At 44.4% G+C, this 266,633-nt stretch overlaps 52 protein-coding genes and 2 long non-coding RNA genes across 73 annotated transcripts; 22 read left to right on the top strand and 32 right to left on the bottom strand.

The window, feature by feature from the left end:
• The first annotated feature begins 6,727 nt into the window (after positions 1-6,727).
• On the top strand, positions 6,728-7,822 carry LOC27206607 (protein GSKIP homolog). Its single transcript, XM_016181649.3, has one exon. The coding sequence runs from the start codon at positions 6,812-6,814 to the stop codon at positions 7,169-7,171; it is 360 nt and encodes a 119-aa protein (XP_016028364.1). The 5' UTR covers positions 6,728-6,811; the 3' UTR covers positions 7,172-7,822.
• A 2,459-nt stretch (positions 7,823-10,281) lies between these two features.
• Positions 10,282-11,401, bottom strand: LOC6735090. The gene is made up of 3 exons (XM_016168401.3): positions 11,278-11,401; positions 11,068-11,220; positions 10,282-11,006 (listed from the first exon to the last, which is right to left on the bottom strand). The coding sequence occupies exons 1-3, from the start codon at positions 11,350-11,352 to the stop codon at positions 10,662-10,664; spliced, it is 573 nt and encodes a 190-aa protein (XP_016028363.1). The 5' UTR covers positions 11,353-11,401; the 3' UTR covers positions 10,282-10,661.
• Positions 11,402-11,767: 366 nt separating this feature from the next.
• Positions 11,768-12,488, bottom strand: LOC6735089. Its single transcript, XM_016168400.2, has 3 exons — positions 12,405-12,488; positions 12,194-12,346; positions 11,768-12,135 (listed from the first exon to the last, which is right to left on the bottom strand). Exons 1-3 carry the CDS (start codon positions 12,468-12,470, stop codon positions 11,797-11,799), a joined length of 558 nt encoding a protein of 185 aa, XP_016028362.1. The 5' UTR covers positions 12,471-12,488; the 3' UTR covers positions 11,768-11,796.
• Positions 12,489-12,775: 287 nt separating this feature from the next.
• On the bottom strand, positions 12,776-16,918 carry LOC6735088. 2 transcript variants are annotated; one of them, XM_039292109.2, is made up of 4 exons: positions 16,719-16,918; positions 16,508-16,660; positions 16,162-16,450; positions 12,776-12,924 (listed from the first exon to the last, which is right to left on the bottom strand). In XM_039292109.2, exons 1-4 carry the CDS (start codon positions 16,785-16,787, stop codon positions 12,869-12,871), a joined length of 567 nt encoding a protein of 188 aa, XP_039148043.1. In that variant the 5' UTR covers positions 16,788-16,918; the 3' UTR covers positions 12,776-12,868. The 2 variants fall into 2 exon arrangements, with proteins under 2 accessions (XP_039148043.1, XP_016028361.2); XM_016168399.3 differs by lacking the exons at positions 16,162-16,450; positions 16,508-16,660; positions 16,719-16,918 and adding exons at positions 13,271-13,423; positions 13,482-13,675 and having other exon boundaries at positions 12,781-13,213.
• On the bottom strand, positions 13,913-14,641 carry LOC120284426. Its single transcript, XM_039292110.2, has 3 exons — positions 14,555-14,641; positions 14,345-14,497; positions 13,913-14,289 (listed from the first exon to the last, which is right to left on the bottom strand). The coding sequence occupies exons 1-3, from the start codon at positions 14,621-14,623 to the stop codon at positions 13,945-13,947; spliced, it is 567 nt and encodes a 188-aa protein (XP_039148044.1). The 5' UTR covers positions 14,624-14,641; the 3' UTR covers positions 13,913-13,944.
• Positions 14,922-15,688, bottom strand: LOC6735086. The gene is made up of 3 exons (XM_002082027.4): positions 15,551-15,688; positions 15,335-15,487; positions 14,922-15,278 (listed from the first exon to the last, which is right to left on the bottom strand). Exons 1-3 carry the CDS (start codon positions 15,626-15,628, stop codon positions 14,934-14,936), a joined length of 576 nt encoding a protein of 191 aa, XP_002082063.1. The 5' UTR covers positions 15,629-15,688; the 3' UTR covers positions 14,922-14,933.
• A 231-nt stretch (positions 16,919-17,149) lies between the features above and the next one.
• On the bottom strand, positions 17,150-17,878 carry LOC6735087. The gene is made up of 3 exons (XM_002082028.4): positions 17,792-17,878; positions 17,582-17,734; positions 17,150-17,526 (listed from the first exon to the last, which is right to left on the bottom strand). Exons 1-3 carry the CDS (start codon positions 17,858-17,860, stop codon positions 17,182-17,184), a joined length of 567 nt encoding a protein of 188 aa, XP_002082064.1. The 5' UTR covers positions 17,861-17,878; the 3' UTR covers positions 17,150-17,181.
• Positions 17,879-18,158: 280 nt separating this feature from the next.
• Positions 18,159-18,983, bottom strand: LOC120284425. The gene is made up of 3 exons (XM_039292106.2): positions 18,788-18,983; positions 18,572-18,724; positions 18,159-18,515 (listed from the first exon to the last, which is right to left on the bottom strand). The coding sequence occupies exons 1-3, from the start codon at positions 18,863-18,865 to the stop codon at positions 18,171-18,173; spliced, it is 576 nt and encodes a 191-aa protein (XP_039148040.1). The 5' UTR covers positions 18,866-18,983; the 3' UTR covers positions 18,159-18,170.
• A 68-nt stretch (positions 18,984-19,051) lies between these two features.
• LOC6735085 lies at positions 19,052-20,113 on the bottom strand. The gene is made up of 3 exons (XM_039292107.2): positions 19,832-20,113; positions 19,617-19,769; positions 19,052-19,512 (listed from the first exon to the last, which is right to left on the bottom strand). Exons 1-3 carry the CDS (start codon positions 19,904-19,906, stop codon positions 19,174-19,176), a joined length of 567 nt encoding a protein of 188 aa, XP_039148041.1. The 5' UTR covers positions 19,907-20,113; the 3' UTR covers positions 19,052-19,173.
• Positions 20,114-24,023: 3,910 nt separating this feature from the next.
• On the top strand, positions 24,024-35,799 carry LOC6735083 (mucin-19). 2 transcript variants are annotated; one of them, XM_039292103.2, is made up of 10 exons: positions 24,024-24,159; positions 25,288-25,549; positions 25,882-28,384; positions 28,884-29,001; positions 29,093-30,263; positions 30,337-31,336; positions 31,403-31,616; positions 31,681-31,949; positions 32,063-33,321; positions 33,390-35,799. In XM_039292103.2, the coding sequence occupies exons 1-10, from the start codon at positions 24,109-24,111 to the stop codon at positions 33,461-33,463; spliced, it is 6,921 nt and encodes a 2,306-aa protein (XP_039148037.1). In that variant the 5' UTR covers positions 24,024-24,108; the 3' UTR covers positions 33,464-35,799. The 2 variants fall into 2 exon arrangements, with proteins under 2 accessions (XP_039148037.1, XP_039148039.1); XM_039292105.2 differs by lacking the exon at positions 24,024-24,159 and adding an exon at positions 24,914-25,130.
• On the bottom strand, positions 35,417-36,179 carry LOC6739468 (gamma-secretase subunit pen-2). The gene is made up of 3 exons (XM_002076332.3): positions 35,870-36,179; positions 35,694-35,798; positions 35,417-35,619 (listed from the first exon to the last, which is right to left on the bottom strand). Exons 1-3 carry the CDS (start codon positions 35,928-35,930, stop codon positions 35,480-35,482), a joined length of 306 nt encoding a protein of 101 aa, XP_002076368.1. The 5' UTR covers positions 35,931-36,179; the 3' UTR covers positions 35,417-35,479.
• Positions 36,180-36,356: 177 nt separating this feature from the next.
• On the top strand, positions 36,357-37,965 carry LOC6735081 (otefin). Its single transcript, XM_002082022.4, has one exon. The coding sequence runs from the start codon at positions 36,497-36,499 to the stop codon at positions 37,769-37,771; it is 1,275 nt and encodes a 424-aa protein (XP_002082058.1). The 5' UTR covers positions 36,357-36,496; the 3' UTR covers positions 37,772-37,965.
• Positions 37,966-77,037: 39,072 nt separating this feature from the next.
• Positions 77,038-80,625, bottom strand: LOC6740743 (extracellular serine/threonine protein kinase four-jointed). The gene has a single exon (XM_039291670.1). It carries the CDS (start codon positions 79,237-79,239, stop codon positions 77,488-77,490), a length of 1,752 nt encoding a protein of 583 aa, XP_039147604.1. The 5' UTR covers positions 79,240-80,625; the 3' UTR covers positions 77,038-77,487.
• A 224-nt stretch (positions 80,626-80,849) lies between these two features.
• On the bottom strand, positions 80,850-82,693 carry LOC120284433. The gene is made up of 3 exons (XM_039292193.1): positions 81,692-82,693; positions 81,289-81,603; positions 80,850-81,235 (listed from the first exon to the last, which is right to left on the bottom strand). The coding sequence occupies exons 1-3, from the start codon at positions 81,767-81,769 to the stop codon at positions 81,050-81,052; spliced, it is 579 nt and encodes a 192-aa protein (XP_039148127.1). The 5' UTR covers positions 81,770-82,693; the 3' UTR covers positions 80,850-81,049.
• A 22,643-nt stretch (positions 82,694-105,336) lies between these two features.
• On the bottom strand, positions 105,337-106,011 carry LOC27206179. Its single transcript, XM_039291713.2, is given in 4 exon segments — positions 105,337-105,455; positions 105,458-105,476; positions 105,479-105,648; positions 105,651-106,011. Coding segments are annotated over 4 exon segments (453 nt in total). The 5' UTR covers positions 105,796-106,011.
• Positions 106,012-120,840: 14,829 nt separating this feature from the next.
• On the top strand, positions 120,841-130,479 carry LOC6735069. 2 transcript variants are annotated; one of them, XM_016181650.3, is made up of 13 exons: positions 120,841-120,978; positions 122,017-122,412; positions 123,008-123,115; positions 127,474-127,571; positions 127,623-127,913; positions 128,010-128,246; positions 128,303-128,431; positions 128,484-128,613; positions 128,672-128,794; positions 128,847-128,936; positions 129,084-129,207; positions 129,374-129,684; positions 129,910-130,479. In XM_016181650.3, exons 2-13 carry the CDS (start codon positions 122,077-122,079, stop codon positions 130,063-130,065), a joined length of 2,133 nt encoding a protein of 710 aa, XP_016028357.1. In that variant the 5' UTR covers positions 120,841-120,978; positions 122,017-122,076; the 3' UTR covers positions 130,066-130,479. The 2 variants fall into 2 exon arrangements, with proteins under 2 accessions (XP_016028357.1, XP_039147754.1); XM_039291820.2 differs by having other exon boundaries at positions 120,926-120,978; positions 122,022-122,412.
• LOC6735072 (C-type lectin 37Da) lies at positions 123,954-124,667 on the bottom strand. Its single transcript, XM_002082013.4, has one exon. It carries the CDS (start codon positions 124,621-124,623, stop codon positions 124,051-124,053), a length of 573 nt encoding a protein of 190 aa, XP_002082049.1. The 5' UTR covers positions 124,624-124,667; the 3' UTR covers positions 123,954-124,050.
• LOC6735071 (C-type lectin 37Da) lies at positions 125,026-125,968 on the bottom strand. The gene has a single exon (XM_002082012.4). It carries the CDS (start codon positions 125,927-125,929, stop codon positions 125,357-125,359), a length of 573 nt encoding a protein of 190 aa, XP_002082048.1. The 5' UTR covers positions 125,930-125,968; the 3' UTR covers positions 125,026-125,356.
• Positions 126,434-127,216, bottom strand: LOC6735070 (ladderlectin). Its single transcript, XM_016168397.3, has one exon. It carries the CDS (start codon positions 127,187-127,189, stop codon positions 126,617-126,619), a length of 573 nt encoding a protein of 190 aa, XP_016028358.1. The 5' UTR covers positions 127,190-127,216; the 3' UTR covers positions 126,434-126,616.
• A 247-nt stretch (positions 130,480-130,726) lies between the features above and the next one.
• On the top strand, positions 130,727-132,454 carry LOC6735068 (armadillo repeat-containing protein 6 homolog). Its single transcript, XM_002082009.4, has 2 exons — positions 130,727-130,993; positions 131,053-132,454. The coding sequence occupies exons 1-2, from the start codon at positions 130,877-130,879 to the stop codon at positions 132,328-132,330; spliced, it is 1,395 nt and encodes a 464-aa protein (XP_002082045.1). The 5' UTR covers positions 130,727-130,876; the 3' UTR covers positions 132,331-132,454.
• Positions 132,331-134,276, bottom strand: LOC6735067 (E3 ubiquitin-protein ligase TRAIP). The gene is made up of 7 exons (XM_002082008.4): positions 134,030-134,276; positions 133,755-133,970; positions 133,343-133,696; positions 133,226-133,283; positions 133,051-133,170; positions 132,791-132,994; positions 132,331-132,730 (listed from the first exon to the last, which is right to left on the bottom strand). Exons 1-7 carry the CDS (start codon positions 134,143-134,145, stop codon positions 132,491-132,493), a joined length of 1,308 nt encoding a protein of 435 aa, XP_002082044.1. The 5' UTR covers positions 134,146-134,276; the 3' UTR covers positions 132,331-132,490.
• A 351-nt stretch (positions 134,277-134,627) lies between these two features.
• Positions 134,628-139,652, top strand: LOC6735066 (myb-like protein AA). Of its 2 annotated transcripts, XM_039292632.2 has the most exons (4): positions 134,628-135,397; positions 136,370-137,329; positions 137,501-137,532; positions 137,811-138,106. In XM_039292632.2, exons 1-4 carry the CDS (start codon positions 135,036-135,038, stop codon positions 137,963-137,965), a joined length of 1,509 nt encoding a protein of 502 aa, XP_039148566.1. In that variant the 5' UTR covers positions 134,628-135,035; the 3' UTR covers positions 137,966-138,106. The 2 variants fall into 2 exon arrangements, with proteins under 2 accessions (XP_039148566.1, XP_002082043.2); XM_002082007.4 differs by lacking the exon at positions 137,501-137,532 and having other exon boundaries at positions 134,629-135,397; positions 137,811-139,652.
• Positions 139,170-143,002, bottom strand: LOC120284461. Its single transcript, XR_005543731.2, has 2 exons — positions 142,326-143,002; positions 139,170-139,853 (listed from the first exon to the last, which is right to left on the bottom strand). It is a non-coding gene; the product is annotated as an uncharacterized LOC120284461 (long non-coding RNA).
• LOC27206178 lies at positions 140,216-141,248 on the bottom strand. The gene has a single exon (XM_016168396.3). The coding sequence runs from the start codon at positions 141,107-141,109 to the stop codon at positions 140,318-140,320; it is 792 nt and encodes a 263-aa protein (XP_016028356.1). The 5' UTR covers positions 141,110-141,248; the 3' UTR covers positions 140,216-140,317.
• A 108-nt stretch (positions 143,003-143,110) lies between the features above and the next one.
• LOC6735064 (GTP-binding protein 1) lies at positions 143,111-145,862 on the top strand. Its single transcript, XM_016181652.3, has 5 exons — positions 143,111-143,227; positions 143,300-143,651; positions 143,709-143,889; positions 143,949-144,291; positions 144,349-145,862. Exons 2-5 carry the CDS (start codon positions 143,399-143,401, stop codon positions 145,579-145,581), a joined length of 2,010 nt encoding a protein of 669 aa, XP_016028355.1. The 5' UTR covers positions 143,111-143,227; positions 143,300-143,398; the 3' UTR covers positions 145,582-145,862.
• Positions 145,863-146,253: 391 nt separating this feature from the next.
• LOC120284191 (protein NCBP2AS2 homolog) lies at positions 146,254-146,673 on the bottom strand. Its single transcript, XM_039292638.2, has 2 exons — positions 146,501-146,673; positions 146,254-146,437 (listed from the first exon to the last, which is right to left on the bottom strand). Exons 1-2 carry the CDS (start codon positions 146,671-146,673, stop codon positions 146,353-146,355), a joined length of 258 nt encoding a protein of 85 aa, XP_039148572.1. The 3' UTR covers positions 146,254-146,352.
• A 10-nt stretch (positions 146,674-146,683) lies between these two features.
• LOC6739466 (mediator of RNA polymerase II transcription subunit 9) lies at positions 146,684-147,433 on the bottom strand. Of its 2 annotated transcripts, XM_044922674.1 has the most exons (4): positions 147,362-147,433; positions 147,114-147,292; positions 146,915-146,978; positions 146,684-146,863 (listed from the first exon to the last, which is right to left on the bottom strand). In XM_044922674.1, the coding sequence occupies exons 1-4, from the start codon at positions 147,416-147,418 to the stop codon at positions 146,699-146,701; spliced, it is 465 nt and encodes a 154-aa protein (XP_044778609.1). In that variant the 5' UTR covers positions 147,419-147,433; the 3' UTR covers positions 146,684-146,698. The 2 variants fall into 2 exon arrangements, with proteins under 2 accessions (XP_044778609.1, XP_016028352.1); XM_016182649.3 differs by lacking the exon at positions 147,362-147,433 and having other exon boundaries at positions 147,114-147,355.
• Positions 147,434-149,930, top strand: LOC6735063 (nuclear pore complex protein Nup75). Its single transcript, XM_016181653.3, has 6 exons — positions 147,434-147,592; positions 147,650-148,812; positions 148,871-149,216; positions 149,275-149,465; positions 149,523-149,670; positions 149,730-149,930. Exons 1-6 carry the CDS (start codon positions 147,566-147,568, stop codon positions 149,859-149,861), a joined length of 2,007 nt encoding a protein of 668 aa, XP_016028350.1. The 5' UTR covers positions 147,434-147,565; the 3' UTR covers positions 149,862-149,930.
• LOC6735062 (CTTNBP2 N-terminal-like protein) lies at positions 149,859-153,914 on the bottom strand. 2 transcript variants are annotated; one of them, XM_016168395.2, is made up of 5 exons: positions 152,711-153,914; positions 152,463-152,649; positions 152,277-152,398; positions 152,100-152,139; positions 151,633-151,755 (listed from the first exon to the last, which is right to left on the bottom strand). In XM_016168395.2, the coding sequence occupies exons 1-4, from the start codon at positions 153,555-153,557 to the stop codon at positions 152,123-152,125; spliced, it is 1,173 nt and encodes a 390-aa protein (XP_016028349.1). In that variant the 5' UTR covers positions 153,558-153,914; the 3' UTR covers positions 151,633-151,755; positions 152,100-152,122. The 2 variants fall into 2 exon arrangements, with proteins under 2 accessions (XP_002082039.1, XP_016028349.1); XM_002082003.3 differs by lacking the exon at positions 152,100-152,139 and having other exon boundaries at positions 149,859-151,755.
• Positions 153,915-154,383: 469 nt separating this feature from the next.
• On the bottom strand, positions 154,384-156,340 carry LOC6735061 (nitric oxide-associated protein 1). Its single transcript, XM_002082002.4, has one exon. It carries the CDS (start codon positions 156,285-156,287, stop codon positions 154,413-154,415), a length of 1,875 nt encoding a protein of 624 aa, XP_002082038.2. The 5' UTR covers positions 156,288-156,340; the 3' UTR covers positions 154,384-154,412.
• A 133-nt stretch (positions 156,341-156,473) lies between these two features.
• Positions 156,474-160,106, top strand: LOC6735060 (longitudinals lacking protein-like). Of its 5 annotated transcripts, none has more exons than XM_016181655.3 (4): positions 156,474-156,609; positions 158,412-158,685; positions 159,048-159,134; positions 159,197-160,106. In XM_016181655.3, the coding sequence occupies exons 2-4, from the start codon at positions 158,584-158,586 to the stop codon at positions 159,389-159,391; spliced, it is 384 nt and encodes a 127-aa protein (XP_016028345.1). In that variant the 5' UTR covers positions 156,474-156,609; positions 158,412-158,583; the 3' UTR covers positions 159,392-160,106. The 5 variants fall into 5 exon arrangements, with proteins under 5 accessions (XP_016028345.1, XP_016028346.1, XP_016028347.1 ...); XM_016181656.2 differs by having other exon boundaries at positions 156,560-156,640; XM_016181657.3 differs by lacking the exon at positions 156,474-156,609 and adding an exon at positions 156,620-156,736.
• Positions 160,107-160,478: 372 nt separating this feature from the next.
• On the bottom strand, positions 160,479-162,918 carry LOC6735059 (WD and tetratricopeptide repeats protein 1). Its single transcript, XM_002082000.4, has 2 exons — positions 161,899-162,918; positions 160,479-161,832 (listed from the first exon to the last, which is right to left on the bottom strand). Exons 1-2 carry the CDS (start codon positions 162,644-162,646, stop codon positions 160,694-160,696), a joined length of 1,887 nt encoding a protein of 628 aa, XP_002082036.1. The 5' UTR covers positions 162,647-162,918; the 3' UTR covers positions 160,479-160,693.
• A 229-nt stretch (positions 162,919-163,147) lies between these two features.
• On the top strand, positions 163,148-166,430 carry LOC6735058 (ankyrin repeat domain-containing protein 13C). Its single transcript, XM_039292635.2, has one exon. The coding sequence runs from the start codon at positions 163,265-163,267 to the stop codon at positions 164,894-164,896; it is 1,632 nt and encodes a 543-aa protein (XP_039148569.1). The 5' UTR covers positions 163,148-163,264; the 3' UTR covers positions 164,897-166,430.
• A 95-nt stretch (positions 166,431-166,525) lies between these two features.
• On the top strand, positions 166,526-167,250 carry LOC27206608 (essential MCU regulator, mitochondrial). Its single transcript, XM_016181660.3, has one exon. The coding sequence runs from the start codon at positions 166,663-166,665 to the stop codon at positions 166,954-166,956; it is 294 nt and encodes a 97-aa protein (XP_016028342.1). The 5' UTR covers positions 166,526-166,662; the 3' UTR covers positions 166,957-167,250.
• Positions 167,251-167,387: 137 nt separating this feature from the next.
• LOC6735051 (polyadenylate-binding protein) lies at positions 167,388-174,009 on the bottom strand. 2 transcript variants are annotated; one of them, XM_039292633.1, is made up of 5 exons: positions 173,811-174,009; positions 173,081-173,265; positions 169,627-171,111; positions 169,253-169,560; positions 167,388-169,185 (listed from the first exon to the last, which is right to left on the bottom strand). In XM_039292633.1, exons 2-4 carry the CDS (start codon positions 173,244-173,246, stop codon positions 169,307-169,309), a joined length of 1,905 nt encoding a protein of 634 aa, XP_039148567.1. In that variant the 5' UTR covers positions 173,247-173,265; positions 173,811-174,009; the 3' UTR covers positions 167,388-169,185; positions 169,253-169,306. The 2 variants fall into 2 exon arrangements, with proteins under 2 accessions (XP_039148567.1, XP_039148568.1); XM_039292634.1 differs by lacking the exon at positions 173,811-174,009 and adding an exon at positions 173,339-173,484.
• Positions 174,010-174,839: 830 nt separating this feature from the next.
• On the bottom strand, positions 174,840-179,452 carry LOC6735050 (polycomb protein Pcl). The gene is made up of 4 exons (XM_002081995.4): positions 177,428-179,452; positions 177,196-177,368; positions 176,069-177,140; positions 174,840-176,002 (listed from the first exon to the last, which is right to left on the bottom strand). Exons 1-4 carry the CDS (start codon positions 178,910-178,912, stop codon positions 175,607-175,609), a joined length of 3,126 nt encoding a protein of 1,041 aa, XP_002082031.1. The 5' UTR covers positions 178,913-179,452; the 3' UTR covers positions 174,840-175,606.
• Positions 179,453-180,171: 719 nt separating this feature from the next.
• LOC6740478 (heat shock factor protein) lies at positions 180,172-184,428 on the top strand. 5 transcript variants are annotated; one of them, XM_016176747.3, is made up of 9 exons: positions 180,173-180,426; positions 180,736-180,960; positions 181,795-181,903; positions 181,974-183,121; positions 183,181-183,455; positions 183,528-183,633; positions 183,731-183,784; positions 183,877-183,952; positions 184,016-184,428. In XM_016176747.3, exons 2-9 carry the CDS (start codon positions 180,751-180,753, stop codon positions 184,165-184,167), a joined length of 2,130 nt encoding a protein of 709 aa, XP_016028339.1. In that variant the 5' UTR covers positions 180,173-180,426; positions 180,736-180,750; the 3' UTR covers positions 184,168-184,428. The 5 variants fall into 5 exon arrangements, with proteins under 5 accessions (XP_016028341.1, XP_016028339.1, XP_016028338.1 ...); XM_016176749.3 differs by having other exon boundaries at positions 180,172-180,421; positions 183,181-183,633; XM_016176746.3 differs by lacking the exon at positions 183,731-183,784.
• Positions 184,429-184,667: 239 nt separating this feature from the next.
• Positions 184,668-186,594, bottom strand: LOC6735048. Its single transcript, XM_002081993.4, has 3 exons — positions 186,124-186,594; positions 185,818-185,943; positions 184,668-185,740 (listed from the first exon to the last, which is right to left on the bottom strand). The coding sequence occupies exons 1-3, from the start codon at positions 186,215-186,217 to the stop codon at positions 184,914-184,916; spliced, it is 1,047 nt and encodes a 348-aa protein (XP_002082029.1). The 5' UTR covers positions 186,218-186,594; the 3' UTR covers positions 184,668-184,913.
• Positions 186,595-186,687: 93 nt separating this feature from the next.
• Positions 186,688-188,856, bottom strand: LOC6735047 (serine protease inhibitor 42Dd). The gene is made up of 2 exons (XM_002081992.4): positions 187,612-188,856; positions 186,688-187,034 (listed from the first exon to the last, which is right to left on the bottom strand). Exons 1-2 carry the CDS (start codon positions 188,467-188,469, stop codon positions 186,768-186,770), a joined length of 1,125 nt encoding a protein of 374 aa, XP_002082028.1. The 5' UTR covers positions 188,470-188,856; the 3' UTR covers positions 186,688-186,767.
• A 200-nt stretch (positions 188,857-189,056) lies between these two features.
• On the top strand, positions 189,057-197,048 carry LOC6735046 (maternal effect protein staufen). 2 transcript variants are annotated; one of them, XM_016181662.3, is made up of 6 exons: positions 189,057-189,364; positions 189,962-190,204; positions 192,050-194,181; positions 194,245-194,442; positions 194,509-194,906; positions 194,976-197,048. In XM_016181662.3, exons 2-6 carry the CDS (start codon positions 190,011-190,013, stop codon positions 195,156-195,158), a joined length of 3,105 nt encoding a protein of 1,034 aa, XP_016028335.1. In that variant the 5' UTR covers positions 189,057-189,364; positions 189,962-190,010; the 3' UTR covers positions 195,159-197,048. The 2 variants fall into 2 exon arrangements, with proteins under 2 accessions (XP_016028335.1, XP_016028334.1); XM_016181661.3 differs by having other exon boundaries at positions 189,058-189,364; positions 194,506-194,906.
• A 3,472-nt stretch (positions 197,049-200,520) lies between these two features.
• On the bottom strand, positions 200,521-201,074 carry LOC6735045. Its single transcript, XM_002081990.4, has one exon. The coding sequence runs from the start codon at positions 201,038-201,040 to the stop codon at positions 200,801-200,803; it is 240 nt and encodes a 79-aa protein (XP_002082026.1). The 5' UTR covers positions 201,041-201,074; the 3' UTR covers positions 200,521-200,800.
• Positions 201,075-202,398: 1,324 nt separating this feature from the next.
• On the top strand, positions 202,399-209,850 carry LOC6735044 (probable serine/threonine-protein kinase mps1). Of its 2 annotated transcripts, none has more exons than XM_016181663.3 (5): positions 202,399-202,898; positions 205,729-205,955; positions 206,075-207,012; positions 207,195-208,779; positions 208,836-209,850. In XM_016181663.3, exons 2-5 carry the CDS (start codon positions 205,730-205,732, stop codon positions 209,813-209,815), a joined length of 3,729 nt encoding a protein of 1,242 aa, XP_016028332.1. In that variant the 5' UTR covers positions 202,399-202,898; position 205,729; the 3' UTR covers positions 209,816-209,850. The 2 variants fall into 2 exon arrangements, with proteins under 2 accessions (XP_016028332.1, XP_016028333.1); XM_016181664.3 differs by having other exon boundaries at positions 202,412-202,898; positions 208,629-208,779.
• Positions 209,851-209,951: 101 nt separating this feature from the next.
• Positions 209,952-216,143, bottom strand: LOC6735043 (uncharacterized protein CG5098). Of its 2 annotated transcripts, XM_016168393.3 has the most exons (6): positions 215,227-216,143; positions 215,004-215,168; positions 214,584-214,780; positions 214,076-214,521; positions 211,458-214,015; positions 209,952-211,388 (listed from the first exon to the last, which is right to left on the bottom strand). In XM_016168393.3, exons 1-6 carry the CDS (start codon positions 215,299-215,301, stop codon positions 210,855-210,857), a joined length of 3,975 nt encoding a protein of 1,324 aa, XP_016028331.1. In that variant the 5' UTR covers positions 215,302-216,143; the 3' UTR covers positions 209,952-210,854. The 2 variants fall into 2 exon arrangements, with proteins under 2 accessions (XP_016028331.1, XP_016028330.1); XM_016168392.3 differs by lacking the exon at positions 215,004-215,168 and having other exon boundaries at positions 215,838-216,143.
• LOC6735042 (thymidylate kinase) lies at positions 216,142-217,229 on the top strand. The gene is made up of 4 exons (XM_016181665.3): positions 216,142-216,269; positions 216,338-216,475; positions 216,528-216,894; positions 216,960-217,229. Exons 2-4 carry the CDS (start codon positions 216,394-216,396, stop codon positions 217,144-217,146), a joined length of 636 nt encoding a protein of 211 aa, XP_016028329.1. The 5' UTR covers positions 216,142-216,269; positions 216,338-216,393; the 3' UTR covers positions 217,147-217,229.
• A 206-nt stretch (positions 217,230-217,435) lies between these two features.
• Positions 217,436-243,173, bottom strand: LOC6735041 (myb-like protein AA). Of its 2 annotated transcripts, XM_039292636.2 has the most exons (6): positions 231,535-231,656; positions 231,307-231,484; positions 220,453-221,171; positions 218,262-218,508; positions 217,994-218,197; positions 217,436-217,931 (listed from the first exon to the last, which is right to left on the bottom strand). In XM_039292636.2, the coding sequence occupies exons 3-6, from the start codon at positions 221,103-221,105 to the stop codon at positions 217,593-217,595; spliced, it is 1,443 nt and encodes a 480-aa protein (XP_039148570.1). In that variant the 5' UTR covers positions 221,106-221,171; positions 231,307-231,484; positions 231,535-231,656; the 3' UTR covers positions 217,436-217,592. The 2 variants fall into 2 exon arrangements, with proteins under 2 accessions (XP_039148570.1, XP_016028328.1); XM_016168391.2 differs by lacking the exons at positions 231,307-231,484; positions 231,535-231,656 and adding an exon at positions 242,851-243,173.
• Positions 243,174-248,845: 5,672 nt separating this feature from the next.
• LOC6735039 (uncharacterized protein DDB_G0271670) lies at positions 248,846-249,952 on the top strand. The gene is made up of 2 exons (XM_002081984.4): positions 248,846-249,287; positions 249,364-249,952. Exons 1-2 carry the CDS (start codon positions 248,910-248,912, stop codon positions 249,847-249,849), a joined length of 864 nt encoding a protein of 287 aa, XP_002082020.1. The 5' UTR covers positions 248,846-248,909; the 3' UTR covers positions 249,850-249,952.
• Positions 249,953-251,852: 1,900 nt separating this feature from the next.
• On the top strand, positions 251,853-253,391 carry LOC6735038 (cell wall protein IFF6). The gene is made up of 2 exons (XM_002081983.4): positions 251,853-252,306; positions 252,566-253,391. The coding sequence occupies exons 1-2, from the start codon at positions 251,929-251,931 to the stop codon at positions 253,331-253,333; spliced, it is 1,146 nt and encodes a 381-aa protein (XP_002082019.1). The 5' UTR covers positions 251,853-251,928; the 3' UTR covers positions 253,334-253,391.
• A 471-nt stretch (positions 253,392-253,862) lies between these two features.
• On the top strand, positions 253,863-255,530 carry LOC6735037 (threonine-rich protein). The gene is made up of 2 exons (XM_002081982.4): positions 253,863-254,318; positions 254,601-255,530. Exons 1-2 carry the CDS (start codon positions 253,929-253,931, stop codon positions 255,447-255,449), a joined length of 1,239 nt encoding a protein of 412 aa, XP_002082018.3. The 5' UTR covers positions 253,863-253,928; the 3' UTR covers positions 255,450-255,530.
• Position 255,531: 1 nt separating this feature from the next.
• On the bottom strand, positions 255,532-255,907 carry LOC123327098. Its single transcript, XR_006541560.1, has 2 exons — positions 255,668-255,907; positions 255,532-255,593 (listed from the first exon to the last, which is right to left on the bottom strand). It is a non-coding gene; the product is annotated as an uncharacterized LOC123327098 (long non-coding RNA).
• On the top strand, positions 255,845-256,867 carry LOC6735036. Its single transcript, XM_002081981.4, has 2 exons — positions 255,845-256,437; positions 256,496-256,867. Exons 1-2 carry the CDS (start codon positions 256,060-256,062, stop codon positions 256,700-256,702), a joined length of 585 nt encoding a protein of 194 aa, XP_002082017.1. The 5' UTR covers positions 255,845-256,059; the 3' UTR covers positions 256,703-256,867.
• Positions 256,868-256,892: 25 nt separating this feature from the next.
• Positions 256,893-257,661, bottom strand: LOC6735035. The gene is made up of 3 exons (XM_002081980.4): positions 257,564-257,661; positions 257,188-257,511; positions 256,893-257,135 (listed from the first exon to the last, which is right to left on the bottom strand). Exons 1-3 carry the CDS (start codon positions 257,612-257,614, stop codon positions 256,938-256,940), a joined length of 573 nt encoding a protein of 190 aa, XP_002082016.2. The 5' UTR covers positions 257,615-257,661; the 3' UTR covers positions 256,893-256,937.
• A 546-nt stretch (positions 257,662-258,207) lies between these two features.
• Positions 258,208-259,334, top strand: LOC6735034 (nuclear pore complex protein NUP62). The gene is made up of 3 exons (XM_002081979.4): positions 258,208-258,335; positions 258,400-258,726; positions 258,908-259,334. Exons 1-3 carry the CDS (start codon positions 258,285-258,287, stop codon positions 259,289-259,291), a joined length of 762 nt encoding a protein of 253 aa, XP_002082015.1. The 5' UTR covers positions 258,208-258,284; the 3' UTR covers positions 259,292-259,334.
• Positions 259,335-260,342: 1,008 nt separating this feature from the next.
• On the top strand, positions 260,343-261,388 carry LOC6735033. The gene is made up of 3 exons (XM_002081978.3): positions 260,343-260,451; positions 260,507-260,827; positions 260,891-261,388. The coding sequence occupies exons 1-3, from the start codon at positions 260,401-260,403 to the stop codon at positions 261,155-261,157; spliced, it is 639 nt and encodes a 212-aa protein (XP_002082014.1). The 5' UTR covers positions 260,343-260,400; the 3' UTR covers positions 261,158-261,388.
• Positions 261,389-261,746: 358 nt separating this feature from the next.
• LOC6735032 lies at positions 261,747-262,745 on the top strand. The gene is made up of 2 exons (XM_002081977.4): positions 261,747-261,900; positions 261,993-262,745. Exons 1-2 carry the CDS (start codon positions 261,826-261,828, stop codon positions 262,299-262,301), a joined length of 384 nt encoding a protein of 127 aa, XP_002082013.1. The 5' UTR covers positions 261,747-261,825; the 3' UTR covers positions 262,302-262,745.
• Positions 262,746-266,633: the final 3,888 nt, after the last annotated feature.

Genomic DNA, 266,633 nt, shown 5'->3' with positions numbered 1-266,633 from the left:
AAAGCTGATACCCACTGATGATTTAAACTGACTCGTGGTAAAGAAAAAACCAAATCGCATTCAAGTTATTATTATTAAATATGGCCTATGCACATGTTAACACCGTAGAACTAAGCTCATTAAAAGAAAATGCATTAAGTCAGAGTTATTAATTATATAAGCTGCTTACAATTCAATAATACCGCTTTTGTTTTAATATTTCCCATCAATTTAAGAGAGGCTAAATGTTATGGCTCATAAATAGGATTTATTATAGAGTCAATAAAAAGTGGAATTAACCTTTAGCCGAGTTCAAATTAAAAACTCTACAAAGCACAAATACATAACATTAATATACAAAATAATGTCCCATAAAAAAGACATTAATTTGAAATTAGTGGACAAGCTGCTTACATTCTAACAAAATTCCTTTTGGGCCTTAAATTTTTTGCTTATGTACGTATTTCTTTTGGCACCACGATTATAATGGTCCATAAATTGGATTTATAATTTAGCTGCTGCAGCTAATGTTCGCACATATATATTTTATGCTTTAATATACACATTTATTTTCCGGACCATTTGGGTTTATTACCCCAAGCGGTAGTTAAGTTATTTTCGTGGTAATTGAAACGCGGGACGATTGTCAAGGCAACTTTTTATTTTTCGCATATATTTTGCCGGTTTAACAGAAGTCCTGTGATGAATCAATCAAAGCTTAATTTGCCATGGGTTCCACGCAGTAAGCATTTAAATTTTAATTAACATTTTTGAATTGTGCAAAACGAGCACTTCCCCTCTCTTTCACTTTGCGTATTTATCCCGTAAGAGTCTCCATTCAGGCCATCTCTTTTGCTCTTGTAATGGAGTTTTTGGAGTCCAAGGGGGTAAAGAGTGAGCAAGCGAAAGAAAGAGAGAGCGAGCGAGCGAAAGAGAACGAACAGCGGCAGCCATGTTTGTTGTATGGCGCTCACTCATTAAAGCCTGGCTGTGCGAGAGAGACAGCGACAGGCTGCTACAACTTTTGGCGCATGTTGAGCTGCGCATGCAAAAAAAGCAAAAAGGAAGTGGAAAAGGAAGGGGACGGGTATGGGAATGGGAATGGGAATAGGATTGGGAATGGGGAAAAGGAAGAGATGGAGAAGGAGGTGGGCAAGGTGGTTGTTCAGAAGGGGGTGGCGGTGGAGTAGATGGGAGAGCTGGGGGGGAAATGGGAAACTTTGCGACGCCTGCTGGCTTTTAGTTTGCCTTTTAAATGTTTAAACGATTAAGTCGAATTTTAATTTGGCCGCAAAGCATAACACGACTTTACACACACACTTCTTGTTTGCTGCCTTGTGTATGGGAGCCTGTGTGTGTGTGTGTGTGTGTGTATGTTTGTGTTTGTGTTTTTTGCCCCTGGGTGCGGACCGAAAACTAACAGAAATGTAAAGCAGGCAATAAAGTGGCAACACGCTGACTTTGCCCATAAACTAACTAACCGAATCTGTTTGGGGGCGTCTCTTTCTGCTCGCGTTTTCTTGTTGCCTGTCCACTTAGAGATGGAAGTGCAGACGATTAACGATAGACATGCAAATCAGTGGGACCAGGCCAGTGATTTATGCTTGTTTGTTCAATCAATAAGAAAAAGTGAGACTGCTTAAATTTACTATTGTTCGCTATTTATCAGTAGAACGCTGCTAAAATTTAAATATAAACATCTAATAATCTATTTGGTGGTTCCGTAAAGTGTACAATTTTGTTGAAGATACTTAATACTATCATTTTTGTAAACATCATAACCCATTAAAATGGTAATTTTATGATTTTCCTCGTTGTTCATAAAGTTTAAATTCGTCCCTGCCAATCCCTTTGGGAATCGCTCGAAATGGATGATATTTAAACGAGTCTCTCTCCACTTTGTGCTACAAGTAGTGGGGGGAAGCTGAAAAAGTACTTCAGCAGCCAAAAGATGACTCGTCGTTTCTCCTTTCTCTTTTCCACCAGGCCCGTCTCTTTCTGTCATTTGCTGCCGACACTCATTAATGTTTAAAGTGTTTTATGATATGCATAATTGCTTGTACAGATAATAAAGTTTTCCGCCCGACCATTGACCACCCCCGCTTAGCTTTCGGCCCCTTGGGTCATTTGTCCATTCACTTAATTAAAATGCAAATGGAAATTCTTCAAATGGCCTGCAGTGCGGCGGAAAAGTCATGGGACAGTAAAATGCCAGGGAAAGAGAAACGCGCATAGCTCGTGACCCTGTTGATGACAGGTTCCCATTTCCTTGATATTTGTTGTCTTTATACATTTTTATTTGCAAAAGACACAATGTGTTCAAAGTGTATACTTTAATACTACATGCGGTAATAATTTAAACGATTTATTATTTATCTAAACTGCACTAGTCTCGTTGCTGTGCGAAACAGCTTATTTTTATCAGTGTACTCCACATACTTGCGGAAGTTTTCCCCCTGTGCATTGTCTTTGTGACTCTTGTATCTGTTGCTGTTGCTACTGCTACCGAGTTTACGACGCGTGAACGGCAACAGCAACTCATCCACAAAAGAGGCGACAAAATCCTCCGCTTTTTTTTATTTCTTTCCCCTTAACAAGAGGGGAATACGATCTTCGATGCTTCTGCATCGTCAGCTTCTTGCTGCCTCCCTGTTTTTTTTTTTTGTGTTTTGTATTTTATCCGTTTTGTTTTTATTGTACAAGCGTTTCCAGTGAATTTTTTGATGATATCTTTGAATGTTAACATTCACAAAAGCGTAAAAATTCCTGCCCCTCTTCCCTCAGCCATCTCCCGATCCCCTCGCAAACCCCTGTTCTGGCATTAGTTTATATATCGGCTTTATGAGGCACTTTTTACTGCTCAACCTCTGCTCTGGACCCTTATTCCTCCATCCATGTGTGTGCGTTCGTTTCAGTATTAAGTGAAATTCTTTTGTGTCGACAAGCGAAAATAAAATTCACACAGTGCCGAACGTGCCGCAGAGAAAGAGGGGAGAATAAGGTATACACTGTGCGAAAAAAGGTGGCTTAATTTAAAGTATAACAAATAGCTAAAATGTCAAGTTTATTGTACCATGTTAATGCTTTTAAACAGCTTACATGCTACGTACTTGGATGTTAAAATAATGCTTATGACTTAATAACTACAGTTTTCTTATATATGAAAAACAATTCACAGCATTTAACCTGAAAATATTGTTCTTATACTTATATTATATTATTATTTTTTTGCTGTGCATGCGAAAAAGGAAGAGAATCGAAGTCATACAATGGATTTTAGGGGGAAGGACGAAGGGTTGGCGGTTGTTTAACTGGCAACTGGGACTTGATGATGATGCCGCTTTGCTCCGCACCTTTCCTCACCTCTTGTCTTTTTACCTTAGTTTTTTTTTTTTTTTTGGTTTTGGATTTTTACCTGGCGGGCACAATCGCTCACAATAACAACAACAGCAAAATCGGGGAGGGTAAAAAGGTGCAAAAGCAACAACAAAGGCACCGAAAACGAGCGGCTGACGGAGTGAGAACAGCAACAACAACAACAACGAGCAACAACAACGAAATACACCCAATGACAAGCTGCTCGGCAATTTGACATAATTTATACGTCAAATTACTGCAAATTGATGCTAAATGGCTTCAAATTGAATTGACTGGCGCAGAAGAGGCAACAACAACAGCAACAGCAACAAATGTATGTGAACGGAAAAAGTAACAACAAAAAGGAGGCAACAACAACAGCAACAAAATGTAGCGCCCTGGCGGCAAACATGGCAACAACAATGCCGTACCGACTTGAAAAAAATCAGCGAAGCCAACTTACCGTGTCGAAAGTTGTTGTTGTTGTTGTTGTGCTCACTCGAACGAAAACATTTTGAATTTTCAACGTGGGGGCATCTTGTGTTGCTGTTGGTGTTGCACGTGTTGCCTTTGCAACTGATGTTGCTCGGGTTGCTTGCTGTTGAAGTTGCTCTCTGTTGCTGTTGTTGCTGTTGTTGCTCTGGCTGCCAACGGTGTTGCAGTTGTTAATGTTGCTGTTGCCTGAGTTCTTAATGTTGCATCTAGGTTGCTGATGTTGCTTTGGCTTCTGCGGCTCTTTCTGCTAGCTTAGCTATTGCTTTTAATGTTGCACCTTCCTGTTGCTCTTACTTACATTTATAAATATAACTTAAATCACTTGCAGTTATTGAAGAGTGGATGTTACTTGGATGTGCTAGTTGTCCTTGTTATTCGCTTTTAATGCAGTTCTATCTTTTCACTACTTGCCACAAGTCATTCAGAAAAACGACAGCAAAAAACAAAGGTTTAAAAGTAGCTTGAATGAGAAGTAAATTCCCTTTGAAGGTGCGAAAATGTATCTGGACAGACAACATTACCAACACCCTTTGAATTGAACTTACCTGGCATTCCCGCAACCTTCTTTCGTAATAACAGGGTACAGAGGAGCGAAAATTACCCAGTTATCTGCAAATTGGAGCGATCTGGAAAAAGGAACTGCAAAGATAAAGTCACGGCATACCCTTTTTACCAGCACTTTAATGATTTCCCATACAACTCAGATGGTTATTTAAAGAAAATCACTTGAGCAGAATTTTAAATACACATTTTTGAAAAACGCACCCTTAGCCTTTTTTTCACTAATTTGGAATTTTCCTTCTCCTTATCGTTGCAGGTATGCACTTTTGTCTTGAATCGGATAACCTAGGATATTCGCAAAACAGCTCACCCACTCGCTGAGTCTTTCACACCTTGAGAAAATGTAGCTGGTGAAAATTGTGTAGGTAAAAGGAAAATAAAACTCCATTTCAGCTGAAAAGAAAGCCATAAAGTGTGCAATCGCCATGAAAAAAGTGCAACTGTCAACGGAACACAAAAAACTTTGTTGTTTACAATTTGCCGTTGTTGCAGCAGCAGCCGTGGTGCGCTTGCAAAATATTGAATTCAATTTAAAGCGCAAGAGGCGTTCATAAATCTCCGACAATTGTGGGCCCAAGGAGCGGTAGAAAGGCACCGCGGGGCGGGAATCGGGGAATCGGTGAAAGAGTTAAAGTCGGATTATGGTCATGCACCGAACTCCCTTACCAGCCCATTCCATTTCATTCCATCCCATCCCAAAACCATTATTCTCCGCAGTCGCCTTCTCATCCGCTCACTCATTTATTCCTTTTGATTGCAGTCGTGTGCGAGTGAGATGCAAGCGGGGGGAGATCGTAAACTGTCAGCGCAATTAAAATAAATTGAAACTGAACTTTCGCACACACAGTGAAAAACGATTCGAATACTCAAGACTTTAATAAAGCAAATATTTCTTATTGGTTGTAATCAAGATGAAATGCGGTTCATATCTTTTTTTCCAAAATTATGCCAAATTAGTTTCAAAACTACAAGCTATACATACAACTAATATATATATATATATCCTTTGACACTGTCATCCTGTTCACATTGTTCTTCATAACTTAGATAATGGAATGCCTTATTATAAAAACCAGGCTATCATAACATTATATAAGTATATACAAACCTATTTTCCACTGTGTGAAAATGAAATTTAACACAACTTTTTCCGCCCAGCTGTCGCATAATTCATCAACTATTTAGGCGGCAACAGAAGGAAAAATTAAAGAAAAATTTGCGTGTGTGTCGCAAAAAGTTTTTCATTTTTAGCATCTTGATTGTTTGAGGGCGGGCAAGTGAGTAGGGGGGTTGGCCGGGGTCCGGGGGCCCTGGAAGATGGAGCAGAGAGCAGGAACTTTGCCTGGTAGCCGGGCCAGAAAACGGCTTGGCTTGCCTGCCATGGCCATGGGCAACTAAATGAACGTTCCACAGTCTTTGGTCTTCGGTCCCCAGTCCTCTCTGTCCGTACGCTGTCCGTAAGCTGTCCGTCCCTTTCGGTCCGTTCCGTCTGTCGGGTAAGCCATCTCTTTCCTCCGCCCCGACGACCGTCTCTTTCTGTGCGCTTACCTTCCTTCTCAGCTCGTATCTCAAATTGTTCAACTTCATCAGCAAAAAAGCAAGGGAAAAGATGCTGCTGCTGTGGATTGTGGATATGTACTGTGAAAAATTTCGATATTTTAAAGTATTCTTTTATAAAAATTCATATTTCTCATTCTCATTAACCGAATCAAGTACATTTGATTGCACTTGTAATACAAAGTTGCATCTTTAAACTAAAACTGCTTGATAACTAATATATTCATTTCATATATAGTTGTTTAAAACTATAAAAATCTATATATTTATTTGCTGTGCATCAAATCACACCAAGTCAAGCTTCCCTCAACCCCTTTACATATATATGTTCTTTGGTCTCTCCCCACTCTTCATTCGATTGTCATGAGTCTGGGCCCGAGACTCCTTGCTTTTGTCCTTTTTGTTTTCCAACGGCAGCAGGCAGCATCAGGAGACTAAGACCCCGAGGTCCCAGAGCACTTGAGCTGGGTTTCTCCGAGTTGAGGAAGTCAAGGCGGCAGATATGGTAGGGAATCGGTTGAGGGGGTTGAAGGGCTTAAGCGGAGCCGAACGAGGAGTTAAGCGGATGCATAATACGGAATAATGTCTTGAAAACGAAAAGGGAATGCTGTGCATATCGGTGGGATTCCGATGCTACTAAGATACCCTTCAGCTTAAAAGGCTGTGCCAAACATACGCATGTGATGCGGATTATTTTGGATTAATTTCACGTAATTAATATTGCAGTGAGATGAGGGCTGTATTGCTACTCTTTATTGATTTAATTGAGGTAATAATAAATTCATGAAACAACTGTAATGTAAATATCTGTCAAAATCCCTCGCCTTTTCTGTCCAAAATTCGTGCTTAGAAATTTCTATGAATGGCTCTCGTCCAGAGTGACGAAAACGACTTCCATGCGCTTCGAGAGGCGCAACGGATGGTGGACTCGTGCCAGGACTTTGCGGACCACTTGATCGTGGCCGAGTTCCTACCACATTGTCGCGGCGTGGCCTACATCAATATTCGCACCTTGGAGCAGGTCATCTATTGTGTGCAACTAAGCAGCGCTGGCTATCGGATCGTGTCCTATGAGTTCGATGATGTGGCCGATGAGGTGGCCAATTGCGACACCGTCTATGAGTCCGCCCATCAATTGCTGGCAGGGATTAGTCCGCTGTATGGGGAGAAATATGGCTTTGGACGAGAGCCACTGGGGAAGCGAAAGGAGAAGCGGTCCTGAGGTGGGCGTGGCATGTGAAGAATTTGTCTGCTAATTGCTAATTGCCGCCCCAAAAAGTGATAATTAAGCGTTTTGCAGGTAAATGACTTGATTGCAATAATAAAGCCCGAAGCTGCGAGTTGGATTCGGGGTCTGCCATTTGATTAATTGCTGCCAAGTGAGCACAGACAGAGGGGAGAAGCTGGAGCAAGGAGCAGGGATAGGGGCAGGTTGCCAGTTGATTGACTCAACTTGGCACTCTCCGGGCCTTTTGTAGCGAAAAAAGTTAACAAGTTTTTGTGCCGTTCCACTTGACTGCCGCCGTCGAAGGAGGCGAATGAAGATGCAGACGGTTGGAGCTACAAGCTACAAGCTCCAACTCTCGAGCACCCAACCAAACCAATCCAAACCCCAACCCAGCCCAACTCAGTGCCTGCCTCTCCAGCCCCACTTGTATTCCTCATTTTGGCCGGGCACCAAGCCAACTAAGGTTTTTATCTAGTTGAGTCCATCTAGTCGCTTTTCCGTCCGTCCCACGGGTGTCTGCTGTGGACAATTCACAGATACATACGCTGAAAACACACAGATGAACAAACGCAGATACAGGCAAACATCAATAAGAACGCTAGAACTTTAAATCGAGGCATGAAATAAAAGTAAAATTAAAGTGAAGAAAGTTAGTCGAACTATTTTCGCTTTTTATAAAACTTCAGGCTTCTATAATGTATTCCTCATCCTGAAATATTTCTAAAGTGACAGTTTGCTTTATGTGAGCTTCACTGTAGTTGGGCGAACGCATTTGCTTTGGCGTCCGTATCGGCCATGTCTATCTGAGCTGGCTCTCCACTTGTCTATGCTCGTATATTTGTCCATTGAAGCATGCAATTGATTGCTGCAACGGCAACGGCAGCAGCAGCAGCATTATCCCCAACCTCTGTGTTTTGCCCCCCCACTGCAACCTGCCCCTTCTCCGCCTCTGCGCTTTAATTGCCTTTTCATTGCAGCCCGTCGGCCTTTTGACTCAGTGGATCCAGCCCCCCTTTTGGCTCATCAGTGTGTGTGTGTGTAATTTGTGGTTGTTGTTCTTTGTTAATGCATTACATGAATTTTAACAAGCTTTGCATTCTGACTGACTATCCCCCCTGCCCCCCTTTTGCCCCTTTCGTGTTTGTTTATTGTAGCCGCATCTGTGCGAATGCAGACATAATTTAACCTTTGCCTGTCTCAGTCTAATGCGTTTCATTTTGCAAATTTTCAATCAATGAGCATTGCAAATTGAAGGCGCATTTTAGATGGGCAACTTTCAGAAGATCTTCCACTTAAATTGGTTAAAGCACGAAAATCTTGGTAATAAACTAGGCTCGTTTAAAAAAACCCATTTGGCATCGTCAAACGAAATTGGATCAAAGCATTCAAAATGAATATCACTTAATCAGTAGACAATTTGAAACAAGTTCCATTTCGATTTTAGTATTCTTTAAGTGAACTCGTTAAAAGGCTATAATGCAAACAAGTTTTGATAAAAACGTTTGAAATATTTATTTGTCTACTTCTTTTTTACTATTTGCCTTACAAATAACCAACAGCGATTCAAATCAACAACAATCTGTCGCAAATGGATATAATATGTTAATTTACTGATCTAGTGTCCCTAAAATTATCTGGTGCAATTGCACAATAAAATCCTAAAAACACAATTGCAAACAAGTTCGCAAATAGAGCTTATGACACTTGCAAAAAATATTCAATAATTGTTTTTAATATTTTTCATATAATTATTTCTTTGGAAACGATTCATTTTGTATGATGGTACTTAAAAACCAAGTTTTTCCATATTGCTCACTTCATCAAGGACAATTAATAGACATAAGAAAAGAGAAAGTGAAAATGAAAATGGCCCAATATTTTTTTTCTGCGTGCACCACTCCCTGGAGTTTTCATGGAACCGCAAATTTTCCGTGTTAGTCCAACTAATTGGCTGCGTTTTTGGTTAATTAGCGCACCAGAAGCTCCAACTAACCATGACAACGTTGTCCGTCGAAAATGAAAATGAAATCTCTTTGCTGTCGCACACGCGCTTTTATTGGCACTCAAATTGGCAGCTAAACTTTGGCAACAGCCACAACATCAACGGCAACGGGCAACATGCAACAAGCAGCAACAGCCACAGCAACTTGCAACCGCCGAACCATCGACAACGACAACTATTTTGTCTGCATTAAAACGTTGTAATTATTTTATGCCAGATAACAATTTGATATTGTCAATGCTGCAAAATGTTCAAGCCGCCAACAGATGCGACAGCTGCGGGATGCGCGGGGTTTTTTTTCGCCGAGTGCAAACTGTGTGAGTTAGATTGATGGTGGCTAAATGCAAATTGGTTGCCATTGCTGTTTTCAGTTTTCTGTAGCCATATGCTAATCAGGGTGAGCCCCAGTCGCGTTTTGTTGCAGCAAATTAATTGGCTTTTAAAACCGTGTTAGATCGCCATCTCGCATGTAATGCAAAGAAAACATCATATTGCACAATGTAACTATTAAAAAGCATATTTAAGCTGCTGATAGTAACATGATTTGGTATGTTTTTTCTTAAATGAAGATCTAAGACTAATCTTAAATATTTTTCTTTTAAATCAATGCTCAGTTTTAAAGAAAAAAATAAAAACCTCTGCGACCTTATTTCGTAGCTGTGAAATTGCTAATGTTTTCCCTGCGAAGTTGGCTCACTCTAAACTGAAAATTTCCCCCCAGCCAACAAGCGGAGCAGCCTGAAAATGGGAAAAACACAGTGGCGGCCACAAGTTTTTCGAGGGGCGGTTGCGGCGGGGAGGGGGAAGTGCCGCATGCTGCTGTCATCAGTTGACAGCCAGCAGCAGCAGCGTCGCCTTCGTCGTTGTAGCTTTTAACAATTTGCAATAAATTAGCCGAGGCAACTGTGCAGAGTTTTCACTTGAAATGCAACTCGAATTGCATTTTCCAGGGGGTTGCGGAAACGAGGGGAAAGTAAACAGGAAAAAAAATGGAGAGACTTTCTTTGCTTTAAGAATGTCTTGCATAAGCAGTTCTACAACCTCATGGTTTGCACACTTGTTAGTTAATCCTTGTAATCAGTTTGATTTTTATGAACGGCATTTAAGCCAGTTCGTTTTTCTTTGGCCAAAACCCTTTTTTCTCAGTGCCAGCGACACTTGGTGCAATTTTGCTTGAAGTTCCCCTCGCTCCCTCCAACTAACACTGCCGCAAACACTCTTTTTTCTTACCACAACAGTTTCCAAACATGTCTTGCCAATTTCACACTCGAACTGCCTGCTGCCTGCCTCTCCGCCCGACTTCAGCTGGCTAAAAGCGATTTTTACCTGGCCCGGTTCATTTATTGGCCCCTGAGTCGGTCGAATTTTATGACGATCTCCTCGTCGCAGCTGGAATTCGGCCCACACCTCGGAAATGCCCAACAGCAAAAACAGTTGGCAATAGATTGGAAGATGTTCTGCGATTTTAATACTCGAGTGTATTTAGAACATTTTCGTTCTGATCCGCAGAACGACGGCCACGGTGACTTCAACAGTTGGCTGGGCGGTGATGATGGCTTCGCCTTTATAGTAGCCATCTGCCAAAATATCCGGCAATCCTTCGCCGTTCAGAGCGCAGCGGGTGAAATTGTAGGTCGCCAGGGGCCAGGGCGGTACAAATTCATTTTCATAGACGGGCAAATCGGTGCAATTGCCCAGATTCGGCATCAACATGTCCTTGTAAAAGGTATTGATGTATTCGGTGAATTTCTGCGGTGGAATGGACATGGGAGTCAGTTTGTAATCGGACTCGTCACCGGAGTAACTGCTCAGAATACGCATCTCGACCTGAAATCAGTAGTTGATTTTTAGGTGCTTTTGATATCAATGATATTGGTACAGAAGTTACCATCACGCTGTCGTCCATATCAATATTCCAGAAGAATGTGCCTGAAAACCCGAATTCCGACCTGGAAATGCGCTCAATTCGCAGATTCATGTCCATGGCACTGGGATTTGTGGTGGTACCTGTAATCGACATTGGCGTTGCCTCCCAGTTGGGCTGGAAACAATAGTTATTTTATTTATATCAAAAACTAACATTTAGGAACTTAGGAACCTTTGCCGCACAACCATTGTAAAGGTTTGCAAAAATCCACACTAATAAAAGCGATGAAACACAAAACGTAAACATTTCTGGTTAAATTGACAATATTAGTTGCAACCTACTTGCTTTTATAGTCTGTCAATTCAGATTAATCTTTCAATCTTTCAAAATTTGTGGCACGAAAACTTTGTGTATGATTGTCCACATTGTTAGATTATTGGAGTTGGAATAGGTGTAAATCATGTCAAACTTATCTAAATTTACGGATCGTCACGGAATCACCATGCAATATAGAAAATTACACAAATACACAACACGAGTCATGTTTGCATTAGTTAAACAATTCTAATTGTTTTCGTTATTCGGATATGCTGAATTCGATAATGAAGACGATAAAATAGCAAAAATATAATTTCATAAATATAAATTTAATACAATTTAATTTAAATCAATTCATTTTACATATTAATACAATTTATAAAGTAGAAAAAAAAATGTTTGCACGTTTAAAGAGCCGCATATAATGTAATATTAAATAACTTTTGGCGAGACCTTAACAATCAGGGTGAAACCCCAATCCACCTGACCGGTCATTTTATACTCTAACTTGAAGAAACCCTCTGGTGCGATATCCGGCAATCCCTCGCCACTGGCCACACATTTGTCCAACTTGTAAACATTTCGTGGCCATGGAGGCACAAAATCGCCCTCGAACTGCACCATATTGGAGCAATGGCCCACATTCTTGATAAACGCGTCCTTGTAGAAACCGTTTAGATACTCGAAAAAAGGCTGTTTGGGAATGGACCAGGGCATCATTTTGTAGTCGTCTTCGTCGCCCGATGAGCAGTGATAAACGTCTGCCTCCACCTGTCCATCAAACATTTCTTAATTTAAAGGAACTTGATAATAAAATCAATATCTTAACCATGGTGTCCTTATCCACATCGTAGTTCCAGTCCAGTGTCATGGAGAATGCGTACTCGCTGCGTCCAAGTCGATCAACTTTTGTGGTGATCTTCAAGAGATTCTCATCTGAGCTGTAGGATGTCAAGGATAAGGGCTCGTACTCCCAGTTACGCTGTCGAATGAGCAGAGAACTTATAAGTATTTCAATTTGATAGAATATCCTGGCATACTCCTGCTTTGCAGCCATCGATCAGCAGCGTAGCGAGCAAAAACAGCAACGAGCAACACGAAATCATTTAGCCAAACTTTTGAACTTCATGAACTTGCAATCGAGTTGCATTTATATAGCAAACTGCTGTGGATTGCATGGCAGTGTACTTGTATCAATTATATAACTCCCTGTTACATTTTGGGCTAACATGTCGAACAAGACTGCATGCCAAAAACATGAAAAAATGTGTGGACTTTGAATATAAAATGTAAGTTTGCTGATTGGTGGGTCTTTAGCAACAATTGGGCAAACTTACAAATGAATACTTAGTATTTGATTGGTTTTTAAATAATAACTGAAAATCCTCTTTCACTGGTATTTGCCAAATTTATTTCTTATTTCTTGCCTCTTTCAAATACATAATTTTCATAACAAAACAAACAAAATCTTTACTATTATTTTTACTAACATAGATTGTAATTTTTACATTAATTTGGGTGTGATTTTAAAAACTGAAGTAGTGTTCCATGTGGGTTGACCTGGTCCATAGCATTTCATTATAATCATATAGAATCCGGCAGGAACAATTTCTGGCAACCCATCGCCATCGATCACGCATTTGTTGCCAAAATAGGTCTGCTTTGGCAATGGCGGTTGGAATTTGCCCTCGAATTGCGGAATATTGGAACAGTGCTTAAAGTTCTTCATTGACACATCCTTATAATAGGTGTTCATATGTTCGTATAGCGATTGCTGGGGAATGGCCCAAGGAAGTAGCTTGTAGTCGCTGACATCACCCGTCGAGCTTCGAAGGACATTGGCCTCGACCTGCGGAAAGATCACAATCCTTATTCAAAGGACTAACTTAGCAAGTAGAACACCTACCATGGTTTCATCAGTCGTATCGTAGTTCCAGTCGACCTTGACTGTCACTCCAAACACTCCGCGATTAATGCGCTCAATCTTAATATCTAATTTTATTAGACTCTCATCGGATGAGTAGGTTTCGATGGATATGGGTTCATAGTCCCATTTCCGCTGCAAAATTCTTCAAACTAATACAAGATATTTAAAAGATATGAAATTATGAACCTACCGCCGTTTGGCACTCACTCACAAGCAGGAGTGCCAGACAAAGTTCAGCAATGAAACACCGGACAGACATAATTACAATATGAAACTAAGTAATGGGACATCGGGCTTTATGCTTATATAGCCACGATTATTGGTAAAAAATGTGCACATTGTCACGGCATTTTATCACTCTATTGCAGATCTTTCCCACAGTAACTAAAAATGTAAATGATTACATAACTACAACTTACATAACAACTAATTTATATAAGTATGTGCTTATTGTAAATATTCAAACAAAACTATATAGTGGCTGATTTTGGAAATGTTTTTATTTCTGGTTTTTACTTCATTCTGTAAAATCAGAAAAACCCTTGTTAAGATCGCTTTTAGGATTTCAAAAATACTGCCAAAGATTTTTTATGACTTAGGATTTTTTTATTAGATGCTATTTATTGTACTAAATACTTTTTATTGCTACATAGCTAGAACATTTTGATTATTATTTTAAATATTCCGACAAAGCTCCATGATGGCTGATCAGGTCCAGTACAATTGAATATAATCTTGTAGAATCCAGGTGGCACGATAACCGGCAATCCTTCGCCTTCAATGACGCACTTGTCACCGATATACGTTTGTTTTGGCCAAGGCGGTTGGAATTTGCCCTTAAACTGCGGCACATTGGAGCAGGGAGCAAAGTTCTTCATTATGACATCCTTGTAGTAGGTGTTGAGATAGTCGTAAAAGGATTGCTTGGGAATGGCCCAAGGGAGCAGCTTGTAGTCGGACTCATCTCCCGAACTGCTGCAGTAGACAACAGCCTCCACCTAAGAAAAAAGGATGTTGTTATGCATGCAAATACCCCTCAAGGAATTTTCCCACCATGGTCTTCTCAGTGGTGTCATAGTTCCACTCCGCCAGGACCGATATTCCAAACTTTCCACGCCCCAAGCGAACAATACTGGGCTCTATCTTTATTAGGCTTTCGTCCGAAGAGGAGGCGATGATCGATATAGGTTCGTAGTCCCATTTCCGCTAAAGAAAAAACCAAACTTGGTAAAGATAGTTCATCAGTTTAAATACTAAACTAACCGCTTCTCCGCATCTACTGATTAGCACAATTGCCAACAATATTAAGACTGACGAATAGCCGATATCCATTTGGCCAATATGAAACTGGGTAATAATGATCTGTAACTTGTGTTTATATAGCCTGTTTAAGTGGCTATTTCAATGTTACACGACATTACTATCAGATTTTTATAGACACGTGGATTGTGTAGATTCCGAAAATATTTTTAAATTGCAAAATGCACTTTGTAGAACGATTTCATGACGCCATAAAGATTCATTACAAAGCTAATCAGTGGACAATGCTCTTCGGAGTAAAGTGATTCCATTTTGAAAAGTATATTTATTTGGATTTATTTATAAGATTATAAACAAAAAAGAATCTTACATAATAACATATCTAGAAAATTTTGTTAGTTAGCTTAAAAACGGCTGTGAAACCCCAAGTTGGCTGCTCCGGACCAAATTTAGTGAATACGATCTTGTAGAATCCGGGCGGAGCGATTTCCGGCAGTCCATCACCATCGATTTTGCACTTGTCGAGCTTATAGGTGTTCTTTGGCCAGGGCGGCTGAAATTTGCCATCGTATTTGGGAAGATTGGAGCAGTAGCCCAGGTTTTTTAAGATCACATCCTTATAGTAGGTGTTGAGGTAATCATAGAAGGGCTGTTTGGGGATTGCCCAGGGTAGCAGCTTGTAATCACTCTCGTCACCCGAATTGCTGCGATAAGCTTGTGCTTCAACCTAGGCAGTATATGGTGAACTAAATTATAATTAATAAATAATTTAGAATTACCCACCATTGTTTCCTCGTTAGTGTCATATTTCCACTCTATGATGCCTGAAAGTCCGTAATCTGAACGCCCCAGACGTTCGATTTTAGCTTCAAATTTTAGCCTGCTTTCATCCGAAGAGGTTGTGGTTAATAATATAGGTTCGTAGTCCCATTTGCGCTGAAAACATAGGAATCAGTAAGTGTTTTTAAATTTAAATTAATTTTTTATGGCCAAACTTACTGCTGCGCCTGTCAAATGAAAAAAGATACAGAGAATTGCTATTCTAGTTGAGGTTGCAACAAAATCAAAAGCTAACATTTCGGTTGAATTGAATTTGATACATTCTGGCAAAACAAGGCCCTTATATACCGCATTGATAATCTGAATTGAACAAACTCACGAACCTATCATGTTCGCAAGATATTTATAATGTTTGCGTTTCATATTTAAACAATCTATTTCGTACAACGAACAATCTCGTGTCTGTAATTGTTCAATAATTAAGTTTCGAAGTGTCTTTGATGCTGATTTTATTGCTTTTTATGCCAACTACTCTCTACATGCTTTTTATATAGGAATATAGTTACTTTTGATAATACATAGATAAGTGATTGCACATGTGGAGATCAGACAAGTTTGGTGGTTATCTTCACAATGAGAATGAATCCCCAATCCACGGGATTCATCATGGTGAAATTGACCTTGTAGTAGCCCTCGGGAACCATATCCGGAAAGCCATCACTGTTTGCCACACATTTGTCCAGCACGTACGTATCCTGGGGCCACGGTGGCTCGAATTTGTCATCGAATGACGAATGAAAAAACTGAAGTAGTGTTCCATGTGGGTTGACCTGGTCCATAGCATTTCATTATAATCATATAGAATCCGGCAGGAACAATTTCTGGCAACCCATCGCCATCGATCACGCATTTGTTGCCAAAATAGGTCTGCTTTGGCAATGGCGGTTGGAATTTGCCCTCGAATTGCGGAATATTGGAACAGTGCTTAAAGTTCTTCATTGACACATCCTTATAATAGGTGTTCATATGTTCGTATAGCGATTGCTGGGGAATGGCCCAAGGAAGTAGCTTGTAGTCGCTGACATCACCCGTCGAGCTTCGAAGGACATTGGCCTCGACCTGCGGAAAGATCACAATCCTTATTCAAAGGACTAACTTAGCAAGTAGAACACCTACCATGGTTTCATCAGTCGTATCGTAGTTCCAGTCGACCTTGACTGTCACTCCAAACACTCCGCGATTAATGCGCTCAATCTTAATATCTAATTTTATTAGACTCTCATCGGATGAGTAGGTTTCGATGGATATGGGTTCATAGTCCCATTTCCGCTGCAAAATTCTTCAAACTAATACAAGATATTTAAAAGATATGAAATTATGAACCTACCGCCGTTTGGCACTCACTCACAAGCAGGAGTGCCAGACAAAGTTCAGCAATGAAACACCGGACAGACATAATTACAATATGAAACTAAGTAATGGGACATCGGGCTTTATGCTTATATAGCCACGATTATTGGTAAAAAATGTGCACATTGTCACGGCATTTTATCACTCTATTGCAGATCTTTCCCACAGTAACTAAAAATGTAAATGATTACATAACTACAACTTACATAACAACTAATTTATATAAGTATGTGCTTATTGTAAATATTCAAACAAAACTATATAGTGGCTGATTTTGGAAATGTTTTTATTTCTGGTTTTTACTTCATTCTGTAAAATCAGAAAAACCCTTGTTAAGATCGCTTTTAGGATTTCAAAAATACTGCCAAAGATTTTTTATGACTTAGGATTTTTTTATTAGATGCTATTTATTGTACTAAATACTTTTTATTGCTACATAGCTAGAACATTTTGATTATTATTTTAAATATTCCGACAAAGCTCCATGATGGCTGATCAGGTCCAGTACAATTGAATATAATCTTGTAGAATCCAGGTGGCACGATAACCGGCAATCCTTCGCCTTCAATGACGCACTTGTCACCGATATACGTTTGTTTTGGCCAAGGCGGTTGGAATTTGCCCTTAAACTGCGGCACATTGGAGCAGGGAGCAAAGTTCTTCATTATGACATCCTTGTAGTAGGTGTTGAGATAGTCGTAAAAGGATTGCTTGGGAATGGCCCAAGGGAGCAGCTTGTAGTCGGACTCATCTCCCGAACTGCTGCAGTAGACAACAGCCTCCACCTAAGAAAAAAGGATGTTGTTATGCATGCAAATACCCCTCAAGGAATTTTCCCACCATGGTCTTCTCAGTGGTGTCATAGTTCCACTCCGCCAGGACCGATATTCCAAACTTTCCACGCCCCAAGCGAACAATACTGGGCTCTATCTTTATTAGGCTTTCGTCCGAAGAGGAGGCGATGATCGATATAGGTTCGTAGTCCCATTTCCGCTAAAGAAAAAACCAAACTTGGTAAAGATAGTTCATCAGTTTAAATACTAAACTAACCGCTTCTCCGCATCTACTGATTAGCACAATTGCCAACAATATTAAGACTGACGAATAGCCGATATCCATTTGGCCAATATGAAACTGGGTAATAATGATCTGTAACTTGTGTTTATATAGCCTGTTTAAGTGGCTATTTCAATGTTACACGACATTACTATCAGATTTTTATAGACACGTGGATTGTGTAGATTCCGAAAATATTTTTAAATTGCAAAATGCACTTTGTAGAACGATTTCATGACGCCATAAAGATTCATTACAAAGCTAATCAGTGGACAATGCTCTTCGGAGTAAAGTGATTCCATTTTGAAAAGTATATTTATTTGGATTTATTTATAAGATTATAAACAAAAAAGAATCTTACATAATAACATATCTAGAAAATTTTGTTAGTTAGCTTAAAAACGGCTGTGAAACCCCAAGTTGGCTGCTCCGGACCAAATTTAGTGAATACGATCTTGTAGAATCCGGGCGGAGCGATTTCCGGCAGTCCATCACCATCGATTTTGCACTTGTCGAGCTTATAGGTGTTCTTTGGCCAGGGCGGCTGAAATTTGCCATCGTATTTGGGAAGATTGGAGCAGTAGCCCAGGTTTTTTAAGATCACATCCTTATAGTAGGTGTTGAGGTAATCATAGAAGGGCTGTTTGGGGATTGCCCAGGGTAGCAGCTTGTAATCACTCTCGTCACCCGAATTGCTGCGATAAGCTTGTGCTTCAACCTAGGCAGTATATGGTGAACTAAATTATAATTAATAAATAATTTAGAATTACCCACCATTGTTTCCTCGTTAGTGTCATATTTCCACTCTATGATGCCTGAAAGTCCGTAATCTGAACGCCCCAGACGTTCGATTTTAGCTTCAAATTTTAGCCTGCTTTCATCCGAAGAGGTTGTGGTTAATAATATAGGTTCGTAGTCCCATTTGCGCTGAAAACATAGGAATCAGTAAGTGTTTTTAAATTTAAATTAATTTTTTATGGCCAAACTTACTGCTGCGCCTGTCAAATGAAAAAAGATACAGAGAATTGCTATTCTAGTTGAGGTTGCAACAAAATCAAAAGCTAACATTTCGGTTGAATTGAATTTGATACATTCTGGCAAAACAAGGCCCTTATATACCGCATTGATAATCTGAATTGAACAAACTCACGAACCTATCATGTTCGCAAGATATTTATAATGTTTGCGTTTCATATTTAAACAATCTATTTCGTACAACGAACAATCTCGTGTCTGTAATTGTTCAATAATTAAGTTTCGAAGTGTCTTTGATGCTGATTTTATTGCTTTTTATGCCAACTACTCTCTACATGCTTTTTATATAGGAATATAGTTACTTTTGATAATACATAGATAAGTGATTGCACATGTGGAGATCAGACAAGTTTGGTGGTTATCTTCACAATGAGAATGAATCCCCAATCCACGGGATTCATCATGGTGAAATTGACCTTGTAGTAGCCCTCGGGAACCATATCCGGAAAGCCATCACTGTTTGCCACACATTTGTCCAGCACGTACGTATCCTGGGGCCACGGTGGCTCGAATTTGTCATCGAACTTGACCAGATTGGAGCAACCGCCCAGATTGGGAAGCACTACGTCCTTATAATGGTTGTTCATGAACTCCACATATGGCTGTTTCGGGATGCTAAGCGGTATGATCTTGTAGTCGTTTTCGTCCCCGGAGGTGCTTCGATAGGCCATTGCTTCAACCTGAAGGAAATTTACAGAATTAGTTCTCTTTATTCTTAACTATATCTTCGGATATGAATAGTTGTCTTTAGGATCGATTAATTCATGCTTCCACATATATTTACCATGGTATTATCGTCTGGTGTGTACTTAAATTCGATGTTGGCCGAAATGGCATATGCTCCCCGACCGACTCGCTCCACTTTGGCCACCATCTTCAGCATACTTTCATCCGTGGAGTAGGTTTCAATGGACAGCGGTTCGTAGTCCCACTTGCGCTGTTCAATCAAACGAAAGATTTTTTATCAAACTTTAACGCAAACTCGGTTTGTTTACCTACCTTGCCACAGCATTGATCCACTATCAAAAGTATTAATACTCCTCCAATAATAGGCAGCAGCAAACGTGGTAGCATTTTGGCCCAAATTCAACTACATTGAGCCGGTTTTTATGGTTTATATAGCTTAGGTCTTATAAATCCACCGAACGTTAAATGTTTTCGACTTGTTTTCCCTTTATCAGATTGTACAAATGCCAATTTGGTATAGCACCAAGCACGCCATATAAGTGTTCTAGTTTGTTATTTGTTAAATATGAATAACTTGAAATCTACATTTCAATTGATGACATCAGTTGCACCTTATTAACGTAACTTTTAATAAAATAATAATAATTTGCACGAATATTTTAAAAATATATTATAGTTTTCTCTTTGCAAGCATATAGACCTTCTTTTAACGAATCGTCCGTACTCTTGCAACATTCAAAGCCCCAGAGACTTCAATTAAAACAGAACCCTCAACGGATCGATAATTCTTGATTCCCCTGACGAGAATGGCTCCCTGCCTCCCAACAACTTGTGTGTGCAACTCATTAGATGCGAGATCCAGAAAGGGAAACTCGTAACTCGTAATTGAGGACAGCAAATTGCTGGTGACACGAACAAAAGATCTGTTGAGGGAATGAAGTCATAAATTCCGGAGCCTATCAATGGACGGAAAGGGGCGCGCACACACATTTCTTTCAAGTGATCAATATATTGGAAAAGCAATTGAATGTTGTGTGTGTCTACTAACCCGGGATCCTCCAGCCAGCCTCCCTCTTCGTCTTGAGTTCTTGCCATCTCGGGCTCGTTTTCAGACCGTTGCCTAAGTGGCATGATCGCCACTTGAGTTGAGTTGGGTTTGCGTTGAGCTGGTGTGGCATGCCACAAGGAAAATAATAATAAAAAAAACCAAAAAGGGAACCCACTGCACTTAATTTAATTGAACGCCGAGCAGCCGCCGCCTCGAGCGTGTTGAGCCTAAACAGCCGCCGCCAACGCAATCGCAATCGCATGGGCTGCGCTTGGGGGAAATCAAATTATCGCGATTCGAGCCGAATCAAAACAGAAACAAGAGCCAAGAATTATTAGCGAAACGCAAGACTGTCTGTGTTTTTTTTTTTTGTTTATTGTGCTTGAACAATGGGGATCAAAATAATAGTATCACAACTTATCAAGGTCTTAAAAGGGACACAAAAGATATGGTCAGAATAATGGAAAGGCAAAAGCATCAATGGGATTATCGGCTTATACCTATAAATAGTTTCTAAGTGCTTGAAAATTTCACAGAAAATCTTTTATCTGTGTTTGCAAGAGTTGATATGTTTCCCTTTGTGATGTGCATCACTATTCTTGTGACCACAACTGTATCTGCGTGTGTGTCTGTTGTCGGAGTCTTGGACTCCGCTCGTTGGCTGCTGTGGTTACGATCCATTCTGGATCGAAAACGCTAATAAAAGCGCACTGGCAACTCCCCGGAGGCGTTCATTTAGCAACCGCAGAGGATCAATCTTGCACAACAACCATCTTGTGAAACAAAAAACGATACAAAAAACATAAAAAAAAAAAGAAGAAAAATCCAAGTAGATGACGATGCGATGATGGCAATGAAGCCAAGCGATTCCGAACGATCTGAACGGCGGCCAATGTTTTCGACGTTGTTACCGTAAATCTTCAGCCGCACAGCTCCATGTTCTTCATTGGTTTCCTCGGCTTCTTCATCATCTTGGGGATTTCGAGTTCTCCTGCTGATTTTCCGTCTGCCAGCGATGACGTGCTCTGGCTACATTTCATGAAAACTAGCTCTTGGACAACCAAGTCCAACAACTTTAACTAACAATAAAGTACGAAAAATTCTACTCTGCTCATTAGTTACTTATCTTAATCTGTTACTAAGAATCTTTCTACGCATAGATTAAAATAGAACATATTATAAATATGTTTTGTAATTAGTTGTAGTATATTTTTTTTTATGAAACTAGCTATTTCCTCATATCTAGTTGCTGTTTTGGTTGGATTTGCTTGGTTACTGCCCGATGTTTAGTACGTGCGGACAGGGATTTTGGCCATGACAAGAAGACGCTGTCAGTTACCTCTCTGCCATTCTAGTATCTTTTCCCCCGCTACTCATCGGAGAAGTGGGGAGCAGTATTGTGGCATTATGGTATCGGAGCTTGGTCGCAAACCCAATTTAAAACACGACTTGAACGCTGACCGGCGCTGTCTTTGTGCCTTTGGCCAGCCAGCCAGGCAGTCAGCCAGTCAGCCAGTCAGCCAGTTTCTACCTGGGCTCGCCAAGTTACCTGGTTACCTTTTTTCCCTGCCCTCCGCAAAAACCGGGAACCTCGCTCGCAATCGGTGGAATGTCGATCGCATGGATGGAGCGAAGTGGCGGGGGCTATTAGTAATTTATTGATTTGTCTAAATTATGGTGTGTTTCAATCTTCGTGTTTGTTGGCGGCGTCTGTGAAAAGCATCGACAATGGATGTTTCTTCCATTTTTTCTTTTTGTTGTGTGTGTATTATTTTTTCTCTTTCACTTTTTTTTCGTTCGGTGGGCTTAACCCCTTGTTGGCACGTTAATGCCACATGCCACAACTCGCAGTTGCCACCCACATGGCGCGGAGTGTGTGGAGTGCGTAATAGCGGATTATACGGTGTCCGAGTGAAGGGGGCTCAGTGGCGAATAAAAGATGATTGCCATGGGAACTGAAATGGGCTCTTGTCTGGGCTTAAAAACTCGCATTTGGATGAGATTAAATGCGGTAGTAAAAATACGCAATGTGTGGGCAGCTTTTATTGTCGGGCAGCGAGCGCAGTCAACAACTCAATTAATTAAGTTTCAGTATTCACTATTCACTATTCAGTATTCAGTATGAAAATGCGAACATAGCTCGGTTGACACCAAAAATAAAAACAAAATCCATCGTCGGCCCACACAGAAAAAGCGTGTTTTGCTGTCTGTGCCACTTAATTATCATAAAATGTTAAGCACATGCAAATTTAATTGTTGTTGCTGCTTTAAAGTCGAACGAAGCGGAGAAAAAATTGAATGAATCAACAGAGATTCATGCAAACCAATCAATCAAATTAATTGACAAAGTGGGCACAAAAACTGTCGACTAAGAGCCAAAAAAAAAAAAGAAAAAACAGTATCATAGTAAAGGTGATTTCCCTATTCATTCAATTCGTAGTGCTTACATATGGTTAATAAACTAAAACACACTGTTTAATATAACCCCTTTATAGTGTTAGAAAACTGTGTATAGCCTCTTTTGTGTATTTTTCTCAGTTATAGACACCATTAGCTTATAAAGCTTAGTAAAACATAAAGCTAAGCCTAATAGTCGACAACTGTGCTTGACATTTGTTCTGGCATTAATGTTCATTTGCATGGAAATAAATAAAAGTGCTAAGTAGTGAGCTGAAAACTATGACGTCAACGTTTTCGTTTGGTGTTGCGGCATAGACGTGTAGAAACCCTCGTAGAATTCCCAGAGTCGTAGCCCCACTGACGTTATCTAATCGCGAATCGGAACGGCAACAGCTACTGTGCTCGCGCAGCACATGTTTAAATCATATACCCCATATTGGGTGGCACTTGAGATCGGTGGGAGTAGTCGGGAGTGATACTCGTATACCAGAAAGGCCGCCGGTTTCGTTATCAGTATCAGTATCAGTAAATTGTGCAAAAGTGCCTTAATTACCAGGTCGTTAAGGGTTCCGTGTACCCCCTTCGCAGCCATTACCTTCTATAGATGTATATGTATCATGATCCCAGACCAGTCAGTCAGTCCTCCCATGTAAATCACAGTCACCCATGGTTTATAGTTAACCTCAAACACATTTGATTGGCGATCGCCGCCGATAAGCGGCAATTGAATTGAGCACTTGAAAGAGCGACAAGGCACCTAATCTCGTCGAGCACTTGGATCGAGTGGGGCAGTACTTTTCATTATAGCGTTTAACCCCATATCAGCCAGATTGCATTGCAATAACTAATCGTTCGCTCTGCTCTATCTTGCAGTTTTGAAAATGAACCATTTGGCCCGAGGGCCGAGGCCCTGTGTCTCCCTGCGTCGTTGCCTGGATAAGAAGTCAACAGTTCGTCACACAAGGCAGCGCCCGAGCTCATCGCCACCCACCACCAGCAGTGTCATCCGCATCCGCGCCAGCTATCGCAGCACCAGCCCAAGCCATCCGATCAGCTCATCCGCCGGCTGCACGTTCCTAGGCACTACTGGTAGTACTTTGGGCCGCCCGCGCAGTGCGGCCGCCCGATCGTTTGCGTCTGCATGGAGTCAATGAGACGTAACGAGGCGAACACTAGCCACCACCCGAATAAGGTAAGCAAATTGTGGCACCTTAATCGGAAAAGTATCCACACAGCATTTCAGAAGCATTTAAATCATATTTGGTATTGATTTCTTATCAGTAACTTTATTTAAACTGTAAATTTGTAAGGTAAACTTTTCAAATACCTAAATTTATACACATCTTATGTATATATGTGCATATGTCTGTCTGTATATAAGCAAAGACGTCAGGCAAAGTACTTTATTTTACTTTGTATACCATATACTTTTTTATTGAGAGTAATAACTTACTAGTGGGAAGTACTTATAGCTCATATAGGATCTTTAATAGTTGGTGACACTATTTACCTTCCTCCACTGTATTTAGTGGGCGATAAGAGCGTAATTATTTTATTGTCATCATTTTGGCCCACTCGAGTTGCGTTTTTTTTTCGGGCTAGTTTCTCAAGTAGCCACTACACTTTTGCAGTGTGCGATAAGCGAAAGGGGCGATAACGAACTGACCGGCGAACTACACGCTTTACTCTTTTGTTTGTTGGTTTATTGGGTCAGTCCAGGAAACTGATTTATTAGTTCAAAGGGTTGAAATCAAAAACACAACAACAACCGAGATCAACGGGCACTTTTAGTTGTCAGTTGCCACTCGTGTTTTCCAACACTGAAAGCGTTTTGTTTTGTTTGCCTTCGTCTCTCCGCCGCTTCTCTTCCGCTCTCATATCTGTCTCGCTCTCCCTCTCTTCGTCCGTTTTCGGTGGTTGCTCTCCGGCTCTTTCCTCTTCTTCTTCACTTTTTTTTTTTTGGTTTTACGTTCAGTCTCATCCGCCAAACGAAAAAGGACGCCGCGGAGAAGGCTCGCGCAAAATAATCGAGAGGAATACGACGTTGCTTATTTATTTATTGTTTTTGTTTTTTGTTTTTCTTGTAAATTAAAGCGTTAAAAATACGCAAACTCAAAGCTATCAACTAATTATGGTTATGGAATGGAAAAGAAGTTGGCAAAGGTAAAGAGCGAAAGCGGCGAAAGAAATTAAAATTTTTGTTTGAGTTTTCTTCACATCATGCCCTACTCCTCACACTTACGCACACACACCCATGCATATGTATGTGTATGTAAGCTACAACTTATTTTGTTGGATTTCTTTTTTTGTGCATTCGCAGGTGGCCCTGAATAGCAGCAACGTAGCAACGGAAAGCAATATTAAGAATAATAAATTGTTAGCTAATTTAAGTGCGGCAGGAGCAGCTACAGCTACAACGGCAACAACAGGAACAGCAACAACAACGACGGCGACAACAGCGAATCAAGCGCTGAATTTCAATAACAAAACGAAGGCAACAGCAAACGCGGCCGCAACATCGGCGAATAATCGGCACAATAACAACAACAATTCCAGTGCGATCAAGAAGCACACAAATACGAGTAAGTAACTGCAAATCTCTCGCTGCCTCTCGCTTTTTTTTTTATCAACAGTGGCGTGGAGCGCATTGTTTTCAGGGGTTACAAATTAAATTAAATTACAGGAAATCACGCACTCATAAGTTTATAGAAAATGATACCCGCCTTTCGATTAATCTGAATTCTTAATTCATGAAAATCATTAAAAATAATAATAATTTAACAAGTATATTTAAACTTAAAAAAAAAAGTAGCAACTCATACCCCGAAAATAAATCACCCTTTTGTACGCCACTGACCTCTGTGCGGGCACTAATGTGACAACTCCATTCTAATCCATCTCTCCTTTTTCGCAGAACAACTAGCTGGCAAGAGCCCCGCGTGCAACTCCTCCTCCTCGTCGCTCTCCTCGTCGAGCAGCTCCAACTCGAGCGAGTCGAAGGACACGAACTTTGAGTACGAGGACGAGTGGAACATTGGCGGCATACCAGAGCTGCTGGACGACTTGGACGCGGATATTGAGAAGTCCGCGCATTCTTCGGGTGGTGGCAACCAGGCTACCGCGCTAAATGCCAAGCAGGCAAACAGCTCCTCCACATCCTCCTCATCATCCTCCAAGGGCGGCGCTTCATCCTCGTCATCTTCAGCAGCAGCGGCGGGATCCTCATCGTCGCATAAATCGCACAAAACCACATTGCACAGCAATTTGTCGGCCACATCGCCAACCACAATTAAGTTCACACGCCAGCCGGTGCCCATTGGCGGAGCTAACTCCTCCTCATCTTCGTCAGCAGCTGCAGCGCCCAGTGGTGGCAGTGCGAACGTGGTGGCCAAGGGATCATCTTCTTCCTCGTCCTCCACATCTTCCTCATCTTCGGGGAAGCATCATCACCATCACCACCATCACTCAAACTCGAGCAGCAGTGGGAGCAGTTCCAAGGGCTACAAGTCCGCTTTGGTGGCTCAACTGAACAGTCCGAGTCCACTGAACAGTAACTCCAAGTCCCTGAGTGGATCGGGGAGTGGAAGCGGGAACACAAACGGAGCAGCGGGAGCTGGAGCCGGCAGCACATTGTCATCTTCGACATTTGCCGGTTTCTCCAAGGGCGGCAGCTTAGTGTCTTCGTCGGCAGGAGCAGCAGCGGCTTTAGCGGCTGGCAGTGGACAACAGGGCTCCAAATTCTCCGCTGGCGGCATGTCCTCGCAAACGGGCAGCGGCAGCGGCGGCAACAACACTAGCAACAGCAACAACAGCAGCAGCGGAAGCGGAGGCAGCGGCTCGGGTAGCAGCACAGGGAACACCGCCAGCGGTAGCGGGAACAACAACAGCACAAGTGCCGGTGGGCCGCCGAGTTCGCAAGGCGGCAACAGCGGAAACGGTAGCGGTAGCAGCTCCAGCTCCTCCAGTGGCAAATCGAGCGCAAAGATGTCCATAGACCACCAAGCGACGCTCGACAAAGGACTCAAAATGAAGATCAAGCGCACCAAGCCGGGCACCAAAAGCTCGGAGGCCAAACACGAGATTGTGAAGGCCACCGATCAACAACAGAACGGAGCCCTGGGCGCCGGATCCAATAACTCGGCTAACGAGGATGGGAGTTCCGGTTCCAGTTCCACCAACGCGTCTTCCCTGGGGAGCACCAATTCATCGAGCAGCGCAAGCAGCGGCAGCTCCTCCAGCAGCGGCAGTTCTTCGAGCAGCAGCAAGAAACACCTAAACAATGCCAGTAGCGGTAGTGGCTCCTCCTCTTCCGGAGGAGGGAGCCAAAACAATGCCAGTGGCCATGCCAGCGGAGGGGGATCCTCCGGTAGCAGTCAGTCTACGCCGCAGGGCACCAAACGCGGAAGTTCGGGTCATCGGCGTGAGAAGACCAAGGACAAGAACGCACATTCCAATCGCATGTCCGTGGACAAGTCAGCAGCTGCTGCCTCGGCGGCTGGCGAGAAGGATACTCCTGAGAAGTGTTCTGGTACGGGAGCTGGTGGATCTCCCTGCTCCTGCAACGGAGATGTGGGAGCTCCTTGCTCCCATCATGCCTGCATTCGCCGTGCCGCACACATGTCCAACTCCGCAGGCAATGCGAATTCGAGTGCCGGCACTGGGCAATCCGGTGGTTCATCCTCCATGTCAGCAGTGCCACCGGGTGTGTTCACACCTTCAGCGGGCTCTCCTTCCGCCGGTTCACCATCGACCGTGGTGCCTGCCGCTGCCTCACTTCTGGCGGCGACCGGAGCTGCCTCCTCCTCCGCCTCTCAAATGGCCAGCAGTAGTGCCGGCGGCGTTGGTGGTTCGGGAGGAGGTGCCAATGCACCAGGACCGCCGGGAAAAGAGTCTGCCGGCAGCATCAAAATCTCCTCGCACATTGCCGCCCAACTGGCAGCAGCGGCCGCTTCCAATAGTTACAGCGGGAGTGGAGCCAACACGAATCAAGGCCAGAACAGCAATGCTGGCGGCAACGGCGGTTCGGAGAGCAAAGCATCAGCGGCGGCGCAGGCCAAGTTAATGGCACCCGGCATGATCTCAGCCACCATGCACCACACGATCTCGGTGCCGGCGGGCACAGGAACAGGCGACGACGATACAAAATCTCCGCCTGCCAAGAGGGTCAAGCATGAGGCTGGCGCTAGCGGAGCAGGAGGCGGCAAGGAGATGGTGGACATCTGCATTGGCACCTCGGTGGGCACCATCACCGAACCGGACTGCCTGGGTCCCTGCGAACCTGGCACATCCGTAACCCTCGAAGGGATTGTGTGGCACGAGACCGAAGGCGGCGTTCTCGTGGTCAACGTCACGTGGCGGGGCAAGACCTACGTGGGCACTCTGCTAGACTGCACCCGACACGATTGGGCTCCTCCAAGGTGAGTTGGTGTGGCTGGGAATTGGGTTGAGGCTTATGGTGACTTGCTTTTCAAACTGTTTCCAAAATTATTGTAGAGACTAGATAAATGAATAAAGATGCCTTTCAATATTATGTTGCAAGTTGATTTATTTTTATTTTGATTTATCTCTTCTTTCTACCCATTGTTTTGGGGATCAGTTTGAAATATAGTTTATGGCCTATATACGCGAAACATAATTATCAAATCTTAGTGGCGTTTAAGTAAATTTGTCAGCACCTTATCTACTTGCCTTATATTTGCACCAAGCTGTTAAGTCATTTGTAAATTAAGTCTAAATCTGATGCAACAGCAATCATTTGCCGTTCGTTTACTGATACGATTATTTATTAAGTACTTAATGTGCCACTCAAGATTTCCACATATGTACATATGTAGTTTGTTTTGATTGAAGATATGCGATATCTGTGGGGATTGCAAACATCATTACTGATTACTCATTCATTTTCGTGTCTTTCAGATTCTGTGATTCACCAACTGAAGAATTAGATTCTCGAACTCCAAAGGGACGCGGCAAGCGCGGACGCAGTGCAGGTCTCACTCCTGACCTGAGCAACTTCACCGAGACCAGAAGTTCGGTAAGTAAAACATACAGGATTGAGTTGTCTTCTTTTGAAAGACGAAATGAATACGATGGTTAATGATATATCTCTCTTCAAATCGTTTTAGATTTACTTCTCACACGCCCAGGTGCACTCTAAGCTGCGTAATGGTGCCACAAAGGGACGCGGTGCGACACGCAGTGCATCCGGTAATGCGGCAGCGAACAGCAACAGCAGTTCATCGGGCAACGGAGGCGGGGCCACGCCCAGCACATCGCCGACAGCATTTTTACCGCCTCGGCCTGAGAAGCGCAAGTCGAAGGATGAGGCGCCTTCGCCGCTTAACGGCGACGCCTCGGATGGAGCATCTGGTGGCGGTATTGGTGGGGCCGGTGGAGTGAACATGGTGAACGCCAGTGGCATACCCATATCGGCCAGCGGCGGTGGCCTGGCCACGCAGCCGCAGAGCCTGCTCAACCCGGTCACTGGTCTCAATGTGCAGATCAGCACCAAGAAATGTAAGACTGCTTCGCCCTGCGCGATCTCCCCAGTGCTGCTTGAGTGTCCCGAGCAGGACTGCAGCAAGAAGTACAAGCACGCAAATGGGCTGCGTTATCACCAGTCGCATGCCCATGGAGCGGGCGGTGGCGCAAGCTCCATGGATGAGGACTCCATGCAGGCGCCCGAGGATCCGGCCACGCCGCCCTCGCCAGGAGTCGCAAGTGGAACGGGATCGGGAGCATCTGTGGCATCATCGGCAGTACCAGCGACAGCACCATCAGCGGGTCAGGGAACTGTCGCCGTGTCCCCAAACACGCCCCTCGCCAATTCAAGCAACCCCGTCACCAATGGCAATGTTGCCCCATCGGCACCAGCTACTGGATCGGTATCTATCGCCGCTCCCAGCACCACTCCCTCTGTGGTAGAGACGCAAGCGCCGCTTACTGGTCCTCCACCAGCCACGCCACCAGCTCCAACTCCCATCTGCGCAGTTGCAACACCTGGAGCAGAGCAATCTGCATCATCAGTATTGCCTCTGGGAAATCTTCCACTAACGGCAGGTCCAAATAGCGCGACACAACAGCAACAGCCTCCTACACAGCAGCAACAACCACAGTTGCTCGTCCCAGGAGGCAGTGCGGCAAGCCTTCAACAGCAGCAGCAACCAGTGGCCGGAGGCAGCATCACTGCTGGAATCTCCGGACAGGCTCTGTCACAGCATCAACAACAGCTAATGGGTGGATTGCCTGCCATGCTGTCAGACCAGCAGCAGCAGGCCTTGTTGCAGCAGGGAGCACGTAAGTATTCGATTTTTCTACCTCTAACATTTTTTTCTACCTCGTACTAAATTCGTATCTATTTCCGTTTTAGTTAAAGCAGGAGTTCTGCGTTTTGGCCCGCCAGATGGAAATCCACTACAGCAGCAGCCTGGCCAAGCATCGGTTAATCCACAGACACAACAGTCTCCTCCAAGGCCTCCAAGTCATGTCCAGGATCAACAGACGCCATCGGCGTACGCCCAGCAGGCAGGTTTGAAGACATCGCCTGGATTTGGCTCCGTTGGCGTGGGTGCCGCTAGCAGCAAACAAAAGAAGAACCGCAAGTCACCTGGACCCAGTGACTTTGAGGGCCGTGTATCGCGCGAGGATGTACAGAGTCCGGCCTACAGTGATATCTCCGATGACTCCACGCCAGTTGCCGAACAGGAAATGCTGGACAAGTCAGTCGGCCAGGCGGTGACGGCGAAGCACATCGAATTGATGGGCAAGAAGCCGACCGAAGTGGGCGTTGGTGTTCCGCCAGCCCCCGCACCCAACATGTATGTGCCGGGAATGTATCAGTTCTATCCGGCGCAGCAGCAGTCAGCACCTCCACCACAGCAGCAGCAACAACAGCCGCAATACATGGTGCAGGCAGAGCCAGGCAAACCACCAGGACTGCCACCTGCTTTGACACAAGCTCAGCAGCAGCAACAATTGCAGCCGGGTGCTCCTCCGCCTACCTCACAGCCCCCGAGTCATTTGCTGGGTCCACCTGGTCAGCAGTCGGTGGCTGCCCACCTGGCAGACTACAGTGGCAAGAACAAGGATCCACCATTGGATCTGATGACCAAACCGCAGCCACAGCCGGGTCAGCCGCCTTCGCAGCAACAGCAGCCAGGCCAACTGTCGGGGCAGGAAAACAATGGCAAGGATGTTGGACCGCCCACCTCTCAGCCAGGATCTCAGCCGCCGCCGGTCAACCTAAGTGCAGTGGCTGGGCCGCCGCCAGGAAGCCTGCCACCCGGTTTGGGTGGTCTCTCGGCTTTGGGAGCAGCCGGTCTAGGTGGTCCTGGACCGGGCAAAGGCATGCCCCACTTCTATCCCTTCAAGTAAGTTGTTGATCAATCGCTAAGGTCAGTCGCCATTGCATAACTAACATATCGTTTACCTCTTAGCTTTATTCCGCCTGCGTATCCATACAATGTGGACCCCAACTTTGGGTCAGTTTCTATTGTTGCTTCAGAGGAGGCCGCCAAGCTCAGTGGACATCCGGGTCTGCCACCCAGCTCACAAGCGCAGCAGTTGTCCGGCATAAGTATCAAGGAGGAGCGTCTCAAGGAGAGCCCCAGTCCGCACGACCAGCCGAAGCACATGCCACCTCAGCAGCAGGTGAGTCCTTATTAACGTTATCACATTTTGGCAACACTAATGCCAATCTACTAATCATCCGCAGATGATAGCCAACAAGCTGATCAAGCAGGAGCCGATGACAAAGCAGGAGATCAAGCAGGAGCCCAACTCAAATCCGGGTCAGCAGCATCCGCCTCAGCAACAGCAGCCAGCGCCTCAGCCGCAGCAACAACAGCCGCCACCCCCGCAGCCACAACAGCCGCATGCCCTGCATCCCAAGGATCTACAGGCACTGGGCGCCTATCCCGCCATCTACCAGCGCCATTCCATGAGCCTGGCCGTGCAGCAGGCTCGCGACGAGGAGCTGAGACGGTAAGTGAAGTCTGAGCATCATAAACATGTCTTTGAGAAATACAAATTATTTATTTTAAAATTGTTTCTAATTTTTGGAAGTTGTAACTAACTTGTGTATCTTTTCACATCAGGTATTACATGTTCACTGGACGACAGAATCAGGCTGCCGTAGCTGCTGCCGCGGCAGCTCAAAACGCTGCCAGTGGAGGTCTTCCACCTCATCCCGGCATGATGCACAAGGATGAGCCCGGCATGGGATCGGTGCAACAACAGCAGCAGCAACAACAGCAGCAGATGCAAATTGCACAGCAGCAGCAGGCCATTCAGCATCAGCATCATCAGCACCTGCAGCAGCAGCACCAGGCCCAGCAACAGCAGCAGCAGCAACAACACCAGCAGCAGCAGCAACAGCAGCAACAACAGCAACAGCAGCAGCAGCAACAACAGCAAAAGTTAAAGCAGTCACAGGCGGCTAGTGCGGCGGCAAATAATAAGGCCACCAACCTGACGAAGGATTCTCCCAAACAAAAGGGCGGCGATGACGATCAACCGCTGAAGGTGAAGCAGGAGGGCCAAAAGCCGACCATGGAGACCCAAGGTCCGCCACCACCACCAACGTCGCAGTATTTCCTTCACCCCTCATACATTTCGCCGACGCCCTTTGGGTTCGATCCCAATCATCCGATGTATCGCAACGTGTTGATGTCAGCCGCCGGTCCGTATAATACGGCACCGTACCACCTGCCCATCCCTCGCCCGTACCATGCCCCAGAAGATCTCTCGCGAAACACCGGCACCAAGGCATTGGATGCACTGCATCACGCGGCCAGTCAGTACTACACCACCCACAAGATCCATGAGCTCAGCGAACGGGCCCTCAAGTCGCCCACCAGCGGCAGCGGCCCCGTCAAGGTGAGCGTCAGCAGTCCCAGCATCGGGCCGCCTCAACCAGGCGGACCCACGAGCAGCGGTCCCGGATCCGGACCAGTTTCCGGTGTCCTCGGCCCCGGCAGCGGTTCCAACCAGCAGCCCGGCTCGGCACCTGGGTCTGCGGGCGGTGTGCCGCTGAACCTACAGCCACCACCCGGAGGAATGGGCCCGGCACCCGGCAGCAAGCCGGATCTGTCAGGCCCGAAAGGACATGGCGGAGTGACGCCCGGCTCGTCATTAGACGGCCACAAGCAGTCGATGCCCGGAGGTCCGCCACCGAACGGGCCATCGGGCAATGGAGCCGTTGGCGGTGTGGGAGGCGCTGCCGGCAATGGCGCAGCGGGAGGCGGCGGTGCAGGTGCCGCCGACTCACGCAGCCCACCACCGCAGCGTCATGTGCACACCCACCACCACACGCACGTCGGCCTCGGCTATCCCATGTACCCGGCGCCGTATGGAGGTGAGTCCCAACTGTGCAATTCAGTTCGGAAAGTTGAATGCTAATTATTTGAATGTTTACTCCCATAGCGGCTGTTTTGGCTAGCCAGCAGGCGGCTGCTGTAGCTGTGATAAACCCGTTTCCGCCGGGTCCGTCGAAATGAGATCCACTGAACGGTAACAACGAGAAGAAGGCGTATAACGTAAAGAACAACTAGTGTGGAGCGGAAAGTCATGGTGCCCGCCCCATAGTGCATTTGCTATTTTCTGAGATCCCCAGACAGACAGATGGAATGGGAGAAGGATAAGGCTTTGTTCCCCGTTGGATTCCAACTTCTTCCCGTCGAAACCTGTCGCAGTCTTGGCTGCCTCTACGAATCCTTTCGATCCTGATGCATCGGCGGCCGAGGAACCGAGAGGAACACAGAATCGACTATTTATATGCATAAGTATTTTTTGATGTTTCGTTCGATGTGGTTAACTATAACTAGCCTAAGGTATCACTACTATTACCACATACAACCTATACATATATAAATATATATAGCATAACTACATATAGCGACTTTTTCCTAAGTGTATTTGCATCTGCATATAGATATCTATATTTATATTTATATCATACGAGAGAGGCGTAATCCGAACATGAACAAACAACCAGCAAACAGATTACATGAAACATACAAAAAATATAAGGAAAAAAACGAATCAAACTCGATACTGTAGTGTGTTGATTTCTTTGTAAAAAATAAAAACTAAACGAACGAGAAATGAAATTAAGAAGAGAGCGAAATGTATGGATATTGTTTAACTAAATGATTAAATTATGCAAGTAGAACGTACAAGATTAGCATTTAGCGTGTGTATTAATTATCCTTATCTGTGTTGCGGATGGAGCTGCGCGGGATTTGCATCTAAAAGACAAATTGGGCGCGCCGCCCATTCAATTCTTATAAATATAAATATATATTATGTGTATCTAAATCTATATCTGTGTGTGTACTACTCGTATCCGTAGTTTCTACGTTATAAGTTCTCCGTGAATGACTACGATGAATTTTTCGGCCACCAGCCGCACATTAATTTTAATTGTTTCTAAGCATCAATTTGTACTTTAAATATTTATACGCATATGCTGCATATATGATATGATAACGATGGCGAGATATATATGTAATTAAAGGATTATCTATGTGAATGTGGGTGTGTAGTAGTTCACTAGCCGCTTCATAGACTCTACACGCGTGATTTATGGCACTTAATGTTCTGTAGCCTAAGCCCCCCCATAAAAAAAAAAACTCCCATCTGCCCCTCAAAACTCCCGCTTCCTATCCCAAATACACATTGATTCTTTAGAATTTATAAATAAAACAAGTATTGAATGTAAATATACCTTAAAGCGAGTCTTTTGTATTGTAAATTAGTTCCACTGATTGATTTGGTGGCCCTGCTTAGTGCTTTGCCACCAAGTTCGTGTTATAAACATTAATGCATAATATTGTAATGTACTATATTTGTTGGCAGCATTTGCTGTGAACCGCAAACGAAATGCAAGCGATTTACCGAATAATAGCAATTTGAATTATGTCTTCATGTGTAGATCGGCGAGTGTTTTCCTTACACTCATTTAGTCGCTAGGTTTTTTGACATTCTTAATGCAATTTGTAATCAAATCATAGGAGGCATTCGACTCACGGATACAAACACACAACATAACAAAACAATTAAATGGGATTTAACAAATTACCATTATGGCTTATGCAACGGTACAAGCAGAGTTTTATACAAATTATGTATTTTAGAGATGGATAATGGGACGATTAAGCGCATTGAATTGAATTCGAAACAATGAAATTGTATCTAAGCAAAGAATGTAATCCACAAAATGGCTAACTAAAGCTAAATCAAGCATTCAAATATGGACGAATATGAACAAAACACATAACTAGCGGCTAAGAAATTTCAACAAAATATAGTACACATATTTAAAGTATACAGAAAATTATAAAAAACAAAAACAGCTTTAGATGTGAATAAAAAATATGTAATTAAATCAAAACGGCGCTTTTGTTTGGGTCATATAGGGGAATTTCTGATGGATTAATAATAAACGTTAATTTTGTTTAGGAATGAAGTCTTTTTTAATATCATTAGTTGCTAACGAATTAATCTAGTTATGTTTATGCACTGCCTAGGGGTATGATGAAGCTCATATAGTCCGCTGTGGCGCCCCAAGCTGTGCGATTTGTCTGGAATATTATTATCCAGGCAGTCAGTACTATCAGCCAGAAAAGAGTTCCCACCGCGGAGTATATAACATCTGGAGGAAGGTAGGAAAGAAATTGTGGAATATTAGACTGTATGGCATGTGCATGTATTCATATATTGACTTACATCTCTTTATTTGGCTCTGCTCCGAATATGGTGGCTTATGGAAGGCCTCCGTGAAAAACCAGCAAACGTTAATGGCCCACACAAAGGGCAGAAATGCAAAGCCAGCTAGGTGTTTGAGTCAAATAGAAAGTAACTTGGTTAAAATCCAATCATTACTCACTGGTAGTAACTCTTACCAAAGAAGTATTTGCGACACAGCTCCAGTTTTCGCGGATTTGGTGCTTTTGAGATGTCCATGATTAATCCTCTCCAGATATGTGGGTGGTTGCTTCTTTGTTTTCGAATCTGTTTCCGGCCCAGGAAAGCTTATTCCTACTTATATGTAAATTGTAAGCAAATAATACTCAATATGTATTTTTATAACACTGTCGGCACTTAATAGTTTATATTTTCACTTCAATTTTTGCTTTTGTTGATTTGTGTTTTAGTTTTTAGTCCATTGGTGCGCAATCGATATCGATAAGTTATTGAAACAGGGGTGAGCTAAACAGTGACATTGGATCACTGTTTCATTTGCTAATATCTAACGCATATAACGGTATATTAATATTGCATAGATGTTTTATTACGCCTGCACGACTTTGCGATTGGTGCGATGTTTAGTATATCATTGCTTGTGTTCTCTTTGCTTAAAACGCCAATCAAACTGTTACAAGTCAAACCCACTTCAGTGTTGTATACCGCCTAAAACAGAACCATCGATAGGTAACACTGTTGTCATCACTATTTTAGCACACACCGCGTAAAAGCGACGCCGATTTCAATTTTCAACGAATTACGAAAAGTGTGCGAAAAATCATACAATGGCCGACGTGGACGATTTTGATTCGCTTTCCAATGCAGAGTTGCGCGCCAAGATGCTGGCCCAGGGGCTGCCCAACATCCCCGTGACGGACAGCAGCCGAAAGGTTCTAGTAAAGCGCCTGCGCGCCTCCATTGGTGGCCAGGCGTCGCCGGCCGCCAGTCCCAAGAAGACCACCAGGCGGGAGACCCTGGCACCCGCAACTACGGCTCCATCTGCTCCGGCGGCATCCTCAACGCCGGTGGACAAGCTGGATGGCAACAAGGTGGCACCCGCCACAAAGGCTCGTCGCACAATTACCGCTGCAGAGGCAAAGGAACCAGTGCGTCGACTCCCCGAGGAAGCTGTTCGCCGACGCCCCGAGGAAGGCCAACGCATATGGCCCGAGGAGCCTATTGCCGGCAGGAAGCCAACAACTGCTGCTGCTGCTCAACCCATACAGACCCGGCGCACTTCCACCTCCTCTGGGTCTGAAAGGAAAGTAGTGGAGTCCTTGAGGAAGCCAGAAACCATTGTCGAGGAACCGGCTTCCTTGAAGCGCGCTGATCGAGAGGAGAAATACCTTAAGGTCAACTCCCTGATTGTCCTAGAGTCGGATGAAGAAGAGGACGAGCAGCTAGTCCAAGCTGCAGATCTCGTAGAGCAGGAGCACGCGGCCAGGCAGAAGACCACGAAGCTCGCAAGCAGCGGGACCACTACGTACGAGTACAAAAGCAAGGTTGTGGAGCCTCCACGCCGACAGGTCTATGAAGCGACAGCAGCTCCTGTTCTGCCGCCATCTGTGCCATCTGCCAGAGCGCAAGCCACCAGTTCCACCAGGCCCTATGACTATGCGAGCAACCCAGCACCCGGTCGCTATAGCAGTTTTGTGCGTACTGCAGCCCAAGGCTATGTGACTGCCGAGGCTCCGCCGGTGGCCTCCTACTCATCCAACTACAATCGTACCTATGCTAACGAGCTAAGCGACGACAACGATTCCAAGGAAGATCAGTACGAAAGCACTTTTGCCAGGAATCTAGCTCGTTTGCGAGCCGAACGGATTGGAGATCGCATCAGCCCGTATTCCAGACGCACTCTGGCCAGTGGAAACGCGGGTAGCGGTTCTCTCGGCTATGAACCGCGTGCCAGGCGCTCCTTGCGCCCGAATGATAACAGCGTATCCGAGGCCTTTAATCGTTGGTGTAACAGCCTGGAGCAGAAGTATCACATCAAGTCGAAGCTGTTCATTGTACTCGTCGTCCTTTTGTTAATCGGTGTCTATTGCATATTCTACTGACCGGCGCATCATTGTTCTTATTTCGAATTTGTAACCTAGTTTGTATACCATGTTGGATATGTTTTGTAAACAAGCCCGCCGCTGCGGTCTTTGTATGAATCTTGTTTAGATGTAACTTGAGCTTGACTAGCATTAAAGCTGCGTGTTATCCGTGTTCAAATAAAGCCCACTTGCAGGGAATCGCCACAGTTGAACACTTGCTCAAATGTTTTTTCTTCAAACGGCTTTCGATGCACTGCACTCCACTTGTGGCAGGTGTTTGCCCAGATTGGATCAAGAAACAGCAGCAACTACGATCGGCTAATGATGGAAAAGTATCTGGAATGCGTGTACAACACTTGTCGGCATGACTCTGACCAAATGTAGGCGCAATGGCAACCAGGTGCCCCAACTAGATTGTTCCTGCTGCGCTCTGATCTGCGATCCCTACAATGCCTTGCAATCAGAATTAATAAGAATTTTACAAGTCGGCTCGGCGGTCGGTGTGCGTTATTTTAAAATCCTTGCCCGAGTTGGGCTGTTTAATTTTATTAACTGGAAATCGCACTTGCGCGTATTTCTTTATTTTCTTAAGGAAATTTCGCGCCATATTTAGCGGTAACAAGCGCGACCGGATCCGGGTCTGCCTTGCATGCCAGCAATAAGTTATGAAAATTGCAACATCAGTGGCTCGGGGGAAATGCCAGTTGTGCTGGGGATGTTGCTGCCACGGCCGCCACGACCGCCAGTCGCCGCCGATGATGAATTCCACAAATGCATGGAACAGCCAGGCGGCAGATTCCTTGAAAAACAAAGCCATGGCCCATACAATATATCGTGTGGCTAATAAATACGCCGCGCATTGCTAGTTGCTCTTAATGAAATTAACTTCCAGGAATTACCTACATGGCAGCAACGATGCAGACGACAACCACGATCACTTTGACGACTGCCCCGAAGTGCAACAAAGCAACTGCAACAGGCGCAGCAACAGCCGCAGCAATTCGAAAAGGCAACAATGGCTGCTTAGGCAAATGCAACAAGCCATCGGCCATGGAAATTAAATGGAAGCCTGCAAAAAGTTTCACGCACTCGACACGTTAATAGAGTCGTAGCACCCAGAGCAACATCAGGTCCACCAGCTGCAGCAGCAGCCGCAACAGCACCAGCACTAACACCAGAACCCCGCAGCAACATCAGCGACCAAGAGCAACACCCGCGTCCAGCAGCTTCCCATCTTCGGTTGCCGCTCAAGTGTGACATTCATGGAATATGATTTTATGGCCAAAACCGAAACTTTTGTCTGCATCACGTTCGCGGCTGGAGGGAAAACAAGGAGTGGGCTAGTAAAACAGCCGGATGGTGGACTATGGAGGTGGCGGAGGTGACTCGACTGCCTGGCTGCTGGGCCAATGACTTCCTCGTTGTGAGCCAATTAAAGACGCTGGTCGTTGTGGTCGCTGCTGAAATCATTTGTAATGCAACGTTTGGAATAATTCACGCGCAAATTGCTTGCGACTCGCGAAAAATATTGCAACATTCCACTGCAAATTTTACGATTATGCGTTTGCACCACAACACAAACTGCTGCTGCTGCTGGTTGCTAGTTGCTGTTGCTGTTGCTGCTGCTAGTTGCTGTTGCTGCTGCTAGTTGCTGTTGCTGTTGCTAGTTGCTAGTTGCTGTTGCAGCAACACATTCGCTCGTAGGCGCTCACATCACATCAAATCAAATGTAAGCGGTGCCGGGCATTCAACGCTGTCAGTTGCCAGTGCTCCAGATAGATAAATCAGTCGGCTAATTGTTCCAACCTGACCGGTCTCCAAACTCAGCGCCTGGGAGCGTGAACTCTGCTCGTAAGGATGTGGGTACATTTCCCAGATGGGTTCTGAATTTCTGGAATTTGAATTCCTAATCGAATCATGTTTGCCACTACACATAATTAATCGTAAGGGATGACATTTTTATGCAAAGACCCAGAGATCAAAGTTGAACATCGGAACATCGCATATGTGGGGAGATTGGACATTTTAATTCCATAAATAATGACAGTATGTCTCTAAACAGACAGTCAGTGTCTGCCCACTCTATAAGGCCGAAAGAAATCATTTATTTATTTATTTTTCAAACACGGTATGTGGGATATTACCGGGCATATTGGTTTTGGGATATTAATGATTTCTAGATGGGAAACGTAAGTATGAAGTATACATTTTAAAACTGAAATTGGTTAAATTCTGTATGGTTTACTCATACATAAAACAAATGTAAAAAGGCATTCATTCCCTTTATTTTTTAAGTTGTCTGAAAAAATCCATATCCAATTGTTAGGTATCAAGTGGCTCGAGTTGTTTAAAACTAAAGTTCTGACTGCCTCCATGTCCGATCATCTCTGTGGCGGCGGCAGTGTCTTTTGGGCTGACTACTCGTTGTCAAGTTGTGGACCACAGCGACCAATCAGTGTCAGCTGGAAGTGGCTTTTTAGTGGCCCAAAGTGATGAGCTAATCAACCTGACCTGACCAGTCCAGTCCCACAGTTGCGGCCAGATCGGTGTGGTGTGCCTATTTTAATAACATTATTTATGTATCTTGTATTTCGGTTTATTTTCGTGTGTTTTGTGTATTGTTGTGTTTGATTTAACAGGAATTGGAATTGGAATTAGAAATAGAAATGAAGCGAAACAAAGCGGGCAACGAGCTGGGTTTTCCTCCATTTTGTTTGTTTTTTAAGGTGTCAATCGCATTAGACGGAAATCAGTTTTGTTTTTTATTGTACAAATTTATCGCATTTGGAGGCTCATTTGGATTTGGTTACCATTTTCAGTGCCAAAGACTGTGCTGTCTCCCTGCTGGTCGGTTTTTTATGGAAAATTAAACATTTTTAACTGGCGAAGAGGTAATTTGTGGTATATGCGATATCTGGTGAGTTGGCGGAGGTGTGTGTGTGTGTGGTCTCCGTGAGTCGAGCAGGCATCAAATAAATTATAAACCCATTTAAATTAAACTGAATAGCTGGCTGGCCGCGTTCGTTGTCTGAGTCTTTTGTTTGGATTTTTTTTTTTTTCTCTTAATTTTGCCTCTTTTCGGTCGGAGCCGCAGGAGCTACTGGCCCCCAGCTGCAAAGTCAGAACTGGTTGCCCATAACAATAAAATCAGCAACACTCGCGACATTCCCCTCAGCCAAATATGGAATTTATAATTAATTTTTATGTCCATGGGATGCAATTAGGACGGGGAGCAGGAATAGAGCTGTAGGAGCAGCAGGCAAAGGGGAAGGGGGCAGCTGGCAAGATGCAAATGAAATCAAGTCATGCCTATAATCGGATTTGTTGCTCCTCGTATATTAACTTGTCACAGTTTCTATGTGTTGAACATAAACACAATTTGTGCTTAATCCACCCAAGACCGGGACCGTGGACCCAGACCCATTTTCCTGCAACTCCGCGGCTCTCTGTCCGTATTAATTATGACATTTTGTTGCTGTTTTGTCACATGTGCCATCGTCGATGAGGCTAGCTCACATTTCGCTGACCACAAGCTGATGATTGAATGGGGGGACACACCGCCTCTTTACCACCCTTTTCGACTGCAATCAATCATCATCTTTCCGCTCAAAAGTTCTGCGGTTGTGCGCTCCATGTGCAATTGCCCAGTGAGCACCATTTAGTTTTGCCCCAACAAGCCCCACACTACACACTACCGTCATATCGCGATGTTGCGACAGGCACCCACAAAAAAAAAAAAAAATTGGGGGCCAGCTGCGTTTTAGCCGGGGCGCTTTTTCGGTTTCGGGTGGGGCTGCGCCCCATGCCGCACGATCCCGATTCGGCGCAAATTAGGCGCGAAAATATGCAGCAAAGTGAGACAAACAAGCCGAGAGCTGCTAAAAGCCTCGCAAAGCCGCAAAACTAAATGGGGTAAAAAAAAGAGACTTGCCGCTGGTCAGTTAATGGTGTTAAAATTTGGTACAGCGATTGCATCTATGGCTATACAAATTGCCACAGCGACAGCACTCGAGCAACATGGCAGTAGCCGCAGCAGCAACAAGAGTCGCAGCAACATGAGCAACAGCAACACTGCGGCTGAGGCAACAACAACTGCCGAGTCGTTTTGTCAACACGGAGCATGCTTAGCCGCGTTTTCCCAGGGGACACTTAACGCGGCTGCTTAACGTCTAAATCTGTCGTCAAGGCGCGCTCAAAAGGCTAAAATGTGTTTGCCGAAGACGCGAGATGCCAGCGGACTGGGGGCACCATCAACGGGCACCATGCTCCGAGATTCAGCTCCATCGCTAGCAAGTGGCCGGCGACGAGTCAGCAATTTGTATGCAACTTTATGTTTGCCCACTCGCACCCAGGCTCGTACCTAACCTAACCCACGGAGGAGCTGCTCCTGCTGCCCCAAGGGTATTTACACTGAGAAAAGTCGATCAGTTGTCAAGTAATTCAATCAAACTTTGTGTATTTCAAAGCTTTCATACTTTGGTGCATTTAAACTACCTTTGCTGCTTAGCACCACTAATTTCGCGGAGTGCATAGTTTCGCGAAGGCTATTCTGGCCGTGGTCTGTGCGCTCGCCCAGCGTTTTCCTCCTGCCTTTGTTTGGCTCTTGTTGTTGGCCTGTCCCCTGGCAGCAGTGCGTTGAACGAGTTAAAGTCGGAGCAGCGGCTAAATTTATGAACCGCGGCCAAATGGAGATGGGGTGACCAGCACCACTACCTGGATGTGGTGGATGTGGACAACGATGCGTTCGCATGTAAACATTGTGCGATGGCTGGCGCGGAAGGGGCAGGAATTTATATGCAACATAATCAGCATAAATGCCGCATGCGCCATCAAAATGTTGCGACCAATGGCATGACCATCACCTCCTGGGTGGGTGCCAGTGCCAGTGCCAACTGCCGTTCTGGCTGCTCCGTGTGTCCGGCTAATTCGGGCAATTTGCAAATTGAGAAATTGCAAATAATTTACAATTTGGCCAAAGTATGTGCCAAGTGCGCCGCCATGCGAACAATGGAAATGGCCAAAGGAAATTCGAGGCGACCACAAGCGAAAGCGAAGGGCGGACAAGAAAGCTCAGTGAGTTGGTTTTGCGCTTCAGCGGTTTTCCTTTGGCGGTGCCGCACAACTTTCATCCATTTCCCACAGAGTCAGCCACCCATTTGTTAATGCCACCCACTGAATGACTCAGCACGTATCAAAGTTCCAGTAATTCGAGCAGTTGAAATTGCAGATGACAAAACGCATGGCCAATGATCAGCGCATTGCGGCTACGGGGAGAAAGGCAGCTCGAAATCTGACGACCCAAATGAGACAGCGACGAGTTAATTAAGTTTTCGCAGTGAAAACGAGAGAGTGAAGGGCCCGAAAGCTGACAGGACTGAGCTGTAATTGTGCCAACTCGTGTGACAGTTGCCCAAAACAAATTGTTGGCCATTTAATGGACCCCAAGAACAGATCCCCCCGCCTTAAAGCCCGGCAAAACGAAACCCAACCAAAGGCAAAAGCAAAACCCCAACCGAAACCGAAACGAAACGCATCGGGATGAAGACAATGCAAGGCCTCGCATGCGACTGGCTCAGCATCTCCATCTTCTGGCTTGACAAATTCCTCGAAGTTGTTACCATATAAATTTCTGCATTTTTGGCTTTGCTCTGCTTTTATTTCTCCAGCCCCATCTCGATGGCAAGTGGGCACAACAGCGGGTTGGCGAGCGGCGGAGATGACTCAGCCTGCCAGATTTTTATTGATCGTTGGGCAGGCACTGCAGAAGTTGGAAACAGGAGCGGTTTCAGTTGGTTGAGGAATATTTTAAGAAAGCATTAAAACTTAAAATATATTCAAGCATGAATCTCCAGCGAATAAGTTAATTTAAGAAAGTAGTGAAAAATGTATTTGTATTTACCCATTTCCCATTTTCAGAACAGATTTCGAGCCCATCCTGGCCACGCAAAACCGCCTGCTGCCAACTGGCTGGCGGTTTTGGGCCCGATCTGAGCCACTTTCGGCAGCTCGAGTGCAGGCAGACTCGTAATTAGGCGCATTACATGTGTTTCTGACATTTTTGGTGGCCGGGTGGATGGCGGATCCGCAGTTCAGTGGCTCCACTCTCTTATGCAAATGCGTGCTCCCTTTTGCTCGCCTTTTGTTATAAAGACAAATGGAAGTCACGCCCCGGTCTAAGCGCAAAGTAAACACTTGCCAAATGACCATAATTACGAGTGGAACTTAATTTATAACGAATGCATAACTTCGGTTGTGAATCGGTGTTGCAGCCGGAGCTTAGAATAAATTATGAATAATCCACGATAATAACCGACAATTAATTCTTAACGCTGATTTGTGCGAGTTTTATGCTTCGGCAGTGAAAAGAGCGGAAAAACAGAAAAGAACGGACAAGCCCAAAACCAGAATATCAATTTAGCGGAGCGATGGGACCAGTTGCAGTCCGACTTCTTAATGTATTCCCCATCTGGGCGAATTGCAGCGCCAACACATCGTATGTCATGGCAGGGAGGAGACGGGGCTAAGAGCGAGAATGGGGACGAGGACGAGGAGATGGCCGCCAGGAGGTGAGGCGACGAAATGAGGGACAACGACAAATCGACAAATATGCAAAAGAGGGGCGCGCCACAAAAAGGGTGGGGGGAGGTGGTGGTTCGAAGCCTTATCGCATTTATTTATGCATATGCAGTGATTTGGCCCCAAAATCACAGTCCGAAAAAAAAGATCAGCGCATAAAACAAAAGACTCAGAGCACAAACTCGTTTTGCTGGCCATCGCGAATCGCAGGATGTAGGGCCCCGAAAAGTGGCACAAAACAGGAGGGACTGGGGGGCTGGGCAAGGGGATCGGGATTGGGAGTCGGCCGATGACCATGCATCACCAATGCCGAGGCACGCTTATCAGTAACCTACACTTAAAGTTAATGCATGCCCGCCAGGACCAACCAGCAGAGATGCCGATGCAGTGGTTGCCGCGGATTCACTGAAAGAAATTTCAACATTTCTTGAAATAATTACCATAAATAAAATTTTGCCAATTACATTATTTTTCATTCACAATGGATATGTAACCTTTATTTTCTTTTCTTTGTTAAGTCTATTAACTTCATTAAGTGAACCAATTGAAATGATGGTAAATATTTGCTTGCATACTTGAGTTAGTTAGGTAAGTACTTTAAACTTATGAGTTGTGTCCTTTGGCTTAAACACTTCATAGCTCATTTCTCCCGGTGTACTTTTCGTTGTTATCAGCGCTGGGCCTGGGCTTTTAGCAAACGCCGACGCAGGCCGCTGGGCTGGATCAGGCAGCCGATGTCAAAAGGCAGGCAGAAATAAAATCGAAAATGAATGCGACTGGGCAGATAAGCCGGCGAATGACACAGAGCGACAAGTTGACAATCGAGGGAGGGGGGGTTACGTTGCAGGGATGGGTGAGAAAAATGTGTCCTCATTCGGGTCAAAAGCGAATGAAACAAGGAACCAAGTGGAGGGAATTCAAAAGCCTCCCGGCATTCGACTTCTGACCAAACTCGAATGCAAATCGATGCGGCAATAAAACTATTAAGCCATTAGTAAGCCAAACACGAGTACAATGCCAGAAAACAAACACGTGCAGCAGCAGCAGTCACCGTCGCAGCAGAAACAGCAACAGCAAGCGCAGAAGTTGCAACAGCAACAAGCAATTAATGCAAATGCGGAGAGCAGCCGGCAGCCAAATCGAGAAGGAGGCAGGCCAAGCACATCGAGATCAAGTCGGCAGACGTATCCGAATGCCTGGAGAATGTCGGTCTGCTGCAGCAGCAACAGCGGCAGCAGCATCAGAGGCTGCAACATCCAGTGCAGCAGCAACATTGTCTGCACCCAGGCAGCCTGACAATACATGGCGAGGTGCAAACTAATTGAAATCATTACACTAGTAAAAATGTTAATTCAATTAAAATGCGCGCAACAGCAACAGCTGCAGCAGCAACATCTCGCGCAGCTAGTGACCCACAAGCAGTTGCAGCCGATGCTGCTGCATCTCCCCACTAAAAGAGATATCATCGCAACATACTGCCTGGCCGGAGCTGCTCCTCCCACTCTCCAACCGCCGCCCCCTCGGGAACATCAGCAACATGTTGTTAGGTCAGCTGCGGCAGCAACAGCAACAGCGCAACTGCAGCAGCAACTGCAACAGCAGCAACACGAACATCTCTAGGCCATTGGCAGTGTGGCATGCAAATGGGAGCTGAACAGCGTGGTTCAATCGTCGTGGAGCAGGGAGCCGGAACCAGTCTATCCTTGAATACTTCTGTTTATTTGGAGGAACTGTAGCTAAGCGTACACTGATAAATAATTTGACAAGTTATAGCATTATGATACAAATTCGCCTTAATAATGGAGATATATATACACTTGGTTTCCCAACTTAAGATAGAATACTTAAATTCTTCTGTAGTGTTCCATAAATTCCATTACCCTTCGAAACAACAACAAAAAGTTTAATTCCAAAACAAGACTACATTTTTAATTTAAAACACTGTTACTCAAATAAAACTTGAGGAAATGGAACATTTATGAACTATATGGGATTACTATTGCTTATTTTGACAGTTAATAATTTATGTCGGTAATTTCATTGCTTTAGGAAGTAGTGTGCACGAAGGAAACTCCTCTTTAAGCGCGACTTTAATGCCTGATTTAAGATGGCGATTTTCCCCAGAGAACTCTTAGATCCCCATTACGTATGCAAATTTTGGCCAGGAGTTCTCTGGCGCTTCCAGCTTCGCCGCCGCGATTTGTGTGCCTTCCTTCGATGCAATGCGATTTGAGGGATTTGAGGGCGAGGGCTTTGCGGAGAGATGGCGAGAACGGCGAGTCGCATTTCCGGTTGGACAAGTAGCTCCATAACAAATGGGCAGGCTGAAAAATGTTTGCCAAGTTGTTTATACTGCCAATAAAAGGCAATAAGTTAATTTCACACACACAACACTCTGTGCTGCAAAGTGGAGTGGAGCTTTCTAACCGTTTTATGGTGGAAGTTTGTTGTATTGGCCATAAATGAAATCGATTAGCCCCTATTTGGTGCAGCTTAACACATTCGATATTATAACTATTATTAATGCATTTGCATTTTTATGGATCGATCGATGCTCTCGATCTCGATCTCGATGATGTGCGGCGCCCAACGGAAGCCACGTGAGATAAGGCAGGAAACTGCGTCCAAGCTGAGTGAATGCGCTCGTTCGGGCATATTCATCACAGAATCACGTCGTAAATGGCTGCCCATTGGACCATTAACGATAAACAAATTCTGCCGCTGTAACTGAGCTTCGGGCGCATTCAATAAAAGAATACCCCCTACCCATATTCAGCCATAAAATGACATATAAAAAAACACTTAAAATATTTTCAATGAGCGATTTTAATGGACCTTTTGGTGGTGGTCCCACAGCAGATCAACCGATCACCGGCCGATCACCTGGCCGGGAAATGGCGGACGGCCTAATGCAAATGACGGGAACTGGGCAACGAAACTACTGGTGTCGATATAACAATAAAACGCCCCTTGGCACACCCTCCGACTGCCAGTGGATCGCTGGATCCGCCAGTTCCATGATGCCCCCGGATCTGCCGGATCGCTCGGGATGGGTCGGATTAAATAAATGCCAGCGCAGAGCCGCCGAATCGGCGAAACAAAACAAAACTGCCAAAAAGGCAACCGAAACAGGCAATCCTCTGCCGCGAGAAGAGGAAACTGATCTGACAGATCTGATTGTAAGCATGCAACAAAAATGCGAGACGCCCTTCTGGATCCCATACCCCATATCCCAGTTCTCAGCTCTCAGTTCTCAGTTCTCCACAGTTCCCATCTACCCAACTCCCAACTCCCTGTTTCTGGTCCTCCTCCTGCTGCTGCTGCTGCTGCTGGCTCCATCTCCATCTCCATCATGTTTTGTGGGCTCGCGTCGGGCTTAAGCTTGTGCAATTTAGTGATCAATCATAGCGGGATGCGAGCAACGGAGCAGAATTCAATTTTAGTGCGAATGGCAGTTTGTTCTTCGGAGTTCGGGGACTTCTTCATACGTTTCTGTTGCGGCTGCTGCTCCTTTTCCTCCGTACAGCAGCAACATTCTGAGGCGTTTGTGAGGCGGCGGCGGCTTCCACATGCGACTCCAGAAGGTGGAAGCCATAAATCTTGGCAACATGAGAAATGACTTTACCATTTGCCATGATGAGCAGCCAGCAGCAGTTGGAGTCGCCATCCCCATTGCCATCCCCATTCGCAGGAAGAAATGTAGGAAAGCTTAACACATACACGCGGAATCGCGGATCGCAAATGTTTGCATATGGCAACTCTAATTTTGAGGGATTTGCGTAAATTGTGAAAACGTCCGCAGGGATTTGAGTCAATCAGCATTTTCGATGGCAATTAGTTGGGCAAAGAATTCAATTCTCCAGGCGGACAATCGCAAGGCCCCCCGCGAAAGATGTAACGCACAGTGAATGAAAATCCGGGCTCAAAGGCAAAAGATAGTGATGAGTATGCATCCATAGAAATTGTATCTATGAAATTTATAATAAACTTGGTAAAACTTTTAATATTTTCATAAATATACTTATGACTTTTGTGGCAAATACATATATTTATATTATATATTATATATTATAGAAAAAATTGAAAAATATGAACAATATATTTCTTATGTATATAATATATATTTTATATAAACATATTGCTGCAAAAAATTTAGATATCTTTAGCAAATCCACAATCTGCGATGTGATCACTGGTTTGATTTTGACCATCTCTGATCTGACTAAAACTACAGCCCATCTCGATCGTCGCTCCCCTTGCTCCAGCTCCATCTCCATCTCCGTCTCCATCTCGATTCCATCTCCATCTGGTCCGTGCGCAGGTCATTGGCGAGGTGTCTCCTGCTGCGAATTAATCGTTTTCGATGCTGACTGCGGCCACTCACTTGCTGTCCGGCTCTCCAGTTCACCAGATCTGCAGCTCGAAGCTCCCGATCGGAGCTCGGGGTTTCCAGCTCCCATGGCTGATTAATATTTTGCCAGTTCATGAGCTTGGAGCAACGTCGAAGGCGAATCCGCTGGCCGTTTGGCATCTTGTTAGCAGGATCGCCGTTCCCGTCGTTCCCGCCTTGGATTTGGATGCCTGCTTGCTTGGATGCAGTTTTGCATATTTCGTTTGTTTGTTATCCAAGTGCCTCCGTCGTGTGACCGAGCTGCTTCGCCATCTCTGTCTCCTTCGCCCTGCCCTCCAGTGTCCAGAATCCTACCCCCTGCGTGGAGTGTATTACGAGCATTGGCGCAAAAGTCCAAGTTCAAAGCCATATTTGAGTTGGAAAAAATCAATAAAAAGATCGCAAGCTGCGATGGCACATGCGTGTTATTTCCAACCAGACGATCCGGCCTTTCTCATAATGAAATTATTGCCAGGTGATTGAAATCTATTTATGCTAATTTACGTGTGCACAACCCACTGTCGAGAAGGAGGAGTAGGAGGAGGAGGTGGCACCAGAATGGTTCCAAGGTTGTGCCGCTTGCAACACACGTTTCCGCATTTCTGCAGCTGCAACGTAGCAATGGTCTATCGTTAGTTTCTTTTTTCTGTATTTTTTCGGGCGTTCCGCCCACCAAAAGTGCAGATATATAGTACAACAAGAGCTAACGCTCGGACCCGATCTTGATTAGAAGTGTTTGTGGCTCGATGTTGTTGCGGCTTTGGAGTTGGGAACTCGCAGCTCGCAGCTCGAAGTCGTTGACAATTTTCAATTAAAATGAGTTGGGGTTATGTCCGTTTGGCCGACTGTGTGGGCGGATTAACACACACTCGGGCACACACGGCAACGCCTAAGCTCATGACTGACACTGTCCGCTTGCCCGCCCCTCGAGACTCCGCCCCTCTGCCCGTCACTGCGATGTGAATAGTTATTTAAGCCCCAAATTGTCATGCGGCTTATGTGTAAAGTTTGTTTCGCTCTTGACATTTATTTGGCTGGGCTTTCCGGACCCATTGATGCAGATCAAAGCCAGCGAGGGCGGTACCACGGGTTCCATGGCACTTGGAGTTTGAGGATTGTGGTGAGTACAATACTGTTTTAGAACTTGGATATTATCAAACCGCCCTCGCTGTATGTCGAACACTCTCAATTGTGTTTTAATTTTTGAGGGCTTGGCCATGAAAGTCCGCATCCCGCATCCCCGAGACTGGGAGCCATGGATTATGGGCCAGATTAGAGCGGCAGGGATTCGAGAAGAGATGGAGGAGGAGGTGGAGATGGGTGCGAGTAGGGGATTACCTTATCCAATTAGCTGAAACATTTCAAATCGCCGCAGTGCAACAAGCGTTGCCACATAAAATGCTAGAATTACAACAAGCGACTGCAAGAGTTGCCGCTTCAACGGTAATGCTAATGCAGGCGACACAGAAATCCAACGTCCCGATTTCAGCCATCGAAGTTCTCCGGGAGGAGACCACTGAAACAGGTTCCATCGCCGCTCTAAACAATCTTTCTGCGCGCTGTGTACTCGGCGTATTTCGTGGATATATTTTATTGTCTTTTGATGTGCCTTAAAATCGCCAAGCCAGCGCGGCGGAGGATCGATAAAATTTATCAAAGTTGCTGCAGCTAGCTCCACGTTTTCCAGGACGGTCGAGGCGGGTGAGAACTAGTGGCGGGAACAGGTTCCCAGATACCCAGATCCTCGGACCTCGGTTCGTAGACGGGGCCCGGCATGGCGACAATTTTAAGTGCGAAATTAAAAGTAAAACAAGCGATTAACATAAATTTTCCAGCAAAGCGCTTTAAATGTTCTTCGCCAGGAGGGGTTAAAAAAGGTGCGGGAAAGGTAACGAAACCGATACCGCAGATGCAGATGCACATGCAGATGAAGACATTGTCGACTCCGTTGGCGACTGTTAATGAAAACTAATGCAATTTATTGAATATTAATATTTAATAATGTCACAATCTTATCGCATCCATAAGATGAGCCAGTGCTGGCCATCGGGTGAAAGGAAATGGGCGTGGGTGGGGGCGATTGTGGCACTTTGGACAAGCTCTTTAATGAACTGCCCCCCGAAGGCAATTAAGCAGTCCGAATGGGAATGGAAACTGGCCAAGAGAAAAGATAAAATACCGGGCAGGAGCAGAACAGAACAGAACGGATCGGAAAGGAGAGTGGCAGTTCATCCACTTGTTAGTCGGAACCAGACGGGCCACACCACTGACCCAAATCCATGCGGACTCCCCACGTCCAGCTCAACCCATCCATCCATCCATCCATCTACCAGTTCAACCATCCATATCCACAACCACAACCACATCCACTCCCTATGTGGTCGGTTGGGCAAGAAATGCATTATTTATGTACGTTTGCCGCGCGTCCTGGACCGAAAGTCAGCAATTTGGCATCATGACATGGCCAGCATCCGAGTTCCAGGTCCAGAGTTAACATAGTACCCAGCCCAAACTGAAATCCCAGGCCCTGGAATCAGCACCCAGCTCCGCCGATGATGCACGCTTGTCAGCCGCCTGCCAGTCACCGGAGAAATGAGAAAGGGCCTCCGTCTCCGTCTTCGAATGTCTGGTTAGCGTTTTTGCCTGGCCTGTTTGTTTTAGCGCCTGTTGTGACAGCCGTCTGCCAGCTTTTTGGCACTTGAAATGGCCCAAACGCTGGCCGTTTGTCCAAGTGTCCGGACCACTGACACAGCTGATAAACCGAAGCACACTCATTACGCACTGATCATGATCACGGGCTGTCAATAAGAGCCGCCGTGTTCTTCTAGGCGAAACGAGAAGGCTCTACAACATGGAATGGAGTAGATTCTGCAGATTAAGTGCCAGTAAGAGTTCTTTCAAGACTTCTCTTCGCGTCATGAAAGAGTTAATACGTGTTCGTCATACTGTGTAGTAAGTTTGCTGTTAGCTAGATCTACTAACTAGACTTAGTTACTTCAAAAGGTACTTAAATATTTTACATATTTTGCTCGTTAGGGTATTTCATAGCTGCCACAAGCAATCCATAGAGTTCGGGAACTTAAGGATGGACCAAAATGGTGTCACAACTCCAGAGAGGCCAACTGGCACTACGACTTGCACTACAATCGCTGACCAAACTTGGTCCGGACACTTGCGAACTGTAAACGTTGAACAAGTTGAGACCCAGATTGATTGCTAATGTCCACAGACGATGAAAGATTCTCGGTTCTCACAACTCGTCGTGGGCTAATTATGTTCTAGACGGAGTCGGGCACAACTGTTTGTCCAAAAAGGAGACTGCGGGAGCGGAGTTGCAGTCGCAATTGAAAACATGAAATCATATTTAATTCCCCCAGCTCGAGAACCTCGCAGCAATCTGGCCAGTCTCCCAGCCATTTATTTTGGCCGGGCTAATGAAGTCATTTGTCGGCGAGGCCGCAGGTTCAACGTGATTTGCCTTTGATTAGCATTGTGGCCCAATAAATTGACTGTCAATCCCGGCCGGAGTCGTTTAGTCGGGCTCTGTTTTATGGCCGACCATTTGGCTAACCCACGGCAAACATTTATATTTCTTTGTCCAGGCCCTCGAACTGGATTGCCATCGCCATCGCAATTGGCGATTGTTCACGCCATGGTCAGATCCTATCGGGCACTGGACAGAATGGATATCACCGAGAAACAGGATCAATCCTTAAACAAGAAATTGTGATTATGTAGAAAATTTATAATATTAAATAGATAAAATGAATGCAACAAAGATATATAAAATTAAAAAAGCCATGCTGATTCTACAGATTCTATAATAGAATTTTTTGAGTGCCAGATCATATATACATAACTGTTCCTGTTCCTGCTTCCAGTTGGGTCAATAGCCCGACCTCCGCACAAACTCCACAATTGTATTCGATCGCCGTATCTTTCGTTGGCATCTGTGGGATTATGTAAAACCCCTGGAACGCCCCTCGTCTAAGCTGCCCCCTCCGTCCCAGTTACTGGTCCACTTCCAATTCCAGCCCTGTTCATTGTTGTTTCGCCCTGGCCCACGCAATTGATTTGATTTTTGTGACACAATTGAATTATTTATTGGATTAAAGCCCATACAGAAAGCGAGCAGGGAGCCTAAAGTTTCAGTTCGCGGCGGAAGTTGATCACAATAACAATTCCACTCCGGTTTTCGGCTCCAGATACCATCCAATGTGTAAAACAAAGACCAGGGAATGCCATTCATTCAAAGGTCGGACATGGACGGCCCCCTGGAATGCCAGCTCTCAAACACCTGGCAATTTGTTACGATCGGACAAAAGTGTCAAAAGCCGTGCAGACGCACAACAAGTCTGTCAATTAAGGCGAGAAGAGCCGTTTACAAGGAACTCCTCCTGATTTGAGCTAAAGAACCTAGGGAACCTGTAGAGGCTCCACCCACAAGAGCTTAAACTGAACTGTAGGGGTTGATTTGATACTCTAATCAGTAGATGTTCCTAAGTGAAAAGAGAATATTTGATTTTACCCTTTAATCGAATGGTTAAAGAACTTTCGGTTAAAGAAAGATATATATATATATATATTTATATCCAGTTCTACTTTTCTTTGATTTAAATATTAATAATTTTCTTAGTTTGTATTCACAAAATCGTATATACCCTTTGAATGGCCCACGGCAGGTGGCGCTGCTGAATCATTTGATCGTGGTTTGACTCGATCGCTAATGCGCAAGACCAACAATGAGTCGACCGTATTTGAATATGAAATTCTTATGCAAAATTACTTTATAATTTAATTTTTATTTGATTTGTGTGATTTTATTGATTTGCCGGACACTCCCCAGCGGCTTTTGTGACGGCTTCCCCTCCTCACCGAAACCTCAAGCAGCTGTCTTTCTTCGTTTTATCTGTTTGGTAAATCTTGATTTTTTCGCCTCCTTCATTTTTTTTGTTTGGTGGTATGGGTAAGCAGGCAACAATTCACAATTGATTAAAAATGTAAATTGTTTATTTATTTTAAACGATTTTTATCCACATTCGAGCATATGCTCTGCTGCTGGAGCTTTGTTATGTAAAAAAATGCTACGGTCCGAAAAAATATGAATGACTCTACGAATATGATTGTTTATGGGTGCTTTTCTGACCAAAATCCCGGCCTTTTGGACAATGTTGGTTTTTGCCTTCGGATTGCGGACCTTTGGGCACGGATTAAGTCATAAAAATCCCATAAAAATGTTGTCGAAAAATCGTGTAACCCGGCGACTATATGCCATGTGCTGTATGGGGTCGGTGCACATAAAAGGTTCTTGCGCCCATTAAAAGTTGCCTCCATAAATGTCATAAACTGTTGATCAGATCGCATAGCTTGGCCCCGTTTTATGGCCTGATTGGGGTTCCATGGAGGTGCCATCTCTGGAGCCATATACATTTCACGACTTATCAGCCAGCCGCCGGCGGTTCGGCTACCGTTGACAATCCAATCCACCGGAGAGCCAGGTGAAAACACTTTTCACAATAGCGCGCTGCACTTGAGTTGTTAAATCAAATTGGGAATTGGAAATCTTAAAATGTGGAATTCGAAATCAGAGATTTGAAATTTCGAATTTAACGCTTTTCAAGTTGCGGCATTTGTCAAGTGGCAGGGATCGTTGTTGCCACAAGTGGAACAAATAGACAAGGCCCACAAGAAATCAAGGTGTGTGGCAGCTCAAGTGGCCCGAAAAAGTGCCCGATTTTCAATTTACCCTGAAATATGATGAGGCGAATTTGGGAAATATTTTGGTTTGCTTTAATTAAACCCCATTGTGCCGAGTGACAGAGTGATAAAGAGTGGTGATGGTAGTACAGTATTCATAGATACAAGTCATAGATCTTACTAAAACATAAAAATTTTTAGTGCTCATTAGTAGATACATAATATATTCGAAGTATCATATCTACTCTATATTTTTGTATTAACGTGAAATTAACATTGTATTAACTTCGATTTTAGCCTTGGTATAAACAGCGCTACTTGTCCGATTTCAGGTATCGTATTATTCCTCTCGATTTCCGCTGCTAAACGTGAGTTGGTGGGGCCTCCTGTTTTTTAATTAAATGCGATTCATGTTGATATTGCGGCAGTGGCAGTGCGTCCAAATGTGAAGCGTCAGAAGCGTTTAAATTTCGCTCAATTCACGACCTGATGCGTTGCGACAAATGCATCCACCTTGGGGTGGACCGCTTTTTCGGGGCAACACCTTGGGCCCCCCGTCTGCCCCACTGCCGAGCTCCCTCCACCAATCTATCCGCCGCCAGAAGCCGCAGCAACCACATGCCGTGCTGGTAAGGACCTGGATATTCTTGGTATTCTTTCTTCTCGGCTGCCCGGTTGTCCGGTGTTCGGTTACACGCTCCATCATCGGGTTTCAAAGGCCTCTGCCACAGCGAGGAGCTCGAGTTGGGGGGACTCGTACTCATTTGCATTTATCTAAACCATGTAGCCATAAACATGAGCGGGGTGAAAAACTTTCCCAAAAAATGCGCATAAATTAATACAGTTTACTTATCAGCTTATTAATGGCCGCAGATTAAGACATCAGGGCGACCTGCTGCTCGTTGAGAATTCTGTTTCAGGTATGAAATTTTTCACCCATCACAACAAATGACTGAATTTCCGAAGAGGCCAACGGAATTCAATTCGGTTTCGCCCTCCTGCTGTGAATTTATGCGAAAAGAATCGAACGCGCTGTCGCCTCGAGAGATCTGTTTTGGGAGCTTTAGTCTGTGGATCGTGTGGATCGGAGGCTATATCACCCAGCACCCTCCCTTCCTCCCCTTCGCCGTGAATTCATATTTAAAACAAAGTGTCATATGTCATAATGGCACCGGAGCTGAATGGCTCTCACTCTGGTGGAGCGATCCTCAGGCAAAATGGTTGCCTGGCGCCATTTTCTGTGCTCTTTTCATTATTTACTTTGCGGCATTCGGCGGCAAGTGGCAATTACTTTCACTGTGGCAATTTCGAAGGGTCTCCACATATACATATGTACATATGTACGTGCTGCAAAAAGGTGCTGGCAATGAGGGGAAAAAAAATTTGGACAGAAGCAGTAGAAGTTAATGATGTTGCCACATGCTTTTTATTGGTGGTATTCCCCCTTGATGATGATGATGATGGCCGACCGGCAGTGGCGGCCCCTCCTGCCACTTAGTTGCCCCCTTCCCGCTTCCTTCTTCCCACCAACTTGCCTGCCACTGCAGATGTTGCACCTACCCCCCACCCCCCCAGAAGCCTCTCATAAACGACTTCAATTACATGCGAATGCGAGTGGCAGTGTGTGCGTGTGTATCTGTGTGTGCAAAGGCGGGGCTCCGGCAAAATGGCGTTTTGGCCAGCTCGTTCTGCTTCTCCTACTTCTGCTGGTCCGTTTTGCCGTCGGTATTTGCCAATGACGCACAACTTTCATCTGACGGATCGCTGCGAGGAGCGACGCTGGGTGCCATGTGCTACTCATCAGCTAACGAGCAAATCGATGCCGTGGACAATGTCGCCGCAGTTCTTATCTCAGCCGCTTGGAGACCGAACCCACTGATGCACCTCCATCTCCATCTTCAGCTGCATCTTTGGCCAGCCTACTTTGTGTTTGTGCTTTACGTTGCTCCCAGCGGTGCCATGCATACACTGAAAGAAAACATGGGTTCACATATAGGAGAAAGTAATAAAAAGTTCAAGAAATATTCCAAACATATTTTTCTTTTATATATAACATAAACTTGAATAGAATTCATCAAAATCTTAACTTGCTTCCTCTTCTCTTTTGCATAAAGAAGAAAAGTTTTTATGTTCTAATTGGTATAGTTCTTTTCGCTCAGTGCATGTGAGGTTCGATTGAATGCTGATCGCAATCGCGAAGGCTGCCAAACGCTTCTATGCAAAGTGCCTGCGATTCCGCCTCTTCCACGTCCAGCTCCTCCCGTTCCTCCCGCTCCTCTCCCAACGCATCAACGTGCCCATCCGCCTGATCCTCCGCTGGCAGCAGAGGAAGAACCTGTTGCTGCTGCTGCTGGCCTGGGCTGGTCCCAACTATCAAGATGACCAAGGGGTGAACAAATTCATTCAGTCATTCATCGAAACAAATTGGTTGACTGATGATGACGACGACGCGATGCTGCCGAAGAGGTGGAGCTCAGGATCTGAGGAGCTGGACTTGGTCACTTGGGCCGGGAGAGGTATGTCAGTGCCGGGCTTTAACTTGTCAATCTGGTTATGTCAATTTGCTGTTTGTTTTCTGCCACCGCAGCACCGCCGCAAGCCTCCCAAAACTGTCTCCATGGCTCTGTGGGCTGGATATCCCGGTATCCAAGCATCCAGGCTCCATTTGCGTGTCGGGGGACTTAACAATTTTATTTATTCGTCGCCGGACGCATTTCCAATGCACACCCGTGTCATCCGATAAGCCAGCCGGGTCTAACAATTACTATCGCATAAATAACCGTTTACCAGCCGGGCCTCCACTGCATCGGGAATCAAATCTACGATTGCCACACACGACACACCACCAACATGTGGCACATAAGTTGGGGCACGGGCGGCGGTGGCGACACAACCGAATCAATTTGTATGCGGACGTTTTTCGGACGAACTTAACCCGAAACTTGCTGTTAAATGGATGTTTATTGCGCCTTAGGGGGAGGGGATTGGCCTGCACGGGGGGCGGTGCCATTGGAGGCGGCCTGTGGAGGGGGAGGGGGGCGTGAACCAATTTACGCGGCAAACGCATGCGCACCGACGTCGATATCAAACGCCCATCTCAATGGGAACGAGCGGGGGAGGCTTCTCTGCACAGAGACACACACGTTACACACGTTAAAAGCCATTTTGCTAACTGTATATGTTTAAAACAAAGAATATTCCAACAAAGTTTTAAAATTAATGAATTATAAGTTTTAAGTTAGAAAATGGTAGTAATATCCTGTTCATTTGGTTTCAGTTAATTCAAGATATCTTCAACCATATCTATAAAGTTCGTCTATTTCATAACTAACAATTGTGCGCACATTAAATAGTCTGATAGTAATAAACAGCAATTTCTCGCAGTGCAGACTGGAAAGGTGTGCGCAGTGCCGATCGGTGCAGTGCCCACCTCACTCGGTGGGTGTGCGGATAGATTCTCTGGGGTCTGGTCTGAAGCCTCTAGTCTCCGATCGCGGCACGCCATGCGGGGTGGGGTTGGCGGAATGGCTTGGCATTTGCAACAATTGCATAAATTTCGCATTTTTATGACTGATAGTGTAAGAAATAGGCGTGGCACATGTGAGCCGAATGCGTTGCCGCATATTTTGAGCTGCCGGTGTCCGATTCTCGGGCAAGAAGCGGGCAATTGAATTTCGCCCGTGTCATACATGAAATATACTCGTAGCAATGCCAGATAGACCGATGGACAAGACAGTTGGAATGCCCAGCTCTCTGGGTCTCATCTTCCTTTCAGTGGACGGTGGTGGTATCTACCAGCGTTGATCAATTGGGCGTTGCCACAACGTCGACTGCGGCAGCGGCAGATGGCGGGGCAGAGAGAGAGGGTTACTTCAGCAGCATCGCCGCGCTGAGTAATGGCCGTCAAGTGCCCGAGGACATCATTTCCATAATGTCCTTCACAGGGCAGCTCTCATGCAGCAGCTAAACCTCTCAGGTGCAACGGCTGAACTATGTATGCTGCATGTGCTGCAGTCGCGGAGCCGGCGGAGTGGCAGCTTGTAACAGATTTGTATCGCATTTTATATGCCACAATTTTCGTTTGATATTTATGTCGATAATAAAATTAAGATGATGAGCGAAATTGCACTCTGAGCGGTGCATGAAAGGGGCGGCGACTTCCGAGACTCCCCGAGCACACAAAATGTTGTATATACAATATATATGTATAAGATGGGAGCAGGGAGCTTTGGCCATCCCCAAGAGGCACGAACGCAGATGCGAGCAACCAATCAAGTGCAAGGGGCAGCTGTCGCAGGACCAGATCAATCTTCGGTCATTTGCGCCGTTGTACTCCTCGATTAACTCGATGGGAAAGGCCCCGAAAAAAAGAAAACAAAATGCTCCACTCAAATTCCTCAATTTTTTTCCAGCCCCAAGCTGCAATAAGAACGTTACAGAGCTTGCCAATTCAGTTATTAATTTGCAAATAAATTTGACCTTATCTCGTGATTTTTCGTTTCCTGCCCAATTGAGGTCTTAAAATATTAACAGACAGAAGAGAAAACTTAATCGCACCGAAGGTAATGGACTCAATGTAATTTAAATCGACTTTAAATTTTCATAACTTCTTTTTGGCTGAACTGATCATAACTATCAAATGATCAAATGAGGTTCGTTGCTAAGAATCAATAATATAATATAAACTTGCCTGCTTTAAGTAGCAAAAGTTGTACGGAGTAATATAAAAATTATCATATTACTGCACTCGCTGCGCAGATTACTGGGCTATAACCATTTGCATAGTGGATGGACCAATTTGCCTTAATTTCGATATGCTTTCGGGGTGCCGAAAGTTATTGAAGCCATCTCAAGTGAAGATCGATGGGTCGGCAAAGTGGTGCAGAGGTGCTCCGGTGGATCCACCTACCCGGGCGAAGGGAATCGATTCTGATGGGAGATTAGCAAAGCGCTGCGAGCGAAACAAGCCATCCGTAGCTTAGTCCCATGCTCGGATATCTGGAGTATCTATACTGGTTAATAACAATAATCAGGCATGGCGAGTACAAGCCAAGTACATGTCGCTGTTGCCGCTGCTGCTCCTGATGATGCTGACGCTTTTGGGGAACAAGGGAACCGATAGCCGATAGCCTCACATCCGGATGACGGCCATAACAACAGCTGTCAAAGTTCCAAAGATGACGGCCCTCGATGGCTGACGATGATGAGCCACAACGGCCGCATCAGAAAAGGGCCTGCTGAGAACAGGGTGGGGATGGTGGGGATGGCCAAGACCAATGATCGACTAGAGACGATCGGCTGGGAATTTCCAGGGCCCCGGGTGCAAATTACCACGAAAACAATTTCAGTTGCTGCAGCAGCAGCAGCAGAAGCAGCAGCAACATTGGCGGCAGATTGCCAGGATAAAGTATGTCTGTTGAAAGCATGCGTCAGAAAGGATTGAAATCGAGCGTTTCATGATGCGACAGAGACAGACGACAGACGGCACTTGGCCAGAACGAGAGGGGGAAATGCCGGCTTCTGTTGGTCGCTGCGGTTGCAGTTGCACTTGCAGAGGCGTTGCTGCTGCCGCTGCTGCGGCATGTTGCTGCTGTGTCTAGCCGGCAGATGTGTGCAATGTTTTTGCCGCACTGTCATTGATGAAGCATAAAATTATGGGAGGCAACATGGCAACTTGGGAAAAAGTAGAATGCACAAAATGGCCGCGCGTTGGATTAAAGTCGGCTCGCTTGGTTGGTTGTTGCCTGGCAAAAAGTTCTCAGGTTGGTACAGCAAGGGGAGAGGGAAGACGAGCGTTGCAAGTTGCAAGTGCATAATTAAGCCTTCCGCCAGCGTGTTTTGCATGGCCGCGATTTTGCACACTCGAAACGGCGATTGGCTGCCGTGATTGGCCAAAGACGAAGCCACTAGTTGGTAGCCAGGTTGCAGAGTAGCCAACTTGCCACTGGCGGTGGCGGTCAAGCTCATAGATCATTGCACTTGCTCGGCGGCATTCCAGCGTTTTCCCCAATCCAGAGCGGCTCGACCAGCTCGCTTCCACTGGCTTCCATTGGCATGTGTCGGCATCTGCATTGTTCAATGACTTTTTGGGTATTAGCCGAAATAAAAGAAATGGCAAGCCAGCCGCCAGCAGCATATCAAAATTGCCAATTTCGATAACTGTTGCAACACCTTGACATGGACACGCAATCTCTGAGCTCCAAGCTTCAAGCTCCAAGCTTCTGATCCCTGTTCATCTCTTTCGCACCATAATATGCCCCTCTCTCTCTGGTATCGATGTGTGTGGCTCAGAGCAACAGCAAACATCAACCGGCAACAATCAACCAACCAACAGGAGCAACAACAACAACAACAAGGCCAACTCCGCTTGACAACTTGTAAGCAAAGTGAGTGAAAATTAGTGAAAACCTCTAAAAGCTGCCAGCCATATAAAGCGGTGAATGAGATTTCGCAACATTCTACGGACAGAAATACCCTGCTTTTTAGAGCATGCTAGAAATTAATGTAGAAATAACAGCCATAAAAATTTTAAGTTAATTATATATAACAATTTGATAAGAAATATAAGCATTACTCTTGTTTTAGAAATGCTTTTCTACAATTTATATAAATTTGATGTATGAAAATATGAAAATGACAACAATATAGTATCTTTGCTTATTATTATTAAATATAAGCCTTATAGTTTACAATGCAACATGCTGTTAGTTCGTAAGTTTAACCTCTTATCGCTTGTTTTAAGTAGCCTTTAAAGATTTCCCTTGAAAAAACCTATTTTCCAACTTCATAATTAACCATAATCTTGCAGATATTTAACCTTAAATCCGCTCCAATCTCCCACCTGTTAGGGTGTTTCCGTATTTCATTTGCCCGCCGCAGCAGCTTTCTCTGCCCCCTCCACCACCGCAGCCCCGCACCAACCACGAGGCGATCTTCCTTTTGGCCAAGATGGCCTGTCGCATTGCGTGCCTGGCACTCTACCCACAGCGTTCTGGTCCGCTGCGATCTGGGTCCGCTGGAGCGGCGTTCATATCCTGCGGACGTTCATAAACATGACAGTTTGAGCAATTTCCATCAATCACTTTTTTTGGCTGCTTTTATTTTGTGGGCTGTTTTTGTTTTTGGTTTTTGGTTTTTGGCTTTTTGTTTGTGTTGTTGCTACGCTCGCCGGGATATCGTGACTTTTGGGGGCACGAAAGAAAAGCAGCCCATTCCGACGGACGGGGATGGATGGATTGCTGCCTGCAAGATTGCCAACTTAAATATTTTCACTTTGCCGAGATACTTTTTGCGGTATGCGGTTGGCCATCCAACCAGGGGCGCCAGGGGGTTGAGGGGGCGAGATCGGCCGGGAGATCAAACAACAAAGCGGTTCCGCATGCTAATGAATGCGCAAATACAACAAACTAATTTAAACGATTCTCGATCGCAATCAAGGCGATGCCGCAGCCCAAAACTGAGGCTCAAAGCTGAAGCTGAGTTCTCGAGCCTGTTCCAATTTTTGTACGACTTTAACACCAATCAATTAGCACTGCGGTGGGCAGGTGGGCGGGGGGCGGTAAACGCCGCCTCTAACGAACACGCACATGGACGGCATCTTTTCAAAAGATGGCATACCGCCTCTTTGCACCTTCGGCTGCCGCTGAGCGGTGAAAAATCCGGAGATATAGTCACAACTTTTCACACGCTGCCGCTAAGTGCGCCCCGAAAAATGGATTCAAAAAAAAAAAAGGAAAAAGGGAAAAGGAAAATCCATATCCATATACAACTTCATTACCAAAAGAGCGAAAACTGAAACATCAAATTGCAATTAGGAGAAGTTCAACAGAAATATTACAAGTGTCCGCTAAGCAGGGGCAAACTGGTTATTCGGTGGCCCCCACCCATAAGCATACCGTGCCATGCCCAAATCCAAGTCCAAATCCCGGTCCATGTCCGCGACTCCATGGACCACGACCATGTCCGAGTTGGCGGCGACTTTCGTCTAATCAACTTTGCCATCGATGTTCATAAATTTATTTCATTTCGGACACAAATTACACGAGTGTAGGGTGTTTAACATGCCATTCGCGTTGTAAGATCAATTGGGTTAAGCTTCGATCGAGAATCGATGGATTGGCGGTAGCAATTCGAATTTGTTCCAAGTTTTTTCAACGAAAGCCGCTGGCGGCTCTAAAAGAAAAAAAAATCGGAGAGACAGGCGATGCGAGCTGGAATATATAAATTTAGCTTGAGTTATAGGCACGGTATTCAAAACAAAGTTCGTTTTATAACATAGTAACTCAATCGCTAAGTGGTGTGTATTTCTGTCTAAATGGTAATTGTCTGTGGCATGACTTTTGTTACATGAAAATTATCCAAAGTACTTATCTGTACTTAAGTTGGTTTAAAAAATTAACATTATCTTCTACTTTAAATATGTTTAAAATGCATGTGTTATTTATAGCATGGGTTGTATACTATGTTTTTGTGGTTTACTAGGCATGTTGATTCCAGAATCTAGCCACAAAGCTCAGCATCAAGCTCGCTTGAGTCCGAAATGTTACCATAAATCATCCGCTAATGCCAGACGCCGGCAGCGAATGATTGAATTAGCCGGGCCGCGGCGATATCGGGCACTACCAATTTCGTAAATTAGCCAAATCTAACATGTGCGATAGGCGGCCGCGACTATCGTCGGTTGCGCCTACCTCAACCTGAAAGTCCGAGACCAAACTTGATTTTGAACTCGGAACGACGGCGAAGTTGGCCAGAACTAGTTGTACAATAATTATCAGCGCCTAATTAAATCGTTGCTTTATGCGATATCAGCTACTTGTCGTTTGGCCGGCTTTTCTGACACAGTTTCCCAGCCTTTTTTGTGCCCCTTAGTTTTACATCGTCGTTTCATTTTCATTTCGATTTTCGCACTTTGCGCCGCATATTTGTCGCTGCTTTTAATTAGTCCGTTGGCATATGGGCGGTGTTTTTTTTTTTCTGCGCAGGGGGTGCAGTTGATAAATTGCTGTTTGGTTATGAAATTGAACGGATTTATGGCCGTACCCTAGACTGGCACACAAATCACTGGCTTTCATCGCACTTGCCGCCAAGCGAGAGAGCCGAAAAGTTCGAGCGCAGCGCTTAAGCCAGCACATAATTTACGCTTAAGCATGGCTTTTGACCAAAATCAATAAATCCACTCCGGCATTCGCACAACAAAAGAAAATGGAAAATGGGAAGGGTAGAGAGGGTAGAGACACAGTGAGGGGGGGAATCTACGCACCAGCATGGGCCAAAAATTCTCAGCAACTGCAACTGCACCAGTCTGCTCTTTGGGGCACCACCAGGTGGCAGAGTGGCAGAATGCAATGCAATGGGGCAGAGTGAAGTGGAGCTGCATCATCAGCGCGCCACTGCGACTGCGGCCTAATATCGTTTGAAATTTATGATTTTGAACTCTCTGCCAGTTGAACGATACCTCGTTCTAAACATCGTACAAGCAGGGTATATGGGTACTAAGAATGCAGTTGTTGAAAGTCTGAATGTATGGTTTCATAGTTTGAATTGATTTTATTCTTTTACAAATTGGTCTAACTATTAGTAAAAGTGCTGGCTGAGATCAGCAGATATTAATAATAATAAAATAGTAGCATTAAAGGGTATTTAGCTATCCTTTTGATTTAGTGCCTATCCTAAGCTGACTTTGGCTTCTTTGCTTTGAGCTTGAGAAACTGGCTGAGTCTTACACATGATACTCGCCTTGATGGACAGGAACTTGGCTTGGACGCTACGAAGACTTACTCCCGTTCCCAGGCGTTTTGCGTGGGCGTGTCCGTGGAAGGGCGTTGGAAGGGGGCGGGGCCGGGGGCAGAGGGCAGCGGCCACTTATGTGTCTGGCAAAATATTGTCTTAACCTAATTTGTGTGGCGCGGCATTGACGTTTTTGTGTTGGCCACTAATCACTAGCTGCCCAAAGTTACGGCCATGAAGGTGCCGAAACGGGGAGCGGGGGGGTTTCTCTGAGTGAATGGGTGAGTTAGCTGGAAAATGCAATAAAACCGCACCACCAAGAGAACCGGCCCTGTCAAGTGGCTGTCAGCGATATCTTCCTGGCAGAGGAGTAGTAGCGCCTCTCTGCTGCCCGCAACTCCTATTTTTCATTTCCCATTTCCCATGCCACCCAACCCCACTCCACAGCTATGCAGCTCCACAGCTCCAAGCGTTTGCTTTATCTAATCTCCTGACATTTTCGGTTTAATTTGGCCAGCCGCCGCCCCAAGGCGTTTTGGAATTGCAACCAAGTCAAGGCCTTTTGGCCAAATTTTTATGCGTGGAAATGGGGTGGGGGGACGGTGGGTAGTGAGGGGTGAGGGGACCGTCAACCGAATGACGGGTTAACCCACTTTCCCAAGCCGCCAGCGCACGCATGCGCAAAGTGGAGCCAAAAGCACTGGCACCAAGACCATGCCAAAATATTTCACTTGGCCCGCGTCTATCTGTCTGTCTAGCCAGCGAATTTCCCTCTTCATTTTCGTAATTTCCATGGTAATGAATACTCACATGGTCCATGGCGACCCACTTGGCCAGCCGGGGAAATTGTCAGTGCCCGGGGGACCAGAGGCTCGATGAGCAATGGCAGCCCAAATGAAGGCACTGACTGCACTCGGAGCCATCAATAAACGGGATTTCGATCTATTCCTGCGGATAGTTGGCCAGATCTCTGGCTAAAAGCATCGATAAAAGGATCTGGCAAAGGTGCTGACACATTTCCAGTTCTCAGAGTCACAATTTCGCGGCCAAAAGGAACGGATAACTGCCAAGTTAATTGAAAGCCGAAAACTATTAAAAATCGCCCAAAAACACCTTTCCAATTTGTGCTCTACACCCTCTGGAGTAGTGTCAGATAACGGAATGCATCAACTAGCCATGTGCTAGTGGAAATTAAGACAAGACTTGAAGGAGTTAACTACAAAACTATAAACGGTTAAGACGCTCTTAAAGTTGGCCTTTTAATTTGACTATGAATCGCGTATGTTTGGTGGTAGGAGGGCGCAGACAAAAGTTTGGTTCGTAAATAATAATTAACTTTTGTTTGAGGTCTATTAAATTTATTTGAAATATAGTATAAAGCAAAAAAGACGCATCTCAGTTTACATGCTTCAAAGCCATTGGTTTGAAATTACTTTCTTACTTGTACATATCTTCGTTGGGTTTCCTTTGTATGTTAGAGGCTTTTGTTAGAAATGGTTTTTATGCTAGGTTTATAGTATCAATACTTGTGTAGTATTTATATTTATATAGAATATAATTGCTTTGTCTAAATGTTGTGTTATGGATATTTAAACTACCTATTGATATATGATGTTGGCCTGGGCCGCGAACAGGTTGCGGATTGCGGCAGCCACTTTCCTGCCGCCGTGTTGATTGATTGCCGCAAAAACAAACCCCCTTAAAAAAGCCAACAAAAAAATCCGAATGCAAATCCGTGGATTGTTACGTATGTATCTCGTTGCCGGCGCTTAACAGGCACTTTGGTTTTGGCCAACGCTACGCAGTCTCAATTCGGAGTAACAAATTGCTTGGTAAATGTTTGCCAAGTCGAGGCATTTTCCAGGCAATCGAAAGGAAAGGATGGATGGATGGTTATGAGCATGAATGGTTGGTTGGTTGGATGGATGGAGCTGTTGTCCTCGGCGTGGAGCGATTCCCACAGAAGCAGGTACCGCGATGACAAGTCAAATGGCGGACAAGTGGTCGAGAGCTGGGCTCAAGGGAATGTCAAACAGAAATGAAAATTTTTGATTTTGCTCCAGTTTGCGGAACTGTGCGATCGCTCTAAAATGCACATAAATAAATCAATGCCATAACCGAAACCATAAAAAGTCATAAAAGAGCTAAAAGCCAGCAAACAGCACACGGTGCAAATCGAAATCGAACAAAATATTTGAGGCAAAAATCAATTACAGAAAATGTCGCAAATGGCGAACAGAGGAAAAGCGAGCGAAAAATGTTTATTGCCTTGGCGCTGGAATTTTCAAATCGAAAACTCGTACGAATACTAGCGTTTTGTTGCTAACCTGTCAGTGTGGTCAACTATCAACTATCAGGCCGAGTAGCATGGCAAAATGCCGCATTTGAGGTAGCCGAAGCTTTCATTGTCAATATGAAGTGAAGTCAGGCGGCAGGCGAGTTGTGGACCCAAACTCAATCGAAAACTCTGGGCTAAAACTCGACGACTGCACGCAGTGTGGTCGGGGCAGCTAACAAATGTTGTTAACAATTTCATGCTGGCAATAGCAACAGCAAAAGCAACAGCAACGACAACTACAACGACAGCAACAGCAACGGCAAAAGCAACAACAACTCGAACAACTGTCAATGCGCATGAAATAGAAACATTGGCAAGCTGCGAGCCCTGGCACAGTCCAAATCCACATCCATATCCACAATCCGATGCAGCTGCGTCAGTGAGGAAATGCACAAAAGGCCGAGACAGACAAGCTGGCCCAGACACACTGACAGTCAGTCCGGATCGCTTTGAACTGGGCCTGCACTGGGAGAAATCAGTGGCTACTCGTTCCGAAGGACCATCGCTAGCCAACTGCTTAATCTTACTTATTTGTAAATTCCATCTGAAAGTTCTTTCGATTTGATTAAGCTTCTACTTTCCATATATTATAATATTACTTTATAAATGTTAAATGTATGTATGTTCTTAAGTTCCCCACCATTTCTGTCAGTGTAGCACTGGGCCTGGTTCTCCGCTTGTCGCCCGAAATGCAATTGAAAAATTGTGAGTTGTACAATAAATTCCTTCTGTGTGGGATTGCGAAACATTTGAGCTTGATTGAATTATGAAGTGCGTAAGTCCGCTCGCGGGCGACGTGGAAAAAGGGGGAAGTCCCGGAGATCTGTCACAGTGACACACAGACAGGCCACGAACAAAAGACCGGAGTGAGTCACTTGAGTGGCCTGGTGCTTGGGGGTTTGGGGTTTGGGGATTGGAGCTGGAGGGCAAGGGGCCTCTTTTTGCATATGCAAATCATGCTGCTGAGGACATGCATTACGCATTTGTTAACAATCGCTGTGGCAATTGCAGCCTCCGTCTGGGCGAAGCCCATAATTTCAGCTTAGATCGTACATAGCTCTGTGGCAGGGAAAATAGAAAAGCAGGCACTCGGAGAAAAGTCGGCGGAACATAATAAGTAGTCATAATAAGTAGGTAAACTTAAGCAAATAAAGCTTACTATTATAATTATTTAAAATCAAATATGTAATAATGTTATTGTTATCCTTTCCAGAATTATTCATTACACTAAGCTCCGCATCCTTGATTCAGTTTAATTTCTGTTCAAACTATGCAAAATAAAATATGATAAAAATAAGTGGAATATATTATTAGAAAGATCAGATAAGCTTCGTTTGGAAGTGCATCCCTATGCTTGCAACATTATATAAGGTACATATTAAGCCATAACCCGAAGCATAACTTTCGATTTCAAGTATTTTGATCTCCATGAAGTGTTTGCATAGCTGCCCTGGAAAACCTTAGACCCCGGTGCGACACAGTCGAATAAGTTTGCGCCACGGCGACCCGATTGTGTGTTAATGGAGGAAAAACTGTGATTGGAGCCTTTGGGGATTGGGATCGGGATCGGGATCGGGATCCCATTCGCAGTTTCACCTTCGCTCAATTACGGCGACCGTCTGACTGCTGCCACAAATGTCAACCGCTGCGGGGAAGCTTTCTGTGGCTGCAACCGTGTTGCATATGCCGAAAAGTAACCAAAATAAAATATACGAGAGGAGAAAAGCCTGGAGAGACTTACAACTCCATCGGTCGGCAGTTTCCCCATTACCATTTCGGTGCGCCAAATCGAATATTTGCAATCTCCGACTGCGTGGGCCGTGCAGAAACAAAAGGCAGTCGCAGTTGCATTTTGCAGCAGCTGGGATCAGTTGGATGTGTATGATAAATCTGTGTGCCATGCATTATATTTCATTGCTTAATAAGCCCGGCAATCTCGGTGATCCCCCCGCCAGCCGCCCCCCATTTATTGGCATAAGCGGTGGCAACTGGTTTGGTCGTTGGGTCAAATTTTTATATACATATATTGTATCTTTCCTTTTTCTTAACTTTTGTTTTCCTTCGACGCGGCGCAACTCGTGACTTTTCATATTTATGGGGACAGCAACAAGTTTCTTGTGCTTTCGATCAGAGAAAGAGCCACCAAATTATCTATATATATATTTAATTTAATTGATCATTAAGCTTGAGGCTTAAGGCAAGAGTTCGCTTTGGTCTCTTTGCTAAATTGTTATTAATTTCATACCCAGATATGTAAATCAAGCATACTGCGATACGATCTGGCCCCAAATTTGAGTCTATCCAAATGCGGCATCATCACTGAAGTATTTCTGTTTTCGGTTAATCACAGAGATGCAGAGATACGCGCGCGTATCTCGGAAATACTCCGCCGACCTGTGCACGTCGCAAATATTGTTAATCGAACACCCAACAAGCCGATCGGCTACTGCGTTTACACGCGCTCCTTTTGGGGGCCAAAAGGCAGGGGCGTCGGCTGGGGGGCCAGCGACAGGGGTCTGGGGTCTGGGGGCAGCGGTTGGTGTCGGTGTCGGGGGCATGTTCACGCAAGTAAGACAAGACGACGTGACCATAAGAACCACGAACACCAGCACAGCATATCTTTCAAACTCCAACTCAAACTCGAACCCGAACTCGGGCTCAAATTGAAGCTCAAAGTTTGGCTGAGAGTTTGCGAAGCAAAATAGTTGGCCAATTTAAAATCCACTTTGCTGGGGATGCAGGCACTTTGGCTATACTCACTCAATATGAAATATTTTAAGTATTATTTAATTAGTTCTTAGTTACTGTAACCTTACTTTTAAGGTATTTATTGGGAATGAATTGGCTTATCAAAGTTTATAAACAACAAACTTAAGGGTATTTTCTTAGTCTGCGTGACTCCTTCACGGCTTAAACGCTTTTTCGCCAACTTTTTGTAATCAAACACCAGAGCAGCGAGTACAGAGCGCTACTGTTTTTGGCTAGGAGATTGTTGCTGCTGCATGTTGCTGCTGCTGCTGCTGCGCTTGCTGCCGCATGTTGCAAGTTGCCGGGCGTGTGTGCTTGATGCCTTGGCACGCCCCACAGTTGCGCATGGTCAGGTGGGTGGGCCAAGAGAAGGATGGAGGGGCTGTGCGTTAATTATAAACGCATTAGGCCCGGCCAGGAATTAGAATTAGAATTAGCTTATCGCCCTCCGCTCACACCTTGCGCTAATGCTCCTCTGGGTTCCCTTCCCAACAAAATGCTAACAAGGCGGAGGGAAAATAAATAAATAAATATCGTAAATAAAACGAATCGTTATCTGGTCAGAGAATGACGCCTTAGCCGGGCTGAAAACTAGAGGAGGAGATGGGTACAGGGAGACCTGCAATTAATCACAGGCAACCAAATGATCCCGGGCTAATTTACATAATTTTATGAACAAACAAACAAATGAGGGTTGCGAAGCACTGGAGTGGGGGGGCCCAGGGGAAACTGGGGCACGCATTTTCGGGGATTTCGACGAAGATTTTACTGCCTCAGATTAGCCATGCCCAGAGCCCTAAGCCCCTGACCCGCGATCTTCTCGAAATCCAATAAGTCAAGTGCTAGAAAGGAGATGATCAACTGTCGTTAAAAGATTTATTGCACTTCGGCATTCCTGCCATGGGTTCTTCGCTTTCCGACTGGCTTTCTGGCCTGGCCTATAAAAAGCGGCAACAAAAACAGCTTGAACTTTCGACACCTTTTCGCGGCTGCAAAGAAATGTGAGCTCTGTGTGTGTTCTGAATTGGTTTTGCCTTTATTTATTTCCACTCGATTTTAATTGCCAACCACGAACCTGCTGAACTCTCGAGCATAGTGTAGGATTACCGATATTAACGTCTTTCGACCCGGCCCTAATGCATTTGCCACAGCCCTTGGCCGTAATGAAGTAATTAACTCTAGAACAGTTCCACTCTTCGCCAATCGAACCTGACCAAGATGGCCCCAAAGTTTTGTTGGGGGTCATTAGCAAAACCGGATGACTCTACGCCGTCTTTTAGTTGGCTTTGGTTCTAAGCCAACCCTTTCGCCAGCAAAATAGACCAATCAGGTGGCGATTTGGCGATCGAGTGGCGCCCTCCCTGTGGCTCATGAATATCGCTTTAATTGAGTTACCAAGCTGGTCAAACATTTGGACCCGGCGGTCCCGGTAATTTGACAGCTCAGTGATATTAACGCGATTTGACAGCGACAATGATGTGTGTTGTGCGTCTGTGTGCTCGAATCAAACAAGACAAATAAACCGACAATCTGCGCTCTGCCTTTTGTCAACCATCCATCAAAAAAGGCAGCGAAAAACACCGAACACCGAAGACCGAAAAAAAAACAAAAAACAGAATACAGGGAGAGGGGCAGAATCAGAGGGGCTGCAGCATCGGCAGCATCATCCATGTATTGTCAATGAAACTGGTTTTGTGTTAACATCATTCCGTCACTCAAGCCGCGTCTTGGTCCACTCTCGGCCAAATACGCACAAGCGGCTGGCTGACTGGCTAGTGGACGGCATCGACATCGGCGGTAAACGCACCGCAGCGATGCGCTTCGAAGATAATAACCAATATGCAACATCAACAACCACACGGCGGCAACAGCAACAACCTGTGTAACGACCACGCCAACACCAAACGCCGAACCAATACACCGAAAGAAATACATGGGTTACCAATAGTCATGGCTTGAAGTTGAATTCCAAACACCTCCACTTCTTAAATGTTACTTCGCAATTGATTTAAATTAAATTTTATTAATCTGTCTTTCCCTTTTTTTCCAGTGCACAACCAAATCCAAGACAAACAGGCTCGAAACAAACAGAGACAAAGATATGTGGCAAGGGAATGCAACAAACGAGTGAAAACTAATGGAAAATAATGGAAAATATATTTACAATAGGCAGAGCCCAAAGAACCGCTAAGGAGAACTGAAAGAAAGAGGAAAATCTTATAAAGATTTGAGTGACAGTAAAATGAAATGACAAAAGGAGGGGAAGAGGAGGGGAGAGAGGAAGACCGCGGCCATCCAGTGACAAACATTAGAAAGCTAATGAAAGTTAACCACAGATACAAAATAACAAAGCCATATCCATACAAAGAAATATTTATGTAGTGAGATCCACGGATACCGATGGTGAGCTGGTATCTGCGGATACGTGGATTATCTTCGAATGGTTTGTTATTATTAGATTCTGGGTCTGGGCGATGTGATAAATCGATTGGGGCACCACTTGAAGGTTACACTCAGCCACTTTGCATGCAATATTTGCATTTGCATTTGTTGTGCGACTCAATTAGAATATATAGTTTGGTCAGTGTTGGTGGAAGGGTGGGGGAGGGGTGCAGGGGCAGTGGGTCGGGGGCACTGACTGCACACAGTATTCGCCCACGCGAATCTTTCAGCCATGCGAAACTAGAACTGCAACTGCAACTCCGAGTCGTCGGCCAAACGGCGCCAGCAACACACACATGTGTTTGTGTGAGAAAATCCGAGCTAAGTGCAAAAATTTTCGAATATATTTATCTTACAGTGGATTTTAGAATTCAAAGACATAAAGAAAAATGCAACAATCGTAATGCAAATGATAAATCCCTTTAAATGTTAACTTAAATCAGTTCTATCCTGTATGTAACTCAACATTGTAGCTGCTTCTTTTCTTTCTCAATGGCATAAAAAAGTTATTGTCCTCACTTACTATTTACTTCGGTAATTGATTGTCGTTTAAAGGCTAATTCCACTGTACCTGCTGTGTGAATTTTAGAGACCCGCAACATGCAATAAAAAACGTTTAAGTAAGCATTAAAGCTAACATCATCCATTGGCCAATGCAATTACGAGGCTTTTGTCGCCGCCACCGGTCGCAAAATGTTCTCGAAAATGGTGGATAAGGGGGTGTAATTACCCCAGAACGTATCTATCTATGGCTGAAAATCTATCATATACAATCTATAAATTTTCATTATGCAGATCGCGCGATGGCAATTGCTTGTAGTTCTGAAGGTCAGCCGGTCGGCAGTCAATTACATGGATTGGGGTGCGACCCAAACAACTAATTAAACAGATCCATGATCGCTGATTGTAATTGAAAGAGCAACAAACGGTTCCAGTCAGCGGGCGGTCCACAGAGTCCACTTCTGCGATTGAGTTTCGATTGGATTACTAAACATGGTTGGTATCTAAGTATTCCTGGTTTGGAATACGATTTTATGGATCTGGCCACGCCTCTGCACCGTCATATGCATTTGCACAGATTACTAATCGACTCTTTGTCTTCATTTGATGGCTTCGGGTTTTAATTATTCGAGAAATGGTTTTCCAAAACAGACCAGGTCGCAGCGGATGAGCAGAGTTGAGATGAGAGCCCGCATATCTTAAACGTTCCGTTGTGTTGTGATGGTGTCTTGAGCCCATTTTCAGGTGTCTGTTAATTTGTTTCTCCTCCCTTTGCTGGTCTCCACCGCCCGTTGGGACTGCCTTAAACTCGTCTGCGTCCGTAGTTGACCCTCTTCGTCTTTGTTTAACAACAAATGCTTGACTTGGACCGAGGTGTTAAAGCTTGTCTCCGCTCTACGGGCCGCAGCGCGTTTTGAGTTTCCATTATTATTATTTTTTTTTGGGTTTCGAGAACCGCTTTCCTTCTTAGACTAGTTCGGCTCGTAGGCTTTATAATTTATGATATTCGAATGGTTTCTATGAAATGTTGCATGGTGTCCAGAGATTGCCTCAGATTTGGGGCCAGGCATGTCGGATTCGGTTAGATGGGCAGCTGAGTTGGCTTGAAGAAGGGGTCGCTGGCTGGGGATGCATGCATTTATAATTCAATCACGAGCAATTAACTAGGAAAATGCAGTGAAAATGCACGCACAGCCAGGCGAAGAACAAAAGACTTAGGCAACAAACTTGAAATTTCATTAGTTTGCATAACCGCTCCATCTCTTCAGCCCGCCCTCTTTGTCTCTCCTTCTTGTGCGTTTTTGACAAATTTGTTTGAAAATTTTCAAATTGAAAAGATTCATTCATCAGCGGGCTGCTCGCATCATCATCATCAAGGTAGGCAGGCTGGCAGGCAGGCAGGCAGAAGCTGGGCTCAGGCTATGTTTAATGGATTCCAACAGCCGTGGCCCGGTCCCGACTCCCCGTCTGTCTTTGGGTTTTCGTTTTTTCGGTGTATACACCTCTGCTGGGATGAAGCTCAAAGGTCCCATGTGCGATCTGACCCATTGTCGTTATAAATTAGCGCAATCAATCAACTCACTTCACCTGATTCGGCCGAAAGAGTGAGAGAGCAGCACAACAAAAAGATTCCAGACTCCAGATTTGAGTTTTCAGTTTTCAGATTGTAGACAAACGCAAACAGGTTACCGGAGATGCAGATAGATAGGGCCAGCGAGAGGCTTCCAATGCCATGTCAGATAGATCAGAACAAACCTAGACAAATTTCGGCACTTCGTCAATGTCAAAACGATGGAAGCATTGACCAGTTTTGTTAAATTAATCAGCAAAATCGTCTAATGGTTTCAAAATACCAGCGCCGCAAGCGAGTGACTAAAATCAAAAGTTATGTTTTAGCTGGAAGTGTTCGCTTGGCTTCTTATCGGACTTACTGCGGGGACTCTCTCTCTCTCTAGTTTGCCTATCAGAGTATCTGACTATCGACCCTTCATCTCTTTCTTCTTCCCGAGCCAATGTTAACAAGAGGAGACTCCCAAGAAAAGGCAGTTAAGCATCGGCTAGGCCGATCCCCAGCTCTGGGTATTTTTCAGGTGTAAAATGAAAGAAGGTTTTTCATCAGATCCCAAAAGTGCCGACCATAAATTTCAGCTTGAAACCTTTTTCCATATAATTTTCCCCATGCCCCCAAGGGTTGCACTTAACCGAAAAGAAGAAAAGCGATTCGACTCAGAACTCTCCCTTTCTTCTCGGCCCTGCTGGTCATTGCTATTGTCAGGATTATGATATGATATGATTCAGTTCGATTCGATTTGACCGCTCAGGGCTTTCTTTTTATGAGTGGTAAATGTTTTATTTTGATGGCGTTGTAAGGTGTTGCAACTCGCGGGCACAATGTCTCTCATTATGCTTGCCTCAAAGGAGCTGACTGTTCGGATGGTCGAGTACGTTTATATGATTCCAGGTCGCTGGTGCATTGATTTTTTATATATATTCCTTACGTAGCTGCAGGTGCGGAAGCAATTTGTTTAGAATTTTCGCTGTAAACGCACCAGCAACTGCTACAAGTTGCTGAGAGGCACTGCGGACATTAAATAAAAGCGAAAAGAGTAAACACACAACACGAGAAAATATTGCATGCAACAACGCGGCCGAGCTCCGTCCTCATATACCATACCATACCATACTATACCACACTATACTATACTATACCATATAGTATGGAGTACGGCTGGCAGTGCTTGTGAGCATACCAATATGCAAATTATTGTGCACACAGCGACCACGCCAACAACCAACATCCAACAACCGGCGGACAACGACAACAACAAGGAGGAACTGGCAGATTTGTTTGCCCTGCCAGGCAGTGGAGAAAAACTGAGGCAACGACTTGATCGCCGCTCAACTAGCCAGGATGTATTGGCCAGGCCCGAGTCAACATACGGCTGAAATATATGGGCCTGAACTTGAAATTTTATAGTTGGAAATTAGTTTGAAGTAGTGGGGGTACAAAGTAGATTCGGAATATCTAATATGCAAATTATTTTTCGGACAGTAAAATACTAACGTTTGTTACGAACTATATTTCTTTTAATTTTACTAAATGAATAGTGTAAAGCTTTTGTATAAAATTACATATTAAAGGTTTGATCATTCATAAAACTTCTCCTTTGGAAATATATGTTCTGTATTTCATGGTAATCTGATTCATGTAAACAAATCTTTTTCTTCTATTCAGCTTTAAGCAAAACAATAAACTTTTAGGATCTGTAAGCATGGAATATAGATTAATGAAGCCCATTCTGTTTAAAGTGAAAACGGGCCCAAGCAGATTTGAATGATCATATAACATATATGTCGATCAGAACCTTGGATGATGATGATGATTCAGAGAATTCCAGAACTTTTGACATCCGTCTTCGAGTGGCAATTAGAAGTGAGGGATTGGCATTAGTGGCATTACGATTTACGGTGCCCTAGAGTGTCTTATGATCTGGTCGTAAAGCGTTTTGATTTCATTCGCCAGCATTAATAAGTTCATAAAGCTAAGCCGTAGATGTTGGCACACTTGTTTGTCGTTTGCAGTTTTTGGGCCATAAATGGCGTAAACTGTAAAATGTAAACAAAGACGCGGTTGGTGGGCGCACAGATCTGCGAGACGATGCGTTGTCTCAGGTTGCTCTATGCCGGCTCCTACGTTCCTCCGACCATCTCAATTATATGGTTTTATTATGGTTTCATTCTGGAGAGATGCCGAGATCCCGACTTGCCCAGTCCCCCTGCAAGAACCTGCAAGCTACATTGTACGGCCCGGAGCGAACCGAAAAGGTAAGACGATATTCGAAAATGGGTTTTGTGGCCGGGCCAGAAGTGGAGAACGTGTTAAAGTCACAAGTTCCCTAACACGTCTTTAGGTTATTTGATATATTTATTAAACTAGCCGAACGCTGCGCTCTTTCACTCTGCTGGAGTTACTTTATCTGGCGCGTCCGAAACGGGTTATCAAAATATCTGCGCTCAGCTGAAGCGTGAGTTGATTAACTCTCGGCTGAGCCACATTTTTTGGTAGTTAGCACACGGGGATAACTATCCGCCGAGTGGCCATCGCCATCGCTATTGCCATTGCCATGGCCAAGAGCACCTCCTTGCTGGAGCCCCACTTGGTTCATTTCATTTTTATTTACGTGAACTACTCTGGTGTCCAATAAAATATACGCAGCGAAATCAGATGCAAAACGTGCGACAGGGAGGCAAGAGATTCCCAGCATCTTGTCGCTGAGACACGCGGACGCACTTAATGAGCAGCGATCTTAAATCTTAAAGTCAGACAGGGGCGGCGGTGGGCAGGCAGGGGGGTTCGGGTTCGATGGAGACGTTGTATCCACAAGAGCGTGTATCTCAGGCCCCGATCGCCAGTGTGTGTTTTCGTATGCTTATGTGTATGTGTGTGTATGAGAGACTGTGTGGAAAGTATCTGGAACTGGCTCTGGCGGGGCTTCATCTTTCTGCACTCGAGAATCTTGGGATCGGGAGAACCAAGTGAGAGAGGCGGCTCTCAAATGCTTATGAAGATATTATGAAAAGCAGCACAAGATTCAGTCCCCAACTCCATTCGCTGGCCATGTATAAGTGTGTGAGTGTGTGTGTGTGCATCTGGAAGTGGAGCCTGCATTATGTGGCAAGTTCCATCTCCATCTCCGACTCCATCTCACCTGCAAAAAAAGATCAATGACAATTTATTGTCATGACTATGTAAGTTCTCACAGGCGCAGGCGTGCTCAGATAGCCAGATACTCGTGTATCTGCATCTGCATCTGCATCTGTTGGATGCTTTTCCATATTTCAAAGTGACATTCGACTGGCGCATTTCGTTCGGTATATTTGTGGTTTATTGGTTGTAAAGGTAAAATGAAATCTACTTAGTCTGGTTCCTTAGACAAATATCACACACATTGTTAACGCTAGCTAGGCTTAGTTTATACAGATACATTTACGGATAGGTAAGCTTAATACTCATGGATAGAGTCTGGCATTTACAAGTTAGGTATTTTAGTGGATCACCCCTTAATACTCGGATCTCCTTGGGTCAGTGGCTCATTGAATATGCTTTAAAAGACTCCCACTGATTACAATTTATAAGTTTCCATTTTATATGATAACAATTTTCTAGAACCCCTTTTTAAAATATAACCCCACCAAAGCCACTGACCCCTTGACTACTGCAATCCCAATCCAGGTGAAGATGCACCCACTGCTGCTTCGGTACTAACAGCTTATCAGTCGTGTTTGGGGGCAAGGGCTGATGCAATCGATTCATTAGCTGCCCTGGCACTTCTGCACCTGGCCCAGCACCCGATCGATGCGCTCCACCAGGATTTTCACGGACTTGTCCGGCAGGGAAGGTAAAACATCCCGCACTCCGGCGCTGGTCGTCCGCTCGAAGAGGTCACGCAGCCGGCGTCCCGCACCCGCCGCCCGCAAACGTCGCAGGGCGTCGATTGTGGGCCGCCGGAAGACGCACAGGTTGTCGAGCAGGAGGCTGTGGTATGCCTCGTACTTCTTCAGCAGCCGGTAGCCGTGCAGCAGGCCGCTTTCGTTGTCCAGGAAGACGAGCAGCTGCGAGGCGGACTGGCGGGCAAGGTTGTGCGCCGGCGCGGCCATGATGTCGGCGTTCCATTGAAAGTTGTACAGGTTATTAACCACGCGATCGAGGTTCGCGATCAGGTAATCGAAGACGATTAAATCGGACCATTGTGCCAATTCAATTAGTCGCTGCACCAGCGCTCCGTTGGCCGTTTCGGTTCCTGTTCCTGTCTCCTCAATCGCGTTTGATTGATGAGCGGAGCCGGGCGAACTGGCAGCCCCCAACCGCTTGAGTAATCCGTGCGGCTGCGACTGCGCTTGCCTTTCGGATTGCATGTGCCGCGTCAGGTTCCAGACGTCGTGTTTGTTGAGATGCCGCTCCAGCGGCTGGAAGGGCTGTGGTATCCCAGCCGGCTCCAGATCGGACAGCCAGCGGGTCAGCACCACTGGTCGGCGCTCCTTCCACTGCGCCTGTGTAATGTCGCCCAGGGCAGCGGCCCAATTGGGCGTACTGGTGTCCACCACGGTGGCGGCACTCGGGGCCAGATTGCTTATGTTCAAGAGCTGGCCCAAGTAGTAGCTGAATATCTCGCCCTGAATCTGATCCGTATTCTGGCGGTAGCGGGCACAGGCTCTTGTTCCATCCGCAAAGACCACCATGCGGTTCTGCATTCTTCCGCATCCCTGCTCCAGGCGAACTACTCGGCCCTGCTCTCCCACGAAGCGTTCCCAAGAGACTTGATCCTTGGCTGCGAATCCCTTGGGCAGAGCCTGCTCCACAGTGGGACCCCAATAGACATCCTCCTCAATGAGTCCCGCTTGATGCTCACTGGTAGGATTTGTGGGCGAGCTCGTCGGAGCACGAGGGGTCTCTTGTGTCTGCATCCTCTCCGGCATCTGCTTGGACAGTCTTCTCTCCGGACCCTTGCGATATCGACCGCTGGCTGTGCGCTGCACATGAAACTCCTTGATGCTGCCGTCGTTGGTGTCCAGCTTCTTCACCACCATCGAGTCCGGAGCATCCTTGTCCTGCTCCAGATGGAAGGCATTGCGGAATACCTGCTCGGCACTCAGCTCATCCGTCTCCTTAATGAACTCCACGCGGTAGCTGCTCAGCGGCTCCACGGCAACCATCTGTATCTGTTCCTCCGGCAGATCTGGCGGGGAGTCCTGATGGCGGGGCAGGCCGAACATGGGCACAACCACGCCCAGTGCCATGCCAAAGACGAAGGCGGCGAGGATGCTCAGGAGGCAGGCGCGTCGCTGCAGCGAACGGCGCCGGCGCAGCGTCAACAGAGTCATGTGGGTGGCCTCGCTGGGGTTGGATTGCGAAATGGAGCTGGGATTGGGATTAGCCCGATGCTCGGGCGCTGTGATCACGCTGCAGGTGAGTTGCTGTTGCTGGCCGCTCAGGTCAAGGCCCAGTGGTTGCTGTGCTTGCTGTAGTTTCTGTTGTCCCGCTTCCAGGCGCTTGATGTCGTACATTTTGCCGGCGGGCCGAAGATCCCGATCCCTAGTTCCCTGTGGAAGCCCAGACCTCAGGCTCAAAGTTCAAGCCGCTCATGGAGCGAAAGGGGTGGTGGTGCTGTCTTGCTGTATTGCTGTGGTGCCTCACAAAATCGTGAAATTAATTTCTGTCTTTGTTTAATAAATATCGGTGGTTCGTTCTCGGTTGCTGGCTGCGTCCTCCGCTCCTCGTTGGCGACTCTCGGCGGGGACCGGTTCGAATTTTTCCTCTACGATTTCCACAATTGAAATTGAAACAAAAACCCAGAAACGTGCTCCTCCTGCTTTAGCTCCTTGATCGCTCGCTGATCGTCGCTCGTTTATTTATTTTTATACTCTCCGCTGGACCGCGTCGCTTTTTCGCGTTTCGGTTTTTTTTTTTTGTCAGATTTCGGGTTCGAGTTCGTTTTGGGTTTGGGGGTTTGGGGTTTGGGTTTATCGATCTATTTTCTGCACGATCACTTGCTGTAATTTTTTATTATACATTTTTGTGCTGGCCGTTTGTTTGTTTGTTTGCTGGCGTTGTGAGCCCGGCGGGCTAATATTTTGCGAGATGGCTAGCTGGCCCTTCGGCCAAACGAACCGAACAGTTTCTCTTTTTGTTTTTAATTTCTGGACTTGAGCAGTTGGCGGCGCGATTTGGTGCGCCGATAAAAGCAATTTCGTGGCTCTGAGCTATTTGCCACACCAGCTAAGCGATACACACACTATATGCACACTCGCACACACACACACATTGGCACACACTTTAACACTCTGGTGGGGTTGCTTCGCACTCGAATTCCCAGATTCCCGATATTCGCCCGATAATTGCCCGCGCCGAGCAAACAACGCGACAAGTTTGTGTGTGTGTTGGTTTGTTTGTTTGTTTCTTGGTTTTGTTGCTTTTGTTAGGGCCGAGGGAGAGGACAAAGTCCTAGGCTCCGCTTTTTAGGCTTTATCAATTTAATTTCTTGTCTCGCACCTTGGCCACTCCACTCGGAGCACCTTCGACTTGGCTGCGGAATCGCTTTTATTTGGCCTCGCTGTATTTTAGCCTTTTTGTCCGCATTCGATCTTCGTCGCTGCGCACCGAACGATGTGAGGAATTTTTATGCCTCCGCTTTATTTATTTCGCTGTCCATACATATGTTTGCACTCCTTCTTGCCTCGCGCCTCTTTCTCGTTTTGCACCGCGATGTGGTTGGTGTGCGAACGCGTGTTTAGATTGTCGCACTATATCTGAATCGGAACTAAAGGTGTTGGTTTCTGGCGTTTGCTATGCTGACGGATGTGCGACTGCGCGCCTGCGTACCGCTCGCTTCGAGATTCGCTGACAGACTGGGCGACGAGATGCTCTCGCCGGGCTTAGTTAAAGACACGCGGCCGACTCGATCTGGCTCTCACAAGTCGTTCTCTCTCTCTCTCTTTTGTGGCTTTAGCACGGATCCTTTTCGAATCTTGCCGGTTTTGAGTTTGAGTTGAGTGAAAGCCACTGCGCTCTTTGAATTCAAGCTGCGCTCTGTCTACATGGACTCTCTCTCTCTCTCTGCCAAGAAATAATAAAATAGTTTTAAGACCAACCAACCAACTAAATTATTTTATCCGATTTTAATTATTAAGTTAAGCATTGGGTGGATCTCAACAAACTCAATTACAGGGAATGTGCAAAAATTGTGTTTTTTTCCACACTTAATTAATTAGTAATTAACTGAATAGATTAAATTATTGGGTTTAAGTACAGAGCTAACTCCCATATTAAAATTATTTAGACAGTTACTTTTTTAATGTCCATAAGTTTTATGCACATTCACAGTAGGGGCTTACTATAGGCAGCATCGTTGGCAACTTCAAAATAGCCGCCAGCCAGCTTGATCTCGAGTCCCAACTCATCGTTGGCATAAATCTTTCCCCTAAAAGTGTAATTAGCTTCGGGTAGATATTGCGGAACTTCTTGCCAGTCAAAATGCAATCGATTTATTCCATATGTAGTGTTCTAGAAGCAAATCAATTAAAGAAAAGGTACCAACGTTCTAAATGTACACACACCTTTTTGAAGGGACACTTTTTGGGAAAGCCGACTATAGATCTGCGAATTGCTAAGTAGTACATTCCCAGCACTGAGCGCGATTCGGAATGCTTCTTCAGTTGACAAAAGTCCAATCTTAGGTTATTTATCCTAGTTATCTTTTTCTGCCTTTTCGGATAGAGTTTTACTTCGCAAGCTCCATACACCTTGTCAGCTTGCTTCTTTTCGCCAACGGTCAAAAAGACAGTAAATTCCGTCCGGGAATACAGCTGACACACAACCTTTGAGAAGACACTGCTCTTGATTGCACAGTCTATGGTATCAAATACTATGAGCTGTGTAAAGGGGAAATAAAATAAGCTATCATAATGTTAAATACTATTATGAAAACAAAATATGCTTTAAAACATGATGATACCTTACCTTTTTTGGTTCTCCGCCGGCAAGTGAAATAGCCATAAATGGAGCTAAAGCCCAAAAGATGTGGTATTTGCGACACATTTTACTAACTAAAGCCAGTAACGCTTGAATTTTTCCATAAGGTATATGCAATGGAGCACTTTATTGGGCAATTTCAATTCAAATCAGATTGCACCCAAAATTATAAAAACCCATTCAGCTGAAGCGATCTATTCTATTACCACTAAAAATACACGTGCGTATTATTTGACACGGCCATGTAGAAACTCATGTATGTATATTTACACTCTGGATTTTCACTCAATTTACCTGAGCGACAAAAACACCTTTTGAGAAATGTTTGCAGTCAGAGAGAGGGAGAGCGAAGAGAGAGGTAGAGCGCATTCTGTGGGAGGCTTTTTAGAGTGCGAGTTTGTGGCTGCCTCTGTTGATTTTAATGCTCAAAGCGGCACATTTGCTGCGCCACATTAAGAAACTAGAATTTGCCTTAAAGAGGTGGCAGTGCGAGGAGCCAGGAAAGGGTTACGATATTACGATAGCGTAGTGGGAAAACCGCTCACGAGCATTACAAGGAACTGCCGCCCGGAAAAGCAGGATCCTGAAATCAAAACAACATTTTTATGGCTGTCCTAAAAAACATAAAACATGAACATAACTAAGTTAAGTCAACAAACACTTTAATGTGAGTCGGGGCATCTTTTTATGTAAATGAGGATGGAATTGTCAGCTTAATATGGATTATGCGACTGGTAAATAATAAGTTGCAGAAATTCCCAATGGATTTGGTTTGATACATTCAAAATTTTACTCTTAGCAAAATTAGCTTTTATCATTGATAAATTGGCAAAATATATCAAATGACACATTGCTTCTAGTGTGAAGTGTTATCTCGTTTCTTTTTAATGGATTATAAATAGTTAAGAAGCACCCAATTTAAATATTTTAGAGAATGGAAAATATATCTGTGCCGCTGGATTAAAACGTTTTGGATGTTTTGAACAACGTGTGAGAAATAGAGAGGAATACAGACCCCTCAGGATTATCATCATTATTCGGAGGAGACAAAAAGGAGAAGGGAGAGTATTTCAGAGACAAACGAAATACCCAAGGAGTGAACCATCCAAAAGAACGAAGGCAGAAAGAAGAGAAGAACTGAAGTAGGAATGCGATATTTAAGGAATCGACAATACGATATCCACTAATATTCTAGATCTCTATGATAAATTGGTTAAAATATAATGCATAGAAAGTGAGGCGATATCAGCTTGCCTAAGGCCATATACTTAAAATGCCGATATCAATAGCATTTCCTCTGATTAACTTGACACTTTTAGAGATCAGCTTTATATCGTTTATGACCAGAAACTTATATTTTACAGCTAAGAGCCCATTACTGCTAACACTGAGCCATAAAACTGATACGAAACGCTTTTAGAGTGACATGAAAATTATAATTATTGGCTATCTTAAGGGCACGACTATTATAAATCTGAAGAGGCTCTGAAACGCCCTGTATTGATATGCTAAATAAATATTTAAATCGGCATTGACTGGTTATTTGTATCCGAAATCCATATACCCCTTACTGGCGCAAGTAGGAGGTATGAAAACAGTTGGAAAAAATATGATCAAGGAATGTAGACATAACTTGACAGCGTGCTTAGAGAATTTCTACTCGGGCCTGAGGACAGAGTCGCGATCTGAGAAGACTTCGCTCCGAAGACTCGGAAGAATCGGGAAGACGAGGCTACGGCAGAACGAAGATAACAACAACTTCAGCCCGCTGCATTCTTCAGTGTCTGCGTGAGAGAGAGAGAGAGCGAGAGTAAGGGAGAGAAGGAGAGAGAGAGAGTGAGTAAACAGGTAAAAGATACAACCTGGTTTTGACTCAGAATTGGGCTCACGATTTTCGGTTGCAGTTTAATTTAATAAAGTGAGAGCATGTTCGGGCCTAATTGAATTTGCAGTGTTGGCGCACTGATCGAACCAGAAATCGGCGGTATTATACGCCAGCCAACAAAACATAAAAACCAATGGATGAAATTTCCATTCGGAACCGCACAATGCACAAGTTAATTATGCGCCAATCGAATTTGATGTCTTTTTGAAAAAGCTTTTAAGTTGGATTTTGTTTGTGAATCGAACATTATCAGTGGAGCGCCATCAATTGGGAATTTCGCCGCTTAAAGTCGTCTCGGCACCATTTTGATTTGTTGCTATTATTGTGGCTTTTTATTTGCCAAATGCCCCGCAGTAATGTGTCTGTTGAAATCGTCAGTTTAAGTCAAATTAATTAACATTAATTTTTGTGGCTCGTTTCGAGGCATGAAAACAACCGGGTGGCTGAGCTCAGCTCAGCTCAGCTCTTTTCTTTGGATGTGTGTAAAATTAATGTCTGTTTTGATGATAAATTGGAACTCGTTGAAGCTATGTTTTATAGATTTCATTTCCAACTGGCTCTTGCCAATATGGTGGGAACCAACGAACCGCTGGTGGTCGCGTTATAGTTATTTTGTGGCCAGCGCCGAGCCCAGAGGTTAATCGAATTAAACAAATACCTGACAGAGAGCTGAACTCTTTGAAAAATGATCTATTATGAAACGAGCGTATAACTGTGCCCTGTCTTCCCTGATTGCCTGCTGATGGCTGCCCCGACCAAGTTCGTTGCCTAAGTCTTTCGTTGTGGGAAACACACACATGCTCACGAAAGAGACACTTTGCGGCGGCACAGCTCTCGTTTTAATTATTTGCAGGCTGCGTATAAATTTCAGCCGAAACGAACAGCCAAAGAACCTCCGAAAAAAATAAAGCAAAGGAACGGGGAAACACACTGAAATCAAAATTAATTTAAGGTCGAGTTAACGGTTTGGAAATGAAAAATGAATCGGTCAGAGGTGAGCAGAGAGTGAAAACTTATTGTTGAATGTGGTATGTGGCGCTCACTAAATTATAATGTGTTGAGATTATGTATTAAAAGTAAATTTCTCTTTAATATTTATATGTATTTTATATAAGGTCAATTTTACGTACTGTATTATTATATATAAAAAACCACTTGAAATTTATTTTTTGCCCGGTGCAGAAACTGAAACGGAAAGCATTTGGCGAAGTTTGTTAAGCGCAAATTCCTCGGATGTTTGCAGTGCGCAACAATTTGGAACATTTTGTTGAACACAAGAGGAGCAAACAGAGAGCAGCCAGCGGAAAAATGAAGTAAAAAAAGCGTTGGACGTCGCCTTGTGGTCAACGAAAGTGAACTGTGAAGGACATGAGACACGGGCTGGTACTCCGCCGCCTCCTTTCGCTCCCATTGGACTGGACAATCGGAAACTAGATGGAGCTCGAGTGTTAGCTGCCTTTGTTTGCTCTGCTAGATTCCAGACCACTCATCCTAGACCCAGACGCTGGCGTCGTCGCTGACGATGACGACTTGGACGACCTCAAGAGGCAGGAACTCACTCACTGCACCCAGTATCTGCAGTATCTGCTTTATCTCCTGGCACCTCGCCCTGGGATATCGTCACGGGCCGTCAGCGCCTCCATCCACACAGGTCCTAGTCTCAGCCGCACTTGAGCTCGGCATCAACCGCATCATCCAGAGTCATAGCCACAGTCGCAGTCACATCCATATCCACATCCCCATCATCGCCACTTGCCACGGACTGTGCCTGCGACCTCGACTGTCGCGCCATCATCTTGGATAGGGTCTGTTCAAGCATCTCCGCAGACGGCGGGGCACAGTGGTTCCAGGGATATTAGTATCTACACAAGACTGCCATTAAATCACGCATCAGGATTCAAACTACTATTTTCCCAGTGTGACAAAATGAAAATTATATTTCATATTGTAAACCATAAATGTTATATACCATAGAAATGAAGCCACTGTTTCGGGTCAGAATCAGAATTGTAGCCAGACTCAGGGTCTGTGGCTTAGTACTAGGTGCCAGGGCCTGACCTGAGTTAAACAAATTCATTAAAAACTCGTCACTTTGCGCAGATCACGCTGACTTGGCACATCTTGGCTGGGGGCCCATCCATCCGCCATCCATTCTCGATCCTCGTCCTCTGGCTGCAGTCCTCCACATCCATGCTGCATCCTCGTGTTGAGCACCAAGTGTGTTGGTTTTTGGCTCTGGCCTGTGTTTCTGGCCAATGAAGTGCCGGCCACGTTGTTCATTTTTGCAGTTTTAGGGCGATGGAAGGACCCTTTTGGGAGACCAAAGACAATATTTTCGTAGCATCCCTTCACAGTGTGTTTGCACTTCCTACAGCAGAGCCTTTCGTTCTACTCCGTATGTTTGTATTCCGTTTCGAAAGGCACTTCAATCAACTTGATCTCCAGCACACCGGCGATCCTCGATCCTCGAGCCCAAACCACTGGCATTTCTCTTGAGAAAGCCAAAGCTCCAAACGCGATAAGCGGCGGTGGCAGTTGCATGCTTCATTGACATCTGGTGGCTGTGGCATGGAGTTAGCAAGCCCGGCTCTAACGGCGGCTCATAATTGTGGGACCTCAGTCTGGCAGAGATAGGTTTCCAGGAAGTACGCACTGTGTGTGCCCGCCGCCGCCACTGATGCCGCCCGTTGATGTCGCCACCGAATCAGCGAATTCCCCAAACGCATCGCCACCACACTCCGTTCCTCTTAACGGATGACTCAGACTGGTTTCCTGGGGATGTGGGAGGGTGCGATGGGAAGATGGGCATGGGATGGGAAGCCTTGACTTTCCCTTTCACCAGCAATATGAATTGGCCGCCATATAAACGCTGTAGTATCGCCCATATGCGCACGCATCGATCCACTGTCATTCCCCGTTTGCTGCCACCGAAGATATCGCTTTGCTATTCCCCTTTTATGGCTGAATGGAAGTGGAACCCTGGACTCGGATGTGGTCCCAAACCCAAACCCAAACCCGAACCCGAACCTGGATCGCCGCCGCAAACAGAAAAAACACCGAATAGCGGGCATACAAACGCGCCTGTAATTTTAAGGCCCAAGACCGGAGAACAGAGAACTCGGATCTCAGAGCTCTGAACGATCCCAAACCCAAACCCATACCCAAACCGAAACCCCGGCCCAAGACAGGCCAAGTATGACGATGATGACAAACAAGGATACCAAACTCAGAATACCAAGGAATTCTTTGGGATAATTAAAAGCACTTAAGTAGGAATTTTTTTCGTCTCTCTTTCATTCTGTCTCTCTCTATCCTTTTGTTTTTTCTGACTGTCTGTCGCAGTTTTGCTCCCTGTTAAATTAATATAATTTTATATATAGTATATATATTATGTACGCGGACCAAGGAGCGATACATAGGCTGCACAGGATTGCTAATTAACAAATAGCCATCAAGACATTGATGGTATATCTTTTTGGTTTTTGTCTTGCAAAAAATAATGGTTTCGAATACATTGATTGAATGTCTTCAAAATAACAAAACTAAAGCTATCATTATATTACGCAATTAACCGAATACTACTTCATTTCGATTTCATATTTAATTTTTATATTTCTCCGAATCGAGCTAATTGAGAAACCAATTCAAGATTGTAAGTTCAAAAGTCAAGATCGTTGTAAATTTGGGAGTGCTGTTGTTAATGCGATTGTTCACAAATTGCTGCGGTCATTCGGTTCCATCAAAACATTAATTTTTATTTCATTATTTGTTTTGCGGGTCCAATCGCTGGCTCATGCAAATTCTTGCCGGCGTTGCGGATTGTGAAATGCTTTTAGCTGATATTCAATATTTTGCCTTCGTTTCTGCATTCAAGGCGAACTTGAACTTCGTCGGAACGGGGACTGTGACTCGGGTGTGATTTGTGGGCATTTCGCGCAGAGACACTTCATTTATCACCTTCGCTGGAGCGGCATCGGATTCGCTTTGAGTCCCGGTATCGGTATCGCAGGCAGCCTTGACCTTGACGAAAGATTTCGCGACGAACCCAAAATCTGTCCGCGATCTCGGGGAGCCCACGGTGCGAGGGTGATCCCAACAAAATTTTCGCCCGGCGACGGCAACGAGAATAAACATTTATTTGTGCGGTTTCGAATTGGCCTGGGTTTTGGATTTTGCTGTGTTTCTGCTGTGTTGGTCGCCTGCTTTTGGCCTTATTAATGATGCAAGGCGCGATAATGACGCATGCATACCAGACCAGGTCCCATAATACACAAATGCTAAGTGCTTCCGATTCAGCCCCCCACTCCCGTTCCGTGGCCTCGTGGTCCCGGCTACTATCTTTTCTAGGAGCTGTGGCACTGCCACAAAATGCCAGGAATGGTGTTAAGCACGATTAATTCATCGACAATCCACCTCTCCTCCGTGCCACCGAACCATTCCAATCCCATTCCCATACCATCCTCGCTCAGTCGATGTGCTCAGTGTCGAAGGCGAGCGCTAAATAAATAAATGAATTAATGGCCAATGCATGTGCGGTGCAGAAAAATCAATTAAATAAAATACGAAATACGTATACGGATACGTTAAACATGCTGCCGCGGAGAAGCGAACGAGGCAAGTGGCAGCGGTGGCAGCAACAAGTTGCAGCCGGCAGTTAATGTGCGGCTACACTGAAAAAATGCACGTCTTTAATCGTATTTTCATTTGCATTAAATCGGTTGGGTGGTGAAATAAAGAGTGCATGTTTTTGATAGTCCAAAAACTTTAGATACTTGCTTATTATTAGTAACACTTTATTTTTTTTTCAAAAAGTACTATTATTAGTTTAATTTTTAAGAACTTGTTGTGCGCTTCTCTCAGTGAATCTTTGTGTGGCAGTTTGGGCCCGGCTATGCAGATGCAGACGCCGACTGCTGTTTGCTCCTTGGCTAACTTGGTTCACTTGGCACTGGACCTGGCACAGCAATATTAAATTGTTACGCTTTGGACAATTTGAACACGCGCAGGCGCAAGAAAACAACAGCAAATAAAGAAAATAAATCTAAAAAAAAAAAGAGTAAAAATTCAGCTTAAAAGAAGAGCGGCAGGCGAGATCCAAACGCAATCGCAGATCGGTTGCTCGATCAATGCGGCAGATTGGCAAAGCAGCACTCCACTTCCACACCGGTCCGGTCCCGACCTGGCATCCCGATCCCAGGCGGAGCTGTCAGACTGGGCCTCCTCTATAAGGTCGGGGCATGTGTTGGATCCGTTCGAGCCGCTCGCAGTGGTAATTAACTCGTTTGCTATTGTAAATGCCTCATTGCAACACTTTTGATGCCGATTGCAACTGCATCAGCAACTGCGGCTCAGTCGGATCAGGAGAGGCCACATCAGTGGGTGGTCCCTGGACGGGGCGGCCCGTTTGATGGCCATAAATGTGTGATCCACATCCCAGATGCCAGAGCCGCGATCCCCGTTCCCATATCCGGAAACCAGCTTTGCCAATCGCTTATGAATGGATTTAACCTTGAGTCGAGATTCCTGGAATTAGCGACACTTTGGCCATAAAACACCCACACACACACCGATGCCCAACCCTGGAAAAAACTTTGAATATACCAGCTACGAAAACCACGTCTAACAATGACAAATCCGTGCCGAAACTTCGCCAGATTCCCAGACCATGATGGGGCAGGCTATCCTCACACGACATCGCCGCATATATCGTGGTACCTGCCACCTAATGGATTTTATTTGTGGCCCGCTCTCACACAGATCTTTAATTTTGCTCGTTTTGGTGCTCGTCTGAGTGGACCTGAGTGTCCCTGGCCATTGCGAATATTTTTATTGTGGTTAATTTCAGTTTGTTGTTCCTCCCGCTGACTCGACGCCAATGGTCTGGGATCTGGATGTGGATGTGGGTCCGACTATGACTCAATTAGCTGCGGCGACCCAGGCAAGGCCAAAACGGCGAACTGGGCGCAGTCAATGAATTGATGATGGTTGGGGATCGGTCATTTGATAGATTATGCGACCGTGAAACGATCGTTAAAAGAGGAAACAATCGAAAGCATTTTCTGCTTATATGAACAGTTCAAAGTGGAAACGTAATAATTGCAACTATATTAAAGATAGCGAATTCAAGGTTAATTCAGAAAGCTATTTATACAACTCATAGTTACCTAAAGATCTATATGAAATTTATAAAATTCAGATACACAAGAAATTTTAGATATACAAGCAAGTTAACATTTAAAACTAATTTCAATAGTTTCACATGTAAGCATATATCTATTATATAGCCCTGTTAAGATCACTTCTCACTTTCAATTGTCCAACAAGGGCCGCCAACTCCTTTTACCAAATCCCACAAAATCCCAGAAAACGAAAGACTTAGGCAGCGAACTTTGTCGCATAAAGGAATCGGAGACACGAGCAACTTATGCAAATAACACCGGTTCCAGCGGTGATGTTGTTGCCGCTGCTGCTGTTGTTGTTGCTGTCGCCATTACCTGTCTGTGGCATGTTTGGAGTGTTGGAGGCGCTTCCTTTTTTGCCGCTCAGCCAGGATAAACAAAGACCTTAAGCAGACAGCAGGATGTGTCAGACATAATTTTCATAATTTTACGCCACGAATCTGCAAGATTTCTGGCATTTACTTACGCCCCGCCCCGGCCTTCGCCCCTTTTCCATCTCCAGTTCTTGAAATTTAATACGCCACCAGCAACAGAGCGAATAAGGCAGCGAGGGTGAGAAAGAGAGTGCAGTTCCCTGTCCCAGCCGCAATCCCTGGAACCCCGAAACCCCCGAGCGGTCGGTCGGGTTCTGAGGTGTGAATTTTTAACCGGATATGAGTGAAACGCATCTTCCAGGACAACCCAGACGACGCCTCCATCCTCGCCGTCATCGTCAGGGCCGCGACACAATTCTCAGGAGACGGACAAACTGACTGACAAACCAGAAGAACGGCCAGGGGCTGGATCGTATTTAATGAAATGATAGATTGACGGGCGGCCACAGCAACTCCTTTCCCCTCCCACTCGAGAAAATTTCACTCAAGCACATGCCACTTTGGCTTTCATTTAATATATTCAATTCGCCGGCTCCTCCTGCGATTCACCTTTTCGCTGTCATTTTGCCAAGCGCTTCAAAGCCATTCGCATGTAAACAATCGAATTACACATGCTCGCCTGGACTTAACACCAAACAGATTAGATGAGCGGCTCCCGGGAATGGCGATCGGATAGTGGGGAGTGCCGACGCGACAGTTCCCCTGCAGGAGATTGTCTGGGAATGCAAGTGAAGCCAAGAAAAAGAGTCACTTTCTACCCAGTAAGTTAAGATACCTTGGGGTAGTTTCAAAAACCAACAGGGTTTGGCGGAAAAAGCTTAAAATAATATAAATATGTAATTTTTATTAACTTTGCTTGAAATGTAATATTGAATCAATGATTTCCATTCAATCCGAAAAATCCCCAGAAGGTTGTTGTATGACATTTAACAAACAAACTCATTAAATTAATTAGATAATAAACTTTTATTTATTGGCTTACAGGTTTGTAAAAATACTGCAAGCAAAAATTATAAAATAAATCAAAGAAAACACTTAAATAAAGAAACCCTAGATATAACTATATTTTAAAGCACCTAGTCTGAAAAGAATTTACTGCCTTGGGATTTCTAACAGGCTGAGCTTAACGAGCTGTTAAAATTCAGCTGGCATCGGATATCTAAAAAGTCGGGCAATCGTCCGAAATGCAGCCGTAATGTTGCCTAACTCCTCCTCTGGGTTAGCATCCGAGTGGGTCTCGCAGAGATTGCTCAAAGATTGCGGTCCCTAAATGGCACGACGACCTTTTCACACCTTCCTCCGGCTCCGTCGCCTGTTCTTCCTATTGTAATATTTCATTTTTATTCTTTTTATGGCCCTGACAAAGACGCGCTGGTATCGATTTCACATGCATCCGCTTTTGACAAACTTCTTTGAAATAGACTTTGACAAATTTCGTCTGGCTGGAGGGAAACTTTTCCATTGTTTTTCCGTGTCATCATTTTGGGTAAGCGAAACCGAACTCGTGCAGTCGTGTAGACGGGTCAAAGTCATAGACATATCTAGGAAAGCGGCGCCAGTCGCCGTCGCGATCTATTTTTATACCAAGCGCATTTCCCATTTCCATATTCTAATTGCAAATGAAAGCGAAATGTCGCCAACTTCGCCCACGAACGTCTGCCTTTCGGATCAGCAACTATATTGTATCTGCATCTTGCTCCCAGTCTACTCAAATGCCCGGGCGATAAGTTGTCATAAATTTGAGCCAATGTCCGTTCGACGCAAACGTAAATGCAAATTCGCTGCTCGAGCTGTTGTGGCATAATTTTTATGGCCAAACGCCTGTCAAACGCAATTGAATGAATGCGAACAGCATCCATAGACGGACTGAGCTTCAGATTCAACCTGGCCAGCTGGCCAGCTGCGGCGACCGAGGCATTTAGTCGGACAAGCAAAGTTACAAGCAAAGTAGCAGTCAGCGGGTAGAGCTTACTTGAGTTTATCTTAAGAGATGTCAGGGTATTACCCAGTCAAACAGCTGCATTAATCCATTGGGAGATTTAATTATTATAAAAGATTCACTTGCATCTTCACAATTAAATCAGTAGCATATTGTGTACATAACATTACTGGTATAATTGCTTATTTAACAAATTCATAAAATTTTAGAAGACAATTTGTTTGAAATATAGTTAAAATTTTCTATCGCTTATATCTAACTTCCAAGCTCGTGTCCAAAGTCTTTTGATTTTTCTTATATAAGTTGTAAAAAAAGTATTTCATTTTATTTCTTTTTTGTGAGTTCATTGTTGATATTTATAATTAACTATCGAGTTCGTTTCCTAAGTCTTTTGAATTTCCTATACAATTTTTGCACGTAATAAAAATCGTATCATAAAATATAATATTGAAAGTGTATTCGCACTTCCTTAGTCGACCATTAACTCCATTTTCTTTATTCAACACGTAAATTCAATTGGCGCCTTTAAAGCATTCAAATGATTTACACCGAAATATATTCGCAAAGCAGTTCGTTTCGATGGATCGATGGAACTGGATTCAGTAGCCGGGCACATATATCGTTAGTGGGCTTATTTGTCTGCCTGGAATGTGAGCTTGGCTAATCAGTGGCATAATTAATATTAATTTATATGAGAGTCAAGTGCACTTATCGCCAATTTGCATTGGCGCAAGGCAATTGTCGCCTTCCTTCCACTGAGAATGCCAATGATATCTTAGCAGTGAAATGAAAGCACATACCAGTCGAGAATCAAGTTGCACAACAAAGAAAGTGTAGAGAGAACGAGCTGGTGAAAGAAACTGTAACAAGTTCAGCCACTCAACCCGGTCACTTGGCACTTGGCACATTTTTATGACCGGGCCAAATCGACCGAACTCGCGGCTTGGAGTTCAGAACGGGGCTGGCTGGTCGCAAAGACAACTGAAAAGTGTTTTGTTTCGTTTCGTTTCGATTCGATTCTCGAGCCACCATCTCGAAACTGGAGTTTATTTTGTTTTTTCTTAACGAGGCGCTGCCAAGTCACTGTCAAAATATTGAAATAAAGGAATTTTCAATTTTAATTTCTTCAGCGCTCATCGTTCAGCACACACGAACCACGTGAAAGGCCACGAAATGGAAAAATAAAAGCAATAAGGGGCGAGCAGCTAACGTTCCAAGGAAGTGACTCTGTTCTTATGTTAATTATTGTTATTCTAAGCGCTAAATAAGCGTGGGTAAATAAAAAGCCGCGTCCACCGACTTGAAACTAAGTAAAGGAAACCTTTTTCAGAATTGACACATGCAAGAAATTATGTATGCCCCCTTTTTTCATTAACTCCCTAACAGCAAACTGGTGGAAAATGTGTTAAAAGATCGCTAAGGTTTAGCATATTTAAACACTGCATGTTGGGTTCATACTAGATTTGACTGATCTCACCAAGCAGATATAACATTTTCCACATAATATCTGTGTGTTCTGGGAACATACATATCATTTGGAAGAGGCATGGAAATACACTTTATAGAGAAATAGAAATTTAAAGGGGCTGAGATTTATTACTATACTATGATGACCAGTCAGTTGTAAGATTGTAAAACCAAAAGGGTAATCCCATTTGGCACTTCTAGAGTTAACAACCATTTTAGACTGCTTTAAATCATTTCGAACAACTTTATTGCCTCACTTTCCCTTTCCCAAAAGGGATTACTAGCGGCCATAATTTGAGTGCAGTTAAGTCCATTAACTGCTCCGGTATATTTTTTTTCCTTTGAGAGAGAGGAATATAATTTTGATTCAGTTTTTTTTTTAACTCCCCTTCTCAACGAGCGATTCTAAGTTGATTTTAGCCGTGCTGCAACCTTGCTGGCCTCCTCATTTATGCAAATTTCACTCAATATGCAAAACATAATCATTTTGTTATAAGCCACGGAGAACGCACTGCGGAGTGGACCAGAACTGAACACGCCCTCAGCCTGGAGAGGGGATGCAGCCGGTCGGGCTCCGACTGCGACTCCTCCCGAGCAATAAAGCAGCCAGCTCCAAATAACTCAAACTATCACGATGCCACAGGAGATCGCGGAAGAGGTCGAGGAGCGCAGGAGCAGCGGCGGCAGGAAAAAGGAAGAAGGAGGCGGGCGAGGCAGGCACACACTCAGGGCGGAGGACGATCAATCGTTTAAAAATTTAAATAATATATATGTTTGCCAGTCGGCGGGCAACTCGCAGCTCGCAACTTGCAGCTCGCAACGCGAAACTGTAACAGTCGAGAGATGTCGGAGTTGAAGTAGGTGGAGCTGATTCAGCTTCAGCCAAGGAAGCGGGAGCAGGAGCCTCAGAAGCCGGTCGACAATGAGGGGGGTAGGAGTGGGGTGAACAGGGGGATTGGGGGCAGGGACAGGAGTCGTGGCAAGTTCAGTGAGTTGAACGCATATCGGGCGCATGCCCCGCAGCGATTTATGCTTAAAACGGTGCAGATTCCTGTGCCGCAGCTACACGGAGAAAATAATCCATTAAGTTGGATTTAGTATATCACATTGTATAAATTTGTTAACCTCAATGGGTAAGTGTGCTAACATTTTGAAATGCTGCATTTTGGGATAAAACAACATTTGTGAACCCTTGTGGCTTAGTCTATAAAACTACCTACAGGAAATATACACATATTTTTTTAAGTGCCGTGTCGGAGGAGCCACAAAGGAGCAGGAGCATTGGAACAGAACTGGATGGGGCAGTAGGGGGATCTTCGGGGTGCCGCAGACCAGACAGCTAGGCTGCTTATTAAGCGATCTAGTGATCCGAGATCGCCGACCACAATGTATTCACAGGTTAAAGAACTTTTTTGGAGCATGTCGGGGTGTGTCTGCTGAGTGCATCTCCTCTCGGTGCCCGGTTCCGCTCCACAAATCCCAAATCCCCTTTCCCCCCGCGAGATTTCGGGCCTAGGTGGTGGTAGGCAAGACAGTTAATTGATTCGAGACGAACTTCTTTGGAAATCTCGCTTGAAATACGATTTATCTGGCCGTCGATCAATGCAGAATCATTGAAGCAAATTAATGAAGCACTGGGTTGACAATCCCACAGGAATCGGCTCTGATGAGTCACATACATCCAGCATATAAAGCTGATCATCATGATCCCCAATTCGAGTACCAATCCCCCGCCGCCCTCGCACTGAAATCGCTCTTGATGGAGGTGTGACAGCTGCGCTTTTGATTGTTTTGGGTTTGGTTTATGACTTCCACACGGGGAATCAGCTAGGAAACCATCGGACGTTCTCCGTTGATCGGCTTACGCTGATTGATAATGTAGCTCAATTAATTGTGAATTGTAATTTCCAGTAGCACCAGAGATTGGCTTGGCATTCAAATGCAACTGTCGGCAGGCCTGTCAGCCGGAACTCAAAGCTCAAGCCCATTCGAATGGAATGATTATGAATAGTAGGTAAACTGACTGACGACTGGCAAACCGCAAATGTAAGTAAACGCTTCAACCTCCAAAGATCCTCTGCTCCATCGCTCCAGATCCCAGACAACCGCAGAGATAATCCCGAATGTGGTCGCATTTTGTCGCCATCTTTCCGCCTTTGCCTTTTGCTTAATGAAATTCAAAAATCCATTTGCTTTGATTGCCGCTGCTGCCCGGCAAGCAAATCCAATTGTCTGCCGTTCGAGGTGAGCCACAAGGTGTGGCACTTGCCCCCCGATTGCCACTGTTGTTGCGGTGGCTGCCACAGGATGACGGCGTATCCGAGCGTTTTGGAAATATGAGATGTGAGATGGGGCCAAATGCCGCGCCTCCACCTTTCACAGATGAGGCTATTTCCTTTCGAAGAAAACGGTTGCCAGCCAAAGCTCAATTCGGGTTGAGCGGTACTCAATGAACTCATTCCGAATAAAAATCAAATTTAAAATCGTTACGTGATGAAAGACCACACTGAAGCCAATAGGTAAATAACTATATATAGAGTCTATATATAAAATCTATAGCTCTTTTAATCTATATCGCATCATATAACTGAATAGACAACATAACTGCTGGCACATGTTTGGTATTCATATTCACAAAATCTCCAGAAAAATGTTTAGTATTAATAATTCTTTACCCAAGCTAAGTAAAAGTGATATTATCCGTTGGCTTGTATATTCATTTGATATTTTTTCCCATAATGTAGTTTCGTTTTTATCTCAAACCACAATTAAATAATAAATAACATTTTCCTCCATCCAAATCCGAATCCGTACCACATGTTTCCTATCCGTTTGTAAGACGCACGTTTCTCGAGGTCTTGTATCGACATCAGATGCGGATTTTCGAGCTGCTTTGATTGACAGTTAAACGCCGCACTGCAATTTGCAATTTGGCACATTAATCATGTGCCGCGTGTTGCACACACATTCGCAAAACAGGTGGCAGCAGGTTGGCCAAGCGAACTCGACTCATTTGTGTCGATTTTCGTCGTCGTCAGGTGAATGTAAATGCGATTTTGTGTCGCCAAAAATGCCAGGCACGAAATATGAAAACCAAAATAAAAGCAAAAAAACCGATTTTGATTTGCAAGTGACATTCACTTTTTGCCGGCGCGACAAAAATTTAATCAAATCTCATGTAATTATGACATTTGCAAATGTTCGCCTTGGCGCGACTCCCGCTGAATGGGCGGCTATCGGAGATTCGAACAATGCCAAATAGTTAACCAAATTCACGAATTGTGCAGGGGTTAATTGTAAAAATATTCAATTCCACTTCGTAGGCATTTTTCGAATCTATGGAAACCATCAGCGAAGGCCGTTTTAGACCGTATTTATGCACGCTAAATTGGAGACCATTGGTTAAGATTTTATTTATGATACACATTTTTATTATCAAATTACTTTAGTTTTACAATTTAAAGATACTTAGCTTAAACAGATTATGATGGCATACACAAGAAGTTGTTTAATTTCTAAAATAATAAACCAATTTTAAAAAGTTTTATGTCAACTCGTTAGTTGCTCTTATTATCTTGTAAGTCCCAGACAATTTAAGCTGCTTGATTTCTTATCATAAATCTTTACTATATACGTTAATTCATCGCCTTTGTAACAATTTTCTCTTCGAATTAGCATTTTACACACTGCACTTATACCAAGTTGTATATAATCCTACAACCCTTAACTTTGTGAATATCTTTCGCTGTGTTTTCATTGGCTGGTCAACTGAAGCTCTCCTCCTGGAAACCCTTCGAGCACTCAAGGCATTCAAGGTTTTGCGACCGTCAGGTTCCCGCGGTAATTTCAGCTCAATTAGGGAAATGTGTAATTACTCGATGGAACAGCAAATGCTGCATTTGCGAGATAATCTATCTGGTTAGCCAGCAGTGCGAACCGAACTTGACCGGGCCCAGAAATGCAGGAAAGCCAAACGGAAGTGGCGAGAGGGCGGCGTCTGGGCTCTTGACATTGTTTTTGTCAGCAGACTTACATGGGACCGAACATGGACCTCGACTTTGGTCGGGAGAGGCCAAAGCCGCCGCCGGAGTGGGTTTCCGGGACCGGAGGAGAACAAGGAGGAGGAGGAAGAAGGGCGGAGGCACTCGCTGGCCACTGCGGATGGCATGCAAAACAAGCAAACTGACAGACAGCCAACCAGGCAGCGACATGCAAAGTCGACAACAAGAACAAATTGCTGCCGTTGGAGGTTGCCACAGCTGCCCCATCTGGCAGGCCGTGGAAAACCAGGGGGAAGGGTGGAAGCCGGGGGGAAACCGGGGGAAATGGATATGGTCTATGGTGCACGGCCAGGAAGACCAGGAAGCCGGAGACGGGTTGCTCCGTCATAACTCAGTCTATTGGCTTGTTAAGCGAATTTTCCAATATCGCCGCGTTTCAGGTTCGTAATTACGAACTGCGTCTAGGGCCTCTATGAGCTTTACACTGCGAAAAAACAATAAGGAATTTATGTTAACAATATTTCTGCTAAAAGAGTTACAAAGTTAGTGAAGTTAAAGAATCCTTAAGAACATTATAACCCTTATTCATATACAAATGACTATTTTATTGAGCAAATATTTTCATTTAGTTGAGTGAATTCTTAATTTTAAAATACCATTTTTTTCAGTGCATGAATCGTGCGTGCCTCGACGTAGATGAAGTTTCGATTGCTCGATTGCGGAAGGTGACGGAGGATGCAGGACGCGGGGCATCCTTCGATATTTATTTTTGCGTACGAGTATTTCGGCCTTTGGGCCATTTTTTCGACTATAAATACCAGACCAGCAGCTCCGTCGTCTTCCTCCCGCCGCCTGAATGTCCCCATATATCTCCCGGTTTCGAAGCCAGCTGGTGGCGCGTATTAAGCTATTTTCCTTGCAGCCCATGTCCGCTTATCAAACGCATGCAAGCCACCAAGCTGAAGGATCAGGGGCATGGGTGGAATGGTGGTAAGGGTTTCGAGTGCACTCGATTGTCCATGTCGAGGACCATGTCCATGTCCTCGCTTGCAGTGCGCCAAATGATTTATTAAAAATCTTTTATTATTTATAGTTGCTCCAGCGCAGGGCTGTCAAATAAGTTGAGGTAATTAATTAAGCTACATAGCCGGCTTTTGAGGGTGGTGACTAAAAGGGGAGGGGCGGATTATGGCGCCTTAGTATGTTTAGCCTTCAGTAAAAATGATGACCAGCTTAAGTAATAAATATGGGAAATTAGCTAAAAGATAGCAACATACATTGTTTCATCTTTAGTTAAAGGAACCTGATATTCCTTATAGATTCTTTATACTTTTGTATCCTATATATGTATACTACTTTCACTGCTCATACTTAACTGCGTGAATTATGACTACTCCTCAATGAAATTCACGTTTAAAGTGATTTTTTTTTATCGCATTTAAGGGGCGGTCATCTGACACCTGACTCTGCGATTGCGTGCGGCTAATTGAAGAGCCGGCAATGCAAACGAATCATTTGAAACACCTCATTTGGACGAAATGAAAATGGCAATTTTCGGACTGCCCAGCGTTAAAGGCGTTAAATGGCCCAATAACCGGACGGGATCAGAAAAAAATAAAAAAAAATATACATATAAAAAGGAAGCCGGCAAACGAAATCACAGAGCAAACCAACAAACGAAACTGAAATGCTGAGTTCTCTGTGTCATTAAGTGGAACATGCGATGGGTCTCGATGGCCCAGATGGGGGGGAAACTCGCGTCCAGTCTGGTCTGAGGATCTTGGGATCTTGGGGCTGGGGTTGAGGCAATAAAAAGCCTCGCCAAATTAGAGGTTATCCATTTGGGCAAATAAAAGTCGAGGGCGTGCTGGAAGCCGCACAGATTTGCGGGTGTTAATTGCTGGGCGCGACTCCTCGGCCAGAAGCCCGATGCTCCAGCCAATTGACAGCCAAAGGAGCAGCTGCATCGCTCCATGGAGAATGCACTTGAGGTTGGGCCAAACAGATTGGCTTGGCCATATACAAATTGCGTGTCCCTGTTTGCCAGCAATTATAGTCTAGGCCACTGATTGGTATGTTCTTATCCTTCCACTTACTATTACCAGTCATTATATAGGGATTTATCTGGAGGATGACCACCCAATATTGTTATGTCTTAGTTATCTCATAGAAGGTTTAATGGTTACAGTGCCCGGCTACTTCGAAATGCAATTAGATTAACGATAGATATTATTAAGAATAGTAATAAAGTTTTTCCATAGCATCCACATATACCTCGAGTTTAAGTTCCATACGAAGATACTCCATGATTTGTGGCAGGAACTGGAGCATTCTCGAATCCGCTTGGCACCTGCCACTAGGCAAATTAATTAACGATTATTAAAAAACGCAGCCCGTTAAGTTAAAATGCGATTATGACATAACGAGGGCAACACCGCCAATTGTTGTTAGGCGGAAAAGATGGTGCCTCAGTGAAACCGAGACGGCAACTGGATGTCCAGGGAGCTGGTAGTCCGGAGTCCGGAGTGCGAAGCGCGGACCTCGTCTCCCAATAATTTATCCATTAAGATTGCACGCGCCCGATTATGTGCTACGTGGCTACGAAGTTGGTTCCCAGGTCTAGATGGAAATGGTTATTGGGCTCGGCCCACAGTTGATTTAATGCGCCAAATTATAAAATTGCTGTTGATTTAATTTTATGAGTGTAAACCGCTCCGTCGGTCCGAGTGTCGGCCGATCAGTCAGCGCTACTCGTCTTTGTTTACCATCTGCAACTCCATCTTCAGGTCGCACTCCAACTCCAGCTCCAACTCGGAGTCCAACTCTGGCCGAGAGTCTTGTAACCATGTTCTCGCCGTTTATCGCAAATCTTCAGCGACGGCAGGCGCAACCGAAAAACCGCAACTCCAACGAACTGGCTGTGGAACGTGAACATGAACGTGACATGTGAATTAGGAATCGGACATGGCACATTGGGTAGTAGTGTAGTAGTGCTTCCAGGTCCGCTGAAAGGTACCCATTTCCCAGCCACTTATCTTGTTTAGCTCATAAATTAATTGACACTAATATGGCGCTAGGTATCGCCTGTGATTTTGGTTCGTCTGATCTCAGCAACTAATATGTGATGAGGCATAAAAACATTCATACATAAATTTAAATAAAAAAACCTTAATGAGTTGGGTAAAACCTAATCTTCATAAAACAAGATTCCAGAGAAACAACTGCTCGCTGTACATTCAAAGTGGGGATTATCCACAAAAGAAAGATTTCTCCTTCTGGGACAAGCAATTGGCTCTCACATCTCTGTTCGCACTGACCTGCTTGGGTGCTGTCAATTAGGCAGGGACTCTGGGACCGAATCCATTTCCATCTTTATTTCCACCTAAAGACGACCAACATGATCCACCACCCGCTGCTCGTTGCAGTCAATGATCGAAATACTAAACCCGCTTAACTGCACTCCACTCCAAAGAGGTGAGAGCGATGGGATCGGGGATCGGAGTTGGGGATTTGGGTATTTGGGTATTCGGGGAGTTGCCCGCAGACCGGGACGTGCACAATTTGGCGCCCTACTTTGGACGCTGCTCCTACGCAAAAGGGTGTCCAATCTGATCGAAACGGAGCGCAGCGCGGTTAAGTGTTAATAAATCGCTGAGGACCCAATGAAGATCACTGAGATGCGTTTCAAACTGTTTTTATATTATTTTTACAACTTCGTTTGGGCTTGCACGTAAGGGTCTGGGACTCCTTCGGTTATTACTTAACAAATTAGCTCAAATTAATCAGAAACGAAAGTAACTCCGCATGCAGCACTTCGGGGTCAAGACAAATGGAGGCATGCGCAGTGAGGGGCAACTCCGATCCGTTTCGATCCGATCCGAACTATCCACATACACAATCCATCCATCCACCTGGGTGGCTGCATGCTCGACTCGGGCCAATGACACCGCCTATAAGTGCATCCATTTGGATGCCACTCCGCACAGATCCCAGATGCTTCAAACAATTTGCAAGCTTTCAATCAAGCTGGCTCGGGGTTCTGCATTCTGGATTGGCTCCCTAATCGATCACAGAACTCGTATTCCCGCTCGAATCCTTCCATCATTCATGCGATCAGCATTATCTGCCGTCAGGCATCGTTGTCAGCCGTTGCTACCAAGTGGTGGCAAGTGGTAAGTAACAGGGGCAGGAGCATCTGCATCTGCATTGAAGCATCCGAGCATCCCAGCATCGGAGTGCGTAAGAGGTTCGCCAAAAGCGTAATTAACGTTCGCATATTTTGCTGTCGGATTATCGCGAACGCGACTTTGCGACAAAAGCTTCCTGTGCAAATTGAACGGATAATTGCGAGACATAACTGTAAGCACTGCAGAATTCATGAGGAGAAAGAGCTACAAGACTGTATCGAAATCTTGGAAACCGTCAAATCGAAGATACTATATTATATATTTATTAAATATATAACATTAGATGTTTCCCTCGTACGATACTTGAGTTTCCAACTATGCAGTTAACTCAGTATCAAAACACGATGGAACCCAATTAACTAAGTATAAAACTCTGGCAATTAATAATCGGTCAACAATGTTTCCTGGCCAGTGAGGGTGGTCCCAAGACCCGGGAATTTCCCAGCCAGCGGAGATTACAATACGATGGCAGTCTCGAGTGGTTTCGTAGACTGTTTGTAAAATGATATGAGCACATTTCGGGAACAGTTTCGAACAATCAAACTCTCCTCCTTTCATCCTCTCTCCTAATCCTTCGCATGGACGCTTATCGCCCGCGCCCTGGACGCTAATTTGATGAGTCATCTGTGCCGACTTCGACTGCGGTCCGATAGCCATCTGCCCCTCCCCCCCAACTCGAAAGACCCTAGACTAAGGCACCCCTTCCACCTTCCATTCACCTGAGTTTCCTTACCTGCTCGAATGGGCATTGTCGTAAATTTAACGTTTGTCATTGAATGGGAGTGTTTAGGCATCATCTAGGGACGATATGTTTGTGTTTGCATTGAGTTTTCGTAGAAATTGTCACAAGAAATGGGAAAAGCGGGGAATGTCAACACACAAAGTGGCGAGGTCGGGGGAAAACTAGATGATAATCGGATCGTACCTTTGGGTATCTCATTTCTCCATAAAAATTGGTAACAATGAACAACCAGGCATTTCTCTTTACAGACCCAGGCGCAGCTCCGTTGTTGGGAACGTAATTACTTTGATATCCGAGCCAGAAGGCATTCCCGACTTATCGCTCTGAAATAGAGAATCCCATTTACACGGCTCATCGATCCAAGGGAAAGGACTTGTGCCGCTGGCGAAAGTCGGCATATGGATTCGAGTGCATATCAATATCAGACTGGAGCAGATGTCTGGCGGGATAATCAAGGGTCTTACTTTGTGTGTCTGGTACTAGAAGGAACTAGAATGGAAAAGAAACTATTTCAGATAGTGAACAACTTCAACGCCTGGCTTTTGTAAATTTAATTAAAAATTGATAGCTCTAAAATCATATATTTTTAATATCAAAGGACCAAAGACCATAATAATCCGTGAAGAAGTTATAATTATTTTTTGTATTTCGATTTCACTGGAAACAAATTTAATCAACACAAGATTTGCGGTTTAATTATTAAAAATCGAATTATAAATCTGATGAAGATTATCATCCTATAAATATTTATTTTAAAGCACAATAAAACTTTGATGGCCAATGGCTTTGAGTCCCAAAAATGTTGTGGGCTCAAACCCAATTCCGAGTTAAACACTAAACTTGCTGCTAGCCAATCTTGAATGGGTAGTATAAGCCATTTCGGCTCGACAGATCCGTTTTGGGAATTACGCTCTAATGCGAATCCCATCACACGCGTGTGTTTGTGAGTCATCTGCGGTCGCAATTCCCGAGTCAGAGATTCATTGGCCATTCAGTTGCATGGCCTGCCCCCCTGTAGCTATCATAAAAAGCCGGCGTCGCCAAAGGGAGCGAATTCGAGGGGTGCGGCGGACGGGTGGAGGAGGCTAAGGTCGGTCGCCTACTTACTCCGGAGCTGTCAGCTTATCATTTCGCTTTTAGCGCACCACAAGTCCACAGAAAGTGTGTCCTGCGACGATGGAGGGGTGTGCGTGAGTGCACTGAAGAAAATCACAGGTTGTATTTACTTTTAAATAACAGATTTATGAGCAAATACTATATATAATATGAGCAGGCAACGACTACTTTCAGGGCATGTACTAATAATATTAACTATGATAATCAATTGTTTTTTTTTTTTGAGTGTGCGTTGTGGGCTCATTATCGGAGTGCGCTCAATGGAATGTAATGGCGGCCCCACCCCTTGGGCCACCACTTGACTGGGCCCGATCCTCTGGCCGCTCGCCTGGCCCGCAATTTGCGTGCTGGAACGCCGCTGTCTCCGCTGGCATTTCGTGTTATCCTTCAGCTCAATTTCGGCTACTTTTGGATGTCTCTCGGCGAGTGAGTTCCTTTTTTTTCGCTTTGGATTGCATTGCATGTCGCATGTCGCACTCGAACTCAAAACTCGAACTCGAGCTCGAGCTCGCTGGGCGTCTCTTTCTTTCCGTTCGCCTCTCCGTCCGTCCGATAAGGTTTTAAGTTATGACCTTTTAAAATGTCCAAATGCGGCGATAACACGTGATTACTACAAATGTATTCGGAGAGTGCAGCGGATCAGGATGCGCCACATAAAATCCGTGGCCCTTGAACAAAAAAAGACATGCCAAGTGAAAAGGAATGGAAATGGAAAAGAGGGGCAAGAAGGCAGCTTGGCAACAGGCAACAAATTGTTTTGGCCTCCAACTAACAAATGAAATCCTAAATCACATAGCACTCCCGCTGCTCCAACTCCCTTGCGCTGCCAAGGCTTCTGTCTGCCATCTAGTTGGGCTCCAGGACATAGGTTTTCCTGGGCTCCCCAACTCCATCAAGTAGCTCTTCATGCGAAGGAATCATAAATATCGATCAAAACGTCAGCGTTTTATCTATTCCACAAATCGATCGTACATTGTGCGAAGTTCAGGGCTCCAAGGCCAATCAAGTCAGTATGGAAGTAATATTTATTAAATATTATAATAAATTATGTATTATTAATACGTTATGTGCCAAAAAAAGGTTGGTTTGTTCATATGCTTAAAAGTTTTTATCATATCTCTTGAGATTAGTAGCACATTTTTTAAGAACTGGGATGAATGAATGATTTGGCTGCAAGTTCTACAGCATATGATTATATCATGGTTATAGTCCCATTCTAGGCATCGCGATTCCCAGGTTTCGCATCCCTGGTCTTCCTGCTCCGCCTGGTCTTTCACCTTGTAACGCGGATCCGGGGGCATCTGCGGGGTCCAAAAAAGGGCCGGGGCTCGATCACTTTGTAAATTGTTGGACCTTGCATAATTTAAGCATAATTCTTATTTTATTCTCGGCCGTGTGTGGATGCTCCCAGGAATTTCATCTTTTGCTGGCATATGTCGATATGCCAGATATCCGTCGCTTCGCTACCATCGGTCAGCTACCCGACAAAATGCTCGAAGGGATTTCCAAAACCCCCCTTCGCCACATTGCCATGCCGCTGATTATTACGAGGGGCGGGGATGGGGGGCTTGCTGCGACTGTAGATGGGGGGCGTATATATGGCTAATAATAACAATAATAATATGCGTTCGCTTATCAAAATTGACGTCAGATCTTATTGATATGCATCGGCCAGTGGAGTTTTTGGCCAGCGCACAAAGGAAAATCGTGTCAGGGAATCGCTTGGGCTTAATTGAAGCGTTATTATGCGACTGTCACATACACGCACGTATGCAAAGCGTTCCCCTCCAAAGCGTTTGCCAGGTTCGCGATCCCCACATCGCCTTTGTACACCCGTATACTCGTACCATTGTATGTTATATACACGTATGCATATACGTAGATCTCCCCAGATCTCGAGATCTGCAGGCCAGGTCCTGCTGCGCCTGCGCGAAACCTTCACCTTCGCTCGACTTGACAGATGCCTCAGAATTTTTAAGCACCGCGGGCCATCTCCGAACTTCTGCCACGGCAGCCGTCTTTTATTAATCAGCAGACTGTCCAGCCGAGGGGATCGAGCGGGGGGCACAGCGCGCTGCAGCGGTTGCGAATATTATTTATATCGAATTTAATAATAATTCTTGAGCCGCTGCCGCTGCGTAGGCTGCCGCCGCTGCTGCTGCTGCTGCTCTTGGCCAGTTTGATCAGCTCAGAAATTTGCATTGATCGACGTTGCAGATATGGACAGGCCGAGGCCGAAGTCAAAGTCAGCGCAAGGTCCTTCACTGAGAGAAAAATTTAAGAGCTTGGTATCTGTAGAGAAAGCAGTTCTGGTTCACCTTGCAAGCTCCAATGAATTAGTATTCAACTTTTATTAGCATGTGGTTCTTGACAGATTTTTGTGTTGACAGCCAATTTGTAATAACCAGATTGGGTAGATATGAATAGCCCACTAAAAAATGATTTATTTAAAATAATAAAAAATAAAAATGCTTTAATTTTGTATATGTATGTTTGTTGAGCGAAAATGCAATAGAAGTTTTATATAAGCATAACAAAACCTGATTCAATAAACTTTATATGGTTCTTAAAACAACCAAATTTTGTTTACAAGGACATGTAAGCTTGTGAAAGATATCTTACACAGAGTCTTTTCTTTCAGTGTAACTACTGAGTGGAGACAATTCCATGATGTGCAGATGCTGCGGATACCGATCGGTCTCAGCGCTTATGATGAACGATTTCGGGGGTGAGGTGGGGCAGTTGGGGGGTGTGGGGGCGGCATGAGCCGTTCAACTTTATTGACTTTCGCCCGGGTGAAAAGTATGCGCCGCCCTTATTAGCATGCCGCGGACGTTACCGGTCGAAAGGCGGAGGAAAGTGGGTTACCCAGCCAACAACACTGCACCCCTCAGCCCCTATGGCTTAATGTGCCGTTTTGTTAAATTGCAGCGTTAAGAATTGCGCACATAAAGCATTTTGTTGTCAAACTGATTTCTGATCATACATAATTTTTATCTTGATCCAAATAAGCGTTACACGATCAGAACGCTGCAGCTTGGGCTGCTGGAGCCCTAGGGCCACAGAAACCAGTAACTTTGTATCGATACGATGCCATACCATACCATACCATACCATACTTTGCCGTCGTTAATATATGCATGCGTGGTCAGAGGCGATATACATACTTTATTTTCGGCTGATTCGTAGCTGGAACTTTTAATGGGGAATTTGCCGGGAAACATGTGAGTCGCTCGGCCACATGCAAAATGTACTAAAATTATGAGCGCATTTCCAAAAAAAGACCGCTTTGCTCTTGGGCGTTTCAAATGCTATGCCTTATTTGTCGCTGCGGTAACGCCCCTCGCCCACAAAAACGATCAAAATGGCTAAGTGGCCAACACTTAAGTGCACCATAAAAATCGGAACGCATAAATCATCCCCAAAATCCACATAATAATCGGTTAAATGGATGTCCGAAACGCGAGTCAGCGATATCTATCGAATCCGTTGTTTTGGATATGGCTTTAAATTGACACAAAAATCAAATCAACTTTTTATGGTCATAGTTATGAAGTTGGGTGTTTTATTGTCCATCGTTAACTTTCGAGAATATCAATTTGGCTTTGATTATTGTATCCATTGATTATGCGATAACTATCAATAAAAGAGGAAATCCCCGTTGATCCACAGCTGTTTGACTCCAAATGCCAAACAATAAGGTGAATTGGTCAACTCCTTATTACCAATGTATTACAACTATGGGTTTTATTATAACTAAAAAAAAAAAAAACAAACGAAAACGGGAATCTTTTACAACCAAGCTAATTACAAGACAGACGCTCAAATTTCTCTCGAGCTCAACAAAGAATTAGTTAGCAAGTCAAGTCTCTACATCAATTTTAAGTATAACTACATAGCTATTGATTACATTTCAAAAATACAATTCAATTTTGTTCCTTAATTTCATCAATAATTTTATTGATGGAAAAAGAAATACTTTCTTGCATTGGATTTCTCTTTGGTTATTTCAAAACATCCAAACATTTACCGAACAATACATATTTTCTGAATTGAATCGCTTCCTTGACCCAGTTTAAATGGCCAAAATAAAGGAAAGACCCTGCCGAATCGTACATATTGCAGAAAATTATGCTCCATGTTTGCCTGCCCTGAACTTCCCTCCCACCTGAGTGGCGGGGCACATAAATTGGCTCCCAATATCCACAAAACGACAGTAAACGGTCATTTTTATCGAAATAATTGCATTTTTTTTTGTTGTTTGCTGACTGTTGGTTGAGTTGGTTCAGTTGATTCAGTTGGCTTTTTGGCTCTGACTTTGGCATTGGCAGCGAAAGTTTTGATTGCGTTCCGCCGGCGTTAGCAGGCCACGGATAATCCACTCTGTTTCATTACGAGCTCGGAGTGCAGAATGCCGCAGGGCCGAGCCAAACGAGCCTCTGATTGTGCATACGCACGAAATCAATAAATAAAAGAGCGTCCAGAAATTGCCCGATGCTCGAAAGACCAGGGTCCAACTGCAAATGGAGGCCCACGCCGCCGCCGCCGCCACCGCCGTCCTGCCTCATGATGCAGCTTCTCTCCGACTTCGGTCTGATGCGCGGCCATAATTCATTTCATTATTGTTTTGACATTTTATTTATTGAATGCGAACAGGCACCCCTCCTCCACCCGCTCCCCATTCTACAACCTTTGCAGGGTGTATTTCCCTGGATCCGCAAATGTTTTGTGCAAATTGTTAACGGGCTTGTTTCATTTTCAGGGGGCCCTGGTAAGTGAGTGAAATCAATGCCTTCGAAGCGTCGTGAGTGTGTGTGGTCTCCTCGCTGGCGGACAAACAAAAGACTTAGGCAACGAACTTGGCTAAGGGGCCCCCAAGAAAAGTGTTTTTCGAGCAAACAAACGAAATACTTATGGAAATGTTACAAGGCAACACAACAAGACGAAAATTTACATAAATTGCCCTCAAAACAATTTAGTTAGCAGAGCGAACCGGTTCGGGCTCAATGGCTTTTATGAGCAATTCTCTTAACCTTCATTCAATGGCCGAGGCTCCAATTAATGATCCGCAGAGAGAGTTTTTCAATTAGACCTCCATTAAGATCGCATTCCAAATGGAGCACTCAACACTTCCCACACGACACTGCCACGCCTACGCCCACACAGCCGCCCTTCTTCGATTGCCAAATGCCAAATGGCTGACAATTAATACACACCTCGCCGCACTTACCAATTTGATAAATTGGGCTGGTACCACAACGCCACGCAGAAGTTATGGAAATTAGCTTGCCGCGGAGAGTTAATGGAGTCAAAACGCTTATAAAACTTATATGCCCTGCCGGCTGCGGCAGCTGCAATGGCCAGAATATGACAATATGGCTGGAAATTAATCTTGCATAGAGCCGGAGATGGAGGTCCGCAGACTACATTTGCCGGGAGAGGGCGTAGGATTGTAGGAACGTCTAGGCAGGATGTGGTCTGCCATTGTCGCCCGGTTTCAGTCGGTCGTCTGAGACTCTCTGAATGTGAACTTGATTATGTTTTATGAGACTCGCTGCCGATGCAGTTGCTGTTGCATTGCGTTGCATGCAGCAGATGCTGCAAATCCGCCAACTAAGTTGCATCTGTACGCCATTAGATGTCGCCCATAAATTGTGGTATCATTTTTTATACGCTCCTTGGTCCGGCCATCTAAATGACCCAAGAAAAGGGATCCCCATTCGGTTCCTTATGGCCAGTGGGCGTTTATCTGCTTGCCTCATTTTGATTTGATTATTCAGTTTTCCCCACTTATGGCTTAGCATTCACTAATTTTCATCCATTCGAAAATCAATATATTCACAAAATAGGGCTTCTAAGTTAGCACAATCTCATATCATTCCTCTGAATGTTTTTGCGTTTAGGTGTTGGAGGATAGGTTGCTTTGTATATCTAAAAATATGGCTAATATTTTAAAAAAAATTTGTAAGTTGTGGTATGGAATATTTTAAATACTGTGGCTCATTAAATAAGTGTTATAATAAAAAATATGGTTATTATTTTAGATATATATATTCCTTACAAATTATCATGATTAATAATATATGACTTTAATTCCATTAATTCATACTCCCACGCAGCCTTTGCCCCCAGCTAAGCACCCTGCCCCTACGCCCCTGCTTTTGGTATCATTGTTGATGACATTTATGTCTTAATATTTTTGCAGGCCCAAATGCAAATGCAGTGGCACTCAGGCAGTACCGTTAGCCAGCGCCATTAGCCAAGTTGAGAGGCTCAGCGGATCTACACACACACTTATGCCAACCATTAATTTCCATTTATGGATTAAGCAAGTGAGCGTACCCGACCAGCGGGAAGCTTTCCAGGGAGGTTGGCCAGTTGGATGGTGGCAGGGGGAACAGCCCGCACGCACAAAAGCCTTTAATAAATGCATCGCCATTACGGCCGGCACATGCTTAGGAGCAGCAAGGAGCAGCAACATCATCAGCGGTTGCAACTGCAGTTGCAGTTGCTCAGTTCCTCAGTTGCTCCTTTGAGCCAAAGTCAAAGCCAGATGGCCCAGCTGGCGAACAACTCAATTGCCATCTCGGCTTCTCAGTTTTCCCGAGCTGCTTATCGCCAGTTGCCGTTGCCGTTGTGTGGCTGCAAATTCTGAAGTTGCAGTTGCTTGCGTTGCAGTTGCAGTTGCAGCTTTTCCATTTGCCCCAACTGAGCCACTCGCCCCAAATCTTTAAATGCCGCTCATGTGATTTTTCTTGGTCGCAGCGGAATGGAATGGAGTCTCTGGGATTAGCACGAGTGAGTAATGATTGTGGCCCGGAGACGGAGATGAAGATGGAGGCCAGGAAGATGTGGATCGAGTGAGATGTGCACATATGGGCGAGTTTGTGGCAGCGGGTAGTATGGAAAGTTTTCTTGAGTTTAATTTTACAAATATTATATTTGTATTAAAAGTTCACGGAAGAACAAATATATAGTTGCAAATCAAATGTAATAACAAAGCAATGCTTGAATTCCTGGAACTCAACCAATTGGTAACTTCATCATTTCAAGTTGGACATGCGCCTGATCTGGGATCGTGGATAGCTATGCAAACACTCTGGCCAGCGAATAGTCATAGTCACACAAAGCCTTGAAATGCGTGCCCCCGAGCCCCAAGTCCCGACCACGACCCCACCCCCACACACACACCCTTTGGACAACTGTAACGCCCCTTTGGGATGATGATTGCACAGTGGGCGGGGAAGGACGAAGTCGCGTCTGAAGATGGGCTGGGGCGGCCGCTGTTGATATTAATGTAGCCCTGTCCGAGTGGCAAATGAATGCCATCAATCAACGCGGAGCGTGCGCATTCACAGTTTGCTTCGAGGACAAATACAAATACAAATACGAGCCCAAGCGCAAATATAAGAAAACAAACACCAGTACAAGGAATATGAGTGCGCGCATGCGCAGAACGCTATGGTTTTGAAGGAAAGAAAGGTCTGCTAACCAAACAAAACAAGGCAAGTGGCACTGAGAGAAATTATGCAGCAGAATATATAACTGGTTACTTCGAATATGTTGCATTACAGATTATAACTACTTCAATAAACTTGTATTATATACTAAATAGTTATATTATATACTAATAGTTATTCTATGAATTTTATGCATATGATTAACTTACTTACTTATACTTATAGTTTTGCGATTCATGGACTGCTCCCTCAGTGGAATGTCCTGATGAAGAGCCACAGGGCCAAGGGCGCAACTTTGGCTTCTTTGGCCGCGCACTTGACAAATGTGAGAGTGCGAAAAGTGGCCTGTTCGGGCGCCAATAATTGTTTCGCAGGTGGAGCGGGACGGCGATTATCGAACGCCATGTTGTCAGTGCTGTCGCTCTCGCTCGCGCCCATTAGGTGACGTCTTAATTGCCAAGACGTCGGCGGCAACGCGGGGCGTTATAAATTAAATTTATGTTTTCTATGCAATTTATTACATGGAAAAATAACATTTATATAGAGCCTATTGCACAAGGCAGCGATTTGGAGGCTTGATCGTGCTGACAAGGCTGCGCCACGCCCCACTTCGGTTGAGCTTTTGATGATGAGGTTGGCCCGGCCAAGGCAGCCGGCTTCATTTTCCGATCTAGCCATGTGAGCGAGCAGCAGCCCTGCGCCCCGGATTCCACCATACCCCCCGCATGATCGCCGCGATCTGGTCTGCCCACCCGAAGTCGATTCAACTGGAGATAAGCCATGGTCGGGCGTCAGCTTTCCGCTTTTTGGCCGGCTTCCTGCAGCTGGGGCTCTGATTTAATTTGGGCTCCTTCTGGTCTGGCTGCGGCTTTTACCCAAGCGGGTCAGCTCGAAGGTTCAACAAATGTCCCAAATTTGTTTGGCTTCGTTGTTACCGCTTGCCATTCGTTAACTGATCTGCCGTTGTCAATATATTTTATGTTGTCTTCGATTATTTTCTGGGGGCTATGCCGAGCCAAGTACGTGGGTTTCTTGAGAAATGCTGCACTATCCGCAGTTGGGTAAATATTTCAAGGGTTCGCTAACTAATTATAAGGAATTTAACTTAAATATATCGCTATATATATATATCAAATAAGAAATTTATGTACAGTATCTTAAGAGATAAAAGTTAAAAGGTATTTTATATGTTTTCCAATATAAAGTAAGTAAGAAAACTAACAGACTCATTAGAGCATTCAAGCCTCGTTTGCCAGCCTAACAATTTTTGATTTAACCTTTTTTATTGCATTTATCGTCTTTTGTGCATCTTGCTACTCTCGTTTTTTCGTGCCCAGCAACATGACAGTAAAAACAATAACCATGAAAATAAGCCACAAATCCAATAAAAAATTGCAAGACTTAAAATCGAATCATAAAGCATTTTGACATTGTTACAAGCCAGCGGGAGGTGAAATCACTTTTAACCTTTCGCTTGACTTTTCCGCCAGCCAGACAAAATGAAAATCAATAAATAAATAAATAGCGAAGAAAAAAAAACGAGACATATAAAGGGGTAACTTTTGGATACCAAATAGTTGTTGGTATAGTAAATAGCCTTTAATTTGTTGCAACTGCAACTGTGCGTGAGCCGTAGGCAGGCCAGTCGGTTGCTGGGTACAGTGCGCGACATCTGTGCAGTGCCAGTGCGCTGTGCACTTGCCGGTGATTTATAGGAACCATGCGTGGCTGTAGCATGTGAAAAATGAATACGAGATTTATAACATCAGCCTAATTGAATGTTTGATCCTGGGCATAAATAACCAAATTAATGAAAATGATTTTTAATAAATTTCTCAATTGCATGTTTACCACTGGTTCCCTATTTGTGGGCTCGGACCTCGCCTCGATCCACCGCAGAACTACGACCAGACACGCTGCGAACTCGACGATATCCAGCTGGGAATGAGTAATGTTTCTCTATTAGCCGCTGCATCACTCCGACTAATGGAGGAGCACTGGGTGCACTCGGTGCACTTGGAGCACTTGGTGCACTTGGAGCACTGGGCACTACCGAACAGTGGACATACAGCTGCCTTCGGTGTGTCATTCACCCGCTTAATTATGAAGAAATGCATCCCTTTTTGCGATAATTAATGGCGCCATTCGCCGGTCGGCAGCATTTTCGTTGGTTTTAGCTCAATTCGCGGATAATTGGTGCTGCAACATTGTGTCCATGTCCAGAGATCGCCCGCTTGTCCGTCCGTTCCCAGTTCCCATTTCCCCATGCGCTTTTGATTTCCCGCGAATTTGATCGCCCGATCGTTTGGCATTGGCATTGCGGCGCATATTTGGTGGCATGCCCCGCTTGACAACTTCAATTAACGATTGCCGGAGTGCGTGTAATTAGCGCATTTCAGTCACCGAAATCCTCGTTCTCTTTGGGCCGTTTACCGACGATGAAACGAAATACACGAATTTTGCAGTTTTGGCATACTTCTGTCAGATATACTTGTATATGTACATCCCAAACCCCGCCTCCTCAATCGCCATCGTCCATGTACGAGTCCAGCTTGTCCCTCAGCGAATTTGGGCAGTCGGGAGTATCGAGATATCAATCGATAATGAGGAAATGGAAGCCGTTTGTCATCGCCTTCACTCGCGAATGAGTTATGTATGCGGAGGTATGTCTTTGTTGCCACCAACAGGAAAACAACAATAAATGTCACCGGCTAGGCAAAGCGTCTCTGCCTGGAATATCTAATGTCATAAGGGGGCAATGTTTCGTCTTCATCTTGAGGAGTAGTTCCTATTGGAGATACCGCTTAAAGATTAGCAAGGGAGTACTAGACATGGGGGTTATATACCCAAACACATTTAATGGTAACTGGTAAGAGAACATAACTACCTTTCTTAAAACTTAAATTTCATAAGTTCAACCACACATATTCATGGATTTTTCTATAATTATTTAAGAGGTATCTAGGTGGCCGAACTAGCACTAGAGCTATCCAATCAGGCATACCCACTTGTTGCTCATTCAACCCGCTGACAACTAATGAATTGTCAAGTTTTGAGTTTTGAAGCGAAAAATGCATAAATCAGCCAGCGGCCAAGGGAAACAATTCAAAATATGCGGCACATGCCACAAGGCACTCATTCATTGCCCACCTGCGATAGCCGAAAACCGAAATAAATTGAAATGCATCCCTCGTTGGCCAGACATGACGACAATTTGTCTGCGATAATCCCGATGGAGGGACACTAATGACGCACCACTCGAATTTATAGTTCCGGCGGTAGTTGGCTTGATATTGGGGATGGAAAAGCCCCAATGGCAGATTCCGAAAGTAAAAGTGTGCAGTTCCAATGGGAGTTGCAAATAGGAGGTGGCAAGAACACCAGAGGAGCTGACAACAATGGCAGCGATTTTTGCTTTTTTAGTTTTTTGGGGGGCGGCAACGATCATGGCTGCTCGGCTTGGGGCAATCAAAAGCACATCACGATTGCGAGGATGAAATTGAAGCCGCCTCTGTGTGTAAGCTCCCGGCCACGCCTCCTACGCCCCTTGGAACGCTACACGCAAAAAAACCTGATACCCAGTTAAAAATATAAGTTTTTAGTCGTGACACATGTACTAATGATTTTGGCTAATTTTTAAATGCATATAATTTGAGTTATAAACCAAATAGATTTGTAATTATTTATGCTATTTTATTAATTACTAATTACTTTGTTGCTGTGTAGAGAGCATTGTCTTTATCTCGGCCAGCTCTTTACACGGATAAACTGTTGCCAAATCTCGAACTTGGTCAGCGGGTAGCATTTACACGCCGCTCGCGACAGCATCATGCGAATTTAATTGAATAAGAGTTTTGTAAGAGTTTTGTAATTGCCCCGGCAGATTAAGAAAACGAATGCAGATAGCGGCCAGCCAGCTCGTAGTATTCCCCACTGATACGAGCCCGCGCTTCGATGGTTTCATGTCTGGCCAGGAGCCATAATTGAGATGCTTTTGAGGCGATAATAAATTATGAAGGCACAAAATGAAACGAAACACAAAGCGAGGTGAAACGAAAGCAAAATAAAGCGCCAAAAGCCGGGCCAAGAAAGTAAAATGTCGGATGGCCAGAGGAGCGGAGGTGAGTGGACCCTATCGTTCGTGTGGGCAGGGAGAAGTCAGGGCAAAGACGATTAGGCCAGGGATTAGGCCAAGTCTGCAGGCCATAAATTATACATTGTAGTTTTCGATTCGGGCCAAAAGCTAACGGTACCGAGCCCGCCAAACGGTTAGATGGTTAGTCCAAAAAAAAAAAATGAATTAAAAGGGAAATCGAAAGTGCATCGAACCCGCCTAAGGATTAGTCTGGAGCAGAAACGGGCAGGTTGTCGGAGGCGTAGCTCCTTAAAGATCGGTAAAGTATAGTCTTTTAATTGAATGCTTAAGCTGGAATGACGAACTTATCGCTAAACAGAGCCATATGCATACGGACAAAGGGAGCCATTAATCAGGGAATCAGCCTTGAATGTAAATTAGCTCGACTGATTTATTTCCTTCGAATGAGATGCGAAGAACTTAAGAATGACTTTTGACCAAACTTAAATTTACATATCTTAAGCTAAACTTTTTGCAAATCAGTTAGGCAAAACTCAAAATATATTCTATTTTTAACACATTTAAGGTGATGTTCGATACAATCTCTAATTTTAAGACCGGCTTAGACTTACTTATTGTATTCTATTAATGGAAAAATATATATTGAAGAATATTGAAAAAATATGTGCTTGTACCTATTTTGTTCAGTTTAAATTGTTAAATACCAGTTTCTGGAATGTTAAATTTCAAACTATTTACATAATTTCTCAGCAAACATCTCTTTGATGGCGGGCCTCGTAGCAAAATTTCGTTTTCCGTCGATTTCGCAATTGAAATCGTTTTGTTTGGCCAAAAGTAATTGAGAACTGTCATGCAATCTGATATGATTGCAAATGCGAAGTGCACATAAATTCGTTGGGACTGTCCTCGGATTCGGTTTCGTTTTCAGCCGGATTGGATTGGATTGGACCCCGGATCGGGTACTCGGCATTTGAGTGTTTCAGTCTGGTTTGGCATTTAGTAGACAATTAGCGGCATTGCGTGTCCAGCGCTCCAAGGGGGATGTCGGCTGGAGCAGCTCCTAAAAACCTGAGACTCGTGAGTAAGCCGCGTCCTAATGGTCACCCGCTGGAGGGCAGCAGCAGTTAGGGCCCAGCCGGCCAAGCGGTTCATGCCCAGCCTGGGCTATGGCCATGGCTCCGTGGTCCACCCCATTTCCTGGTTGCAACGGGTATGCCAACAGCCAGGATCCCAGCTAATGCAGTGCTGCTTAACTGGCTTATTTGCAGCAGATGGGAAAAGATATTATGCAAATTTTATAGTCGCAGACCATTTGAATAAGATATAAAATAAGTCATTTGGATATGTGGTACTTCAGTAGAGTTTTAAATATTTGCTGTAATATTTTTTATTTATATACGTCGATGTACACTCTTACATATATTATATTATTATTGTATTATTTAACATTTTTATGTAGCCAAATGTCAATAACCAACCTTAAAGTATAGTCATATTTGTACAGTAATATCAACTTAAATAAATAACTGCCAAAAGTTAATACAAGTTTTTTTTCTTTCTTTTTTTTGTAGTCTTTTTTGATTAGTAGACATAAACATATTATATTGGGGCCACTTTAATGCTTGTGGTTTTATTACTATCTATTGCCATGCTATTTTTAGCGTTTTAAATATACGAGTTGGTTTTGGACACCAATAAATTGGCACCACTAATAAAAGCACGAGCATAGACCGCGCCGTGACTCATAAAACCGCGCTCGAGAAGTGCTCGTTGGCCCGCGGGGTGTGGCGGTACAGAGGGGGGGGGGGGGGGCGGTAAAGGGGAGCACAACAAAAGAGAACATCGATTTGTGGCAGCGCCTGCGCAAAGCGTGAAATTTATGCGACCCACACGCAGCGCCACTCACGACCGCTGCAAACGTTCACCAATCGGGAGACTGAAGACTGAAGACTCCACCACACTGAAGACTCGACGCTGAAGACTGAAGATCGCAGAGCGAAGACTGCAGACGAAGATGAAGATGGCGAAGACGAGCCAAGACGAAGCTGTTGAGGAGCAGCCGGCGAATTTCATTTCTTGCAATAAATCCATGACTGATTTATGTACTGCACAATCGTTACAAATCACAAACGTTTACGTTTACTGAATGAACGTCCGTCTGCAGCTTTGTCTGGTTGCTTGTGTGGAGTACACTGGGAGAAATTATAATTTTTATTAAATTAAAATAATAAAATTTGTCTAAAAAAAATCGAAGGTTTTATGCTTAAGCATTTAACATAGTCATCTTCATATTTGAATGTAAATGGAGTGATAATACTAGTTTAAATTTATTTCTCTTTATTAAATCATAAAGTCTTATTCTTTCAGTGCACCAGTGACGCAGTGCATCTGCCTGAAAAAAAGTGGGGAGGTGGGTAAAAAGTAACAGTGGCTCCACTCACGTGCTGGCCTTCAGCTTCAATCAGCCCAACATCACTCGCCATGGAGTTCGAATTGCATTTGAATTAATTAAAACTCGGACTCAGACTCGGCTCAACGAGAATTTGTCAACTGAACAAGGCTCAGACTTTATAAATATATATACATACATATATCTAGACACATGTGTGCATATACACGGGGGTGTCTGGCCCTACACATGTACCACTTTATCGATCCGAGAACAATTGAAAGTTCAGCCAAAACCAACAGCAGACTGCAAGTGACGTGAACGAAATCGATCAGTGACTGCAGCAGCAAGTTTAGTAAATAAAAATGAAAAGAACAAAAGCTCCGCGACGAGGAGCAGGGTGCAATGGCAACCATGGAATGGCAATGGATAGCAAGATTTGCATACTCGACACTCAAAGAGCCAAGGATGCGCTCAAAAATCGCTGATAGTGATGCCAACTATTTGAGGACAACAATCGAAACTCGTTGCTTTAAGAAGAGAGTCTTCCAATTTATATAATATATATAATATAATATAAACTTGGTTTTTATGGTGTATAGAGTTTCTTCTAAATGTTCAGAACTGGTATATCCACATTTAAAGCAGTATTGCATTAGTTTGTTAATAATATGCTTAAATATGTTTAAATATCATATTTTAAGACCCAACTCAAAGAAACTTAGAACTTTTTTTGAAATTTGGCCAACTCCATAACCAAATTCGCAGCACTGAACGCCACGCTGTGTTCGATGTTGTTATTGTTGTTCTACCTCCGTTGGCCACTTAAGTTGACGTCGCGATGCGCTGCTTGATTCCCCACATCCTCGCTGGCTGCCCAGAGGCGCATGCCTGTGCGCTGGAGGGGGGAAGCGGTAGCTGTCCCTGGTAGAGGGGAGGGTTGGGGAAATGGCAGCGGGCTGGGGCAAAAGTATGACTAAATGCATGCAAGTTATTTAAATGAGACATTTTCAGGGGCCACGGCCCAGGCGACGGCATGCGAACAGAACCGTTTCTGACCACCGCTTTTTGGCTGTTGCTTGATGCTCTAACAGAGGGTGTCCCCAATTCGAGCAGAGTTTAAAGAAACTTCTTGCACCTTATAGGTATACTTCTGTCCATGAAGATTTTTTCAAAAGTAAAGGTTTAGATATAATTTTCCCCATTGAGTTGTTGGGAATTGATTAAGATATCTTTAAATCCCTTGTATTTAAACATTAAAGGAGAGTATTTATTGAAAAAAGGGTATTTCCTCTGCGACTAGAACCGCACTTCCTTTCTGCACTCTACGCATTATCTCGCAGCTGGGCCAATAGCAATGCGAACTATTTATGTACATTTTGCTGTGGCGGCTGTCACTTTTGGGTGGCTGCATCCGCGATCACAGTCGCAGTCGCAGTCACAGCCAGAGTCACGGGGGACTGAAAAGGCCGTGCTAATTGTGTCGCTAGTGTCAGATTTATGTGGCCCGATCAATCGGTAATATATGCCTCCGCGATCGGAACACCCAGATGTCTAGCCTCGGAGTTGGGGAGTTGGGGAGTCGGGGAGTTGGGTATCAAATTATAATTCAATTTACGAAACGACAAGCGACCACCGTGATGGCCCCCTAAACACATTCCTAGCCAGTTGTCGGACGACGAGATTGGCTCATAAATTGTCCAAATTAATTCATAGTGGCACCAATGGCGACACCTACTCATTGTCACCGTTACACCTCGACCATCTCCATCTCTTCGGTGCCGGAGCTGCCCGAATCGCCAAAGAAATCTTTGTGGCCACAGATCCCCAGCTCCTCGGCGACTTTGTCAACCGGAATGGGAACGGGCAATCGGCATGGGAGAATGTTTACTTGGTTCGTTAGTCATAAATTTATTGGCTTTATTGAAACATCAATTTGGACACCATGGCGGACGACACCCGACCAGTTCAAAGTTACCCGATCCAATTGTGTTCCCCGGGAGGAGATATGGCGATGGTAATGGAGCCGGAATTGTGAAGATGATGCGTTGTGGACTGCGCAAGGGGGGATCGTCAAGGTGGTCCATTGGTGGCGACCAACAGCAGTGCCTCCTCATTTTCGGTTTTGTTTTTATTCTCCAGCGCCTAGAACTGGTTTGCTCTTCTGTTCGGAACGCCGGCTTTTGCGGATTCCGATTCGGAACCTCGATTCCAGCCAATCGCTCGCGCCTGCGCTGTTAATTTCCAACAATTTTACAGCTAGTTATGCAAATGCCCGGCTGTTTCTTTTCGTTTGGAAAGTCGCTAGCTCGAGGCGGGCATTATGCCGATTCGGCTGGATGATCTCATGGCCGCGCTCCGAAGAGGCGGGTCAATGGGAACGCTCAGAGTTGCCAAAGTACGATTTATGCTGCTCGATATCTAAATAAAGTCTGGCCGATCTCGGGAATTCTGAGCTATTAACGACCTGTCAAAGAAATATTAATACGAATGAACTGGGGTGTAATCGACTAAAAAAGTGTAAAGGTGTGCTAACTTAAATCTTATATAAAACTTATTTTAGATAAGCGACTATTTCAACAACTTTATCCTTTCATTTTTTTATTTTATGAATAACATTTCAATTGATGTCTTTGAAACATTGCATTAGTTGTATATTTTTTTGATATGATTTTTATATGATAAACAACAGAAAACAAGATTCATTTTTTGTACACTATGTAACTTAAAAGCTTTTTATATAGACTTATCTTGCATTATCCTTATTAATTATTTTGAATAATATAAGCCTTCATAATTATTTACTATACTTCAAATTTACAAAGGGTTTGCGTCTTGGCTAAGGGCTATGTAACTTTATGTAAAAATTAAAGTGTAGGGCTTCCTTGTAAATAAAAATGTAGATAATACAAAACCGTTAAAAGGATATTACGAAATCATTTATTGAGTTGTAAATATGATAGTCATATTAATACTGACTAATTGATAGTGTACATTGTATGAAACTGAAAGCTGATCTTATGTTTAAACATGTCATAAAATCAAAAGAAACTAATTATTCAGAGAAGTTAGGATGTAATATGAAGACGAGCTTAAAATGAATTAACTGACTGCTATTGTGAAGCCATAAAAATGTTTTGGAACAGCTAAAAATGAAACAACACACAAATATGTAGCAAAGCAATAAACTCCATCAATTCTGCGTGCAAGAGATTACAGTTCATAAAAGTTTACATCGTGATAACAGAGTCCCGTGTGCGCAGTCCTGCGGGGGGTAGGGGGGTTTGCGGCTGTATTTGTGGGTGGGTCCTGTTCCCACAGGACCCTCGCTATAAACAGTCGAAACTCAACAGGTTTAAGCTCAGTTGGCTGTGGGCGCTCCTCGCATTCAATCGCGAAAACCGAAAGGAAAATACGGCAAATACGGAGAAAACTCCCACGTACGGAAAACTCACATTGCGGGACTTAACGACACATTCCTCCTACTTGTCGCTAATAGATAATTGAATTTTTTTCATTGTTGTGTGTGAACTTAATGCGCCGCGTTGTGCAATAAAAATTAAAGAAACTTTTTATGTGCGTGCTGGGCGATTTATTAGGAATCTGCCGGAAATAGCACATAAAGCCGCACAATACGTTACAGATGTGGAATATAATAGCATTTCATTCACATATCTTTTGAGTTTGTTTTTATTTTTTTTTTTAATTATTTCCGAGTGTGTAGGCAATTAAAACTTTAATCAATAAATGTGCTGCTCATGATAAGTGTGGAAAGTCAACCAACCATCGGACATTGCGACAACAGATACAACAAGAAGGACAAAGGATGTGTGTCCACATAGATACAAAAACTCAGGCCATCGCGCAAATTGTTTACTTTGGCGCTACACTGGACGAAAACCCTTGTTCCGCCCGGGGAGCAGCAATCAAATGTGCTTTCAATTAAACTCAAAGCCCCAACCCCTTAGCTAAACTGCCACCCTTGACGCTTCGGTCCGCAACGCTTGGTTGCTTGGCTGCTCATCCATCAAATTTGTCGTCCTCCATCCCGTCCTGACGTCCCGACGTCCTGACATTTGTTTGGCGGCCAGCGAATGGGCGGCAACGGGGCGGGGGCGTGGTTCGGCCACCCATATGTGCTTATATGCCATTCTTTGCAATTATTTTACGAGTCCTGCTCATTACGGCCCCATTGAAACTCAACAAGTGTCGCCGGAGTGAAACTATCAGATACAAATTGAACACGCAACAATTATGTACAGTCCCAGTAACATTTGCTCTTCGAGTGCACTGGGAAAAAAAGCCTACCCCAACTTCTTCTAGTTCGTAGGGTTATTCAATACAAACATAAATACATTACAGTTTTTCCTTGGTTTGAAATAATTTTATATTTTGATAATAGTCATAATTTAAAATATGATCAAGCATGGAGTTTCTGCAACATAGAAATTGACCCTATGTCCGACATTTTCTCTCAGTGCAGCAATCGGGTTTATGAGGCACTGGCACTACACATCCTCGCCTGAACAATCAGCAATATGCTAAATGGAAAAGCGCACAAGTCCGGCGAGAACCCTGACCCTAGCCCTTGCCCAGCGGGCGGCAGCAGGATGCCGACCCCCAGCGTTAAGATCGACATTAGCACTTGCCAATCGAACCGTCCGATGGAAGCGCGAACGGCAACCGACGATGTGAATCCATCGGGGGAGGGTGGCCTGCTCCTGGTGCCCACACATCACAATCTGCAGCTCGATAAAATTTCCGTGCGCTCGATTAGTTCCGAGGATATATCGAATGGGGGCAGTGGAAGATGTTGCAATGCCGCCGCCCGTAATCCGGCCATAAAAACGGGTCGGCGCCTGCAGCTGATGCAGGTGAGTTTATCCGCCGGCCCTGGTCGCCACTACAGGTGCCTAGGGACCAACTTATCCGGAGCAGCATAAATTAGCGCCAGCGTATGCATCTTAATTAGGACGACTGGTCAGAGTCACGTGCCAGGGAAGCCACAGAGTGCGTCTAATGAATGTCGCGATTAGCGGGCCACGATAAAGACTAATCACGCCTCCTTTGCCGCCTTTACCGCCTTTACCCACTGTGCCATTCCATTGGCATTGCCACTACCGCTCGGTATCAGTTCCAGATAAAGCCGAGATTGGTCCGAACTCATTCTCCTCCGAGCACATATTGATGGCAAATGAAAATATATGGCACAGTGGGTCAAGGGTGCCAAAACAATTATATACAACTCCTTATTTAACTCCTTCCAATGAGTTAAAAGCCCGTAAAACACACCTTTTGCCTTTTTAGTTAACTTAAGTGTTGCTTTCATACAAGCAATTAAATAATTATTTATATTGTCTACTTAAAACCGACTTTCAAAGATACCTTTTATTTAAAACTACCAAATCTTGAACTTTCAAGCCCACTGTAAGCGAAAATTTACTCATTGACATGCGAATCCATTTCCAGATGATAATACTACCATTTATACCAATACTGGCATTGATTGTGCAAACATCGGTGACACTGCAAGAGATCCTGGAATACCGTTCCGCTGTGGCCGACATCGAGACACAGGTGAGCAGGTGGTTGGGTCAAGTTGCTTGGATTCCTTTGGCCGAGTGGCTGCGTCGATGAAAAGAAGCAAACAAAGGGGAAGGCGACCCGGAAATTGTGTCTTTGAGGCGTAATTATAATTTATTACAGCGATTCAATCAAACGCCAAGTATGTAGATGATAGGGGGAACCCATGTCCAGCTTGTTCAATGTTCACTTGACCATCGAGGGAAACCTTGAAATGGTTTGTTTGCTCAGGTAAGTGCCATGGAAGTCCTTGTGAAGGGTTCCGGAGCACGAGCTGGTGGCCAGGCACTCAACTAAGTCCTTCCGCCCACTCTGGCCCATCGCCCACTTCATCTATCCATAATGCAAATGCGAAGAAATATGGAAGAGAGAACGGAAAGTATTGAACGTACTTACATATATGACCCAAAGGGGATGAGGCGGTGGAGGCCAAAGTGAATTGATAAGGACGTAATGCCAGCTATGCAGCGACAGTCGCCAATGCAGGATGGGGAATGGCAAGCGAAGGAGTGCGGAAAATGAGGAGGAGAATGTGGGTGGTCTATGGAGGTGGTCCTTGAATGGGGTCACGTACTTAGAATGCAAAACACACAATAAACAAATAAAAAAAAAAAAAAAAACAGAACATTTCAATACTCAGATAAGGAAAGTTCTCTGATTCTACATTTAAGCCACTTCCCAAAGATAAAACTACTTAAAACTCACTATCTTTACCAGCTTAATTCATTATTTTATGATAAGGTAACTTAAGGGATTTCTTAGATATTTATTTTCGTCCACTGACCATTACGCACTAATTTAAATGTATATTCAAATACTCCGACACATTTGAAAAGTTGCTCAAGTTTATTTAAAATGTAGTTTTTAGTTATGGCAATTTATAATAATTGAATTATTAAAAGCGAACAATTAGGACCTCCTAAATTGACTTAAACCGGTATCTTCGCCTCGAAGAAAGCTGTGGTATTGAGACAAAGCTGGGTCTTGAAGATTTGCAACGGAGCCTGGCAGATGTGGGGTGCCCATTGGGTGCAGGGCTTCACCGTGAGGCGGTGCACACTCAATATGGCTTCTTCGGGAGTCATGGTGACGTTGGCCATCAGTGTAAGACAATCACCGGCGGTAGCAGTGGGTTGACCAGCACTCCAGGGAAGGTAGAGGGCCTTCTCTCCAGTGCTCTGCCAGTAGTAATCGGAAGTTCCGCCCAGCTTGTTTCCGGATGTCCAGAACTCCGGCTGGTAGGGTGCAATGATCGGCAGCCATTCGTTGATGACATTGAACTCCGTTGGATTGCTTATGCTCAGAAGTCCGGCGTTAAGGGATCGACAATGGCGATCCGACTCGTAGAAGTTCTTCCAACTACCATCCACCAGGAGACACTTATCCGCCACCTGGGTGAAGTTGGTGGGACAAACGGCAATGGTATCCTCGCTGGCCACCAAATAAACTTGGCCAAAAACCAGGCTGACCAGTGCGATGCAAACTAACTTGGTCGACGACATCTTGGGTAACTGACCCTCGGCTGGCCACTCGAACTCTTTTATATGGCTAACCAGCTGGGGCAGCGATAAGTTAGATTTTTGATAAGGACTCGTAAAGTATTCGCGTGGCTGAAGTTATCATTTTCTTATCAATCCAACTAAGGTGTCGTAGTAGTAAAAACTCACAATCGCTTGACTACAGGGGATAATTATATTGTTTTTGAGAATTCCCTTGTTCAAAATAAAGGTATCCCCCTTATAGCTGGCAAATGATTATAAAATCTTTCAAATGGTTTCTGACTCATTTGTTTGTCCGTTTTTCTTAAAGTCATTTGAACTTATAGAATAAGCTAATTTGTTTATTCAAAGGTTTGCAATAAAACTAATAATCTAATGTTTTGCCGTAAACAAACAAAGGGCAGATAACATATCATTTAACACTTTTTAATCTATTCTTAAAATATTGTTATACAATGTAATCACCTAAGCTAACATGACGATTTAATTTATAACTTTATTTTATTTTATGCAACTTAAAAGCGCATATTATAAACTTGCTTCGTGATAAAGTGCTTAAAAGTGGCAATAAACATTTACTTTTAGATGAAATATTGACTAGAGATAATCTAAAGCTTAATTTGCAAATTTTGAAATTTTTATTTTAAACCATAAATGTTTGTATTCATATAAAAACGATTGATCATATAGAAAAACAAACAACCATGGCCAATTAGGAGAAAACCCTTCAATTGACCTAAGCGGGCACCTTGGCCTCGAAGAAAGCAGTAGTGTTAAGGCAAAGCTGGGTCTTGAAGATTTGCAGTGGGGCCTCGCAGACGTGGGGTACCCATTTGGTGCAGTTCCTCACGGACAAGCGGTGCTCGCTCAATGTGGTCCCTTCGGCAGTCATGTTGACGTTGGCCAACAGTATGAGGCAATCACCGGTGGTGGGAGTGGGTTGACCAGTCTGCCAGGGAAGGTAGAGGGCCTTCTCTCCAGTGCTCTGCCAGTAGTAATCGGAAGTTCCGCCCAGCTTGTTTCCGGATGTCCAGAACTCCGGCTGGTAGGGTGCAACGATCGGCAGCCATTCGTTGATGACATTGAACTCCGTTGGATTGCTAATGCTCAAAAGTCCGGCGTTAAGGGATCGACAATGGCGATCCGCCTCGTAGAAGTTCTTCCAACTACCATCCACCAGGAGACACTTATCCGCCACCTGGGTGAAGTTGGTGGGACAAACAGCAATGGTTTCCTCGCTGGCCACTAAATAAACTTGGCCAAAAACCAGGCTGACCAGTGCGATGCAAACTAACTTGGTCGACGACATCTTGGGTAACTGACCCTCGCCTGGCCTCTCGTACCCTTTTATATGGCTAACCAGCTGGGGCAGCGATAAGTTATATTTTTGATAAGGACTCGTAAACTATTCGCGTGGATGGAGTTATCATTTTCTTATCAATAGTAGTAGTAAAAATTCACAATCGCTTGACTACAGGGGATACTTAAATTGTTTTGGAGAATTCCCTTGTTCAAAATAAAGGGATTGCCCTTGTAGCTGGCAAATGATTATAAAACCTGTCAAATGGTTTCTGACTCATTTGTTTGTCCTTTTTTCTTAAAGTCATTTGATCTTATAGAACTTCAAAGATTTGCAATAGAACTAATAATAATAACAGAGGGCAGATAACATATCATTTAACACTTTTTAATTTTTTTTTAAAATATTCATATACAATGTAAACACCTAAGCTAACATGTCGAAAAGCCTAAAAAAAAGGTGAAGTTTCAACATTGATTTAATTTATAACTTTATTTTTTTTTATGCAACTTAAAAGCGCATATTATAAACTTGCTTCGTGCTAAAGTGCTTAAAATGACAATAAACATTTACTGTTAGATGAAATATTGACTAGAGACTATCTAAAGCTTAATTTGCAAATTTTGAAATTTTTATTTTAAACCATATAGGAAAACAAACAACCATGGCCAATTAGGAGGAGCCCCTTCAATTTACCTAAGCGGGCACCTTGGCCTCGAAGAAAGCCGTAGTGTTAAGGCAAAGCTGGGTCTTGAAGATTTGCAGTGGGGCCTCGCAGACGTGGGGTACCCACTTGGTGCAGTCCGCAACGGACAAGCGGTGCTCGCTCATTGTGGTCCCTTCGGCAGTCATGGTGACGTTGGCCAACAGTATGAGGCAATCACCGGTGATGGGAGTGGGTTGACCAGCCTGCCAGGGAAGGTAGATTGCCCTCCTCCCAGTGCTCTGCCAGTAGTAATCTTCAGTTCCGCCCAGCTTATTTCCGGATGTCCAGACATCCGGGTTTCGGGGTACAACAGTTGCCAGCCATTCGTTGATGGCAGTGAGCTCCATTTTATTTTTAAAGCTCAGAAGTCCGGCGTTAAGGGATTGACAGTGACGATCAGACTCGTAGAAGTTATTCCATCTATTATCGAAAAGGAGGCATTTGCCCGCCACCTGTGTGAAGTCGGTTGGACAAAGAGCAACGGTTTCCTCGCTGGCCACCAGGTAATATTGACCCAAGGCCAAACTGGCCAGTGCAAAGCAAACTAACTTGGTAGACAACATCTTGAGTAACTGATCAACAGTCGGCCCATGGAACTCTTTTATATGGCCAACCAGCTGGGGGGCAGCGATAAGTCAGCTATATGATATGGATTCTTAGAACATCGAGAATATGCCTGGTTGATGTTATCACTTCCTTATCAATCCAACCGAGATGTCGTAAATGACATGACTAGAAGGGCGAAGAATCCCCTAAGAAATGTTATTCCCCAAATTATATTACTAGACACGTCCACGGAATAAGCACACTCTTCCAGGGTCTAAGTAATGGCTAATTTTGATTTCAGGTAACCATCGCCACTGACTTGGGAAAAGTGGTCACTCGCCTGCAATTGGAACGCTCCGAAGTAGCCTTCTACATCTTCACCAACGGCAGCAAGCAGCGGTAGGCCTTTTAACAATTCCGAAATCAATAATCCTTACTCTTTAAAAACAGAGCCAACCTCACTTTGAGGTTTGCGAATACGGACCACGCCCTGAACAACATGACCACTTGGAGTGAAATCAGTGTTCCCACAGCACCGGACGAGGATGAAGATGATCGGGAGATGATGCTGAATCGGTACGAGTTCCAGAGCCGACTAAACGAATTCAGAGATCGGGTGCGTCTGGAACCGGAGGAGAGCTCCATCACCGAGGTAATGAACTGGTACACATCCATTAATCGTGGATTGCTCCATCATCTGAATGAGCAGATCAAGGAAACAGATAATAGCGGCGTCTGGCGGTGAGTATAGTTTATATATAAATTCTTTAGTAAAACACCTTTAAATACTAGCTAGTAAGTTCTTACACATTTGTTGTCCTATTTGAAATCTGGCAGATACCTAGTTGGGTTCAAGAACCTCCTCAAGAGCATTGAATGCCAGAATATCGCCACTTCCTTTGGCATTAGGTACTATGGTCGAGGATCCTTGACAGCTGAGAACTTCGTATCCTATGTGCGTTACGAATTCATGGCCCGTGAGATGATCAACTCCACATTAAACTACGCACCCATGCTTAAGAACATGTACACCAACATCACCAGCACCAAGAAGTTCCATCGCGCCAAACAAATGTGTGTAGGCTGGTGTAATTTGGTCAAATCGATTCCTCTATGAAGTTCTTTCACAGGGGCACCACTCTGCTGAAGAATAATCCGAATGTGTCAAATGAACGCAGTGCCATTGAGTACTATGAGCTGATGAACAACTATACTGATGATCTCAGAATCCTTCAAAAGGCCCTGCGACGTCTGATTAAGTATGGAAATTGTACACTATATTATATTCCTAAGTACCTTATTATTTTTAAGGGAATACGTGGACAAGACACTGGTAGAGGCTGACCGCAAAGAGGCAATTGGCATTGCGATTCTGGTGGTGGTGCTCCTAGTGTCGCCGGTCATCATCGTGCTGGTTAAGAATGCCGCTGCCACAATACAGGTTTCTACCTTACCCCTGCCAACTGGCTATCTCGTACTCATCCCACTTCATCCCATAGCTTTATGCACTTAATCTGTCCCAGAAGGCCAAGGAGCTGAAGCGGGAGAAGCGTAAAAGCGACTCGCTGCTTTTCCAAATGCTACCACCAAGTGTGGCCATGCAATTGAAACAGACCCAGCAGGTGAGTCCAGCTGTGGGTGGGAATAAACCAGGTCTAATTGACTTCCTGACAGGTGCCCGCCGAGCTCTACGAGGCAGTCACCATTTACTTTAGCGACATCGTGGGTTTCACCGAAATAGCTGCGGATTGCACTCCACTGGAGGTAAAGTCCCACTATCACTTTAATCATCATATCATTTTGCCAATCAACTTTGGTTTAAACATATCTAACACTCACGTTTGTTTGTAGTTAGGCATAATTTGTATTCCTTTGACATTTACTAATGAGAGATACATCTCACCTTTTTAGGTGGTGACCTTCTTGAATTCAATTTATCGGGTGTTCGACGAGCGTATCGAGTGCTATGATGTCTATAAGGTTGAGACGATTGGGGACTCATATATGGTGGCATCGGGTCTGCCGGTGAAGAACGGTAATTTATGCAAATTCAGCTGTCAGTCATTCAGTCATTTAACCCCCGCCCGCCGGCAACATCCCGCTGCTTGACTGCCCCAAAAAGATTTGCGCTAATTTAAATTTCATTTGTGGCCATGCGCGTAATTTATGCCATGGAACTTTCCGACCCGCTGCCTCTGCAGGGAACAAGCACATCAGCGAGATAGCAACAATGGCCCTTGATTTGCTGGACGCCTCGTCGGTGTTCCGGATTCCCCGGGCAGGAGACGAATTTGTTCAAATACGATGCGGAGTGCACACGGGTCCGGTTGTCGCCGGTATCGTTGGCACCAAAATGCCGCGCTACTGCCTCTTCGGCGACACGGTGAACACGGCCTCGCGAATGGAGAGCACCGGCGAGGCACAGAAGATACATATCACCGAGGAGATGCACGAGTCGCTGCAACAGGTGGGCGGATTCCGTACCGAGCACCGCGGCCTCATCGATGTCAAGGTATTTGCAATCGATCAATATCATTCAAACAAACCTTGAGGACCTTACTTAAGTTGCTTACACTGCGTATGAGTAATGTTTGTACCATAAATAGTACTCATACGTACCGGTAGCCCTTTGTATTTCCGTTCCTTTTAACTTTTTAACTTTTGAGTCCAGTGTTTTTTGCATACTTTTAAAATAACTTTTTTTGATGGGTGGACATGCAAACTGTTTCATTTTCAGGGTAAGGGTCTAATGAGCACCTACTGGCTGACATGCAAGGATGGACCGGTTAGGGCTCGCGAGGAGATCTCGTGGCGGGCGGACATGCAGCCCGTGTTCCTGGACCACCTGAAGCTGCATCCGCCAACCGACTACAAGCTGCCAAAGCGGAAATGAGCTGCAAGTTTTCCGGCTAGGCCAAATTAGGTTTATCCTGGCCATAAATTCAAGGCGCTTTTCATTTTAGATGTGCATGCATTAGTGTCCCGCTCTCTCAATCTCTCTATCTATCTAAATATCTAAGTATCTTTCCTTTCTGTCAATAAGTTGAAGTTACACGGTGCATCAAGTGTAGATACAATATACAACATAAAATTCGACTTAATTTTAAATTCGCTACAAAATATAATAAATAAATAACTTCCTTGCAAGAAAAGTGGAAGTGCAACTGATGCACCATGTACAACAACTTTAAACGCTTCAATGGTCAATCGTCTTTTTACATGTAATACACAGTGTGAATCACAAGCATGCGGCCAAAATACAGACTTATGTTAATAAAAAATATGCGAGAAATGCATTGTTGCCATTCGTTTTCAAACAACAGGGATGGGACATATATGTAGAAACCCAAATCTCTCTCATCTTGCATTTCTTCGTATATAAAATAAGCAATAAGGTTATAATTTATTTTCTATCAAATTCGGTGTTAGTATTAACACAACAATTTCTTTGAGTGTTCGATGGTGAGTTTTATTTAACGGTACAACGATATGTATCGAACATAAATCAGCTGGAAGTATGACCGCCCTGCGAAGTGCGATAGTGTGACCGCAGCCACTAAATTCGAACTGTGCCACAGTGTGCCTGTGTGCCTGCGTGTGGGTGAGTGTGTGTGTGTGGGAAGTTACAGAGAGAACAAAGTAAAATTTGAAAAGTTAAAGCTGCAGCTGCTAAGGGCATAGCCAAAATTAGACGAATCACTGCCATGGCCAAGGTTATATCGCAGGACACCTTCGACGATGTTGTGAAGGAGAACGTTGTGGAGTTCTCGATGACTCCCTCGGAGGCGAAAGAGGAGACCATCAAGCAATTCGAGGCACAGGTAAGTAATGTCGACATAGTCATTTATCCAGTAGATTTACTTTAATGAAATGCTTGCAGGGCATCAACCTGGCCAATATTATCAAGGACCTGTCCGTCAATCCGCAAACCGGCCAACCCGTCATCAACGAAACGGTGGACAAGATCAAGGAGCACATTGGCCAAAAACTGGAGGAAACAACGGACCTGCTGGAACAGCTGGCCACCTTGGATGCTGAGTGCAAAAAGTCTCTAGCCCATAGGGTACTGGCCGGCAAAAATGGAGCGCACGATGCCCTGATCACCCTGCTGGAGGAGACGCTCTCCGCTGATTCACCCAACGAATCCGTTTTAAAGAAGGCCCTCGAGGCGATCAACAGCCTGACCCACAAGCAGCCGGATCTGTTTGATGCCGAGGCCATGGCCGTGGTTCTTAAGTTACTGGCCCTCAAAGTGGAGAGTGAAGAAGTCACATTGCTGACTCTTCAATGGCTGCAGAAGGCATGCATCATGCACGAGATGAACCGCCAGAATATCATGAATACCTCCGCACTCAAACTCATGAAGCCCCTTTTAGGCGAAGGGAAGGATCGCCTTGTGCGTGAACTGACCGCCGTCTTCCGCTTCCTAGTGCTGGATGATGACATTCGCGTTGAGTTTGGCTGCGCCCACGAGCACGCCCGCCAAATAGCAGGCGAGGTGCTCATCCCCTTGGTGGAACTTTTGCCGGCCTATCAGGATCCCAATGTTCTGGCTGATCTGCTGCTGACCATTGGAACACTGGCTGTGCGACAGGAACTCTGTACTGCTATCGACGAGGCTGGTGGACTGAAGTCCGTCTTCGAGATCATGAGCTCGAATTTGGATGAAGTGCGTCTAAATAGAGAGGCCTTAAAGTTGCTACGTGCCCTGGCTGGACATGACTCCGTGAAGTCACACATAGTTCAGCAGGGCGTGGCTCCGATAATAAAGCAGTTGCTAGAGACGCACCAGTCCAATGAAAACATCGTTGCCGCCGCTTTGGCCTGCGTGACTACGCTAACACTCCGAGTGCAGGAACACAGTGCCGCCTTTTTCGATACCGGCATTGCCGAAGTAATCGTGGAGGCACTTCGCGCCCATCCCAAGCACAAGATAGTCCAGCGAAATGGAGCGTGGGCCATCCGGAATATGGTGTCGCGGTCGCGGAACCAGTGTGAAACCTGGATCTCCTTCGGCGTTGAGGATCTACTAAACATGGCAATGAAGGAGCACCCCAGTGTGGAGCAGGACATCAAGGCGGCGTTGCGCGACCTCGGCTGTAGTGTCCACTTGCGCGAGGAATGGACGGGCACGGCGGAGAAAAAAATTGCCGCCTAATCGATCGCACATGCCTTTTGTATTTTTATATATTTACTGCTAACTTATTACTAGTGCCTAATTCATGCATTGGCTAACTAACAAAATCTGCAATTCTCAATACCAATCGCATGCTAATACCCAACTGGGGGCAGTCTCTTATGATCACAAGGCTGTGGACTTATTTGCCCAGGTTAAAGTTGCGTAGCGAGCCGGCTTTAAGACGCTGGTTGACATTCCGGGAAAGGACGGTCGAGGATCTGATTGTGGAAAGACCCTCTTCCTCGGCGCGCTGCGCAAAGGGGTCAACCTTCTCAGAACCGCCCATTCCATTGTAGACAAAATTTGAGCCCGTCGTGGCCGCCAACGCGGAACTACTCGAACTTCCCAGCAGCAGTCTTGGCTTCTTGAAGATTGAATACTGGAGGAATATTCGTAATTTGTAAATGGTTAAAAGGAATTCGTCTAAATTATTGTTTACCTTTTCACTGAGATCACTGCTGGTTTTCCGTATGGTTCCGCTGGTCATAGACACACCGCCACCGACTCCCTTGATGGGAGATATTTTGGACTTGGCCAGCCCAATGTTACCCTTAGTATTAAGAAGATGCGCCAAGCCGACGCTGCTGGATTTAATGTTGAGATATGGGGAGGTGGATTCTTCGATGCGCTTAATATTCTCCTTCTGCAGGCCAGCAAAATATAAATAGCTGATATTTTCGTTTTTCTGTAACTACTTACAACTGTAGGCGAAATAGTCGTACGCCTTTCCTCCCGCTTAAGGGCCAATAGGTTGCTGTTCAGACCACAGGAGGCATTTGGTGACCCCAAGAGGGCGGCCTTGTTCTCAAAAGCTTGTAGCTAAAAAGATAATATTATGTTTAATCGAAATTGTGTTAAAGAAGGCCCATCATACCTTCTCCTGCGCCTGGTAAAGGTCGCTCTCCAGGTGTGAAACACGCTCTTCCAACTTGCTGCAACGAATGAGCACATATCATATATAAAAACCACGTTTGGAATGTTGTGAGCATACCGCTTTAGTTCGATCTCCTTTCGCAGATCATTTTGCACGACCTTCACTACATTCCTGAGCTCCGTCTTTTTGCTATCGCATTGTCGCAGCTCCCTCTTGAGAGTGGACACCCAGTTGGCTAGGACAAGTGGATCAGACTCGTTCTTGAGCAAGCGGTCGGCATCCGCCGAGCCAGCCGCCAGCATAGCCGATATGCCTTCCATAGCCTGGATCTGTGATTTTAATGATTTGTTTTCCTTTCGCAACACATCCACGACATGGGCATCACTCTTGAGGACGCCAATTTGCTCGACATAGCTGCTGATGAGGAAATCCTTCTTTTGCACCTTCTGCTCCAAACCGGCTATGGTTTTGCTGCAAATAAGAAATGCATCAGTCTGGTACATAAGGCAATTTGTATACAATAGCATACAGGCACTTCTTTTGTGTTTCCTTCAGATCCTGAATATGCTGTTTTTCCTTGCTGCGCTCTTTTTCGACCATTTTCATGGACAACTTTGCATTGTCCAGCTGCTCCTGCAGTGAACCGACATCGATGCGGCTCACATCCAAGTTGGCTAGATTAAAGTAGACCCTAAATATGTTGCGCGTAGTGCACTTATTCCGGCACTGAGGACAGGTCTTTGATCTGCAAGAGATGTTTGATTTTAATGTCGGGAAGGAGAAATATCCTTATGAGTTGTATACCGATCGAGCCATTGATTTAGGCAGTTGTGGTGGAACATATGCCCACAAACTGTGGCAAAAACCTCGTCGGCCTGTCCAAACAATTCGGCGCATATCACGCAGTTTAAGTTCAACATTTTTGGCACAATAAACTACATAAAAATAGTTATTACAAAAGAACAACAAATAAACGCACGCCGCACAGTTTGCGCGCCCAATGAAACACAGCTGACTGATGGCGATTTCCCCACGCTCCAATGAGCGGAATTCACCACACCAGTATTTGTCAAGAATCGATTGTAGAAAATCACTGTTAGCTGATAGCTATTTCCACGACAAACTAATTGCGTTATCTTGGCTTAATTCGAAACTTCAAATTATGTTTACAAATATGCTTACTTAACCACTGAAACTGAAATGCAACTTGAACCTTAGAAAGAAATGTATGTGTGGATACTTTTACTTCTTAAGATATACTGTGGATATTTATATTTCATATTTTATTCTGTCAATCTAGCTTAAATCCAGCTACTTATGCTCCGTCCGTTAGCACCATGGTGGTGTTATCGATACCAGCGGGAGCACTGTGGCGCTATTTGCGAAAGCACACCGTGCGCTTTCGATACCGCGACAGTGCCATCTAGAGGTGGAGATGCCATCGATGTTTTAAAGAACACAACCCATCGATGTTTCTCCACCTCTATTAAAAGTCGTCAAATAGCAATAATAAATAGGAATAGTTATAGATTTGTGCATTTAATTTCGTTCGTTATTTGCGTTTCAATCGATCGTGGGTCCCAGTGAGTTAACTGCACCTGCACCCAAAGCGGAAGCTGAGCGAAAAGGTGTTTCATTTGGCGTGCGCATTTCGACACCTTTGTCAACGCTGATTCTGATTTGGTGGACCGACGACTTACACACACAAACACACGCGCGTACTAATATAACAGACACTGAAGTGTGTGTGGAAGGGACAGACAAACAACCGTGCGATAACAACAACAATCGGCAGTGATCGCGGCGAGAAATGGAAATGGCCAACAACATGGTCAGCAGCAGCAACAGTGGCGCTGGTGGGAGCAGCAACACCACCTCCTACGGCAACAACAGCTACAACAACAGTGCGGTGGACAGTGGTCACAGTTCGCACAGTGGTGTCGGTGGCGGGGGCGGTGGTGAGGGTACGGGAGCGCGCCTCCGGGATGTTTGTACCATCCTGAACACTGGCCCCGCCGCCTATCAAATTCAAACAGGTGGCTGTGCCTACGACCACATCATCGCCCTGATGAGGAACCTTGATCTGCAGGACGATGGCATCGTGCTGAACTCCAAGATCAAGACCATCGAAACGGACTTCTGCAACATAGTGCGCGACGAGTCGATGCTTTGGTATGTGTGCCGATCTCTACCGTTTGGCTGGTTCGCCCATTGATGATTAATCATATCATAAGTAGTGTGTTTATTTGCCACCTCTTTTCGCATATATGTACATATGTATGTAAATACCCGGCGTAGGTACAGTGCGGTGCGATAGCATATGAACAAGGCGAGCTCCCAAGCCCATCAAAGCCACCATGTGATAACAAGACTTGATGCATGTACATATCTGCTTGGTGAAGACCGATCCTCATTGTAATATTTATGACTTCTCATAGCAAGTAGCATGAGTAATTGGTTAAATTTGGGAGCTTGTGGCGTTCGCCCATAGGTGCTGTAACCTCCATAAGTTATACTACGAATGAAATGCTTGATTTTGGGACGAACATTCGTGTCTTTTGCCCACCAGAAACCGAATCACTAATCAGCTTCAGAAGTTAATTTGTTTTTACGCTTTCACCCTGAGTTTGGGTTCTTAAAGTGCAACTTTGTAACCTTTCTTCTTACTTCATTATTTTAAAGTCCGAAAAAGTATTTGCTAGCTTCGGCTTATATGTAAATTTCAATTTTATTAAATGTCGCAAAATCGATTTATAAATCTGAAAAGCACTGTATTTGTGTATATGTATGTGCATGCACGAGTTCGTTGTTTGCGACCAGGTTGCTCGAACGTCAGCGTGTCTTGAAAATTTACAACTTTTCATACAAATAAAGACGGGCAGAGAGACATCGGCGCCATCGAATCATTTCAAAGTGAACATTTTTCCCTCCGATTCGCTCAGGCTCATGCTCGAGTTAATTGCTGAACAAATAGTTCGCAGCTTGGGCTTATCAAACAATGCTGCTTTTCGTTATATCAGCGGGGGTGTTAAACACAGTTGTAGTGCTAACTTTAACATTAAAAAGTAGTAGTAGACTTGATTATTATTACAGACAAGCTAATAAAGGAAAAGTAAATAAACTAATTGTATTTGCAATTTTCAGTGAGTCAATGGAGTACCTAAACGACAAGGCGCTCAGCGATGGTGATACGGCGCTAAAGTTCGCCCTGCTCTTCTCGTCGCGAAACTTCGACGCACTGGCCATGAAGGAGACAAAGGTGCGCAGCGCCATGCTCAAGATTCTGGAGACAAACTTCCTCAACGCGGACGCGTATCGGTTGCACGACAAGAACCGACTGTACAACTCGATCACGCTGCTGGGTGAATACTATCACAGGGTAAGGCTGGCGGATAATACCCCTATTACCATTTTGGGCGAGTCCCTGCTGGACTTGCTTACCCGCGAGCTCAACGATACGTCGGTGGTGCTGGGCACTCGGATTGCCCGCCTGGTGCTTTCACAGATCACCCTGAATGGGGAGATCATGCGCAAGCGGCACAAGGTCGAGATTGATTTACTGCTCTTCCACGTTCGCCGGCATTTGATCATGCAGCCCGCGCTGACCGCTAAGGTGAAGGCCATGCTACTGATGGTGCTGGACCTCTTTTACAGCCACTTTAAGCATATCGGCCACGACCTGGAGGCAATGTACACCAACTTCTTGGTGGTGGAAGATGGCGAAGAGGATGGGGTCAACAATAACGGCTCCGGCCCCCAGGATCTCGCCGAAGCTGGCCGCTCACAGCAGCTTCAGCATCAACAGTCAGAGAACGGCAGCAGCGCCAACACGTCCGGCCAGGATCAAGATACCTTTGATCCGCGGCCAACTGCAAAAAAGTGGAGCGAGCAGGTGTGCGAGGATTCCTTTTGTGAAACTGGCTACGGTGAGGAGGATCAGGGCGACGATAGATACTCAGAGTCTGGACTCTCGTATCCAGCCAACAACTCTGCTTCACTCGGCCACCGTCGTCGCGGATTTCAACCTCGCCAAGTGCCGCGTCCCTTGAAGTCACATCAATCACAACAGCATCAGCAGCAGCACCAACAACCAGCCAGCATAGAGTATGTACTAAACCTTTACTATATAAGCGTAATACCATTTATAGCTCATAATCAATCGCAACTTAACATACATACGTTTAGAATAGTTCTATGACTGATAGGAATCTTTTAATAGAATGATTAATTAAATAACAAAATATAACACAAAGCTCTATTGCAATTTATTTATAGAGACATATCCAAGATTGATTCAAGTCCTTTAAGTAAGTCAAGGATAAAATATTTAATTAACACCTATAGTTTAAAAATGTCCTAAATCTTAATTTACATTTCGTTAATTTTGATTTGAAGCAATCGAAAATTTTATTCGAACTGAGTTTCGAGCATTTAAGTTTAATTGAGGAATTTAAAAAACTTTATTTTATTTAATATATACAAAAGTATCGTTTAAAAAACAAGAACTTTAATATTTAATTTATTTTCATTTCATTCTACCGATATTTATTTAACGACAAAATATTAACCACAAATTTTTGAACAGCGCCAGCTCCGACCAGTATCCATCCATGGCCAGCAGCGAGGATCGGGACGAGAGCAAGCCGCTCCCTAGCTGGCGGAAGACACGCTTCAACCGCCATCACGACGGTGACCAGAGCAACGGACGGTCGCGCGACCAACAGCGGCGGTTCAGCGTGAGCTGCGACGATGACCACCACAGCGTGCGCAGCGAGGGAGGCGGCAACCTGCGACTGTACAGCATCCACGACAGGAGGAAGCACTCGCAGGAGCGCATCGAACGCAATATGACTGGAGGTGGCAACTATAATAGTATAGTCAACTCGAATTGGGATCAAAGGGATCGCGATGACCGCAGTGAGCGCTCTTATATCAGTAACTACGAGCGCGGAAACAACTATAAGCGAGGTGGGCGATTCAACAACCGCAACACCTACGACAAACCGCCGCGATTCCAGAAACAACAACAGCAGCAGCAGCAACAACAACAACAGATGCAACAGCAACATCAGGGTGGCAACCATAAGATACACAGCGATACCTGGCGGCGCTCCAACAATGCTATAAACAGTGGCTACCAGGACGAGAACTGTGCGTACAACTCGAATGGTCCGGAATCGAATAGTCGCAGCTCCTCCAGGGCTCGCACTCTGCCGAGGCCGCCAAAATCACAAATGGATAAGTCAGGCGGCTATAGGTACAATCAGAGCCCCACGCATGCAGGCGGTGGTCCTCGATTCCCGCGTTACAGCAGCCAAAGCAGTTTGGCCAGCGAAGCGTCCAGCTCGTTTGATCGTCGCCAACAGACATCGCCACAAAATCCACATCAGCATCAGCACCAGCGCCATCGCCATTTCACACGCCGCTCCCAGCCAGACATCCATCAGCCGCAGAACGAGGAGAACTGGAAGGGGCAGGTGGATAAGGGGCAACCACCAACCGGAAAGGAGGAAAGCGAGCTGGTGCGGAATGCCCAGCAGACCACCCAGTACATGAACTATTTGTCGGCCCAGAAATAAGTTTATACACTTTATGAAGTCATCCACATGTACTAAAATTGTTTTTGAAGTCCGTTTAGAAGTTATTTGTTCCACCCCCGCATTGTTTCGCCGTCGTATATGTTTCCTAATGGATGTGTATATCCACGTAGACTGTTTTCACATTATTTTGTCTTCAACTAAGCTCAAACGTTAAACCAATACAAAGCAATTTAGACCAATCACAAAACAGATCCAACTCAAATCCAGGCTCAAAGAATATTAAGCATGCATTACACATTGGAGCCACTAAATTTGTAAATACCAATTATATATGTATATGAATGTCTTGTGTAGTCCCCACACAACCACGCCACATAAACACTCCCACACAAAATACAGTCACACACACTCATTTTTATATTTATATATACAAACTGTTTAGAAACTAAGTACAAAGTCAATGAAACAACAAAAATAATCCTATTTCTATTGAAAAGTAAAACGCCTGTTGGTGAAGTGTTAAAAGCATGTTGAACATATAAAAATTTGTATTTTTAGCTAAATATATACTTATATATTAAATGTCATGTTATAGTGCAGGTTCAGCCGATTTATTAAACGAATTATACAAGCTTACGTATTTTTAAAGCAAATTTTGTGAGGCCCTCTGTTGGAACAACAAAGCCAAGCCGGAGTGCAGAAGGAAACATGAATTGTAGAGTTATACGAGTAGTCTTATATAGATACTTAATCCTCTTTGTTTAGGTATAATCAATATGTTCGCAACATGCGTAGGTTCAAAACACTAATCAGCATATAAATAGCGCCTAACACATTTTTAATAAAACAAAAAAATTACATTATCATTAATTAAACATTATAACAAATTCTTTTGAAAGCTTTCAACGCTGCGAAGGAAATCACCGGCAGAATATCAACATAGTGCATCACCTCATTGCGGTGCATCACCTCATTGGCTGGATGCATTTTCCCAAGCCTTGCGTGTGACTCATCCATCTTCTGCAAGTCCTTTTTCCAGAGCTTCTGTGGGTAACTGGAAGCTTCTATTCAGCAAACACTCGACAGAACTAGGAGATAATAAACAAAAGTTCAAAATTTGTTTCGAAAATTTCGAATCCTCACAAGCTTTAAATACGCAATTTTTATCAATCTCGCCATTTTGAAGGCAACTGGTGCGTTTTTGATACAAAATAAGAAATCCAGATTTCTGTTTATCGTAGCCATTGATCAAAGTATTTTTAAGCTCGTCTCTAGTCACAAAAATCTATATTTTCCCAACATTTATAAAGAGTTGCATACTTAGAGGCAGCAAAAAGCAGATTAACTTATTTATATGTAAATGGGGACTTTTATTTGTTTATAATTTGCTGGCGGTCAACACAAAGTTATCAATTTTTCGCTTGATAGAACTAGAACTAGAACAAATACATAAAAATAAAGGTCCAATTTATTTCAAAAATAGAATAAGACGTACATATTTATAACACAGATTCATACAATAAGGCATAAGAGATTTAAGATATCAGCAGCATCATCGATCGGCCTGGTCACGTGGGGTGACCACCAGGACTTCGTAGGTGTTTACGTTCACCTCTTGACCACGATGCGGGATATACATGACCTTGTGGGAAGGGTGCACCTTGCCCAGACGCAGGACACCCTCGTAAAGACCGCGACCCGTGTAGGTGACCTCACCCAGCTCGGAATAGCCCGTGTTCAGGGCATCCCGCGGAAAAGTTCCATGCTGTCCGGGCACCCACTTGTAGTCACAGTCGTTGAGCACCAGGATCTCGACATCATCGGTCAGAGTTCGGGCGCTACAGCTGTGCGAACCGAAGGCAGCCTTCATTTCCGGTACATAAGGAGCAGGCAAGAGATCGTCGTGGTAATATCCTCTGGCCACATACGTGGGCAGTCCGTCCTCGTTGGTGCCACACTGCACAGCTCCCTCGGGCGGCAGGTGGGCATCCGGAAAGCTGTCTCTGTCCAGATCAATGGGCACCCAATCAATGGCCACCTTGGGCAATTCGGTGTCATCGAACTCCGGGGCCTCGGCGAAGTTCAGGTACAATCGGTGCACGCGTTGTCGGTCGCATGTGCATCTGCATTGGGGACAGGTCCTAGATCTATTCAGCCATCGAGTGAGGCAGTCCTTGTGGAATACATGACCGCACCGAGAGGTTGAGAAAATTATGTCGTTGGCCCGGAAAAACTCGTTGCAAATTGCACATAAAATGTTCAGCGAAGGTGATGAGTCATTTGTGGGTGCAGTTTCTGCGACTTCTCCGCCGGTACCTTCAATTTCACTACTATTACTCTCCATAACTACGTCCCTATGGATACTGAGCTTTGAATATGTGTGGCTCTATTCTTTTATTCCAAATTTATTTCACAACAATGAGCGGAAAACAAAACGATTCATATCAACTTTCCTGCTTAATTAGAGATGGCCTTTGGAGAATACCAAAAATACTAGAAATACTGTTATTTTAATAAGTTTGAATCTTGATTTGAAAATAATCGTTTAAAAAGCTTATAGCATTTCTAAGTTTAAATTGCAAAATCAAGGATAAGTAAGTAAAATTTATGTTAGCATCTTAATTTTAACTCTATTTTGGCTATGTTAATGTAGTGTGCTATCAATTTGTGGTTCTCTACTGGATCATGACGTTGTATTAAAGTAACGCTTAAAACCTGCATTAAAACTTTCTTTTTAATGTACAAAGACATTACTCATTAACTTTTCTTGAACTGTGCCGTCTGGATAAAAAATCCACTTTCCATTTATTTGCTTTACCATCCATATCTGAGTTCCTTTAGACACTGAGCGTTGAGTATGTATGGCTCTTTTGTTTTATTTTACAAGTAACGGATACGAGCTTAGAGATGGCCTTTAGATAGTGCGAAATACTGTTATTTTTATAATGGGTATAACGTTTGATTTCAAAGCTTAAAGTGGGTTTTTAAAAATTAAGTCTCAAGGTTTCAGAACAAATTTGTTAATTAAGAATATATGTATATGAATCTTATAAATATATATATATATATATATATATATATATATATATATATATATATATATATATATATATATATATATGTGTGGAAAGGTCCACATGTGTTCAATGATATTTTCAAATATTGTTCAGGTAATTTTTAACAGAAAAATTTATAAATATTTAAAATTAGCTATCGATAAATAGCACCAGGTACCCACGATAGTCAACCGATCTGGCAACGACGCGCGGTACGTGGCTTCGGGACACGGAAAACAATTTTACGGGAAAAGCTAAACAAATTATGTACAATTCGCAATAAATCCGAAAAGATATAGGGGCAAACACCAGACGGAGAATAGGAGCACAAAAGGCTGCATGAACTGTAAGTGCCAAGGACCAGATACCCGTTTGTCTTCCTGCGTTCACCCGTATCCTTTCACTTTTAATTGCTAAGTTCAACATACAACTACAAATGGGTATGCAGCTGATTTACAGCTAGTGCGGTTTCTTAATGGCCAAAATTAAGTTTCCCCAACTTACCCGCCACTCCAATGGAAACAAGTTAATGTGCGCATAATATGCAAATTTTCTGTTTGTTTTGGTTTGCCAAAATACAAACAAGACATACATATGTTCGAAAGTACATAGTACATATGTATGTTTGGCACACACACACTGACACATTAACTGCGCTCTTTGTTTGCCGCCTATAAATAAACGCCAAAAAATGCGTACGAAATTATGCCATTTGTTGCTTTTTAGCTGTGATTTGTGTACGTCAACAAAGCGTTATTATATAAACAAATACAAAACGGCAATCAGCTGTTCCTAACAAGAAATAAACGGTTGAATAGCATTGTCATTATGTTTGAAAATTATATGTTTTGCCATAGATATATGAATGTATGTATAACGGCCATTTCACTATTAAACGAAATTATTAGAACGGCTACTTGAACTCTCTAACTGTTGCTCTCTTGTGCCTTCTTTCAAGCCTCTCTTTTGAGAGCTTAGATATGCACATAATTGAAGCAAATATTGCATAATGCGTTTTGAGGATTCCCCTCATTTATTTCCCTTTATGTATTCATTTTCAGTATTACTTAAATATGATTTGAATGAATGTTATGAACGTTTAACGAAATACAATCTTTATATATGTACATATGTATATGTTCGTGCATATTCTAAAGAAAAAGATTAGGAAATTCTTGCGATTTCCTGGAACTCTCTTCCTGCGCTCTCTTCGTTCACTCTCTCTCTTCGGAGAACGGAAGTAGAGCGACTATTGCACCATGCGAAGCTTCCGATTTCATCATCCTCATGAGCGGCTATAAAAGCAGCGACTCTGGCTTCTTCAATTTCATTTCATCATTACGATGCAAGCAGTTAACACGCGCCAGAAGACTAATGCACAACTAAGCCAAATGGGCGTAGGATAGGTCGGGATTTTACCAGCGTCTCCAAGCGACAGCACCTTCTAACCGGACGCACTTGCTCTCTATTACTTGCAGAACTCACCAAACATCAAGCATCACCATCGACCTGCACACTCACACACAGATCCCAATGATTCCAAGGATACAGTGAGACAACCGATAATTAGCAGCACCATGAATAACATACAGAGCGCCACAAATGGCGTGGCCGTGGGCGTGGGCATCAAATCGGCCCGTAGCAACATTTTCAACGTGGACGGTCTGCCGCAGCAGATGGCCGCCTTGAGTGTGGACTACTCCAGCATCCGGGGCAAGGATGTCCTGGTGCAGCCCACAGAGGAGCAGATTGAGCTGCTACAGAAGAGGCTGCAGGACCGTATAGCCGACAACTGCGGGGAGACCATTTACGAGATTGGCGTAGGCGAGGGTGAGTCCAACAATGCCTAGGTTTCCACATGGAATAACCCGTTTTCCAAAAACACAGATGGTAGTGACAGTGGCCTGAATCCGGAGCAGTTTGAGGCCTCCGTGGCCACGCTACATCTTCTAGCAGCCAACATAGATGCGGATGTGGTCAAGCTGCGTGAGCGGCGGGCAGAGAAAGGACAATCGGCGCAGTTCCTCATCCGAAAGCATATCGAGACTACCGACTTTATGGAAATAAGGTACGTAAATAGCCGGAATTCCCACCATTGCACCTTTTAAATGTATCTCCTTTTATCAGGGTGGCCGTCGTAGGCAATGTGGATGCGGGTAAGTCCACATTACTGGGCGTACTCACCCACGGTGAGCTGGACAATGGTCGTGGACACGCACGACAGCGTCTTTTCCGTCACAAGCACGAAATCGAAAGTGGACGCACCAGCTCTGTGGGCAACGACATTCTCGGCTTCGATGGTGTGGGCAATGTGGTTAACAAGCCGGACCACGGCCACCTGGATTGGGTGAAGATATGCGAGAACTCAGCCAAGGTGATCACCTTCATCGATCTGGCGGGCCACGAGCGCTACCTGAAAACCACCGTCTTTGGCATGACCGGACATGCTCCGGACTTTGGCATGCTGATGGTGAGTACATTTCTAAGATTTTGTAGCATGCCGTGACTCTTGATTTTCTCATCGTAGATTGGCGCCAATGCCGGCATCATAGGCATGACTAAGGAACATCTCGGTCTGGCCTTGGCTCTAGCCGTACCCGTTTTCGTGGTGGTCACTAAGATTGACATGTGCCCGGCCAACGTGCTGCAGGAGAACATGAAGCTGCTCTTTAAGATGCTCAAATCCCAGGGCTGCCGAAAGGTGCCGGTTGTGGTGCGTTCGCACGACGACGTTGTCCTAAGCGCTACTAATTTCGTTAGCGAGCGTCTGTGCCCCATCTTCCAGGTGTCGAATGTGACCGGTGACAACCTGGAGCTGCTCAAAATGTTCCTCAACCTTCTGAGCACGCGAATGGCCGGCTCCGAGAGTCTGCCGGCCGAGTTTCAAATCGACGATGTGTACGCGGTGCCGGGCGTTGGAACTGTTGTGTCCGGTACATGCCTTCAGGGCACTATTCGGCTAAATGACTGCCTGATGCTGGGTCCAGACGCGGTGGGTTCATTTGTGCCCATCACCATCAAGAGCATCCATCGCAAGCGCATGAACGTGGCACGCGTGCGCTGTGGACAAACAGCCAGCTTTGCGTTAAAGAAAATAAAGCGCGCCTATCTGCGCAAGGGCATGGTAATGGTGTCGCAGGATCTCAAACCGCAAGCCTGCTGGGAGTTCGAGGGAGAGATACTAGTGCTCCACCATCCGACGACGATATCGGCGCGCTACCAGGCCATGGTGCACTGCGGCAGCATACGGCAGACGGCCTCCATCATACACATGTCGCGCGACTGCCTGCGCACAGGCGACAAGGCACATGTGAAATTCCGGTTCATCAAGCAGCCGGAGTACATACGCGCCGGTCAACGCCTGGTCTTCCGCGAGGGACGCACCAAAGCGGTTGGCAACATACTGCGTCCGCTACCGAATGCTGCCGCCAGCCCATATCGCCCCAAGCCCGCCAAGATGCAGTCGCGCTCACATAACGGCGGTAGCAACGGCAGTAACAACCAGCACCGCCAGCAGGGCCAGGGCAGCTCCTCGGGCGCCGGATGCAGCAAGGACAATGCCGAGGAGAAGCAGAATGGCGACAAGCGCGAGGGTGGCAGCCGACGAGGTGGCAAGCGGAAACGAAATAATCGCCCGACTCCGTCCGGCGGCGTTGGGGTGGATCCATCCAATGGCTCGGCCGCTTTGGGACTGCCCCTCGGCGAGAATCCCTCGTCGTCGTCCTCGGCTGAAGTCACACCGGCCGCTCTCACCGAGTGAAGTGCGCCGCCTGCAAGTTTTGGTTCTTTCTAGTTTTGTAAGCTAAAGTATTTTTTTCAAATTCTTAAAGATTATTGGATGAATTTATTTTGCGACCTTCTAATCTAAAGTGGCACGTGCCCCAATAAACTATTCCGTGTCCCGTTCTTGTCCACTGTACATTGTGCGAAATGACAAAACAAATTCAATATTTTGTTTGTTTACTAGACTTAAGACAACGTCACTGCAACATGGATTTTAATTGTCTTTTCATTTAATAAACGCAGGTTGAACCACCTTTAGTTGGATTCTAAGTTCATTTCACAGATGCTACTTATGTACATGATATTAAATTATATCTCGATAAACTGAAAAATACGCGACTCTATAGATTGGAATCTTAAATTAAAATCTTATAGTTTAAGATCAGTTTAATATCTAAACTAAAATTTCTAATAATTAGTTGCCGGCTGACGCAAATTAATTTGAAAGCGTTGTAAATGCAGACATTAGGTTATTTTTTGATTTTTTTTAAACTATAGTTTCAGAATGACAATCTGAAGTTATCTATTGTTTTTTAGTGTTAAGATAACTAACGAATGAAAATGGCAATGAATAAGGATTTCTTTGTTTCTTAATTACCTTAATAAAAGCAATTTCCTATTCTACAAAAATAAGGTTCATTCACCGAAGTTAATGTTCTGGCTTCAATGTTTATTCATCTGTGTTTACTAAAATTTATCTTGCCGCGTATATACAATTGCTGTAGTTAACCAAGTTAATTGCTGAACCCTAGTTCTTTTTCTTGCTATTAAGCTCCTTCTTCACTCCCTCCAGCTCTTGTCGCACGTTGTTCTTGAACATGTTAACAAAGGATCTACAATGTGCAAAACGCATGTCAGATTGGCGGATTCAGACAGATTAACTTTCTTTCACTCACTTGAAACGCTCTGGCGTCATCTCGTGCAGTCCCTGCTCCCGGGCCAAGTCTTTGGTGCGGTACATCAGGGAAACGACCAACTGGGCAGCGCGCCTCATGGGATAGCTCTCCGCCATGCGCTGGATGAGCTGCTCGTTGTTGGCCAGGTAGCGCATTAGCAGTCGCAGCACCATCTTGCCCTTCTTATTTTGCTGCCGCCTAGAACTCTGTGTCCTTGTACTTGCGAATTAGCTGCTGCTTAAGCTTCAGCTGATTTCGCAGTAGTTCCAGTCTCTGTTGCTGCTCCTCCTTATTGAAATCGATCCCGGGCAGCTGGCGGATTTGCTCGCGTGCCGATTCGAAGCGTTTTTGCAGCTCAAAGATCTACAAATCAAGTTTATAGCGGTGGTTGCTTATGACGAACCAAGGACTCACCTTGTGGTTGCAATCCTGGGACTCGCGCAGCTTAACGGCGTTCTCCAGAGGATCCTTTTCCACGCTAAAAGACACAAAGACGCCAGGTTATATAAGGTCCGGCACTAAGTGCGCACTTGTTGCCGACATCCGGCTATTTTCGGCATTGTCCGTCCAGGGGCAATGACACCCGGTATCCGCATCCGCGATGACCACTCACCAGCGCACAATGTCGTAGATTATCGGCAGAATCTCGATGTCCAACTGGTCAACCGTAAGGTGGCACTGGCCACCGATTCCGTTGGATGTTTGCGTCTCCTGCGATATGGTCGGCTCGAAGGGGGAGTTCGAAGTCTGGACCAGGCCGTCGGCGGTTAGGATGGGTTTTCTGTCCTCGATCTGATTGTTTGGCGACAAATCCATCATAAAAAACACGAATCGAATTTCCAGCGTCAGAATCAATAGGACCTTACCAACAAAACGTAATAATACCAAAGTACTACCCTCACATTCTCTTAATTCCATTAAATATACTAAAAGGAAAAGCAGTAGATGCACAACCTGCTATCGAAGTACGATAGACCGATAGACCCAGGCAAATGCCGCCTTTGCAAATCGATAACAAGCAACGAATAGCTTAGAATTTATAAAGAAGAAAAACATAGAGCCAAAATGAGCGAAAGCGGTGTTTTCGCCTTCGTAAGTAGCCGCAGAAATCAAAAACTCAATGGATAAAACCCCGTTTAATCTATCTAGGAACTCGGCGATGAACTAGCCACACGTTGTGGCAATACACTTACTGGCGTCTTTGTGCCGGGCTCACGGATTGCTCTCAGCGCCTACCGGCATGTGACGCACAGTTCGCGGGATGCGCCCACAGAGACGGCTGGCCAGGATCCGGTGCTCATATACATGGCGCAGGAGTCGACGCTGTTCGACGAACCCGTTCTGCGCAGCGTACTCGCAGAGGCGAATGCTACGTTCGCCACGCTGCAACAGTTGGGTTCGCGAGCCACACGTGCCGAGTATGTGAATATATCGCGGGCATACCGGAGCATCGTGCGCTCCTGCCTGGAGAAGCTGGAGCAGGCCAAGAAATCGCCGGAGGTGCAGACGGATGAGGCACGCCTGCAACGCTTAAGTGATGCCATCGTTGTGTTCTACGCGGCAGAATGCCTGTGGCATCTCTTCGAGATTCTGTACATTCAGAGCAATCAGCTGGTGGTGCCACAGCTGCTCGACTGGGCGCGCTTCCATTCGCCGCAAGCAGAGGACAGAGCCACTGATCTACTGCTCATGGGAGAGGAGGCCAGCGAATCGGATGACTATTGGAGCATTATCAGATCACTCATTATGCTGGGCGAAATAGACATTACGAGAGCACTTCTCTCGCAGAATCGCAAGGCTGGACAAACGAGCTTCAAGGCGGCCGAACAGATCCTGAAATCCATGCCAGTGTATCAAGAGGGCTATGCCCTGCAGAAGTTTCATTCGCAGTGGGAGTTCTGGCACGTAGATACGGAACGCAAGATCCAGTCCGGCTTATTTGCCACGGAGCCGGAGCTGGAGCAGTTGGTCCAGCTGGTCGCCGGCGACAACGAGCAGTGGGATGATGGCATCAAAGAGTCCCAGGATTTCTTTGAATACCTGCCAGGATACCTGCTCTTCACCAAGCCCACCTGCAAACCCTTTGAGCTGAAAATAGCGGCAGCCAACTGGCTAAACCGATGGTGTCTTCTCCAGCCGGAAAAGAAACAGTGCGCCATGAACCGCATGGTTTCTCAGCTCATGGATCACGATCTTAAGATATTTATATACGATGCTCAGAAACTTAACGATACACACTGGTTCTCAACGCATTTGATTGATCTTATCCATCACTGTGGTCAGCTGAAGAGCTATTTCGATCAAAACAACATGTGAGTGTCATTGTTAGTTATGTTCAATCAATATTCTGTATATTTTATGCACCCACAGCGATCTGCCGGCCCTGCGTCACTCAATGATCTATGAGTACGGCAGCTATCTGATGACGTCCCACAATATGTGGCAGCTGGGCATCGACTATCTGGACTGCTGCAAGCAGGAGGGTCAGGCGGCCATCGAGCTGCTTTTGCCGCGCATCACTTTGCGCAGCGAGCGGCAAGCCACCAAGCTGATTAACCTGGCCAGGCAGCGCGGGCTCACAAGCGTGGAACGGGAGATTTGCAAGGTGCTTTCAAAGCGATCCTACGATAACGAGCGCTATGGCAACGCCCTGGAATGGGCCATTCGCTCCAAGGATGTGCTGCTGGTGACGGCGGTAGCAGACTTTATTTTAAAGGTAACTATAAACCACTTTTGCAGGAGTATTGCATTCAATTTGATTTGTATATGGATAGCATTACTCGAAAACTGGCTGCATGCTCTGCCCGGACACCATTGCCAATGTCGGCGGCCGAATGTTTGCCTCGCCGCGCTTGGTGTTCCTCTCCAAGTACTTCGAATTCTATGAGTTCTACCGCAACCGCGATTTTCTCTCTGCCTCCGAGCTGCTGGTGAATCTTTTGGAATCCAAAATTACGCCAGACTAGTAAGTACTTGGATTTACTACGCACATATTTATGAGTAACATTTATTCTTCCATTAGCTTTTGGCCATCGTTGCTCATCGATTCCATGCCACTGCTAGAGTCGAAGGATCCGAAGATCTTCGCCAAGGAAACGGTGGCCATTTTGCATCACATCGAAACCGATTTGGTTCCCATCATCGAACGCAACGTGTCCAAATATGGAAAAGTATGTCTGGCGCTGCTTGCGTTTTACTGATGTCTAATAATTGTGCTATTCCTTCGCAGCACCACTCAGAAACCGTGTTCAAGGACTATCGGGTGGAAAACGTCGACGAAATCCTGAACCTCCTGCGCCTGGCCTGCGCACGCAATTTGGCCCGAGCATTGATCATTGAGAACACTATGCCCGTGGTGTGATTTTGAATGCATTTTTAATGTAATTTATTTTGTATTTTTCGCTTTTCCAATACATCGTAATTTGTTATAGATCGCGCTTGCATTGCTAACTTGTTATTCATACGCATTTTGTTTATATCTTGTGCCTCTTTGCTATGTATTTATTGTATACCAACAACACTACTTGACTGGCTGCTGCCCTTTGACTAAAAAGGAAATCCAAGCTGCTGGGGGCTGGAGGGATGTTCACAGTACGCATTTGTAAAATAAGTGTTCCCGTCGAACGATCTCCGTTTCTGGTCAACTATGCTAGTTTGAACGGCGTGGGTAAATCTATAGGATACACTTCTCGGTTATCGGATAGGCGGGCAAACAAGGGTGCTTAGGCCGAACTTAGAACTTAATTTATAAATCAAACACTACGAAGTAATTCAGTATGTTAGCTGCACATGGAGGAAGTTGTTCACACACGTATGCGACGCACCTAAGAACTATTAAACAACGCCCGGAGTACAAGGGTAGTGTACACATAGTTTGATGCATATGCGTGGATATATATATATATAATCTATATATCTGTGGGGGTATGTATATAATTATCATATATTGTGGCTGTTACTTGTTATGAGAATCGCACGGCCTTGTACAAATGTTCGGTTACTACGTACGGAATTACATTTAAAGTCGCTTGTCTCTTGGCTTGGCCCTCGGACCGCCGCCAACGGCATGGTAAAATGTATCGTTCGCTTGGTAAAAAACAATAACTAAACTAAACCAAACTTAGATGAGAGGCCGCCTAAGGGGGGGAGTCGCACTGTATACTATCATTCTAATTCTTAACAAACTTCTCTCCTAAACGTTTTACATGCCAAATCACGCCAGGCAACAGAAAATACTCAAATAATCGTATCGTTTTTACTTTTAAGAAGATTTTAGATTACTTTTTGGGATTCCAATCTCGAACTGACAAGGAAGTTGAATGTATAAATGAATACATATCAAAGTATATATAAGAGACTTTTATCTAAACTGAATAATCAAAATAAACAGCAAAAGAAGACATTTAACTTTTGTACGCACATAAAATTGAAACATTTTATAAGCAAAAGAACATGAAAGTTGTCAGTTCGCGATGGGGGATCCTGTTGCCCAGCGCGGTCACCGAGGGACTACGCCGCTTGAGTATTTCGCTTATCGCTACGCCCAATATCGGTTATTAATGTGAGTCTGAGTGTATGTGTCTAATTCTGCTTCGCCGTGCCCGCGGCCGTGGTGGCTGCGGTGGCAGCCGCTATGGCACTGCTGCCCGTAATCGAGCCCAGCCGGGAGAGCGATGGCTCCCGCTTGGGTGGCACGATCGGCTTGGTTGGTATGGGTGGCGGTGCACCGCGAGCGCCCGCTGGCGGCACCGTAACCGGCGGCACGGCAATGGGAACGGGATGAGGATGCGGTGGTGTTGTCTGGTCGAGGGCAGCTGCCGCAGCCAGTGCGGCATACTTGCCGCCGGGCGCCCGCTGGATGGTGGCCGTCGGCTGCATCTTTGCCGGAGAGGGTGAGGGTGGCGCCACCATGGGCACGGTGACCGTAGCAGCCGTCTCAACGGATGCAGCTACTGCTGCAGCTGTTGCTGCTACTCCAATGCTGCCGCTGGAGTTGCTGCTGCTGCTGGTGGTGGTGTTGTTCGTGGTGCTGGTGATGGTGGTAGTGTGGTTGAGCACGGCAGTTAGTGGTGCTATTGCTGCTGTGGCCGTGCCCGTGGGCGCCGTTGCGATTCCAGCGCTCCGGATGTTCTGGCCCGGCGCAATGGAGCGGGCTATGCCGGTCTGTGGTCCCGAGACCGGCATGCTGCTAACCGTGGCTGTTGGCTGCACGATCTTGGCGATGTTCACCATGGGGGGCGTGGCACAGGCGTCGTCTGTAAAAGCGCAGAGAGATGGGATTAGCATTCGGCTTATGACAGCTGCGTAAAACACTAGATTTTCGGATCTCCGAGGCGGATTGGCCTAACCAGAAGCCCATTTGGAGCTGCAAAGCCATTGCAGATGACTTCTGGAAAGGAATGGCTTGTGTGGAAATGCTTTGGCATGGTCGTGAAAAGTCTACAGACGCCACTGGTGTCAGTTGGCTACGTTCTGGCTTTTGTCAGGGTGCTCCAATCGCTGGGGTGCGAGCGTGCGGGGTGGACGTGCGGATGCGTGATCTTTGGGTTGGTGCAACGTGAGGTGCACGAGGAACATCACAAAACAAAAAACAAATCACCTTGCAATTGCGTAACATTTTTTCTAACAAAAGATTTCGGCTTCAAGAGGAGTTCGAAAAAAAAGTAATATATATATAGAGTTAAAGTTTGTATATAGAAAATTATAAGGAGGGCAACCATATGTATAATTACAACAGCCAGTTTCCAGGTGGAAGTGCCTCGTCTGGCTAACTCACCGCTGAACTGTCGCGCCTTGGCGGCGGCCACGGACGAGCCGCTGCCACCCAGTTGCTGCTGCTTTTTCAGAGCCTCGTGCTCGCTCCGTAGGGCGTTGAGTTCCTGCTCCAGCTCCTTAACCCTGAAGGTGATATAGAAGATGATATAGTTTGTTCATGTGAACCCAACGATGGCGTTTGACGCACCGGAGTTCCTCCTTGGCTAGTTTGGCAAACAGGACTTTGCGCTCCTGCTCCATGGCATGCGTTTGCTTCTCCAGTTCCTCCTCCATGCGCAGCGACTTTTTGCTCTCCTCCTCCAGACCGTCGGCAATGGTGTCCGAGCGCTGCTTCTCCTCGGCCAGGATTTGGGCCAGATCCTCCGACCGTTTCCCTGCAATCCCATAGATAGTATTTTATGAGCAAAGTGGGATATCTAATCTGGCCATACGCACCTTCTTCAATATACTTCATGAGGATCTTTTTGCGCTCCGCAATCAGCAGCAGCACAATCTGCTTTTGTCGATTGCGCTCGTACTCGAGCGTCTCCTGCAGCTTCTTCAGATCCTTCTCCATTTTGGCCACCTGAGCGCGCTCCTCCTCGAGGTCCTGCTTCAGCTTGTTGCGCTCCAATTCCAGGCCGTAGGTGATGTCGTCGCCCTGAGCCGTGGTGCTCTCGTGCTTGCGCTTCTCCTCCTCTAGCTCCTGGAGCATACGCTGATTGTTTTCCAGCGATTCGGTCAATATGTTGACCATACGCACATGCGTGGCCCTCTGCTTGCTAACCATCTGATACTGCTGCTCCATTTGCTGCTCAATGATCTGGCGCACCTCCATCTCCGCTTGCGCCGCCTGCGTAGACGACTCCCTCGATATCAGATTGCCATTGAGTGCGATCTTGTCCCGGAATATGGCCGCATACGGATCGTTCGGCTGCAGTCGCTTGGTGCGCAGCTGGGCAATCAGCTGCTTCACCCGCTCGTTCCTCAGGGCGGCTATGCAGACATCCCTTGCCTGCAGTTCGCCCTCCAGGTAGTACAGCATCTTTACCAGCTCGCTGTGCGGCATCTCGGAGCGCGTGCGTCCGTTGGTTGCGTTAGCGCTGCTGGCGCTATTGGCCACCGGCAACACCTTGTGCAGCACACCGGGACCCGGTTTCATGGTCTGGAACTCGTGGTTGGCGCTCACAGTGTCGCCGACCGACATTCCGGATCCGGAACAGTTCTCAGTGCCGTACTCCGCGTCCGTCGCTGGTGCCTCCGCAAACGTGTCCGCCACGCTGCTGTTCGAGTTCTGCTCCATTGCCGCCGACTCCTTCGTGTGACTCCCGTCTCGATACCCAATGTCCAATTCCCGATTCCGGATTCCGAACTCCCGATCTCCACCTCCGCTCAGCTCACGGCATACAAAAAAAAAAGTTTGGTGCGTCGCAGTTAGCAAATTACACGGTATGCAAGCGCTCTGCGATATTTAACTTCTGGCCCGGACTCCGTTTAAGCCCGCTTTTAAGGCAAGTGGCTTTGCACAACCAGCAATAGCCACAGGAAATTATCTTACAATTTCTTTGTCAATTTGTTGCCCGTGAAAAAGTGGATACTTGCGGCAGTGCTGCCAATTCTGCTCCATTCCCGTCAGATCTGGCTCAGTTGCGGGACAGTGCTGCGCATGGCGGGAAGATAAAAACATAAACGTCTATTATTAAATTAGTCAGCATTTTCTTAAATATCCAAATGCACTTCAATTGACTTATATTTTTGCACTCTTTACTATACTGTTAAGTTAAACTAATTGTATGTAAATGTGCTATGTTTATGATATCCAATATCTTTGTAGCCATAAACAGCTTTTATCTTTTATTAAAAAACGGCAGCACCGATTTTATACGCTGCGCTGCCAACTTGCTTCAAAGAAGAGTAGCGAGTAGCCAGTGTTGGCAAACACGTTAAGCAAAAATCTGCCATTTGGCGCCGTTATGGGTTTTGAAATTATATTTAAATTTATAAGTTCAGAAATATAATATATAATAGCACATACTTTCTCATAAAAATCGGGGGGTGCTGAAAATAAATAAAGCTGTGCAAATTGCCTTAGTTTGGTAGAATATATTAAACAACTTTAAACAACTAGATAACAGAGTTATAAACAATTTGTTATTCTTTATTTTTTGTAAACAAATGGCTTTGTGGTGTTGTAGGCCAGGGAATACCTTATGTGCTTGCCAACCAATCGATCGGCTAAAGGTATTAATGCGGGTTCACGTCTGTAAATCCCTGCCGCCTGTGGTGTCCAGGCCCGCAGACGACACTCCGAGTTTCCCGGCAGTAGGAATCCCATCCAGCCCGCAGAGCTGAGCGTAATATCACAGTTAAGCCTCGTCCCCTCGTTCCTTCCTTCACTTGCCAGCACAAAATCCCCATCCTTGCACTGCAATCCCGGCCAGCGGCGCAGGCGGGCCTCTAAGTCCTCGCTGGAGAAGGGAACACCCAGAAAGGGCGAACCCACGTATCTTTTGTACACACTTTCCGCCGCCTCTGTATCAGCTATCATAATAGGAAGATGCTCTGAGGCAAATACAAACACCTTCAGCCAGTCAAAGTGCTTCCTTGGGCTTGTTATTTCCAGCAGATCCAATCTGGCCAGACCGCCCAGCAGGATGCTCATCTGGGGCCGCAGGCGAAAGGCGCGCGGTCGGATCATGGTGGCGGGCTGCAACTTTACCAGCTCCTCGGCGGTGAGTAGTGGAGATATTTGGTCGGGCTGCATCACACCCGGTGTGTCGTAGACCCAACGCGCTTCCTTGTAATCCTTGTGCCGATCGTTTAGCGTTGTAATCGGACGAGAACCACCGGCCATGGCAAAGGCATCATTGACACTCTCGCGCCGATCGAAGGTGCGTCCAACCGGCGCCACTGGTTGAGCAGCTGCCGCTGAACCCGTTTCCCTTGCCACTGCGCGACGCTCCTTTTCCATTGCCGCCTTCTCGCTGCGCTCCGAAACCAATCTCTGGAAGCGCTGGTAGACTCGATCGCTTGATGGACGCAGGATCGGAAACCGCAGCAGTTTGAGTGTGGTGCCCGGCCAGGGACAGGTGGTGGCCTTGCGCACCAGGTCACTGGCCTCCGGGCGGCAGTAGTCCGAGTTAAGCAGGATGTTGAACAGCGAGCTCTTGCCTACATTGGTGCAGCCCACCAGATAGACATCGCCCTTGTAGGCCCACGTTTTGTGCAGCTGCGTTATTAGCTCCTCGATGCCATAGCCCGTTTTGGCGGATATCAAACTGACATTCTTGATATTTAGCCCATCTCCACCGCCATGCTTGATGAACTCGCGCTGCAGAGAATCCTTAATATGCTGCAGATAGATGTTGGAGTCGCGCGGCAGCAGATCGACCTTGTTGCCCACCAGGAAGACGGGACGCTTTGCGCCCAATATGTTTTGCATGCCCGGCCAAATGGAGCAGGGAAAATCCAGCAGGTCCACCAACACAATAGCCAGTGCAAATTTGTCCTGAATGCGTGATATGGTGTCCACGTAGGTCGATGGCGCCACCTCCACATCCAGTGCGATGTTGTAGTGGTTTAGAAAGTGACAACGCTTGCAGGTAATCGTTTGCAGTTCCTGCTGCGTCCTTCCCCTGAATATTTCACTTGGTATATAGCCGGGCAGAGAGGCATTCGAGCAATGCAGATCCGCGCCGCAGCCGTTGCATGGAACCTTTGAGGCGGGTAACGAAGGATCCGGTGTGCCCTGCTTAGTCGCCCCCTCCTGGGCGCCCTGATAGAACTCGTAGTCGTCCATCCAGTCGTCGGGAAAATTCTGTTGTGCCTCAGGAATCGAGAAAGAGGGTTTTATATTGGTCTCCAGAACGGAGCTGTAATGAACGTGCTCGTGATCCTTGTACCGCTCTCTGGCGAGCAGCCACGCCCTCTGCCGGAAGCTCTGTCCCACTTCAGCGGCCGTATTCTGCCGCCTCGAAAATGTGATAACCACATTTTTATTTATAATTTTATATAAACGTGTGGTTTTAAACATTTTGCAATGCCCACAAGAACTCTCACATTGCCAGGCAAAAGCCGTTTGCTACGAAACCATTTACATAGTCAGGGCTACTAGTCGATATATTTAAACTATTGTTATATTATTTGGCGGAAAAATAACAAGCATCAATTCAAGCAAAGCATTTTGTGTCATAAATCGAATAAAAGATATTTCAGTACATTAATTTGTGTTCATTGACTGCAAAAAATCAAAACGCATCGAAATTAGGCCGATTCATATCGAACAATCACGAGTTTATCGAAAATCGAAATCGGTGAAAGAGAAAAAAGAAAGCAGCGTTAGCGAGAAAGCAGAGGTGAGTTAAGTGCGGGACAAAAAAAAAGCGTGTATGTATTAAAATTGAAACAAAAAGATATAGAAAAAGCGTGTCCACGGCGCAATTAGCGTGCTCCTGCGGCGGTCAGCAGGCGATATACGCATTGGTAAAAGTACAGAGTACACGCCGAGTAAAAAGCAGTAGCGCACAAAAAATAAAATGATTAGGAAAGTGTGTGGAAAAAAGACAAGTGTATGTGAACTGCGACTGTATGTGAGCGTGACGTGACTGTATGCGTGCTGCTGCTGCGTGTATATGAAATAAAAAGTATCGCGAAGCGCGACCTAATTTTAACCAAATATTACAATAATATTTGCATAAACAAAGGCGGCTCGGTTAATGTGACGCCAGGCATTTTGTTGGTTCCTGCGGCTTTCCAAGAACGTTTGCCGCCGCCATTGTCTAGGCAAAAACAAAAGAAAAGAATTGGAAGAGAATAAATCTCAGACGAGCACACTATTCCGTCGAGTGTAGAGTTCTTCCCGATTGAGTAATGCAATAACAACAAACGGAGTTGCTCAAATTGTTGAGTGTTGCAACTTTCGTTGGAACTCGTTTCGAACTGTTGTTGTTGTTGATTTTGTCGCTCGCATCGCTCACTCACTTACTCACCGACTCACTCGCTCCTTTCCATTCTCCTGATGTTACCAAAACTGGTCTTCAAGAAGCAACAATGGAGTTTCTTGACGGGGAAGGGGAAAAATCAATAGTTCGGAAATTAGACAACTTTCAACATCCACGATTCAACGAAATGCACTCAGCCTAGAAGAAGCTACCGATAACCCCGGACGCAAGAGCAAGCGAGATAGTTGCCGCCGTCTACCCACACTCGCACACAGCCACACACTTACACTTATGCAGCTGAATTTCCAGCGATGTCTGCTCTGCCTTTTAAGTTGTTGTTGTTGTAATGTAATTGCGAAATCATAACGGCAGTTGAAAGTTGAGAGCGCTTAGCCAAAGAGAGCGAGGGACACACCGAGAGCGTGAGACTAAAGTTTAAGCTCTGGCGGCAAACTAGATGCCCTGCTCTCCCCCACCCACGCAGAAATATACAGCCGGCCGCCAGTGTAGCGCATATGAGAGTCGCATCAACAACAACGCTATTTCCTCAAGAAGGAAAACACATGTTGGCCGCACAGTGGGATGGAGTGGGAGTGTAGTGAAGACAAAGTCACTGAATGGAAGTGCGAATGGTGCCGCCATCTTGGTTCTTTTTTGGTCCAAAAACCACGGAATGAATGCTATTTAACTGGAGTGTGCCTAAAAATACATTGCCATCGGCAGCTGCAGCGTGCATCGCGTGCAACAGACAAATTCCGCGTTCTAAGCCACTGTACCGCATACGAATTCAAATAAGCAAAGTATACACATGTGTGTACGACTGAAAATGCAGAAATTGCCTTGAAAAGTGAAAGGCATTCAACAGAGCGAGCCAGCGACGATTTGATATTTTTGCCTCTTTGCTTAACCTTTGCTGGCAGCTGTTTGCTGTTTTTATTTAGTGCTGGCTCAGCACTTTGACATTTTCCAGCTCACTCACACATGCACAGAGTAACAACTCTGTGCATTCCGAACTCCCATTTCCCACCGCACAAACGCTGCACATGCGCCGCAGCACTTTTATATTTGGAGAATACTTTTGGCCCAGAGACGTGCTCTTTTGCAATGCTCTCGTAACGCTCGCTGCTAATTTCGCCAAGCTGTTGTTGTTTGTTTGTCCCACCGTGCCTTGCCGTTGCCGTTCGTTCACTAATGCTGTCTGTTTACTTCTCTTGCAGAGTGCGACAAAGAAAACCCAAGCGAAAAACCCACGGATTAAGCGGTCCGCTGCGAATTAAGCCCATCTAACGGTGAACCTTTCGGCCACTAGTCCAAATTAAGCCTCCTGCCCACCCCCTCCCAGCATTCTGTCCAGCGAGCGCGACGCCCCCACAAAACAAAAGCTTCTTCATGATGTCGTCGGATCAACAGTTCTTTCTGAAATGGAACGATTTTCAAACGAATATGGTGACCTCGTTCCGTCACCTGCGCGACGAGAAGAGCTTCACAGATGTAAGTACCCCCAACTGGATCTTTCCAGAATTTTTGCTGATGATGATATTAGATGTCAATATATTTTGAAATCCAGTCAAAATCAAGCCATAGAAGTTCGACTCTAGTTGACCAGTCCCAGGGGCGCGCTGAGGTTTATTATGCTACTCTTGGCCCGATTGGCTCGCGGCCGCCCCTTGTGGAGGGTCAGTCACCGGCTGAGCTCACTTGGTCTGACTAGCAGCTACCTGGCGGCCCTCACGCTCTTTTCAATTCGTTTTTCTTTTACCTGTGTTTGTTCTTCGCTCTGCGTTTTTGTCTAATTTGTTGCGGTGAAAATGCCTGGCGGATCTTACTGATTTCCCAATGCTTATTGTTCACAGGTAACACTCGCCTGCGAGGGCCAAACCTGCAAAGCCCACAAAATGGTGCTTTCCGCTTGCAGTCCCTACTTTAAAGCGCTACTGGAGGTGAGTTTTGCACGCGGTAATAACTAAGCAATCGTTTGATAATGTAATGTATGCACCCGCAGGAGAACCCATCGAAGCATCCGATCATTATCCTGAAAGATGTATCCTACATTCACCTACAGGCTATACTGGAGTTCATGTACGCCGGTGAGGTGAACGTGTCCCAGGAACAATTGCCAGCATTTCTTAAGACCGCCGATCGCCTCAAAGTGAAAGGCCTGGCAGAGACACCCAGTTCGATAAAGCGGGAAGGTTGATGGTATTAAACAGTAAACGAAACAAAAAATACATAATAAATAACAACAACCAACTATAAGAAACTTATATGTACGCAAGAAAACAAAATTCCAACCAGCGGCAAAAGAAACAACATTACGAGAACGACATTTGGTATACAAATTCATGTAAGAGTGCACTAAGGAGGATGATGAACACCAACGGATGACCACACAAAGCTGAAGCTGGACAGATTGAAATGATAAGCCTGTAAAGTAGAGGTGGAGGCCAAATCCGCCCGCCCACTCCCCCCACACCCGCTCATTCACATCTGATCAACCAAATTGCAAAAAACAACACTTACCGACAACCCCACAAAACTCGATTTGAATTATTTTTGTTTAATTTCTGCATAAAATAGTTTGTAATATATTATTAACAATACAAACCACTCTGTATAAATAAAACGATATGGACAGCAGCCCCTAAAGCAAAACAAAACATAACGAAACGAAACAAAACAAAAACGCACTTTTGTAAAGTAATTAAAGAAGATCCATTTAAAATATATAAAGATAATGATAAATATAGTGTGAAATGTGCAAGTAGATGGAAAAAGCCACGACGGGCGCGAATATTACAACACATTCGGTTAGTTTTTAAGCCACTAACTACAACCCCAGACATGCCACGCCTCCAGACAGACAAACTCATTTTCATCTATATTTAAACAATAAAATAGAAACAAATGCAAAATTGTACTTCAATTAATTGTGTGTGGACAAGCGCGTTTTTTTCCCACTTCTGATCGCACGCGAGATACATGCATATATTTTATGAATAAAAAAACGAAATAAAGGTGTTTCAGTGCGAAGCTAGCAGTTCTACACAGTTTAAACAAAAGATTAAGGAAATACGTTAGAATGAAAAATACAACTTGAGTAAAAACTATACTTGAATATTATTACATAAAGTAAAATATTTATATGTATGTATATGTATACATGTGAGCATAGATTTAAAGAAACTACGGTAAATAAACAGAATAATTAATACAAAAAACAAAAAAAAAAAAAAACAAATGCAAACCATCCTGAGCTTTTCATTAAATTACGATTCGAAAACAGGTCGATTTGCATGTCTCTGCATTTATTTTAATAGTCTTTCATAACATCCTTCACAAGCTTCGTACTTTGTATACAGTAATTCGTTTACAAATTAACAAAAATATGTTTGCTTATCTTAAATTACACTAATATTTGATATATTGCCGATTGGATCTCGCCTGCAGCTGCGCATGCATGCAGCCAATATAGATCAAGATGCTCAATAAGCCACAGTTCCTAATTATTGAAACAGTACGCATTGCGCGTGTGCAGTTCGAATGGATCGAGGCGCATCTTCTCCTGGTTGTCCTCAACGAAGCGCGTCACATCCGCCACGAGATTCGGTCGCTCCTCGGCGCTGGCGGCGCACGGCGACCAGATCTTAATGCTATGGTCAATGCCACTGGTGGCCAGCATGCAAATGCTCGGATGCGGTTGCACGCAGTTCACGATGGCACTGTCCGCCCGATAAACGGCGCGTATCTTGCCCGTGTCTCCCTCCCAAATGTACATGTTGCCGTCATCCGAACCAGCGGCTATGAACTCGCCCTGGCTGCCCAAATAGTTGGCCTCCTTTATGTCCGTCGTGATGTTGCAGTGGCCCACATAGCGTTGCATATAGTCGCGCGCCTTGGAACGGAGATCATATTCGGCGTCCTTCAGACGCATGTAGTGTAAGCCATCATCCGTTTCCACTGGCTGTGGCTCGGGTGCATCGGGACTCTGTGTCTGTCGTCGATTCTCCTTGATGTCCTTGTTCAGCATGAGCACGCCGTGATTGTTTGCGAAGTTGGGGAAACGCTGAATGAGTGCCTGCAAGCACTGATCCGCATCCTGGGGTCGATGCAGCTCAAGCAATGCCCTGGCCAGCCGAAAGTGGGCCTTCACATAACTGGGATCCAGACGCAGGGCCTCGTGACAATCCCTAAGTGCCGCATATATGTCACCAAACCAGCCGCGTCGCATTAGAGCCGTCGCTCTGTTCAGATAGAGGACCTCTCCTTGTGGATATTTCGCCAAAGCCGCTGAGTACGCATCAATTGCATCCACAAGTTTGCCATTCTCAAGAAAGTTATTGCCCTCCTTCTTATGCACCTCTATTTCGGTTGGCAGCGAGCGACTTCTGTGTGGCATCTTCACCGGCTCCTCCTCATGAACGAGTGTTGATGTGAAGGCGGGCAGATCGTAGAAAACCGGAGGCTCACCGTGATTCAGATCGAAGCGGTAGACGTGCTCGCAACCGATGTTGACCAGAAGCTCTGTGCCATTGCCATTGAACGTAAGATAAGTGATTCCCCGTGGCTCGTGGATAATGTTCCGACTGATGTTTTTCACGATCTGTCCGGGAGCATAGTACGCCACGCAGGCAGAGAGACCTTAAAAGGATAAGTGTTCAATATGGATATTTATAAGCCGCATAGCCTACAAATTCAAATACCCACCATTGCCGTCGGTGGATGGCAGCTTGCGGCGATCGTACACCCGGGCAAAGGGATCGTTGGTGCCCACGGCCAGGTATTCCGTCCTTCTGGGATTTATGGCCAGACATTTCGCCTCTGTGTTCTCCACCAGATCGTGCAGGTTCAAGAGCCTGACACCAATACCTTCCTCGGGACGGCAGCGATGTGGCTCCCGTATATCCAGCTGCAGTATGCAGCCATCCTCTCCCGCCGACCAGAAGACGTGCGGCGAGTCCTGGGCGGTGGCCAAGCGCTTCGCCCGCGAATAATGGCATATGCAAGAAAAAAGTGTCTCGTTCGGGTCGTTGATGTCGTAGACGTAGATGAACTTATCCGCTGCACACGTAGCCACAATGCTGTTGTTGGTCTTGGGCAGAAATTTCACAGAGAACACGTTGCCCAGATGCTTGGTCCTGATGACATGAACCAGCTTCTTTCGGAACGGATCCCAGATCATCACACGATAGTCGTCGGATCCGGAGGCCAGCCACATACCATCAGTGGTCCACTCCAGGCAGTTGACGCAGCCCTCGTGACCGACGAGCACTGCCTCCTGCTCCAGCCTGTCCACGTAGGCCGGAGATGCCAGCAGACGTCGCCGGAGCATCTCGTCCAGCTCATGACCGTATTGCTGGCGCTGCCAGTGCAAGGAGCTGGCGTTCAAGGGCGTGTGCTGGCGCTGATAGCGCGAACTAGAGTACTTTACGCGATACAGTTCATCGCTCGACATTATCTCCGACTGCTGTGGATAGGATTATGACACTTGTTTCCGTTTGTTTTCGTCTCGTTCTCCGTTTAATTCATTTTGCATTCGCTGAGTGCCCCTGCCCCGCTTCGCCACCCCTTCCGTCCACAACCTTGCTGTTGTTGACACCTGTGCGCGGCGTTGCCAGGCTAGCGCGTTTCGCCGTAACGGTTTACGTTAGCTTACGGGATCGAAGAACCAAATTTCAGTTATGGAAAATGTATTTATTTTTTCTAAAACACACGAGAAGTGAAAGATTAAGTAGAGCCTAGCACTCAACTGACTTAAGCCGCCTACGAAGGCAGACGTAAATTCATTTATAAAGCCTCTTAAACTCAACACTCGACAATTTACATTGATGTTTTGCTTTATGATGGCTTAGGAAAAATAACAAATAAATTGGTATAAAGTGTAGTGTAAAAAAATTTAAACCAATTGCAAGTTCCGCTCTAGTCGACGGTTTTTTAGGGCTGGAAAATGGTGAAAGACATATGAGGGATTATAACAGTTTTACCATCTGGTAACACTGCCAGATAAACTAAAAAAATCGAATTGATTTATTTAATTCCACGGAAGACGCGACGTTGACTGAAAAGCTAAGACATGTCCAGCGAAAAAGAGGACGAGTGCGACAAGCACAAGCAGCAGGCGACGGCGGACGCCAAGTCCACGTCGAGCGAGGATTCGGATGAGTACCAATCGGCCGGTGAGGGCGAGGATGGCGACGGCGATGGTGACGGTGATTCCCCAGCGGAGCACCCGCCTGACAAAACCAGCCCAACGGTCGCCGTCACGCCCACAGCAAAGGCAACATCGCCACTGCCCACTGTGAAGCCAACATCCGATGCCCTGGACTATCCTATGCACCGGAGTGTTTTCGAGGACGACATCAAGTCGCTGCAGCGACGACTTCTCTTGAGCACGGCCCAAGACGAAGTGGGTCGAAAGGATAAACACGGCAATACGCCACTTCATCTGGCCGTAATGCTGGGCAGAAAGCACGCTGTCCGTTTGCTTCTGGCCCAAAACGCCCCCGTAAAGATCAAGAACAATGAGGGCTGGTCCCCGCTGTCCGAGGCCATTAGCTACGGCGACCGCCAGACAATCACCCAGGTGCTGCGAATGCTAAAGCTGCAGTCCCGCGAACACATGGAGAGTCGACGCGAGAAGCTGGTCAACGCGCTGCGCCAGATGCAGGACTTTTACATGGAATTCAAGTGGGATTTTCAGTCCTGGCTGCCACTGGTATCCCGCATCCTGCCCTCGGACATCTGCCGGCTTTACAAGTCGGGCGCCTCCATTCGTTTGGACACCACACTGGTGGACTTCAATGATATGCGTTGGGAGCGAGGGGACATATCGTTCTTGTTTAGAGGTGAGGCGCCGGCAAGGGAATCACTGGTTCTGTTGGACAATGAGCAGGAGTGCTTTCAGCGACTGCGATACGAGGAATCAGACATGGAGGATGAGGTGGATGTGCTCATGTCGACCGATATACTGGCGACCCAGATGTCCACCAAGACGATACAATTCGCACGAGCGCAACGCGGCTGGATATTCCGCGCCAATCGCAAGGAGCTCATTGGGGGCCAATACCAGTGCGAAATCTACACCATCCAGGGCTTAATCCTGAAGCAGCGTAAGAGGCGGGAACACCTGTCACACGAGGATCTACAAAAGAACCGCGCCATTGTCGAGACTATTACCAAGGGTGGCAGCCAGCAGCCGGATACGCGTCGCTCCAGCCTAGGCAGCCAGCACACGGCCACGCCGCCGGAGACCAACACACCGACGGCTCCAAATGGCATCTCACTGCCGGAGCTGCCGCGTCGCAGCTCGCTGCAGGCCCCGCCGCCTCCCACAGTCACCTGGCGTCAGTATCTCGATGCGGAGGTCGGAAAGTGCCCGCAACTGGGCCGGACACCCGTGCACAAGCAATCCAACAAGACGCTGCGAGCAACGGTAGCCATGAGCAAGGACTTTCCACTTAGCGTGGACATGCTGCTGGACGTTCTGGAAGTCGTGGCACCCCTAAAACACATCAACAAGCTGCGCGAATTCGTCACGCTGAAGCTACCGACGGGCTTTCCCGTGAAGATTGAGATACCCGTACTGCACACGGTGACCGCCAAGGTGACGTTCCAAAAATTCGAGTTCCGCGACAACATCCCCGCCAAGATGTTCGAGGTGCCATCGCACTACTGGGAGGATGTGCGTCGCTTTCAGGACTTATGACCAGGCGACGGAGAAGCCGCGCCAAAGGCCAAAGCACCAACCGGCGGACCGACCGGAGCAGCGACTGGCGTTCGTGTCGACTTGAATCGCAATGCGTCCTCGCCCTCCATTGCGGAGTTCGATTGATGAGGCGTCTACCGCGACACACGCCTCTCATCCTGCCCGTCCGCCTGTCCCACACATTTCATGTCGCGTCTAGTGATCACTCCAGCAAAAGTCGGAGGATACAGCTCGAACGCGGGCGGCTTGGTTATGTATGTATGCTTAAGAGGAAAAAACCCACAAACAAAATTGCAATTTTCACTATTAGGATGGAATCCCATATTCTCGCTGTCCAAATTCAAATTAGACGCTCTGAAAATTGCAATTTTACATTTACGTTTTGTTATGTACTGTATTTGTTTTTAATCGCCTCCGCAAGGCGGGTCATTACTTAGTAGTATTTATTAAGCACAGGCTCGTCATTTTCCACAGCCCGAGTGAATGAATCACTTCAACTTCAAATGGTGTTTTCAGATTGCTACCCTATTTGGTGGGGTGCGGTCCCAAAACAGCTGCTCCACTGGCGAGGAATCCAGAAAGTTCTCTTTCCCAAATTGCCTTTCGTATCTGCCGATAATCGCGGCGCTGCGAAGGTAAAACTAAATGTCCAATCTGCAGAATTGCTGGCTGATAGCCACGTTGACAGCAGCAATTGGCTAAGTTTTTAGTTTGTAAGTGATTAGATGTTGTCCAATATCCGATCGTTTCGCAAAACGTTCATCATTTTATTTATGTCCATATCCCCTTTCCGTGTTTAGTGCAATTTCATGTATAGTTTTAAGGTCAACTGGGAAAGGAGACAGCTTTTTCGACAAAAAGAGTCCACATAACCGCTTGAAGAGCGTTCTTTTTCTACTTAGGCTATGTGTATTAGAGAATCGATCGCAAAACCATTTCCAATCGCCTTTCCTCGCAATAGTCTCAAGTATTTAGAAGTGCGCAAAACTGAGAACAGCTTCACAAATCAATTATTAATAAATATTTATACATACGCATGTACCCAAGTATTTATTTAGTTCCATTCTAGCCAATTATTTATACTGCAAAGAGCGTCTATACTTGCTTGTATTTGTTAATCAACAAAAGCAGCTGGCGCCGGAATTAGTTTCGGTTCGCATTGCTTTGCTGTGATTTTGCCCTTTTTAAAACAAAATATGACTAAACACCACATGTATTTATATTTATGTATGTATAACTGCCATTGCTTGCTTTTCTTCGGACACCATTTTTTATTTCGTTTATAGAAATCCAATCCACTTAGGTCAAATCGAGGCGATAATCAAATGAAATTGTTTTTAAACCGTAATCCTAGATCAAAACACATCTTCACAAGAATTCTGATGTAAGCAAAAATCAGTATATTTTACTAGGTAAGGGCAATTTATTGAAACATTTATATTTATACGTGGCCACCCTAACTGTAATTGAACCGAGCAATTGTATACGCTCTAAAAAATAATTATATACACAAACTGTAAATGTGCAAACCCAAGAGAATGTGTGTTTTATTTATAAACAAACGGGAGTCGTTGGGATTTGAAATTGAATGTGGGCGCGCGTTCTTGGTCGTTACACCACACTGCCCGGCGGGGGTGTGCTGCCGACTACGGGCGCTTTTCAACACTGCAACTGGCTGAATCAGCTGCTTGAATCACAAAATACGCACAAATTGTAACAAAATTTCGTCTTTGAAACGAAATAAGCAATAATTAAAGCCTACCAAGATGATTGTCCCACGCCTGGCACTTCCTATTAGCCTTGCCCTGCAGCGCGTCTCGCGCCGGGTGGCGGAACACCCCCATAACCTAAGGATCCTGCAGCGCCACATGTCCAGCGTGTACTTCCGCAGTGGAGCCATCAAACCCAAGCCCGAGGAGATGCCCTTCGGCCTGCTGGCCATCTTCTGTGCCGTCATACCGGGACTCTTCGTGGGCGCCACCATCAGCAAGAACGTGGCCAACTTTCTGGAGGAGAACGATCTGTTCGTGCCCGCGGATGACGACGACGACGAGGATTAAGCAATCCGGACACTTGACAATCTCCATGTGGGAGTGCCTCCTAGTCGGGATAAATGTGTTGGCTACGTGTCTTTGTCCCACGCATAGGAACCCAGCTCTCGGCCATATATTTATTCATCCTTTAGCCTCCTTTTTCTACATATATAAGAATCCGCGCAGCTCTTGCATTTTTTGTGTATTGTCGTGTATTCTTCAAGTCCCGGTTTGATATTTTCGCTTTCTAAATGTTAACTATGCTTGTTAAATACTTGAATGTACTAGAATTAAATAAAGTTTATTCGACTATGCTTAAAACCTGTATGTTATTATATAATGGTGCCCTGCTGCAAACCTACATATATGGCATCTCATATATATATGTTAATATCAAGTAGATATTAAACATAAAAATCCATCCCACCCACATTCCGCTGAAAAATGAAAACACTCGCTTTTGCCGAAGTGGAATTTTATTGTAATTAAATTTGTTGGGTGTACAAAGGTATGTTTTAAGGACTTTCTCTTTGCGTTTCTTACAATTTCTTCAAATGGTTTTAATTGCTGGGCTTTTGCTTCGAAGACGCGCAATCAAGTTTCAAGAATCCTATTTTCTTTAATCATACAAATTATGTTTTATTTCTCTTTAATATATAAGGATACATATATATATCTGCTATATATAGAAGTGTGTTGACTTGCGTATATTTCGTGAAAAGTAAAAGTTTTTTTCTCGCAATTTACCTTGAACGAACATTCCAATTCGGGTTTCGGTTATGTTTTTTTTTCTGTTTTACTCTCATTATTTTGTTTGTTTGTTTGTTTTTTTAAATAATTTTTGCATTTTCTGCATACATGTGGTTTTGTGTTTTGCAATTTTTTCAATGATTTTTCCTTGGGTTTTTATTTGTTTTTAGTTTTCGATTTGTTTAATAAAAAAATATGTATTTCACTGCCCAGAGCGAAAGCCATTCCTACTTCCGCTTGCGTTAATATATCATTTTATGTATGTATGGTGTAAAAACATCATTTACTGGTAATACTCTCGATTTCCTTTGTAACAGAAGTCGGAACGCAAATGAAATCGAGGCGGCTTACCAGCTCTTCTCATTAAATACATATATGTTCTCGCAAATGTTTATAAATGTATGCATGTTTTTCCTTCTCTCGGATAATAGTGTAATCATAAAAATCCTGTCTGCTTTCTTGTTGTTTATTAATATGCTTCATAAGTTGTTTACGCTTTAGCGTTTTTCATGTGTTTCTTGTATTTCTCATATATGTTGTGGTTGTTGTTTGTTTAATATGTGTGTTGCTGTGTGTGTGTGTTTGTGTTTATATATATTATATTTTTTTGCTGTTTTTACATAGGTTTTGCCATTTTTTTGTAGTTTTTTGATTTATGTTTTGTTTTCATTTGTCAACATATTTTTTCAGCTGTTGGTATTCTGTATTTTCTCTCTTTTCTCAAAGTAGCAAAAACTTGACTCTCATATTCTTGCGGTTTTCTTTTTCTTTCTTTCTTTCTTTCTATTCTTCTGTTCTCTGCACAGTTTGCTTTACATTTTTTCGTTTTTATTTTAACTCTTTTGCAATTTTTTTGTTTTTTCTTTGCTTTTTTAAAAGTGTATGGTTGTCGCGTTTCTTTTTCTAAACAAAGCTTTCTTAAAGTTTGAATTTGAGAAAAAAGAATTGAAAAAAATTACATATCGCTTTCGTGTTTGTTGTTGTTTGAAAGTGTGGATGGAAAAAGTGTACGAAAAACTCAATATGTATGTAACACTAGAAACTTGTTTAAAATTTTTAAAACACAATTTCAATACTTGCAAGAAGCGGTTTACATGTATGCTTTGCTTTAATCTGTTTATTTTGCAATGGTTTTCTGGTGTTTTCTTTATACGCATACAAAATAATATCGATCCAGTTAAAGCAATAACGAAATTTTTTTCATTTCACATTTTTCCGTTTTTTTTTTTTAATTAACATGTTTATGTAAAAAAAGAATTTATAAGTGGACTGCAGAATTTCATTGCGTGACTTTCTTCTTTTTGCTTCGTGTACTTGCGTAAATGCGTTCGAAATTAAATGATTGAAATTGCTTTTGTTGATGTTTCTGGGATTAGAAAAGAAAAAGCCGTAGATTTTTCGCTTTGTTCTTCAGTGTTAATTGTGTGTCCTTGGCAATCCTCCCTTGCGCAAAGCATCAGTGAATGCGAATTGTTGTTGTTCATGTATTGAAAGATTAGTGGAAAACTGCAAGGACAAAAGAGCGGCGAGTTTAGACAGCTTGAACTTTTCGGGAAATCTGTAGACTACTTACTTTTTGGGTGTAAAGTGTTCTTGTAAAATGTTCATACGCTTGAGCTGTTCGAGCTTAGTTGGCGGGCTCGGTGACGCGGTGCACCTGAAGCACGGCCACAGCCTCCTCCACCTTGGCCTTGAGGGCCTCCTGATCCTCGATCATGTGCAAGAGCTCAGAGTTTTCAATCTCCAACAACATGCCGGTGATCTTGCCAGCCAAATTGGCGTGCATATGCTCAATCATCGGATACAGACGCTCGCCGAGGATCTGTTTCTGCTCCTGCGGCTTGGCGTTGGCCAGCAACGAGGCAATGAGCTTCTCAGAATCTGCAAGAGTAGCAAAGGTGCCATTAGTGACAAATCGTGAATATTGTCAATCGATCTAAAACTTACTCTTTCCTTGCAATTGCTGTGGAATTGGCTGGGTCTGATGCAACTGTGGCACTGGAGGATTGCGCATGTTTGAGGTGTACTTATAGTTGGAAGTACGCTGCTGGGCACCGCCAGCGATTTGGGCTCCGGGGATCTGCATGTTGGGGGCTGCAGTTTGCTGGCCAGTAATGGCGCGAGCTCCAGTGTTGCGCATGTTGTTAGCCGCAGCAGCGGCAGCGTGTGTGCCCTGCACCTGAGGCTGGGCTCCGCGAGCGCCAGCAGCAGCCGAACGGAACTGAGTGGGCACCGCACCGGCTGTGCCCTGGAAGCCACCAGCAGCGGCAGCTCCGGCCTGGACACCCTGTATGGCTGCTGGGGGACGCACTTGGGGCACCCAGCGGGGTGTGTTTCTCATCTGGGTGGCCACCTGGGAACCGAAGAAACGCTGATTTGACGGAAGGGTCGGCACAAAGAAGCCGCTAGCCGCGTTGGGCTGGTAGATCTGTCCCAACTGCTGCATACGCATGCCGGTCATGTGACGCATGTACTGCGAGGCGAGATGAGCCTTGCGCTCCTCCTTCCTTTGGGCCAAAGCAACGTACAATGGCTTGCTGCCGACGACGCGACCGTTCAGCTCGGTGACGGCGCAGGTAGCCTCGCTTGCGGCATTGAAGCACACGAAGCCGAATCCCTTGGAGCGACCCTCCTCATCGGTCATGACCTTGGCCGATGTGATGTTTCCGTACGGAGAGAACGCGATGCGCAGACGATCGTCATCGATTGTGTCGTCCAGGTTCTTAACGTACAAGTTAACGCCGAACACAGACTCGTGACGCTTCTGCTTCAGTTCCTCGAACTTGCGCTTAAGCTCCTGCTGGCGTTCGGCCTTCTTCTGGGCACGAGCCACATAAAGGGACTTGCCCTCTCCCATGTCCTTGCCATTGAGAGCCTGAACGGCCGCCTCAGCAGCCTCTGTGGTCTCGAATGCAACGAATCCGAAGCCCTTGCTCTTGCCATCCTCCTTGGACATGACCTTGTAGCTGGTTATCTTGCCGTAGGGCTCGAAGAATTCCTTCAGTTTTTCATCGTCGAAATCCTCGGTGAAGTTCTTCACATATACATTGGTAAAGAGCTTAGCCTTCTCGCCCAGCTCCTTCTCGCGCTCCTTGCGCGGGATGAACTTACCCACGTAGACCTTCTTGCCGTTGAGCAACATGCCATTGACCTTGTCGATGGACGTGTTTGCGGCCTCCTCGGTCTCGAAGTGGACGAATCCATAGCCCTTTGAGTTGCCCTTTTCATCGGTGGCTACCTTGCAGCTTAAGATGTTGCCGAAGGCGGAGAAAGTGTCATAGATTGCCTTGTTGTCGATGGCCCTATCTAAGTTCTTGATGAACACGTTGCCCACACCGGAGCGGCGAAGAGACGGATCACGCTGAGACCACATAATGCGAATGGGCTTGTTGCGAACCAGGTCAAAGTTCATGGTGTCCAAAGCACGCTCAGCTGTGGATGAAAATCGGGAAAATATTTGGTTACTACCGATACTATTTGGGTATATCAAGATCATTATAAGTTGAAGGGGCTTAGATAACAATGTGACTCTTCAACTTCTGCACTGTCCATGAGCAAAAGCAGCTCAGTGCATGGTAAGTCAAGTCTGATCTTTTATCTGGCAACTATGAATCTTAGTCGTGTCAAAAAGGGTTAAATCTGACCAACCAATGGGTAGGAGTTGCTAGAAGTCTAAATATAAGGGGACAACCTTTCCAGTCTAATCATGTGATACATTAAGTGTTTGTTATGCTTCTACTTCTGCAGATGGTATGCAAAACCCATCAGCATGGTAAGTCGCATTGCTTTCTCTGGCAACAGTGAATCTTAGTCGTGTCAAAAAGGGTTAAATCTGACCAACCAATGGGTAGGAGTTGCTAGAAGTCTAAATCCAAGGGGACAACCTTTCCAGTCTAATCATGTGATACATTAAGTGTTTGTTATGCTTCTACTTCTGCAGATGGTATGCAAAACCCATCGGCATGGTAAGTTGCATTGCTTTCTCTGGCAACTATGAATCTTAGTCGTGTCAAAATGGGTTAAATCTGACCAACCAATGGGTAGAAGTTGCTAGAAGCCTAGATAAGGGCACAATCTTTCGAGTCTAATCATATGATGCATTTAGTGTTTGTTATGCTTCTACTTCTGTGGATGGCATAGATCGACCATCTACATGGTAAGTTGCATCGCTTTCTCTGGCAACATTGAATCTTAGTCGTGTCAAAAAGAGATAAATCTGACCAACCAATGGGTAGGAGTTGCGAGATTTGTATCTTAACCATAACTAATTGTAGCCCCAAAAAAAGGAGAAAGGAAAGTCATTTAGGGTGTTACTAGTCTAGAACGAGGTGGTATCATTTTGACAGGTCTGTTTTTTCAACCTAACCTTAATAGCCAGAGTTCAAGAAACTTGCTGGAATGCGACAGGCTTTCACACGCAGCGTAATCATCACCAGCCGCCAGCTTTGTGCCATTGTGCGCTTAATTGAATAAACAAATGTAAGCGAACAACGGGAATCGAAGAAGCACCAACTATGCGCAGTGAAAGTTTTGTTTTCGTTTTTTGTAAAAACAAGATTTTAATGGGCAAAAGAGAGGCCGAAAAGCAGTTCACTGACATGTCAAGATTTTGGAAGTGTTAATGGATGGAATGCGGAGGGTATGGAAGATTTGTGAAAGTGAAAGCAAAACAAAAGTTGGAGGCAGTACGAAAACTAAAGAGCGAACGTGCGGAAACTCAGTTAATGGAATATAACCTAAAATAGATGAAGGCCAAAAAGAAATGGTCCAAACAACAATGAACACATGTTTTTGCGCGTCGGCGTGTGCGTGCGCGCAAGTTTGCCGCTTGGAAACAACACACACACCACACAAATAAAACGAGAAGAACGGGCAATGAAACAATGAAACCACCAATGGGCGGGGCTGCGATAAGCTGTATGGGCAGTATGAAACCATATTATTCCATCATAATTGCAATTTTGTGCGAAATCGAGACGGAAATTTCTAGGCGAACAGTTGATGAGTGCGACGAGCCAGCTGTTTAGCCCCATCATCCCCCCGCACAAAACGTATCCATCCAGAATAACTGGAACTGATATAATCATGTGTGTGTGTGCACACTGGTGGGAATTGGGTGCGTGTGTGTGTGCGCGAGGAGATTAACGTAAGCAATGCACTGTGGAGCAAGTTATGAAACACTTGGAAGCCGTTTATCTGGTCTCCTATGAAAGACATCTTTCCATAAAGTCCAGTTTCGACTTGCGTTTAGCACCACTGTATGACATGTGCTAGTGTGCGTGCGTGTGTGAGTAAGCGAGTGCAAAACTGCACACGTGTTTTCTTTGTTTCGCGCGGAAGGGGGCTACTTTTGCGGGTACTACGACTAAAAAATTACACTACTTTTGCGGGGATTACTCACCATCGGCTGGCTGCTGGAAGTTGACGTAGGCATAACCCAAAGAGCGACGGGTAATCACATCGCGGCAGACACGAATGGACAGCACTGGACCAGCAGACGAGAACTTATCAAAAAGTCCCGATTCGTTGACGTCCTGTGGGAGATCACCGACGTATAGAGAAGCCATATTTGGTGATCAGGTCTACCTGCAATTTTTAACAATTAATTTCCACTTTTTTGACACTTAATTTTGGGTTTTTTTTCTTAATCTTTACGGACCGGATGGATTCGACCAGGCAGGCGGTGAAATAGAAAGAAAAAAAGCGGCGTGGCTTTTGGTCTTCTATTCGTCTCTCTGTCTGTGTGTCTGGGTGGCAACACTGGTACATGTGACAGTCGGTAGACATGGCAACGTTGGCATTTGCTTTGTTGTTGCTCTTTGCGCTCCCCTTTTCTCTTTCTCTTCGTGTTGGAAAATTTCCACACATACACACAGACACAAAGATAGACACGCGTTTGACTGCTCGAATTTTGGCGAATTCTTTGGTTTTCCCGAAAATATGCGACAATTTATTCCCTAGACCACGATTTGCGGACAATCTAGCGTTTATAGACGCCATCTTTGAGCGAAGAACGAACGCAAGCAAAGCAAATTGTGATGGGAAAGGAAAATTTCCCCATTCGCTTTGTCGTGCGTTGCGCCCTCTCACTCACTGCACCACTGAAACCAATAGCTTTGCACTCTACTTACTTCTCAAACACGCTCGATTTTTTGCTACTTTTTACAATTTTTTTTGTTACGTTTTTGTGTTTTAATATTTTTTTTTATTTTTTATATATTTTTTCTTCACAAAAAATATGTGATAAGCCGTGTGCTGAAAGCGAATCCACGACCGCTCACGTAAACGGACTCTACACGACTCATAGAGAGGAGATTCATTAGCGATGACCACACAAAGTATCGATTAAATCCCACTGCACAGTGCTGCCACATAGAGTTACAGACAAATGAAATGTCACTAAAAAATCCGTGAAGACAATTTACAAATTACAAAGCATAATTTTGAACTGGATATATGTACATATTTCAAAAAAGCTAGCCATCACCCACAGGAAAATTTTTATTTTAAGCCTATTCCCGAAACCAGAAATACTTGTGCATTTTCAGGGGTTCTTTGGTAACTCTGCTTCATTTAACGCTTGAAAAAAAGTAATATTCTGCTATTTTTGCCAATGTCCTTGAATACCTTGTCCAATCAAAAATAAGGAATGCAGTTTTATTTCTTTTTAATCATGCCCAGCTGGCGAAAAATATTTGTCGTGTAGTTCAAGGCTTTAAAAAGGAGCGTAGATTTTAGGAAATGATTCTTAGGCACTGCACCTCTTGAATATTAGCGTATGCACCAAAAACACAATCCCATCTTTGGAATTCCCCACTGTGCGAACTCACCTAAATCAGAGAATAAAGCGATGAGGCTGCAAGTCGACACTCCGAGAAGTTCTTGAGTACTTCTTTTCGTTCTCGCTGGAAATCGGCACTACAGAGCTTGGAGTATTTTTTAATTTTTTTTTTTGTGTTTTATTTTTTACGAAATAAACGACATTCAAGGATGGCCGATGTTTTTTTTTTTTCTTTTTCCCGTTTTAAACGTCTTGTGCATGTGCCCTATCTGGCGATCGAGTACCTAATGAAGCGGTGAGGCGTCGGTGTCTGACAAACTTCAAAGCGAAGTGTCACTTTGGGCGCCTACTGGCGTTCTCTAAGTAAAATCTCAAAAGATTTGACATTTCGGAAACATTTATTTGGGCATTATATACTTCATTAAACATATTTCGATCTGGTTTGGCCAGCATTTACTTGGCTTGAGAATTGGTTTGCTTTCAACTCAATTTTGATTTTTCGTAGCATTTAATAGTTAAACATAAATCGTACTGGCTTAATTCATTATTGTGTAGTTTTGCCTAGACTATGGGTGAAAATTATTGAACTAGTCCTACAATTTATTAAATTTGTGTGTATGTATGTATATCATTTGTTTTTTTTTTTGTATGCATGACATGATTTGTGAGTTTTCCCCATTTGAATGTACATTTTTCAAAAACATACATGGGCATATCGCTAAAGTACAGTACTGAACTTAACTGAATTGTTCTCATTTCAATAGACATTATTTAATACGTTTTCATTCAGCAGCGAATGTTAGATAGGCTTCCAGATTAATCTTGTAATACTTTTACCAATTTTGTGAAAATTTATTTATGTTTTGCTGCAACACTTAACTGCCATTGCACAATTATAACCTGTATTCAGTTGCTTTTTGCATTTTTTCGTTTTTTTTTTACATTTTAACATTTTATCGCTTTACTGCTGAACCAATATTTTGAACATTTTTTTGCTATTTTGGCAGTGGGTTGGTAATAAACTTTTAAACATTAACAAATAAAGAGGCCCGTAGTTGGCAGCGTTCATTAATACATAATAACGAAAAGAAATGATAATGGAAATGAAGAATATAAAATTCATAATGAATCGGTATGCCAAAGGGTTCAATTTCCAAGCAATCCAATCGCCGTTGTCGCAGTATCTCCACCCCACTCCACCAGGTACTGGACTTGTCCATTTCCCATGCGCCGCTTGGCCCGAATGGCGAAGGGCTCACCAGCATCTATGCGATTCATAGCGCCACCAAAGTACTTGTTCACCGACTGCTTCAAGTCCAGCATGGAATGTCCTGGGGCTCCAATGCCGTTGCTGCTGCTGCTGGTTGTCGTCGAGCTGGTGGAGTTCCGGCGGCTTTGGCTGGGTGACTGCTTCTGTGGCCGCTGGCGCAACAGGCGCCCGTGTGTCGGCTTTCCCATTGGCGGCGCGGGTGGCTGCAGATCTTTGGCATAGATAGGAAGGTAGTGGCTGGGTATGGGATTGATGGTGGTGGTGCTGATGACCTATTAAGTGGAAACGAAAAAACATCTCAAACATTGTAGTTACATTGTAGTTAGTTAAACTCTTACCTCAATGGCCGTGGTCAGGCGGCGAGTGCGTCGTCTGCGCACTTCCTGATTGGGCCCTATCGTAATGTCTTTGGCACTCAGTCTTCGCTTAATGGTGCGCACCATGCGCGGCTGCTCCTTGGAGTTGCCCTTAAGCTTGAAAATGCTGTTGATGATGCCATTTACTCCGACTCCAGCTCCCACACCGATACTTCGTCCCTGCGACGCCTTTTTGGGAGTCGCCATAAGGAAGGGATTGTTGCGTCCCAGAAAGTTGACCGGCGGTGGTATGATGAGGTCCAACGAACTGGTTCCCCGACTGCTGCTTGAGTTCTCGTCGGATGATAGATCACAGTGATTGCGGCTGTTGTCATAGCGTTTGGACAATCGGAAAGCCTTGCGCTTCCGACTGCTGTTTGCGTCCAGCAGCGGTGGAATGGGAGCTGGTAGTTTGCCGGAATCGCCATCGTTGGCATTGTCGTCGGCGAGGTCCGGCTTCAGTGGCAACTCATGCTTATCGGCCTTCTGAGCGGCCTGCTTTTTGGCCTTCTCAATGATCTGTTTGATGGGTATTTCGTCCTCGCTGGTCTCGACTGGGTCATCTTCGTCTGTATTAAACTCATACACATCTTTGGGGGCCCTTTTCGGAAGTTCGCTGGCACCTCCGTCAGGCTCTTCGGGCATGAGCATTAGTTTAAATCTGTTTTCGAGCAGCTCATCGGACAGCTCCTCGTGGGGCTCAAGGAATACCTTGGGAATGTGCGGCGGGCCACTGTGTCGCAGTGCATAGAAGGCCGGAGCCCTTTTAAACTCCCTGCCACAGACAAATCTGTCGGAGTAATCCTTAAGGGTTTGCTTGAGACGCTCCATCAGTGCCGTTTCGGGCAGTGTACGCCACTTCTCGCAGATAGGCAGCTGGTGGCGCTGCTCGAGTATGAAGGGCCAAATGTCATTTAGCAGGTGATGGTACTTTTGGTGCTGATGCTTTCGCAGATTGTATAGTGCAATGTGGAGCACGTCCACCCATTCGATTTGCATACGACGAACGAATTCCATGCCATTGTTGCAGACCGTGCAGCAGAACACAAAGAACCTAGAAAACGAGATTCATCTCAGTTTAGATTACAGTTAAGCAATTGAATACGTACATATCGCCGCGCAGCAGCTTCTTCTTGAAGTTCTGCATGCATTGGGTGTGGAACCAGTTCCGACATTTGCAGCACTGCAGCATGTTGTGATCGAATTTTCCCGGTTTTCCGCAGTAGCAGTAGATCTGCTCTTCGTTGACCCGATGCTTCTCATCCCAGCTGAGCTTATCCGCCTGTGGGTAAAACCGGATTAAGAATCTAATCCGCTGGCTTGGGTTCGTAGAATACTTACATGGTAGGGCAACTGTCGGCAAATTCCCGCTGGTTTTGTGATCTTATGGCTGACAGGCTGTTGCATTTTCATGGGTTTAGCACAGCGTTTGCAACTCCAAATTCCGCTGCCGGTAACAATTTCAACGGTGCAACCACGATGATAGCCACGTCCGCAGCGCTCGCAAATTTCGACCACGTCTTCGATATCCGATCGCTTGCAGGCCACGCACATGGGTCCACTGGGGGAGGTATTCGAGGATTCCGTGGTGGAGGCACCGCCTCCGCCAGCGGTAACCGAGCTACCGCCTCCCAGCTTGCGCAGCTTATCCGGTTCACACCATTGCTCCGACTGGTCATCAAAGCGTATAAGATATTGATCACTTGTCTGGTCAATAATGGTGCCCAGGTAAAACCTGCCATCGTTGCATTTGATGAAGACATCCTCCTGAAGCGCATACGTGACCGCTGGAGAGGGAGCGGCAACTGGTGGTGCCGGCGGCGGTGGTGGTGATGGAGGTGTTGGCGGCGTTGGCGGTGCTGCTTCGACGGTCTTGAAGCTTGGCTTCATTGAGTTGACGCCTTTGAGCAGCGACTGCGTGGCTAGTAGCGGAGGCGAGGGCGAACTTTTACCGGGTGAACTCATGGCCTCCGGCGTAGTTGGCGGTGTCTGTGGCGTTGTGGTCGTAGAATCGGGCTCGTCAATAATCACCACTGCTGCTGAGGTGGTCGCGGTGCCACTATAACTGCTGCTGGATACAGAGCTGCTGCTGCAGCTGCTGCTATCCGCCGTGCTGCTGTCGATGAGGGGCAGGATGGCCTTATGCTGGATGGCCGGTATGATGGGCGAAGGTTGTTGGGCCGTGGTAAGCGACGAACTTAGCGAAGTGGGCGTCTCCGTATAGTGGTTATTGATGCAAATATTTATGCGGTCTAACACGACGGTGGAGGGCGGTGAGGAGGAATTGGTCACAGGCACCAGCGGCGGCGGCTGCAGTTGCTTGCCAGTTCCACCGGCCGCCAGCAGGTTGATTTGGCCCGCAGTTTGGCTACCGCCACTGGGCAAGTAGTAGGACTGAACGGGCGCATATGTGGAGTGCGCTTCCTGCGGCGACTTGTTCAGACTGTATACACTTGGGGCCGTCGAGATGATTCGTATGTTGTTGGCTTTGAATGGGCTACAGCTTGTTGCCGCCTGTTGCTTCGGTGGCGTTGATTGCTGAGCGAAACTGTTCGTGATCTGGATGGTGCTGGGATGTGTGGGATGCGTGGTCTGCGGCCCAGTGGTGGCATAGTATCGCTTGGCCACCGTGGCAGGTCCTACGCTGGGCGGCAGGATCTGGTAGGTGGTGGTCATCCACTGCGGCTGCTGGCCAGCTGGCTGTGCTAAATAGCCGTAGGTGGCCGTAGGAGCTGATGGGCCGGCGGTACTCGGCTGTTGCATGAACGGATGTGCCACGTTCTGCGGCGGATGATCGTGTTGCAAGTGAAAATGGTTGTTCATCATTGCGGCTGTGTGTGCGTGCTAGATGGGATGATTCTTCCTGTGCGCAGTCTTTTGTGAAAAATAGGGATCCTCAGTTCGATTTGCCGGCTTTTCGCGGCCCGTTTTTTCATTGATTTTGCGATCGTTTCCCGCTGATTAACACGAGCTCATTAATCTGGCGCCTTTTTCGTCGAATTTGTTGTTGCCCGCCGACACATACATGCACACTTTTGCTACACATACGGACTGGAGAGCGGGCCCTTTTGTATTCTCTGTGTCTTCCTCATTCGTACTTTTCCACACGCACCACTGGCACTTCTAGTTTCGGGTGCCGATTTACGCACCTTTAAGTGTGTTTCGATTCGTGCATTAAATTAGCATATTGCTCTAATTGATCCGGCTATCGGCTTTGAACGTCGTTGTCCCAAGTTCATCTTTAACACCAGCGAAAATGCACAAAACAAATCACTTGAAAATTAATTTGTGTCAGCCATTTTTCAACATATGCCCACCAGTGTGACCGCATCCAACAATTATTCTTTTCGTTACGTTTTCATATCTAAATCTACCACAACTTATGTTATGGGAATAAAATTAACTGATTAAAATAAATAAAGAAACATTGGGCATTGTTCACCACATATTTACATTTTTATATTTTTAAATATATTGAAACGTATAAAATACCATAAATTTACTTAATTATTCCCACTGTATCGGCCAAGACTCAGCGGTCTCGTCCTGGAAAATACTAGAAAAGTCATTTAAATATATTCTAAAGATTCAAAAATGTTAATATCATACATAATTTAGAGTTTAAACGTAAAGTGACAATAATAAACACAAATTAAAGAAACAAAATAAAACTAACATTAAGGGACAACTTTAAATTGTCAAGGTAAATCTTTTCGAAATTTCAAAATAAATGTTAATTTGTTTAGTAAGTTCGCCTTATTTTTATGTCCTTTTATATACTACTTCACCTAAAATCAAACCAACTCGTTTAATTTTAACTCATAATTAAAGTCAAGTTATCAAATGGAAAATACTAAATACTAGAATCCTTATCATTTCTACTGCTGTATTAATGTCGACAGTTGCGTATCAATTAAAACTATGGGTACACACATATCAATACTAGCTTTAAAAACAAATCACAGAATTATTTAATAAGTTTTTAGTGTAATGATCATCCAGGTAATTGGGGTCAATATACGAATACGAAGCTGCGCGCCAGAAAATACTAGATAAAAACAGAGGACCAAGCAGACAGCCAGCAATGGTATAAATAGCAGCGAACTTTAGTTCGTTCGGATTTTACCAATTTGGTCACGCTGCGAACAGAAGCAAATTTACTTGACGGAGGTTTCATTAAATTTTCACTTGTTAATAAAACGCGAAAAAGCACATAAAAACCGAAGAACTGTTAAAACAAAAGCGGTACGCCAAGAAAGTGAAGTGTAATAACTAAACTAAACAAATAAAACGCGAGTTTTTCACTCCGCGAAAGGCTTGTGAGCTGCAAAAGTGGTAAGGTAAGTAGGTTGAGCAGGAGAAGAAGAACTGGAGCTCCATTTGTGCAAGTTGGTGGCTCGAATGACGCACTTGGCTGCAACCAAAAACATTCGATTCGATCAGAGCTGCAACTTTCACATCAAAATTGTACCCATATGTACATTTTACATATGTATGGTGTACCTGGACACGCACACTGATTCCCGCACCCATACAAACACACTTACACACACACACACACATATACCGTGGAAAAGTGAACTGTGAACTGGAAAAAAAGCGTGTGTGTGTGTTGGTGTGCAGTGAATTCATTGACTACTCCTTTCCAGGCTGCTGGTCACTTTATGTCCAGGTCGCGTTCATCCGCTAAAGCCGTGCAGTTCAAGCACGAATCGGAGGAAGAGGAGGACGACGAGGAGGAGCAGCTGCCTTCCAGGAGAATGCACTCTTACGGAGACGCCACGGCCATCGGAAGCGGGGTGCCGGCCTTTTTGGCCAAATTGTGGCGCCTGGTGGACGATGCCGATACCAATCGCTTGATTTGCTGGACCAAGGTAAGCCTACGCCGCCATATTGTTTATTTACCTTTCCAGGGACTCCCCTCCCCCTCCCACCACTTACCGCTAATCAGCATGGCAACAACAATGACTTGCCCATGCAGGTGTCTCAAGCTCTCTTTCTCGCGTTTCGCTCTCTGTTTTGTTGTTGCCCATGCCGCATCGCACGTATGCAAGTTGCCTTCCCCACCCACTCATCTTGTTGTTGTTGTTGTTGTTGTTGTCGATGTTGCCATTTGCATGCGTACGTGCGTGAACTCTGGAAAATTTTCCATCTCCAACTGACAATCGAATAATTTCCCTTGGTCATTCAGTTGGCTTTTCATTTAAGATAAGAGTAATTGGTTCCCACTTAGGTTACCACACACTCTTAACGAAGAGTTTACTGATAAGCATACGGTTCGCCAACAATTTTTTGTCAAAAACATACGCTCATTAATATGTGCGTATGATAGTAACACAATCTAATTTTCAAATGCAATATTTTTAGCGTGTTTCACACAAAAATATCTGAGAAAAACTTGAATCTTAAAATGAAATAGTTGACAAATTTTATCAAATACGAATTTCTTGATAACTTGTTTTTAGTTTTTAATGTTTTTTAAAAAGTACATTTTATACATTATATAAACTTTAGAAGAAGATATACAAAAACACTAATTTCAGCTTCGGCTCGTAACTATAGTTTTGCATCTATAGATATAATTACAATTAGCTAATTATTTTCGTTGCTTATCGGTTTTAGTTTGCGGCCAACCGCTAATAGGTTTGTGGCAACCACATATCAGCATGACTCTCATATCGCTTCCGTTTTTCGTTTTATTTTTGCAGGATGGCCAAAGCTTCGTTATACAAAATCAAGCGCAATTCGCCAAGGAACTATTGCCACTGAACTACAAGCACAACAACATGGCCAGCTTCATAAGGCAATTGAATATGTGTAAGTAAATGAAGCGTGTGTGTTGAAAAATCAACTGAAAACTAAAATCAACTCTCATTGTGTTTTGCAGATGGATTCCACAAGATCACCTCTATTGACAATGGCGGACTACGTTTTGATCGCGACGAGATTGAGTTTTCACACCCATTCTTCAAGCGCAATTCGCCTTTTCTACTGGACCAAATCAAAAGGAAGATATCGAACAACAAAAATGGTGACGACAAGGGTGCGCTGAAGCCGGAGGCCATGTCGAAGATTCTCACCGATGTGAAGGTCATGCGGGGTCGTCAGGACAATCTGGATTCGCGCTTCTCCGCCATGAAACAGGAGAACGAAGTGCTGTGGCGCGAGATAGCCAGCCTGCGCCAAAAGCACGCTAAGCAGCAACAGATAGTCAACAAACTGATCCAGTTCCTAATTACCATCGTGCAACCGTCGCGCAACATGTCTGGCGTGAAACGCCACGTGCAGCTGATGATCAACAATACGCCGGAAATTGATCGTGCACGCACCACCAGTGAGACCGAGAGCGAGAGTGGCGGCGGCCCGGTTATCCACGAGCTTAGGGAGGAGCTTCTTGATGAGGTGATGAATCCATCACCGGCTGCCTACAACGCAGCCTCACATTACGACCAAGAGAGTGTCTCTCCGCCTGCCGTTGAGCGTCCGCGATCTAACATAAGCATTAGCTCGCACAACGTCGATTATTCGAATCAGAGTGTGGAGGACTTGCTGCTCCAGGGAAATGGAACCGCTGGCGGTAATCTTCTAGTAGGCGGAGCCGCTTCTCCTTTGGCCCAAAGTGTGAGTCAATCGCCGGCGCAACATGATGTCTACACAGTCACTGAGGCGCCCGATTCTCATGTCCAGGAGGTGCCAAACAGTCCGCCTTATTACGAGGAGCAGAATGTGCTTACCACGCCCATGGTGAGGGAGCAGGAGCAGAAGCGTCAGCAGCTTAAGGAGCACAACAAGCTACGACGACAGGCAGGAGATGTTATACTTGATGCTGGCGATATTCTCGTAGATAGTTCGTCGCCCAAGGCGCAACGGACAATAAGCCAGCATAGTACGCAACCTGATGTGATGGTCCAGCCAATGATTATAAAGTCTGAGCCGGAGAACAGTTCCGGACTGATGGATCTAATGACACCCGCGAGCTCCGATTTGTACAATGTTAACTTCATCAGTGAGGATATGCCGACAGATATTTTTGAAGTAAGATGCATTTGAACCATCTTATGGTAGTTGCTAACTCTTTTCTTTTAACTCTTTAGGACGCTCTGCTTCCAGACGGCGTGGAAGAGGCAGCCAAACTGGATCAGCAGCAAAAATTTGGGCAATCGACAGTAAGCAGCGGCAAGTTTGCCAGCAACTTCGATGTGCCCACCAACAGTACGCTTCTGGATGCCAATCAGGCCTCGACATCGAAGGCAGCGGCCAAGGCGCAAGCTTCTGAGGAAGAGGGCATGGCTGTGGCCAAATACAGTGGCGCTGAGAACGGAAACAACCGAGATCCCAACAGCAGTCAACTCCTCAGGATGGCCTCAGTGTTAGTAGACCAGAAGAATTCGAATTCAAGTCGGATAAGCCATAATCAAGCGGCTAATTCTTACTGTTGCAGTGACGAACTCCACGGGCACTTGGAAAGCATGCAAGATGAGTTGGAAACACTGAAGGATCTGCTACGTGGCGATGGGGTGGCCATTGATCAAAACATGCTCATGGGTGTAAGTGTCAACACTTAGTAGACTTTCTTCTATTCTATTAGCTGTCCGTTTGTCCGACTCGATGCTGATTTAACTTATGTTCTATTTACATGATTAGGCGCTTAGCAGGACGCCCAATTTTCAGTTGCCCGAGGACGAGCTGCTTTTAAAGGTCAGCACAAAACGTCCAGATCTGGCCTTCATGTCTGAAAATTCCCCTGCTGAACTATCTAACACAATGTGCTTTATTTGTATACTTTACAGCTGTTTAATGACTCGGATCTGATGGACAACTATGGCCTATCGTTTCCCAATGACAGCATAAGCAGTGAAAAGAAAGGTTGGTTCGGAAATCAGTATTAATTCCTTCGCTTGAGAATAACCACTTCAATGTTTCAAGCAGCACCCAGTGGCTCCGAACTGATTTCCTATCAGCCCATGTATGATCTGTCCGACATTTTGGACACGGACGACGGCAACAATGACCAGGAGGCCAGCAGGCGCCAGCTGCAGACGCAAAATTCGGTTTTAAATACGCCACGTCACGAGTTGTAACTTATATTAAGTAGCAGCAGCTCAGCCGTTTAAATGGCGAACAAATTGTTTTTAGTGTTAAATGCTAATCTTGACACGTTAATTTTCTTCACCTACTCTGTCTAACCTTTTAGTTGATTCATACCGATAATCACATTAGTAACCACTATAATCATATGAATGATCTGTATATGCCTTATGCACTATATATATGATATATAGACTAACCAGTTCTTGTTGTAGAAAGACTCGAAGAATCAATAAAGATTTAGATTTATTTTATATCGCGGGATTTTGCGAGCCTCAGCTCAGCAGGTAGAAGATTTTTAGTTTGCACTAACCGATCGAGTGCAATGAAAGCTGCTCGCATCGTAGACGATTTAAGACCGCACGCTTTAGTTAATACGTTTTACACACTACTTTTATTATTATTTACAAATAAATTGTTTAATGCCGCGTTGAGCTGCAAATGAAATCAAATGTGTACTTTTTCTTTGGAACAATGAAACTCCGTTTGCAGCTACCTTGTGCATACTTTTATTCGACTCAATGTTGATACAACTGAAGAGATATGAACTATGGACACATCGCCTCAAATTAACCTAGAACTTAGCCTAGGACACGAAACGTAGAGTTGCAAGTTGTTTGCAAGTATGTTAATACATAAATGAAGTGGGAGTGTGGGAGTGTGGGAGTGTTCGAGTGCGTTGTCTACCACTAAGGTTACTAATCAAGAATTGTACGTATAGAATGATGACGATGACGCCTTAGCTTTCGTCCTTGTACTTGGCGTCCTTCAGAATGCTGGCGAACTCGAACTTGACCCGCTCCCGTTCCGATCTCCGCATGCTGCGCAGTGTGTCCACCAGCGATAGGCAGTAGAGCTCGATGGGATCGTTGAAGGAGGACGACGCCTGGGTCTGAAGCGGCGCTTGGGATGCCTTGCGCTTGAAGGGATTGGTCAGAAAATCGCTGGGTAACGCGCGTCTGATAGCCGCAGGCTTAAAAATGGGCTCAATGGTCACTTCTCCGTTCGACAGCGAGCTATTCTTGAACGGCTTTTGCTCCTGTTCCTGCTGCTGTTGCAGATGCACCTCCTGGCCGTAGCCATTGCCCATTACCACCATGGGCGTTAGCAGGGGCGAGGAGGCCGGCGAGCTGGCGTTGTCATGTTCGTGGCTGTGATTGCTGCTGCTGGTGCCGTTCAGTGTCGTCGGCAGGGATAGTTGCGGCTTGGACTCCTCCATGACCAGCTGCAACTCGGGCACAATCTCGTTGTCGTCGCTATTGGAGCCATCGTCGCTGTTGTCCAGGTCGATGATGTCGTAGCCCTCGGAGGCGTCGATCTTCAGGTGCTCCGGATCGGGATACAAAAAGCTATTGCTGTCGTTGTCACTTCCCGTTCCATTCTGTTGGGCCACGTAGCTCTGGGATTTCTTCACATTGTAGGTTTGCGCCGTGTTCTGCAGAAAGGACAGATCCTCGGTGAAACGCCGCTTGCGTACGTTCGGATTCGCCTGGCCCGTCTCAATCGCCTTGACCTCCTGCAGATAGTTGTACCGTATGTTCTTCCACTTGGTCTGCAGGAATCGGGCTGTGAATTGGGCGTAGGAAAAATGGGGTGGTTTTATCGACAGAATCTACGCAGTGGATATAATGCAATGTACTCACAGGAGGCGCCCAGTTCGTTGGCAATGCGATCCCATATGTCCACCCGCACCGGATTACGGCGATAGTGCGGATGGCTGACATCATAGATGGCCGGATTGGCGCGCACCAGCTTTATCAGGCGATCGTCTGGCAGAAAGGATTTGTGGGAAAAATCGTTAAAATCTGTTTCGGTTTCTACGTTTCTTCGCCGCAGAAACAGCAACCCCTAAGCGCAGAAGACACATCCTTTGGCTTTGGGGGTTGATTCTGCGAGCCCCGGTTACTCAGATTCCATTGTGTACCGATTGCGAACCGAGGAAAACTCACCGAACTCGGGTCCTGTGGTCTCGCGCTCCGCGTAGTAGCGCTGCATCTTCTCCGACTTGGGAAAGGAGTCCTGGTTTCCGTTCTTTCGGCTCATTTCGTCCCAACTTTGGCCAATTGCTTTCGATTGTTTTGCTGGTCAGGTTGCCATAGGCGGCCGCTTTTCCTTCTGTTTGTATTCGCAGTTTTAAGACGGCTCTCGCTGGCGATTCTAAAAGTTTATGTTGCTGCGACCGATTTACCGTTCGACTCTCCTGCGTTCTCTTCGTTTTGGTTTTACGCGCTCTGCGCAGACTCAATTCTGCTGGTCTTGGCGTTTGGCCAGTTTTAGGCAATTTCGCGACATCTTTTCGATATCGAATCGATAACAGACTGCGAACTTGGTGGCAAGGCTGAAAGAGTTGCGCGCATTTCAAAAATCATGCAAACATGAAAAACGTTTATTAAAACAGAAATGTTGATCATGAAGAAACGGTCTCAGATTTTCCGATTGAAACAGGTGTTTGGTTCAAATTTGTTTACATCTACAAAGAATTTCCAATTGAAAATACGAAAAACAAAAGTAACTTAGTCATGGAGCGCTTATTTATTTAAAAATACTTTTCAACAACAATACAAACAATACAAAAGGAGTGAGAATTGGGCTTTTAGGCAGTCTTAACGAAAGCGCCGGCGAAGAGGATGTTCTTCTTGTTCCAGATGACGTAGAGGAAGGGCCGGTCCGCCTGGAACTGCAGCGGGAAGGTCATCATGCGAGTCATCATGATCATGCCGGTGGCAGCCGCCGCCTCCGTGCCCTCCTCGTTCACCTCGATGGTGGCCTTGTGCAGCACCTTGGACACAAAGACGCCCTCGGGGGATTCCAGCAGATTGCCAAACTCAGCTTCGTCCGTAAACATTTTCGTGATGCCCAGCTGAAAGTGAAAAGGTAAATACATAAGTGTCAAGTAAATAACTAATGAGGTCATCCGCTTGAGGTTTTATGAACGATAAGATATGTAGCTTGGTAAGGTGTGTCACATCCGACTGCAGCTAAAATTCCATCATTTGTTTTAGGATCGTGCGGCTGATACATGATCTTGAGTATGAGCCACTGGCTGCCACCGCAATACGACGACAGCCCATTTTGGTTATCTAAGACATTTCTACCCTACCGTCGATAAGCTACTAAAAATAATACATACATCAATCGGCGGAATTTTAGAGATAAGTGGGCAATAAATATTTTTGTGGGCGGTTTGCAGCACTGCAACGTGTCCATAAAATTGAATTCTGGATTTTATGGAGAAATTTATTGAGCTACCGCTATTATTAGCTCCTTACTTCAACACGCAACTTGACTTATTATCAAAAGGGGGTCAAGGAACACAAAAGCTGACCCCAAATGGAGCTTAATTGTGGCATAAATTGGGTAGGCGCAAGCTACAACTCTTACCCAAAAAAAAATATATATATATACATATATATAGACAAAGAAGTGGTTTTGCTCACCTGCTTCAGTTTCTCGGCCAATTCCAGGGAGTAGTCCACCTTAAACTTGGGGAACTTGACATGGACCTCTTCCACGGTCAACTTGTCGGCCAAATCCACCAGGTTCACAGTCTTGAGCTTCTCGGCTAGGGCGTAAATGCCTGTCCGCTCCTGCGGCAGCAGCACGAACATGGAGAGGTCAGAGTCCTGGTAGGGCATCTCCAGGGCAGTGCAGCCCAGATCCTCGAAGTAGCCATAGTTGAACTTGGCCTTCTGGTTCATGTAGTTGATCTTAACCTGCTCCTCCTCGCCCACCCAGAAGATATCCTCCTCGGTGCGCTCCTCGCTGAACTTGTGCGCCCAGCTGCCCTTGAAGTGGAGGGCATTGAGCAGGACCAGCCTGGTGTTGTCCGACAGCGAGTCCGCGCTGACCAGCTCCGTAATCTTGCCCTGAGTCTTGGCATTCACCCAGGCATTGATGGCCTGGGCGGCGGCATCGCTGAGCGCAAAGTTAATGGACTCCGCCTCCGAATGATACTGCTCCTTGATGGCCGACTGGTAGGCGGGCTTCAGCTGCTTGCCCTCCTGCACGTACAGCTTGTTGGCCACGCGCAGCAGGTTGCTGTTGCGGTACTTCTCCAGCACAAACTGGAACGTCTGGGCCACCTCCGGCGGAAAGTTGGAGACGAAGTGCAGTGCCTTGGCGATCTCGTCGGCGGTTTCACCCTGCGATCCGGCAAAGGCCAGGGCAATGCAAGTTTGTATGGAGAAGGGCGAGAAGACGACGTTCTCCTTGAGCCCGCCAGCGCTCAAAAGCTGGAAAAGTTCGCTGGTGAAACGGGCACCTCCACGCGCAAATTCCAAATTGAAGTCGAACATATTGACGGACTGAACTGAGTAATTGTGGGTGTGCTGCGTAATCGCGGAACTGCGTATGCTTGCTCTCTGGTCTGCTGTCTACACCGGAATGCCTTAAATGTCGTTCGGGGCCACAACAAAAGTGAAAACAGCCATCGGCCAGCCGGCGAATGAGTCACAGCCAAAATATTATCAAAACAATAGAAGCGAAGTGGTGGCGTCATCATTTTCCTGATCTAGCAACCTTGGGGACATCCCCGGGTTCATCCCAAAAACATAAAGTAATCAGGCGTTCTTTAAATAGGCATGGATGTTTAGTTTTTGTTTGTCTCATGCTAAAATTGTTAAAATTATGTTTTTATTTTTAATATTATTATGCAGTGTGACCTTAAGCATTGGCGCCTAAAAATACTGCGTTTCTGTCCAGCAAATACTGAAATACACTTGACAAGCGAAACGCATGCTGATGTTTGTTAATTTTATTAGAAATTCAATTAAAAGGCTAATTAATTAAATATTTGTCAATTACAGATTTTAATAATTTGGAATATATATATTTGCCCTTTGAAAGTTATAAATTTCGATAGGCAGAATATACCAGATCGACTATTGTGCAGCCCTGGGGCTTCTGCGCGCGCGCTTTCCAACACCGCCGCACGCAACCACCCCGCTTCCCGCTCTCCTAAAAGCCATTATTTTTCGAGTTTCATCCGCAGCCACAGTGCAAAATAGGTTTATCAATTTAATTTAAGTGTTAAAGTAGTTCTAAAGTGTTTTTTAAGTTGCGCACACGATCGAGGCCACCCCGCATGAATGGATGTGCATGTGCCCATCGATCGAACGGAGTATTTGCATTCAGTTGTTGTGATTTTCCCGTGACCATTGCGTACGAAAATCGTTTTGGGAGCGCAAGAAGGTGAGTTGCGACTGCAGATCGTTATGCCACTCTCGTTTCGAATGCGGACTGGGAATCGGAATGGGGTTACGGAACGGAGTGGAAGGGAAGGAAACAGAATCCATGGATGTGGATCTGGGTCTGGGTCTTGGTCTTGGTTTGGGTCTGGGTCCTTGAACCCCTGCACGGAATGCACGAAACCTGAATTGCGCACTGCAGCTGCATTTTATCCGATTTCACCAAGAACACACAGAGGCATAAGGCAACCGGAGGGCCGTAAGAACCAGAAAAGTGCAACAAGGAGTGGTTGCTTGGCATCGGCAGCGAATCAGTCGATTTGAACCCTTCTACCCGCCGCCTGTCACAATTTGATTTAGGCCGATGTCGTCGCTTCAGTTGCATTTCTATATATATATATGCACACACATACATATGTATGTATATAGGTAGATGCGTGTGCACCATGTCCATTTGCATTTCGCATTTATATGCCCCGCATGCAGTTGCAACTTGTTTACGCACAATCGCCGCACAAAGAAACACCTCCAGGGCCCTTTGTGCGGCCAGGGAAAACATTGTTTGTGTCCGTCTCAACCATGTTCCTTTTCCTCCTTGCAGCTGCGGTCGCTGGTTCATACGGGAGTCCTAAAGGTTACAGCTCCAGAAAATGCAGCACAACGTTCATGCCGCCCGGCCAGCGCCCCACATCCGTGCTGCGCACCATCACAGCCACAGCCACAGCCATGCCCACATGCATCTGCATCCCGGCATGGAGCAGCACCTGGGCCCCAGTCTGCAGCAGCAACAGCAGCCGCCGCCGCCGCCCCAGCAGCCTCCACATCGCGACCATCTCCACCCACGGTAAGCAATTTATGGCGTCGAGGTTATCAGGAATAAAAATTAAACTAGATAATGCTTCATCCTGCAGTCAAATAGGATGAAATTGTAATACCTTTTGGAGTTCGGTTATAATTTAGTATTACTAATTATGGTTGGAGTTCTACAAGATGGTTCAGTTAGACTTCAGAAATGGTAATCATCCCCTTCATTCAATCGAAACTCCATGTAAACAAAAAGGGGTAACTTGGGTTAAATAGGTTTCCCAAGTCTAGAAGAATTTCCAAATCTATGTACAGGATTCAACTTTTAGATAAAATTGTTTAGGCAATAAGGCAATAGAGAAAAGGTGATATTTCTAGCTACTGGTTGGATCTCATGGCCTCAGTGTGGATCTCAGGTGAGGAAAATGTATTTCCCTGGCTTGGTTGGATCCTAGAGAGATTCCACATCGACTCGGAACGCCAGCTTGTCTGAGCTTTATGCGTTGCGGCAATTATGTTAATTCCTGTCACTGACAATCGGTGTGAGACTCATCATCCCATTTTCTCAACTCATAAATTATAATTTCAGTGGCTCTTTGTTCTTTCGCGCTCAGCATGACTTCCGCTCGATGATAACGGGTTTGCCCTGCCGACTGCGCTGCAATTATCCTTGACGTTCGCGAGGATCCTTCGGCTCGGCCTCCAGTAGTTCAGGCTCCTCGTATTGTCTGCGATCATATGTTTCGCCAAACTCTCCGCAAACTGCTCATCCAGTTCCGCATTCAGTTGCGTTTTGCCTGCCGGTCGGATCGGGTCGCACATGAATTTATAACCGGCGTTCGCAGATTCTAACGTACATTTGCGTACGATCTTTTAACGATCATGATAGACTTTCATCAGTGCCAAGTGAGAGGTGACATATGCAAGAAGATTGAAGTTATAAAAACTGAAGCGGGTTCTAATAAGTTCGCAAGACAATAAATTAAAGAACTCATAAAGATAAGAGATGCGTTTTCGCAAATGAAATCAAATCCTCCTAACCATATAACTTGCAAGTGAAAGGTAAAAAAGGAATAAACTTCAAATAATACTACTGATTTGTATTAGCTGATATATGGATAGTTTTTAATGCTCTAGGGACACATAAAATAAAACAATTTAAGTAAAAAGTAGACTGAATGACCAATATTTAATGAAGCATAAGGATAATAGTTATCATTGCTCAGACTTGTTTTCAAAAAAATAGTGCCCATAAACACTAACAGTATCCAATTAATTACCTTTCCCTTACGCAGGACATTTTTATCGCATATCAACTGATCCTAATCACAAATTGCCCATATCAATGTTAATTTGAAGGCTTGTTTCCGTACTGATTTAGCGATTATAAATTGCCAAAAATATTTCCTCGTCTTGTGAAATGTACGAGGCTGTAGGTAAAGGGCGCTAGAGTGCTGTCCTACCCTCGATCATCGGGAAAGGAAAGGTAGGGAGCGGTTGCAGGAGCAGGGTGTCGCAGTAGGTGCGTCTCAATTGAAACTGACAGTTGGCGAAAAATGACACGATGCGTAAGAGAATGCGGCTTTTGTGCTTTGTTAGGATTTTGTCCATTGTTCGGCGTGGTCGCTGTTGTCTGCTATTCCGCAGGAACAACAACATGCGGCAGAGGGGTGGGGGGGCAAGAAGCTTCTAGGACCTCCGCTCGTTGGTGTTTTTGTTTTTCCCGTGCGCCAGTCGATGTACACTTTTGTCTCGATGGCCTCTATAATCCTCTTGGCGTGCATTGTTTGCTGATATAACCGCAGAAGCCAGCGCATCCGCCCCAGGAGCTTTTACTTGTGGCCATCGATTAACCAATTTGCTTGCTCTATCCTCCGTTTTGCAGTCTGAATCATCACCATATCCACGCTCAGCAGCAGCAGCAGCAGCAGACGTCGTCGAACCAAGCCGCCGCCGTCGCTGCGGCTGGGGCTGCCTATCACCACGGCAACATCAACAGCAACAGCAGCAGCAACATCACCAGCAACAGCAACCAGATGCAGAAGATCCGCCAACAGCACCAGCACTTGAATAGCAACAACGGACTTCTTGGTAATCAGCCTCCTGGTCCGCCGCCACAGGCCTTCAATCCCTTGGCGGGCAATCCGGCAGCTCTCGCCTACAATCAGCTTCCTCCGCATCCGCCGCACCACATGGCCGCCCATCTGGGCAGCTATGCCGCTCCACCGCCTCACTATTACATGAGCCAGGCGAAGCCCGCGAAATATAACCACTATGGCAGCAATGCAAACAGCAACAGCGGCAGCAACAACAGCAACTATGCCCCCAAGGCCATACTGCAGAATGCGTATAGGAATCAGAAGGTGGTGGTTCCACCAGTGGTGCAGGAAGTAACCCCGGTGCCGGAACCGCCAGTGACCACCACTAATGCCACCACTAACAACACCAGCAACAACAGCACAGTCCAAGCTAGCGAGCCTGTAACCCAAGAGGATACATCTCAGGAGCCGGAGACTATACAGGAGCCAGCTTCAGCGGACGACCATACCAGCAGGGAGCATATCGATGCTACGGGAGCCCTGTCCAACGAGGACACGAGCAGTTCAGGACGCGGGGGCAAGGACAAGACCCCAATGTGCCTGGTCAATGAGTTGGCCAGGTACAACAAGATCACGCATCAATATCGGTTGACTGGAGAACGAGGACCTGCCCACTGCAAGACCTTCACGGTGACACTGATGCTGGGCGATGAGGAGTACTCGGCGGATGGTTTCAAGATTAAGAAAGCGCAACATTTGGCGGCTAGTAAGGCTATCGAGGAAACCATGTACAAGCATCCGCCGCCGAAGATTCGGCGCAGCGAGGAAGGCGGTCCCATGCGCACACACATTACGCCAACGGTGGAGTTGAATGCCCTGGCCATGAAGTTGGGACAGCGCACCTTCTACCTTCTGGATCCCACTCAGATTCCTCCCACGGATTCCATAGTGCCGCCGGAGTTTGCCGGCGGTCATTTACTAACTGCGCCAGGTCCAGGGATGCCGCAACCACCTCCACCACCTGCTTATGCTCTGCGCCAGCGGCTTGGCAATGGATTCGTGCCCATTCCATCGCAGCCGATGCATCCGCATTTCTTTCATGGACCTGGTCAGCGACCGTTTCCTCCGAAGTTTCCATCACGCTTTGGGCTGCCACCGCCTCTCGGAGCTCATGTACATCATGGACCGAACGGCCCATTTCCATCCGTGCCTACGCCACCTAGCAAAATCACCCTGTTTGTGGGCAAGCAGAAGTTTGTTGGCATCGGACGCACACTGCAGCAAGCGAAACATGACGCTGCGGCGAGAGCGCTGCAGGTTCTCAAGACACAGGCCATATCTGCCTCTGAGGAGGCTCTCGAGGATTCGATGGACGAGGGCGACAAGAAGTCGCCCATTTCGCAGGTTCATGAGATCGGAATTAAGCGCAACATGACTGTTCATTTTAAGGTATTGCGAGAGGAGGGGCCGGCGCACATGAAGAACTTTATTACGGCCTGCATTGTGGGATCTATTGTCACCGAAGGAGAAGGAAATGGCAAGAAAGTGTCCAAGAAGCGTGCCGCAGAAAAGATGCTCGTCGAGTTGCAAAAGCTGCCGCCCCTTACGCCCACCAAGCAGACGCCATTGAAGCGGATTAAGGTGAAGACGCCCGGCAAAAGTGGGGCAGCTGCCCGAGAAGGTTCGGTTGTGTCGGGCACCGATGGTCCTACGCAAACGGGCAAGCCGGAGAGACGTAAACGCCTCAATCCGCCAAAGGACAAGCTGATAGACATGGACGATGCGGATAATCCCATCACAAAGCTAATTCAACTGCAGCAGACGCGTAAGGAAAAGGAACCCATATTCGAGCTGATAGCCAAAAACGGCAATGAAACCGCCCGTCGACGGGAGTTCGTTATGGAGGTCTCCGCCAGCGGAAGCACAGCCCGTGGAACAGGCAACAGCAAGAAGTTGGCTAAGCGAAATGCTGCTCAGGGTAAATTGATTATAATTAATAGAAAGCTAGGAAAGACTTAATAAACTTAATTAATTATTGCAGCTCTATTTGAACTGCTGGAAGCTGTTCAAATCACACCAACCAACGAAACACAGTCATCGGAGGAATGCAGCACTTCGGCAACAATGTCCGCCGTTACAGCGCCCGCAGTGGAGGCAACTGCGGAAGGCGAAGTGCCAATGGTAGCAACGCCAGTGGGTCCCATGCCAGGCATTTTAATACTGCGCCAGAACAAAAAACGTGAGCGAAACCCACTTTGCATTCAAAATAGTATATTTATCAAATACGTTTCAATCATTATAGCAGCAAAAAAGAGGGATCAAGTTGTAATTGTCAAATCCAACGTGGAATCCAAAGAGGAGGACGCCAATAAGGAAGTGGCAGTTGCAGCTGACGAGAATAGCAACAACAGTGCAAACTCTGGCGACAGCAGCAACAGCAGCAGCGGCGATTCGCAAGCCACTGAAGCGGCAAGTGAGAGTGCACTGAACACCTCAACCGGCAGCAATACGAGTGGTGTGAGTAGCAACAGCAGTAATCTTGGAGCCAACATGGAAGGTAACAACCATGCCGAGAGTAAAAACAACACCGGAAACACTAGCAGCAACGCGGAGAGTAGCAGCAACAGTACGAGCAACACACAAAGCGCTGGAGTGCACATGAAGGAGCAGCTCTTGTACCTTAGTAAACTGCTGGACTTTGAGGTAAGCTCACCGAAGGAAAAGCCAAGCCCAGCTTGAACTAACCATTCTATGTCATTTTTTTCCATTCAGGTCAACTTCTCGGACTATCCGAAAGGCAATCACAACGAGTTCCTGACCATCGTGACATTGTCCACACATCCGCCGCAGATCTGCCATGGCGTTGGCAAGAGCTCCGAGGAGTCGCAGAATGATGCTGCAAGCAATGCCTTGAAAATCCTCAGCAAGCTGGGGCTCAACAATGCCATGAAATAAGCATAAAGCGCTGAAAATTTCACAAAACCCTTATTAACTGCAATTTTTGTTGTTGCACATAAGCATGATAAAAGCAAAGCAAAGAAAAAACAATTGAAATACCCGTCCACAAAGCAAACCTTAAACAAAATCCAAAAACCAAGCTGTGTGCAAATTCAAAAAAAAGAAGAAAAAAGAGAAATGTAAGAGAAGCAATGCAAGAGAAGCAATGCAAGAAACAGTTTTGAAATAGCAAATTATTAGTTAATACCTATTTATTTATTTATGTGTGCAAGTTGTGCAAACTGGTGTTATTATTTTATTTATTTGTTGAGAATTGAATAACGAATCGAACTGATAGTAACCGAAACTGAACAGAGGCGAACACTTAACCAGAGCCGCAACATTGTTAATCCAAATCGAGAATCGAACAATAACTAGACTTAATGAAAACCCAACAAAATCATGAATGAACAGATGCATAATATATGTGCAGTACCTAAACTTAAGATTAAAGCTCATTAACCACTTGAATTGAATTGATGAACAAAGGACTATTGATACCTCTTAGCTGCATGCGGCAATCGCTTTCAAAAATAAATACAAAATTTCTGAGCACCTCGGTGCAGGACAAAATTGAAGGATATCCGCATTTGCGAATAAACCAGGCAGGCTGTCTACGGATAAACTGGACAAATTTTTGATTTATTTTTCAAAGCACGACAACCATGAACCGTTTGTGGTCATATGCTTGATGAAACTCGTCGAATAATGAATCTATTATACGTATACTATATTTAAGTGTTAAGCATAAGCATCGGCGGATGTCGGAAAGTCGTATACCATACCCCATGACCGGTCGATTTGCCAAAACTTTCAGCAAATATTTGCAATGTTTTGCTGGATTTTGGAGATTGATAGGAAGTGGAAGAAAGTGGGCGTTCACGCCGAACATACAACATAAAATACAATTTACATAATCGTTATAATTATATTTATGAATGTTTAATAAGCCATTTTTGTAAATGTTCAGCTTTTGGCGAGTGTAAAAGCTAAAAGCTGAACATCCTTATGAATAATGAATCGTGTTGTTTAATCTGCCATGGTTTGTCCCCACATGTCTTGCTCGTTTTTGAATCCGACTTATTTATTAGTTATGTTATCGCCGTAACCCCCATTACTACTCCCCTCCCCCCCACACACACATTGCACACACCAACTGAAATTTCGAGAACAATAGTTTTAATTACTTTTATCCCGAACAGCACCAGTTGATTAAGCGTTAAGTTGCGTTATGTAAAATGTATTTTGTCTAAGCCATCACGTTGGCCACAATGTGCATGATTGCTTCGCGATTTGCGATCCTAACCTAAGCTTAAGCCCCAGCGAACTGTAACCGTTGAAATGAAGTCAATCCCAGTATTAAATGTATAGATAGGGGGCAGTTGTGCGTAACTCCCATTAAATTACTAGACTCACAGATATATATATATATCGTGCACATTGTTTGCGCCACACAAATTGTTCATTTTGTTAGAAGATTTTGCAGACCCAGCGATACGATACGATCATAATCGTAGTCAATAAATTTTCATGTGCGAGTGTAGCGGTGTCTGCTTTGCAAAATCTTCACAAAATTGATTGAAATTATTAATCTTAATGTGAGATGTATTCGCAGGTAGCAACAATGCGTGAAGATCTGTTCATTAACACCAAATAAAGGCATACGAGTCAAGATGAGAGAACACATTTATTAGTCTTAAGCCTACGCCCACACACATTCACTAAGTTTTGTCTATCTGTAATTGTGACACATAATCATGTTATGTCATTGAAACTGAAGAAAACTCCCCCCCAAATGAAAATATGTAAAATGTAATTATACGAATAAAAAGTGAAATAAAGTTGGAAGTGAGTGTTTTTGATTGATTTGGGATAAACGCATATGAAATGAGTTGGGCCCGTAAATCAACAACCCATCGCCATTAAAAACTATGATTTATTTCGGCCATAAATTAATTTATAGTCCCGCCTTTCCTGCCCTGCCCTGCCCTACGTTGAAAATATTTGTGACAGGTGGTATAATATGTAATAGTGGCCGAAAACCCCGATGCGTTACATAAAATATCATAAAAATTAGGGAAAATTATATTTTTTAAATTCACCATCAAAATGCAAAAGGGTGAGAGGCGGCCATAAACTTATAAATACATAAACGTTTGTTAATTTGCCGAAGAAAACAAAAAAACCCTTTCGCAATACGAATTCACAAACTGTAAACGGCTTAAATGCTCGAATCAGATTATGATGTGCCGACAGCTCTCGGGCTGACTAATCGATGACAAATGTTTATGCAAAATGGTCCAGACTTGAGCCCCATTCATTTCTTCAGAAGATTTCAAGAGTTTTCGAGACTATTATACCAGTTAAGACCTGAGAAACATGCAGGTTTGTATCTTATAGTTTGAAATCATTTGCAGATTTTAAGATGAATCTTTGGAACTTAAACTATGTAGCTTTGTAGATACATTTATTATGGTTGTGAATATCTTTTTTTCAGCTTGTTATATTTGATAGGTCTTAAAATAGTGCTATCCTATAAAGCTCAATCTGGTAAAGTGCGCGATGGGCTGTGCCATGGTGCAGCTCCTCCGCTTTCTCCGCTGGCATTTGGCTAGTTTTTGTGGCAATCGTGCGATTAAAACAAAAAGAAAACTACAAAAAACAAACTTGTGGCCGGCAAATGCATAATAAATACATAAAATTAAATTAATGCCTTGCTTGCACATCAGCATCCAGCTTTCCGGCAAAATCAAAGCGATTCCGCGCCCGCCACTCTGCCCCTCCATTTGCATATGCATTTCTCTGGGGGCTCTGGGTCTGTGGGATCCCTGAAACTGGGAGCCACCATATCATATCAAATGTAATTTTCTGTCCCTCGCGCCTCTGATTAATTTATGGCGCTGATAATAATCCGGCTGAGCTGGGCAGTAGTAGTAGTAATAGCGTGTGATTATGAAATTTGGCTTGCCAAAAGAAATCAATAATATGAGCGAGCGGCGGAAAGAAATGGGGACGTTGAAGTAGAAACAAGATACCCGGTTACCCGTATCCGTACATCCGAGATGGGTCCAAATTAACATGTGTTTGTCAGACGCCGTTTGCCGGCATCTCTGGGTTCATCTGCATATGGTATGTTGATGTGATGTAATGGGCGTTTGATTATTTTGATTTTGGTCTTTTGGGTCGGGGCAATCCGAAATCGTTGGAATTTTGCTTGGGGCTACGGAAATGGAGCTTCTCGCACAGGGCAATTAACCAAATCAATGCAAGTAATTTGATTTAGAAATGCTTAAAAACCCCCCTCCCACCAATCAGACCTTTGCTTACATCACCTGTAGAGTTTAAAACTTAAAACCATCACCTAATGCATTTATATAAATTGAAAGCGATATTCGGGAACTTTTTTTCTCGAAACGAAACGAACGAAAGTGAAACTTTGGCTGTTCACAGCATTCGATTAACTCATGAGTGTGCGTGCGTGCGTTAATTTTGATTTATTCGAATAATATTTTGAAAAGATTTTGAGTAATGCCGTGTTTGACATGCGTTTAGAAGCGACGCCCATCAGTCTTCGCCTCCGCCTGGTTTCTGTGGGAAGAGCAGCTCCTCCATTCCGTGTGGCTGATTTGCATGCTAAGCCCACTGTTTAAGGGGCAAACAAATGATTGAAGCCAACTAATGATGATTACCCATCCACTGTTTCACTGATCCACTGCTCGGTGGTCACCGATTGCATTTCGAAAATATCGAAAATTCCAAAAATTTGTTTATGAATGTTTCCCCAGCAGGCTGGTAATCGAATTAAGCCTCGATGAATACATCAATGGATTGGTTTTGATTGAGGCCCATAGAGGATTTAATGCAATCGGATTTGCATTTAATTAGCGTCTTATATAAAATCATATCCATATGGCAGATTCCCAAAAGTCTTTGTTTTAAAAATAAATTTATATTAGCATAAGTAATTGTTTTGTCATATTTAAATAAATTCTACTTAAGTTAGTAAGTTTTGACTAAATTTAACTGGAAGAGTTTAAGAACCAGTTTCAAAACCCAGTTTTATACAATCCATCATTTATTCAGCTTTTTTTTGTAAAAAGAAAACATTAATATCCACTTAATAGACAATAATTACAGGTCAATAAAGATATCCTATTAAATTTCGATTTATTGAACACTTTGGCACGTGATCTATGCACTGAAAATTAAGGCATTTGTTTTATGTTTTCACTGCCCGAACGAAGTGTATCGCGTTTTTTTTGGTAAATTCGCTTATAATAATAGTTTAGCAGTCAACATTTTTCCTTCGACAGCAGCGATAACCCGCAATTAAAGCCTGGCCAAATGATGATGTGCAGACTCAATAATTTATTTGACACGTGCAGGAAGTAAAGATTTTGAGGCGCCGCAGGTGGAATGGAATATCAGAACACTATATAGCCGAATCCATATGGCGAACGGCCTTTAGTGGAGCAAGATGAATGACTGGCGATGGGTCAGCAATTGTGTTACTTAATTTATGGAAAGAAAAACACTCGCCAGCAGCACTTGGAAGCGAGCCGCAGACAAATTGTTTTGCCTCATTTATTATTATTATCATAAATGCGGAATAATTGAAAGAATTCGCCAGGTGATTATTTTGATTGTACCCATTCAAATCAGCAGGCCGTTCATCATCAGCCGATTCCAACAATTGCTGCCACTGACTGCCAAGTGCTTGGGTTCTATGGCCATTGGCCATTGCATAATGATCAGCGTTTTCGTTGGTAGTAGGTGGTAGTTTGCATAGATACGTCTGGCATTTTGGGGTTTTGGGGATTTGCTATTGTGCGTCGGTAGAAATATAAATAAATATGATTAGTCAAATTGATCGATGTCCGACAATGGCGAACGGCAGGCAGACCGTGTTTGCTTTTATTCGCCACTATTTAAACATTTGTTTACTTTTTGTCTTTGTTTCAGCGGATTTGTCAAGAAATAACTAATTTGCCAATGAAAGAAAACATATAAAGTGTCATGTTCGGAGATAACACACAGCCAAAAGCCTTAGAAAAGATACAAATTGAAGAAGTGTGAAGGGGATTAGATGGAGGCAACGATCGGGAAATACTCTAAATGTTATAAGCAAGAAATATATATAAGACATCTTAATTAGAAATGATTTAAAAACTTATAATTTTTATTTAAAGAAGTTATATGTAATATAAGGTGAATGATTGCTCTAAATTTGGCTTGAAATAGCACATCATTAAAATTAAAACAATTTTTAAAATTGAGCAATGACCATTCACACATAAGAATAGTACACATTTTTCATGAATTAAAGTTGTCAATGATTTTTTATTTTTTTGGAATAAGCTGTAAAAATAAGTGGCCTGTAAAGTACTCTTTTGGCAGGGTATCAAACTAAGATAAAGACACGAATATCTTATAGCGAATGCCAAACGAAGTGGTAATGATTGCCGATCTGGCCAAAACTGAAGCGTGCATAATTAAAACGTTACTTTGGATCGCCACAGGTAAACCCACTTCCTTCGTCTTTATTGTTGCATGCAAAACTTATGCAACATTATCTGGACACATGTGGAAAGTGGGGAGAGCTAATGGCTAAGCCCTTGAGCTTCCTGTTTGCGTATAAACTCCTCTATCGCCCCATCGGGAGTCCAGGTGCCGAAGAGCGCGTTTCCCATGTCCAAAAAGGCTCGAAACAAGGCTGGATAATCTGTGTTTGGTCTGTCCACGTTGTCATCATCCAGGGGAATGGCTGCAGTTTGCCTGGGCAGGATTAGGGCAGCGATCAGTGCTGACAAAATGAAGGCGACTGCAGCTCCGGAATGCATTTCAACTGGCGTTTAACTCTGATGCAGTTGCATCACCAGTGCACTTTTTATAGGGATGCACACGATGCATGTGGCACTGAAAGTTGCTGACCCACTTCTCAATGTTGCCACAGTTGGTTGGCATGTTAAGTTAAGCCCACGAATTGGACTTTTAGCATAGTAGTACACTTTAAAAAAAGGGCTTCTAAATTAATGCAATAAGAAGTGAAATAAGCGACTAATTCATTACATAATTGGTCATCATCTTTCTGAACTCGCCAGTTTTTCAAGAAGCAAAAATGTAGTGTGAGCTATATTTTATATTTTGGGTTGGGTATATATTTCTCAGTGCAATCGTGGCAAATATTTGGCCACTTGTTCGACACGTTTATCGGCGAATATAAAAACATGGGAAAAAACATTTAAGCGGATCAGGGGCAGATGTTGTGGCAAACAATTTTTCAGCTTGTTGGATGGCGCTCGAACTGAAATTTTTTTTAGAACGCTCACCAAGGCGTTCGATACGCGTGGATCTTCAGGTCCACGCTCACATGACACCGCCAACGCCATCGCCATCGCCATCGCCGTTCGCCAGCGCAATCCATCAATCATTTGGCCAAAAGAGCCCCCCTATAGCCAAAAACGCGCCTCAAGTGCAGCTGCTTAGCAGCGCTTAATGTTAATTGATCGAGCTTTTGTTTAATTAAAATTTTAGATTTGGGTCACACGATACTCAAACGCGATCTTAGATTCATATGCGGAAGTCAGGCCCCTTCGACCGATCTTCTCGTGCTTCTAAACGTAGCCACATCCCCCCCTGATCCAACAGTCTTAGCGGCTTCATAAACTTACTCCATAAATTATGCGGCACTTGGAAGGAATCTGGCCACAACCCGATGTGCCGCATTTTTCAGTCCGTGTGAAAACTGATTCGAAATGAAAACGAAAGCGTTTTGGATGAGTACAGTAAAATGTCGAAGAAAGAACCCTTGAATGTAGCTTCACTTAGCTTTGTTTTTAATTAAAAACGAAACATTTGAGAAGTAGAGCAGCATGTGTATGCACATCATTAATTATTCACGTTCCTATTAAATTAATTTTTTACATTTTTAAACACATTTTCAAGGTCAACCGTAGTGACCCAGTGGGAAAGCACTTAATACTTGCAAGTTCACCTTTCTGCTGAGTTCAATTTAGTTTTTAAGAGACTCCACTGTTGTTTTATATCCCATGCAGACACGCCCTCAAGGAAGATAGTTGACAACTTTTTGGCTGGCCCCTTTCTTTTGTGACTTTGTATTTTTTATGGACTCCAACTGATACTGTTATGTAGGCTGGCAGCAGCAACATTTTCGGCAGCAGCAGCAGCAGGTTGTCACCGGTTTCCCAGCAGCAGCAGCAACATCAACCTCATCGTCAACATCATGATCATACGCAATCGATTGGGCTATTGTTGGTGTTTTGGTTTCGGTTTCGGTTGGGCTTGTATCTTCTGCTTTGACGCATACTTCGGGGTCTGAATGTCTGGTTGCCGCTGCTGATTTTGGATGCTGCTGCTGCCGCTGCTGCTGCTGGCCGAACTCTTTTGGCCAAAAATATTTCGATTACCTTTCGGATGGTCGAGTTCAGTTCAAGTTCGCGGCTCGAACGGTTCAGTTTGCCTGGTTTTTCCGCTCCGCAAGCCGGTATCGAATTGTGTGAACAAGGATAATCCCAACCGACTGGCAGGATAATGCTTTAGTTTCGCTCCAGTGTCCAGTGAAGTTGTTAACCCAAAGTATTTCAGTGCTACAAAACAAAAGCAAAATTAAACAAAAACAAAAAGCGAAACCAAATTAATATTCGGTACATTTTATTCGCTTATTCGGAGACTCAAAAGGTAAAAATGTGACTGCATGGAGAACAAATACAGATAATCAAATGCGAACAATTAATATATACTCATTAAAAAGCTGAGCATGATAAATGTCAAACGCCCACCAAGTTCAAAAAGCTTCAAATGCACTAAGCTCATTTATGAACTTAAACATATATAGATATTCTGATATATTAGAGTGGAATCAGAATTTACAGACTGATTATTAAGATCTACAAAGTGGGAGGAAATTGTGATATAATTTTGAAAATCATATTTATGAGAGGCTGGGTTGCAAAAATCCCTTTATATGAATAATATTTTTTCTGCTTAAATTCTATTATATTGACTCTTAATTTTTGATATAATTTGGAAATAATTTAGCAGCTTAAATTTGACCTATATTTTCAATAGAATGCCAGAACTTTTAGAATTCCATTACTCGCTAAGGAGCTTATTATCTGTGATGCAAAAGTAATGATGCCTAATCCGTAAATGATATGTTTACATAGCAAACTTCTCGAGCTCTTGAATTGGAATAGCTAAACGGATATAGAAACGGCAAATCACGGAGCACCCGAGAGATCGGCGAGACAGCCAGAAGTGGCTCACTCTCAATCTCGTGGGTTACGCACCAGATTTACGTCATCTGTCCATAACTGAGCAAATTCCGAAGTTGCGGCCTCTTCACATCTGTGCGCCGAGATCGTGAGAAGAAGCATCCAAATGGGGTTTGACATGGCAGGCGGAACAGACCCGGAGCCGAGATAGAGATCCTGCTATAAATACACATATGGGTATTCGTTCCTGGGACAGCAATCAATTCAGCTGGATGACACCCAATGCTGATGGGCTTGTCGGCGCCATGGAGGCAAACATGGAGATTCGCTATAATTAAATATCCGACTGGGGTTAACCCGTTCTTGTGATATCTGTTGAAGATTTATGGTTCAGTGCGGTCCGGCTCGAAAACGTGCTGTCAATTAATTTGCACCAGGCTCAGTCAGAGATCATAAAAAGTAATGATCGGGCCATTTGAATTACAGCAACTAATATATTTAGTTTGGTTGAACCAGCACCATTTGATGGGTCTATCCATTCTCTTTTTTGTTTCATCATTTTCAATGCAAAGACTGTTATCTGAAATTTTCCTTCCCTATTCTTGGCTTCTTGTTTGCGGCTCTAGTCTTAATCATCATTTGTCTGGCATTTTAATGTTTTGATGGATCATTGAAAACAATGAGAAGTAAAACATTTTCTATACCGAATGCTTCCTCGTTGTCTCGCATCTCGTGCTTTGCTCTTGATAATGACCCTGAAAGTGTCGAATTGTAAATGGTTTCTGTAACGCGACTGGCGGGCATTCCAAGATGAGTACATCTCATGAAGAGGTCATTTTCCATTTTCCCCCGCGACATTTGCATATCGAGTGTGTGTGTGAGTGTGTGTGAATTGGATGGTCGAACTTCAGCTTCTGGCTGAAGATGGATCATTAAAATTCAATTAGATGTCGCTTAGATAGTCATTATAGAACTGGGCAGCTTACAGTTTGTTGACTTGCGGGAAGGTTATTGACTGCCGGCGAATGTCAACGGACCAATTGCAATTATACTATGCTTGTAATTATGCCCTTTCGATTGTTACATCATCTACGCAAATCTTATATAAACGATAGAGTTATCATTGCAATTAGACAATTACAGTTTTTTTTTGACTCCAAACAATAAGCGCCGTTTAATTGTGAGCGTATTTTTAGCAGCCACTATGCGGTTTCATTTTCGCCAGCTTTGAATGGCTTCAAGCTGCACTAACCAAATCAAATCTTTGCGAACAATTGCCACTGAATGTTTTCATTGAAGGGCTTTGTGGAGTGTTTTCTTTACGCTTTGCTTCCTTACACAACAATCAATGCGAACAATTAGCGGTAATCATTCAGGGTGAAGACAAGTGAAGATGAACCGTGTGGAGAGTTCGTTGCCTAAGTCTTTCGTTTTAATTTGCATGAAATATGAAATTTATCTGTTTCTGTAGCTAGACCCAACTCCGCTGTCAGCACATATCATTCGAAAAACATAATAGCTCCAAATGACCTCAGCAGCCGATCCAAAAGCCATCGAGAATTGATTGCTCGAGTGTTTAACTGGAAGCGATGCGAATACTTGATTTCTGTTTGCGTTTAGTTTCGATTTGCTTTGCTTAATTCGGAATTAGCCACGTTCTAATAAGGCTCCACTATGATTAATAATCGTTGCCCATCACTTAAACAATTCGAAGTGATTAATCGTTGTTTGTGGCAACCAAAGAAGTTATAAACACTTCATATTGATCCGATATCGATCTTTAATGCTGAAGAGGCTTAACATTTAGATCAAGCTTGAATTTCAGGGTCACCTGCTGCTGCCTCCTTTTATTGTGAATGCAAAAGATAAGACCAATCGAATTTAATTGCCATTTGATGGACACACTTGGCCGAAAATGGTCCGAACTGTCGACATAAACCCCACGCAAAAATGTATTCGTACACTTTTGCGAAAAAGTCATCGTCCATCTGTAAATGGCATTTGTTTGGGCTACATAAATCATTTAGCATCCGCTCGATTCGGTTACGTGAGAGGGCTATGGACACGCCTCGCTACCAAATATATGTTATATGCTAATCTCGACGGCAACTTACGTGTTTCCGTTGTCCGCCGCATTTGTATGCAAATGGGCCAAAACGCACATTTTAATCAATGAGTTTCGGCCCGATTCATGGTTTATCAATCAGCCTAATGAATAAAGTGTCGCAAAGCGCCGCTCACAAATGTCACAATTAATACCTTTTTGCATGTTTTTTTGGTTTAATTTTCTCCAGCATGTGGCCACCCAGCTCCTGTCTGTGGTTGGCTCTCGTCCTCCTGGTGGGCGTGGCCCAGGGCCAGAGCGGCAGTCGAGAGCACTTCGAGGATGCGGACAAGTCCAGCGAGTACACGGATCAGCAGTTCGACCTGCGGCACACGATTCCCGGAGAACCGGGACTAGACTATCCCATTCTAAGTTCGCCGCCAAAGACCAGCTTTGTGTGCAAAGGAAGACATGAAGGTGGGTATCAAAAAGGATTAACATGAAATTAAAGTATATGTTAATATTATAAGCTAATGAAATCTCTAGTTAAAACTCCAATAAAAGAGCTGTCTTTAATCCTTTGTAAACCATTGCAGGTTACTACGCGGATGTAGAAAGTCGCTGCCAGGCCTTCCGCATTTGTGCCCATACTGCCCGATCACCCCAAGGATTCGGTTTCCTCTGCCCCAACGGAACGCTCTTCAGCCAGAAGAACTTTGTGTGCGATTGGTACCGCAATGTGAACTGCGATGATTCTGAGAGGTATTATGAAATGAACGAGGAGAAAACCGTGGGCAGCACCCACGAAATGATGGAGCGAGTGCGTCACATGATGGAGTACCCCATGAAAACTATATCGAAGGCCTTGCAACAAACCCAATCCCAGTCGCAGAATCCACACCACAGTCTTAGCAAAGATCTAAGTGGAGCCAGTGGTGTTTTGAGTCAACCTGCGGCCATTAAGCCCAATGTTCCTGAAACCCAAGTTGTTGGACGCGGGGAGGACGTGAAAAGTGAGCCACTTAATGCAGAGCAACTAGGAAGCATAAACCCCGAGGACAGCGAAGATGAGGGTATTTATGTGAACAGTTTGGGAGAACTTTCGTCAGATCCAGGCATTCAGTTTGATCACACCAATGCCCATATCGTGGCCGAATATCCCAGGGAGTACCACTACCAGAAGCAGAAGAACTTCGCCGAGCGTGTTAACGCGGGCTTGGATATCTTAACCGACTCGGAATCCAACTCCGGCGAGGCTATGGCACCCGATTACATCAAGCATATACGAAATACTAAGGACGAGGCCGTGCAACTGGATCTGGTATCGAATATAAACAATCTGCTGGATGAAGTATCCACCGATGTGGATCCCTCCGTTTCCGGCTATCAATCTATGGCGCCGCCGAAAGTTAAGCAACCATTCCGATTCCTAAGTCGTGGATTCTCCATGCAGGGTGAAAACGGAAAGGGCAGCTCATCTTCCGGTTATGGCTACATTAAGCCCAAACAAACGCCCAGCACTGTCAGATTTACGGTGAGTTTCTCCACAATGCTAAAATCAACTCTGTGAACTATCTCAACTATCCACTACTTCTTTCTGTATTCTAACTTTTTGTATCTCTATCTATCTTTCTATCTAAATTGCTACTCTATCAACTATCGCTTACATTACGCAATTCAAAACCACAAACCACACACACACTCACTCAAAACCAGCCCAATGAGATACCCACCGAAGATCACAAATCCATTGAGCATAAACACAAGTTTCCCAAATCAACAAGTACCAGCAGCACCACTTCGACAACCACTGAGTCAGCCACTGAATCAATAGAACATCTGCTGATAGCACCAACTTTGCCACCCGCTGAGGATGAGGAAGTTAGCACGCTAGTGGCATCTGAGGTCACCTCAACTCCAGCCGCGGAACCACTCACGATTTTGGCACCACCACTGTCAGAAGTGGTGACTGCCGGGGATGAGTCGGCAATCGAATCCATTGGACAGGCAGCTGCTCTCACTGCCAGTCTACCCATAAGTGAGGATATAGTCCGAGTGGAGCAGAGTTCCGAAACCTCTGAGAAGAATGATGCGCATCAAGAGGCTGCTAAGCTGCTGCTGGCAGGTGTGCAACTGACCTCCCACAATGATGAGCAGCCTTTGGAAAAGAACGAAGTAGTGGTCACCAGTACGACAACCACTAGCCCCATCACACCGGTCATGGTCACATCCACCGAAGTGGTGACTGAGATCAGTAGCACACAGGAACGGATTCGTGGCTACCGCAGGAACCGACCGGGAGCAATGTTGAAGCGAGCCCACATTCGCCCCTTGCCCACTCTGCGAACCACAACAGCGTCTACCACGCCAAGGAGCACAACACCCACAAGAAGTTACCTGGAACGCCTGGCAGCCAGCAGGTTGCGACTTTCTAGACTCTCCCAAGCCACCAGGGGCACCACAAAGGCAACAACGACCTTGCCAAGCACCACAACTACCGCGGCCACAAGCACTACAGTATCCTCATTCCAACAAATTCGCGGTGGAGCAGAACCAGGTCCAAATAAGCGGCTAACAGTACGCGATCTTGATCGCGAGACAAAGGTAGCGCCAAGCAAGGCCAACTGGGAAACCGTCCACAGCAACCTGCAACGCTTCCAGGTGCAACGCGGCAATCGAGTGTACACGCCAGCGACGCGAGCCTCACTCAGTAGCAGCAATGCGGCAACCACCAGTAGTACCACCAGTGCTCCTAGATCCTATATTGCCACCACATCCTCGCGATCCACCGTTAATGTTAATCGTGGAAAGAATCGCTACTCCAACTTCAAGACCCAGGCGCCCGTGCAAAGAACTCGGGGTACCACTACCACGAGCACCACTCAGCGACCCACATCCTCGCTCTCCTCGCTGAACCAACATATCTCCGCCCTGGCATCGAACTATAATGGTGGCTATAGCTACAACCAGGCAACGCAAATCAGTAAACCCATCCCACAATCACCATCACATGTCTATGCCACACACACGGCCAGCGATATTGCTGGGCACGCCACTCAATCCCAAACCACATCCAGTCTTACGCCCGCCTCCGCTTTCCTATCCTTTGATAAGTTAACCCGTGCCATTGTTGACGAATCCGTTTTACAGAATTTTAAGAGTGCCCAGTCGCAGGGTTCCAATCAAGCGCAGCAACATCAGCGCCAGCAGCAGCAGCAGCAGCAGCAGCAGCAGCATCAAGTGGCCAAGCAGCAACATAACTCGGTTAGCAGCAGCTATGTGAAGCCAGCAGCAGCGCCAGGTAAGGAGTTATCAAAATCAGGAGAGGAACTTCATAATAAATGCATTTCCTTGCAGCTATTTCCAGTCTGACTGTTCCACCACGGCCCCAGCAAACATCGCAGTCATCTGTGCTGCCTCCGCCGCCCGGAATTGTGATTGCTCGAGCTGAGGGCCAGCGTATTGCTCCCAACTCTGCTAGCAACATCATTTCCAGCTTGGCCACTCAAGCACCAGTGAGCAGCAACCAGGGCAACTCCTATGTCTCCCTCAACGATTTCCTTAACAACAAATTTGGTCAGAGTCCTGCAGCCAGTAGTAATGTTCATTCGGCTGCCACTTTGCAGCAGCAACAACGTGTGCCGCAACAACAGCCACAATATCAGCAGCAAGCAACTCTGTCCTTGCAGCAGCATCAAGGGCAGCAGCAGCAACGGCAACCTGTGCTGCAGCAGCATCATCAGTCCGTGCAGCAGCAACATCAGTCCGTGCAGCAGCAACGCCAGCCTGTGCAGCAGCAATTGAGCTTTATCTCGCAGCAATACCAACAGCCGCAGCAGCAGAGTATCTACCAGCAATATAAGCAGCCACAACAGCAACAGCAGCAGCAGCACTTCCAGCAGCAGCAACAGCGGACCACGATCCACACCAACCAGCAACCCTATCTGACGCCCAATATCTTTGTGCCCTACCATCAGCAGCAGCAACAGTTGCCCCAGTTCCCGCCGTTGGCACCACCCGTGGCGGTTTCCACGGGAAATATTGCCCAGGGACCGGTGATAGCCGGACGCCATGTGGACCACCTGAATGTGCAACTGCCCACGCTGCCCAATGGCTTGATACCTGGCTTGCAGTTGGCCCAAAAGCGCAGCGATGTATCGTCCAGTCAGCTGCAGCTGACGGATACCAAGGGCAAGGGCAGCTTCTCCGGATCGGGCAAAAGTCGGGAACGGGCCTTCTATGCCGGACGTACATCCTACGATGTTCCCCAGAGCAGCGTGGGTCGACTGCCCAACGATATCACACAGCAACTGCGACGCCGGTTGCGGCGCTTCTGAACGAGATTTTGAGATAAACGAGCTAGGACTAGAACCTTAACTTATAGCTAAATTAGTAAACTATTTATGCCTAAGCTAAGACTACGAATGTACCATATATAGATCACTTGTTTAAAAATCATACTCTACTCGTATGTATGTGTGTGTATATTTTTGCATATTTATTGATAAATAAAACGAAAAAATTTACAAAAACCCGAACGAGTTCGCCCTCCTGTTGCATGTGAGATTAAGTTTTTATTGTTTATACGTTTTAGAGTTTTAAAATTATCAGCAATACGTACAGACCTTACCGAATACGAATACAATACAAGGTTTCATTTTGCTGGCTTTAACTGTTCACTTAAATAAACATTACTAATATTCTTATATGCATATTATATTGTTTTACAATATTCCATTTTTAATTGGGCTTCGAATGTTCTCGCTTACTTGGTGTCAAACATTTTCTATTTATAAGTTGTTTTACTGCAACTTCACATCGCATATACATATCAATTGGAATCGCCCATAGCTACTTCAGTTACCTTGATTACTCAGTTGAATATCGGTATGGCATGGAGTATTTGTTGATACAAACAGACTGAATTCAACTAAACCGAATCATCAAGAGGCGTATGTGATGAAGATGGGTGGGCATAGGACATGGTCTGGTGGTTTTAAAATTAGTTAGAACTAAAAGGTACTAATGTAAAGTTCTGGACTATGCGAAAAAATAATTTAGGACGTCTCTTAAACATAAACAACTAAAGGTTTAGGGAGGGAAACCTAACTATAACGTGGCAAACGCTTTGATATCGTCTATGCTGTGCGTCAAGCCCTAAAATGTACAGCGGATTTATACAAAATCACTTCTTGGATTACGAAATGCCCTCCTGGCGACGACGGCGGTCGGAAACTTATGTACAAAGCTTAAGTAAAAGATGCAGCGAGCTGCGGATTCGGTAGGGTTTTGGATTCGCAGTCGGGGGTCTAGGGATCGTGCCTTTAACGCTCAACGCTTGGCGACCAGGCGGCATTTCTGGACGCGCACGCGTACTCAGGGAAGCGAATGGATATTGAACGCGGGTGGCGGTGCGGGTGCTGGCGGTGGAGCAACTTGAGCCTCCACCGGCGCTATGCTCTCCGTTTTCATGGGTTCCACGACATCAGGCTCATGCCTATGCAACTGACAGTATACCTTGCGATCCTCCTCGCTCAGGCTCCAATTGTCGGATCGCGCGCATGGTACATGAGCTGCAGCCTTGCAACACCGTTGAAAACAACATATACTAGCTCCCGTCTGCTGGCAGAGTACGCACTGGTATCTCGTACTGTCCCACACAGCCGCATCTAATCCATTGACGTGGGCTCCTATTAGATGGATGTCATTGCTCCAAACAGCACAGTCCTCGTGCAACCAAACTTCAAAGCCGTTCTCCGAGGTCTTTCCCATGCCGCGGAACGTCTCCACAAATTTGGATTCGGTACTGCAGTCCAGTGGGTCCACAGACGAGCATTGTGAGCGGGACTCATTTGGATCGTCGCTGTAGGATATCGAGCTATCGTGCGTCTGTTTGCGCTTACGTTTATGCTACAAGAAATTGATACATCAATTGGTTTAGTGCTCATTTTACATATCTGAGTTTTGTGTAAGTCTTACCATGCTTATCTTCGGTGCTTGCATAATATTAGCTAGCGTGGCGGGCACAGCGGGCAGATTCCGCTCCTGACCCTTCACCATGTCCTCGCGTCGCCGTTTGTTAACAAACAGACCGTCGATGTCCTGTGCTCCGGGTGCCTGCACAGCGGCACGATACTCGTCGCAGTCGCTAGTCACTAGGTACGGACCGAAGAGATCACCTAGGCCGAGCTTATGCGGACCCCGCTTGCAGAATACACATATCCACGTGGAGTCAGTGGTGTCCGCATCATAACGATTGCTCAGCGTAGAGCTGTGCATTCCCCTCAAGTTTTTTCGTTCATGAGGGGCCTTTTTAACCTTGGTCTGCTTCTCGTTCACGTCCTCGGCACTGTGAGTGTTCTTGATACTCACACTTCCATCCGGTTTGATAAGTATAAAGGGAGATTTAAACCGTAACTCGGGAACCGATCCTCCTCCATTTGTTGGCGCCGGAGTGCTATCCTCGTCGGTGGTAAAGGCTGGTTTTCTAGCCGATTTTTTCCCGTTCTGTTTTGCATTCTTTGCATTACCCTTTCCCGCCGATCCCTTCTTTCCCTTGACCACTGCATTCTTTTTTTTCGCTCCGGTGGCAGGTTTGCTTTTGGTAGCTGAAGCCGATTCGCTTAGCTGGCGAGCTGCAAGAGCTGCAGCAGCTGCCGCCGAGGTGCTAGGCTTGTCATCATCTTCAAAGTCCGGGTCTTTAGTCACCTTCTTTTTACGACCTGGCTTTTTGGCAGGCGGATCGTCGATCATAAAACGCAATAGTGAGGCATCCATGCCCATGGAAAGGCGTCGAGGTGGCGGTCTCCTGGGCGCAGGTGTTTTAGCTGGAACAGGGGTGTTCGATTTACTGTCATCTCCTGCAGCCAAGGGTGTCGATGTGGAGCGCGATTGGGGTGTGGGACTGTGCACGGGGCTGGGCATCGTAGACTTCATCGCAGCTTTGGTGGCAACTGGCCGAATTTCGGGCGTAGGTGTTTGATTGGGTGCCAGGACTGCAAGCACTGAGTTCTGATTTTCCGCTGGCGTATCGAGCGTCTTTGAAGGGTCCAGGGCCAGCTGGGCGGTCAAATCGTGTGCAACCATCGCTTCCGATTCCTCTGCTGGCTTTTCTGGGCTGGATATCCTTTCCGTCTCCTCCTCAATGCCGGCAAACATTTGCTCCAGCTTATCCTCCACTTCCCCAAAGGGACAAGACTCAGAGTTGGCAGCGGGTGATGATTTCTTGGGGGACTCGGTTGCAGGAGGCGCAGCAACAGCAGCAGTTGGTGGTGGAACAGGGTGCGCAGGTGATTCCTTGTTCACAGCTGGTTCCTCTTCCTCATCACATTCGTGCACACTTACCGCCGGCTTGGCATCGATGTCGCCCTGTTCCACTAGGGCAGGAGATGCAGGGGTGTCAGTAGTGGCTTTATTATTAATCTCAGGCTTCGAAATATTATTGACGGCGTGGTTACTTTGGCTGCTATGCGTGTTTGCACTAGAGCTGCTGGAGCTACTGCTGCTGCTATTGCTCTGCGGACTAGGTGGCGGCATAGCAGGAGATGTATGTTTGTTGGGAGGCTCATCGTCCTGCTGCATTCGGTGCTGTTCTGTAAGGTTCCGCTGCAGCAGGGCCTGCCGCTGCTTCTTGGTCTTGGGGTTTTCATTGTCATTAAAGAGTGTGGAACTATTGCTGTTGCTATTGTTTTCCGCAGGAGCTGGTGATACTCCACGACCGTTCTCTTGCGTCGTTTTCTCATTCTGGGTTTGCGACTGCTTCTGCGAACTGAACGGCTGAAACTCACCGCCTCCATTCTTGGGCGACTTTTTGGGACTGCAGCTGTTGTTAAGGTGCGCTGCCTGTTGTTGATGCTGCGGCTTGCTGTTTTCTCCCTCTGGTGCATTTTCATTTGGGGTAACTCTCATCACCATACTGGCTTTTCGTTTGCGTCGCTTTCGACTGTTACTGCTGTTACTGTTTGATTCCAAAGACTCCTCATTGGAGGTGGTCAGGTAGGGGGACTCAGGAGCTTCTGGTACCGGGTTCGCTGCAGTTTTATCTGCCTCAGAATTTCGGTAGGACAGATCAGTTATAACAGGCTGTTCCTCTGACTCTGGTTTGTGCTTCACCGCCAGATCGAGATTCGTCAATTGCGCGTTGCGGGAATGATGTGTCTGATGTTGACTTGAGGATGCTGTTTGCTGCTGGCCCGCATCCTGTGGTTGAGCGTGAAATTGTCCGCTTGTCAGGAGAGGTGGTAGAAGCGGTGGTGGAGCTGTTTGGCTGGTCGCATGCTGATTGTGGTAGTGCATGTGTTGGGGGTGTGATTGTGATTGCGTCTGATCCTGCTGCATGTGCTGGTAGCTACCTCCACTTGAGCTATTAAGCTGATGGTGCAGATGCAGTTGATTGTAATCCATAGTGGGTGATAATATCTGGTGCGGATTGGCAGCCAGCGGTGACTGAGGCGTAGGCGGCGTCTGTGGTCCATTGTATTTGGGGGTTAAGTTGTAAGGCGGCTGCTGTTGCTGGTGATAGTTTCGTAGGGGTGAGGCTACAAAAAGATTTCAAATGAATATGTTTAAAATTCTATTCAACGGACCATGGGTCTTACGTTTTTTGTTGGCATGTTGCTGCTGTACATTGTGCGTTGGCAGTTTGCTAGCTGAACTCACTGAAGGGTATCCAAAATCCTTTTCCTTCTGTGGATTCTTCCCCGAAAGATCGGGATCGAAGCTGCGTTTTAATTGCGTCAGCTTGAAATTCTCATCGCGAGATTGCATGTAGTGCGGGCTGGTTATGTGATTGTTACTCCCACTGTTACTGCTGGTGTTGCTCCCAGTGTGATTGGTGTTCCCAGAAACGGATGTTGGCGGTGGTGGCGGAAGCAGAGACTCGCAGTCGCCTCCATTGCTGAGGTTACCTGATGGGGCTCCCTGATTTGGGCGGCTGGACTGCAGCAAACTGACATGGGCAGCTGCCATGGCTGCCAGATGTTCCTGTTGCTGCTGCTGTTGCAGCTGCGTGCTGGTGGGCGTGGCATTGGTTGTGAGATTTTGACTGTTTCGTAGAGAAATTCCACGGATTAACTAAATCAAAGTATATAAGACTAATGCACTTACATTGAAGGATAATTGGGGGCATGTATGAGGGATTGTTGTTGCTGTTGGGTCTGATGCGGTTGCTGATTCGGCGGTTGCTTGGCCAGGGGCTGGGCCGCACTTCGTGCGGACTGTAAGGACAAGTCCATGGAGTTGAATGGCAAAGTTCCTGAGTAGGGCGGTGCCAGCAATGGATTCATCTGATGGTGGTGGTCCAGCTGAGAAAGCAAATTCGAACTTAGTTAAGACGGATTGGCCATTAGTAAAGAAAACAAATACACGAAATAGCATAAAAGCAAACTAAGATATCAACAACTAAACGATACTAAAGAAAGCTTCTACGGCCCAAATGGCGAAGGAATCAAGCATGCTTTTGGGGACTACTAGGATCTGGATAACTGGCAGCTTGATCTCGACGGCTTCTCGCTTTGTCCTAATTACGTTTTTGTGATTGGCCGACATGAAATTGTAAATGGCATCGGGTGGAGGTGGAGGCTGGGCGGAAACGGATCCGGAAACGTGCCAGGCCAACGGAGATCGCACCATTCCAGGCCGTTCGTTGGACATGTGCGCCAACTGCGGCTGACGGGGTATGTACGAAGGTATCTGAGGATTAAATTGATGTCAGGTTTCGGTTTTGCTCAAAGATGTTAGTTCGACTTACTTGTAAAGGATTCCAGGAGGCGTTCTGGGCCGCCTGGCTGAGATGCCCAGAATGGGGATGGTTGTTGTTGGCCATCTCTTTCGGCGGCAGCTAACTCAGGGTATTCGTATATGTCACCCAACTCATGGACTGTCGGCACTAGGCAATCCTTCGGACCAATGCGGAATGTTAATGAAAAACCGACAGCTGGGAATTGGGGAACTGTGCGGCTGGAGGGAAAGGCGACCTAATCTTGCTGGGGAGGATCCTGCACACGAATTTGCTAACTCCGGCCGGACAGCCGCTGCTATTTTTCGCCCATAAACAAGACCGCACGCACTTTTTTCACACACCACCCACACACCAACCCACTCGGAAAGGCAAAAAAATTTCTTTCGCCGCTCTCGTGGTCCTTGCGCGAACAGTCGATAACACCACCTATCGGACAGATGACAGCGCGTTGTTTTGCACGCTACGCCAAACGCACGCGGTCTTTCGCACTGCCGAACGTCCTGATAACATTGTTTATAAGCCACTGATCCATAAGCAGTCTTGTCAAAGCGGTGTTAATATATTATGGCGAAGACACAGTTTTCTTAACTATCGTTAGGGGCGGGGATGCTAGATTGTACCTCTTAACTTTCAGCTGCAGCGCATTGCGAATTCGTTGCGACTGCGTGCAAATTTTTCTTGTTTTGGGTCGCCCAGCGCATGCAAACGAAAACGGGCTCCAAAATGCATGAGCCGGTGCCGTTTTTGCGGCTAACACATCGCGCCGAACATGGAGACCTAACTAAATATAATTAAGCAAATGACGCAACTTTGTTTTTGTGTTTTTTCGTGAATTTTAAATTGTTAAAAACAAAATGTAATTTATTAGAGCTGGAACTGAAATCGATATCCATTCGATACTATCGATTTTTCGGCTTGTTGAGAAATATCGATGTTCTATTGCAACTATCGACTATTTCCTTAGTCACTTTTTCCAAGGAATGACTTTTACGTAAATAGTCCTTAGAATTCCTATTCTAAAATATTTTGCAGTAAATTAACATATTTACGAAGTGAGTGTCCTAAGTGGAATTTTTCGAGCATGCATCGTAGTAACGAAAAAGTTTCATTGGTTAAACAGATTTGTTCAGCCCTGGTCATGTCGCAAACGCCGGTAAGTGCAACATTAAGATCGCAATGAGCGCGGGAAAACGTGGAGCGTTGATCATATTTGAAGGATGTGACCGGAGTGGAAAGACCACTCAAAGCAGGCTGTTGGGTAAGTTACGGAGACCTTTAAGGCCCAGATTATAATCTGTATATATTTTTAGTTGAGCTCTTGAAATCGAAGGGCATTCCGACATTGCCCATGAATTTTCCGGAACGGAGTTCCAGCATTGGCCAGGTGATAAACTCCTATTTAACCAACAGCAAGGATCTGCCGGATGAGGTGATTCACTTAATGTTCTCCGCCAATCGCTGGGAGCACATGAACCAGGTGAAGCAGAAGCTGCTTGAGGGCACCACATTGGTTGTGGATCGATATTCGTTCTCTGGCGTGGCATATAGTGCAGCCAAGGGATTAGACTTTGATTGGTGCTATGCTCCGGAAAGGGGGCTCATAAAACCAGATGCTGTATTTTACCTAAGAGCGCCATCAAACGACCTTACAAATCGAGGACAATACGGCGAAGAGCGGTCAGTAAAGCGTCTGCATTAAAATCATTATCAAGATTACAATACCATATCTTATGCCATTGCAGTTATGAGAAAGTAGAATTCCAAGGTCGTGTGGCCGAAGTATTCGATCGCATTTGCTCCAAGGAGGCCAGCTATTTTCACAAGTTCGATGCCACACAGTCTGTAGAGGACCTACATGCCCAGATAGGAAGCATTACGGAGGAACTCCTGCCCAAAGTGGCCACCCAACCCCTGGACACGTTATCGTAGCACACGTCCTCGCGTCGCCATTCATTAGAGGGGATTTACATTGATTTATGCAATACACGAATGTTTGTTATAAATGTTTTAAATGCCGCTTAACTTTTAATTTACGATAAAGCCGCAGGCAATAAATCCTAGCATCGGGCGATGCGAAGGATATCGTTAGGTGTTGAGCGAAATGCATTTACAGAATTGCACACCAAACTGGATTAAGGAGCGGGGATTAAGCGTAAGCCCGGTGGCACATGCAATTTAATTTCCATAATCCCCCTTCATGAAAAGCCAACTTTTGTTGCTCCATTGTAGTTCGTTTATTTTATACACCATTACTAAGGGACTCTCTCTTCACTCTAAATGCTAAGCTAAAGCGAAAAATAATTTATGCGGATCAAACTTAGTTGCTAAACCACCAAAATAAGCACGCGAATCCAATTAGGCGCAATCCTTCAAAACTAGTTGAAATCGTAGCTCTCATAGCCCATATCCTCGCGTCGACTGCGAGGAGCTGGCTTGGGATTCCTCGTCCTCAGGGTCAGCTGGCGGTAGCCCACTCCAGGCCTGTAATCTACATTGATGGGTGCATGGGGTCGCAGAGCGGACACGCCGGCCCGTCTCTTCTGCGCCTGATGGTAGAAGGCTATATCGCCGTAGCTATGCTTCGGCCACATGCACTCACAACCAGAGGGCACAGTCCGCGTCTCCGATTCCCAGCAGCCGGAGGCGTCGTTCAGTCGAATCAGATGGATGGTGCGGTTGAGCTGGATGCACGAGAAGCCCGTTGCGGAGCAGATCTAAATGCAAGTATCCCAAAGGTCATTTAACTGAATTTTTGCGTTTAATCTATGTAGCTCACCTCTCGTTTCTCGCTTCGCTCGGAGAGCAGAGCTCGGAGCAGTTCATTGCCCCTGTAACCATATTCATAGTTGTAGTTCCTCGAGGGCTGCGGTGAGTAGCTGTGGGCACACGTAACCTCCACATAGTGATTGGGACGGTAATCGCCGCTTTCCAACTTCACGGTCACCCGATTTGTGGGGCACAACGACTGATAGGTGACCACCTGTGAATGGGCAAGTACATTAGATGAAGTACTTTATTATATTCAATTAAATTGAGTTACTTACCCCATCTGTGCTGGGATTGGGACCCAGAAACGGTACCGGTGGCATTACACTGCGAACGCGGCGCTTGCGCACGTTCTGTATCCCGTAGGGCAGCTGGGAACTCAGTTCGTCTGCGTCCTCCTCCTGACCTGCGTAATCCTCCTCGCCCTCAATGTCCACATCATCTAGACCGCCAGATGGTAACTCATTGTTGGTGTACTCGGGCTGACCTGATTCCCCTGCTCCCTCTGCTTCATCCATGGCTGACCTGAAATTGCATATGCATGGAAATTTGTTAGGTTTGGCCATGAATTAGCGCTGCTCTCATCTCGCGGCCCACTGGAGCTGCTTTCGCCTCCACGACTGCCTGATGTCGCCGCAGGCAAGCGGAAATGACTGCAAAAGCGGTTTTACACATAAAGAAAAAATTGTTTGCATTCTAGACAGAACTTATAAATATTCTAACATATCCTATGATGATTAAAATACTTCATCATAGTCAAATAAATTAAATAAATCTCATAACGTTAAAAGAACATTTTATTTATCAGCTTAACATAGTCAGGAAAATTATGAGTAATTTAAGAAAACATGTAAAATGATCTTACATTTTAAAGAACTTTTTTCCTATGTGATATTGCCTGCGGTGGTGTGGTTAAAAAAAATATAAGTTCGTTTTTGACGTTTGTTATTTGCATGGCCGCCGTTTCTTTTCTGCAATTTTTCCAGTTGGCCAACAAAAGCGCATCATTTTGCATTCAACTGCAGCAAATGCCAATGAATTTTTTAGCTTTCGCTTTGGCGCGCGGCTTTGTCTGTGGATGGAGCGACGGCCATGGGGCTGTGCCGGGAGATTCAGATTGGTGGGCAGGAGATGCTCGTGGTGATGGCGTTGTCCTGAGCCTGTGGCGCGGCACAAAGCTCTCCGCTTCGCGAATGTCGTTGGCTGCCAGCGGATTTCCCCCTTTCGTTGTCGATGCCTCACAGTACATCTCCCATACCCCGGAGTCCCCATACAGATACCATCCCACCACATCCCCTTGCCCCATTCCTTACCCTATTCTTCCTGCCCCGAAGCTTTAGCCCTCCGATCCAGCGGCGTTGGCATTTTTGAAGCCCTCTTTCAGGGCAACAACGGCTTTGATAGTTTTGTCGCAAAGTTTGTGAAAATGTTTTGAAATGAATGCAGCTGGAATAGTTGAGGTGAGCGCTGGTTTGAATTAGCACAGAAAAAGGACTGGTATTATACGGTTCTGAGTTCTTGCAACAGCGAATAATTGTGGTTTTCATGTGAATGCTTTCTAAGAGTTTTATCTAAATCGATTTTTGCTGACAGCTTAGCTTTTGCAAAGGAGGAATCTATGGGATTTGTATTTAACAAAAATATTTCTGACCTTAAGAATGTACCCAAGAAGTGGCAGGGTATCCTTTCTACAGAGCACAACTTGAATGACTTATTTTTTCCTCTTCAAGGAATCCTCAGTCATATTTCGGTGGGAATTCCCTTTATATTGCTGCTTTTTTTGGTGCATGCAAGACGCAGATTACGTAATCCCTGGCTCAGAATGCACATGATCCATGCAGCTCCTGATCTCGTTCAATCTGACAAAGGGGATAAAGCGCAGTCGACTGGAGGAATCAGCTTAAGCGCTTACGTTTGTGCTCACGCTTACGTCATGCGATGTTGTCATTGACTTTTAGTTGATATGCAACCAGCAAGCCAGAGAGCCCAGATTAGTCGGACTGCCGACTGCCGGGATGGACTCTGCAGATGGAATAGGATCGGATAAGCAGGAGGAGGCGCAGGAGGAGCAACTGCAACTGGTACGGGCAGAGGAGCAGGCTTTATGGCTTGGTTCCCCCCTTCTGTCGGCTCCAATCATATGCGGCCACATTTTCACGGAATCTGAACTCATTGAATGCGCGCTACACGCCAATGCCTCTAATTATCCATACTTTCGCTATATAGTGATGACTTAAATATAAGAATCTTCCTCAAGGTACTAATCACTTTATAATTTTGGAACAATTTAAAGGCTCTACAAATAGATACAACATTTGGCCAGCATACTTTCACAATATCCTTAATAGTGATTTAAGAAGCAAATTGACTTAAATAAATTTTAAAATTATGTTTTTTGATACTTAGGAATTACTTTTGGAAAAAGATACAGATTGAACTAAATGTTACCTTTCTCATCACTGGTCTTACCTTTGGTTGATGTTGCTGCTGCGGCTGCGACGCGCCAGCAACAATTGCTCCTGCTCCTCCGTCGGCTGCAGCCAGTCGATGTTGCTGTTGTCCTTGATGTTGCTGTTGCCATTGCTGTTGCTATTACTATTGCTGTTGTCCTGGTCTTTGTCCTGGTCCTGGGTAACAGCAAACCTGCCCATACCTTGAACGGCCGCATTTAAGTCGGACAATTGCAGACGGAAGTCGTTGCGAGCATTCTCTGGATCATCATCAAACTGTCCCAGTCCCATTCCCATTCCAGTTCCCATGCCCAATCCCTGTTGCTGCTGTTCGAGTTGCTGCTGTTGGTGTTTCTGCTGCTGTTGCTGTTGCTGCTGCTCATGTTGCTGCTGCTGCTGCCGTTGTCGATGTTGCTGCCTGTCGTATATGCTGTGGATGGGATTTCCGTAGAGTTTTTGCTGCTGTTCCTGCTGCCATTTGGCCGGTGCTTTGTTGTAGTTATAGTTGTCATTGTTGTCGTCCTCGTTGCTATCTGCAATGCCATCAACGTCCACATCCCCGTGCTCCCACTTGTAGTTGTAATCGTTGTAGTTGTTGTCCGTGGCGCTTCTATAGCCGTATCTATTGTTTTTGAGCCCCGGCGTCGATTCCATCGTCTCCTCGCAGGCCATGGCGAGCGTTCGTCTGGAAGAGCCACTACCAAAACAGCGAGCAGCTAGAATGACGGCCAGGAGCAGCTGCAAATGTGGCAGAAACAAAGAGATTTGCTCGATAAGAAGGGTGCGGCACAAGGCAACGGAAATGTTAAACAATTGTTGTGTGGCTAATAAACTGCACAGTGTCAACAGTTGTCGAGGGGGGGGGGCTTGATATGCAAATACCCCTCAATTCGAATGGCAAACAATGCATGTGGATTAATATTTATCACATGCGATTAGGCAGCGCAATGAATAGGTTTATAAAAAATATTTGCTGGGTATTTGGGCATCAAAGGCTTATTCAAACCACTGGATTTCTGGGTAAGTCAATGAGGTATATATGCATTGTGGTTATTCATTGTAGTCGTTGTTGTCTTAGTTGTTATTAATACCTTATCAATTCTTTAAGTACTATACTTTCGCAGTGCTACCAATTAACTTGATAAATACCTCTTTAATTTCTTGGAAAATTTTCAAGCAACTTTTAGTTAATGTTCTTCCCCAATTTCGCATTTTATTGTTATGCACGTGACGTAGATATTTTATTCTTATCAACATGAAGATACTTAGGGAAAGCCTTGCGATAAGAATCATATGATAATCAATAATGCTGATAAGCGTGGTTATCAGTTAGACAAATATTACAACATGTCTAAAATTACCTTAGTAATTACGAAACACGATTGCTGCTACTTTATAAAATTCCTAGAAAATCCATAGATAACTTTCTAATTTCATTACAAGTAAGCTTTTAGTTTTTATTCCTTTTTTTTGGGAAACTCTGTAGTCTACTGCTGTCAGCCGAAAATCGACCGCTAATTCAACTAAGAACTCAACAAAATTCCGATTGACGAAACCGAAAACTTAAACCTAAACAGCCTCCAAGTTCCCACTGAGCCGGCTAAGGGGAAAGTTGAATTCCCTGCTGGATGTTGACAATCAATGTGCTTGGGGAAATTGGAATAACGTCAGGACCAAAAAACCGAACCCAAATAAGATGAAAAGTTTTCGCCTGGCCTTCCCCTTATTTCCACTTTGAGGTTGAGAAACTTTTCGGTCAAGATTTTCAGACATGTCTGTATTTGTGTCTGGTGTCTATGTGCGATTTCTCTGATTATGTGGTCCTGTCCGAAAAAAAAAAAAAACGTAGAAGTGCCCCAAGTGAAAATAGTTGGGCGACCTTTAGCGATAATGCGCTGCACGCGCATCCTATCCTTTCCTATCCTATCCTATCCTATATAGGCATCCAGATATAGTCGTCGTACAGCTAGCTACATTCATTAGAGGCACACACTACGTGACCGAATAGTTGGCGCCGGAAATGCTCAAAACTGAGATATGAACACAGTGCTCTCCTCCAGCGGCTCCATTTCCTGTTCCCACTTTTCCTTGTCGCTCTACAAGTTCTTTTGTCTCAATCTGGCTTTAACATGCGCTGCAAAAAATTGGTAACAAGTTCAAGTGGATTTCTTATTCATATATTCAATATAATATTTAAAAAGACCCAGCACTTTTTTAAGTGTACTATACATGGAACATACATATATGTGGAAGCATCACGGATGTATGCAAGTGTTGTTGCCGCTCTGGATTTATAAGATTTCTTTTATGCTCTGGCCGGGCCTACCACAAAACTTCTTTCATTTATCTCGGCCTCGTCCGCCCCACCTTCGATCCCCCAATTCCTCGCCAGCTCCTCCAAGTTTCGTGGGACCAGCAAGTTTGTCAAACTATTTGTATGGAATTCACAATTTGTGTTGATGAAGTTTCGCCCAAGTCGCTCCAAGTCGCAGCTTACGAAGGCGACACGTGATCTGCGTGAACTGTGTGAACAAGTGTTTATGGAATTGAATTATTTTCCTTTTTCCTTGTTTGGTTTAAGGCGTGGATTTCCCCTAGTTTTGTTCCTGATAAACCAGGTGCGAAGGCGGACTTTGTGTGCTATCTTTTTTTGTGGCTTACAGGTGGCTTTGTGTGGCCAGTCGCTCTTTGTGTGATTTAAAGTGGCTTCAATAAGCCGATTTCCTCGGGACAAAGAAAATTTAACTTTGATGGCTGTTATCGGTTTTATTTTAACGCCATTAATAATTAAGTTAGAATGGAACTAAGGAGCTCTAAAGCTTAGCTTTACTTAAAGTTTTATAAAATGTGTAGGAAAATTTAAAGTCACGAAAGATGGTTATAAACTTATGGACTTCAAAATCAGATTCAAGTTTTCTTGAGGGATATATATTTCTATTACATTTAAGCAATAACTTTTTAATAACTTTTGCAATATATCTAAAATGCATACTATTTCTATAATATTGTAAAGAAATTGTTTTAGTAACTCGCATATTATTTTGACAGTGACCTATTCCATTTTATATGGCTTTTTCTCCTTGATTTATATGTGTACATTTTCCAGGTGAATTTTAATTGAAATACAACCATAGAATTTCAGCACCATGGAAGACGCTTAGCCTCGATTTATTTTGTTATTGCTGCGAATGCGGCCCCATATTTTTGTTGCACAACCTAGCGTAATAACAAAAACAATAACACCGGCTGGGGCAATTGAAAATATAATTTCATAATTTATGGTGTTAGTTTTCGCATAGCGTTATGCAAATGATTGCGCTTTTTGGTTGTTTATTATTTTATGTTTTTGCTGTCTACGATTTTTTTTCGACTGCCATTCAATTACATTTTTGCAATCAAACTGCAATGTGGCCAGACAATGTTCAGCTGCTCACCTGGCCAGAACAGACAGCCAAACATACAGGTATATATCAGAAAATATATATGTATAGATATATACCTTTAGCATATGTATATGTTGCATATATGTTGCATAAATTTGTGACCTTTCAGTTTTCAATTGAATTTCTCTGCACGGCGGCAATTGTTCGAGGAAAACTTGGTCCTTGCATTGGCAGCAGTCGGAAAAACAACACAACTAAGCGGGAGAGTACCCAATTTGCATGCTTGTAGTGGTATGTTTTTCGGGGCGAGGGGGTGGTGTGGTGCGGTGGTTTTTATATAACTGCAATAACATGAGCATGCAATTCTCCCCTCGATTTGTTTTAATTGTTGCTCCTTGCTCGCTCGGTCCTTGTTTTCGTTGCTGTTGATGTGATCCAAAGCCCCGCCCCCTTGTTATTGTTATTTTTTCGGCTCTGTCTGGCGCTTATTGGCAATTGTCAAATATTGGTTTTTTCCTATTATTGTTTCATCAATGGCATGAAGCGATTTTAATTAATCGCCCAAAGTTTGCCAATTTCAAAGTTTTTCGGTATTAGTTCGTTGTCATGTTCTCTGGCCAACAGTTGTCGGCATTTTAGATTATGTTTTGGGGGTTGCTTTTTTCAATTAAGAGCCGCAGCAAGAGCCATCCTCTAGATTTAATGTTACGCATACGCCATGTGTGCCATCAACGGTTACCATGTTCGCACACACACACAAGCACACTAGCACACATGCACACGCAAACAGGACAACTGGCAAAAGTAGCAGATTGGTTGCTCTGCCGGCTGCAAATCCTGTTAATCACCTCTATCACAGGTGAGGCATCTGCACGTAGCTCACTTTTTGCCGCTCTAAGTCGCAGTCGTGTTGTTACAGCAGCATGAAAGAGACAGTAAAAGATAGTTGAAGCGAGATGGTGGGTGGGGCGGAAAACTACTTACAACCACTGCTGGTAGCATGTCCTTTTTTCAGCTACATTTGGAACTAAATATGTTCTAATATATGTTCTATTCTAGCTATTTTTCTTATAAAATGTATATCTGATTTTACAATATGTTTCTTGTTTTCTGGGTCTATTATAAAAGCATTTACTTATCTCACCAGCTAAGTAAAGAGAAAGATGTAGCTATATATATATATTTTATATTGTATTGTGTATTTGTGTGTATTTTATTATAATGTGGCGCATGGCTTGTTAGAATTAAAACGCTTTTTCACTGTTTTCATTAGGAACTTGACTAGGTTGTTAGCTTGCCAGCACTGTTTATATGTTTTCATATGCAGGTGGAGAAGTTAAATACACTCCGGTCCTGTCAACTGAGACTTTGATCCGGCTGAAGCCTCCATCGGTGGTCTAATGCTGCAATTAGTGCCTCTTCCAACGCAGTGGCTTTTTGTGGTCCTGGTTTTTATGGACCTCATTTGCCGATTTTGAAGGCGAGTGCATTACTGGCTTTTCGCTGACCTTTAACCGCTGGTCATTTAGAACCAACCTCTCAGCGGACCAACAATGAACAACCACCATCTATGGTTGCCAGGAATTGCGTTCCAAATCTAAAATATCCGATTTTAGGTTTAGAAGTTTTCACCATTGTTTGGCAACACATTCTACTCTTCCGTTCTTTTCATGTGCGGGATGTTCCATTGTGAGATGTGGGAAATATTACTACCCAAGGGGGGTAAGGTTAATAGGTCAAATTTTAACAATGTGAGTCAAATATCACGCATAATTCGGCCAGAATTAAATTTTTGAATTTAAAGCAATTTATTTTTACTGCAGAAAAGTAGCTTATTTGGGGTATATTTTTATTATTTCCTGGCAATTAAAAATATTCTATTAAAAACATATTCCCTTGGCATTTTTATGTTAGCTTCCTGCGAGCTTTGCGTGGCAGGGGAAATTCCTGTTTGTTTGGCATGCTTTGGTTTTCATATTGATTTATATGAAGTGCGCTTGAGAGTGTGTGCGTGGAGGGAATGCAACAAGTGCAACAATGCAATCAGCACACGCACACTCGCTCAGCCGTTTACACAACCCCATGTATTTAAATGTTGCCCCAAGCATGTGTTTGTGGCATCGTGTGGAATTCTTGCATCCTTATAGTACATTTTAGAGGGCGAGTTTGTGTGTGCACAGGAATAAAAGGTTTTTATTTTAAGTCCAGATATACATAGTATAGAAAATACTTTGTATATCTTTGGACAGCGATAATTGTCAAGGATTTGTAGAGAGCCTTAAAGTTGCGTAGCTTTCAGTTGATACTCTTTAGTATGCGTATCCTTTAAGCTCTATTAAGTTTTAAGCATAATCGGTAGCAAATCTAATAACTTATACCATTTTTTCCAAGTGCTTTAACTGAGTGGTAGTGGAGCATATTGAAATTGTTGCCATAGCGAGCGTAATCCCTGCCAGCGACGGGTTACGCGCTCTGAAAAGGCCAGATCGGCAGCCTTTTCCCAATGCTGATGCCAACAGAAAAAATGTAATAAACGCCAAGAAAAATATTTGTCAAATCAATTTAGCCCACACCAAAACGAGGATAGTATGAGGGTGTGTTTAAGTGTCAAGGGCAGGATGGAGAAAATATGCAGAGTTCACCCGCACATTCACACTTGGTTAGCACACTTTTTCGTGTGTGCGGGCTTTGGAAAGTCAGTTTGGAAAGTTTTTGGCCCAGTGAGATAAATGGCACTTGAACGTTTTATTTTCTCCGCTCCGGCGAGGCAAATAGGATGTGCGGAGGTGTTTTTCAGCAGGTTCATATTATTTGGGAATTAAAGGGTTAGCACTGGAACTACTCTGGCTTAAATGTAGAAGGTTCGTTTTAGTTAAAAATATATACAAGTACTAGTTTCGCTACTCAAAACTAGTATATTTAATTGTAAGCATGTATTTCATTAAGCATTTATCAAAGTCCGCTTTCGCCGCTAAAAAAAAGTTGTTATTTCACGATATTTTATTCGATGTCGTTTTATTGCTTTCTTATTTGCAATTTGGCCTTTTGTGCCGGCAACCAACCCGATGGGAATACAACATGACAGCGACCCAAGTCTAGCTGTCTGTCGTGTGTGTAAAATATTATTGAAGACCCTGTTGAGAGAAGGCTGCTATATCCTGTCCTCTGTTCACAACTTGTCTGTTCCATTATACATGTACATACATATATATATATATATATACTTATATATATTTGTGGCACATGCTTTGATTGAGGTATGCCGCACCAACAATAACAGGCATCCAGCAGAAATCTCCACTTATTTATTAAATTTACTACGCTGCCTGTCGCCCGGGAGATGGCGCCGAAAAGCAGGCAACACTAAATGGAGCTCGTGATGGGTGGGGGACTGAGGAACTTAGCCCCCAAAGGCACGGGTGGGTTCCAGAAAAGGGCTGAAAATTAAAGTTGACCAACTGTCAGAGGACTGGCAGCTCAAGTGGCCGGAACATGCCCCATCCAAAAACCTCGGGGCTGTTGTAAATTCGCATTAAAATATGTCAGAATGACAAAAGTCTTAGCCCCTCTTTCATAATTTCTATAGAGTTGTTTACGCAGCAGCAGTGATGATCACATTATATAAAGATGATCATTATATAAATGGTTGTAGTGATTAATACAAATACATAAAACATTATTTTAAACAATTTATTTTTGTCACATTCACATTCCAAGTGTTTTTATTTTCAAGTATATTTTTTACTTTACTTCATCTGTCAAAGATGAATGGTATGGTATCTCTAGGTAGCCTTCATTTTTTGTACACATTTTTTTCCTGTGGTTCTGTGATTGCTTTCACCCTCCACTGGCAATCCTTTGAGCTGTTGTCGTCGCCTGACAAATTGATGCTTTGACATCCTTCGAGCAAAAGTTTAATCTCTCTCATTGACGAAGTTAAGGCGCCCTGAGCCGTTCAAGTGTGCAAATATTTGCCGGCTGTTCTTATTAAATCTTTTTGGGCATTGCCTTGGGGTTTATGCATCAATTTATCACCCCGTCTGAGATTACGTAACGAAACTCAGATTAAGGACATCCTCCTTCCGCCTCGACTCCATTTCAATCAGTTGGGGAAGTGGACAAAAACTTCCAGCACTTTGGTGCAATTTGGGTTGGTCGAGAAAAACGTTTTGCAATTACCACTACGAATTTGTTGTCATTACTGCACTGGCTGAACGGAAATGCCTTTGAAGTTTCGTTGCAGCCGCTACCAACAATAAGTGTCATGTGAGACCCACTTCCGTTGACTCATTTTTCGTTTGCCTTATTTATGTGGCAGGACTTAATGACAATCATGTCCTGGTCCTCAGATTGCCGTTTCCAAATGCCATTCTTTGTTTATTTGAGCAGTTTTTGCCGAAAACTTTGGCTCGTTCGTCGATTGCATTTCCCCTCCCCCCAATTTCAGTTGAGTTGAAGTGGGTGGCACGGGACACATGCCCAATTTATGTTCAAACTTTACCCTCATAAATGTGAGACAGGACGGGTTGGGGGGTATTCTGTATAGCATTTGCTTTGCAGGCATGCCTACGGCTTGGAATGCACTCCAAACATGTCCTTGTAGGTGCCATACATCAGCCTGTGACAACAAACAAATTCCCACTTTGTCGCCTATGTGAGCTCTGTGAAAGCGCTTATTTATATCAAAGCACACATTATGGATTCGCAAATGAGTGTGCTTTAATGCAGGTACTTAATTTTCAAAAAGATTTGGTTAAGCCTTCACAAATATAATAAATATCGGACTGTGTTCCATTATTTACATAAATTTGGTTTATAGCTTCTAATTTGTACTTTAATATTTTGGAGAGAGTACACATAAAAGACATATTCAAACGACCCCATATTTCTTTTTTAGTTGGCAATCATCAGATTTGCAGAAAGAGCAGGCCTTCAAAATGCACTTCTGCAAAGTTTGCAAATATATTTGGTAGCACGCTAAAGTTTCGTTAAAGGACATCTGTTGAAAACTTTTGATTATGTTCGGGCCTTAGTCACCTGCTTTATTTTGTATCTTTTCACATAATGGCAGATTGGAATTATGCCTAGTTATTATTTTTGCCATTTTTATGGAAGTAAAATGTTATCCTTGAACTGACCTCGTGCTGAGATTTCATTGATTGCGGTTGAAGAGTAATTTTGTCTGCTGCAAGAGCTCAAAATCTAAACATGATTCAAGTTTTTCACTGGGATTTCGAGTATTTGATTGTATTTACATTGTGCCCAAATCACAAGAGTTCAAAACGCCGAAGCGGATAATGCTGGATAAAGTGGGAACCCTTTTCACAATTTGAAAATTGTGTTACTCGAGATTGTCAGCTAAGTAGATACCAAGTAGTTGAAATCCATACGGGTTATGAAAATGTATATTCATATTGTGCTCGGTGAATTTCAGTTGCGAGCCAGCGATGCAGATATACTTGGTCGACTTTGCAGTTGCAAAGATACAGCGAAGCACTTGCAGATTCAGATACGAATGTACAAAGATACAGATACTGTGGAGGTAAGCTAAGCCAGCCATTCGAGTGGCAATTTGTGCGTGCAACGATCCGGAAAAGCCACTCAAGACTAGGCGAGCCACATGTGTAAGTACACCGTGAGATTTGCGCCTTTCATCTGAGAATCCAAAAGACATATATTCACAAATTCAAGTCTCTGAATCACTATATAGCGAGATATTTCAATGAAATTATTATAGGAAATTTTATATAAATTATTTTAATTTCTCCCAACTAGGCATTAATTTCTCTACATGCAGCAACCAAAAGTATGAATGGAAGTTGCCGAGATTACTAGAAAATGTGAATGCAAAGAGGGTTTGTGGCGCTTCTAAATCAGCTGGCGAATTGCATGTCAGGGGCAATTTCAGCGCGAAAAGCTACAGAAGCCGGAGAAGCGGCTCAATAAAATAATCATGAGCTTGCGTTGGCCGGAAACAAATGTGCATTTAACATTCATGTTGGCCAAAAATCAAATGCACACATGCAAGCACTGCCAGGACTTAATCCTGCTGGTCCTGCCGCACCACCCCACTTTCCCACATCCTCCATCCTCCATTGCAATAATCTTTTCGCTTTTCCTTTTGCTTCGTCTGTCTGTCAGGGTTATGTAAAACCAGCCACAAAGTCATTTCACTGAGCGGATGTTTGCGGCCAAATGAAGGGGCACGCAGCTCCAGCTCCAAGTGGGCTCCAAGGGGAAAAGCGGAAAGTGGCGTGGGGATGGGGGGGAAACCGGACCGAAATCGGAAAATGGACGGGCGAAAAGCTCCTGTGTCTGGGCCACGTTTAGCACGCGCACGGTCGTAAATTTTTGGTCGGCACAGCCCCTTGGACAGTTTAATTTCGATTTCCCTTTTATCCAATGGCTGCGAAAATCGCGCGTGCAGTCCAAAAAAGAGAAAACAACGCAACCAGTTCAAAGAAAATCGGTGAAAAATCGAGGAAAACTCCTGCCGGATGGCAGTGGCCATCGGCGGAAACGAACGCGACAAATGCAAGAAAGTCGCAAGTAATTCGTAATGCATAAATAAACGCACTGAGCGGCGACATTAAGGACATACGCAAAAAGGACACAAAATGGAATTTTCCTTTCCCTTTTTTTTTTTTTTTTATAAATTTTCCCCCTGTCAACACGCTGCTGCTACTGTTGTGACATTTAAATTAAGTTCGTGATTTGGCAAATTTATTTTGATTTATGCACTTTTGCATACGAGTGTACATGTGGAATGTGGAAAATCTAGTTTCAAACGAATCTCGCTGGCAAAAAAGCGAGGACACACGATTAATTGCCTTGTCATGGCTGCGAAAATTAATTTCAATTTTTGAATGACATCTAATTGCGATGCCAAGAGGGATTTCAATAAATTTGGGCCATTACTCGATTCTGGGTCATTGGAATGATCTAATTACGGCGGGAATCACATTTGGCTTATCCCAAAATCAATCAAGAGCTGGCGGAAATTAACCATATATAAAATAGAAATACAATCATGAGCCCCGAAATAATTCAATAATACGAATAAATAGATTGGTTGTGAATAAACTAACTTAATTTTTCTACTTTGCCTTTAATACAAAATATTTATTTTATTTATGAATTAAGATTGCATAAGCAAAATAAATCCGTTCACAGTGAATTTTCTGTTCGCCTTCAATTCCATCTCATCCATATTTAAGTAGACTTTCGGGATATAAACCTTTTACGTTCTGTTACCCCAAATCCCTAACTCTTTCGAAGTCCTGCACGTTCATAAAGATACAACAGAGAGGGCAGAGAAAAAATTGAAAAAGGTCAAGTGGCGGTAAATATAAACTGTGTATGGCATAAAAGTTTATATTGCACATTTGCACACATGCAGGCCACTTAGTCATAAACGTCTCTCTGTCCAAAGAACATGTACATATTTATGCATTGTGTATAAATTTTTCAATATAATTTTATTCGCTTACTGGCCGCTACTTCTCAAATTTGGTTATCACTGAAACGTGTGTGCGCAGTAGATTACTGTCTCTTTCTCATGCTCTCGGACTGTCTCTTTCTTGACTAACTGTTACGTTCCTTTCTTGTGATCTGCGCTTGTCTCTTTCATATCGACACACTGTCCGTCAAAACATTTTATTGCCTCAGCTGCGAGAGTCGCATTAAAAACAAATCAAAGATACAAAGGACATAAATACTTTTACGAGTTGAAAGCTGTCGTATTATTTGGAAGGAAAGCTGCGTAATGTTTCAATGGGATTTTCACCAATTTTGTCAATTTTGTTATGATTTTTCACTCAACTGTTACTCAAGTTGTGCAATTTAGCTCAAATAGAAGGCAGGCGGAATCGATTTGATGAGTCCATTGATTTGGTAAAAAAAAACACCACAGAAACCAGGCCAATGAATTATTTAGCCAATTTTATAAAATGCCAGACACCGAGCATTGTAATTAACTTATAAATAATTACATTTTGCGGCTGCGTTTAACTGGGAACCGCATACAAAATGAACACATTTGGCTTTTTAACTTTAGTGTTTGCATGTGCGTGGTCAATAATTAAAAAACCTCCGATGAACCAATAATTTAGCTATTGCAAGTATTTTTCTTGCCAAAGCTTGAGCTAGCCAATAAACTTGGAGTAATGTAATCATCATAAACTGTCTGTATATTTATTTTCATGGATTTTAATCAACTGTTGCTCATTAATTGGCGATTTACTGACTGCTATTTTTCCGAGTTAAATAAACGAAGTGAAATAACCGCGTGATTGATGATCGCTAATTAACTTTGATAATATTAATATTATTATTGTGATTATTGGGACTCTCGTTTGATGGTTATGAAATGACCTGGTTACCGGTGAACATCAAATGCCATTCCGGCCATGCGATCTAGAAAGCTTGTTAAGTTCGTATAATCAGGATGGCCGTTGGTAATTATGTGCATATAAATTGCGTGTTGCAGGAAAATGGATTTTCTTATTTTGATTTCTGGCCTGGCCAGAATCGAAGTTAAAGCTTCTTTAACCGCTGAAATTCTGGCAATTAGTCAAAAAAATGGGGCTAAAATTGCCTGCGGTTAGCCGGCTATTTTCAGTGGCAATTTGCCGGAATGATTTGGTAAAAGTTTTTCGATTAACCTAAAGGGCCAAGGACAACTATTAGGGGTATATATATATATGTGTGTGCTACAGTACACACCCCTCATCATCTCCCCTGCGACACTCCTATTTTGGCCTATTTTTATGAGCGAAGTTTTAATGATTTACGAGTTATATTGCAACACATTCGCTTCGCACGAAGTTTTCCAACTTGTTAAGGGTTTTTAACATCAGCTGCTGCTGCAGATGCACCGAAAAACTATAATTCTTAATTCATTGTTAAATATTCTAATGGTTTTTACAAGTATTCTAATTTATTATTTTTGGGCGGCAAAGATTTTTTGGATAAAATATCATATCAATTTATAATATATAACAAAATATGCATTTTATTAAAGAGTATTTGTAATTATTTTGATATTTACATATATTTAATAGAATAAAAAAGTATCTACTTTATTGAATTTAAAAAATGATTAAAATATTTTGTGCCGTGTTCTGTAAATTTCGTAAGTGCGGCAATTAAGCGCCATCTGGCGGTGGGCGTGGCACTGACCGGTTTCTCACTTTTCGGCGCAGATTTTCCGAGGGGATCGAATCGAAATTGAGTGAGAGAGTCGAGTGCTCCATTGATTGAAATTTACGATTTGCGGGCCTGAGCTTGTTGTCCTCGAAACGGAAATGTTGTCATTGGCAATTCAGGGCGCCATTTCGCCTTCTGGCCAAGCGACGCGTCACTTTTATGGCAAACGGAAGTCCTCGTGTTATTTATGTCCTGTGGGTAATCTTCGAAGGGGGTGGGGGATAGCTGAACGAGGCCGGCGGAGAGGAGGTGTTGTCCTCAATTATGCTCTCGGTGAAGGGGAAAACTCTCGGCTGCGGCGCCTATTTAATAGCTTATTAGGACGCCGTGGCCGAAAAGCAAACAATGGCCGATGTGAAAATCCAATTAAATGTGACATCTGCCCCAGAAAATCCACGGCGTGATTTTGATATATGGGTTAAGTCGAGTGTGAGGCCCATGGCCCAATAAACAATTGATGAAACTTTCATTCGATCAGCGAAGCTAATTTATGAAGGCAACCGACGGTATTCACATCGGCGATGGTAATTGACAATGCCAAATGACTGACTGTGGGCCAGGCCCGCAATTAGTTCCACATAATGATGCATCATTATGGCCAGTAATTCATCAACACTGCTGGCACACCCTTCCATACTCTGCTCTCTGCCCCCTGCTCCTTGCACCACCGTTTTTCCCCAATCATAAATCACGCCGAAATTTAGGCTCTTTCGTGGCCACGGTGCGTATGGGCAATTTGATAAATATTCAAGACAAATATGCAAAGCTCTGTTTTCCCACCACTCGCAAGAAGTTGGCCCCTATATATATATATATTTTTTACCTAGCCAGAAAGAAGAGCATTATTTAATCTCGTTTCGCAGCGACATTTTATCTGGGCGGGAAAGCAGCGCTAATAAGTCTGCAACGTGACATTTGCCATTTGGCGGTTCGGTGGCAAATAAAGTTTTGGTCCTTGGACAGCCGGCGGCTGCAAATGAAGAAGATGACTTTATCGTGCCACTACGAAAAAAAAAGGCGGAGCAAAAAAGTGTACAAAAATGGCTTCGCCATGTTGCCGTGGCGAATGTAAATAGCAAAACGTGATGGGCATTCTGGGTGGGGTTGGGTGGTTGGGGTGGTGAACTCGCAGCTAAAAGTGACAATAAATGCCGGCGGTTATGTATAAATTGCTAAAGTGTGCGGAAAGATTTACGGGTCCAACCAATGGACCAAAGTGCCGCCCAGCCACGGTCCTTCGACCGCCCACTTTTCACCCATTTCCCACCCACTAGTTCGTTCTCAAACAAATAAGCAAAGCTCAGGGCCTGGCCAGGTGCTTTTAGCTTGATTGCCAGCTCAGGACGTTGCAAAACAGGTGGGTCTGGTGGATCTGGTGGTTCGGATGGTTCAGATGCTTCACACGGATCCGGTGGATCGGGTGGGTCAGGTGATGGGCTCTGGGCTCTGGGCTCTGATGGGCTGGCAAAGAAGCAGCCCAACCCACTCACAATGACAGTTTGGCCAGCACTCGACGAGGCCGCTTGTCGCATTCAAGTGGCAGATAGAGATGGCTAGAAAGGAGGGACTACTTCCATCAAGAGCTCAAGGAGCTGTTGCCGCACTTATAGCCGTGTTGCCACCTTGTCAGCCAAGTACTGACCTAATCATCTGCATGGGGTCAGTCGATTGGCTGGCAAATTGATTTCAATTAGCTTGCCCTGCCTTTAAAAGCCGACTTTTCATCTTTCGCTCTGGCAATATAACAGAATTATTAAAAATTTTCTTCCACAGACGGCGCATATAATTCACAAATTTACGCATAATTTTTGGGGACACCGGATGAGTGCTGAGCCCAAACATCATTACCATCTCCACTCCCATCGCATTTGTGGCTTAATGAGGCGAGGGGAGTGGCCCACCCACTTTGCCCCACTTCTTGTGCCCAACTCACACTTGAACCATTTGTCGCCATATTTATTTTAATGGTTGCTCAATTTAATCACTTCGACATCGGCGCCACCCGCTGATGAACTCAAGTGGGTGGTGGTTGCAAACTGAGGGGATTGGGTGGGAAATTCATTGGATTGCCGTGGTGGCAACTCGGTGGAGGCACGTAAAGCAGAGAAAGTCAAGGCTCCTCTCTTATTTTTGTGGTTGAAAAATGTTTCAAGATTTCATTTTATGCGACATTTAATTAAGCGAGCGAACTTTTTTTTAAGTTTTAATGGAGGATGTCGTTGAGCACGCGAGCAATATACCCACACACACACACACTTTGAAAACCATATAGCCATGCATATGTATAAGTAGTAGAACACATACACAACGCTTTTCTCGAACGCATTACGTATTACTTTAGCACACTTTACCCAACGATTTCGCTACCCTTCACAAGTTATGAGGTACATCCTTAGTAATTCAAAGGTTTAAAGATATATTTCCCTATATATTCTTAAACATTCCAAAAAAGATGTTTTAAAAGTAAATTACAGTACTTGCAAGTAAAAATTTAAAATTAATAATTTTATTATTTAAATTATTCTTATTCTTTAATAAATTTCCAAAGTGAGAGTATGCCCTCTTTGCCAGCAAGAAAACTGCATATGTACACACATATTTCCCCCATAGCCTTTGCACTTTGCTTAACAGTTTATTAAATTGACTTTCAGTCGCGTGGATGCAGTAAAATATTTTGCGAGAAAATATTTGAAAATTTATTAAATCAACCCGGCAATGCATCTTCATCCCGCTCAGCATCGTCCTGATCCCGGTGGGCGCAGAGGATGCTTGCTTACAGGATGGGAGTCCTGGGCCTGCATTTTGTTGCCTGGCCAAGTGAAATGAGCTGCATCCGGTCTGTAGCAGCTGCAGGCGTTGCATTCTTAACGCCCCAGCACTCTTTTGCCCACACTCACATGTCCTGCAGCTGGAAAGGCCACGGGCTACCGCTGCATCCTGCCAGCCGCATGGGTATGTTCATGTGTGTGTGTGAGTGAGTGGCTGTGGGTGTGCGGTAGCCACTGTGTGTGTGCGCACTTTATTCCTTTTCCTCTGCGCTAGCGCATTTCCGCTCCGCAGACACTGAAACTGATACGATGGCAGGCAGCGAATTTTGATGCATTTCCGGGGAAGCTGCACCACGTTTAATGGTGGAGCGCGCACGCGAAGAATTTATGTTCAATCTTAGGAAAATAATGATTATCTTTTATTTTATGGTTGAGCGCACGACGACATCCTCCTACTTCTTTTCTTCGTTTCCCATGCATCCCGGCCATATTTTCCGGATGCACAAGTAGCACGGAGTTCAGCTTACGATTGCACTTGTCCTGTTACAGGACAATTATCGGGCGACACAAATTGCAATTGCTCGAGGCTTCGGTCAATTGATGGCCAACCATTCATTATGTCCCGGAAACAGACAACAACAGACAAGGGGCCAACGCCCACAAAATGATTTAAATTGTGATTGGGTGGGCGTGGTGATTGAAGCGTTCTTCATGGGTTAATATCCTTTAGGGTCTTGGGGATTGACGAAGATTTGATAGTGCGGCTGACTGGCACATTTCCCCCTTCTATTTGCCTTCATAGTGCAGTCCGAGATGGCAAATCTTAATGGGGGAACTGGGAGGCGCAATTTTCAAAGTGCAGTAAGATCCTTGAAAAGGGATGAGCTTTACGTACTCAAGATGGAAAACTAATAAACATGCCAAAGGAAATCTTTATACTAAACTCTAATCTGAAATATAGAGTATATAGAGTTCAAATACAGACTTCATATCTTAGAGCTTTAAGTAGGTTTTTGGTACTCTTGCTATCTTACATAAATGTAATTTGCTTTCTGGCAAACTTTAAACACTTCCACATACCAGTACATACATATATGCAGAAATTATTCATGTTGCCTCATCATTATTTCGAAGTGTGTGAGGCGTGGAAAGAGGCACATCCTTGGAACTTTCCAAGAGGAAACCGAATAGTATTCGCTTTCTTTATTTCGTGCGGCGCATGGAAGAACTTTCGACGGATAACGTCACTCAGGGCGAGATGTGCTCAAGCCCCGCAAATGACGTAACCTGTTCCAATCTCCTGGAGAGCTCGAGCGCGCGGGACTCAAACACCAAACACTCAGCCAACCAACCACCCAACCACCCACTTAGTGTCCGACCATAAATTCCAATTAAAGTTGCCAGCTACTAACCGGCCACAAACCGAGAGAATCCGCCAAGTGCGTTGGTGTATGTTTTTGGTTTTGATTAAGTATACGCCCCGTGGCAAATGCAGCAGTAGTAGCAATAGTTGGCCGCATGTGGCGCGTTCGTTGCATTCAAATGGCACTGGCATTTGGCCCAGCTGCATTCCATTTTCGATTCCCATTTCAATTCATTGGGGGCGGTCAACGTTGCGGTGGTTTCTTTTTTTTTTGCGCTGGGGGCGTGGGGGCGGGGCAGGTCGAGTGGAGTTAACTTTTTTGGCTCGCCATGTTGACTTTGCGTTTAATTGTTTTATTGTCCGCCAAGTGTTGGCCATCACACACACACACACACATACATATGTACACGCGCACGCACACAGAGACACAGTCGCACTTGAAGTTTGCTCTCTGCCGGACAGTTTGGCCTGTCGTTGACCTCGTTGGCGGATTCCCGCCTCGAAGAGCCGGCACTGTTCTGGCCATCTCTCCATGGCTATTTTTTTTTTGCGTTTTTCAGTTCGCTGAGTTGTCGAATTCAGAAAGAGAGTACGCCGACCGTCGCTTGCTGTCTGATATACGAGATTCTGCCGGCTGCACAAATTATGCCAAGTGCAATACTTGAGGCACTGCCCGGGAAGGGGGCGTGGCAGCAGCAGATGGGCGGCTTTAATTAACTTGGGGCACGGAAAAACAAGTTTTTCAGACAAAAGTGCCATTGTTTTCTTGTCTTTAATTTAATTAAAATTTTTTACTTACTTTGGTTGCCTTATAATTTAATATTTATATCAAAAATAATTCAATCTGCATTATGATTTTAAATATTAAATTTGGATAATAAATTTCACTGCTTTATACAAAAATACTTTTCGCGACAAATTCTTCTCTCTGTACGCGTAATTCTCATTACTTCGTGCGTGCTGTTCGTTAAGTCTTGCTTTAATTTCAATTTTTATTAACAAGCAACTTCATTACGCAGCTTCAGTTGCAACAGTAGGAAAACATGCCCACTCACTCATCCTGCGCCCTCAAAATGTCCTTATCCCGGTCTAAGCTGACTTTAACAGGACATTAAGCCGACATATACACATAATAAACGCTGCATGTGTTTGCGTTGCGGTCTCAGACGGAACCAAAATATTTGGACACCACAAAGTGCAACAACACGCCAGTGTTCCAGGTGGGTGAGCAGACATAGCCCACCAACCCAAGCCCAAGGAAACCAAACTAAACCGAAACAAAATACCAAAAATGCCCAAAAACAAACAGCAGGAGCATTTCCTTTAATGGCCATAGACCAGCCCCATCCACTGCCAACTTTCTTGGCCAAGGTAAGCAATTGCGTGCCGGCCATCCATAAGTTTTCCGCCTGTTGGCAATCCGGTCACATAGCCATTGGACCCACGTCAGCCACTTCCGAATGCATACACAGTTGACTTGTCAGCCTGTTAATTTGCTAAATAATTTTCGAATCCGCACCCGCCCCTTTTCGAAAAGTAACGTAACTCAAGTTGGCACGCCCATCTCGAGCAGAAATCGTGCCAAATATTCGCAATGCGAATGTTGTAGTCAAATTTTGGGTGTATTAGTGATTCCATCAACTATTTATTGTAGTATAAACCAACTTGAAAATATATGAATTAATTTTTAAACAAAATATTATTTAGGTATCCTTTATTTTCATGTATAAAATTTAAAAATCTCATTTTTATATATTCTATTTATTACTTCTTTTTAAGTTTTGAAATATTTGTTTAAAAATTTTCTAAAAACATCATATTGTCAATGATATACCAGGTAAATTCCGTATCTCCGAAAATCGAACTATCCAACATCAAATTTAGCTTAGTCTAATTTCATCGAAAAGGTTACGTTTTTGGGGCTGGGGAGCAACTATTTATGATTTCCCAACACGATTCGTCCTACACCTTTTGCTACTCCTTCGTTTATTTGTTTGTCGTTTGCTGACTACGTGAGATTGTTTGGGGCTTAAAAAAAACCAGATGAACCCTGAACCCAATGTCCTTCAAACACACACACGGTGACTCTCGTCAATTAGTGTTGAAGATTTAATTGTGGCACGTGTGAACTTAATTAAATGGCATTAGTTTGTGTAATTGTAGACAGGATAAGTGCGGTCGCAGACCCAAAGGGTCCATAATTATAAGGGGGGTATGTGAAAGAACCACACGAATAAAGGATGGTAATTAATGTGCAACTTTGGCCAGTGCATTTGCATTCCAATTAATTTTTGGGCACGCATGCAATATGCATTTTTTACGCTAACTTTTGTTTGCGCGCTGTGAAGGTAGTAAAACTGGCAAACAGGACGAAAGTGTGGAGACTCGTTCGTTATTATTTCACAGGTCCTGGCAAAGTGTTTTGTGTTGTGCCCAACATTAGTTGCATTTAATTAGCATTATTGTCATGGCAACGACAAAACCCATTTGCGGTGTAAATTAACTCGGTTTCCGAATGAGATGGTTGATTACCCAAAAATCATACTTTAAATATAAACAATTTTAATTAATTTAAGCACCGAATATTAGTTGTGCATGCAAATTTGGTGCTGCGAATTGCGGTTTCAGCATGGTTCATTTAATCAGGTCAACTCATTTCCCAGGCACATGTTTCCTGTTTCAAATGGGAAACGGATTTGTTTGCTACAGGAACACATACTCAAAATTCCGACTAGATAAATGGTATATAAATCTCAAGACTATCGTGGCGGCACTAAATCTAAATGCAATGCATCTAATATGAACAAATTGGCAAGCAATTAGAAAGCATTTGAGTTTAAGCCGTAATTTGTGCAAGGATATCATTGTTTTAGCAAGTCCTAAAGTAACTTGAAAATTAATTCCAGATGTTTACCGGCAGATGTTTTCCAAAATCGTAGCATATACATATGTACCATTGCGAAACCAATCACGAATATTAACTGCAAGGTTAGCTACTTTACACAGCTTATGGCTTATTGAATGCCAAAATGTTTTTACATTTCACTGCCAAAACATGACCACAGAGAATGGATGCAATTTGGGCCGAGCTTATTTATTTAACTGACGTGTTTTTCGGTTGTGGGTAGTGTCAAAAACACGTACCGAATGCTAATCACACAATTTGTTTCGTACCAAATTTGAAACTAGGCTTTTGATTCACTTTAAGCCCTCTGATTAGATGAAGGACTTTCACCGAAGTCAGGCAAAAGCATCGGCAAATACAAATTATAATGGATGGGGGGCAGAAAAGCATGGTCAAAATAATAAACAATGAAAATTCGGCTCTAATTTCGGGTCATAACACATTTTGCGAGCAGACAAGAACCTAATTTAATTCTGTGTGAAAGGCATGGCATGGCGTTTGTTGTTTTTAGCCAAATTTCCTGTGGAAATTCTTGTCATTGCACTTAAATAATGTAAATATAATTTGGCTGTTTGAGCACATTTTATGCGAGACCATGTTTTTTCGGCCATGACGAAAATTGGGGACATGTTTTTGTTTGCTCATTTCATTTGGCTGCATTCAGGTGACAATGCAACTAATTATAGTCAACAATGTGGCATGCCCCATCCAATGTTCCACGCCCCTTGGCACCATTCTAAATAAATCAGAAAGTAATTAAAACAACATGAAATGCGACTGTGAGTTACAGTCGCAGCTTCGGCTGCCGTTTGAGTTCCAGTTACAGTTTCAGTTGCATTTTCATTTTCATTTTTGTTTCCGTTTTAGTTCCAGCGGAAGCTGCACTTGCCATCCTTGTATTGCGGTGCTACCCATTTAGCAAACAAAATAAAATGGTAAATGAAATTATAGGGACAATTAGCTGGTCATTGGATACCCTAATGGAATGCAGGTCTTCCAGTTAGCCAAGTTCAAATAAGTTATAATGATATGATGAGGTTTTTAAAGCATATTTGTAGGCATCAACTTTCCATTTAACTTTGAATAGTTTATTCAAATCCATATTAATGCAAAAAAGCAATATATTGCAAAGTGCTTTCTGATGTTTCTTGTAACCTTACATTTTTTTTAAGGGTATACAAAACAAAACCAACAATGACAACCATCGGTCGTGGAAACACAGCCTCAACAAAACAAAACTGGGAATAGGAAGTATCTTGGGATGGGTATTCGCCAGGATTCCGGGTGGAGGCAACAAGCGATGGCCAAAAGGGAAAAAAGGCAGAAGCAAAACAAACTTCATTTACGCTTATTTGCGTTGACAAATGCTTCCGAAGGAGTGCAACTTTTAATTGCAAAATTTATTTAATTTGCTCATGCGATGCGAGGCTAACTGATTAACACAGAGAATGCAGTAAATGCAGTAGGATTAAAGTGGAATAAAGCAGCGGAAATTTTCAGTAATCAGTAACATCTATTTAATCCCCCGATGGCTTCACATAGGTGTCACTTTCATGATAATTAGCGAACTACTTCGCTCGAGGGCGGCCATACGTCATGGCCAGTTGTCAATTGGCCGGAACGATTTATGGCCCAGTTTAATCAGCATCCGGCCGCCATAAAATGCGAAATCAATTTTGCCATGGCTAGCATTAAATTCTTTGCAAGTGACGTAGCAAGAAATGTACATTAGTTGTGGCGAAAGTGTGCTAGCGCTTTTTGCAGGCAGTGTTTCTTTCGATTTTTTTTGTATTTTTTTTTTGCCACAGGCGGAATTTTCATTAAAGCATTTTTGATGTCTAATTTGCATATTTTTGCAGCTGGCCGAGTTGCATGCCGACACTCTGAGGCAGCCAAGTGACACGTTAAGCATTCAAAAGCGGGTGGAAAACTGGCCTGGAAAATGGGCTGTGGAAAGTGGAAAGGCCTGCACTGCACTCGAAAGAAAAGTGCAAGCTCTTCTCTGCTGACGGCGATGGCCGGCTGTCACTCGCTCCTCCACTACTGTTCTGCTCTTCTTCTCTTCGCCGCCATGGCTCAGATTTTGGCCAGGACAAAGTGTCGAGTGGCAACACTAATTCGCATGCTGCACGAACAACAGCAGCAACATGGAAACTGCACACAAGCCCATTCCCCCCCTTTTTTTTGTTTGGATTTTCAGCTAAATTTGTGCCAGCGCTTTTCCCGCTCGCTTTTTGTTAATTTCCAATTTTCAAACCATTTCTGGCTGACTGTGTGCACAGCTGCTCTGTCTGTGTGTTTGTGGGCGGGCTTGTGGGTATGGGTAGTTTCGGTCAACATTTCGTTTGGCTCATGGCATTAATTCTATTACTGTTTGCATATTGCCAGAGATCCAAGCTCATGTAAGTTTTATCGTTACCGGGCAAAAGGATGTTGCAGTTGCACATGCATTCTTGCGAGGAGAACTATAAACTGTTCCCCAAAACAGCAATGGGCTTATGAAGCAGTGCATGCAAAATCACACAGAGTTTTAGAATATTCAAAAGTAATCTGGATTCGAAACTGACAGGAAAAAGAGAGAGAGTATGTTATGCAAATATTTTTATCAGGGAATTTGAACGCAATCGAAAAACTCCCCCTTTAGAGTTGGGCTTTAAATCTTTCAGAATTTCGAGCAAAGTATTCATGACTTCATTATCGTTTGCAGTGCAGCAAATAGTGAAGTGGAGAAAGAATTTCCAAATTTGTATTTCTATTTTTTGTTCGTACACAACAGATATGTTGCACTTACCAATGCTTTGGAACACATGACGCAACAATGTTGATGCCTTTTTTTGATTTTTGCGAATATTCAAGGAACCTGATGAGTCTGGGCAAATTTTCAAAGACAACTGACAGATCCTTGTTTCATATTTTGTAGCTGTCGAACTTATTTCCATATATTTCAGACACCGAAACAAATATCTCTAACTTTTCACCGACGGTTCGAAGCGATCGCGACGCGATTTTGTTCAGGCTTCTGCGAATTGGTATTGGCTTTTGTTGCGAATGAGCCACCAGAAGCCAGATGCTTGGCCATTTATAATGTTGGCCAGAAGTGTTAGCCGTGGTTTAGCGCCATGGCCGATGCTTTGGCTAGATATGCCACCTGTTGGTATACAGGAGAGCGATTGACATTGGGAGCGGAAAAGCCAGCGGAACGCTCAAACTAATTACTCCCCTATCAAAGCCTGTAAATACAGGAGTGGTCAGCGAAAAACTGCCGGAAATATGCAAATAATTTGATAATAATATAAACTAGTTGAATTTCAATAAATTATATAGGCATTTTTCAATTAAATAATTTTGGAAAATGTGTGCACAACCATGCTGAGTATCTTTTTGTATTTTCTCTTTCTTTAATGAATCTAAAGTGACTCCTATTGCGTTGACCTTCATAGTAGCTACAGAGTAAGAAGGATAAGGCTGGACGCCACTGTTGGCGTCGTCATCAGCAGCATTATATAAAATGCATACCAATGTAGAAGGGGCAACTAACTGAGCGGTGGCAGCTTGCTTATCGTCCCGCAAGTTTCGGCAGCCAGAGTGAGATAGTGATAGTTCGCCAAGAGAGAGAGAGCGATAGAGGGAGAGAGAGATAGAGAGCGAGGGAACAGGAAAACGCACCCACACTGCAGTGGAATATCCCGCCGCGCTGATAACATTTGAATTTTTGGCTTGATTTATGGCCATAACATGAAACTAACTCTCTGACATATCGGAACAAGCTACAACAACAAAAAAAAGCCAGCACTGTGATAATACAACAACCACCGTGTATATCTACAGCAATTTTCACGCTGACGCAAATTGAATCGAGTTATTTTGGCAAATTCATTAGCTCGTCTTTAAGTTTCGAGAACATCGACAGCTGATGTCCGAGCTAAAATCTTTCATTGATAATTTCTTTTACCCCTTTGCAAGCGGAAATCATTGAAATGCCAAATGAAATGTCAGATTTCGTCTGCCATTATGTTTCTCTGACATTTTTGTATACACCCTAATAGACTTTTCAGCCATAACTTCTTAAATCTTTTAAATATAATAATAATTAAGCAATTTAAGTATATTAAGCTTTGGTTTACAATTAAGATTGAAATATGGGTATGCAATAAAATGGGACTTGTTGAATTAAAAAACCGAGCAAATGTTGGAAGATGCAGTTTTCCTCTCGTGTCATTTCTTTCCGGATGAACTTAGCATTTTTCATAGCTGCTTCACATATTTGCTAAGCGTTTGCTTTTGGGTTAAGCCCTTTTATTGCATTCTGCAGCTGGCCATGTGACGTTGTGCCATTACTGACCCTCTGCCACTCCCTCGGTGCCTTCACTTAAGATCTAATAAACTTTACATTTGTTTGGCTTGGTCTACCCTCATTCAGTCTGCTTCCCTGATATTGCCCAGTCTGAGTGCAATTTTTTCTGAGTTTCTCGAGAATAGCATTTTTTATGTGAAGTCCTCATCTGCTGTTGGCCAACTTGCCGCCATTGTTGACTTCTACGTAATGCCTGTGCTTTTTGTGGCTTTTCGACTATTTCGCTCCTCACTCATTTCATTTCATTTTCGGACATTTACTTGCTCCATAAGTTTGTCAGTCGCCTCTTCACTGCCTGTTTCCGTTTCCTGGCTCCTCGGCACTTTGACATCTTAAAGTTTATCAAATAGTGGCCACAAGTTTTGCAGCTTTTGTGTATGTATATATTCTGCGGTCATGCTTTGCGGTTTCTTCTCCACGTTTCTATATTTATTTATGCAGATCTCTGTTTTTCCACAAACTTCTGTTGCTGTTTTCGCCTTTTTGTGCACCGAATGCATAACGGGTTTAGTTGAATAGCTTTATTTTCACCAGCATTTTTGCAATTAAAAATTATTATTTCAGCATACAACGCGGTATGTACGGTGTATGCTATATGCATTTTGCAGCGGCTTGGAAAATTTTTAATTAGATTGCGTTTTACTACTGGAATGGTTACTTCACCATGACCCAGTGAAATTCGAGTGCATTCCACGGGGTAGCCACGACCAAGGACAAGGACAAGTACATTTCTATTATTACCACCTCCGTGTGGTGGCTCTGGTTTAATTAATTTGGGGACTGCAGCTTGTCAGTTATACAACTTATACTCCATGCGTGTGATATAAGCTGCCGACTGCCGTTATCAGCGTATAATCATTATGGATAGTGACGCACATCCACCGCCGCATTCCCAGCCACATTGGGTGCCGCATCCAGGGGCAATTAAACGCCCACCGAAAAGTGGATGGTACTGTTCGTTCTGCTGGTGGGGCATAAATCACACAAAACTATTCCATATACTGAACTCTCTATTCACTTTACCCAACTCCCGGCATTTACACGGAAACACGCTTATCGGGGTTTTGGCGGCTGATTGCCACTGCCATTGCCACCGCCGACTGCCTGTCTATTTGCTGCCCTTCAATTTTATTCAATAAGTTTCGTTTATGACTCGGCCACGCTCGGCCATCCAACGTATATCTATGTGGATATCCTGCAGATATTGTAGCTAATATCGAACATGGCTTTTAATTGAATTTCACGCGCTAACCATAAAGTTACAGCGTGTCCAGTTCGCAACATTATGGCAGCTGTGGATGGATATTTATATCATTGTGTATATATATAGCGTGCGTCTCCTTTAATTGCCATCGCTTCTTGTTATGGCAATCGTAAAATCCGGCTCTGTTATTGCAGTGTTCCTAGTTTATAATAATAATGATAATAATAGCCGTAATAATGGACAGTGACATCAGTGCGTATACGTTATGTGGCGGAGTGCTTGTAAAATTAATCGAATACTATATTAAACGAAATTGTTCATTAGCTTTCCATGTCGGTGGTGGTTTCAGTCCAAATATGAAAGGGCAAACCTATATACGCTTTTTAATTACCACCTGATAATTGCGATCCACAAAATCGTTCGTTATCAGCTTTTATTATTGGGCCAAAGGAGAAGTTTCTTATCTACATTTGATGACGTATACATGTCGTCTTCTCGATAAGCAGCTCTTCAAAATACTGTCGTCGTTTCCGTGCCGACATTTTCTATGTCGTATGTTCGACATTTCTGGGTATTAGCAAGTATTGTTTCAATTGGCTTGTATAAGAAAATGTATAAAATAAATCAACTTAGTTTTAGTGCAGCTTCAATAAAATGCATTTATATCTGTCTCAACTGAAATAGTCTGCAAATGTTGAATCAACAAGTACAACATGTCTAAGTACAGATTTATGTTTAAAATGCAATCAGATGTACTACAGTAGCAACTAAAGTAGTTATTAACAATAACAGCTAACAAGTCCCTGTTAAGCGAGTTTTAAAAATAGAATTTAACTAATAGGTTAATAACCATTTTGATGCCTACTTCCTGTTTCCGCACCAAGCTGATTGTAAAGTTCTTGATATTTTGGATTTTTTGGATCTTTTATTAAGGAACCCCCAATGGTTGGAAACCATTGTATTTGATTAGATGTGACTTTGATAGTCAGCTTATCAAGTTTCCTGGACACTTTAGCTATTTATGGCTAGCAATAGTTAATTAGTCATTTTGGCAATGCGTTCTTTGGTTCCGTATCGCCGCAGAACGAATGTCTTCTTGTTGACAGTGCTAAGAAGTGGGTGTTATAAATTAAATTATAGGTAATACGCCAGGTGATTTTTCTTTGGGGTGACTCAAGTGCAGCAGACGAGTAAGTTACCAACCAACCAACCAACCAGCCGGCTGACAGGAAGCAGACGCGGAGTGGCATTGGAAATTGTTTTACTACGGGGCCATTTACAAAACAATTACACTTATTTGTGCGCCATTTAACAGCTCGTCCCTCCACTGACAATCCATCAGCGGCTGTTTCTCCCCATTCAGCGAAACTCTGAGGAACTGAAGGGAACCGAAAGCCGGCTGACGCTACTCGACTTCATTTCGTCCTGACAGCTCTGAGTGGAAATGAACCCTCGGGCCAGTCGATCCACTGGGCGAAAAATATTACGACTACCATTTGGGAACTTTCCTAAGGCCAATTGAACTCTCTGTAATCAATTTTTGGTTTTGGTAATTTACCAGTAACTTATATTAAATATTACTTCTTCATATAGGTAGTAGTATCTACCTGGATTCAACTCTTTTCTTCTGAAGTCCTAATACCTCAATACTTATTAAAGCATACAAAATTTTTTCCAGTGCTCCTATTTCCGTTGCAGAACAGTTGCTCCAAAAGGACTGCTTAGTATGCAGCTCAGCAAGGAGAAGACAGCTGACGAACTGCATACCTGCAGGTAAATAAAATTAATCATACGCCCCGTGGCACGTTAGTGTTCATTTTAAAAAATTTGGCCAATTCAATTATTAACTTCGTTGTAAAGAAATTTAAGATTTCATAAACTGTAATTATCTATTTATATTGCAAATATTCATCCCGAATTTTGTTATTCGGTAAACAATGAATTCTATCTTCAGAAATGAGGCAATATTCAATTATTTTGTGCATTATTCATAATCTCAAGAGCAAATACAATTGGTCAATCCTTTGTGTGGCAAAGGAAATAAAAAACCATATCAATCGAATTCTTGGAACGGTCGTAGCCAGTTAAATTAAAAGTCGGAGGAATTTCTCCCGTTGCTGTTTCCCAACCACACACACTCCAAACCAGACAGTGGAGCTGTGGGATGATAAGAGGCATGGTGCTCGAAATGATTAATGTGGCACAAATAAATTAATTGCCATTTAATAATAGTAAATAAAATCGGTGTAAACAAGATACCCGTTGAGATAAAGAATGCTCCAGTAAAGATTAAAATATATCTCGTTTTATGAACTTGGTAATTTAGTTAAAAATTGGTATTTACTCATGGGTGGGGTGCCATCACGATCTTACTAATGAGTAGCGAAAACCCAAATGGCGATGGACAAAAAAAAATAAAATATTTCGATTTTTTAGGAATTTAAATGTCAAGTTTGTATAATCCGATAAACATATTGTTTGTTTATGCCATTCACGTGATATGCGTTCGTTCGCTTCATCAATTTACTTAATTTTATCCTGACATATTTAATTCTTCAGTATTAGCACAAGTATTATTTTATTTTGGATATTAAATTGTTTTGGATAGTAAAATTAAAAATAAAATATAATTATTCTTTATTATTATTACTTATTTAGTATTGGAAACTTAGATACATAGCTTAATCTTACTACATAAAAATTTAAATAACGTAATTCCCAAGTCGTTAAAAAAATAATTTTAGAAAAATAAAGTCAATAAAATTAGATGAAGAAAAAATTCTAAAATTTTGATGCCTTATTTTCTTGGGAGTTCCCTTCTTACTTTTCACGGACCAAAGCTGTCGCCTTTTAGACTTAGTCATTCCCAATCAAGGTGCTTTTTGATGGTTATAATCTCGGTTATGCAAACCCGACTGCGACAAGTGCCGAATAATAATGATATCAGTGGAATTTTCGCATTAAAAACTCGTACATTATTAGATTTACATTCATTCCGGCGGGGCAACAATTGAATGACCTCCAATCAATGACCGATTTAAAATGGAACGTCTCAAAACAGATACCCACAGCCATTTTGTCGACGTCTGATTGTTTACAGATTCTTCAAGGAAATGAAAGTAGCCCAAGTTCGGTGCGTAGGGTGATTGCCGTACTGATACGTCTTATCTGCATCAAGATAGGAGAAAAGCCCCAGCGATCGCTAAGTCTGTGGCACCCACAGACTTGGCATAAATACGTTGGCCAGTAGCCAGTTAGAATCAAGTTTCAAACGAACCTCACAACGAGCAACATGCAGTCACATCTCATCACCGTCCTGCTGGCCACCGTGGCCATCGGCTCCTGCATCGCGAATCCCAACCTCATCTCGGGTCCTTCGCGAATTCTTGAGATAATGAGCGCCACCAGTGAAGTCCAGCGTAATAACCCACAACTGACCATAGAATGTTTCGACTACTATAATGACCTATTCAAAACCGAATATTCGGAATATGTGGATGAGTACAATCTGTGCCTGGATAAGTATGATGGCGGTTATGAACAGGTCCTAGAACAGTACAATCCCGTTGTCTGGGACCTCAGCAACTCCACCTTCGAGTCCTGCATGTTCCTGCTGGACTGCGATAAGCAGAATAACAGCGAAAATGCCCTGTCCTGCTACTCCACTGAGGTAAGTTAATAGTGTTTTGATTTTTTAATTAACTCTTATTTTCTAAAATTAACAAAATATTCCAATTAATTTTCAGGGTCCTAAAAATTCCAAACAGTTGTCCAGTGTGGCATCCAATGCTTCGGTCTCGGTCGTTACACTGCGTCAGGAGGTCGAGACACTGGTGTTCACCCGTGACCAATGCTGCTCAGCATCGTCCAGAAGCTATGAAGTCCGCTCCGGCGAGTCCTACGAAGATCTTCAGAAGTGCTTGAACGGTGAGATTCCTGTGCCGGAGAGAAGCACCACCACCAGCAGCAGCAGCACCAGCACCACCGCCGCCACCCCCACTATTACCACCACCGGATCTCCTTCTACCACCACCCCATCTGCTTCTACCTCCACCCCATCTCCTTCCACCGCCAGCTCCACAGAAAGACCAGATAGCTCATCCGCACCGATTTCCTCAACAACGAGTTCTCCATCGACAGTAGCGCATTTTAGTCCCGTTGAAAACAGCAGTGGCAACAGCCAGCACCGATTCCCAAGAAGACTGGAACATATTTTCAAACATATTGTTTAAGAGTTGAGCAATATAAGTGTCAAAATTAATAAACTAAACAGGAACATTGCAAAACGACATTACTAATATTGAATAATTAATAAAGTGATCTAATATTAACACACATTTTTTGGGCTGTAACAAAGCTAAAGTTTAATGAAAAGTTTGTGGCATATCTTACAATTAAAATGAGATTTTAAAACTAAACTCCTAACTTACAACTATATTTTAAATGGGTTGATACTAAATGCCAGTTTAAATCGCCATTTAAAATTCCAAGCTAGAATAATTTATTTGCCAAGAATACTCTTATCTTCGTCTGAATGGCTTTTACCGGCTTTCAGTAAACTTCTGATGCAATTGAAAAACAGGCCTAGGGCGTTTGAGAAATGGCAATGGCTTAAGGACTGGCTCCAATCTTGAAACCAAACAGATGGAATCAAGTGATGAAGTCAATCTGGGAACTCAAACGAGAAACTAAAACCCATTGCAACTTACTTAATTAACGGACCGATCTAGGTGGAAAACCGAGTAGGAAACCAACCTGATGCGATGCAAATAAAACTTTTTGCATTTGCCATCAGTCCAAGTTTATCAAAGATCCGCAGGACACGGGGCTGTGGAGGGGGACGTTGGCGGGGGATGGAAGGACAAACATGTAAATCAGCCTGGGAAAACTTTACCCCGGGCAGGACAAACAAAATGGGCGAGGAAAAAGGAAATCTAGGACGGGACACTTTAAGGTAGCGGTAACAGTTAAATAAACATCAGAGCCATTTTCCTAGCGGTGTTTTTTATTCAATTTTAATTGCATGTGGTGTTATTGTTTGTGCAGCTGCCGGCGGCGGCCTTGTTGTCACTGCAATTAAAACAAATTAGAAGCGCTGTGCAAAGGGGAGATTTCACTTTGCCAAAATAAAGCCAATAACTTGGCAAGACCCAGTATCCTGCATCCTTGCCTTCCTTGCAGCCTGCCTATTGGTTGGTTGGCATTGCGACACCCCAGACACACACTCACACACACACTCAAAGAAGAACACGCAATTAAGATATGCAAATTAGAAGTTGTCCTTGCTACGGCAGCTCCTGTATTCCTGATGGCATCTTCACTCCACTGGGCTCTGATAATTATGCAGAGGTATGCAATGAAGACGCTTTAATCTTGGCCAACCATCTCGACGATAGATTTTTATTTTGGACAACAATAACGGGTCAAGTGAGTCATTCAACTTTTTCAAATGTAATTATTGTGTTGCTTGTAAGTGACGGACAAGCGATTTTGATAAGCTTGAAGTGTATATTGTTCGGTCATTAGTCATAGAAATTATACCAAAATCAAGTAATCAATCTGTGCCCGAATATAGACTCGGAAATTAATTGATAACGATTGGGAAATCCTAAAAGCCGCTTTCTATATTAGTTACTTCTCAGTTCGTTACACTCAGCCCTAGCATGCCTAATTGTTTATTTTTTAACCAAGTCGAAGGACTTGTAGCAATTACTTATTTTCACCAATAACATTTAATGATATGATTGTTACGGGTTACCTCCGATACCTTCAAGTGGCTTGTGAATATTCCAAGAATCGAACAGCATGACAGACATATAGACTACACGTGTATCTTCGCACTATAAACACTCGAACTAGATTAGATTATTTAGGCCTTAAATTCTTAGCTATATGCTTCCTATTTTTTTTAGCAAGCTCGGCAAATTGCGTATGAAGATCAATTCTGGGAAGTATAGACTTCGATCGAATGCTGATCTAGGTGAATAAAAATTTTGGGAGCGGGGTGAAGGAAACCCTTGAACTGGATTTGCCGGGTGGGACCCAATAGTGTGATGGTTATAAAACCGATAAGACTGATAACTACGGCCGGGTTTTTGAGATAGCTCGAGTGATAGGCTAAAGCTGTCCAATAACATGGCAATAACATGCGGTTTTTAATGGAAACCAAGGCAGGAATATTATTTTATGGACCACTCAATCGCGACGCCTATAAATACTGCAGGTGCTAGGTGGGATCCAATAAGTACGATTCGATCGCTGGAACAGTTTAAACGCGAACTGTAATAGAACAAGTGTTGGCTCTTTATAAAATGCTAGTCAAGTTGTGCACTATTCTTTTGGCCATTGGCCTTAGTCAGGCCGTGGAGTATCCGCCCCTGCAACTTAATAATCCTCACCAGAACCTGGTGCAGTTCCTGATACAATCACGTGATCTCGGCAACGATCAATCACATACCTCTGATTGCATGGATTATTATCTTCCCCTGCTTAACGAAGTTGTGGAGACCTACAGGGCTGATGTAAACGCGTGTGTGAATAAAGCTAATGAGGAGGTGGCACAGATCAACGACAACACCAAGGAGGAACGAAATGCCATTGATAACTCCGCCAAGACTTCCTGCAATGCCCTTACCGCGTGTAGTACAATAGAATCTGCCATAGGCTACTTCAGCTGCTACAGTGAAGCCGTAAGTTGACTTTTGATAAGTTGACTCCCAAATTGATAATTACACATAATTTTCGCGTTGAACAAAAAATTTTTAGTCAAGCACATGATTATATAATCTAATTAAATTGTTAACTTTAAATAGTGATTACCAAATCCCACAGAAACCAAACTTTTACTTTGCCAAAAATATGATTTTAAATTTAGTTGGTGCTTGATTAAATTAACTATATACTAATATTCTATAACACTAACTAATTTTCAAATTTTCTACATTTCAGGGTGCCAACAATACCAAAACCATGTTCACCATCTCCGCTAACGCTTCGGAGCTGCTAGCTGCTGTGCAGGAAGAAGTGCGTCTCATCAAAGTGAAGGAAGAGGTGTGCACCAACAAGACCCAGAGGGCCTATGGAGAGGCATACGGCCAGCTCTACGAGGATTTGAGTGATTGCATTGCTGGCGCTCCAATTCCATCGGAATCCACAAGCACCCAGGCCTCTTCCACGGATTCTTCGACTGATTCGAGCTCCGCTTCCACCGAATCCTCTACTGATTCGTCCTCCGCTTCCACCGATTCCTCGACTGATTCGTCATCCGCTTCCACCGAATCCTCTACTGATTCGTCCTCCGTTTCCACCGAATCTTCTACCGATTCCTCGACTGATTCGTCATCCGCTTCCACCGAATCATCTACTGATTCGTCCTCCGCTTCCACCGAATCTTCTACTGATTCGTCCTCCGTCTCCACTGAATCCTCCACGGATTCCTCGACTGATTCTTCCTCCGTGTCGACCGAATCCTCCACTGATTCGTCGACAGACTCCTCCTCCGCTTCCACCGAATCCTCTACTGAATCCTCGTCTGATTCGCCCTCCGATTCCACCGAATCCTCTACTGATTCCTCATCTGTTTCCACGGAATCGACAACAAGTAGTGGTGAAAAGGAAGCGCCGCCTGAGGAGGACTTGAAATCCCTCTCCTCTCAGAACAGCAATGACCTCCAGAAGATTCTAAAGAATCTACGGGTTTGGTTCAAAAATCACTAATCGATCGTGTTAAATTTAAATAACGGCATAAACGAATAAAACTTCAATAAATATTAAATATCTATCTATCTTTATTTATTCGAAAATAAAAAGAACAAGTGTTTTTCCATAGGGTAAATAAAAATTTAACTTCATAAGCGAACACTGAATAAAAAACTTGAAGAAAAGAACCGTGTGATTCATTGTGTAAGACACTTATCAAGCTATCAGGCTATAGTCCTCGTTGAGGCGCCAAAGTACAGTGTTACCCACCACTTGACTAACCAAACTTTGGCAAATCAATTATAAACGGTCAGCCGATAAGCTACCAACTATACTAGCCATTACCAATGCCAGATAGCAGGGCTATTTATGGATGTTTGGGTCATAGAAAAACTCATTAAATATTAAATCGGAAGGAATCATGGCCGATTTTAAGAACACGATAGCAACTTAATTAGCTTTTAATCAGCATGATTTAAAGATTTCTCGATGACAGTTTCAACTACCGAAAATTATGATAGAAGAGAGCTATAAAAATATGAACCAAAAGCCAGTAGCATTCAGTACGTATTCGAGATCCGTTAAGTCGGTTAGTTAAGTGGGCATACTAAAAATGAAGTTCGCTATTGCCCTGTGCCTGCTATTGGCCACCAGTGGCTTTGCCATGGTTCCCAAACATCCCGCCGACCTAGTCTCCATGTTGGCTCGCCAACAGTTCGCCGTTCGCACTTTAATGGGCGCTCCCGAGGCACGGGATGAATCGAACCTGGTCAATGACTGCTTCAACCACTACATGGAGGACCAGACCAACGTGATCATGAGCTACAACCTACAGTACACCGGATGTCTGAGGACCGCACAAACTGGTCGGGATGAGCTCACTAAGGAGAGCGCCTCGGAGCGCGAAGCCCTTCTGGATCGCACCAACAAAATGTGCTCCAGTCTGACCCAGTGCGATACCCTTGTTGATGGCCTGGATTTCTTCGACTGCTACCGCAATGCCGTAAGAATAATGAGTCACTAATTTAATTCACTCGAGATCTCCAAAAGATGATCTACCCCTTTAAGCTCTAATGATTATAATGAATAGCTCTTTAAAATGTTCTTTGGCAACAAACTGGTCTAGGTTTTCATTCGTATGGTTTATTGCTCGATTAGAGCGCATTAAAAAAGCGTGCCATTGTCATAAATTCATTCGTATTATCAGACGAGAGCCAAAGTGCTTTATAAAGACTGACAGTCTATCATTAAGGGAATATAAATAGTAACATGCAATATCTTTTAGTCCTCCGACAGCTACAAGGTTATGTTCACCCTGAACAGTGACTCCAGTCTGGACTTCAATCGCATCAGTGCCAAGTACCAAGTGATCGAGACCGATCTTACCGACTGTGTGGATTCAGCTCGCTTGGATTACGCCCACGACATGGACGCGTGCGACGAGAATCTGACGTTGTGCTTAAAGGGAGGCGAGACTTCCCCTCAACCGACTGTCCCCACTACGACTTCTGGGGCTCCATCGACTACTACGACTACTGAAGCTCCAGTGTCCACTACTCCTGTAGCTCCATCGACAACTACGACTACTGAAGCTCCAGTGTCCACTACTCCTGTAGCTCCATCGACTACTACGACAACTGAAGCTCCAGTGTCCACTACTCCAGTAGCTCCATCGACTACTACGACTACTGAAGCTCCAGTGTCCACTACTCCTGTAGCTCCATCGACAACTACGACTACTGAAGCTCCAGTGTCCACTACTTCTGTAGCTCCATCGACTACTACAACTACTGAAGCTCCAGTGTCCACTACTCCTGTAGCTCCATCGACAACTACGACTACTGAAGCTCCAGTGTCCACTACTCCTGTAGCTCCATCGACTACTACAACTACTGAAGCTCCAGTGTCCACTACTCCTGTAGCTCCATCGACTACTACGACTACTGAAGCTCCAGTGTCCACTACTCCTGTAGCTCCATCGACTACTACGACTACTGAGGCTCCAGTGTCCAGTACTCAAGAGAGCACTACCGAAGCCACTTCCACTTCCGAGCGTTCACCTGAGGAAGATATCGACAGATCCTTGCGTCTCGGTCAGAGGAGATCTTGGAACCTGTTTAAGCGCTTCTTCTAATCTTGAGGAATTTTGTATTATTTATTGCATTCAATGGGAAAATTTAAGAATCCTAATAAATTTTGCTGCCGATAAAGCGTAGAATACTTTTGGGTTCGATTTCAATTGTAAGCAGGGTCGTGCGCAGGATTTCTGCAAAAGGGGCTCATAAAATATCAACAAATTGTTTTATTAGTAGATTAAAACTTTTATTAAATATATAGAAACTGTATGCACACTTTTTGTTTTGAATTCCAAATATATTCAATCAAGTGGGTTGCCTAGTGGATTAACCCTCTTGAGTGCGACGCTGGGAGTAATCTTATCTCTGATAGATGACGGAGTAATGAGCTTTATCTCGCCTGTCCAACCAGACAAGCGCCACATTATTGACTACTGGTGTTTGCCACTACTCTTAGATCAGAAAGCTTCGATCCACCGGACGACACTGACAATCATTGTGCACGTCTGTAGATAAGTGGTGCACCTGAACCTCTCATAAATAACTGGCCTTCGGGCTGGTCAATAAAACCGAATGGGGTAGAGCCGAGTTATTAGGAAATGATCAATTAGTCGCTCGGCACTTGAGCGTTTTCGTTGGTTCTTGAGGGCATTCGAGACCGGCGACCAAATGGAAGCACTACGTCGATTTTTAAGAACGGAGACCCGTTGTCGCCTCTACGGGATACGCACCATAATATTGTTTGCCCTATTTTTGGGTTTCTCGGTGGCTGCTGAGGTGCCGGATTTGCTCACCCCCGAACCGGATATCACGATAGACGAATGCCACGATGAGTTCACCATTGCCTGTGCCAACGCCTCGCTGGTCTTCTCCGATTCCTACGATCTGTGCGAACTGAATGCCAATGAGACCATCATCAATCTAGAGGTCGATGTGGAACTGGAGCGACTCCAAATCGAGTTGGGATCCAGTGCGGTGTGCGGAAATATGCAAATCTGCGACACATTGGTTGACGATCTGGAGTACTTTCAGTGCATCAATAAAAACGTAAGTTTTCGAACTAGTTAAATGATGTTAAAGTCCAAATTAATACATTTGTTTTTAGGGAATCCATAACCTTGACATTCTGACCGAAATAAATTACAATGCCACGAGTGCGTATACACGACTACACGAGGACTATGATGCAGTGCATCGGGCGCTTTTGCTTTGCGGCCTCGATGCCCAGAAAAAGTACTTGGAGGACATAAGGCAGGCCCACAGAGAACTCACTCAATGTCGATCGGAAATCGACGAGCTTAACAACGAGTAGTCGTCGCTTATCTGTCACTATACAAACAAAATGATTAAGGGTGAATAAACACCATCATATAAGCTAAATCACTATAGTTTACCAGGAATCGATATTATTTGCTGATAAGAATATAACTTTTAGGATTTGTTGATTGCCTGATCCGTCTTAGATACATTAAGTACATATATATATAACTTCCATAGTTAAGTTCTATTATACATGGAAGTACAATAAATATTTATTAATGTTCAATTCAATGTGTATCATTTAGCTGCAGACACTGATCCAAGGATCGAAAGATTGTATCGGTTCCTTTCACATAATTTTGTTCGGTTTGATTTGTGCAGCGATAGTGCTCCAATTCGATTCTACTTAACTTCTTATTTAGTATTAAAGCCTGCTCGGTGGCATTAAATGAAATACTGTAGACATTCGCCAACTGTAGCTTAGCCTAAGGGAAAACTAAGGTCAAAAAGGTCTCGAATCAACGGACAGCCACTCACCATTTTGGCAAAGCAGTTGAAAAAGTCCAGGGACTCCGTCAGGGCCAAACACTGATCAATGAATGATGAGATGCCCAGGGCAGCCTCTCGAATCTCCTCCTGAGCCCCAGTGGCATCCGTTAGCAAGGACAGCCGCTCGGTAATGGTACACTTTTGACACGCATTATATCCTTGCGACCAGGTAGCCCCTTCACTCTCCAGTTCCGGTAGGTAACGAGCAAAACACTTCTTGGTGTTGCCCAGACTCGAAACAGTTTCCTTTCCATCATCTAAGTAGGAGCACAATGAGTTGAGAGTTCGGGGAGGAGGCTCAGCAGCACAGGCCTAGAAATGTAGTTGGAGTTATTGAAATATAACAATGATATTACTTATTTACCCTAAGGGCTAGAAGCAGAATGATAGCAGTTTTCATGGCACTGGTGACCATAAAACACTGACGGAAATCGAAGCGAAATTTCCGCGTCAAGTTACCGAAAGTTGGTAATGTAATCTGACAGTGATGTATGGTTTGTTTATAGGCTTCTTATCGCTGGGGTTCGTCTGCAAATAACGATCCAGTGGCTCCCAAACTTTGCATTTCGATGATGAGCAAAAAGTGTTGCATACTTTTAGCTAAAGGGAAAACTTTTCCGGCGAAAGTTGGTCTTTGCAATTAATTACGTCACTCGATAAACAGTAATGGAAAATGGTTCAATAGATATTGCGCTGTATTAACCAATTGGTTACAGCAATCGATTCTGCGGATCGTAAACCCCTAAGCCCCTAAATTACCTTTGATAAGTTCAAAGAACCGCGAGTTAGGCCTTCCGGTGGTTCCTGGCCACCTTATCTTCTGACTATCAGCTTTTGACCCTGAATACACGTGTGTGGCATCGAATGGGAATGCACATGCAAAGCAATTTGTGGGTCTGGGCATTACGCATACGCATTAATGCTACCTAATTGATCGACGCTGGGTAGCAGGAAAATATTCACAAAAATATCATTTCGGGCAAACGGATCAATCATTCACACCGCCGGACACGTATATAAAGGTTTTGTACCCCTTCCTTGGCAGCGACAGTAAAGATCGAGCCGCCAACAAAACGACCGCCAACATGAAGCTTCTGTGCAGTGTGCTAATCCTCGCCAGCGTTCTGGCGGCCAACGTAACAAATAATTTGATATCCGCCACCATTCCGGCAATAACCAGTTTGGCTTTCTCCTGAGCAGGCCAAGCCCAATGTTCAGCTGCAGCTGCAGAGTGCCTTGGATCAGTATCTGGTGCATGCCCGCAATTTGGATACCACCGTTTCCGCGGATGTGACCACCCAGTGCTTCAACCTCTATCTGCCCATGCTGAATGAAGTGGCTGCCACCTTCTCCACTTCCTACCAGGCCTGCATCAGCACCGCCAACGCCGAGACCGCCAATCTGACCGCCGAGGCCGACAAGCAGCAGAAGATCTACCAGGCGGAGGTCACCAGCCTCTGCAGCGCCTTCACCGCCTGCAACAGCGACAACGACACCACCAACTTCTTCACATGCTACGCCAATGCGGTGAGTTGAAGCTAGAGGATCCTCCAAATGGTGTTTGTTAACATAGATTAGGGTTCAAGTAGTACTCATATGCCCCAACAAGTATAGGTATTTCGCATATGGTAAAAGTCTAGAGACTAGGTCAATTTTTTTTAGACCTAAGCTTTAAAAGTTACTAAAAGTAATCGTTTTAATACCTTAGGCCGAAAGTGATGTATCTGTGATCTACGGCATCGCCACCAATGCCGCCAGTTCGGCCAGCTCCCTGAGCATGGGCATCCAGGCCATCCAGGACACCGAATACCAGTGCACCAACACCACGGAGAGCAACTACGTCCGGGATACCGCTGCCACTTACGATCTGTTGGACAGCTGCCTGAAGTACGGAGTGCCCACCACCTCCACGGCCGCCCCCTCCTCCTCCAGCCCCGTTGATAGCTCGAGCGGGGCTCCTGTCACTGATGGCACCACTGTTGTGGCATCGTCCACCACCGCTGCTGACACCACTGTGGCTGTGACCACCGCAGCACCCGGAACCGCTGCTCCGGCGACCACCGCCGCTCCCGGCACTTCGGCCTCTTCTTAAGTCACAACTTCAAGTAATCGCAAGCAATAAATGAGCATTGAAAAAAAGATACAAAAGGTGTCCTTTAAACATTATTTAGGAACTAAAAAAATGTATTTTACAGATCAGAATCATTATGTAAATTTAAAGAAACTTAATTAAACTTATTTTTTAAAATTTTTCAATAAGTTATTACTTACACGTGCACGTACATATTATATGTACTATTTTTATATATGTTACGAATGGAAAGCTGTTTGTGCTAATAACAAAACTTGAGTTAGTTGGCAGCGCATTTCGTACCTATAATAAGTCAAATGAACAAGAGAATCCTACATTACTTGTAATGCAAAAAAGTTTTTACATATGTCATGTAAGATAAAAGGTGCATGTTAAGTCATCATAACATATCTTAAATATTTTATCCAATAAACCGGAAGCTAACTTTATTTACTTTTTTAACATTATAGGATTTGAATACAACTACCAACTTTATATAGATTGTATATGGTATATGTTGCATACTTTTTGTCGAAAAGCAAATGTTATTCAAAACAAGAAAGGAAGTCAGGTTAGGCAAACCGATGCTTATATACCCTTGCTGTAAATATATATTTAAAATACCAAGGCATTTACGATTGAAAACATTACTTTTATCATCAAAAATGTGGTGAATCGAAGTGAAGGCACCTGCGTCAGAATCTTCTGACTTAAATCAAAATACCCTCTGAAATTACATATAAAGTTTATATCTTCATTCAATATTTGAATATGACACATTGATGATAAGAATAGATTTCGCTAAGTTTTTGGGCTTTGTGTCCCAATAGTTACAGCAATCAATTCCATGGATTGTAAACTCTTAAGCTGTTGAATTACCTTTGATAAGTTCAAGGAACAGGTTCATGTCGACTACCTTATATTGTTATCCGCACTTTGACTTGACTCATCGATTGGAGCCGTCTGGTCATACGCCCTAATGCTACCTAATTGATCGGAATTCACTTGCAACAAAAAAATCACACGAATTTCGAGTTGGTCAAACGGATCCATCATTTTACCGACCAGACGCGTATATAAAACATTTAGACCTGGTCTTCAGTAGCCCCAGTAAAGGAATAACCGTCAACATGAATATTCTGTGCACCGTGCTAATCATCGCCAGCGTTTTGGCGGCCAACGTAAACAATACGTCACATCCGCTTGTTTAACGATAGTAACCACTTCCGTTTCCAGGCCAAGCCCAACACGCAGGTCCAGAGTGCCTTGGATCAGTATTTGGTTCATGCTCGCAGTCTGGATACATTTGTTTCCGAGGATATGACCACGCAGTGCTTCAACATATACATGCCCATGCTGAACCAAGTGGCTGCCACTTTCTCGAGTTCCTATCAGGACTGCATCACCACCGCCAATGCCCAGACCGCCAATCTGACCGCCCAGGCGGAGCAGCAGCAGAAGACCTATCAGTCCGACGTTTCAACACTCTGCAGTGCCTTTACCGCCTGCAACAACAACACTGATACCGCCAACTTCTTCAACTGCTATGCTAATGCTGTAAGAAAATCTACAATGAAATAGTGAAAGTATTGGAAAATTGAATCTTAACTATTCCTATAGGCTGATAATGACGTCTCTGTGATCTACAACCTGGCCAGCAACGCTGCCAGTTCGGCCACCACCTTGAGCTCGGGCATCCAAGCCATCCAGACCACCGAGTACCAGTGCACCAACACAACGCAGAACAACTACGTCCGGGATACTGCTGCCACCTACGATCTGCTGGACAACTGCCTCAAGAATGGAGTGCCCACCACTACCGCCACATCCTCATCAGCTCCTCAAACTACCTCTACCACAGAAGGTGGTTTCTTTTTTGGCCTTTGAGTAGTTGGCATATTCTAATCCATGGTAATAAAACCTTTTTTGGTTTAGTAAATATTTAAACCAAAACAAAAGAAGACAAATAATTCAATTATATTGCCAAATTCACAGTAGCTTGGATTTACACTGCATTGCTAATGAAATCTTAACATAATCAATTTTGGTTCAGATGTAATTGTAAAAACGAAGTGTTCAGTTAAATAAAGTAGCATTGGTTTCAGATGTTTAGTTAGATTATAATGTGTACCCATGTTAAGTTAACCTATTGACTTAGGCAAATCCTAAACAGCTGTTGTATTTTTTATATTTTTGCCCAACGGAGTACAGATGTTCTTAGAAATGTACTTTCGTGTAATATTCGGTTATTTCTGGCACAAGATTTCGGAACAGACTTGCCCACAATCCCGGCAGCATCAACGGAAAGTTTTTTACCTACACTTGGAGAATAGAACCAGACAATCGCCGAATAGACTGACCGAACTTACACATTTTCGATTGGCGAGCGGGCATAAATATTCAATCGGAGGTGGCCTTATCGGCGATACATTCAATTATCTCTCCGGTTTGCGGCTGTTGGCGCTTTAAAGTGTGCCCACACACACTGGCTTGTGCTCAGTCGAATTTTGTTCTCGGACCATTAAACATTACCTATTCACCATTCAACATTCAACATGGAAGGCCAACGCGTGGCAGTCGTCGCATTTGCTGTTTTGCTCGCCGGATTGTGCGTGCTATCCGGTCTGAATGTAATGAAAATGAAATTGAAAATGGAAATGAAAATGAGACCGGGTTGGTGACAATCGAGTAACCGTAACCCCCTTTTCGTAATCTCCAACAGGCGGCACCCGTGGAATGCAATAATGGCGGTGGCATCCAGATCTCTGACGATGGCTACCAGAGCCAGACGCAAACCGGTCCCGGCTGCCAGACCCAGACCTCCGAGGATGGAACCCAGAGCCAAAGCCAGAGTCAATCGGGCAATGGCTACCAATCGCAGACGCAGTGCAGCGGCTCATCCTGTGGTCAGTTCAACACCTTCCCGCCGCTATTCACCATGAAGCCGTTGGAGCCGTTGGCACCCATCACCTGGCAGCCCTGGGGGCAAATGAGGAACAACCAGGTGCAGCAGCAGATCAATCTTGGTTAAGTTTTTGAAAAAAAAAGTATTCAGGTTAATAAAGGTTTTAAATTCCTAATTATTCAAAAATTTCAAAAAAATAATTATATGTGCTATTGAAAATTAATTGATACAATAAGCAATAAGATGCACAGTGATTTAACGGCTTATCACCTAAAAGTTTAATAAAAAATTGTATTTCATTAGTAGCAAGAACTTAAAATGCTGCAAATTATTGGGTTATCGCAATCTTAACACAACACAAATACCCAAAACCATAAAACAGATTTCTCCAAAATCCAAAAGATTTTAATTAAAATTGATATTGATAATATTCATAGATAACAACAATAGAAAACACACGCTCAAAATGTTTTCGGCGTAATAAAAAAAGGAAAGCGAGCTTGAATTTAGATGCTCAGTCTGGCGCTTGTCTAGCTTGGCGAGATCTCGCAATCCAAAATGACTCATTTATTTGTTTTTTTATAGTCTGTGCTATTTACATTTTTAGTCATGTGGGGTAGATTAGCAACGATTCGTCCGAGTATTGTGAGCGATTAGTTTACTCACTGATTGTTCTGCTGATGGGGCGTAAAGATTCTGACAATGAGCGTTTCTGATTTGAGCACGGTCAAAGATAATCGCCATAAAGTGTATAAATAGTTTTCCGTACACTTAAAACTGAGAGATTAAAACTAAATGATTAAAAACATAAACAACTTAAAAATTAAATTGGTACTGATCAAACCTTTATAAGTGTTTCATCTGAAGCAGTTATATTTTTGTTCTAGAACTAGATAAATATATATAAAATAGCTTCAAATTGATTGTACGTATCATAAAATGTTATCCACGATTTTCGAGAGTTTCCAGCTCAAACTTTTGCTTATCACTTAAATCCCTGGGATTGCAGCCAGCAGCAGAAAGGCAAAAATAATGATGAATGTTCGCGAAAGTCTCGTCTGTGGTTAATGCATTTTTTGTTTTCCTGTCACTTTTGCCGCTGTCGCTGCTGCAGATAAAACTTTTATAATGCGCCCAACTTTCCGGCAATGTGGCGGTGTACCATCACTTTTGGCAGGCACTGTGGCACCTTCTTCTTCGGCGTTCGGCCTTCGGCGACGTGTGCAAGTAATTGTGGCAAAAGGCAGCACAATAATCAGCGGCAGAAGGATATCGTCAAGCGATGGCGGCGGCGGTGACGGTGCCGCCAGCTGGCTTTTAACTCATTTTCTGATTAAAATCTGTGCCATTAAGCGTGCCAGCTCGAATCGGACTAAACTTTTTTAATGGCCCCGACAATAGTTGCCGACGTCAGTGGGGCGGTGGGTTCGTTTCTGATCCTTCTGCAGTGCAGCCGCAAAAGGACGCGCGAAAATTGGCGCCTGCAACCAACGACGTTGGTCACGACAGGGTGCAGAATTCGGTGTAAAATTAAATTAAAACTGCCAAGGCAAAAGAGCTGCGGACTCGGTGTGCACAGCGAGAAATAACCACATATATCTTTGCGGCAACTATCAGTGGAATTAAGTTTAACATACGATACTTGGGTAGTAACACATTGCGATAAGGCTATAAATACGAAAGAATTGTTTACTTAGTAAAAATCATATCAATTATTTCGATAAGCATGACCTGGGCTAAGTTTAAATATTGCGTAGTGAATATTGTTTACTTGCAATAAAGTGATAAGGAAGGACACATATGCCATTTTTCAAAATATTGCTAATTATAATTACAATTAACTTACCATCTTGTGCTGAACCAAAAAGTTATGATAAGTGCTAATTAAGTTCTGGACTTTTTCTCCGTGTGGCTAAAAAGCGAGCCGAAAGCTGTGAATATATTTGCGAGCCTTCGAGAAGGAGGAGCAGCAGCAGATGGGCGTAAAACAGCAGGATGAGGACCAGGATCCTATGCAGGACTCTCAGCGCCAGCTGTCAGCGGCTGCCAGAGCAACGATGTCAATTAGTTTTTGAAGCGATGCTGACCTCCTTGGTCCCCTGGTAACGCCATCCAATCCTTTCCAGCCGCCACCGCCTCCAACTTGGCCTTGCTTGTCCTTTGGCCGAGTCAAGTTGGCTTTAAGTTAATTGCATAAGATTTCACTTTGCACTTGCAATGCTGCTGCTACTGGTGATTTTGCTGCTGCTCGTGCTACTTCCGTTTCCGCTCGCTCCTTGCCATTTTTTAATCAAGTTAAAAGTTATTCTTAAATGGAGTGAAGTGAGCGAAATATGCAAGCGCAATGCAAATATCACAAAGAGCCTTCATCTGTGGTTGCATCGATTGCATTGCTGTAGAAAGAAATATTTACGTGCTGATTATTTCATGTGGCATCCGGGGCCAAATTGGTTTTGCCATTCAAACGCCATCGCCTCGTTAATGTATGCATGTTTTTAAATGCTTTCGTCACATTTAATTTGTGAGAAATTCATATGCCATCCTGTGGATTCTTTTTTTTTGCAAATACGGAAAATGTTAATTAAACTCGAAAGTGTGGGCAGATGAATTTAACTATCAATTCGATTTATGATGTGCAAGGCAAGTTTCGCAGCACAGTGTTGTCGATTTGTTGAACATGGTGTTTAAGATAAGTGGTTTTCCATTTAACTCTGTTCAACTGGTAATTGATATTAAGAGATATTATTAATCTGACTGTTTAATTGTATTTAATGAGCTTTAAGAAAATATGGCATAGTCCAGTAGTCTGTTAATGATACTAAATTTTAATCCAAGAGTATCGATTACTAAAGCGTAATGAGTTGTCGACCTTGTGATGCGCGTTTTTGTTTACATAATATTTATGCGGCAGCTTTCGTTCTCACCTGCCTACCATATTTCATTTGTCATTCGGCTTGCCACTTATTTTTTTTTTCATTTTTTATAAATTATCTTTGGCAACAACACAAACACACAGCCATCGAGAGCCCCTCAAAGCTGGAGCTATTTCGGGTGCTTTACACCTGCAAAGAGCCTTTGATTGATGATACAGGTAATTGATAAGGCGCCTCAAATACCTCGGGTGGCTTCTTTGCCCACCCCCAGCTAATTGGCTGCTAAGTAGGTGATGTTTAAAAATATTTTAGCGAAGCGTTCTCGCAGTACACCTTCCACATTTCGGGACGGGACGGGATGGGTCTTTGCCTAATTATGCACTCAAAGCTTAGTCAACGAGCTCGTTCCGAGATGGTTTGAGCTAATTAGGGCGTCCAACGTTAATTGCAATTTGCACTGGCACTGCCAAGGGAAAGGGCATTTTCCGAAAGGGGGTGGGGTGGGGTGGAAAGGCTCGGGGAAAACCCAGTTTGCCGGTTACGAGATGTCGCTCAAGTTCTTCAGCTGTTGCTGTCGTTTTGGCGGCGTTGTCACGTTTTTGGTTGCTGCGATTCTCTATGACTTCATTTCTGGATGCCACAGATGTTGCACTTGCCATGCGATTTGCACTTACGTGTGAATGGGATGGAGAGAGTGGAGGAAAAGGGATGGATGATGAGCACTGAGAGCTTTTCCATAAGTTACAAATTTGCTTTTAAATATTATTTACAATTTTTTAAGTCGTGCATAATTATTTCATCAGTTGTTATTTTATTTGAAGATAAATTAAGCTTAAATTGTAAAATTCTATCATATTATTAGATATATGATTTATATAGAAATTGGTTCTCTTTTTTTCGGTGCAGAAATAAAACCAGATAAGTGCCGATGTAACCGAATCTTGACTGGCTTTTCTGTCTGGGGCAGAGCCGAAAATTTTCTAATTTTCTACTGCAGTGATTTCGCATGCATAGAGAGTTGCATTGCCCGCCTCCTGATTTTCCCACTTTATTCGCATTTCTCGCTTTCCCGCATTTCCAACTCTCCCGCTTTTCCGCTCTCCGACTATTTTCCGGCCCTTCCCTGGGGCGAGTTCCACTGATTTATGCGCATCAATAAGTTCCCTGAGTGCGATACTTATGCGAAATGTGCCGCAATGAGACGTGGACTTGCCCATGGCACGTTCGCCTGCAGTTGCTGTCCACCAACCCCACGATTTTCCGAGATTTCCACCTCCTGCTGCTTCTGTTCCAGCTGCTAAAATAATGATTTGCATTTCGATTTGGGGTTCGATTTCGATTCGGATTTGGCTGAGATATATGGGTGGGGGCGAAAGAGAATGATGGCTCAGCTTGGTCGCACGCTCTAATGAGAGTAACGTGCACAGAAAGAAATTCACCTAAGGTTACAAGTATAAATAGTACTTAGTCTATTTCCAATAAGGAAACAATTAAGTTGCTTACATAGGCAATGCGCTTTGATAGAACATTTAATTGTTTACGTGGCCTCATGGCAGATAATTTTCTGAAGATCTATGAATTATTG

This window comes from Drosophila simulans, chromosome 2R (assembly GCF_016746395.2).
Source record: "Drosophila simulans strain w501 chromosome 2R, Prin_Dsim_3.1, whole genome shotgun sequence".
In the NCBI taxonomy this organism is placed as follows: domain Eukaryota; kingdom Metazoa; phylum Arthropoda; class Insecta; order Diptera; family Drosophilidae; genus Drosophila; species Drosophila simulans.
The sequence above is the reverse complement of the archived record's forward strand: the minus strand, read 5'-3'. Positions and strand labels throughout refer to the sequence as shown.

What these genes read in the sequence shown, in the direction of transcription:
- LOC27206607 (XM_016181649.3), top strand. Translation starts at nt 6,812, where the DNA reads ATGGCTCTCGTCCAGAGTGACGAAAACGACTTCCATGCGCTTCGAGAG.
- LOC6735090 (XM_016168401.3), bottom strand. Translation starts at nt 11,352, where the DNA reads ATGTTTACGTTTTGTGTTTCATCGCTTTTATTAGTGTGGATTTTTGCA. An exon ending in ACAATGGTTGTGCGGCAAAG is followed by an intron (nt 11,221 to 11,277) that starts GTTCCTAAGTTC and finishes TATTGTTTCCAG; the next exon opens with CCCAACTGGGAGGCAACGCC. An exon ending in ATATGGACGACAGCGTGATG is followed by an intron (nt 11,007 to 11,067) that starts GTAACTTCTGTA and finishes TACTGATTTCAG; the next exon opens with GTCGAGATGCGTATTCTGAG.
- LOC6735089 (XM_016168400.2), bottom strand. Translation starts at nt 12,470, where the DNA reads ATGATTTCGTGTTGCTCGTTGCTGTTTTTGCTCGCTACGCTGCTGATC. An exon ending in TCGATGGCTGCAAAGCAGGA is followed by an intron (nt 12,347 to 12,404) that starts GTATGCCAGGAT and finishes CTCATTCGACAG; the next exon opens with CGTAACTGGGAGTACGAGCC. An exon ending in ATGTGGATAAGGACACCATG is followed by an intron (nt 12,136 to 12,193) that starts GTTAAGATATTG and finishes TTTGATGGACAG; the next exon opens with GTGGAGGCAGACGTTTATCA.
- LOC120284426 (XM_039292110.2), bottom strand. Translation starts at nt 14,623, where the DNA reads ATGGATATCGGCTATTCGTCAGTCTTAATATTGTTGGCAATTGTGCTA. An exon ending in TCAGTAGATGCGGAGAAGCG is followed by an intron (nt 14,498 to 14,554) that starts GTTAGTTTAGTA and finishes TTTTTTCTTTAG; the next exon opens with CGGAAATGGGACTACGAACC. An exon ending in ACACCACTGAGAAGACCATG is followed by an intron (nt 14,290 to 14,344) that starts GTGGGAAAATTC and finishes CTTTTTTCTTAG; the next exon opens with GTGGAGGCTGTTGTCTACTG.
- LOC6735086 (XM_002082027.4), bottom strand. Translation starts at nt 15,628, where the DNA reads ATGTTAGCTTTTGATTTTGTTGCAACCTCAACTAGAATAGCAATTCTC. An exon ending in TTCATTTGACAGGCGCAGCA is followed by an intron (nt 15,488 to 15,550) that starts GTAAGTTTGGCC and finishes CTATGTTTTCAG; the next exon opens with CGCAAATGGGACTACGAACC. An exon ending in ACACTAACGAGGAAACAATG is followed by an intron (nt 15,279 to 15,334) that starts GTGGGTAATTCT and finishes TATACTGCCTAG; the next exon opens with GTTGAAGCACAAGCTTATCG.
- LOC6735088 (XM_039292109.2), bottom strand. Translation starts at nt 16,787, where the DNA reads ATGTCTGTCCGGTGTTTCATTGCTGAACTTTGTCTGGCACTCCTGCTT. An exon ending in TGAGTGAGTGCCAAACGGCG is followed by an intron (nt 16,661 to 16,718) that starts GTAGGTTCATAA and finishes AGAATTTTGCAG; the next exon opens with CGGAAATGGGACTATGAACC. An exon ending in AATGAAATGCTATGGACCAG is followed by an intron (nt 12,925 to 16,161) that starts GTCAACCCACAT and finishes GCTATGGACCAG; the next exon opens with GTCAACCCACATGGAACACT.
- LOC6735087 (XM_002082028.4), bottom strand. Translation starts at nt 17,860, where the DNA reads ATGGATATCGGCTATTCGTCAGTCTTAATATTGTTGGCAATTGTGCTA. An exon ending in TCAGTAGATGCGGAGAAGCG is followed by an intron (nt 17,735 to 17,791) that starts GTTAGTTTAGTA and finishes TTTTTTCTTTAG; the next exon opens with CGGAAATGGGACTACGAACC. An exon ending in ACACCACTGAGAAGACCATG is followed by an intron (nt 17,527 to 17,581) that starts GTGGGAAAATTC and finishes CTTTTTTCTTAG; the next exon opens with GTGGAGGCTGTTGTCTACTG.
- LOC120284425 (XM_039292106.2), bottom strand. Translation starts at nt 18,865, where the DNA reads ATGTTAGCTTTTGATTTTGTTGCAACCTCAACTAGAATAGCAATTCTC. An exon ending in TTCATTTGACAGGCGCAGCA is followed by an intron (nt 18,725 to 18,787) that starts GTAAGTTTGGCC and finishes CTATGTTTTCAG; the next exon opens with CGCAAATGGGACTACGAACC. An exon ending in ACACTAACGAGGAAACAATG is followed by an intron (nt 18,516 to 18,571) that starts GTGGGTAATTCT and finishes TATACTGCCTAG; the next exon opens with GTTGAAGCACAAGCTTATCG.
- LOC6735085 (XM_039292107.2), bottom strand. Translation starts at nt 19,906, where the DNA reads ATGCTACCACGTTTGCTGCTGCCTATTATTGGAGGAGTATTAATACTT. An exon ending in TGGATCAATGCTGTGGCAAG is followed by an intron (nt 19,770 to 19,831) that starts GTAGGTAAACAA and finishes TTGATTGAACAG; the next exon opens with CGCAAGTGGGACTACGAACC. An exon ending in CACCAGACGATAATACCATG is followed by an intron (nt 19,513 to 19,616) that starts GTAAATATATGT and finishes AATTTCCTTCAG; the next exon opens with GTTGAAGCAATGGCCTATCG.
- LOC6735083 (XM_039292103.2), top strand. Translation starts at nt 24,109, where the DNA reads ATGGAGTCAATGAGACGTAACGAGGCGAACACTAGCCACCACCCGAAT. An exon ending in CAAGAAGCACACAAATACGA is followed by an intron (nt 25,550 to 25,881) that starts GTAAGTAACTGC and finishes CCTTTTTCGCAG; the next exon opens with AACAACTAGCTGGCAAGAGC. An exon ending in CTTGTTGCAGCAGGGAGCAC is followed by an intron (nt 30,264 to 30,336) that starts GTAAGTATTCGA and finishes TTTCCGTTTTAG; the next exon opens with TTAAAGCAGGAGTTCTGCGT.
- LOC6739468 (XM_002076332.3), bottom strand. Translation starts at nt 35,930, where the DNA reads ATGGACATCTCAAAAGCACCAAATCCGCGAAAACTGGAGCTGTGTCGC. An exon ending in GTGTCGCAAATACTTCTTTG is followed by an intron (nt 35,799 to 35,869) that starts GTAAGAGTTACT and finishes TCAAACACCTAG; the next exon opens with CTGGCTTTGCATTTCTGCCC. An exon ending in GCAGAGCCAAATAAAGAGAT is followed by an intron (nt 35,620 to 35,693) that starts GTAAGTCAATAT and finishes ACCTTCCTCCAG; the next exon opens with ATGTTATATACTCCGCGGTG.
- LOC6735081 (XM_002082022.4), top strand. Translation starts at nt 36,497, where the DNA reads ATGGCCGACGTGGACGATTTTGATTCGCTTTCCAATGCAGAGTTGCGC.
- LOC6740743 (XM_039291670.1), bottom strand. Translation starts at nt 79,239, where the DNA reads ATGTACGACATCAAGCGCCTGGAAGCGGGACAACAGAAACTACAGCAA.
- LOC120284433 (XM_039292193.1), bottom strand. Translation starts at nt 81,769, where the DNA reads ATGTGTCGCAAATACCACATCTTTTGGGCTTTAGCTCCATTTATGGCT. An exon ending in CCGGCGGAGAACCAAAAAAG is followed by an intron (nt 81,604 to 81,691) that starts GTAAGGTATCAT and finishes CCCTTTACACAG; the next exon opens with CTCATAGTATTTGATACCAT. An exon ending in AAAAGTGTCCCTTCAAAAAG is followed by an intron (nt 81,236 to 81,288) that starts GTGTGTGTACAT and finishes ATTTGCTTCTAG; the next exon opens with AACACTACATATGGAATAAA.
- LOC6735069 (XM_016181650.3), top strand. Translation starts at nt 122,077, where the DNA reads ATGCTAAATGGAAAAGCGCACAAGTCCGGCGAGAACCCTGACCCTAGC. An exon ending in ACCAACGGCAGCAAGCAGCG is followed by an intron (nt 127,572 to 127,622) that starts GTAGGCCTTTTA and finishes CTTTAAAAACAG; the next exon opens with AGCCAACCTCACTTTGAGGT. An exon ending in GATAATAGCGGCGTCTGGCG is followed by an intron (nt 127,914 to 128,009) that starts GTGAGTATAGTT and finishes GAAATCTGGCAG; the next exon opens with ATACCTAGTTGGGTTCAAGA.
- LOC6735072 (XM_002082013.4), bottom strand. Translation starts at nt 124,623, where the DNA reads ATGTCGTCGACCAAGTTAGTTTGCATCGCACTGGTCAGCCTGGTTTTT.
- LOC6735071 (XM_002082012.4), bottom strand. Translation starts at nt 125,929, where the DNA reads ATGTCGTCGACCAAGTTAGTTTGCATCGCACTGGTCAGCCTGGTTTTT.
- LOC6735070 (XM_016168397.3), bottom strand. Translation starts at nt 127,189, where the DNA reads ATGTTGTCTACCAAGTTAGTTTGCTTTGCACTGGCCAGTTTGGCCTTG.
- LOC6735068 (XM_002082009.4), top strand. Translation starts at nt 130,877, where the DNA reads ATGGCCAAGGTTATATCGCAGGACACCTTCGACGATGTTGTGAAGGAG. An exon ending in TCAAGCAATTCGAGGCACAG is followed by an intron (nt 130,994 to 131,052) that starts GTAAGTAATGTC and finishes AAATGCTTGCAG; the next exon opens with GGCATCAACCTGGCCAATAT.
- LOC6735067 (XM_002082008.4), bottom strand. Translation starts at nt 134,145, where the DNA reads ATGTTGAACTTAAACTGCGTGATATGCGCCGAATTGTTTGGACAGGCC. An exon ending in CTAAATCAATGGCTCGATCG is followed by an intron (nt 133,971 to 134,029) that starts GTATACAACTCA and finishes CATCTCTTGCAG; the next exon opens with ATCAAAGACCTGTCCTCAGT. An exon ending in GAAACACAAAAGAAGTGCCT is followed by an intron (nt 133,697 to 133,754) that starts GTATGCTATTGT and finishes TCTTATTTGCAG; the next exon opens with CAAAACCATAGCCGGTTTGG.
- LOC6735066 (XM_002082007.4), top strand. Translation starts at nt 135,036, where the DNA reads ATGGAAATGGCCAACAACATGGTCAGCAGCAGCAACAGTGGCGCTGGT. An exon ending in CGCGACGAGTCGATGCTTTG is followed by an intron (nt 135,398 to 136,369) that starts GTATGTGTGCCG and finishes TGCAATTTTCAG; the next exon opens with TGAGTCAATGGAGTACCTAA. An exon ending in CAACAACCAGCCAGCATAGA is followed by an intron (nt 137,330 to 137,810) that starts GTATGTACTAAA and finishes ATTTTTGAACAG; the next exon opens with CGCCAGCTCCGACCAGTATC.
- LOC27206178 (XM_016168396.3), bottom strand. Translation starts at nt 141,109, where the DNA reads ATGGAGAGTAATAGTAGTGAAATTGAAGGTACCGGCGGAGAAGTCGCA.
- LOC6735064 (XM_016181652.3), top strand. Translation starts at nt 143,399, where the DNA reads ATGAATAACATACAGAGCGCCACAAATGGCGTGGCCGTGGGCGTGGGC. An exon ending in CGAGATTGGCGTAGGCGAGG is followed by an intron (nt 143,652 to 143,708) that starts GTGAGTCCAACA and finishes CCAAAAACACAG; the next exon opens with ATGGTAGTGACAGTGGCCTG. An exon ending in ACCGACTTTATGGAAATAAG is followed by an intron (nt 143,890 to 143,948) that starts GTACGTAAATAG and finishes TCCTTTTATCAG; the next exon opens with GGTGGCCGTCGTAGGCAATG.
- LOC120284191 (XM_039292638.2), bottom strand. Translation starts at nt 146,673, where the DNA reads ATGGTGCTGCGACTGCTAATGCGCTACCTGGCCAACAACGAGCAGCTC. An exon ending in ATGACGCCAGAGCGTTTCAA is followed by an intron (nt 146,438 to 146,500) that starts GTGAGTGAAAGA and finishes TGCACATTGTAG; the next exon opens with ATCCTTTGTTAACATGTTCA.
- LOC6739466 (XM_044922674.1), bottom strand. Translation starts at nt 147,418, where the DNA reads ATGGAATTAAGAGAATGTGAGGGTAGTACTTTGGTATTATTACGTTTT. An exon ending in TATTACGTTTTGTTGGTAAG is followed by an intron (nt 147,293 to 147,361) that starts GTCCTATTGATT and finishes CCAAACAATCAG; the next exon opens with ATCGAGGACAGAAAACCCAT. An exon ending in ATCTACGACATTGTGCGCTG is followed by an intron (nt 146,979 to 147,113) that starts GTGAGTGGTCAT and finishes TGTGTCTTTTAG; the next exon opens with CGTGGAAAAGGATCCTCTGG.
- LOC6735063 (XM_016181653.3), top strand. Translation starts at nt 147,566, where the DNA reads ATGAGCGAAAGCGGTGTTTTCGCCTTC. An exon ending in AAAGCGGTGTTTTCGCCTTC is followed by an intron (nt 147,593 to 147,649) that starts GTAAGTAGCCGC and finishes TAATCTATCTAG; the next exon opens with GAACTCGGCGATGAACTAGC. An exon ending in ACGTGTCCAAATATGGAAAA is followed by an intron (nt 149,671 to 149,729) that starts GTATGTCTGGCG and finishes ATTCCTTCGCAG; the next exon opens with CACCACTCAGAAACCGTGTT.
- LOC6735062 (XM_002082003.3), bottom strand. Translation starts at nt 153,557, where the DNA reads ATGGAGCAGAACTCGAACAGCAGCGTGGCGGACACGTTTGCGGAGGCA. An exon ending in CATGAAGTATATTGAAGAAG is followed by an intron (nt 152,650 to 152,710) that starts GTGCGTATGGCC and finishes ATGGGATTGCAG; the next exon opens with GGAAACGGTCGGAGGATCTG. An exon ending in CAAGGCGCGACAGTTCAGCG is followed by an intron (nt 151,756 to 152,276) that starts GTGAGTTAGCCA and finishes GCGCTTTTACAG; the next exon opens with ACGACGCCTGTGCCACGCCC.
- LOC6735061 (XM_002082002.4), bottom strand. Translation starts at nt 156,287, where the DNA reads ATGTTTAAAACCACACGTTTATATAAAATTATAAATAAAAATGTGGTT.
- LOC6735060 (XM_016181655.3), top strand. Translation starts at nt 158,584, where the DNA reads ATGATGTCGTCGGATCAACAGTTCTTTCTGAAATGGAACGATTTTCAA. An exon ending in ACGAGAAGAGCTTCACAGAT is followed by an intron (nt 158,686 to 159,047) that starts GTAAGTACCCCC and finishes TATTGTTCACAG; the next exon opens with GTAACACTCGCCTGCGAGGG. An exon ending in ACTTTAAAGCGCTACTGGAG is followed by an intron (nt 159,135 to 159,196) that starts GTGAGTTTTGCA and finishes ATGCACCCGCAG; the next exon opens with GAGAACCCATCGAAGCATCC.
- LOC6735059 (XM_002082000.4), bottom strand. Translation starts at nt 162,646, where the DNA reads ATGTCGAGCGATGAACTGTATCGCGTAAAGTACTCTAGTTCGCGCTAT. An exon ending in GCCATCCACCGACGGCAATG is followed by an intron (nt 161,833 to 161,898) that starts GTGGGTATTTGA and finishes TATCCTTTTAAG; the next exon opens with GTCTCTCTGCCTGCGTGGCG.
- LOC6735058 (XM_039292635.2), top strand. Translation starts at nt 163,265, where the DNA reads ATGTCCAGCGAAAAAGAGGACGAGTGCGACAAGCACAAGCAGCAGGCG.
- LOC27206608 (XM_016181660.3), top strand. Translation starts at nt 166,663, where the DNA reads ATGATTGTCCCACGCCTGGCACTTCCTATTAGCCTTGCCCTGCAGCGC.
- LOC6735051 (XM_039292633.1), bottom strand. Translation starts at nt 173,246, where the DNA reads ATGGCTTCTCTATACGTCGGTGATCTCCCACAGGACGTCAACGAATCG. An exon ending in CTTCCAGCAGCCAGCCGATG is followed by an intron (nt 171,112 to 173,080) that starts GTGAGTAATCCC and finishes TTTCATCCACAG; the next exon opens with CTGAGCGTGCTTTGGACACC. An exon ending in ACAGCAATTGCAAGGAAAGA is followed by an intron (nt 169,561 to 169,626) that starts GTAAGTTTTAGA and finishes CTACTCTTGCAG; the next exon opens with ATTCTGAGAAGCTCATTGCC.
- LOC6735050 (XM_002081995.4), bottom strand. Translation starts at nt 178,912, where the DNA reads ATGATGAACAACCATTTTCACTTGCAACACGATCATCCGCCGCAGAAC. An exon ending in AAGCTGCTGCGCGGCGATAT is followed by an intron (nt 177,141 to 177,195) that starts GTACGTATTCAA and finishes CTCGTTTTCTAG; the next exon opens with GTTCTTTGTGTTCTGCTGCA. An exon ending in GCCTGACCACGGCCATTGAG is followed by an intron (nt 176,003 to 176,068) that starts GTAAGAGTTTAA and finishes TCCACTTAATAG; the next exon opens with GTCATCAGCACCACCACCAT.
- LOC6740478 (XM_016176749.3), top strand. Translation starts at nt 180,751, where the DNA reads ATGTCCAGGTCGCGTTCATCCGCTAAAGCCGTGCAGTTCAAGCACGAA. An exon ending in GCTTGATTTGCTGGACCAAG is followed by an intron (nt 180,961 to 181,794) that starts GTAAGCCTACGC and finishes TTATTTTTGCAG; the next exon opens with GATGGCCAAAGCTTCGTTAT. An exon ending in AGGACGAGCTGCTTTTAAAG is followed by an intron (nt 183,785 to 183,876) that starts GTCAGCACAAAA and finishes TATACTTTACAG; the next exon opens with CTGTTTAATGACTCGGATCT.
- LOC6735048 (XM_002081993.4), bottom strand. Translation starts at nt 186,217, where the DNA reads ATGAGCCGAAAGAACGGAAACCAGGACTCCTTTCCCAAGTCGGAGAAG. An exon ending in GACCACAGGACCCGAGTTCG is followed by an intron (nt 185,944 to 186,123) that starts GTGAGTTTTCCT and finishes CCTTTCTGCCAG; the next exon opens with ACGATCGCCTGATAAAGCTG. An exon ending in CAACGAACTGGGCGCCTCCT is followed by an intron (nt 185,741 to 185,817) that starts GTGAGTACATTG and finishes CCCAATTCACAG; the next exon opens with CCCGATTCCTGCAGACCAAG.
- LOC6735047 (XM_002081992.4), bottom strand. Translation starts at nt 188,469, where the DNA reads ATGTTCGACTTCAATTTGGAATTTGCGCGTGGAGGTGCCCGTTTCACC. An exon ending in TGGCCGAGAAACTGAAGCAG is followed by an intron (nt 187,035 to 187,611) that starts GTGAGCAAAACC and finishes TTTCACTTTCAG; the next exon opens with CTGGGCATCACGAAAATGTT.
- LOC6735046 (XM_016181661.3), top strand. Translation starts at nt 190,011, where the DNA reads ATGCAGCACAACGTTCATGCCGCCCGGCCAGCGCCCCACATCCGTGCT. An exon ending in CGCGACCATCTCCACCCACG is followed by an intron (nt 190,205 to 192,049) that starts GTAAGCAATTTA and finishes TCCGTTTTGCAG; the next exon opens with TCTGAATCATCACCATATCC. An exon ending in ACTGCGCCAGAACAAAAAAC is followed by an intron (nt 194,443 to 194,505) that starts GTGAGCGAAACC and finishes CAATCATTATAG; the next exon opens with CAGCAAAAAAGAGGGATCAA.
- LOC6735045 (XM_002081990.4), bottom strand. Translation starts at nt 201,040, where the DNA reads ATGCATTCCGGAGCTGCAGTCGCCTTCATTTTGTCAGCACTGATCGCT.
- LOC6735044 (XM_016181663.3), top strand. Translation starts at nt 205,730, where the DNA reads ATGTGGCCACCCAGCTCCTGTCTGTGGTTGGCTCTCGTCCTCCTGGTG. An exon ending in CCAGCACTGTCAGATTTACG is followed by an intron (nt 207,013 to 207,194) that starts GTGAGTTTCTCC and finishes ACTCAAAACCAG; the next exon opens with CCCAATGAGATACCCACCGA. An exon ending in GAAGCCAGCAGCAGCGCCAG is followed by an intron (nt 208,780 to 208,835) that starts GTAAGGAGTTAT and finishes ATTTCCTTGCAG; the next exon opens with CTATTTCCAGTCTGACTGTT.
- LOC6735043 (XM_016168393.3), bottom strand. Translation starts at nt 215,301, where the DNA reads ATGGCCAACAACAACCATCCCCATTCTGGGCATCTCAGCCAGGCGGCC. An exon ending in TGTCGGCCAATCACAAAAAC is followed by an intron (nt 214,781 to 215,003) that starts GTAATTAGGACA and finishes TTGCTTTCTCAG; the next exon opens with CTGGACCACCACCATCAGAT. An exon ending in AAGCACCGAAGATAAGCATG is followed by an intron (nt 211,389 to 211,457) that starts GTAAGACTTACA and finishes AATTTCTTGTAG; the next exon opens with CATAAACGTAAGCGCAAACA.
- LOC6735042 (XM_016181665.3), top strand. Translation starts at nt 216,394, where the DNA reads ATGAGCGCGGGAAAACGTGGAGCGTTGATCATATTTGAAGGATGTGAC. An exon ending in CACTCAAAGCAGGCTGTTGG is followed by an intron (nt 216,476 to 216,527) that starts GTAAGTTACGGA and finishes ATATATTTTTAG; the next exon opens with TTGAGCTCTTGAAATCGAAG. An exon ending in GGACAATACGGCGAAGAGCG is followed by an intron (nt 216,895 to 216,959) that starts GTCAGTAAAGCG and finishes ATGCCATTGCAG; the next exon opens with TTATGAGAAAGTAGAATTCC.
- LOC6735041 (XM_016168391.2), bottom strand. An exon ending in CCAATCCCAGCACAGATGGG is followed by an intron (nt 218,198 to 218,261) that starts GTAAGTAACTCA and finishes GCCCATTCACAG; the next exon opens with GTGGTCACCTATCAGTCGTT. An exon ending in AGCGAAGCGAGAAACGAGAG is followed by an intron (nt 217,932 to 217,993) that starts GTGAGCTACATA and finishes ACTTGCATTTAG; the next exon opens with ATCTGCTCCGCAACGGGCTT.
- LOC6735039 (XM_002081984.4), top strand. Translation starts at nt 248,910, where the DNA reads ATGCAGTCACATCTCATCACCGTCCTGCTGGCCACCGTGGCCATCGGC. An exon ending in TGTCCTGCTACTCCACTGAG is followed by an intron (nt 249,288 to 249,363) that starts GTAAGTTAATAG and finishes ATTAATTTTCAG; the next exon opens with GGTCCTAAAAATTCCAAACA.
- LOC6735038 (XM_002081983.4), top strand. Translation starts at nt 251,929, where the DNA reads ATGCTAGTCAAGTTGTGCACTATTCTTTTGGCCATTGGCCTTAGTCAG. An exon ending in TCAGCTGCTACAGTGAAGCC is followed by an intron (nt 252,307 to 252,565) that starts GTAAGTTGACTT and finishes TCTACATTTCAG; the next exon opens with GGTGCCAACAATACCAAAAC.
- LOC6735037 (XM_002081982.4), top strand. Translation starts at nt 253,929, where the DNA reads ATGAAGTTCGCTATTGCCCTGTGCCTGCTATTGGCCACCAGTGGCTTT. An exon ending in TCGACTGCTACCGCAATGCC is followed by an intron (nt 254,319 to 254,600) that starts GTAAGAATAATG and finishes AATATCTTTTAG; the next exon opens with TCCTCCGACAGCTACAAGGT.
- LOC6735036 (XM_002081981.4), top strand. Translation starts at nt 256,060, where the DNA reads ATGGAAGCACTACGTCGATTTTTAAGAACGGAGACCCGTTGTCGCCTC. An exon ending in TTCAGTGCATCAATAAAAAC is followed by an intron (nt 256,438 to 256,495) that starts GTAAGTTTTCGA and finishes ATTTGTTTTTAG; the next exon opens with GGAATCCATAACCTTGACAT.
- LOC6735035 (XM_002081980.4), bottom strand. Translation starts at nt 257,614, where the DNA reads ATGGTCACCAGTGCCATGAAAACTGCTATCATTCTGCTTCTAGCCCTT. An exon ending in TTCTGCTTCTAGCCCTTAGG is followed by an intron (nt 257,512 to 257,563) that starts GTAAATAAGTAA and finishes CTACATTTCTAG; the next exon opens with GCCTGTGCTGCTGAGCCTCC. An exon ending in TCAACTGCTTTGCCAAAATG is followed by an intron (nt 257,136 to 257,187) that starts GTGAGTGGCTGT and finishes GTTTTCCCTTAG; the next exon opens with GCTAAGCTACAGTTGGCGAA.
- LOC6735034 (XM_002081979.4), top strand. Translation starts at nt 258,285, where the DNA reads ATGAAGCTTCTGTGCAGTGTGCTAATCCTCGCCAGCGTTCTGGCGGCC. An exon ending in CCAGCGTTCTGGCGGCCAAC is followed by an intron (nt 258,336 to 258,399) that starts GTAACAAATAAT and finishes TCTCCTGAGCAG; the next exon opens with GCCAAGCCCAATGTTCAGCT. An exon ending in TCACATGCTACGCCAATGCG is followed by an intron (nt 258,727 to 258,907) that starts GTGAGTTGAAGC and finishes TTAATACCTTAG; the next exon opens with GCCGAAAGTGATGTATCTGT.
- LOC6735033 (XM_002081978.3), top strand. Translation starts at nt 260,401, where the DNA reads ATGAATATTCTGTGCACCGTGCTAATCATCGCCAGCGTTTTGGCGGCC. An exon ending in CCAGCGTTTTGGCGGCCAAC is followed by an intron (nt 260,452 to 260,506) that starts GTAAACAATACG and finishes TTCCGTTTCCAG; the next exon opens with GCCAAGCCCAACACGCAGGT. An exon ending in TCAACTGCTATGCTAATGCT is followed by an intron (nt 260,828 to 260,890) that starts GTAAGAAAATCT and finishes CTATTCCTATAG; the next exon opens with GCTGATAATGACGTCTCTGT.
- LOC6735032 (XM_002081977.4), top strand. Translation starts at nt 261,826, where the DNA reads ATGGAAGGCCAACGCGTGGCAGTCGTCGCATTTGCTGTTTTGCTCGCC. An exon ending in GCGTGCTATCCGGTCTGAAT is followed by an intron (nt 261,901 to 261,992) that starts GTAATGAAAATG and finishes AATCTCCAACAG; the next exon opens with GCGGCACCCGTGGAATGCAA.